The 288,358-nt window shown below is 39.7% G+C and overlaps 4 protein-coding genes across 16 annotated transcripts; 2 read left to right on the forward strand and 2 right to left on the reverse strand.

Moving 5' to 3' along the window:
- Positions 1 to 29,660: 29,660 nt before the first annotated feature.
- ect2 (epithelial cell transforming 2) lies at positions 29,661 to 75,303 on the reverse strand. Of its 5 annotated transcripts, none has more exons than XM_051947581.1 (25): positions 74,882 to 75,290; positions 73,976 to 74,142; positions 71,722 to 71,801; positions 70,048 to 70,140; positions 68,111 to 68,293; positions 67,298 to 67,387; positions 66,830 to 66,937; positions 64,701 to 64,774; positions 62,357 to 62,487; positions 59,889 to 60,004; positions 59,149 to 59,211; positions 57,709 to 57,934; positions 55,944 to 56,068; positions 53,091 to 53,210; positions 52,947 to 53,015; positions 51,223 to 51,333; positions 49,817 to 49,913; positions 49,514 to 49,595; positions 49,160 to 49,238; positions 47,971 to 48,090; positions 46,015 to 46,153; positions 42,951 to 43,105; positions 40,643 to 40,750; positions 38,246 to 38,380; positions 29,661 to 31,027 (listed from the first exon to the last, which is right to left on the reverse strand). In XM_051947581.1, the coding sequence occupies exons 2-25, from the start codon at positions 74,106 to 74,108 to the stop codon at positions 30,938 to 30,940; spliced, it is 2,727 nt and encodes a 908-aa protein (XP_051803541.1). In that variant the 5' UTR covers positions 74,109 to 74,142; positions 74,882 to 75,290; the 3' UTR covers positions 29,661 to 30,937. The 5 variants fall into 5 exon arrangements, with proteins under 5 accessions (XP_051803541.1, XP_051803542.1, XP_051803539.1 ...); XM_051947579.1 differs by lacking the exon at positions 29,661 to 31,027 and adding an exon at positions 31,034 to 35,023 and having other exon boundaries at positions 73,976 to 74,117; positions 74,882 to 75,303; XM_051947578.1 differs by lacking the exon at positions 29,661 to 31,027 and adding an exon at positions 31,034 to 35,023 and having other exon boundaries at positions 74,882 to 75,303.
- A 9,770-nt stretch (positions 75,304 to 85,073) lies between these two features.
- mcf2l2 (MCF.2 cell line derived transforming sequence-like 2) lies at positions 85,074 to 223,039 on the reverse strand. 8 transcript variants are annotated; one of them, XM_051947570.1, is made up of 35 exons: positions 222,044 to 223,038; positions 191,918 to 192,001; positions 184,103 to 184,217; positions 179,277 to 179,367; positions 179,028 to 179,141; positions 177,705 to 177,821; positions 177,421 to 177,570; positions 175,541 to 175,665; positions 175,305 to 175,419; positions 173,502 to 173,621; positions 172,728 to 172,919; positions 172,247 to 172,438; positions 171,970 to 172,156; positions 171,614 to 171,717; positions 170,293 to 170,381; positions 144,731 to 144,797; positions 143,924 to 144,039; positions 140,723 to 140,792; positions 139,658 to 139,750; positions 136,917 to 137,009; positions 132,796 to 132,918; positions 125,537 to 125,617; positions 124,507 to 124,647; positions 123,140 to 123,232; positions 121,315 to 121,393; positions 112,387 to 112,423; positions 112,051 to 112,148; positions 107,235 to 107,330; positions 105,426 to 105,527; positions 103,025 to 103,096; positions 102,531 to 102,644; positions 100,742 to 100,851; positions 99,178 to 99,293; positions 91,788 to 91,861; positions 85,074 to 89,373 (listed from the first exon to the last, which is right to left on the reverse strand). In XM_051947570.1, the coding sequence occupies exons 1-35, from the start codon at positions 222,120 to 222,122 to the stop codon at positions 89,285 to 89,287; spliced, it is 3,738 nt and encodes a 1,245-aa protein (XP_051803530.1). In that variant the 5' UTR covers positions 222,123 to 223,038; the 3' UTR covers positions 85,074 to 89,284. The 8 variants fall into 8 exon arrangements, with proteins under 8 accessions (XP_051803530.1, XP_051803529.1, XP_051803532.1 ...); XM_051947569.1 differs by having other exon boundaries at positions 179,022 to 179,141; XM_051947572.1 differs by having other exon boundaries at positions 91,775 to 91,861; positions 179,022 to 179,141.
- Positions 164,200 to 167,428, forward strand: b3gnt5a (UDP-GlcNAc:betaGal beta-1,3-N-acetylglucosaminyltransferase 5a). The gene has a single exon (XM_022210552.2). It carries the CDS (start codon positions 164,758 to 164,760, stop codon positions 165,949 to 165,951), a length of 1,194 nt encoding a protein of 397 aa, XP_022066244.2. The 5' UTR covers positions 164,200 to 164,757; the 3' UTR covers positions 165,952 to 167,428.
- Positions 223,040 to 223,935: 896 nt separating the features above from the next.
- rfc4 (replication factor C (activator 1) 4) lies at positions 223,936 to 231,353 on the forward strand. Of its 2 annotated transcripts, none has more exons than XM_051947625.1 (11): positions 223,936 to 224,097; positions 225,054 to 225,177; positions 225,565 to 225,643; positions 226,156 to 226,235; positions 226,353 to 226,472; positions 227,105 to 227,248; positions 227,334 to 227,454; positions 229,378 to 229,503; positions 229,647 to 229,727; positions 230,004 to 230,117; positions 230,989 to 231,353. In XM_051947625.1, the coding sequence occupies exons 2-11, from the start codon at positions 225,062 to 225,064 to the stop codon at positions 231,079 to 231,081; spliced, it is 1,074 nt and encodes a 357-aa protein (XP_051803585.1). In that variant the 5' UTR covers positions 223,936 to 224,097; positions 225,054 to 225,061; the 3' UTR covers positions 231,082 to 231,353. The 2 variants fall into 2 exon arrangements, with proteins under 2 accessions (XP_051803585.1, XP_022066245.1); XM_022210553.2 differs by having other exon boundaries at positions 223,936 to 224,072; positions 225,052 to 225,177.
- The last annotated feature ends 57,005 nt before the right edge of the window (positions 231,354 to 288,358 follow it).

Below are 288,358 nucleotides of genomic sequence, written 5' to 3' on the forward strand. Positions count from 1 at the left end.
TTTTACTCCTGTGGGATAGCAATGATACACAACAAGGCAATCAGCAATATGGGCATGCATTCATTTCACAGCTGAATAAATTAGTGGCATTTTATTGAGTGGCGAGATACGGTGAGGAGACTGTGTTGGCATTGTTACTGTATTGGCATCTTAAAAAGATTAATTGTGCCCAAGGTGGTTTCCAATTGGTAAACAATTATTATAATTCTGCAAGCTTCATGTATAATTAATGAGCGGATTAAATGGCTGATGCAAGGCCTCCGTTTCCTTCACTTGGTGAAACAATACAACAGCCCGGTGCAGGTTACAGTAGGTAAAAAACCACTTCACATTTCATTTCACTGCATTTCAAGAGCACTTTAAATGTCAAGTGCCACAAGACATAGCTTATGCATGCTGTACACAGTGAGAGCAATATAACCAATGCAGAGTACACAAATGTATACAAAGACAGCACTAGACAGGACTGCCCTTTAGCAATAAATAGGATTATACAGTGTGATTTATACCATCGGGATTTTGTGTAGCTGTGTAAGTTTTCATGTTCTTTCAAGTGAGAGAGTTCACATTTTAAGTTCAATTAAGTGACCGATTTATCCCAATAACATTAATTTTTAACTCTGCTCCATCATTTTGGCTTCTAACTCTGGATTTGTGTTTCCTTTTTGTGTGTTTTCATCTGGTACATAAATGGAGGCCTTTAAAGACCTGGATAAACATTTAAGTTTACGTACGCCAGTGCAGAAAATGAGCAGAGGCCTGTACTACGAGGCAGCACTTTGGATCAGAGAGGTAACTTCAAGTTTAAGATAAGTTAAAGTGGCTTTTCTATAAAGTGCAAAGACGATCTCGTATTTAAGTACACATTCACCCGTTATGACCTAAGCTGACTAACCCCGAAAGTCTCCTCGCTCTGAAAAAAGCTGACAGTGACAGGAAAATTTGCCTTGAATCAGCGCTGTCCAAAATTAAAACAGTGGCTTTGTAGGAGATATGAATGGATGACGTTTTGAGAGGAAGAGAGAACAATTCAGCCTCACAATAACAGTCACGCAGAGAAAGAGGGACTGTTTGACTTTTTCAAAAACAGTATCATCCTGCGCTATAAGCAGAAATCTGTTCTGCTGAGACAGATGAGGGTTGGAGATACAAGAGATGATGAGTGTTATAAAATGATTTAAACATACGGCATTTAGGACCCATGTAGAAATCTGCACTTTATACGCAATTGTCTCCATCAGGTAAAACATTATGACTACCTGTCTAATATTGTGTTGGTCTCCTTTATGCTGCTACAACTCCTCTGACCCAGTGGGGCATGGACACAGGACCTCTGAGGATGGTGGTACTGGGACGGTGGCAGTGAATTCTGTGGGTTGCAAGGTGGGACCTACAGATGCTCAATAAGATTTGGATCTGGGGAGTGTGGAGCCCAGGTGGACACCTTAGCTCTGCCATGTGTCACTCCTGAGAGTTTTTGAGGTGAGTCAGGGTGCATTGTCCTGCTGGGGGTAGCAACTGTTGCCACAGGGGTGTGGGTTGCTAGACCTGCAATGTGGTACATGTCAAACAACCACATGAATGTCAGGACTCAATGTTTTCCAGCAGAGCATTGCATTATAACAGTGTTTCTCAAAGTGTGAAGTGCAGAGGCATGACAGGGAGGAAAAGGTCGCAGAACTAATTAGCTGAACAACAGTCTTAATGTCGGCCTGTTTTTTGTGGTGCACAATACTCAAACTACGTTGGATGCTTCTCAATACCAAGTACGCAAGTCCGTACTTGCATCTGTACTTGCTTACTTGGAAGTACGGACTTCCGAGAACGCATTAATATGCAATTGGAACACCAGCGTACTTCATGGCAACAACTACTTGGCTTATCTACTCCAATTATTTTTACCAGGGGTGCCGCTCATATGGCCCACGGGATGACTTTAAAAAGCGTAAAAATTACAGTGAAGACATTAACTGTTAATTGTAAATTTGTAAAACTGTAAATTTTAAATAATTTCTAGACCTTGTGTTGGACTTGTTGGTTGGTTGTCTTCTTCTGACATTATATAAAGAAGTAGTCTACACTTGTAACTATTTTGTCGAGTTTATTGCTCTCATTCATCGCAGCAACTGGAACATCATTTCATCAGCAGCCATGGTAGAAAAAGTACATCTCCCGCTCACGGAACCTCTTCACGTAAAGCAATACATTACCGTAAAGTAAGGTCGTAAAAAACAAAACTTCCCCTCACAGGTAATTTCATCAGATAATACGGATCCAAATCAGCACCAGAATGCATGGGAAAACAAACAAGATGAGGACATCAAACTCAACACCTTGACATGTTGTTTTGATCATAAAGTAAAATACCAAATTGTTCAGTTCCAGATAGCTGTGACTAGATGTTTTGTGCCTTTCGAGATAAACTGTGATTTGTCAGTTGCAATGCACTTGTGTAAATAAACAACTGAGGCATAATATTGTTGAAATTGAACTTATTTTGCTTAAAAAATTTCAGGATGATCATAGTGTTTTTTTTTAGAATATAGCTCATTAAATGTGATCATTTTCAGAATGTACTTTTTTCAACTAAAACAAAGGGGAAAAGTTGGACTTGTGGTTATTTGCAGGTCATTATGCTCTGATTTTACTGGTGCAGCCTACTGGAGATCAAATCAAGCTGTATGTGGTGCCTGAACTAAAGTGAATTTGACATCCTGATCTTTCCAGAAAAAATTGAGAACTACTACATTATAACAAGATGACTGATCTTATTCACTTCACCTGTCAGTGGTCATAATGTTGTGGCTGATCGGTATATATGTATTTTTCTTTTCCCATTATATCTGTGTAGAGTTTTTTTTCATACATAGAACAGGAAAAGACATGAGATACCGAACATGTATCAAAGATCAACATGTGACTGGAGTCCATTCCAGCTGTTTTTAGGGAAAAGGCGGGGTTCTCTATCACAGGGCCACACAGAGAAAGACAACCAAGCACACACACATTCACACCTATGGACAAGTTAGTATCACCAACCAGCCTAAGCATGTCTCTGGACTGCGAGAAGAAGCCGGAGCACCCGGTGAGAACAGAGAACAAAGAAAGATTCCAGGCCAGGAAGCAAACCAGGGATTTTCTAGCCGACAGCACTAAGCACCTAGCAGCCTTAACTTCAGCTTTTTTTACAGTTAATGATACCATCTATTTTGTGTGTACAAACTAATCCAACATTTTGATTATTTGAGTGCGCTCCCTTCATAATAATCTGTAAGAGGAGATGTTGCATGCAGTGTATTTACAGGGAAAAGTTCACTCATAATTAGGACATTCACAATTACTTTTCAACACTCAGAATTCTGCCCATGTGTGAAGATAATTCAACAAACTACAGCAACTAATGTTAAGAAAAAATGTGTTTTAACAGCTTGGCCCTGACCGATCATTGTCCTGGTGTTAGAGATAATTTTTAATTCTAAATAATCTGTAAGGGTACTACTGTTCTTCACTGTACTACTACTGTAGATGCACACTCCTGTCTCCCTTTGGATTCTGCTGCCTTCTGACACTGCAGGTCACTAATAAAATCAGTTGGAAATAGCTGGAAACAACAAACAAACCACTGGTTTCTTTTAACATTCTCAGGTCTTTTTGTCTTGTCGACCAGGACATCAAGGTTGCGTTTACTGAAACTTGGATATTGAAGCTGTGAACTTGACCTAACAGATCTGGGGTGGCCAATGAGATTTCAGGGACGGACATGTTTCCCCAAGTTTTCGTTTACATCAGTGTCTGCTTAGATGTGACCTTTGTGCCCAGGCGTTCAAAAGTAATCACATCAGATTTCAGCTATCTGATTGGGTAAAATTCCTAAAAATGGGTTGTTGAAGAGATAAAACGGGATTCTGAAAGCAGATTAGACCCAGTTTTGATTCTGATCTGGATCCAGCCAGATCAGAACTTAAACATCTCCCCATCAATACAAATTAGCTCCTTAAGTGAGTATTTAAGAAAAGAAGAGACCAGTGGAAATAAAGTGAGATGAAAAGTTCTAAACAGTAAAAACACTGCAATCAATAAAAGATAAATGGTAGCATTTTTCTAATAGCAGTAACAAGGAAGTTGGTCGACAGATGCCAGGCAGACATTTGGTGGATGCCTGTCAGAGTGGGGTTAATGGGGTGAGGTGATGAAGAGATGGGTTGGTGGATTCTGGGAATTCTGGTGTGGTAATGAAGTTAAGAAGACAGCCTTCTGTCCCCGTTGGTTTTCTCTGTAATAACTCATTTTTAATGTGTATTCATCACACAGCTGTTGTCATTAATCTGCACTTATGTTGATTTTCTCTGATGATGTCGTGATTATAAAATAATGATTTGATTACCACTGCTGCGCCGCTACTTGGATGACATTTGAGCAGCAATTTAATGACTGGACTGTTTCTTTGTAGTTACTTTGTCAAACAACAAAAAATTCAAAAGAAAAATATGGAAATCAGAGCATCAACATTTTGGCTGCATTAAAACACAGTCTAAGTGATCACAGAGAGCAGGAGAACAGAACTGGGGGTTTAACAGGCTGCTGCTCATTAGAATACTTGCCTTTTTTTTTCTTCTTTTAATTCAGAGGAGAGCCTTTTAATTCATTTTCATCCCGAGTGTCTGTTTAACTTCACTTCTCCCTGGTGAGATTTAGTGTGATTTAAAAAAATAAATAAATAAATAAACTTTTCCCTAAAAAGTTGCTTTCGTGTGCAGCACGACTCGAAGATGCGTCAGAGTTGAGACAACTTAACAGTCACATTAAGTTAGCCTCTGTTTTAGTTGAAGATCAGCAGAAGATGTTGCCAGTTTTTATTCAGCCTATGTGTGAATTTGAAATCAAAATGTGCTGACTGTGGCTGTTTATAGTTCGGAATATTAAATCGATTGGTTTAATAATGCAGCATGCCAGTTCACAAGTCAGCCGAGCTCCCACACTTCGTCTGGTCTTCCACAGTTATTCAGAGCATCGGCAAGACATCTGCAGCTACTTTTGCAGACAAACCATGTACACAGAACCAAAATGACAGCTGCAGCATCAAGAACTAACCATCAATCATCTCTGATCCGGTGCCCAACTCTGCTCCAAGTTCATGCCCTCATTCTTATACTGATTATTTGGAATCTGGAGAAGAACAACAAACAGTATCAGGTTTCACGATGCAAAATGAAGCCTGTTCTCTGAGCCACAAACTAAGCTGCCACTCAGAGCCAGGACTGCAGCGATGCACCAAGAAATGAAGCAGCACAGCTTTAGCTGTCAGAATCCATTTTCAGACATGGAATACATGAAATTGCTGGTTTTGTCAAGCTGTTTAAATGACAGCCTTGTGTTACTCAGATGTGGGTGACTGAAGAAAGGGGGGGAGGGAAGCCTTATGTAAAAATGTCAGAATCTTGAGAGGGCCCATTTGTCAGTGTGCATTCATTCAGACTTGCGCCGTGCTGACAGTGATACAGAAATGTTAATACTGGCACCATTGCCAATATTATACATGTTAAACACATTATAATTTTATGAGGCTTTGAATTGCTTCTTTCATCTCTTTTTATTGAGCCTGTCATCGTATTCATCTCGTATTTTGGCAATTCCTCTTCCTTGTCTTTATTCTGCTGCTTTTTTCTTTCTTATGATAATCCTTTTTCTTTTCCTCTCTTCTTTTAAATACATTTGTACTTTAACTCTATTATCATTATTTCCAGTAAGTTTAATCACCATACATTTGCTTTTTTATCCCAACCATGCACAGAAAACTGCACTGAATGAACTAAGCAGAACAGTATTAATACATTAAAAGGAGTAAAAGCACGAAAGCAGAGTCATTGTTGTGAATAATCAAAGCTATTTCAGTTTTCACCACACAATTTACAAACATACAGTATGTTCATAATTCAGGCATGCATGTGCATGCGTTTGCCCAATACACATTCATGCAAAGGCAACGTTAATAAAAGATCAAAGGACTGCAGTTAATTTCTATTCAGATAACAAGGTTCTTGAGGGGTTTTTTAAACTGCACCAAAGTATGTGTGAGCACAATCGTGTGTGTGTGTGTGTGTGCACCTGTCAAATGACAGGCAGTATAAAAGAGAAGTAAAATTGTACTTTATAATCATTTCCAAGCACAAAAGAGAGGACAAAGTCAGCTTTTTGCACATTCCTGTTTCACGGAGCCTGAAGCTTTGAAAGGTTGTCTGACTGGCTACATCTGAGCAGACACCGTGAGAGGAGAAACATCCAACTAAACATCCCACCTTTGTCTTTTCAGCTGTGGAACATGAAAGCTTCAGACTGAGAAAGTGATTTGCGCATTGTTTGTCACTGCTTAACTGCCTTGCAATGGAGTTACAAAACAATGAAAGTGTAAATCAAATGCAAAAAGACAACCCTGGGAAGAGATTCTGTTTGGAGTCTGCTCTGGTGTCTAACTACATTGTTGCACTATACCTGACTTTACCATCACTTAAATAAAGAGTAATGCATCTGCAAAAATACGCCAACATGGCAGTGGTAGCTTTTTCATATAAGCATTCTGAATGTGTTGTAAAATCTAATCCTAGGTTTCATCTTGCTGAGCTTCGTCACAGCTTCAGTTGAAGATGAGTCATATCTAAAAATATAGAACACTTTGACAGGTGTGAAAATGTACCTATGACTACCATGTTTCAAACTGCCATATCATTTAGTTCAGAACACGTTGTCACAGTGAAAAGTTGCATCAGCATCAGAAGTTTTGGCAGAAATCATATTTATTCAGGAGCTTCTCAGAGGGAGGTGCCTATTCAAGAATTGCAAGAAACGTGTTAAAATTAATCATGTCTCATTAGTAAGATAAATGTAACTGTAATAATAGAAAGACAATTTCTGTGAGGCAGAGTTAGTACACTGTTTCTGTTTTACATCAGATTACACGACCATCCAACCATTATGCAAAACTCGCTGCACAGCCAAAGCCCCGACAAACAGAACTGACGTGAGGCAAGTATTGCTGAATAACAGTGAGGCCACATTCACATTAATTTAATTCTAAAATGCATAACTTCTGCCACATTTAGTGCCCACGCTGCTCACTTCAGAGGCCTTCCTGACCTTGTCTGTTTATCTTAACAGCTGTTTTGCAGTTACGACAATTTTTAGTCCTAGTTTTTGCCATTGTTGTTCTTCCTCTGTAGTATTTTTTTTCCACTAAGCAACCACATGCTGTGATGGATTTTTTTTCTTTTGTCAGTGTGTTAGTCATGCACAGGTTTATTTCTAAAATGGTGCCGAAGCTATCAGCTGGACTAAACTCTTTCTCCTTTCACATCCCTAATTCTAGATTTACTAGTGTGGATGTGACTTCCACTTGCCCTGAAATTCCTTTCTTGCCTTTATAACTGTTTCAAAAGAGATTGTTTGAAACACTGTTGTGACATTTTCAAATAAAGCTGAAAAGGCTAAGAGCTGCATCAGTTAAGTCTTTCATGCCATTCCTGCGTGTTGAGTCAGAGAAAGACAGGAGCTCAAAAGACAGCCAACACTGCAGAAGTCCATGGAAGATAGGAAAGCATTTTTTTTTTAAATCTTTGAGACGTAAGAGAAACAATGTATGTTCCCGTCATCAGAACAATTTTGTTACAGTTGGTATCAACCATAAAAGCCTCAAATGCCACTAGTGTGGTTACTAGTCTCACTTGAACCCAATAATTCTTATTTTTTCTTGAATCTAACTTCATAGAACTAGTGACCTTCATCAGTAAAGGTGTCTTCTGTTCATAATGTGAAATGCAGCAGCTCACTTTTTTATTCTAAAACCTTTAGCCTCCTCCTGATGTTTTTTTTTCAGACAAAGCAAATAAAGAGCACAGTAATATTAATTTACTCTAGGTCAAGGGCCACAGCTTTCATAAAGTTGGTGTGGCAATGAACAGATTTGATAGCGGAGGCAATAAAAGCCTGAATACTGGTGGTGACAGCAGGTCCATAGGGCAGTTAATTTACCACGTGAGCCACTCCTGGATCTTGAAATGTGTGGGTGAACGTAGAAAAGGAAATTATATTTCCCAAGGTGAAGCCAGAGACCGAAGGGAGCAAGACTTTTGTATGCCTAAAGAAGTGTAAAGATGCTTTGAAAAGCCTAAGAGAAATTTTAAGTCTGTCTAGTTGGTCTGCTGTATTCAGAAATTTTAGACATGAAAGAATCTGTAATAAATAAAGTTCAATGTCCCTTAAACAGTTACTGTGATGAGATAATTCTTCAAAAAATATGAATTATAAGGCTGGCTTCATCTGTCTCTGAAGTAATGGCATGGCCCGTGATGTAAATAGTCCAAAAAAAAGACTTATTTTAAGCATGTCAGGAATATAGAGAAAGTCTCTCTGGCTGCATCATGGATGGAAACACAGTTTGCTGTTGAAGTCTTAAAATCCTACATTTTTACTAATTTTATCATTTACTACAAAAAGGATTCTGCTGTTTACTATATAATGCCCAAAAAGTTGTGTAGATGTAAAAGTTAGATGTGAATGTGGTTCTTAAAGCCACATCTGGAGAAGCCAGAAGGTTTCTCCATTTTCAGCTCAGTTTTTTTTTTTTTAACAAACAAAGGGCCTTCAGCTTCACTCTGCAATTTTGGGCTGTGGAAGGACATTCACAGGGTGTAGGAGATGACCAAACTTAACACACACAGAGTTCCAGTGAATGTTCCTAAAAGGCTGGTTGTGACTTCTGTTTATCATGAAGTGGACTATGAATACCAAATGGGACAAAAATTCAACCAAACATTGTCAAGATTAACCAAAAATGTAAATGTGAAGGTCAACAGGATTCATCCTGATGGAAATATGAATATTTGTGCCAAATTTCAGCGAAATCAAGGAATCAGTTTTTTAGACATGAGAAAACTAAGTTTAATATCTCTGAGAAACAAATGTCAGCCTCATGGTGGGAAAGCTTGAAGGTCAAAGTGAGGAGGCATCTCCTCTGGGAATTTGAATATTTTCATATATTGTTTTGAGATATTTCAGGCTGGGCCAAAGTTTTGAACAGATTGGCCAAATTACAGACATCTTCCATTTTATGTTAATTTTTCAAACAAAATTGCACCATATTACAAATTCAGTCCAGCAATCTGGATGGGTAATATTTTCATCAGAGTGAAAATGACTGAAGGTCAGTAAGTTCAAATAAGGAATATGTTTTGTAAGCTTGCTATTTTTCCAGGGTTCCATGCACAGTATTAAACAGTGCTGAATTTGATTTCAGTCATTTGGAACAAAGAAAATTATTTTAAGAAAGGATTTGCCCTGTTCTGTTTATTAAAATGTGAAACTGAAATTCTCAAAAATGAACTGATTATACAAGCAGAGTACTTTTAGGGTGATGGAGCAGGCAGCCGGCAAATCCAAAATGTTGACTACTGATTGACAGAGCGCAGGCCAGATTGAGCTTGATGTCGATTAACGCAAGGCAAAAAGTATGATGTTGATTGCCACCAAGCAAAAAGTATGACGTTTCAAGCTGCCTCTACACCTGTACATCACAGTCTGCAAAACAGCTCCGCCACCAGTACCTGCACCAAATCCAGACCGTCACATTAGCTTGAAAGAAAATCCAGAGATAACTTAGGGTTGCATAGTTTCCACATCATCACAAATAACCAAAGATGTATCTTGTATGGACATGTGAAACCAGTGATAGTTGTGAGGGGAAAAAAATCAGTACAGATAGATAGATGTCCTACTTGGGCACATACACTGTTGCTCTTCCTTATTTCTCACTGATAAACTGCTTGAATGGGCATTAGACGTTTGTGGATTTGGTGTTAAGTGGTAAGCACAAACTAAAATCTTGTGGTAACTACGTTGCAATATAATATCTTGTTTTGCACATATTTTTGTTGCTGTCTGTCTTATACCACGTTTTTTCTTTTTTATTTATATTGTATATACAGTGTGGATGCCTCACCTCTTTCTAATTGTGTTTTCTTGCTTTCCTCACAGTCACTTTGCTGCTGTGACTTTGCAAATTTCCCCTTGTGGGACTAATAAAGGGTATTCTATTATATTTTCAGAATTTTGGTCAATTCAGGTTGTTTTGCTTTATAAATTAACTTGTTTTAGGCATTTCATAAATGAACTACTATTACACTATAGAATGATAAACAGAACTATTTGTACCCAGATGTCAAATATGATCTGAAACACACACTAAAAAGGCTGGAAAAGTATGTATTTTCAAAATACCAAATGGCAAAATCGTGTTTAATTCAGCTTTCTGAGTGACGTCTCCTATTGTTTTTGAAACGGCAAAAAAAAGGCACGAAACTTTTGAAGTGTGGGATCATGTGTTCGTTATTTGAGACAGATAAACTGCTTCTCTCAAATTAGGCTGTTTATTTTCTAATATCAGTGTCTCAAAAAATCTTGTACAAGGACCTCTTCTGTTTTGAACAGCCTCCCAGAAAAGGATGAAGTTTGATATGAAATATGAACACAACATTTTGTTCTACATTGTGCAATGTGATTGACTGTAGGACACACACATATAATTCAAATGATGAAATGTGAATGGCTAGGAGGTGGGGATGGACCATGGTTTAGACTCAGTTCCCCCATGATTGCTGCACAGATACGTCCATGTCTCTTGGCACATGATTCATCCAATCTGCAGCCGCTGCACAGTGTGAAAAAAACCCTCCTTTCTAACACTTCTGGCGCTCCACTTGTCATTTCTTCTCCTTTATTAGCTGTGATGTGATGCAGCCACTGGTGATAACCCATAGGAAGGATTGTTATGGTTTCCCACCATAAATAAACAGTTTCAGTTTAACTTGCTGTTAACTTATAAGGGAATAGGAATATACTGGGAGGCATAGCAAGACCTCTGTGCGTCTTTGGAATGTGTATGTGTAGGACCACTCCATGTTGTGGAGTGTGTGTATGAGTGTGTGTAAACAGCTGGGGTTATTGCCTGAATCCATATCTCTTCCTTGAAAGATCAAGCACAACCTATGCATTAACTGCACAATAACTGGTTATTAATATCGAGATTGTAATACCCATATGTGAAATCAATTTCAGTGTTAGGCTAGCGGCGCCTTTAAAAAAAAAAAATCCTAACAGAAATGGCATCAGATCCTTCGCTCAGATAAAGAGATTTCTATACGTTACAACTCAGCATCGCAAACATGGTTTTCAGCGCATTTAAAAAAGAGTCTTTGGAAGAAAAAACAGCTTCTGCGGGATCAAGTCGGATCTCCAGTCATCTGCTGCTCTTAAATTAACAGATCAGTCCAACGGCATCAAACAAAAGTTTTGGACTGAGAACACTCACTGACGTGCAGACATTTCCCTGACTAAGATGGTTGCTTTGCAGGCATTTAATTGGTGCTGCTGAGAGAATCTGCCTTGATTATTTCACGTCGCTGTGAAAGTAAGCAAGTCTTTTGCTTAGACTGTACCACGCCCGCATTGCCTCTCTCACTTTTCTGATTCGCTGCATCTCGCCTCCTCTGTTTTCTCTATCTGCACTGTACTTCCCTCTCTCCTTCTCCCTTCCTCCTATCTGACTACCACCGCCACCACCACCTCCCTGTCCTCTGGCCTCTGGCAGCACCTCCTTATCGCCTCCTGCCGAATGAATGTGCCGCCAGCTCATTTGCGAACAATCAGTGTCGTCAGAGCACAAAGGGAGCGCACAAAGCTCCTCCACTCCTCTCCAGAAAGTTTTTGGATGAGGCAATTACTGGAGAGGAGATTGGAACCGGGCCAAGATGTAAAGCAACAGCAAGGGAGAACAGAGAAGGAAGGAGGGGTGAGGGTTGGAGTCAGGGTGCAGGGAGGTGTTGGGTGGATGGAGCGAGGAAAAGTGAGAGGAGGGGGTCATAGAAGCTAAGGGAAAAAAGAGGAGGGTGAGAGTAGAGTATCGGAGGAGGAGAAGGGAGCGGTTTAAGTGAAGCTCTCCTGATTTCATGAATATTTTTTCCTGAACAATAGAGGGAATCAAATATTCATGGCCCGGGTAGAGGCCTGGTGCTCGCACTCCCTGCTCTCTCTCTGTAATCAGCTTCCTGAGAGTTTTTATTTACACAAACATACTGCTACAGTTATTATGGCTGCTTCACGCTAGTATGAAAATAACATCCTCATCCAGTCATGGCCGTTGACAACATCAGCATCCCATCAGCACGTTTAAACACTCACAGTAACTTTTTGTCTGAAGAACTGCAGAGTCTGCTGTGATCAAATATAAATACAAAGCGACGGTAACAGTTTGGTTCATTTTCTTCAAAATATATCAGTACAGTGGCAAGAGAAAGATCTTCCGAACTGCTTTGAATTAAGAGATCAGTAAAAGGGAACTCAAGATGAACACAATGTGCTTCAGCTAATAATGCACAAACAATTCTATTATCTTCCTGTTCGTTGTTGTTGAACACATAATCTGCTGAACCTCAAGCAGTTTGTTGGTGTCTTTGTTAATCCTGTCACATTTTTACTGACTGTGGGCTCATTTTTCATGGCAGTATAAAGTCCTGCACCTCTGTGGAAACAGTGCAATCATGGCTAGAAGTAGAGACAACTCAGAAATGTCGTTTATGCATGATGATACAGCTTTAATAATATAAATCCAAAACAAAAATTGAATTTCTTGAAATATGACTAACAACTTTCCAAGTGCCTATTAGCGTTATCAACCCTAAAAGAAAGAAGGTTCCACATACTATAAGTATTTGCCTTGCATCATTTTTAATTTGTTCCACTTTAGTCTCCATATTGCTCGGTGTAAGCATAACCAGCACTGGGCTGCAGTCAGCACTACCGTTTAAGAACACCGTAGCCACGGCAAAGTTCGACTCGGTTTAGCGTTTAAGTTTCCGAAGTCGAAAGGCTTCGACAGTATTCATATTATCAAAAGACAAAAAGATTGCAAAGTTTTGATGTTATATCACACCACCTGAACCAAATGCTCTGAAAGATGCACTGTCAGAAAAGACAAAGCTGATTTGTTCATTCACACTTTTGAATGAAGCTGTTAAATACTTATAAAGCTGAAAATGTAAACTAATTTAAATGAAATGGACAATTCAAATTTATGGATAAAAATAAAAAGTTAAAATAATCAACTTATCAATAAAACAGTCAGTGGATTAATCAATAGAAAAACAGTCTGCAGTGACAGTCCTGTTACATTCTTGACAGCACAAACAAAAACCATGGATTTTGTCAGGGTACAAACACATACGGTGTCAGGGCCAGTTACCATGACAACATCATCTTTCAAACTTTCACAAAATTATTCTGACAATGTTATTTCCAAGTTATAAAAAATTCCAATCCCTCTCACTTTTTGTACTCTGTATATTTCATTTGAATAGCGCACTTTTTTTCATCATCCTACCCTCAATAACCCAGAATAACAAAGTGAAATCACATTTTTATGGAAACCTGTGCAAATTTATGAAAAAGAAAAATCAAAACCTGAGACTGAGACACTTCTTGTGCGGTTGACTTCTCACAAGAACATTTCATTGCTAAACAAAGGGTTCTGTGCTTCATTTTGTCTTTGAGGGAAATATGAGGTTGAGATCTTTCCACAGAGGCATTATCGAGTTCAAACTCAGATGACTGTTTGAAAACTATCACAAAATGCGGCAAGAACACAAGAAATCTTTTCAACAAGACTAGCAGTCCTCGACCAAACCGTGCACAACAGCTGCAGATCAATGTACAAAAACCTACATGCACAGAGGGTAAGGATAGTTGTGCCTGCTGAACTTGATTGCTGGTGTGGACCTTCTTATAGTACAAATTGCTCAGCAAAAAGTGGCAATACAAGAAAATCACAGGAAGGCAATGATTCCCAAAGATTCTGCATAGGCCATACTTATAACTCAAAAACGTCAAGTGGTCACTTAGCAGAGAGAGGGGAGGAGAATATGCTCTAGTATGTACATACTGTTGCAGAAAAAACACTTCAGTGACATTCAAGATTATACAAATAGAGAAGAACATTTTATTGTCACACCATCGCAGCAGCAAAATGTAGAAACAGACGTCACAGTGCTGAGTGTGTGTTTGCACATGTGTATGGAGGAAGAGGGAGACAGCAGAGCAAGGAAAACAAGAACAGCGCAGCAGCAAGTGTGACAAACATGTCGGAATGCAAAACACACCTCATCCAAGGCACTGAGCATCCTATCAACTGGAGGAAGCTGCAGAGCGCACGCAGCAAGCTTGTTAACAGGCAGCGATATTACCCAGGAACACAGCCCAAAAACAAATGTGCAAAATCATTTAAATTAAACACCTTTACCTTTCAAGAGTTACAGTATGTATTTGGTATTTTCTGCAGCAAAGTCAGTCACATTGAAGGAGTCCACTTTGCACAGAGGTCTTTTGCTGGAGTGGAAGCCACTAGAGGACCATGGAGAAGTTTACAGTTTTCATCTTCCTTACTACGTTATTTTTTTGTTGATGAGCTGTTTTTTGTTTTTTTTTAAAAAAGCAAGCGTGTATGTGAAGACACAAAGTTATTAACCCCAAAGCAAAACACCTGGCAATTCTTCAGATGATTCTCATGGGTATTGTAGTCTTATGGTATGTATGGGCTACGAAACTGGAGGATAAGGAATAGAGTGGTGCTATTTGAAAAAGGGTTTGGAGCACAGAATTCTGGGCACTAAACATAAGCAGTGTCTGTTGGTTTATTTCACAAGTATTTGAGCCAATTAACCAGGACATGATGCTAACATGTGGAGCTTTGCTGTCGATAGATAATGCTACAAGATGCAAAATTGCTGCTTCTGATTTGTGGGTCTGGGGTTTTGCCATGTGGCCTAATGGACAAGTAATTGGACTTCGAATGAGAAGACTGAGGGTTCAAGTCTCTTTGTGATCCAATATGATGTCAAGTTTTATCAACCGGGTAGCTGAGGAAATTTATGTTTATTTTTTCATACAACGCATATTCTCCAAACCCTACTGGCTGACTGCCATCAATCTAAGCAACATGCTGAAAGATAACAAAGTTGATCCTTCAGAAAGGGAATCCTCAAACTAATGGGTAATGCTACATATAATTTTGATAAGTGAAATCAAAATTGAGGCTTTAGACGGGCCTCTTCAGAGTCCTGAGTTTTTGTTTTTTTTTAGATCAAGAGCCTGTGGAGAAGAAGCAAGTCTGTGTCACAAAGCCAACAAATTCAGTTGAACTACACTAACTCTGTCAAGCTGATCGGTCAAAGATACAACCAGAAGCTTGGAGATGGCTACCAAAAGTGACCAATGAAGGAAAAAAAAATCTTATAGAAACTCTATGAAAGAGCATAAAAGGATTGACTGCTTTTTCAATGTGATTAAATTCATTATGGAAAATTTGGAGTAATGACAGTCATTGGAAACTCAAAATATAAATGTTTTTTGTAAGTATCCATTCCTGGCTGTTGTGGTGCTTAATACCATTTGTGGAACTCAGCATGCTCCTTCAGTTACCCATGACAGCAAATTAACCACATGGGGACTCAAACCCTCAATGTTCTGATCCGAAGTCAGACGCCTTATCCATTAGGCCACACGGCCTCATGCAGCAAGTAACCACTGTGATGGCTCATCTCTCTGATATGACAGCTTCCACAGACAATGAATGAACAAAATAAATAAAACATAAATCCACCAGAACAAACCTTTTTGTTACTTTTGTAAAAACATAAGAGGGGCCTCGGAGAGCATCCACTAACAAATATGAACTTTTCATTTCAGGCTTTTCGAGGGCTTTCCATTATTGAAGCCTTTTGTAATTGGTCTCACATTTCCCCTACAGCAACATTTTTGACCTGTTGTGATAATTGTAGGGTAATAGCGAATATTACAACATTAGCAAAACACTTTTTGATGTTGCCTAGATAAAACAGTTAAATTAAAACATAATCAGCAGATTAATCAGTAATGACAGCATTTGTAGATGCAACTGCCATCAGAAGAACACATAATATGAAGTTTGAAATATTCACTAAGTCATTTACAATTGATGCAAAGATCCTTCCACAATATCAACAGAACAAGTTGCAGTTAAAACGGGCTCTGGGGAATGAGTTCGCTTCCTTGCAGCCAGAGTTAGTCTATTTTAGGTCATATATGAACTGTGGAACCACCTTCAGGCTCATCGTCTTCCGAGGAACTTATTTGCATGAGCAAATGTTGTGTGTGAGAGAGACCAGCGAATCATCCCACAGATCCTGCTTGAGAAAACAAACACATTCTCTCCAGTTTGAAAAATAAATGATGCCATGTGTCTGGTGGCAGCAAAAAAAAAAAAAAAAAAGGCATCTCGCCGACTACCATCCATCCACCAGAGAGTCTCTGAAAAACGCGTAGGAAGAGTATTAGGAAGGTCATATGATGTCAGCAGAAGTGCTCCCAGCTTGTCTGTCCTTTTGTCCAGACTCATTACCACATCAAGGTTGAACTCTGCGTCTTTCACTCTGTGTCTTTCTTTGTTCGTCCCCCTGTGGTGCGGCGTAAAATCTTCAATAGGCCCCTCCAGGATTACATCATCAATAAGCCATTAGCATCCTTATGTTTCATCTCTTTGTCTCTCTCTGACACTCACACTCACACACGCACGCAAGCATTTTGATGACGGGTGCTCCGATGGCTTTTGATAGAGACGCGATTATTAAATGAGTGGAGACCATTAGTGATAATACTTTACCTATTCCGTGGGGAAAGAAGAAGAGGAAAGCCAAGATGGTGCATTAATGAAGGACACATAGAAACATGGGTATATAACGCAATATCATCAGAATCATGAGTATAAAGTGAGATGAAACGGTGATACCTGCAGGAAAAATTCTGTTATACAGTGATACTTGACCAAGGTGAAATGGAAACAACATAATTCCATAAATGGAAGTGAAATGCTCTTGAAACACTAGAAATGTCAAAAACCGGAGAAGCCAACGTTGTCAAATGAGAAATCTTTTGTCCCATGCTGCCCAGCTGAATCACCTGTCAAACCTAACTGACACCCATAGAGGTGTGGCATTTTCACATCGTGCTCCTTGATAAAAGATTTCGGTGCTGGTGGTTACCCCTGTGCTTCTTCACATTTAGCTTCTCCCTATGCTTCCTTTCTTCTTATCTCCTTGAGGTGCATTTAAGTAACCGGAAGATCCTCCATAGTGGCAGAAGGAAAAGGATTTCTGGTTCATGTGGGGAGAGAAGACCAAAGAAGCATAAGTTAGCATAATAAAAAGCTCTCCCAGTCTTCTGTCTGGAACTCACACCTCGGCTGCTTCGAATTCTCCCAGTCATCTCTCCTTTTCCCTCTTCCCTCATTATCCCTGCAGTATTTATATTCCCAGTTCACCCTACCTCACTTGCCAGATTGTCATTTCAAACTTGGTTTTCATGTCATTGCTTTCTAGCCAAAACCTCATGTTTTTTGTATCAAGCCTATTTTTGACTGCCTGTTCTTAGACTCCTTCTTCCCATGTTTGTCTCCCTGTCTGGTTACACAAAGTTATGAGGAAACTTTCGCAGCATCAAGTAAACCTCTTTGCAACTTCTACTTTCTGTTTCCTGCTGAGGTCTTGGTTCCACAAATGTGACAATTTCTACAGTTTCATCAAGTTGATGAAAACGCTCTGAGAAAGATGAATGTGTTTCAGTCGTAGAAAACCCAGAATTATCAGCAACTCGAGATTGTCATGATGTAAATAGTCTTTACAACCTTCATTTCCTGGCAGAACTCAAAGCAATTCAACAATTCCGTGTCTTCAACAATTCCCTGTTCCCCATAGCAACCATAAAGGGACTTGAACCCTCAATCTTCTGCGCCAAAGTCAGACGCCTAATCCATTAGGCCACATGGTCATACATATGAGATACCTTAAGTCTGCATCTGGTCAGTATAAAGTTGACACTTTGTCTAGAATGTGTCATCTTGTCTGTCAAAATGCAACACAGTGCGACCAGAAAACATTTCATAGCTGCTTACATAGGCAATAAATGGGAAGCTGAAAGCTCCAAACAACTAAACGCACCTGAAACTATTCCATTAATCTTCCCAACCTCATGAATATTCTGCTTTTTAACCGAACAACTTCTGCTCATGTCTCATTTTTACCCACTGCTGGCTTATTCTTCACTGCAATGCAAAGTCCTAGACCTCTTTGGAAACAGCACAGCAATGGCTTGGAGAGACAGCTCAAAGTGTCTTCTGTGCATTTTAATACAATATCATAAAAAATAAAAGCTAAGATGAATTTCTTTGAATGCAATGAATCAGTCATTTTACAAAAAATTAAATAAGCAGGTATGTGTAACATTTTTCCAAGTCTTTACAGGTGTTGCCAACACTGGGAAAAAAAAGTAGCTCTACATAATAAAGATGTTTTACTACTACGACCTCTACAAATCAGACATTTTTCACGCTACTGTGCACATCAACTCTAAAAAATGTATCTTCCAACAGCTTCCTCCTCTGTATATCACTTTTGAGGCATGCGAGTGCCTTTCATTGTCCTCTAAGTCTCTCTTCACTGTTTTGGATAAACACAGCCTGCAGTTCAGCCGAAAGTCCCTGAATTTTGTCATCTGATTTTTGGTGCCAGTTGGGTAAGTTGTGAGTTTTCAGTTGAGTAGGTGAGTGCAGAATTCTTGTTTTCTGTTCTTTTGTTATGCACAAAACTTATTTTGGCCTAATTTTTAGATGAGAACATGCACGATGTTGTTATTTCAATGAAGTGCGGTTTATAAGCTTTTTATTTCCCCCTGAGGCACCTGCACATCACGTGTAATGTCTCCAAGGACTATCAGGAAGTCAAACATTCAAGCATTTTTTTCTGTTTTCCTGTTTGAGTGTAAATATAAATAAGCCTTAGCACATAAATAGGTTTATGAGATAGCATGCAAATTCTTAAAGCAATTTCTTTTTTAGAACTAATAAAAAATAGAAGTAAATACTCTCAGTCCCTCCATGGCATTGTAGTCTGATGGCTAAATAGCCTCAGATCCTTGGTTACGATTTTGAGACCTCGACTTTAGAACAAAATCAAATGCATATTCATGTTTCCCTTTGTGAACCCTTTCTAAAGTGACACAAAACAAGAGCTTTCACATTATACCATCCTTTGATGAACCCATGTCATTGCCTGGAGCCCCACTATGAGGACTAATTTTGCATGAAGTGCATCGATTAGGCTGTATAAATGGTAAAAGGTGTTTCTTACAGCTGCTATCTCAGTGTAAAACCTGCACTTGATAAAAGTCAAGTGAAATCCTGTCACAATGTGGAAAAGAACACAATCTGAAGAAAGCAATGCAAGGAGACCATGAACAACGTGAACAACTGTGTGCGGTGTGCTTTACGGCAAAGAGCAAAATTAGAAACAGACACCCCATCAGTTAGAGCTCATCTGGAACTGAAGCACTGAGTCAATGACAGGTCAATTCATCTGCTGCCTCTCGTCTTTCATCAGCGGCAGCAGCGCTACCTGGGAGCGCTGACCTTTTCACACCTCAGAAAAAAAAAAAATGCATAGTGTGTGTGTGTGAACGTGTGTGGATAAAGGATTGTTTGTGTGTGTTGAGGGAAAAATGTGAAGAAAATTTGATTTTTTGGTGTGTTTGTTTGTGGATTCAGACAGAATGGTAAAAAAATAAATAAAAAGTGTGCATGTAGAAGTAGAAAATGGAGATGAGTTATGTATGTGTACGTGTGTGTCAGCCTCACACTGAATGCTAATGAATGACTCATAAAAGCAAACACTCTCTGAAGCCAGAGATTGCACCATGATAGCACAAAGCGCCTCACATGTACATGCGCACACACGCACACGCACACACACTCTGTTTCACTCCAGTCTTCCTTCACTCCTGTCTCGAGTCCTGGTGCACCTGTTCAGGTTGACGGTCCTGTTTTCAGATGCTGCAGTTTGTCTTTTGCGTCAGCTCGTTGCTTCTAACAAGAAAAGGGTTGCAGGTTGTGAAGTGCATTCTGGGAGGGATGTCAAGGGTGTAACCTTGAGTGTTTGGAAAAGGAAAAGATGCATTTGATCGCTCACATAACTGTTTTGCACAAACACAAAGCATGGCAAGTCGAATTTATAATGCGGAACTTTCGCACACAAATAAGTGCCGGTTCTACGACTGACTGACAGAACAGTGAACCAAGAAAAATCCTCAAGATGTCAGTCCTCATCACTTTAGCAACATCTGTAGTTACAATAGCAACAAACAATGCAGTTTAATATGACAGTAAACACTCTTTGGGATGCTATTTGGTCAGAAATGCAATGAAATAACAACGGGTGCATGTCTACAGTGGAAACAATATGAATTAGGAAGTAAGTCAACAATAAATGCAAATGCAATCAGATTTCATGCTGCACAAGGTGGAAATAGTTTTCCACACATCAGCAGGACACAGTAAATTTATTTACCTCGCTGAAGAATTGGTGATGCACAACCCATTTTACTGTCCTGCTCCTTCTTCCTCCAATTCTCTCTACAATATTTCAAACCTGTATACAAAAAACAGCTGCAACTGAAGAGAGCACTGATACAAATATGATGATATAATTTCTGTCCATTATGACTGGAAAGCAATTTTCAATCTGTTCTGCTAATTTTAAGTTTTCCAAAAGCTCTCAGAGACTTCCACTTGTCACCCCGAATGACATCATTCCTGCTGGAGTCCATGTTTCTTGTATTTCTACACAAATCCCAGCAAGGCTGAAGATTTCTAAGGGAGCAGTGCATAAGACTCTGCAAAACTTTGGAAACTGGATTAGTTGTCTCCGAAGTGGGCTCAGGCAGACCAGAAAGTGCCCAGGACCATCAGAAAATCAATACCTCAAGCTTTGTTCACTGAGAAATAGAAACGCAGAGCAGCCTCACCGCAGATGCTGAATTCGATGAATAAAGAACACAAGACTCAAACCAGCAAAAGTCCTGTCGAAAACCACACGTCTGGGTTTTTTTTGGACACCTGCAGCAAATCGACTCCACTGCGACCAAGGAGAAGTAGCGCTACATTTTCAGAGACATGCTCCACTCTCTGGGTGTATCTTTAAGGGGAAGGATATATACTCCAACACGGTACTGAGCCCAAACACATCCCAAAGCTTTCATTTGAAGACCAAGAAGTGGTGACTGTCATGTACTTTCTTATCAAAGAACTGGACATTGATGAGACACTTGAAGACAGAGGAAGCCAAACAGCCAAACTGGTGGAGTCTGTGCAACTTACTATCATTTAAGTTATAGAAGGCAAAACAATACAAAGAATTTTTGACATTTCATCATTGTGGGGTTGGGAGAATTTAACATAGGGATACAACTTTAGTCCCGGCATTCAGGGTGATGTTATACCCATGGCAATGGTAACCCCCGACAGAAACAGCCTCATCCAGCAGGGCAAAGCATCATGCCCGCTCTCACCCCAACTGGTAGATGCAGATGGCCGCCTTCTCTAAGCCTGGTTCTGCTTGAGGTTCTTAATTCCTTCCCATTTTTTTTTTTTGTTCGTTCCCACTGTTAGAGACTGCTTGTGCACTGGAAACCAAATTGTTAGGTTCTCTGTTAAAAAAAAGGGGGGGGAGGTCTTCACCTTGCTATGTTAAGTGCCATGAGATGATATATGTGGTGAATTGGTGCTATATGAATATAATTAAGATGAAAACGTATTGCATCCCGCCAGACTGCAAAAACTGCTCAGGAACAGCTCAAGAAACATGTCAAGGAGCCCAAGGTGTTGAGCTGGCTTCCAAATTTTTCTGATTCAAATCTGATCGGGTATCGATCGGATTGATCGAGCCGGATGTGCCGGAACTGGCCCGGTCTATGGAAGCTCAACCCCACAACCTATGGATCTAGTGTCAGTGTACTAGTGCCAGACATCATGTTCCACTAGTTCAGAGCTTTAGATAGATAGAAAGATAGACTTGGTGACAGGACATTTGCATTAAACACATCCCTGCTAAGCTATTGTTCGCCTTTGTTCAAACAGAGATTGTCATTTGAGGATTGTAAGTCATTTTTTGAAGGACGCTTATTGAAATCACACAGTTAGCGGCTAAACATCCTACAACCTACAGTAAACACCCAGCAAGCATCTAAGCTTGCGTGTTGTATTCACTCAGCATGGGCAGCTTATGTAAATAGACATCTGGTTAGCCCTGCATTCACAGTGTTACCTCAAGGGGAAAGCATCCCTTTCTGCATCCTTCATCCCCTTCTTCCAATTTATTGCTCTAAACAAATATCTGTGTGCAAAAAATTGTCACATACATGAAGCCAACTCCCCAGAAACACTAACTCGCTCAGCATCCCTTCAAACAGAGCTATAGGCATCTTGCAGAATGGGGGGGAAAATGCACAGAATCTCAGCTTTGTTGGTAATTAATTTTGGCCTGTTTGCAGCAAAGTTGAAAGAGGGATGTGCTGATGAATGGAAGGGATGTGCTGTGCTTTGCAATTCCCTTTGAGCAACAAGCTTATCATGAAGAACATGCCAAAACAACAAAGTTTATATATGCATACACGCACAGTCACAGTTCTTGCCTATCATTACTATGGTAAAACATGTAAATAACATTAGCTGCTCTCAGCCTTTGATGTCCGCTGTAGTGGGTAAACAGTCAGCTTAGCGAGATGTCGATAGTGTTTCTCACCTGTTAAAAGTCTCATAAGTAGCTGGAGGGCACCACTGCCATACAGTCACTTTTCTTCATTTGAGACATTGATCGGCAGTCATTTGTCAACATCTCTCTCCTCTCCATCTCTGTCTCTTGCTTCTCATAGGGTTCTGTGCCATGTTTGTCAGCTCGTCTCTTCAGCAAGAGGGTTCCTTCGAAGCCGAAACGAAAGAACAGAAATCCCTACATCGGAAATGAAACTAAATGAAGTGCCCTGAATGACAGAGGCAAAGAAAAGTATGAGTGCTCATCCATGCTCATTCATCTGGGCTTTACTGGAGGGACCAGGAGAGACAATACCCTCTGCAGTCTTCGGAAGTATCTACCACAAGAAATCTATTAATTGATTTGTGAGCTTTCCTCTGGCAGTTCTTCACCATTAGAGAAGAATTTTCAGTGAAGTGGCCACCCAACCCAACTGATGTGTGTTGGAATTATCAATGGCGATATGCATGTTTGTCTGACAGAACAAGTGAAAAGAAAAAAGTCACAGAGGCTATAAATTTTCACTTGGATTAATGTAAATTAACATTTATTTCAACATAGTTTTGCATTGGAGCTTGTTATTCTAAATTTCAGATTTTAATTTATAGTACAAATGCATATCAGTTTCAAATAATGGTTACTGATCTCTGTGATTACTAATAATCAGCCTCGATAGCAACTCCTGAAATAAATATAAGTCAAATTGTATTGTAAACATATTAATTTCTGTTATGAATTTGGCTGTTTTACCATTGCAGATTTTGGCACTTTGGTGTTGGCTTCATTTCTTGGCTTCAGAGGTTGCTGCTTGGTATCCGAGTGACTGGCAGGGGGTCATTTGGAGCTTAATTTAAGTCATCTAGTCTTAGTCAAGGTTTCTGGTGAGCCTCCAGGCTAAATGGTATTAGTCAAAAAGATTCAAAGTAAACAGGGAAGTCAATTTTGGCAAAATTATTGTGAAAAGCATTCACAGTGTCAGCAACCATCCTTAAAAGTGAACTGTTGGCCCAAAATCTGCAACAATGGACCACTTGCTTGAAAAATTTGCATGCCTGTATGTGCTTCCCAAAACCAGTAAAGAGACTTTGGTTATGTCTCACAAAATAAAATAATAAATATTTTTAATAATCCACAAAACCCAGCTACCAAAACACTAAGAAGCAAAAAATTCAACAAACATGATGCCAGAAAGCCTACGTTATGTTGGTATTTTGAAGATTCAGCAACCCAATAGGAAGCGTTTTAATGTGGTAATAAGGTGGCAGTTAGTGTGAGGCGGCATGAAACCTCAGGGATTAACCAGAAGTTACCTCACTAACCCAAAGCCATGCTTCATATTACCGGCCTCAGGTTCTAAATCAACAAGGTACTGTGGCAAGTGAGTCAAATCATCAGGCTACTCACTAAAAGCAACATGGTGATGAGCATCCACGAGCAGAAATCCTCAAAAACACCTGGCAGTCATCACAAACTGAGACAGTAGAAAGACAATGACAATGTTCATGTTATACTATTGAATCTGCTCAAAACTGATTTAATTATTTTTGCCTCCAGGAGTGTCAGGTTCAACAATTTCATGGAAGCTCGAACAAACCAAATCCACACACACACACACACACACACACACACACACACACACACACACACACACACACACACATATATATATGGGTTCTTTTTTTGTATCAGATTTGGGCCACTGCATAGGTTACAGCTGATTCATTTCTGATCTCTTGCTATGCAACCGCTGTCAGAACAGATCAGAATTCTTAGAGTTTTTGTAACGTCTCACTTCTCTGTGCATACTGCCTGTCATCATCATTCAGTGTTGGCACCTCAGAGCCCAGTAAAAATAAACACAGAGGAGAGCAGTGACAGGGGTCAGTGGAGAGAGAAAAGAAGTCTGAATTAAGCATTAGGACCCGTTATGTGAGCAAATTCAACTGGCTTTTCCTTTGTAAATTTAATAAGTCATCTGGAAAAGTGGAAAAATCTCTTGTAGCACACAAATTTAATGTGTTCTACAGTTCAGTTCTACAGAGCCTGAAAAAATCTCAGTGTATTTTTCTTGACTGATTTTGATGCTACAACACAATACATTCACAATTACCCATAGAGATATTTACTGTAAGATGTAATGAAATAATTTTTAAAAATCATTACCAGCTAAAATATTCAAGTCAATAACAGATACATGAAAAACTGTACTCAAGTACTTTGTAAATGAATTTACACTAAAAGTTATTATATTTAGCCCTTCTCCTCATTAAACCATGACTTTATTTGTGTAATATTTTTATCTTCAAAAATTACAATAAAGTTGGTTATCAAAAACAACTTTGGTTTATTGAAAAAAATAACTTTATTGTTCACAATTGCAGGTTTTTTTTTTTAACCTGGAATTACACCTTTATTCTCATAACATCAAGACATTTTTCTAAAAATCTCAGATTATTTCTTAACAATGACACTCAAAACAGTTGTCCTGTATTCACTCTGCACCTAATTAGCATCTTTACGCAATGAAAAACAGCACAGTAATAAAGTATTTGTAAATTGTAACTTTCTACCACTGGGTAGTTATATAAAATATACAAGACTATACTACAACAGACTTAAAAATTAAAATAGCTTGAAAAATATGAAGTCGCCGATGAGTGTTTCATATTCCAAAAACTAAACAAACTCCTGTCTGTTTGCAGAACTCGGAGTCATGGTGAAATAAGTAAAACTTTCACTGAAAACAAGAACTTCTCTCACAGTGTAGCGCTCCTTTATATAAGACATGTCCAATCTCCACACCTTCACTTTCCACTGAGGGATTTCAATGTCAGACTGCTCTCTCTTTCTAGTCGTGTCTCCTCTGTGTAATCTGTTTGAGGAGGGAAATGTATTTCCTCTCATATCCATGCATAGCACAGAATATTTGCATGAAGACATCTTTCTCAATTACACCACTTAGTTAGACTGAGCTGTACAGTAGTTGTCTTTACCTGGGTTGAATGCGTTTTTCATAGCTTGAAGTCAGCGGACACCTACAGCTCCAGCTTCAGCCCCCCCTGCTTCCTTCTTCTAGCCCATCTCCCCCTTTTTTGTTTCACCCCTAAACAGGCAGTCAGAAGCACTTTGAAGTGAAGGCAAAGGCAAATATAAAAAGAGCGAGTGTCCTCCGTGAAGAGGTGCCTTTTGGTCGTGGCTATTCCCCAGTCTCGCCTTGCCTCGGGCCTGCATGGTACTCCAGCCTGGCACGTCCCACATATATCCAGGAGACACAGATTATCTCCTAATGCTTTGAAGAGGTTGCATGTGAAGAGGACAAAACAGGAGCACCTCTCTTCTCAACTGCTGCCATGACACGAAATACTAATGTGGTTAAAATTAAAGGCTCGCCATTCAAAACACACCTTGACTCAGCGTGAGGAAGCCGGCCGACTCTGGAGTAATGAATGTGATTATAGTTAAGCTAAGGGCAAGAGGACGTGCGGCGAAGGTCTGGCTGCGCACAAAGGTGTGTGAAGGCGCTGAGGAGAAGTTTAGCGTCTTTTTAATTACAACTTATAATGTCAAAGTTCAGAAAGCTGCTCTGCTAATTCACTGTTTTTTATTAACAGTTAGACCTATTGCACTGATACTACAATCTATTTAACATAAATAATCAGACACACGTGCACTTAGAAAAACCTTTGGTGGTTGACTTACTGTATATTGCTACGCAGCCTCAGGAAATATGATCCCACACTGACATCTCCTTTACTCATTTCTGTTGAATTTTTCTCTTAGGTTTTAATGATCTTGTCTATAAAGGTGTCTGCTTGTGGATTATAGAGTTAAAGCAACAATGAGAGAATTAAAGTCATGATCATGAAGTTTAAAAACACAACACAACAGACAGTGTGTATATTCACTGCATGTATTATGACATTTAAACACTGTTTAAAATATTTACTGTTTTGCAGCAGCCAAACAACCTCACACAATGTGGATTAAGCCCATCAGTGTCAGGGATATTTCACCACAGTTGCATGGAACTTTAACACGTCAACTGTGTTTTTTGTGTAGAGCTGAAGAGTGAAGCAACCATAGACAGATGGAGAATAGTTGCTGTGCCTTGAAAATATGAAAGATAAAAAAGGAAACTCAGCATTTTGAGGAAGGATTAGTCTGAAAAAGAAAGCAATGTACAGCATGTCATAAGCACGCGTCTTCAGTGCTTTCTGTAAGCTCTCTCACTGCCAGATGGCGGAGACAAAAGCTCCATACTGCAAGTTATAGAAAATATAAAACATTCTAAAGTGTTCTGACATGATGCATTTATGCTGTCAGTTTGTATTAACAAGACCACGAATGCAACTGGAGTTAAGGTCACATAGTGTTGTATGATACAAATGTTCTGCCATAGTATTTTAGAGATGTCTGAAATGGTCTCAAATTCAACAGTGTTCACACATTTTGAGCTGCAGCAAGATGGAAAGACTTGAAGACTACTACACACGAACCTTCATTATAACAATCCATCAATAACATTATTACTAACATCAACTTAGTGTACAACTACACTAAGTTTGAGATTGCTCATCATGTTATCTATTCATTTACTTTTGCTTATCCAGAGTCAGGTTGCTGACCTTCCCAGATATCCCCCTCAAGAGCAATGTTTTCCTAGCCTAGCCATGCTAGATCCCATGTTTCTGACGGCACAAGGGTCTCGGGAAGCTCGACAGGGAGGGAGGCGGGCTAAAAGGTTGTCTATCAAATCCCTCTGCAGCAATTGGGTAGGTATACAACCAATCAACGCAACGAATAGGCTGACGGAGTTCCGAGAGCACCGGCGGATTGTGGCTAAGTCCCATTAGCTTCCCAACCAGCGGAGCCGCGGAGCCAACTGGTATATTAAGGATTTGCCATATCCCGTCGGCATAAGTCCAAATACGTCTTTCTTCTCAATGAAACACTTAAGTGCCGTCCTTTGTTTATCTTTCAAGTTGAATTTTAGCTTCAAATCTTTAAGGGCTGTGGCCAAAGCCGAGTCGAAAGATAACTGTTTATTGTGCGCCGGTTGTTTCTGTCAGAATCGTCACGCCTCTGTGGTCACTTCGTTACGCCCGCCTTCTGACTCTACACTTCATGGTGATTGGTCCAGCCAGTTTTAGGAGAATCCAGCCTCGAGCCTTATGGAGGGTAACTCGACCCTCCCTGGCAGAGAATTAAATTCGTTGCCGTGGGTTGTCTAGCGCGGCATTGTCAAGGCTAATGTTTTCCAGTTTCTCCAGGGGAATCCCGAAGTGTCCTCAGGCCAGATGAGAGATTAAGCTGGCTCCTTCATACACGAAGGAACAGTGACTCAAGAGTTCCAACTGGATGTCCGAGCTCCTCAGTCCAGCTCAAAGGCGAAACCCAGACAGCCCACAGAGGAACTTCATTTTTGCCACTTGTATCTTATCCTTTTGAATCCGACCCAGTGCTCAGGAGCTTAGGTGATGGCCAGAATGTAGATCAACAGGTAAATCGAACTTCACCCTCCGGCTCAGCTGCTTCCTCGCCAGAACCGTCTGATACATCAGCTGTATTACTGCACCAATCTGTCTGTCCATCTCACATTTCATTTTCCCTTAACTCGTGAACAAAATCTTGAGATACTCCTTTGCCTGAGGCAACAACTCACTCCCAACCAACTGGGAGAAATCCATCACTTTCTGGCAGAGAACCATGGCCTCAGATTTGGAAGTGCTGACTCTTATCTCGGCCGCTTCACAGTCTTGTGCAAACTACAAAACTAAACACTGGGGCCCTGGATGGTAACTCATCAAGTTACCTCCATTGTAGAAATTTTTGACATTGCAGACCTTCATGTGATTAAAGTTGTTGAATCCCTTGGATCAGTTTTTGTTCCATTCATTATTTGTGAGGTTGGCAGATTGACACAATAGACATCATTGGATCTGCTCTAAGCGGGTAAGTGTGTTGTGGACTTCCTGCAAGGCCATGACATACAATACGCAACAGTTTTCCCTCTTGAACATAACCAGATCCACCCTTTGATGCATCGAAGTGGTTGCTAACGTGAATAGATACTGATATTAACAAGTACACTTACTTCTGGTAAAAGCAAGGGAAGGTTTTATTCTGAGAAACTGCTCTGGTGTGTAAAGTATTCTGAAGTGGCAGAGCTACAGATTTTCCTCTGCAGTGATCAATAAGGGATCACAGTATTGAAACTCTGCTATCTTTGTGCAGCTCCCTCATTGTTGCAGCATTATACTGGCACTTAAAAACTTTTTCACATTGCAGTCAAAAGCTCACCTTAAGATACCTGGTGGTTCCTGATTGTTGTCCATTTTATCAGTATTTCTGGACTGGATTTACTTTCTTCAAAGACGCAACTGATTCTGTTGGTTTAAAAGTGAATTCAAAACAGCAGCTCTGATTTATGAAGGGAATGGAAACAGGGGAAACGTACTTTTTTGTCTATGGGGAACCAGAAACTTCTTAACCAACTCCTACATCAAATGAGTAAGAAGTACAGACGAGTACTGAGGAACATTCATGAGCTCCCTTCAAAGTGGTATGCAAATCACAAACGGGCCTTCGAACTCAAGTGGAAGCTCCAACAATATTTGCAAAATCTAGCATTTCGAGCCCCACTAAAGTAGCTTAAATTTATCATTATTGATTATTTCAAAGACTGTACATGAGGGCTGTTGTGGCTTTATTAAGATCAGTTTCTTGAAGATAAGAATGAACTTTTTCTGTACTTCTATTTAAATTCTGCAGAAATACACAAAAAAGTGTCTGTACCTTAATTGAGGAGGTAGAGAAAGAATAATTTTCACACAAATGCTTCACCACATTTAGCCAGCACATCCTATAAATGAATGAAATTAATATATTCTGGTGTTTAAAAGCACATATCTGAGTTATAAAAAAAAAGAACACAACTTAAATATTCAGGTACATGTTTAAGTGCATTTAATATACATTCAAGAACTACAGACAAATGAAGCTCAGTGAAAAGAACAATAAAGAAGTGACACGCAAAAGCAGAACACACTTAAATATCAAAAGAGAAAAAAAATAAAACAGGTATTAATGTATTTATCAAGAATAAATATGTACAGTGATGCAGCATCCCTTCTTAAGCAAACAGATGCAAAGTAAAAACAATTTCAAACATGGATGGGCAGACAGGGAAGAGGAGCAGAAATGCTTTTAATCTTGACAGCGGAATCTCTTTAACGTTAAAATTAAGCTTTATAAAAGCTGGAAACTATCATAGGTTTACATTAAAAGAGTTGGTTAATTACAAGAAGCCATGTAAATATATCAGGTAAAATTAAGTCTTTAATCGACCTCGCTACAATAAAACAACATCAAATGTCAGTTAATATAAAGGATTCTCACCAAGTAGGTTAATTAAAAAAAGCCATAAGGCCAAGAGAGGTCAACCTCGTAGCTTTAACTAGTACATAAAACACACAATAAGCTTAACAAGGTTCATTAGTTAAATAGAAAAACCTCAGCCTCAAAATAAAATGTTAATTTACTTTACCAAAGCAGAGGGAACTAGAATGAGCATCCAGGCACGTGTGCGAACAAGATTACATTTAAATGGAATGGATGAACACAAAATGTGACTGGTAACGAACAAAACATTAAAAATCAGCTGTCAAGATAATTTAGGACCAACTTCGTACAAAAGCAGAGCATCCTTCATTTTTTAAAGGTAAGGCAAACCTCACTAGAATCAGTGGTAATCGCACACCTGTAGCCCAATGCATGGTATAGTACCGTTCCAGTTTGCCCCTAGTGACAGTCTTAATTCGAGCATTGTGCATCTTTGGAAAGATACACTAAACTATCTGTAAGTTTAAGAATGGTATGTCTTTCTGAACACATCACAATATATTTCAGGACGATCAGCAGGTGGTCCACTGTTTTAATCCGACTTCGCCAAGACGGGAGCATTTTAACAGGAGCTGGACGAGTCCGATACTGCCACATGTCAGCATGTCCCCAACCTTCAGTGCATCCTTCCAAATGCAGCTAGATGCCATTTCATTTGGAAAGTCAGTGCAGAGCTCCAGTATGAACAGATACAAGTCAGAGGTACTGCACAGGCAGCTTTAACTTCATAAACAAACATCGGTCAGGTCAAGTCTTACTGTTGGTGGCAGTCGAGGCAAAGGAGACCAACCGAGTGACCCCTACTGGAGCTCACAAGCGACGGCATTTCAGATGAGGTGGCTGCTCGAATGACTGAATGTGTGGTACCTCCTCTCAAACATAGAAGGTAGATTGACCATGGAGGGCGAATGGCGTGCCTGGAAACAGAAAAGAGAGGAGCGAATCTGACAAATCTGTGTGGAGGAGAGTTGGAAAAGACAGTGAAAAGGATAACACCCAATTGTGCTTTCAAAGGATGACAATGGAAAGTTGAGATTAATATACCAAAGCGGTAAGAAACACGAGTTGTTTATTGTGACTACGGATACTTTGTTTGGTCAGCGTGCCTTTGCCGAGAAAGAGGCGAGTTTTAATGCCAAAGGCTGTTTTCTGTTTGAAGCCCCTGCTCTTTCCATTTGAATCTCACACCCAGCACATAGCATTTTGAGTTTTTACTATGGATTTCATTTTTGCTAGTATTATTTCATTGAGACTTACTTGCATGCTCTGCTACATTTGCTTTTAATTATCTCACTGGAGAAGAGCAGAGTTGTTGAATAAAATTAAATACCACTGGATTCCAAAAGGCTGCAAAAGGCCTTTAAGTGTATTTTACATTTACGGCACTGAATCCAAAGTGCTTCCACGCATTACTTGTAAAATTGAATTTTTTTTTGCCTTGGCTATTAATTCTTTCACTTTTAACAGCAAAAATCTGTCAGTTCTGAATTTTCTGTGATAGCAACTGAAAATGCATCGATCAGACATTGCCTTGGCCTTTTGTGCTCATATATGGCAAATTGAATGAAGATCATTACCAATGGGACATTTAATTTTCTCCCGCGTTTGGATGGGAATTTTCATTTTTTGAACTAAAAGAGATGGTGGTTCTTCTCTTTTTACCTCCCAATAAAATGGTTTAGGTGATCTGGCTAAATCCTTCAGTCTGGATTGCCTGATGGTTCGAGTTTGTACTCAACAAGAGACCTTTTCTGGAAAATAAGGACATCTTCAAGTGCCATAAAGAGAAGTCCAATTCCTTTCTACTGAAGCCCTTAGAATACTTAAACTGTAAAGTCTACAAGAGACCTGACAAACAAAATCAGAATAGGGGACTACAGAAACCTGGTTTCATCGTGTAGTGTACAAAATCTGGAAACTGAGAAAGTGAAGAGCAGTGGAGATACTGTGCTTCTTGTAATTAAAATATTCAAAATAACCCTCTGTCAGATTAAACCAGAAACAAACACAAAGCAGACTGTTAAAGTCTGAAAATGACAGTTTCCACTGTAAGCATTAGTTAAAAATCAGACACATTCACACTGAGAGGGAAAGCTTTGTCTGCCTGTTCTGCTCATAAACACACACACACAAGCTGCAAACTTAAGTGGGTAGAAAAAGGCAACAGCTGAATCATATTGATAAGGCAAGATAGGAGTAAAGTGGACTTTTCCGAAACTGTCGTGTTTGCTAGCAGGTTAGCAGTCAAAGGCACTTCCTGATTAGATAAGGAGGAATTTGTGTCCTGTTGCCCCTCCTTCCAACTCTGCCGCTGGTTGACAGACTTTCACATCACATTCATGTTCAAAGCAGAACAAATTGATGCAGCTGACTTCACACGCGACATGCCTGCTTTTACTGGTGAACAGACAAGAAGACTGTGGCCTGTCTTCAAATCTCACCTGCTATGCCACGAAACAGATGTGTGTTGAGATTTGATGAGACAGGTTGCTTCTCTTAGTTTTACATTTTAAACAAGAAATGCACTCAGAGCGCAGCACTCCGCCAAGGCTGCTCACTCGTACAATGTCCAACTGATAAGTCCTGATAAGTCTGCAGCGATGGACTTGTAGTAGGATCGCAATCATGTGATTGTTAGCAGGCAGCTGACGAAACATTCACTTCTTGTCACAGATACAGTGACGCCATGCCACTATCTGGCAATAATACAGAAGTCTTTAAAAAAAAAAATCAGAAGATCCAGACTATAAGCCACATCGCTGTCAAAATCTAATCAGGTGGTCCATGTGTCATTTCTGACCTTCCCTAGAAATTGAATCCAAACTCGTTAGAGCGTTTTTCAATAACATTGCGCACAGATAAACGTACACAGATCATCACATAATTCAGCTGTATTCCTTAGTAGAGTAAAAATGACAGTAGAATAACTGATGCTCTGTCTTCAACAATGGTACACTTCCTAATTTTGGTACCGCACCTGAGTATGCCTGATCTTACTCTGATTCACTGGATGTAGCCTTCAGGTATAGTCCTGCCACTGCCCTGCCAGCTTATTTCAGGCAACTTTCTTCTCTACTTCCACTGTCTTGGCGTAATCGTTTTTGAAATCCATTTTACTATGAATACAACAGCAACAGTGAATTTTTCAGATTAGGTACAAACAATTCCACTATTTTCTAAGAACTCCGAAGTTGCATGCATCGCTTCTTCCCAAAACAAATGTGACTGGTTGAAACAAATACGAAGGAGTCAGAGCGTTTTTTTTCCCCCTCCTGATAATTTGGTGCAGTCAAACTATTGCGCACTACAGAATGGACCAGCTAAGTGAGACTAGCCTGATCTGGAGCAGTGGTGATTATCAAATGTACTGGATTTAAATGTACGTACAATAAGGACTACCAAGTGTGAAATGACTCTTAAATTGCTTGAGTGCCTATATGGTTCACTGTGAGTAAATAAAGCTGTCAGTCTGTTCTGTCAAACCTCATGCGTGCGTACCTTTCACACAGGCAGTGCAGTATTCATACAGCTGGGAACTGGTTAAATGGCTGAGGTGAATATGGGACATGATGTGCCCAGTGGCTTAAACATCACAGGTGGTTAAAATGTAGGACAGATAACAGGTGACCTGCCATCGCACATTAAAGCTCTGTTGAGAAGTCAGCCTGGCTTTCATGAATGCATTGACATTTTAATTTTAGTGAGCTGCTTTTGTGTGGACTAGCTAAAACACACAAAGACCACTGCATCCAAAATTAAAGGCATGCCTTGACATTTGGATTTTATTTTTGATATTTTCTCCAACTGGCACTTACATTAGTCATTCAAGTTCTTTCAAAAGGATACTGCGGAGAACAGAGCAAAGATCTATAACAGCCAATTTCATTAACTTAACTGTTAATATGAATGGCTAATGATCAAAGGCTTTCTAATACGTATAATGCTCATGGATTTGCCTATGCTCAACAGTAACGTAGCAAACAACTGACAGGAAAAGAAAATAACCTATTCTGATGTCATGTCTTTAAATAGACTGTCTTCCAGGCTTCTGAGTGGAAACACAAAACTCTAGTCTAAATTCAGCTCTGTTACACACTTTTTTTTTTATATAGTTCACTATTAATATGAGGCACCTAGTGAACATTCCCAGCCACCACCGCTACCACCAGTTAGTAACCCAAGTAACATTTGGGAAGAATTATTCCAAATCAACCCTTAAAATCTCTGCCCATCTCCAGAAGGAAGAACCATTACAACCACACTACTTGAATAGATCCACTCCCTTCTTACCCACTACAGATCAGACTTAAGTTTGATTCTTATTTTGATCCATCATTGCTGCAGGGTCTGAGCTTCTAAGGAGTTGATTTGGGACTAGAAATGCACCAGTGGTTAAACAAGCAAATGCAAATCACACAGCAGGTGGTAAAGATTAATTTGGAATCAAATATTGTATTGGTGCACCCTTAGTTCAGACTAGACAACAGTTTTGACTGCTCACATCAGACTCCAGGATTGAGCTCAGCCATGGTTTAGAGTAGAGTCTCTCTGCGAGGACTGGTCAGGACAGACTTGCGAGAGTCCGAGGGAACGCGGGGATCCCTGCAAGATTTTGGCTGGGAATTCTTAGAGTTGATCTGAGTGGAGCTTCGCACAGCTGGAATGGATGTGGATGTGGGATGGGTCAAAGAGGTGGACTGTTGGGAATTGAGGAGGCTTGACTGAGGTTGTGGTGATTGGGTCAAAGATGGATTGTACTCAGGGGCAGAGTTTAAAACTGGGCTGTAGGGGGGACGCATACTGACAGGAACCCTGGCTCTAACAGGAGGGTGGTCCAGAGAGTTAGAGCGCTGCACCACGGCACTGCCCTTGGCAGAATCACTCAAACTGAATGTAGAGGCAGAGCGAGGCATCTAGAGTACATAACAGAAGGGAGACACACAGGAATATACATATCATGAAGAAAAACAAGGGAAGCTAGGACAAAATACCAATGCTAATATACAGTACAAAGAGGTGGGACATTATCAGCAGGTAGAATAGATCAATACGTTTAAATACATTGTATAAATAGTAGCCTGAATTGTTAATTGTTTGTACCTGTTTGCTTGATAATTTTCTTGTGTCAATCAGCAAGTGACTGTAAAATATGCCCCCAAGCAGTCACTGTCTGGACATAGCTGACTACAATACATACTACAATGTATTTGTAGGGTTACAGGAAAATCTCTGAAGTTGGCTTCATTATACAAAGTTTATATACCTCTTTTTCCTTCTATTCTGGCTGTACAAGATGAAAGAACTGAGTAAGGTGGTCAAAACTTTTTGTATGACTGTTTTTTGTTCATGTTTCAGCTCATCTTTAGAAGCTGCTCTACACAACTGAATATAGGTGTGCACATTTCATCACTCACAACTCCACAAATTTATTATCCTGGACATCAATCATTAGCCGATAATTCATGAGGATGCTGATCTTTGTCTTTTAGCATGATATAATATTTCTGACCATCAAGAGCCTACTGAAGTCCCTTTTGTAATTGTTGGATCCTTGTTCTAAAACCAGTAAGCTAGAGACAGTATTTTCAACAAACTTTAGCTTAAGTAGCTTTCTATCTACAGCTGACAAACTCTGCTTGTAACAGTTGTCATTTCAGGCAGGAAAAGCAATTGTTTTCAGTTTGAAATAAGAAGCCTGCTTGCGTCTCTACCTGCGCCTGAAATCAAGTGGCCATTGTTTAGCAAATTAAGCACAAGGGACAGAAAATAAAAGGAGACAGAAACAGAACAGTGGATTTGTCAATCTAAAGTTCTTTATCTTGGGATGCTCAATTTATCTTGAAGTTAGTGACAAAAAAGGATCTTCTAAAACAACCCAAAACATTTAACATACGCATTCATGAGCATTTTATAAATTATGAATTGATTTAATTGAATATGCGGCTATTTTTCACATACAGACAAGTGTTTGTTATTGCTGAAACTGCTAACCAATTTCAAATATTGCTGTAGAATTGTTTTCTATACAACACTGCTGTATACAATATGTGCTAATCAATGATGTGCCTCTTCAAATCAAATACCTTTGGCTCCTTTATTCTTTTTTTTTTATCTAAACAAAAAAGTGCAATAATATTTCTTTGTGTTCATTTTTGGTCACTTCATCACGAGGCACTTTGTTCACAATAAACACGTGAACAAAACCAATGACTTACTTCTGACAAGTGATAATGATATACACAAAATCAATGGCAATTTCAGTTTAGAGGCGCATTTGATGAATCGATAAATTATGAGCATGGCCACAGACATGTGCCATGGTTGTGCTTGAATAAATTATCTGTATGTAAACAGGTGATGGAGTGGTTGGCTACACTCCAAAATGGATGTTTGCTCCCTCTTTTGTCTGTGTATGGTCAGCCCCATGAATAGGCTGTATATATAAACATACAAAAACTGATTATATTGACTTGCTCACCATGTAAGAAACCAGAGTTTTTGGGGTTATATGGTATGCATCTTAACCACTAGTTCTACCAGAAATTCCCTGGCTCTATGCATATTAGTACAACAAAAAACCTCTCCAAAATAATCTTCTTTAAACAGCTTTTAATGATTATCTCTTAATTACTTTTGCAATACACCTGCCAAAAACACTGCATCCTTGTGTCAATGGAAAGAATATAATAAGTTAGTTGAGTGATTCATCAAAGTGTGTGAATAATTTGAGAATTAGTTTTGTCTTCACCTCCCAACATTTTCCCCATCTTCTAATTCACACCCACTTGTTTACTGAAAATATATTACGCCATTAACCAGTCACACACTGAAGGAAAATGAAGGAAAATAAGTAAGGAAATTGCTGAAATTAGAGCACAACAAAAGAGCACCTTTTCCCCACACATATAACAGCAGAGGCCCTTTTCCTGCTTTTTCATTAAGTTAGATGAAAACAACTGACATGGACTGAAAGCTGTTCCATCATGGATTGATGGAGAAAGATCAATTGTCTTGTTCTCAGCAAAAGGCGGAAGAGATGGAGAGAATAGAAAGGCAAAAAGGGAACAGATAAATGGTCAGAAAGACAGACAAGAGACAAGCTCTTAGTGCCAATTCGTAGTTTCTGCATCCATGTGCGCTGACTGTAGCAGACTTTAAAAGCGGACACTCATGCAATTCTATTAATGCTACAGTAGCTATATGTTGGACCTCTACGCAGATGGTTGCATCGTCGTTCATATTAAAAATGAAAATGAGCACCTGTGAATGTGTACAATTTCACAGGATATAGCAGGTCGTTCTAGATTGCGCTGTAGCACTGTGTTAATGTAATTATTCCTCAAGTGTGCCGAGCACAGTGGAAGGACATAGCACAGGATTGCTGGAGAACTAAGAACTTTTAACTGGGTGTGGGAACCACTAAAAATGGAAAATATGTACAAATCAAAGCACCTCCAAAGTCCTGCAGAGATTGTTTCAATTACAACTCTTTAAAATAGTAATTATAGAGGTATGGTTACTGGAGAATCACCTCACAATCTTTCTTCAAAACAAGCATTTGTTTTGTTTTTAGAACAATGTTGTCCTTGCACATGTGTAGTCGGCTCCTTGTAGTGCATAAAACCTGCCTGGTCACAAATTTTTAACATCCACAGAGGTCCATGGAAATGGGCAGATGACACACTTGATGTCATGTGGACCCTTGTCGACATGGGGAAAGTATGAATTGGCCTTTGCAATACTCTCACTCACTGTAGACAGAAACCCAGAAAATCTATTAATTGTGTTATGTTGTCAATATAAAACAAACAGAGCAGACAAATAAAAAGGTAAATAATTTAGAAAATTCAGGAAACCCATCTTGATCATTGAGGTAGATTTTATGCCGTAAACAAAACAAAAGATAGAGTGGTGGGTTAGTCGCAAGAAACATGGATATGAGAGTGTATCATGTCTTTTGAATGACTTTTGAGCATGTAAATATACATTTATGGACTATTTGGGTGTTAATACTTAAATTAAAGATGTAATACCTACTTCAACCAATCTGACCATTTCATTAGCACAGCTCGTGTTATCATCCCAGTAAAAGACGAACAATTTCTTCAGACAGACAAATAAAGAAAAAGACTTACAGCTAGTGTAGAGCTGCTGCCGACACGGTTTTCAATACTCAGCCTCTGGCTTTTCTCATCTGGAGTAGTGTTGGCCAGGAATGCTCTCTGGATCACACGCTTTGGTGTCTTCGTGAAAGAAAACACCCTTGTCACCTGGCACAAACACACACATAGAAAACGTTTGTGATAATATTTTTTTCGCTGTGTAGGTGGGTCTTGTCACAGGTGCCACATGGTATTTTTGGACTGGTTTTTTGAGCCACTTCATTTAGAGTATGTGTACTTGGCATTCATTTTGTGTGTTTGCACTGCTGTGGCCACCTATACGACCTGTTGTTTGTTTAATTCTTCCAAACACACAGTAATATAACACATCAGTTGCACTTCTTTCGGCAGAGAACCATCTGTGCCAGGCCTTACATGGTAAGAAAAACAAATGTAAAAGCCTCCATTAACAAAGTGCAGTCTGTTCCCTGTTCCTGATATTTGATGTCTAAAGGGTAATGTGGACATCTTAAAGGGGAACTTCGGGTTTTTTTTCAACCTGGGGTCTGTTTTCATGTCATTTCATACATATGAGTGATGGAGATTTCACTTCTCGCTAGCTGAGCTGCCTGCCTGGCTAAATACTGGAGCTATGTCGAAAATTCATTTCTACATCACTCACATGTATGAAATGACAGAGGAAAACAGACCCCAGGTTGAAAAAAACCGAAGTTCCCCTTTAACAATATTTTCAAAAACAGGTGTGATAAGAAACCACTAATGTCAGAAGAAATTATGGTTTAAATATACTATTACAGGGAAGCTTGCAATTAACAACTTGGCAACACAATGACATTGTCTTCAGCTTGTTAAATCATTTTCTTTCATTACATGATATTGTATTAACCTATATTACCAAAGGTTGACTACAATATGCATATTAAAATGCGTCTTCTTTAAACTAAATAATGGAAATCGCGTTTCTAAATGTCACATTTCTGTATTTTCTATGCTGACATTTCTTTCTACTCGACGTCCAACATCAACACGTCAGTACTCAAACATGTACAATAAGGCTGATTCATCTGTAAGGCATTATGAATAGTTAACATGGTTCAGTTGTTGATCCAATTACTTGACAGTTCTTGTTGGAACCTCTTTTAGCTCAATGAAATCATTTTAGTTAGATTGCTCTGTGTTAATTCTGTGGGCTGAATTGATTATTGTTCCTTGAGTGAAATGAGTATTAAAAACTGAAGATTTACTTCCTCATAGTATTAAGGAGTGCATGATTGTAACACCACTACCTAAAACTATGCACTGCATCGCTACAGCAATGCTGGGGTAATTTACTGTACATCTAACCATGCTATCTTAGTTTTTACAAAGTTACTAGTCTTTGTGACAGCTGCTGAATAATAATTAACATCTGGCAAAGGTCTATATATCAGACCAAGCACTTTGTTAGCAATAGTGCTATTATAAGCTATAATGATGTGCTTTTAGCTGTTAAACAGTACTCATTAGCCATTGACCTCTGCATATGTGGCTGCTTCAGTCACTATATTCTAAATCATGAACAGCAGATAACCTTCTAGCAGAGCAACAGACACATTAGTGGAATGACTAGCAAGAAAGTTGATCCTTTTCTTCCATTTTTTTTTTCACCTTCACTGCTCTCACTGGGAAATGTTTTCATAAGCAGTTCTAAAGTCAGAGATATTTTTCGCACACACGTCACATATCTTATCTGCTGGTTCAAAAGATTTCCAGCCCACTGTTTTCTGACTGCACAGCTACTTCGTAGGCAACAGTCTGCTCTGGATGTCTGAGTGTAATTTCATTTATGTCTCATATGTACATTAAATGATTTGTGCATTTGGAAACATCATCACCTGCACTACAAGTTAAGTCAATAAAATGACATTTATTCATGAAGTTCTAGTTTTTCTAAACTTTGTATGTGGTTGCTTTTCCGTTCTTTTTTTTTTTTTAAATCAAGACCATTTTTTTGGGCTTATAAACACTATTAGATTTCGGAGGCATCTCTGTTGCGTGGCTGCAGACAGCCGCAACATGCTGGACGCCTGTGGAGGAGGTTATAGGAAAATCTGGTTTAAAAGTAGATTTGACAACAGAGAAGGAAACAAATCCCACTGTTCTGCATCACTCTGCTCTCACTTTCCATCAGCCCTCTCTATTTCGGTCACAGTTAGTTTTGTGTTCTGGTTGTTTTGAGACAAGCCTGGGTTTTGTATGCGGTTATAGCAGTGATTTGACTGACAAAATCTGAGTCACCTTAGGGACTTTAAAATTTAAGGGGAAGCTTTATTTTAAACACTGCCTGGATGGTAAATGTACACATATATGCTATAATGACCCATGCAACTGGGAAGATTAATCCTGAGAAAGCAATTCTTCTGTGTTTACCTTTTTAGATGTCTTTTTGATTGCCCTGGAGGCTTTACTCAGGGTGCTGTCCATATCCTTAGTGCTGACCTGCAGGGAGTCTGGGTCTGTACATTGAATCAGGTCCTCCTGATTAAAAGACAAAAAAAAAAAAAAAAAAACCCACAGCTTCAAACTCAGTTTAATAGGTCATGACATGAAGAATGCATTTCATGTTAAAAGCACAGAAAGATACATTAGTCTATGTTGTGAAAATAGTGGCAAGATGTGATGTGATGCAGGAGTCACACACAGTCTTTATTTCTCTCTTCCCCCTCACCCTGCAGTGGGCTTTTTAACAAGCAGGGCTCTGTCTCGTTGGTATTCACATTGCAGCGCTGACCCAGTGAAAAAGCATTAGGAATGCAGCTGTGAGGAGGCAGGCAAACCAGAGGCCAACATCGCCCCCTGCTGTTTGCATTGACAAATACAGTGGCCTCATCTCAAAGTCTTGCAGTAAGTTGAAGTGAGTTTTCGATAATTTCGTCAAACATTCAATGACAGCGGTGTTAATATTCTATGCTATTTCGCCTCAAAAAAGTAAGAGTGACAGCAATGAATAATTAGTACAAGTACTGCTTGTGTAGCCTATGTAGAAAAATTCTGAAAACACCTAGTCAGACATGTTGTGAGATGTGTTTTTATTACAATGAACAGACTCCAATCCTTCTGCCTTTTTAAAATTGCAAATCAATTTTGAGTTAATAAATTTATAGCGTTACTTTATGAAGATTTTATTGTGTTTATTTAAACAGGATTTTTCTCACAATTTGTCCATTGCCAGACAAATAATTTCATTACATGCAGATTTTACCCCACCTTCTGACATATTAATACAGAAAAACACACATTTGTAATGCTATTTGAAAGAACAAAGAGTGAGAGTGTGCTTCAGATTAATATTCATATGTTAGCAGATTATTATGTCCAAAATCGTTAGCATGTTTGCAAATTTACACCCACACTACCTCTGATTCACAGCCCATTTTTTCTCTCTCCATTGATGAACCAAGCTCATGTAGCAGTGTAAGCTAGAATATATTAATGCACGATTGTATGCTAAGGCCAACCCAGAAGTTGCTTTTATAGTTACACATTTTTTTTGTTTTTATGGCTTCATGCACAAGCAGATTAAATACAAAATAAAATATTGCAAGTGTCACAACAGTGTCAAATATAATTTCATGGGGTTTACATAAATATAAAAGCAACTGTGTGGGACATTCAGACCTATTGACAAAGGTTCCTACTATAAATAAGTTAGACAATGTTCGTATCATTACGCACAAAGTCAAGCAAAATCATTATTTTGCGGAGCATTGTTTGCAATCAATGGCTGCAAGAAGCATTTCCGACAATGACACGCTGCAGGGCCTTCACTGTGACCACCTTTCTCTAGTTTGCTCGGTCTTTTGCCTTTAGTGTGGTCGTAAAGCAAATGCTTGGTTGCTGATTTTTTTTTGCTTTTTTTGGAACCATGTTTGCGCCTGCTGAATGATGACTTACTGTACAGAGGAGTCTAGGTGAGAATTTCACTGCTGATGGAAGCAGCGTGAATGTTTCAATCAGCAGGTAAAATCATTATCAAATGCCAGTCTGGCAGTTCATGTGGCAGCAATATATGTGACAGACAAGGTTGCATGCTTTTGCTCATGAGGTGCTCCTTTTTTAAATTCCCACTTTCCTGGTTATAGCCAGTTTGTTTGTCGTTTCTTTTTTTAAATTCCAGAGCTCCGAGTTCCTTTTCATATGTTTTTTTTTGCAAACTCCAACCTGACCTTGTTTTGAGACATTCTCCAAGTGATTTTCTGGACATCCTTAGTAGTCCTTAGTTAGTCTAGGGTCCAATTCGCAGCTTGTTTTGTTAGAAATGTAGCCTGTTTAGGCAAACCAACTCCCTTTCAAATTGTTGAGTTCTTTTCTCTTTTTTTTAAAGCCTCATTGGTACTGTCTTTGTTTGCTTGGTCACCTCTTCACTCCTCATGACGACAGACAACACCTCAATTAAATGTCAACTCTATATCAGTTCTGATGAATGAGAACTTCTGTCTGGGCCCTTTTGGCTTCTTGTTGTATTCCCTGTTTTACTACCAGTGGTATTGTGCGTTTTTCTTGTTCTCTGCCTGTATGTTCTCTGCCCAATTTGTTTTTGCAGAGAAAAAAAAAGTTTGACCTTGCTGTGAAAAAGTTGTTGAGGATGACAGAGCTATCACAGCTTCCTCCCCTGCCAGCCAATGTGTCAAACTAGCCATTATCTTTTCTTTGTGTGTGTGAGTGTGTGGCTTCTCACCGCGTCAGCTCTGCAGATGGTGTTGGCGACATGGCGGCAAAGTGTTCGCAGCCAGGCGCTTTTAACTGTTTCCTCTCCAGTCAGCTGGAAGCTGAACAACAAGTTCTCCTGTTCAGTCGGAGGGTGAACCACCAAGGCGAAGGCATTCACACACTCTAAAGGAAGGAATCCAAAAAGAGTGAGAAAAGGGCAGACAGTGATTAGAGAGCGAGAGTGAAGATAATTAAGAGTGGCAAACATAAGGGAGGGAAATCAGCCAGTGAAGAGATTGAGGAGAAGAGAATGAGACAGAAAAAGATGATCAAGGGAGGATCTTGAAAGGGAGAAAAAAAATCAGTTGGAAAAAGAAAAGCACAAAAAAGTGATGGCAACAATGCATGCTTTGGGATTGTAAAGGTACATGTGTTTGGCAATGCACGGTTCAGGAAGAGGCTTCCTTGTTTGAGGCATACTGTGATCCAAACAATTACCATCAGAAAAATCTGCATATGTTTAAATGCTTGCCTGGTGGAAAGAACATTGTAGAGCAGCACTTCCATACAGACTGTTTTGGTAATGCACCAGTTGTTGTCTATAAGCTATAGCATGCTACAGGGCAGCTACACTGCACGGGTCAATCAAGCCACACATTCAAGATGGAGTCGGCACTAAATGTAAGCACTTTTCTCAGATTAGATAGCTGTGACCTCAGTATAGAGCTCCGGACGTCACGTGACTCCGTTTGTTTACGCCGCCATGTTGGCAGGAAACTCCGCTTCAAAATGAATGGCGCTGGTAGAAACTTTACACCGTCTGAGTTTACTTTTCATTTTAAATCAGACGATATTATAAAATATACAAACAAACTGGACAAACTAAACATATCCGACCCATATCATGCCCCCGGTATCTTATTTAAGAATCTTGAGGCGGTCGGAGCGGACCTTTTACCGGACCTGCGGTACCCTGACATCTACAATTACCTGATAAATTTTCCTTCATCCTACTCCGGTGAATCTCTTAAAGCATATAAAAGCCTTGAGGGGTATAAATGGACACAGGCTAACTTTGTCAGCAGGATTCAGATCTGGAGTCTTCCTGCGAAGGATATCGCTGTTGTCACTGGGAGGGTAAGTGTAGCTTTGTCCTATTAAATTCGCATGAGCAGTGAGCAGTGTAGTGTAAGCAATCACTGTCTGTCACCGCGATCAGATATAAAGCTTAGGAAACGGATTCTGTACATGATACAAAGTGGTCGCTACATAAGCGGAATCGGTTGCCTGCAGGTTCCCACCGCTCCGTTTTCTTCTGCTCGCTTCTTGCGCGTTTTATGGCAGTGATCCACCTCTGTCGTCTTTCAGGATCTTTGGGAATCCGATAAAATGCTCTCCTCTTTGCTCGTCCTCGGCTGTTCTGGCATTCTGGGGCTCAACAACTGTCCACCATATCTCTGATGTCAACGCTGAAGAACATTTAGGAGTTAGCTGGCAGTAGTTTAAACAGTGCGCCTTCCTGCCAATATGGCGGTGTTTTGATTTCGACTGTTGCATGCCGGGATTGTGTGACGTCATCTCCCGGAGCTCTATTGACAAAAAGACCGCACTGAATTGCTTTGCAGAACTCTAAAGATGAGATTTTACTTGCTTGCAATAATAGTTGATTTAGGTTGATTACGTTTGTCTTTTGTATCAGACTGAAAAGGTCAGTCTTTTCTTATTGACACTATGCAAGCATTTCAGTGCCTTAACTGTTGTTAATCCTTATAATAATTATGGAAGCGTGAAGACACTTAAAAATGGTTTAATCTTTTAAATATAAATAACAAATATCGCATTATGCATTTATTATGTTTTGTTTGCTGCACTGAAAATACATCAAATCCTGAACTAAGGTAAGTACCTAACTTTGAATTTTGTCAGCTATCACTTTACAACTACTGATAGGAAAAGTCAGAGAGAGCTATGTAACCATGCGTACGGTGAAGACATTTTCAAAACATCATCTGTGCCTCACGTTTGTCAGCCACATATTTTTGCACTTAATCCTCTCAGGGTTTAATGAAAGTTCTGCCGCTTTCTCAACGTTGCTTTGCTTCATCAATATTTTTGTCTTTTGTAGGTAAATCCATCACCTTCCTTTTGTTTGCGCTTCTCATTGAATATGTATGTCAGTGTATTCTGATAACATCACTAGTTTTCATCTAAGAACAAGAATACACATAAGACATAGTGCGTTTCTAATCAATACATTAAAAGCAAGACTAAAGCTGCTAAAAGGAGGAAACAGATTGTCAGTAAGCCCTTTAAGTACAGTGCTATTGTTATAGGCTTCAGGTAAAAATGTCAGATGTCAAGATATCATCATTACGTGTTTGTTTATATTATAATATATATATATATATATATAATTCTTTGTGCGCTTATGGAAAACAGTTGTGTTTACTATTTTGCGGACTCTATTTACTGCCCTTATTTTAAAGCCTGAAGTCCAAGCTCTATGTAGTATCCTCAAAATTATCAAATCGAGAAAAACAGTGTTAATAGTATGCTAACAGCTTGTCACTGCAATGTGTCATGTTCCTCTAATGAGGCTTCAACTGTCTGAGCTGTAAATAACATCAAGCAATGTTTGCTGCATTGGTCACATGGACAAAAAAAATTGCCGTGTTATAATTCAGTTGGAAGTTGGTAAAGAAACCATTTAGCAAACTGCAAACAACAGTTTTGATTTAAGAAATAACTAAAGGGACATTGCACCTGCAATGACTTCCATGTTTGTGGAAGGAATTCTTGAAAAAACACAATTTGGGAGTGAGGTTATTTTTCAGTGCTCCATGCTCAGAGCTAGAACCGTCCTTGAATGAACACACTGGGAACTTGCTTCAGTTACTAGCTGTGGTTGTTTGGTTAGTTGCTCATAATTTCTAACATTTTGCTGTATTGCAGGAATACAAGGGTGTTTAATCACTTTTTGGCCTCTTAGAATGGAGTGCAGAGTGAGAGAAGAGAATAAAACATCCCTTCCAAGTCTGGCAGATGAAGTGGTAAGCTGTAACTTTTCACTGTGTGCATGTTGTCACCGTTACCCTCAGTGTCCTGCAGGTCCAGCACTCTTCGAATCTGCGACAGTGGCATCAGTGCTATGTGCTTCAGCGGGGGTGGTGGTCTTGTTTGTCCCAGCGGGCTTTTAAATGTATTGATCACCTTGTGTCTCTTCCTTGCGATCTGTAGAGATGCACAAAATGAGACAGCAACTTCGGAGGTAAGTGTGAACAAAGTCAACTTCCAAGTAACATCCTGCGAGTGTGGGCGCATTTTGCAGTGTGTGGGTGAAACTGCTATCGGTTACTTGGCAATAAATCAATGATGCCTTCATAGAGGTAAACGATGCAACTCATTAATGTCACATTAATTAGGAGCTGAAGAGGGGAAGATAGAAGAGGGTGTGAGGAAGGGAGGTAGATGGGAGAAAGGATAAAATACAACACTACATTATACCGTAGGTCATTATTATTTTTCCAGTGTGAGTGAAGAGGGTAATTGTGGTTATATTAATGCAAGAGTTAATCAATGGTTGATGATGACAGAAGAGAGCAGCGAGGCCACCCACTCTAACAGTCATTCTATATACATAAATACATACAGAACAAACCGTCAGAAATCAATGTGTGCAGCTGTTCAACACGCACGGGTTCATTAGGAGGTGTGGCCGACACTTCTGAATCAGCACAGTCACTCACCTTGCCCCTTTTCATGATTGCCTGCCATGTTCCTATGCTGACCCTTTGCTAATTAACACATTTTCTGTGTCATCACTGATAGAGTGAATCACACATGAATTGGTGTGAGACTTGCACAGCAGGCTCTAGAGACATGCTCAAAAATATCCAAACTTATATCACACCAACAATGGACATTTCATTAACACAATATGAAATGTGTGGTAAAATTTTAGGTGGTTTCACCAACTGTGTGCCGTAATAAATAGGCTAAAGTGGTTTCATTTGTGATGAAACTTCATTTTAAAAAAAATTGTTGATAACAGCAATTGGAAAAAAGAATTGAAAAAAGTGATAGACTACTCAGCGACATTACTCAGACCTAAGTTAAACTGTACAACGTTGGGCTTTATGGATTAGAGACACTTGGGAAAATCTTAAAAATACCCAAAGTCTTTCTGTCGAAAAAAGCTGAAAAGTTCCAGCTCAATGTCTGATTCTTATTTCCGCCTCAACATAAATCTACTTTGGGTATTGATGGATTATTGGCCTGGCTAATTATTGAATCCAAAATTTTTCTGATTAATGCTACAAAACTTGCTACTTGAACTCTCTCCATCTACCATCACCACTCTGTGGGCTGAAGCAATGTCTCTCCAGCAGTACCAAATTAGACTCAAGACATGAGTATCAGCCTATCAATACTGACAGATACATTTTGAAAAGCTCTCTTGCAATGAAACATGTACAATAAACAAAGGCAATTTGATTTGGTGTTGGACTGTGTGTTATTCTAAATTTTGACCCCTTTTTTTTTTTTTACACTGCAAATGTATATCAGTAAATCACCAAATATCAGTAATCATTCTCCTTGATTACTAATAATTGGAACTGAAGAAACCATGTCAATTGATACTTAAATTCTGCATTATGGAGTAAATCACAGCATTATAACAATGAGTGAGTACACTTTGATGCCAAGGTCCTTCTACTGGCTATTTAGGTTTAATGCTTTTGAAAACTGTAGCTCTCCATTTCCTTAATGGTTCATGTCATCAAGACCGCTCTCTATTAGTATTTGTAGGTCAACGACACTGAAATTTAAAGCAGATTCACTTTATTTCTGTGAGCAAATATTATCATTTTTGATTTCCTACTGCTACAAAATCAAACATGTAGTGAAACAAATTTGATTTTTCAGTTATGTCTAAAAGTAGGTGCAGATTCAAACAAGAGATGAAAATAGTTTCAGGTCAGGCCAGTAGGTAAACTTTCAGATTAGATTACTGTAAAAGAAGTTTATTAATGTTTGTGCATTTTCACCTCAAGGCAGTCATTGAAGAGGAATAGGGTCACATGTTCTCCTCGGTCACACGGCTGGTCTCCTAGAGCGATTGTTTCTACTCGGTAAACAAGGCTGCGATGAGAGGACAGCAAGTTGGCCTGCAAAGACAGAAAGCATAGCGTGTAAGACGGGAGTGAAGGGGTGAATGATGACTGAGCAATCCTTTATCTCTGTATCCTTTAGATGGCCCACCAGTCAATCACAGGGCTGACGCATGAAGACGGACAACCTTTCACACTCACACCTACAGGCAATTTAGAGTCACCACTTAACCAAGGTCTTTCTCTGTGTTTATTGTTGATTCTTTGTAAATCCTAAATTATTTCGGCATATAATTTGCTTTACAGTCTTATCATATTTCAGTTTTTAAATAATGAACACAAGACAATCAAAAACAGACACATGTATTTATATTGAAAATACATTCTACTTTGCTGACAGGCCACACATGTATGAATCTGTACTTCATCTTGACCTATATTTTCAAATAGGATGTATAGTTTATGAGAATTTACATATTCTTAGTCTTTTACAAAAAAAACTAAGGTTGGAAACATTTTTTATATACGTCACAACTAAACAACCAACCAGGTATATAATCTTGAAAAGGCAGGCTAATTTGTCTGTGCTACATTCCTCAATAGGTATTGTGCTGGATTGCCAACTGATATAATTTTGCTTTCAGATATATCGATGTACGCAGGTGCTCTGAGTCGATAATCATTATTTCTGCATAAAATAACCAAAGAAAAACTATTTGATATGTTCAAAACAACAGCTTTATATATGTATTTGGATTTAATTTAAGCTAATAAGGCTAGCAGGAAGAGAGAATAGATTTTTATTTTACTTGGGGAAAAAAAAATTGAGTGGCTACAGGCCTATAAGAAATAAACAATAATGCAATTTATACTTCCTCCCACTGTCCAGGCTGCTGGACAGTTTACTGTCTGATATCTGGAGGAAAATATAATAATGCTCTGTCACATAAGTAAAATACATGTATAACTACTGATCTGTATGGCATCTACAACAGGTATTTTTAGGAGACAATATTTTGAGTCTCAAAATGTTGCCAATTGCTTTGTCCTGTAAGACAATGTGAATAAAAAGGTAATGGCACATAGTGTACACAGAAAAGCAAGCATCAGCAATCCATAAACTTACAGGACAGCCATCGACTTCATAGACAACATCAAAGATTTGCTTCTGGCCTTCAGTCTTTCTCTTGTCCTCATTGATATGACTAGGAAAATAGAGAATGCAAGGAAATAATATCAGTAATGATAAAAGCAAAGCAGATACATCAATCAGTTGTCCAATAGAAATTGAAATAAGCTGGAATATTGTTGGTAAATCACCTCCGCCTTTAATCAAGATGTACTTCTATTTCTTGTTTCTAACACGGATTCTTACTAACCACTGTTAAAACAAATGACTGAGCATTTTATTGCTCGAATAATTTATTCACAAAAGCTGTGGGATGATCTGAAAAGAAAGGCTAAGGTCACACCAACTCACGTCATGACTTCTTTCAGAGACTCAATTGCTTTCTCCAGTGTTATCTTGTCTGGGTTATCATCTGATGTATGTTTCTTTATGTCTGCAACAGGGGAGGAAAAGAAAAGTTTTATGAGAAATAGACAAGAAGAGATGAAAATCATGCAGAGAAAGGCAAGTCTGAAAGAACATACAGGAAGAGAAATTGCAGACAGGCATCAGCAGGAAATAATAGACGAAGGTGGCAGGTAAGAAAGGAGAGAGATAAAGACAAAAAGACAAAGAGGGATGTCAAAGGGATGTGTACGTGAGTGTGTGTGTTACCATTAAGAAGTAGAGCCACACTTGGCAGCCTCTGCACTGGTCTGATGAGCAGCTCAGCCAGTGTCTGCCTTCCGCACTCTGGCTTGGCCTGGTTGATCTGTGGAACCAAAGTGTTAGTGAGACATCTGTGCCTGTGGAAACCTATGCAACACACCGAAACTGCACACAAAAAGATGAAGATGAAGTGTATATGTGCCAGAAGTAATTTTTTTTTCCAAAGATCATAAAATTATAACACATAAGGTATCTATTTGAAACAATCTGACACGTCCTCTGGACAGTACAGACTGAAACATGTTACATACGACAGAAAAATACAATTTAGTACAAAATTCTATATCTCTTCAAATATAGCAGTTTTTCTACAGTTTATTATATACGTATGGCATAAACAAAGTTACCTTGGCTACACAGTTACGCTGAGAAGGCAATTACATTCACCAGATTGGCAAATCTGACTTTCGCCTATCCCAGCGTTATTTTGAAATGATTAAAAAAATATATGTAAATGTAGCTGTTCTAATTTTATTTTGGTTTGTGCCACAGCAGACCGTCAGAACAGTGGGTGGATAGTTTGAGTGGTGGGGGCGTGAAAGGTGTGAAATTCTTCTCATAAATAAGACCTTAAAAGAAGCTGCATGCAGACTTTGAATTGAGCCCTGAACCCTCTGAACAAGTAGTTTCTGGGCATTCGTTGCTCCTCTTAGCCTTTTATTAATTTTGCTCATTTTTCACTGCAAAATTAAACTTTGCACCTCCACAAATTTCTTTCTTTGTCCGATAGAAAACTGAAAAAAATCTGAAGTCAACCTGTAAATCCATGTGCCCACAGGTGTTGCAAAAACTGAAAAAATGTGCCTCTACATGCTATTTTACAATGTAATTTTTAAAAATTTATTTCCATATTTTTTTCTTATCTGCTCATAGCTTGTAGCATAATTCAGTCAAAAAGTCCCAGAGTTTTTGTTACATCAAAGAGTGCAGAGTTGTTTGTGTTTTAGGGGATCTACTAGGGTAAATCGGTGTTTTTAAGTGAACTGTAAAATGGAACACAGAAAGTAGTGCCTGTCCCTTCCATCCTATTCCTCAGTTGTCACACAATTACTTTGCCTGTCTGCATGCATACTTGTAAAAGGCCAATAAATAACCTCGGCCCTAAAATCAACATTTTCAGGAAAAATTCAACAGAGTCAGTTTCTGTGCTCAGATTATAGAAACCAGTTTTGGTATTTACATGACATTTAAGAAATTAACTTCCTCGAGCAGACAGACTGCAACCATCTACTTGTAAAAGACACTGACAGATAAACTTCCCAACAGAAGCGGACCAACAGTTTTAAGGTCAAGAGGTCATGAAATCCATCAGTCAGGTAAACAAACATATAGCTTAAATGCGAAAGTCATACCTTCAGGAATGCATGGAAGCGTGGCTTTTGTTTCTCACACCGAACAATGGTGTCCTTGCTCATTTCAAAAAAGTTGACAAAAGGAGGATAGGCCTTCACCAGCTCTTTGGACTGGAAAGAAAGAAGATTAAGATAAATCAGAAGCATCAAGAAGGAAGATCCACAAATACACGACCAAATTTTCATTCAGTGGTTTTTATTTAATTATTTTCTACATTGTAGAATAATACTGAGGACACCAAAACTACAAGAAAAGAATACATATGGAATTATGTTGTAAACAGAAAAACGTTAATCTTTAGTATTAATGTGCAATGTAGAAAATAATACAAATAAACAAAAAAGCCTTGTGTGTCCAAACTTTTGACTGGTAGTGTATACAAGAATGGGATTTCACAAAGGAGAAAAATACTTCCACTGTTTTCTTTCAGTTTCTTTTCAAACTACCGGTACTCATGACATAATCTGAAAGGTAGTGTCTACAGATACGGACCTGTACCCGTAGCCTGTGGCCTACGGATACGGCACTTTCACTGCCATAAATATTAATGAGCCGTACATAAATATTAATGAGCCGGCTGATGAACGCGCTTCGTGATTGGCTGGTAATCCGACGGACATAAATATTAATGAGCCGGCTACGCTGATGAAGGCGCTTCCTGATTCGAGGTGAATCTGCGTGCGGAGCCTGTCATGTCAGTCTTTCTCACGGACATTTGGGGGTTGAAATCAGCACTACTATTAAAAATAGCAAAACTTTTTATTCACGTGACCCTGTTCTAATAAAGCACAAACAGCAAACAAAACAAATGGCGGAACTAACAGCCAGCAAACTACAAGTATTTTTTTACCTTCAAAAGTAGCGACAGACTATTACATATTAACAACCTAAACAAAACCCTGACGTATTTTCTGCGTCTGTCAACACAGACCCTTTCACAGTCACTTTAATGTTAGCGGACTCTGTTGAATGGCTAATTTACATCACCACAAACAAATCTCACAATATCACAGTAAATCGAGTTTGTGGTTTTTTTAAAATTCATGTCGAATTAAAGAGCTGCTCCTCACCATTCACGAGTGTTTGCTTCATATTCGACATCCTTAATTTTATCTTGTAAATTAGCGTCCGAATTTAAATGGGAACATTTGCAATGGAGTTCGTCAGCCGCTTCCACCACTGAACGCGGTAAACTAATTAATAGGAACTGGACTTCAAACAATTTAGACACGGCGTCTAAAAGCGTAAAAACTACATTGTCTAAAGTGTGAGAGGAGACGGTGTATTTTTGGTTAAATTATACAATGTTCGCCGTCAAAGTCATTCATATAAACTGCCTGTAATGTGCAGCAAATAGTAGTTAACCATCGCCAGCTCTTCAGTGACCTTAACGGTCCGTACCTCTAGTACAGATGCTACGGGTACGGGTCGTACCATCAACCAATCTGAAATGCCACCATATTTATATCCATTCTTCGAACAGTGCCTGATTAGTGACCTTCTCCAGCAGCCTTAAGCGACTATCAAAACTAACTGCAGGCACTAGTTCACATTTTATTGTTCTCTCAGTAATTGGTCTCCACTTTTTCACACTAATTTCAAGTGAGGCAGCACAACAACTTCTGAACTACACACTGTGCAACTGCGTTAAAGTGTCAGATTAAAGTGTAATGGCAACATCAGAAGTAACCACATTTATTTCATGAATGAACACTGAACTTACATATTTGAGGATGATGTTTCCAACACTTCTGCTTTCTGACCAGTCTGACAGCAGTTCCTCAAGGTCACTCTGATGAACAAACCAAAAGGTCAAAAATGTCATTTTTTTCCAAACTCTGTTATGACACAAATAAAGACATACTACCTTTATTCTGGTGTGGACCTCGTAGATGTCTGGAATGCTGCCAAATATCGTCTTAATTTCCTCTTGGGCCAAGATGGGTCCTCCGACCTGCCCCTCCTTCTCCAAAGGAAGCTTGAAAAGCTTAAAATGAAAAAAATACATAAATATGAGCAAAATGCACAAATATACACACCATCACACAAAAAACGAATTGTTAAAAGGGCAGTGCAGAACTTTTGCTTTCAGCTTCCAGCAGACAGATCAAGAACACAAACACTGTTGACATATGCTTATGACATAATGCGCTGCAAGTTGTTTTTTTCTGCAGACTGTAAAACTTCTTCTGAATGTTGCCTTTTTTTCTTATTCAAAACATCACAAACTTTTCTTGGACACTTTGTATGTTTTTCCTCCAAAAGCTCCACCATACGTCTCGTCGATGTGACCTACCCCATTGCTACCGTTGCTATAATCTTGAGCCCTGGAAAACCAATTATTGCTGGTTGACATGAAAAGCACTGCTATCCCTCAGTGTTGCCAGGTCTGCTTATTATAACCGACTTCGGGCTTGTTTTTCTGTAAAGTCACTTGTAAATCTCATCAGTCGCGGGATGCAGGTTTTTGGGCTTGTTTTCTAAAATGTAGTTAGTTATGTACTGTTGCTTATGCATAATGCATATGTATTTTATTATAATCCAAGCCTAAAAATTTAAGTTACTCAAAGTTTTTTTGTTGTTGACTGCATTTACTGTCAATTTACTGCAAACAAAAATGAATGTATATGTTTGTACTATTATCAAGAGGCCTCTCATTTACACAATTTGGCAGTTCAGTTGTTGGGCTTTGTTTGGGCTTGTTTTCACAGAGCTAGTTGTTTGTTTCTATCCCGAGATCTGGCAACACTGCTATCACTGTGCAACTGTGAGAATGTCACCATACGTACCAGATTTAAAAATCGAGTATATTGTAATATACAGAAAGATTTTCTTGGTGCCGACAGGCTCAAAATCAGCATTGTGTAAACTTGCTTGGTAGTGGCATGAATGTACAAATACCACACTTCAGCTTTAACTAAGAATATTCCACAAAAATACAGACACAAATCAGAAAAGCAATGAGAAACCCTTGGAAGCTTTCACAGCATTGGCATCAGTAATAAAATTAGTCCTATTAAGAGAGTGGATATATGCATCAAACATGTCTCCACACTGTATATTTATATGCATGTCTTCACAATATGTAGCTTAATGTATTGATTCCTTCTGCTTGCCTCATAGGCTCCGTTTCGTTCGTAAACACAGCCCCGAGGCATGCTCATGACAAATTTTACCTAAGGTCAAGAGATTTTTAAAAAATGTAAAACATTCAGGGATTTCAGGGAAGAAAATGTAAATGATACAAATGCAAAGAACAAAAAAAAAAAATCACAAATGTGGAAATGGTGGTCTAAGATGCATAAAAAGACATGAGTAGGTAGTAGGATTGTCTAGGCTGAAATAAAGACAAGAAAGGGAAGAACTGACCTGAACAGAATCCAATGCTCTCAGTGGTAGAGAACGCAAACTTTTCAACAACTAACTTTAAGCACACAACTGCAGCAAGCAGAACAAGCTATGGGACTCTTGACCTGCAGCAAAACTCCTCTTCCCACAAACTTTCGTGGTCAAGAGAGCACTATCATAGCAAGCGAGGAAGCAGAGATGTGTGCCAAATTCAACATGGCAAATCATATCGCAAAAGGAGGAGAGAACTTTTGCAGAATGTGAATCAGAAATTCCTCTCCTGAAGAAAAATGAGCAACTGATAAAGCTTCAAAGTTTTCCCAAGAGTTTCTTGCCTGATGCTGATCTATGATTTTTGCACTAAGTCTATTTTAAACTAAAGCTGCACCTTATCTAATATAAAGTCACTGTAGAAAGCATTCTCTGGAGTTTAAGTCTTGACTTTGGCGAGGCCACTCAAGGACAGAGACTTGTTCTGGAGTCATTTCAGTATTATCTTGGATGTATGCTTTCGGTCATTGTCATGCTGAAAAGTACACCTTCACAAGCGTGCCGTTCTAGAGATGCTCTGAGGCCATCATCAAGCCACAACAGTTTAGTCTCATCAAAGGCGTTGAGGTTCTTACGCTCCCTGTTTTTTCTGCTTCCAACAGATCACATATAAAGAAGCAACTCTTCATCTATTGTCTCATAGATTCCACCTTTGGCATGTGCCACTGTGATGAGATAATTTTATTCACTTTACTCATCAGTGGCTCAACGGCATACATGGATTACGGGGGGACATTTTTAGCTCCTTTGATAAAGGCCATGGTAACAAGGTTACAGAAGATTTACTAAAGTGATTTTTGCAAGCTGCAGCGAGTTGGTTGTTAGATTTAAGGGAAAGACGTCCACAACACCAAGGGGCTGACTTTTAAATTTAGCCAGATGTTATGTGATGACAAAAGAAAAAAAACAGATGAATATAACAAGATGATAGGTTTAAGAAAACAAGATGTCAAAATCGAGCAAAAATGTTGGTAGCAGAGAAAGAGGAAATATAAAAAGAAGAAACACCAAAATGGAAGCAATTCAAGAATGATAAAGAAAAGAAGTGAAAAGAGTAAAATATGTTGAATGGGAGACAGAAAGAGAAATGGCCAGGCAGGTCATTTTCTCCCTCGCTGGTCAGCTGTCTGACTCTCTGCTGGGACGAACTGATAAGACAGGCCAAGTTAGAGCATGCAAATACACACATACAGGCACATGCTCACACACCTTTAATGATTATAGCTTAGCCTAAAACAGTTGTCAGGGGCGACCGACCAGCCAAACTGTGAGGAAGCATTAGAACTGTGCACACTGTGTGAACAGAGACACACACACCTACCTGTAGGATGGTGCTTAAAATGTCTACATAGTTGCTTTCAGTCTGGTAGAGCTCCTTGGAGACCTGCCACCTGGCTGACTGCTTGGAAAGAACTGGAGTCGAACTCTTGGATGGCTTTGAACTCTCTGGAGGAACAAGACAGGCAGGAAAGTAGATAGAAAGTTCTTAATAGTACACAGGCAGACACTGCCAGGTGTCCATCTACCACATTTTTAGCAATTTTAATGAATTAGGGCTGAAAGAAAATAGCAAATTGTACAATTTTTTTCTAAATGTCTGCATTGTACTATAAGTGATACTGACACTATGAGTACGATTCACGTATTGGAATTTTATGTGCATGTGAATTGACACACCCTATATTTGATTTACCCAGAAGATGGAAACATATTTTCTCACTTTTGTTCTTTGTTTTTGCTTAAGAGGAAACATTTAGGAAAACATTATCTTTGCAGCCCACATCTTTAGTGGCCCACTGTATACACAATCATCTTTCCTTGAAAAGTGACCAACACTTGTATGCGTCAGACTTTTTTTTTTTCTGGCTGGCATTTCCACATGTACTCACCATATTCAGTTTCACATTTAGTTGTTAAATTCAAATTCTTTTGAAACACTTGTGAAGTCAATGGTTAACTTTGACCATCTGAAAGCTATTACAGTTGTATATAACTATTATTTTGATACATTTGAAAGATTAATATGACATGCTCTCATTTTTTACTACAAATATGTTAAACTTGTAATAGTCAGTCAGATCATGGGTCATTCCTAACAATAAATCTTCAGCTGAAGAGAGCAGACCCAAGAAAAAAAAATAGCTCTGCCTCTTACGACGTTTCAGCACCTAATCCAAATTAATGGAAGAAACCTATACTGAGAGTTTTCTACTGCTGTGTGGAGAAACCATACTGTGTATTTGCCTATAAACGAGTGCTGATTTATATTTTGTGACTTGACAATTGCACAATATTTTTTTTTAAATTTTTGAATAGAGTGACTGCAAGTGTAATTACAGTTGTCTGAATCAGGACGCTGTCTGCGGTCTTTCTGTTGCTGGATGACTGAGTGCTGAGGTGAAGTGAATCTTTGAGAGGATAAGGTGGAGTGTTTGATTATGGAGAAAGATGACTGATATGTAGCTAGTGAGCAAATTGCGATTGATTCAGAAAGAGAAATGAGAGTTAGAGAAGAACTGACAAGCTACAGTAAACATCATAGCACCTTCGAGAAACACAAGACAAACTCTGACTCGTGTAAGACCAGCAGATACTGTGGCTTACACTCATCCTTGTTCATGTTCATATTCCATTACACCCATTTGGCCTGGGTGTGATCCAGATTTCCTGTTACAATGGCCAATATGGTTGTTCAGAAAATTCAGCACAGTTCTACTCTTTAAGCAAAACCTAACCTGCAGAAGTTCCTTGCTGCTGCTGCTGCAGCTGCTGCTCTTTCCCTGGTTGTTGGTAGGTCTTGAGGTGGGACCTTCTCCTCCTTTCTTCCCTGTCTGTCCTACTTCTCCTTTCCCTTGTTTTCTTTCGTCTCATTCTATTTCTGGTCACAGTACTGTCTCCTATCCTGTCCTCTGCAATAAAGAGGTTGTTCTCTCATGAAGAAGAAAAAATATTGACCATAAAACAATACAGAAAATCTAAGGCAAGGCATTTTCTCCTGAATATGTACCAGAGGTGGTATAATGCATCAGGCTTGGACGGTTGGATGAAAGCAGGAGATTCCCAGTCCCCCATCGATATCCTCTTACCTGCCAAAGCCTTGCATGTCTCAGGGGTGTTAGAGATGTCAAGCAGAGAACCAATGGACATGGAGTGCTCAGCTGATGGTCTTTTGCGTGGTGGAGGGAAAGGCGATATCTCTGTCTCCTTGGTGAGCTGAGCCAGCGTGTCCCTCAGACGGCGACGCTTACGATTACTGTTGGGGGTGGTGAGGGACAGGAGGGACACTGCTTTCTTCATGGCTGGGCTGTCATTCTGAAGTGCAAAGGGACAAAACAGATAATTATGTAACGGCAAGATAAATATCAAAATAAGAAACCAACAAGGGAAGCTGCTTTTCTTTGCAAATTATGACAGGGGAAAAAGCTGAAGGAAACGCCAGCAAGCACAAGCCTTTTACAATTAGTATTTTTTAACAGGAAAAGTATCAGTTAGAAATATCATCCTGTCATCTATTTCTTATGAAGCCATGTTGATTCTGGGCCATGTTCAGATTTCACAGTATTTTTGCCTGATAAATTGGGCACTGTGTCAAGTTAGGCCATTATAGAGTCAATTAGAGTAAAAAAATGGCTATAAATAAATAGAGCAAATTGTTGCTATGACTTCTCAGGATATATGTTAGTCCTGACCAATCATAGGCTGTCACAACCTGCGTGAGGTCATCACAAGGAATGGGACAAAGCCTGAAAACAAAAATAAGCCTCAAAAAAAGCAAAGAAAACTGTGGGTCTGTGGATCCATCTGTGGGTTGCACCAAGGGGACCAAGTATGGATTGTCTGCCCTGCTCTTATTGGTTATCTAGGAGATTTTGTGGTCATAACATCACACAAGACTAGAAAATTATTTTTCACCAAGCGGTTCTGTGGCACGTCAAGGGGCATGCAGCGTTGAATGTCATCTATTATGTTACACTGCATTGGATGGAAAAAAAAAAAAAAGAAAAAAAAAAGAGAGAAAATCGCCATGCCAAACACCCATTTTCAGTCTCTTCACTCTCCACATTTGGGGTAGACTGTTTTTGTAATGATGATTTGCAGGATAGTGTATGCTTTCACTTGTGCTGTGTAACCTATAATGCCATTTTTTTTGCTTTAAGAGTGTGGTAACTTGATAAAGGTGCCTACTGAAACGCTCCCTGTGGTGGTTAGATGGGAAAGGCCTGAAAGATTCAGCATATGGCCAGATGGCCAAGTTGAACCTCTGGCTTAAAATTAATAAGATTAAAAAACTGAACAGGGACAAAAATAAAGTATTGAAGCAGTTAAACATGAATAGGAACACTTTAAATGGAAGTACTCAGTACCTAAAACTAATGTGAGGTACAATTTAAAAACATGATTGATCCATTTACACTATTAGCTAAAAAACATTACACAAAGATAAAAAAAAAACCCTCAATATTCTTGCAAAAATTCAATTAGGTTTGAAATTATACATAAATTGAGATTACCAATAACGGACTCACCTTCTCATAGAGGTACATGGACTCTCCAGCTCGAGCGTCCATCTGAATGCTTCCCCAAAACCACTGCCACATAAGAGAGACAACTGTTTGTACTAAGCATAACTTAAAGGAAAGTACAAAAAGATTACTTAACAATACAAATTTTTCTATGATAACCAATAAACCTGGAAGCATAAAGAAAAGGCCCAATTGACTGCAGGGTTATAAGTAAAGATAAACCACCATACTACTTTGGTTCAACATTCATCCACTGGAAGGGGAAATCTATTATTGATCTGTCTTTCTGACAGCACAGTCCTACAGAGGGCAAGCAGAGACAGCATCGATCGGGGTTCAACCTAAACAGAATCCTGATCAGATGATTACTTGGTTTCAGAAGATTCATTATTTTTTGTCTACTGATATCCTCCTGAAGCAAATCTCAGAGTATGCTGATTACTTTGCCATTTTAAGACAGTACTCGACCAACTTCACAAAGGCAATAAAGTTGTCTTTAGAAGCTGCACTAAAATGAACTCCACCCTTTCTGCATTGTACATACATCACTCTGTAGTTCTGTTGAGCTTACCAAAAACTTTCAGGGCTCAGAGACCAAATATAAAATCATTTATTGCCTTTTCCCCCCTATCGTCTAAAATTTTTAATCTAAATTTATAATGTCATTCCATAAAAATTTCCTGTAACACTGAAAATTTTAACCAAAAGACATCATCACAATGCCCAAAACAGGACAGGCCTACCTCCTGTTTGACCACAAAGACTTTTTGAGAGGGAGTAAATGGCAGCTCCTTCACGGAGTTTTCCTCCACCACCATGTGTGTACACCTTTCATCTCCAACCTCAAGGTAACCTCCACCTTTCAACCAGAGAAACAAGGAGACAATTTAAATTCTCTCTGTATATACACACGTGGACAAAATTGTTGGTACCCCTCAGTTAAAGAAGGAAAAACCCACAATTCTCACTGAAATCACTTGAAACTCACAAAAGTAACAATAAATAAAAATGTATTGAAAATTAAATAATCAAAATCAGCCATCACTTTTGAATTGTTGATTAACATAATTATTTAAAAAAACAAACTAATGAAACAGGCCTGGACAAAAATGATGGTACCTCTATAAAAGATTGAAAACTATTTGACCAGAGTGACATGATTAACTCAGGTGTGTCATTTAATTGACATCACAGGTGTTTCCAAACTCATAATCAGTCAGTCTGCCTATTTAAAGGGAGACAAGTAGTCACCCTGCTGTTTGGTGAAAAGGTGTGTACCACACTGAACATGGACAACAGAAAGCGAAGGAGAGAATTGTCCCAGGACATCCGAAAAAAAATTATAGACAAACATCTTAAAGGTAAAGGCTATAAGACCATCTCTAAACAGCTTGAAGTTCCTGTGACAACAGTGGCTCATATTATTCAGAAGTTCAAGACCCACGGGACAGTAGCCAACCTCCCTGGACGTGGCCGCAAGAGGAAAATTGATGACAAATTGAAGAGACGGATCGTTGGAATTGTATCCAAAGAGCCCAGAGCAACCTCCAAAGAAATTAAAGGTGAACTCCAAGGCCAAGGTACATCAGTGTCAGATCGCACCATTCGTCGTTGTTTGAGCCAAAGTGGACTTCATGGGAGACGACCAAGGAGGACACCACTGCTGAAAAAAACTCATAAAAAAGCCAGACTGGAATTTGCAAAAATGCATGTTGACAAGCCACAAAGCTTCTGGGAGAATGTCCTTTGGACAGATGAGACCAAACTGGAGCTTTTTGGTAAGGCACATCAACTCTATGTTCATAGACTCAAAAACCAAGCATACGAAGAAAAGAACACTGTCCCTACGGTGAAACATGGAGGAGGCTCAGTAATGTTTTGGGGCTGCTTTGCTGCATCTGGCACAGGGTGTCTTGAAAGTGTGCAAGGTACGATGAAATCTGAAGACTATCAAGGCATTCTGGAGAGAAATGTGCTGCCTAGTGTCAGAAAGCTTGGTCTCAGTCGCAGGTCATGGGTCTTCCAACAGGACAACCATCCAAAACACACAGCCAAAAACACCCAAGAATGGCTGAGAGAAAAGCATTGGACTATTCTAAAGTGGCCTTCTATGAGCCCAGATCTGAATCCCATTGAACATATGTGGAAGGAGCTGAAACATGCCATTTGGAGAAGACACCCATCAAACCTGAGACAACTGGAGCTGTTTGCTCATGAGGAGTGGGCCAAAATACCTGTTGACAGCTGCAGAACGCTCATTGACAAATACAGAAATCGTTTAATTGCAGTGATTGCCTCAAAAGGTTGTGCAACAAAATATTAAGTTATGGGTACCATCATTTTTGTCCAGCCCTATTTCATTAGTTTGTTTTTTTAAATAATTATGTTAATCAACAATTCAAAAGTGATGGCTGATTTTGATTATTTAATTTTCAATAAATTTGTATTTATTGTTACTTTTGTGAGTTTCAAGTGATTTCAATGAGAATTGTGGGTTTTTCCTTCTTTAACTGAGGGGTACCAACAATTTTGTCCACGTGTGTATGTATATCCACATGCATACAATAGTGCACAAGAGTTTGGGGTGCATTTACATTCTAATCAATCACAGACAATAATCCAGACAAATAGTCATCAAAGTCAGTACAAAGAGGCAGAAGTCACCAAGTCTAAATTCAAGAACTTTAAAAATTTTTCCAAGATGCTTGAAAAAGTGTATGTGCCATGTGTGTTTCAGGGTGCTCGCACCAAATCCCGACTTACATTTTTTTCTCTGCACTCTGAGTAAAGTTTGCATAACAATGAAGAGATTGTTTTCTAGTTATCATCACTGTACTTTTACTTTTTAAAGATGTGTCTATAAAACACACTAATGTTGATTTAAATGCAGATGTCAGAATTGATCCTTCTCTAAACTTCTTTCCCAAACATCAGGTGCACAATCTTAGCTAGTAAAAGTACCGCAGGTTTGTCTCTTTAGATTTCCCAACACAATCCATCCAGCATGATGCTCTTGAAAAACAAAGTGTAAATGAAAAAACATTCAGAAGATGTTCTTTTGTCACCTTTCCAAAATAAATGTACAAGAGCACAAGTGCAAGCAGGAGTGTATCTGATTGTTGTAAGCCGATGACGTTAGTATTACAAGCTGACAACATAACAGTGAATTAAACCACAATCATAAAAACAACTGCTTTGTGGTGGCACCAACCATGTTTAAGAGTCCTCTCCTCCATGTTGGTTTTCTCTTCTTCTGAGAAACCTAAAAAACTGAGGATGCAGTCCTGGAACGGAGGCACTTTGAACTCTGTTCGAAACTCTTCTTCGCCTGCATGGAAATGCCTGAAGAAATCAAAGTGGGAGAAACAAGGTGACAGTTAAACAGTTTACATAGACAGAATCTGTCGGTGAATGTGCTGCAGCTCTTTGAAAAGAGTCCATTCTGTAAGTGGTACACTTAAAGAAAATCTCTTACAATTGTAGAGGCAGGACACATTTTTATTTATTGCTATTTCTAAAATCAATATTAGAGTGTGGTTCAATCTAAAATTTATTTCCAGCATGTCTTATAGGCACAATGATAAAATTATCTAATGGCAGCATAACTAACCGATAGTGATATAAAAACTATATGAATGATATGAGGCATTTTTATACACACCTGTAAGTTAATGTAAACCTTTATTTTCTTATGAGCACATAAAATATGTATAAGTAGGACTCCTTATATTCACTTACATAGTTTTAACAATCAGTCAGTTTTAGCTGATGTTAGTGTTGGCATATATATGTTAATAAGGGACAAGACATTGCTTTATGAAAAATATAGCACATGAATGAAATGATTAGATTCTGATGTTTCCACTATATTTCACAGACTAAATTGCTTTAAAATAGTGGGAAACAACATCACTTACTCAGCATGAAACTTGACTGAGGTGCTGAAGCTATAAATTATGAAAATAGATGAAAAAAGTATCTGCATATATTTTAACGTGAAGATGCCATTTATATTCAGATACACACCTTTAAAAAGACAAACTGAAATGTCTATATCACTTATTATGTGCTGTTTTTAAAGCAGGAGAAGCACACAGCTTTAGATTAGACAGCACTGGAAGAACTATATCATTTGCTATTATGTTTAATTTGAGTGAGTACAAGATAAACATTCGGCCCACAATAATCCAGAATACAAAGCACTGCTGGTGCTCTAAAACGAGGACCAACCACTTCGAAGATTTCTTAGCTCTGTATTTATCTATTATTTATATTCAGAATTGGTACCCATTGAACAACTTAGATTGAAAAGTCCCTGAATGCAACCATTTATCACAGGTGTTGTTTACATTGTCACTGTTTTCTGGATAGTTTATGGACAACTTCCTGAAAGAAACATTCAGTGCTGCTTCAGAGGTGATACTTAATATTGATGAGGTTAGCGGAAAGCGCTGAACAAGAGCGGTAACCACCATTTCACAAATACTGAGGCCCAACAAAGAAAACTAACAGAATGAAAGAGGAAAATGGACAACACTTGTTTTCCTCTTGTATTCAGTGGAAACATCTTTTCACTGACCAGACACCAGCTTGCAGAGAGCAAACAAAACAGATAATGGACAAGTTTCACTTTGACTAGCCCTTATTGGCTGAAATAACCTGCCAGGCGCATGCCATTTAAACAAGTGAATCAATAGTCAGGAAGAGCAGCTATGCACCACTGGCAGATTGAGAAGAATAAAACACAGCAGAGCACAGTAAAGAAAGCTTCAGGTATTCCATCAGTTTTAGTTTAGCTGGAAATCTGTGCATTAAAATAGGCTTAGATTAGCACCAACTTTGAGAGTCAACACCTCTCTGCACATTTGTAGTTCCTGGACACTAAGGGGTACCAAAACTGTGAGACCTTAAGGAACTAGTTAAGTTCCTGCAGTAGCCAAATGGTTCTATGTTTTATATGTACCACATTATGACAAACACAAGGATTTTTTTTTTAAGTTTTTTACTCTTTAAGATCAGTATTGATGTCATCCATTTGTAACTTTACAGAAGAGAAAAACCTTACATATTGCCCAATAGACTTGTATGCAAAGTGCACCAAGAAGGACCAGAAAGCTTTGTAGAGGGTTAAAACATCACTGGGACACAGATGCTGGCAGCTGATGTTATCTACCAGGCCTGAAGTCAAAGCAGGGTTTCCATCATCTGTAACCCAACCCACATTATCCCCTACCTCATAAAAACTACTCCTCTCTGGTAGATGATTCAGGACAAGGCATGTACACACCACAGAACTGGAAAAGCAGTGTTTACCCTAAAGCTGTAAAAATGTCAATTCAAGTATAATATATTCACTTTTAATTGTTTTTAGGGGCCTAATAATTTATTTTTTATTTGAACTGATGTCTTAACATGAGTGTAATCATAAACCTGTCTTGTTCAGTGGAACAACGACAAAAAAGGGGTATTATGTCTTACAAGTACGTTTTAAAAGACAAAATACAGGATTTAACATTACAGTGAAAATAGGTGTCCTTCAATGAGTATCAACTTACACATCATCTCTTCTCTCCCAGGCCTTATGAATCCATGACGGAGTAAGGATGGGAGTCCCCATGCACACCGCCAACTGAGTGATGAGGAAAACACATAGTAGAAAGGATGAACACAGAACACAAATGAGTTCAAGTGGAACCAAGAGATGAGGTGAAGATAAAACAGTCATAACAAAAACACAGGCACGGAATTTACTCGGACACCCTGAGGACTTGAAATGGTTCCACTCACACTACAGCTATTTCCTCAATCTGTTTTCATTACTTTTGATCATCCTGTCACTCTGATTCATAATACAAAATATGACAGGTCAAAACATTTTCTACTTCACGTACAGGGAAAAAGAGTGCTTTTTTCCTTTTCTAAAATTATACAAAAGCTGCAATTACAAAGTCAACAACAAGTTCTTGCTGCACTTCGTCTTGTTTTGCTGGAACGTAATTCACCCTGCACCAGGCTGTAAGGAGGAATAGGGCGAACTGATGAGGTGAAGAAGTGTGAAGAAAAAAAGGAAATTCTAGAGATGTGACAGTAAAGAAATCAAATAGAAGATAATTGCCAGAGAGGATTTATAAAAGAAAGAATCTGTTCATTTGTGCAGAGAGAAGAATGCTGAATGCCAGTCTTCATACACCCATCCATCTATCTTTATTCCTGCGAAGGAGGGCAGAACAAAACAGTGAAAGCTGTTGGAATAAACCTCTTTAACCAAGTTTAAAAAGGATCCTACTGGGAATTAAATTACCACTTTCTGACAGATTAAAAAGCTCATATTGAAGTTAGCTGGGAAGAGAATTCATATTCGGTTTATTCAAGCAAAGGAACGAGAAAAATGCTACACTCACAAAAGGAATAGTGATGTAAAATAAAACCCCAGATAAATAAATCAATCACAGTTTGTTGTTCCAACTTTTAGAACATGATAAAGTGCTGCTTCCCATTCCTCTGTTGTATGTTGGAATGTTTTAGGTTTATTTCTTTTGTTGGCTCCTTTTCCTATGGTTCAACATCAATCTTTGTCTTCAGTTCTAGCACACATTTCTGTGCCAGCTCTGTTCTCATACTGATGGATTGTGGAGATTCTGGGCAGTGCTACCATTATCCTTTATTCACCAGCCCAGCACCAATGAGTAAATACAGTCGAAATACTACACAAGTACAAGCAACATTTATATTGCCATTTTCAGTTCCCTCTACAAATGTTCTCAATAAAAGCTATCAAATGTACTGAAGTAAAATGACAGATATGGTATCATGCACATACACGCACATATGAAAAATGAATGATTGTGACCTTAAAGAACAACCTGGAAATTACTACGATCATCAAATATATGAATTAAGTGTTGTTGTCCGTATTTCTTAAACCATCTTCCTATAACTCACTGGATAAATGTCACATATTTATTCACCATTCACAAGAAGTAGAAACTATAAAACCAGAAAGAGTCAGACTTTCTGTCCTTCAACTAATCATGTGGTACCACCTGTTTTGTTGGGAAAATTTACCAAATCTTTGCATATATTTAATCAAAACCTCTTTGTTTGACAAGTCACATTTTAAAAATTGTTAAAAATATATACTGTGTCCTCTAACTAGATTATGTAAAAAAGTAAATATTCTATGCTCTTCATCACAACTGAGCATCCATCAGTGATTCAGCTGTGACCAACAGTCAAATTGAAGGGGTTTTCAGCTGAACTGGGCTGAGCTCTATGTCATGCTCACACAAAGCAGACAAGAGAATGGTGAAAAGTCATGAATTTTGTAAAATATCTATTGTAGCTCCTATTTTTTTTTAGTATTCGTAACACTAAGAGTACTTAGAAGAATGTTGCATGCATTGATTCCAGATTTTTTTTTTATTTTAAAATAAATGATCAAAGAAATTGAACTTTTCTTTGTCTCTTCTTTTTTCCATTTATAGCATTATCTACTACACAGAGGACATTATTAAGTTCTGCATTCTATTTCTAGTAATGATTGTGCGGTTTCAGTAGAGTCGCAGGACTTTATATTGAAGTGGAAAATGAGCTCAAGACAAGGAAGTATGTAACAGGAGCACAGCACAGCAGTAATAATGTTTGGTATGAACAGTATGAAAACACAAACAAAGCGTGTACAAACCCTGTATTTTTCTCCATGAGTGGAGTATGCGATGAGATGAGTAACCTTGGTGCTGAAGTCTTTCCGAATGGTCCCACCCATGTGATGAACCAGATTCACCAAGTTTTTCTACAAGGAGAGCAAATAGCAAGCTCGACACAAATATCAAGGTGGAACATGCCAGACATGTATTAATCTGATTTCCACATATTTAGTTGCTATGTATATGGGAGACTATTATAGTCCCTGATTAGGTCACGTCAGCAAATGTGACATGATTCCCATATACCAAGTATTCCATTAATACTGAATATATCCAATAGTGCCTCATAATGCCATCTAGTAATTAGTTCTTACATAAACGCATAACTTCCCATGTGTCTATTAACGTTTTTATTTTTTTAATGACAAATATACATTGTGAGTGAGACAAAAGTGAGCAAATACAGTTGCATCACGGTAAGGTGATTTTTACGTTGATGAGCTCACCATTTCCTCTTTGTTCCTGAAGCCAGTGAAACACAGCGATACGTTGAGCATGGTGGTGGAGTAGAGAGGACGACAAGAAAAGTGTAGAGGCTGTGGAAAAAGTCAAGAACAAGAATCATGAAGTGAAAAATCACTGATTATTTTTAACAATACACGTGCATTATATTATTTATAGCATGCAAAAAGGACATGCTACCATTAATAGTGGCTCCAGCAACCGGTAGTTTTTAGGTCACATAAACACCTGACATGTTTAAAACTGCAAAGTGACCTAACACTATTCCTTGTCATGATGTACGTCTTCATGGTGCTCTGTACTGCAGTGTGAATCTGCATGCATGTGTACGCTGTCTTCAGCTGACAAATGTGCAGAGTGCTCTGTCATGTTGATAGCAGCCACAGTCAGAGCGTATTGTTCGACAATGGCATCTTATGTGAAGTTTGTCAGACAGACAGCACAGCAGGAAGAAGCAGCTCCTGTTCATCATCCTGAGCCACAATGCAATCTTTGCGTCCCCCCCCCCCCCCCCCCCACACACACACACACACGCACGCACACACACATAACAAACACAGTATATTTCCCTGAGCGAGAGTTTCACAGTGAACTTGTGACTATCTGTTAAATTCGAGGCTGAAAAGGTTTCAGAAGCCAAGCTTTAGATGGAGGTGGGACAATGCTGTATTGGAGATGGAGAAAAACTAAATTGAAATATTTCTTGATTGCATAATGCTGTCTGGGAGTCCAGATTGTGACACAGTTCATGTCTCACATCCTTTGCGTAAAATCAATGTTGGGAATCAAAGACTCACTTCTTCCTTCGCAGCACAGTGCAGCACCACAGGAGGCCCAACGATGCGGTTATCACGTTTGTAGAGGTAGCTGTAGTCAGGAGAATCAAAGTCTTTGAGGACAAATACTGTCTCAAAATCAGTGTTCTCTCCATCTGCAAACTCCTGGATGTTGTCTGTCATTATGAATGGAGTATTGATGTCCTGAATCAGGAGAAGAAGAATTTGGGATGCTAGATTAGTGCATGGCACACTGGTGAAGCAAATGTAACATTTAGAGTCCCTCAGTCAGCAAATGAAGGCTTGCTGACCCGGTTAGTGAGGCTGTTGGAGTTTGGTACTTTATTAGTTATTTGCATTCTTAGCAGATTTTCTCTGCGATAAACAAAAACGGGGGAAAAAAGGAGCAAAGAAAACAGAAAGGTTAATGCTGGCACTATTTTCTATTTACTGTCAAAAAAATCCCACAAAAAGTTCAAAACCAACCACAATTGTCCATCTCAGTATTTCCCAGAAGATAACCGGATTCGGGATTCAGATGACATCACTTCATTGTTGTTGATGTTTGCAAAAGATTTGTTGACAGTCAGAAAATTATGGACTTGACAAGATTTTTTTTTTGGCCATCAAAACCATTTCAAGATCAAATATTTGTATCATTCTGATACTGAAGAAGTAAATTCACAAGAGAGGCCCTGGAAGCCAAATGACAAACTGCAACACACTCCGTTCTGTTCCAGCCAAAGACTTGCGTTACATGTCATATCACTCTCACCCAATATTCCTTATCTGCCTCTTCACTATTAATTGTCTTTTAAAGGCAAAATATGTCCACAGAATAACTTAAGATTTTCAGTATGTTCCCATCATCAGAAGTGACAGAATTTGTTGCTTTGAATCACAGTAAAGGAGCTGACATCAATGGCTTCTATACCAGAGAGCAAAAATTAAACCACAAACGAACTGTTGGGCTGCCGCTGTAAAGAAGTGGCAGGACAGAATGGAAAAAGTGAATCAGGTCACCATTACATCACCCCATTTAACAAACCACCTCAGAAAAAAAAATGTTCCAGCAGAAGGTGACAAAGGCAGAAGAAGCAGAAAGCATCAGAAGATTAACAGACACATAGTTATTATATTGTTACAATCCACATATTTGACACCTGTGTGTTAAAGCAATAGCTGAACAATTGTGAAAATACGCTTATTTGCTTTCTCTCTTCAGAAGAAATGAGTAGATACTGTCTGAAAAACAGGAAAGGTTTAAATTGGAATAAATTGTTGTTTATCAGTAGCTAGTCCACACACAAAATTCCAAATGACAAAAAAATAAGCAAATTATGATGTGTAACTTAGTCATCTTTGAAGGATTTGGTACTGAAAGTGTTTTTTTTTTAGCTCTGAACAAAACCCAACTTGCCGTTTTCCTTTGCTTCCAGATTTCAAATATGTAAACACATATAACTGTTAATCTTCTCATTTTCTTGCTGAAACAGAAAGCAAAATAATATATTTCCAAAATTCTGAAATTATTATTTAGACAAGAGATGGCAGTCAAAAATCAAAGCTTCTCAGGTACATTGCCACTTATCATACTACATGTGGTGTGTAGTCAAATGTTTGTGTGGAAAAACCATTCTAATGGTTGTACTAACAGCTGGAAACTGTCAATTTTCAAATGCCATAAAGCCTTTGAAATGACATTTAATAAAGCCCCTCAGCCTTGAACTTGTATCGACGTTTGAGTGCCAATCTCTGCTCCAGTTCCTAAATTTAGACATCAACTATGACGTTACATATCTTTATAAGTTCACTGAAAAATCAATTCAATATCAGTGAGTTAGTCGTGCACAATGATTAAATGAGTGCCCAGTGTGGATTAAGACTCATGCAGCACTTCCCAAAGTTCCCATCAAAGTGTCAGACAGTCACACACAGAGGCAGACACTGTACTGTACCATATTGACTATAGATTTTATCATCATTTTCTCCTCGGTACCCGCCTCGCCTTCTTTTATCTTTACCACAGGTACCTCCATTACTTTGATGGCCTGTAAAAACCAACCAGCAGGAAGTGGATGTCAAACACTGGCATTTGAAAGAGGAACAGAACAAGAAAATATGACTGGGAGGACAGAAGGTTAAGAGAGAATGAGAAACAAAGAAAGGCAGAGACAAATGCACACACATTAACCCCACATGACAAAAAAGAGAAGATGGCTGGGTTCAGGGAAGCAGCAAGGAGCGAGTGAGGAGGAAACGCTGGGGCGGGGTCTGTGTCCTTGCAAAGTCTAAAGACAGAGCCTTCAAACAAATATCATGCTCCGGAGGGGGTTGGCTAGGGAGGAGAAGAATTTTCTGTTCAAAATTAATATAAAGTTCAAAGCCCGCGGGAAGGAGGAGGAGAGGAGAAAAAGAAGGACAGAATTGGAAGGGAACATAAAGAAACTGTGCTGGTGGGGGCCTCTTTTCCTGTGGGTTGACTGAGCGACGGCGGCGGGCGGTCAGGCAGGCAATCGGGAGTGCTCTGATGGAGCTGTCGGCAGATGTCTTTGGATGTGGCTGCGCTACAGGAGTGGCAGGGAGAAATAGATGATTTAAGCAAGAAGCCTTCAGAAGTGACAGGGCTCAGGAGAACAGGGAAGGAAGTCATTCTACCAGCACTTAGTCTGCTGCCACGCCTCCAAATCACCTTCATACGGGGCTACTCAAAGACAACGCTACTTCAACGATGCTTCTTACTGGAGCAGACAAACATGCACTCGAGTAGAGCCCGGCCAATACGCCTGCTCTGTCTGTCTTCAAAGCAATAATTAAATCCAGTACAGGCAGTTCTTACAAAGCTGTGTGAGACATTTATTGTTTCAAATTCAGATCTTGTCCGAGTAAATGTTGTATGCAAATTTGGTCTGTACTTGACACAATTAAGAATAAAAAAAAATCCATTGCGGATTTTGTGAATCAAACTCAAGTAGGCAGATCAGTGCCAATATCCAGGAATGTTCATGTCATTATCCGTTAATCTGCAAAAGATTTTCTTGATTAACGGATTGGCAGTAATATCTTAAAAACATGACTTTCTATCTGTCTGCTTATCAGCATCAAATTAAAAAAATGCATCGCACCTGCCACACTCATTCCAGCCACATCCTTGTCCACCAAGTCCGTGAACGGAATTGTTTTTGCTGCCCAGCTCAAATTTTTGCTGAAGTTAAAAAATTTAAATGACATTTTAATGTATTTCCATATGGACTTCTACACACACGAACAAAAGCACTTTTTTTCTGTAATTTACTGAATTTAACATAGAGATCCACTGAACATAGGCTTGTACTGAATATACCGTATAAACTTCCCTGCTTTCTGCCATCACATATACTGTGGTTTTAATGTGTGTAATTTCTCATCTGAGACAGTACCGGAGGAAAAAAGGAAACTTTGGAAAATACGACAAACACCGAATACTGACAAAAACCAAGAAGAACCAAGATTGTCTTTGAAAAGGACTTCTGAGTCCTACTTATGAAAGACAGAACAGTGATGTTGGCCAGCTCAGTTTGTGGAGGTCAGACACCTCAATACATGTCAGAGGATTAGAGTGAAACTTCAGGGTTAACAGAGAAACGATTTACCTGCAGTGCTTTGACCAGCGCTCCGTTTCTACCTGCTTCTCCCACCAGAACAACTCGTGTCTCCACTTTTGGCAGCATATCTGAGAGAGATGAACACGAATAGAGCCAGTTTGAACAACAGGGACATGGAAAGAAGATTGACACACACTCAAACACAGAAGAAATGACAGAGACCGATCGAGGCACCTAGTTGTCTCAGGGAGGGAATTTTTGTTCTCATTTTGACTGACAGCCGGGTAATAACCTCTACAATAAGGATACTGATTTACAAAACACATTTAGGCTTGTTATTTAATCAAGTATCAACTCAAATTGGCTAAAAGATGCAAGAAACTAGACTTCACTAAAGCTAAAATTAAAGAGGAGATAAAATAAAAAGTGAACTAAGTTGTCCAATTATTCTCAAGTTTTTATCCAAAGACCCTGACCTTCTGCACCCAATTCCTACCCATAAAATCAAGAGAAAAATCAAATGTGTTTTCAGGCTTTTACATTGACAGCTCTATTCAATTAACTTTCAAAACAACTCCAGCATTTAAAAAAAAAAAAAAAAAAAAAAGCTAATTTTACAGAAAAGCCTATTAATATTTTCATTTTTACTTTGAGTTTGAGTTTAAAAAGTTCACACAAATTTTGTTTGTTTGTTCAACAACATTTGGAGCATCTAGAGGTGTATTTTAGCAGTTTATCATTCATGGCAAACAAAAATTTATATGATCCCAGAACCCCACTACCATGTCCTCAGAAGCTGGGGCTTGAACTGCACCTGTGGTATAGTCTGAACTTAATCACTGTACAAGTCACTGAATGTACTTCAGATGTCAATGTTTCGAAAGGTTAAAATAAACCTGCTGCAGAAATGCCTCGAATGAGATTTGAGTTTAACACATTTAGTTCAAGGACAAATTTATACACCTAAGACCATGTCATTAATTCATTTTTTACTTTATTTTTTAATTCCGGCAAGAGTTGCAGACTATCTGACAAATACATCAGCTATTAATAATTGAACAGTCATAAATCCAGTGCCTGCAAAAAGATCATGTCATAGTGAGAGGTGATCATTCATGCAGTGTAAAGGCAGACAATCACAGTGTTACTCTTAGCTGATGCTGTACATTTGACACATTAATACTCTGTTAAGTACATCCTGCAATACTACCCAGTTTCTTGACTATCACAAGTCAAAATAAGATGTACTGATAGACAAAAAGTATAGAAGGAGATGGTTAAAAAGATAATGTGACTCATTGCAGGGACTAAGTTTACCATCAATGTTGCAAGATGACTCTCACATTCTCTGGCAAACTTGTTGGCCAGTTTGGACAACCAGTGCAACTACAGTTCAGCTGTGATTGAGCTAAACCTGTGTTCATTTTGATGGAGTAATTTGGTCTAGTTTAGCCTACAGCTGCATTTTAGCTCAAAAACTAGTGACTGTCATGCTTCTTTCAAACATATTTCGCTGGTTCCTCTCTCCACATATCTGTTGCTTCATAAGTATGGGGACCTCAGATGCAAAAACAAGACATAAAAGACTTAAAAATAAGAAACACCCTTCATATACATAAAAAAAAAAACACACACAGACAATACTGAAGCCATAAAACAGCAATCCTGCAATCAATCCTTTGAATCAATACTTATTGATTCAATATTATCATCCAGTGGCTGGCGTCTGTGTTTAATTGCAATATACTGAGGGGTATTTCTTACATTTTGTCCATGCATTCTCCATCAATTATGGTAGACTATATCACTTTGTTTTTTAAAGCTTTTGGCTTACATGTCAAAAGCATATCAAAGGAAAGCGCAGTCAAACTGTAGTCAACAAGATTTCTTTTATAAAAACTACATGTAATCTTTGTGAAGGTAGAATTTCTTGCAGTATCAGTTTTAACTTAGCATATCTAATACACTGGCAAGTGACTGTAGGAGTAAGAGGGAATGTATAGAATAAGTAAAAGATCAAACTGCAGTATTAATAACTTTCAAACTTCTGTGCCTGCAAAATGTCATCAGTTTGGAAACTAACGGTGCTTTGTTTGTCTTTCTGTTAAAGTAAAAGCTTTTCAGCTTGCAAACATGCAGGAAACCCCTGATTTTTGAACAACGATGGGTATTTTCTACACTGAAACTGAAAGCTGCAGCTTTGGTTTTTAGACAGCAACACCTTGTTTTAGGTATTTAGGTAAAAGATGAGAAAGGAATAAAGAGAAAAGAGAAGTAAAGAGCGTGACTCTTGTAGACTGACCTTCCCCATCTTCACATGTCATGCCCAGAAATACATGGTCCTTGGTGGTTTCAGCAATCCTCGAGTCATAGACCGAAGAATCCACCAACAGACTCCGAGCTGTCCCCAAAGTCACTATGCTGCTGTCAGCCATGGCAGGAACCTAAGGAGGCACCAAACTGTCCAAACTATCAAAAGTTACAGGGAATGAACAGAGAGAGACACAGAGGGAGAACACAGCAAGGCAGAAAAGAGAGGAGTATAGCAACAAGAAAAACAAGGAGAAGAATTCAACTGTCAAACTAAAGGCAGAGACACAACTTGGAATGACTTCAAACACTGGTACTGCCAAAGTCTTGTTAGGGTTCAGCTGGAGATAAAAAATAAATAAATAAATAAAAAAATGTTTGTGAAATGTGCCAACTTCGGAAAACCTGGGCGAGGTGGGCGAAAAGTTACAACTCAAACTTTCAAATCTGCATGGTTGTTTACACAAACAGCAGTCATCCGTCTGTGTCAAGTGGATTTAATGAAATGTATCAGTCAATGGAAATCCTTTGTTCCGGAAAGCTTACTGCTGACAAAACACACGCAGTAATATTTGTGCGTAAAGCTAAAAACAACGGACAAAAAGTGTCGTGGTGAAACTGTCAAGCAAACAATGAATGAACACACACCCTTTGGGTTACACTTGGGTTATATTTGAATATGTCAAAGAGCAGTATTGTTTTCTGTCCCCTGTGTTTCTAAACATACGGTTCACAGTAAATAGCATAACGTACCTTAAAGTACTGGAAAATTAACGTTAATGATATATCCAACAGAACGCTAGCATAGTTAACGTTAGCTTCTCTCTCCACTGAACCAGTCATTGGTAGCTAACGTAAATGTTTAATATGTATCTCCATAATAACAACTCACACTTACCAGTAGCTATGAATCCTTGTAACTTTGATAAAATATTCAGAAAAAATAGAGCTAGTGAAGCTCAACTGACCGCTGGACCAGTGAAATTCAATAAGCTCTGTAGCTAACTTAGCTAGCTACCGAGCTAGTAAGTCAACTAAGTCAATTAAAAGTTCCCGAGATGTCCGTTTCGATCCAAAACACTCTTCATAAAGGCGGTAACATCTTTCGGTTAAAGCTCACGTCTAGTATCAGTGCATGTTGCTCTTTATGCGTGAAAATATTCCAAAGTAATTACTTTAGTTTGTTGACAGCTAACAACTTCTCAGTTGTTACCCAGAGAGGGTGTCAGTCTGCTGTTGGAGCTCAATTCAAAAAGAAAGGCAAACAACGGAGGCGTGCGCTGATTGGCTAAGAGTGACTGAGAGCCAGCGGCTTCCGTCCAGCGAGGCTGTTGATTGGTCCGTTCATTCAAATCACGATGCTGCAAAGTCCAGTTGCATTCATGTACAATCGGAAACACAAATAACATTCTGAAACAAAGGTAAATAATTAACTACACAGTTTAAGAGAATGACTCCGATGAAAACATACACCATAACAATGAACATTAACGGGATTTTCGATTTCAGTTTTCCATGGATAGCAAAATTTAAATATTTATTTTAAATTAAATTTTACATATACAGTATATGTGGGCTCTCAGACCCATCAAACCTAATAAAGTCTCTATTCTGCTGCTGGTGCATGAAAACTCTGCAATATATTCACTACAAAAAGCTAAAACTACCTAAATATTTGTGTTTCTGAGTTCTGATTTCTTTAACAAAAGATACTGATATGAAAAAGCTTGCCAAGCAGCATTTTTGCATAGTTAGAAAGACTAAGGATAAATGTAGTTCAGGAACACTGTATTCACAAAGATTCACTGACTGCAAATGTTATATTTGAGGTAAAACGGTATTAGACAGATCATTGTGTTTGTGATAAATAAAAGTCTTGAATCTTGAATCTTGTTGTTTTGCATTCGCAAGGGAAGTAGATTAGAATCACTGCTTTCCAAAAAAAGAAAAAAAAAAGGATTTCCTCTGCAGACACAGATAATTTCTTCCCGTATCTGTTAATAGCCTGTTCCACAGCAGAACAAGCCTTGTGTGATGTTGTTGACCCTAAAAAAATCAATAAAATATTTAAAATTATTCCAGTAATGTGTTCCTTGGCTACTACACTGAAATGCTGCCTCTGCATTGATTTCATATTTTTATGCTGTCGGCATCAACAATATAATGTTCCCAGAGGGATGTCTCATGTGCATCATAATGCCTGTGCAGTAGTTTATATGCTTTTCTCCTCTTACTGTTTTGAAAAAAACAGTAAGTTATACACACATTTATATTATAAATATTACTCTTGAAATTCAAGCTACAGAAAATCTGCCTCCACTACAAGAATTCTTGCTTTTCCCTGAAACAACACACTGTGTTGCATTCATGCTGCTGACTGTGACCCTTCTCAGATGTGAGTGATTGACATAAACATCCCAAAGCCCTATCGGGAATAAAATATGCGTTAGATACTTGGTTTTCACCTCTCAGAGTTTTGTTTCCTGTTCAGTTTGAAAAAGTGTGTCAAACTGTCAACATGGGCACTGAACTCATCTTGGGCAGACAGCAAGACCTCTGCTTTAGGTTGGGCACACAAGACATTGGAACATTTGAAACTGAGTCAGTAGCCCATAGTGAATGAATAAATATAGATTTTAGACAGGGGAAAGAGCTTACTTTGTGCATCTGTCATATACTGGCTGATAGCACTACTTACAGTTTTTCACAGTCGCTTTGGTTCATTTCTCGAATCATTCTCGACATTTGCAAAACAGTAAGTGCATTTCTCAAAACAATTCATACAAATAGCAAAACACCATGGATTACCTGCAAAAGCCAGTCTCTTGCTCAAAATCTTTAGTTCATCTCTCAAAAGCAAATATCTGTGTCAATGAACACGTCAGTGGTATCAGAATGACAAGTACTTGTGTCATTGTGTGTGGATAAGACCGTCAAATTGCTTAGTCGTGTTCTCATTATAACATTATACTCTGGAGGGATGTTCTGATGTAAACTATGGCTATTGCAAATTGTAAGTCACACCTTAGTGTATGTGAGAGACTGATTGCAATAGAATGGACAAGATTCACATTTATACTTTTACTGTTTGTATTGTACTTTATTGACAGACCATGCCGTTGTGATACAGAAAGGAAAACAGCGCTGCATAGCACCACGAAAAAACAAAAAGACACAAAAACAGAAGTAGAAATGTGAACATAGGACAGTCTCCTTTGGGAAAACTGTACATGCAGTGCTGTAGGAATTACAATGCAGTCTTCCTACACCTCCTGACATTCCTGTCTGTTGGGCCACAAATCCTCATCCACATCACAAATATTTTCTCTTGTGTCTTTGAGCGATTTCAGAAAACTCTAATGCTTCACACATTTCCCTTCATTAGAGAAAGTCAAGATTCACCTGGGAGCAATTTACCAATTCAGGACAGATTTTTTTGAAAAAGTTTAGTGGAAATGTACAAAAATATGCTTGACATATTATGACAACTTGTCATAATGTGTCAAGGATATTGTGGTGGGTGAGACTATTCAACAGAGACCCATTATAATACATTTTGATAAACGTGACAAAAGCAATTGAAACTATAGGAAACAGAAGAGAATTGTACATAATCATTTGCATGGATGTACCAAAGCGTTTGCAACTTGTTCAAATGAGAAACTGCTTTTTGATGTACACAAGTGACACAATGATGTGAAGTTTGAACAAGCAGTTTTGAGAATTTCAATTCTGATCTGAGAAATGCACCAAAGTGACTGAGAAAAACTGTAATATGATTACACATCCAGCCCTTTGGATCAGTGCGCCACTATACTGAGTTTGAGGGGAAGTTTAATTCACCAGATTTATTTATTTTCAGCCTTATATATAAATTCTATGTAGATTTACAACTTGTTCTGACTTAAACTCTCAAGCTTCTTCAAAATGCCCCATTTATGCCATTACACCATGGGAAATAAATCTTGATGTAGATGTTAATGCATGCAGAATGCATTGCAATGCGAATTAAACTGATGAGACCACATCTGAAGGTGACCTTTTTTGGGTGGTCATTGGATTGCAGCCAAATATGTATACAATCTGCACAGTGTGACCACATTCCAAGATCATGACAAACAAAAACACACATCATGTTGGAGGATATTCTTACTCCACCTCTCACTTCTATTACAAAGACACAAATTAGTTTACTACTTACTTTGTCTGATGTCTTTAAAATGAACTAAAACTCCATTAAAGTACATTTTGCATATTAAACATTCTGTCCCTTGTCTATAATCTGAAACAAAATCATGTTTTGAGCATAAATCTGCTCATTGAGTAAACAAGGTCTGACCAAGATACTGTGTCCAACCCCTTTAATCGTTATACCAACTCCATAACTAGCATGATGATGCAACAAGCAGCTAAAGTGGCCCTAGTTTAGAGAATGTGCCTTATCTTTCGGTCCCTTTGTCGAATTTGGTTTCAACAATAGAAAAAGAGTGATCTGTCACATTGCACTCTCAAACTCAGACCAACAGACACACACACACACACATGAGAAGCAGCATGTGGTCTGGAGGACAGTGAACGAACTCCGTTACAGCAATCCCTTTCTTTTTCTTCCTCTACTTTGACTTGTGAGATCCTTAGTATGCTTTTCGCATTCCTGAGCTGTCGGACCACTCCTCCAGTCGTCTTACTGAAACACACCCACACACACGCACACACATACAATCTCTATCTTTCTGTATACAGCCCTCAGGAGGTTTACACTGCGGAACAAAGCTTTGTCAGGACCTTAGCTTCTTCTATCCAGCTTTGTCTTCTTCAAACCTCAATACATTATAGCCTAAACTCACTCCTCTTGAATGCTCAGTCACCAAACTCCAACTACATTCTAACCAAGCTTTCTTTTTTTTTAGAAACACCTGCATACCTACAAATTCAAAGCCAGATAGGCAGGTGTGAGTATTTCTGAAATGTTGATCCACTGAGAGTCTCTAAACTTTCTCAGAATGGTGTGGAAAAACAAAAAACACCCAGTGGCATTTCTGTGGATGCCTTGTTGATTAGAAAGGTGGCAAGACTGGTTGTGGCTGACAGAGAGGCTACGGCAACTTAGATAACCACTCTTTGAGCAACTGTGCTGAGCTGAAAAGAACCTTAGGATGCTCGACACGTCCAGCCTTGAGGCTACAGCCACAGAAGACCATGTCGAGTTCCACTCCTGACAGCTAAGAACAGATATCTGAGGCTGCAGTTGGCATCAGTTAACCAAAACTGCACAGTTGAAGATGGAAAAACTTAACCTGCTCTGATGAATCTTGATTTGTGCCAAGGTTTTCTGCAGATGATGGTTTCAGAATTTGAGGCTGAAAGTGAATCAACAATCCACAGTTGCCTAAACCTTCTTCACAAACAAGACATTGAGTTCAATAGATTTCAGTGGCCTTCACAGCCAGCAGATCTGAATTCAGAGAAACAACTTGAGAATGTCTCAGACGAAAACACTTGCAACATGAATTTGCAGCTCAAAAAATCTTCTGAAATGACGTCATCCAATCGCATCGGCACCATTATGTAATACTACGAGGACAAACTTACAGAGATAATCTGTAATTGCTTTACCTCTATAGGGATGTTACCATTTGAATATTTTTCCCGTTTTTTTTCAAAAATTCAGTCAGAAATCCAATGTTTTTGACAAAGAAGCAAAAGAAAATGTATCTATGAGCTGCCAAAAATTAACGATAATTGGAAATGGTATTTGTTGATGAAAAGATTAGAAAATGTCTTGTTTTTTGGGGGTTTTTTTTGCACCTTTTAGTAGGTTGCATGTGTAAAAGAGACCAGAGTTCAATACTAATTGGATATTAAATTGGTTGCTTCACCTAGCTGATCTCTCGGTCATAGCAACATGTCAGATAATACAAAAAAATACTTGCAGTCCAACAATCAGAAGGACAGATAGGTTTGGTTTAAGTGACTTTCATTGCAAAACTGACCACAAAGTCCAAAATCAAGACAATACGGCGAATAGAACAATCTCATAAATGGGAAAGCTGGAGAGAGGTGGTTGAACTGACGACATGCAGAGGCGGTAACTGAGGACACCTCGAGGTCAGGTGAATATACAGTAATGAAGGGGGAGAGGACGTGAAAAGGTGGCTGCTGAAGGAGACACAGCATACATAATATACATGCACAAGGTAGTTTTTGTGCTGACCAAGGTGAGCACAATCTCCTCTCCACTTGTGATATATGTGCACCAAAAACACATTTTAAGGAGGTTTCTCATTCACATGAGGCTGATCCATCCATCCATCCGATCCTCTATACACCGCTTTATCCTCACTAGGGTCGCGGGGGGGTGCTGGAGCCTGTCCCAGCTGACTCGGGCAAAGGCAGGGGACACCCTGGACAGGTCGCCAGTCTGTCACAGGGCTACATATACAGACGAACAATCACACTCGCATTCACACCTACAGGCAATTTAGAGTACTCAAATAACCTCAGCATATTTTTGGACTGTGGGAGGAAGCCGGAGTGCCCAGAGAAAACCCACGCATGCACAGGGAGAACATGCAAACTCCATGCAGAAAGATCCCAGGCCCACCCCGGGATTCAAACCAAGGATCTTCTTGCTGCAAGGCGAAAGTGCGAACCACTACTCCACTGAGCAGCCCTGAGGCTGATCCAGCGACCCAAAATTCTGAGAAAACAGTTACTACTTGTCTGTTTGATTACATCCATCCATCCATCCTCTATACACCGCTTTATCCTCATTAGGGTCGCGGGGGGTGCTGGAGCCTATCCCAGCTGACTCGGGCGAAGGCAGGGGACACCCAGGACAGGTCGCCAGTCTGTCACAGGGCTACATACACAGACAAACAATCACACTCGCATTCACACCTACAGACAATTTAGAGTACTCAATTAACCTCAGCATGTTTTTGGACTGTGGGAGGAAGCCGGAGTGCCCGGAGAAAACCCACGCATGCTCAGGGAGAACATGCAAACTCCATGCAGAAAGATCCCAGGCCCACCCCGGGATTCAAACCAAGGATCTTCTTGCTGCAAGGCGAAAGTGCGAACCACTACTCCACTGAGCAGCCCTGAGGCTGATCCAGCGACCCAAAATTCTGAGAAAACAGTTACTACTTGTCTGTTTGATTACAGTTTCCAATAATTACAATGCTGGACCTTTTCCATGTTGATGAAACATCGCATGGCATAGTAACACAAATGGTGCTTCATCCACAGTTTCTGAATACAGAAAGGGGCTATGCATAAGTTTACACAGGTATAGCACAGCGAAGTTCATTAAGTAACAGGTTTATTTTTTATCCTCAATGGTTTGTTTTCTGTATATCAAACTGGAAAACTCTTACTCAAAAATTAGTATCACTGCTGATCCCAGAAAGGTCTTGGGTGCCAGTAAATCAACCAAAGAAATTATATTTTTTGGTCTTTATTATGTAGGACAACAGAAAGAGACACAGGAAACGTGGGTAGAAGACTGGGAGAATAACATGCAGTAAATGGTCATAGGCAAGACTCAAACCCCTGACTGCCGCGTCAGGAACTGTAGTCCTTGTTTACGGGTTGCCTCCTCAGCCAGCTGAACTATCTGGGAACCCAACCAAAACAATTTAAAATGTTCAAAATTAATTTTTGTACCTCTCATTCCCAGGATGGAAGAGTCCGGAGAGATTGCTGGAAATCCTCCACAGCCTACATAAATGGGAGATTCGATGCCCACCATCCACTCTGTTGATATTTGAGGATTGTTGGCACTTCCCAAGCTTTTGCTCATGGGCCTACTCCATCCTTTCCACCCACAAACACTCAGCTCAAGGAGCACCACTTGTTTTGTTGTTACAGACCACAGAACTATTTCTGGCATAAGCACTGAGCATTCTCCTCTGAGAATTTTTGTTGTTTCTTGAGGTCCATGCTCATCTCTCACTCAGTGAGTGTTGCCAGGACAGAGCTTTCTTCTGGTCTGACAATATTTGGTGTTATTTGGTGGCTTTGCACTACAGGAACTCGAAGCACATGTGGGGTGGCATCACTGTTTACAGGAGCAGCCCTTTCAGCTTTTCTGTTTTCATAGCAGCATTGGGACTGGCAGTTTTGAAACTAACATTGACTCCAGAGTGCACCCAAACAATGCTAAATTGTAGTTGCTTGACTTAAACCTTGTTAAATGAGCATTCAGGAAATAGGCAATAAAAGGCTGAAGATTTGATGTCTGTCTGGTGGGGGGATGCTGATGTTAGAGGACAGTGCTGCTACTCAACAGGTACATCAAACTAGCAAAGACTGTTGCTTGCTGTCTCTTAACCAATCTGCGTTTGTCATCTCCAAGTGTTACCAACGGGGGAAGACTGCATAAACAGAATTTTGACTTGACTCTCCTCTGTTTTCCACACCTGCCAAATGATCTTCCTTGAACCCCATGGCAGCATATCCAGTTTCCTTGATGTTTCATAGACACTACTCAGATGCACTGACTGTCCAACATAAAACTTCAAAAAATGTTACTGGGCTGGTATTATATTTCTTATAAAATCTAACACACCTTCATCCTAATTTTTTATACATGAAAACCAGGTATTTACAGTATTTTAGGGTAACGGTGTGAAAAGTAAGCAACTTTAAGCATCCTGTCAGAAATGGTAACCTGAACTTTCGTCCATGTCAGTGTCTGAGGCTGGTTGGACAAGCAGAAGCATTTAAATCTATATTACACTCATTGTTTCTCCTTAAACTATAGTTTCATAGGGGGCAGTAGAAAGCAGTCAAAAAAAGTTAGTACCAGTTACAGACAGAGAGAATACATTATCTTTTAAGTCTAACATTAATACGTTGTGCTCTTCCTTTTGAAGGGAGATCAGACGCCCGGCAGGAGTAGCAACGATGCACAGGCACTGCTCCACCATACCTGAGGAGCAATTGATTGCTGACAAAAGAACAGAAATACACTAGGGCTTTCCATATGACGCCTGTATTTCATCACATACTTCGATGTATGGAAGTCATTGATGTGATGTTTTACTGCTTCCCCTCCTTTTGCTTTTTTTTCTCTTCAAACCCAACTTACTATAATTACATTTCATTTTAATGCAGTCTTGAATCATTTTAATACGGTCTTAAATCAAAATAAAACAAGCTGTGTCGACGCGCAGAGGATCCTTAGACAGCGCATGAATTCACCGCCTGCTGGCACAGACTTTAATAATAACATCTTATTTGAACACCCATCTTGTCTTGTCTTGGAGATCACGGTGCTTTTTCTCTCTCTCAGTCTCAAGGCTTACAGTTGCTGAGTTAGCAGTCTGCATGGTTCAGTCTCCGTTTCAGTGGCCAGCAAAAAGACTGTTTTCCCACTGTCTCAAAGGCACAGAAAATTCACCATGATAGAAGTGAAACGCTTGTGTTTTCGCCTTGTTCATGAGTCTCCAATGACAACGACCACAAAGGAAAAGTCAAGAGAGATGTAAAAATATTGTGTGATTGCACCCTTCATGAATGGAAACGATGTCCTTTTGAACTTGATTTCCTCAGCAGTCACGTTCATGGTGTCGATATTAGCAGCGTTTTTGTTGACAAGCAGCGATTAGTAGCATTTGAGTCTGTACGAAACTTAAAGTTTGACCACAAATATTACTTTTCAAGCTGGAGTAAATGATCAATAGGTTGGGTGACAGTCTCCAACCTTCAGTTTGAGAAATCATGGTATATCACATCGCTGCTAAACCTGAGTTTTTAAATGGTGCTACCTTACCATTTAGAGGTTAGGGTGTGTCTAATAAAGTAAACCAAAAGTGTATTACATCCAGTTCCTTTTTGTCATTCTGCCCATAGTGCCTGTTGGTATAACATTGTATTAAATTAGCTGCTCAGATGTTGGTATGAGATAACATCAGAAATTTGTCAAATGAGATTAGAAACATGAGTCAGTTTTGCCAGATTTTCTACCAATTCATTGAAAGGAAAATCTGAAATTAAACACTGTACAGTGCTGACAATGACAAATGATCAGAAAATTCAGTGACAGCATTTAAAAAAAATTCACAAACCTACCAGATTTAAATGTATCTGCTGTCTCCAATCAAATCCTTAACTTGTACAGCAATGCAATGTTCCCAGTGCTCCTGCCACGTTTGTAGCGCTCCCTGGAAGTCCCATCTAGTCCGGATGTCAACCATCATCAGGGAAGCATGCTGTGTCTCCTTGGTTTCGTTTGTCAAAATAGCAACTCTTCAACTTCATTTTAGAGAAGAGGAAGAAGTTGAGGGGAGCCAAATCTGGCAAGTAAGTTCACATGTACAATGACAGTTATGTTGGTGCAGCCAAAGAACGATACCACAGAAGACAGTTTGGGCCATTTGTGCTGAATGTTCTGCCTCAAATACCTCACAAAGTTATAGTAGAACATAGCACTGACAGTCAACCATGAGAGATAAACCCCATTCATTGTTGAAGAAAACAACAAGCATGCTATGGCGCACACCTGACCAGTTCCATGGGGAAAACTGACAGTTGATCTTTGGTTTGTACATTTAGACCCACCTCTTGACACCAGTGTTGATCCTTAACATAAAGCTTAGGCCATTTTGAAACAGAATTTGACATATACCGTCTGTGCAGGTTTGACAATGGTCAAAACAAACTTGCAAATGAGGATTTGGCATGAGGCACTGCACAGGGAGACAACCTTTCATTGGTGAGAGACCAAATTTGATCAGGCACAGATTTTTTTTATTGATTTTTTTTTGGCTTTTCAGCGGTGCAGATATAGAATGTCTAGATTGTACTTTTTAATCCTTAATGTCTGACTATGTGTTGTGTCCACAAACTGCAGAGAATATTCACTGATAGTTTTAATAACATTTCATCATTCACCATGGTTTAGCTTCCAAATACTTTTAGTTATCCTGATAATTTTAGAGCATCCCTAAACATCTGATTGCCCCCTTTGAGGAGTTAGGTAGCGGATTGAAACATTCCTAGCCCATAAGAAAACAAAGGCATCACTGAGGACTTTGGCAGCTTCTCTTAGTGTTCTCACTAAATTCACAACACCAGGTCAAATCTGGCAGGGAAGTTGTTGTATTACTTTAATTAACTGGCACAAAACCATTCCTCCAGTGCAAACAGAGCAAATAGTTCAAAGATACTGAAAAGGAGAATGATCACACAGCCACCAAACATTTTCTTGTCCGTTCTTTTGCTTTTATATACAATAACTGCACCTTTAAATCTGGTTAGCACATGTCCTGTATGCATAGTGGCTGATTTCAAAGAATTCTGTTGATTACTTGTTTTCTTTTCGCACTGGTAGAAACTTTCCATTTTCAGTAGGAAGTAATACATGGTGAGCTTGGAATAGTGGAATAAGTTAAAAATACAAAAAAAGTGACAAAATTCATATTGTAAATGCATATTATCACAATAAAGCAATATTTACATTACAATGACAGATACAATATACATACTTGATACATTCTATTATAGGGTTAATATGGCAATTAAATTGCAGCATGATGCAGCATAACAGAAATATTTTCATTACAAAGATACAGCATTTTTCATCTAACAAAGGACAAACCAAATATACAGCATGTTCAAGAGGAGTGTATTTCTTTACAATCAGAATTTCAATGCATATGACCTTTTATTCAGCTTTGCACTATCTTACAAATGGCAATTCATTTAAATATCTATCTGTCCATTCACTTGCCTAACCAGCCGTCTTCACCCATCTATCCATCGCCCAACAGTCATTCATCAATCAACCCACTCATCAACTTATCCATCCGCCAACTATTCTTTGTTGCTCATCAGAGTTAGGGTTCTTAAAGACTGACCCCAGGTAATTGCAGCTTTCTTATAGAGCAACTACATGAAATATTGCATTCTGACATGTATTCAGTCAGTAGGTGAACGTTCAGCTTTCTGGTTTCTTTTGTTCCATTTACCATATGTCATAAAATAAATGTAAACCAAATGAGCTACTATCCTTCCCATGATGCAACATGCCATACAGTGCTGCTGTCTCAGTGACTCGTCTATAGAATTGAGTCAGTCAGTAGAAATGCAATACAGTGCTGGAAAGCTTGTGACGGGGAATGATGTACAGCAATACAGCAGTCACACAGAGAATGGATCCGCCAGAAGTTGCAACATTAAAGTAACACTGATGTTTATTTACATTTACCAGAATGCCTTCCTGGCACTCACCAGGTTCCATGTTCAGTGTACAGAACTGTTTTCCTCATAGAAAAAAAACTAACTATACACCAACAGCTGATGTTAGGAAACAGGTGCGCCTTACTAAAAAAATATTTCCCTGAAAAAACAGTTCCCTGACTTTTCCCACAAAATACTGTAGTTCACTTGAGAAAAAAAAAAGGATGCAAGTGTAGTCTGTCAAAGAAATGCCTTTCAGTCTACCTGACTTAAAGTGTCAATGCTCGCAAATTGCAAACAAATGCTAATTCCTCAGTAACAAAAACACTGGCGTAAGCTCTTTCTGCAAGGACTTCAAAAGACTCATGAATCCGATAACATATAGCAAAACTGAACTATTGCTTAGATTCAGCAGAATAAACAGACGCTCATATCCTTCAATGAAATTCAAGGTTGAAATACAATCAATGTGGCTACTGATCGAGTACACTGCCAGCAATTAGCTGGTGCTGTATGGATTTGAAGATAAATCAACAAGACACGAAGCGATGTGCGAGCATGAATTAATACAATATTCTGAATATTATCCATTCGATATGAGCTTTTGTATATGAGCAATTGTATAAAGTCACCCTCCCTGCAGAAACTGTGGGATGTGACTGCTTGGATAGCATCTTTTGTAGTTATTGTGCAGAGCATATGCACGAAATCAGAAACACAATGTTTGAACATTTCCTGTCTATTGATAGTGAGTTGGCATACAGAGAATTAAAGTGTGAAATGTTCTCAACAAGCTCGGTAGTGAAAATCCTATTATGCTGAAATGAGTCTTTCTGAATTTATCAGTTACTTGCAGCCGAACACGTCACTGAGATAAATCTGGTTCCTAAAAACAGGTTTCTGTCGGCACCATATTTATCTGACGAAGAGATGTTCTGCAGTAATGCTTAATTTCCATCAAAACACATTTAGCATTGTTCGGCGTGCTGTTCACAAAGAGTAAAATAGAAAACACATTGTAATTGATTTATTTCTCTCATCTTTTCTGTCGGAGAGTAATTTAGCTATCATTAGCTGATGAAGGAAATTCTGTAAGAATTAGATTTTCTCAAATGTTGCGGCGCTGATATTGAAAACTTAATGTTGAACCAATCAACACATTTTATATGTACAAATAGTCAGATATGACACCCAACTCTGCAGTTCTAGTCAATTCCAAGGATCTTTTAGCTCATTGTTTTTGTACTACAGCCTTCCTTTCCTCTTGGGTCTCACCACTCTCATCAGCCTTATTTCTGGATGGAGCAGAAAGCTGCTTTAGGCAAAGAAACAACTATACACATGCAGCACAGAATAGAAACACTGCTAGAAGAGCCAGCATTTTACTTACATTTGTCAGGTTAGCATACACACGACTCCAAAATAATTCTCATGTAACTTTATGTTTGCTGAATGTCTAAAAGGGCAAATATTTGCTAAAATGTTAGTAATTTTTGACTTTATAAGGCATTTTCTGCCCCAGGAGACATAAAAATTTAAAATATCACTAATATATTTGTTGTTATACATTTTTAAAATGTTCATATGTAAATGCATGTAACAAATACAGTACATAATCAGATTCAGCTATCTGGCCCTTCCACAAGCTTTCATTAGATCACTAAAGTTCAGACATTTAGCAGTTTATACAGATAACTTATGAGGTGTCTTAACAGGAAAGTGGAGGAAAATAGAGTCACTTCAGAAAGTATTCAGACCTCTTCACTTTCTACACACTTTGTGTTGTATAATTTATTCTAAATGGGTAAAAAAATGCACTAGTAAAAAGTATTCAGACCATTTGCCATAGTTATACAGTGGTCTCAATACTAAGAAATGGATGAAGGCCATAACCACCAGGACACAGAGTGTAGACTGAGTAACAAAGCAAGAAGGTCCTTGATCTGGGAGGTGACGAGAGACCCAACAGTCAATCTTCAAGAGGTCCTCCCCAGAGATAAGAGAACCCGCTGGAAGGACAACTGACTCAGCAGCACTTCATCAATCCGGCCTTTATTATGACAACCTGTTTGGAGTTTGTTAAATGCAGCAGAGAGGAAAAAGGATTCCCTGATGAGACGTAAGCTAAACTCTCTGGGCAGAACTCCAAACACTGTATCTGGTGAACACCAGGCACTTATGTGGCTAACACCATCCCGAGAGTAAAACATGGTAGTGGCAGCATCATACTACAGGGACAGAGGGAATCCTCAGAACTGAATTGAGAAAGAATGCAGCAAACACAGAGAAATCCTTAAATAAATCTTGCTCCAGAGTACAGCTACCTGAGGCTGAGGTGATGGTTCATCTATCAGTATGACAGTGTGCAAAAACTGAAGAAGTCTGAAAGCTTTCTGAAGTGACTATGTGATGAAATGTGACATTATGTGGGTGTTTTACCCGGACAACGAAAAACAAACATGATAACCTCTACCTTCTCGTGGAGACAGCAGCTACTGTGAGTTGTCTATTGTTTAAACCTGAAAAGCTGAAGCAGCTAAAAAGGGGCAATAGAGGATCAGAATCTGAACTTAAAAAATTCTGCTTCAGTGCAGGGTAGCAGCAAAACATGGCACACTGCCAAAGGCCTGTTTGCAACCAGCACATGGAATTTATCACCCATCATTCCCAAGGGTTATCCAGATCAGAACAGGGATTTGAATTTTTATGCATCCAGTATTTTCTACAGCATGTAAGCTCAGTTCTGGATGTAAAGTTCAGTATCCACATCCATGCAGTCGTCAGTTCCTGACAGACAACAGCTGGTACTTCCTTGAATTAAAAATCTGATATGGCTTTCCCACGATGGCGTTCAGGCATTGTAAGGTTCCAGCTTTTTCCAGAGGCTTCACTGAGAAACTTCAGTGAGTCATACGTGAAAAACTGCAATTGATAAAACAAACGCAGGCCATATTTGCAGCCCATCCAGAAGAACTACAAGTAGAAAACTTGCGGTAGTCCAGCTTAGGAAATTACAGTTGAAAAACTACAGCTATAACTAACAGCCATGTTTGAGATAAAACAAAAAAAAGGTTTGCAGTCTGATGTAAAGAACTCTAATAGTCAGCCGTGTTCATTAGCTGTCCTGAGACACATCTCCCCATGTACTGGCTTCATTTTCATCAGAGTCGGAGAGTGCTGCTGTACACAGATCACTGAAGATGTCTGGGAAAACAAGAAAACAGATTCAAGTCAGTTTGGGTGTGATCACAAAACAGGCATGGAGGAATATGGAAAGAGAGTGGTATTCAAACACAGGCTTTAAGAATGAGGATGCACAGCCCGGACTGCAGCGCTAATTAGAAAAATAAATCAAACATGGAAGCTTTAAGAAGAGTTTCAAACAAGGAAGCATAATAGTGAGCATGTCCAATATCTGCAAAAAATATCAGCCAGTACAATGCATACAGAATTATAGGGGAGGCAGATGGGGGCAATCAACACAGACAGGTGAAGGAGGCTTTTTGTAAATGGGTTCCACTTAACCAAAATACTGAAGGTCAACTCCTCGAGCATGGAGGTCTGTGTACCTCAAGTGTGGGGGGAAAAAATGCAAATCAGAAACAAAAGAGGAATGGAATGTGATGAAAGGAAAAGGAAAGGAGGAGATGTGAGGAAAAGAAAGTGGTAGTTTTTTTTTTTTTTGAAGAGGTAGAGCACCATAACAAAGCAGGCAAGGTCATAGCAAACACTTAAAGGATTGGCCTTCAAGTTGGCATGAAGATGAGGAGGAGGCGGAGAGATGGATCAAGGACAGATGGATACACCAAAGTGAGACAAAACAGAAGGAGAGGAAGAAAGAATAAAAAACCCAGGAGTGATTAATGTAGGAAAAGTGTATTTTGTGGCACAAATATTGATCTCAACAACACAGAACTGCCGGGATTCTGTGCTCATGTTTCATTGAACTTAAGCTTGATATTAAAGATGTGTTTATATGAAGCTGTCAGTCACTGAAATGGTTGAAATGATCGAAAGCATTCTCTGCGCTTTAATTTCCTATTTTCAAATTACTTTTACTCATAATAGAAACACGCAAGTCTCCTGGATAATACAAATAGCAACTGAGCTATTTGTGATTTTTTTATGCACCACTTTGTGCTTTTTCTGCATCAGTTTATGGCAGAAATGTCTTTATGTGGGTACAGGAATGTACAAGATTCAAAACACGGAAAAATATATGGAGGTAATTATGTTTCCCACAATACATTCAATGGTTGTTTGAGCTCATTACTCATACTCATGAAAAAGAGAAAAAAGTTCATCAAGCTTAGCTGAAACTATGCGCAACATGAAACTTTTTTTTCAAAATAAAAGTCTTTTGCCTCTGACAGGACAAAAGCACATTCTAAATATCGAGTATCCTCTGCATCCTCCCATCAAAATCCATGCCTATGGTTGTACCCCATGCGCAAAGCAAGATGATGTTTAAACTACCAGCCTACCGTTACTTGTGCTAGTAGCTGCAGGAATCTTTACACTGGTGTAGTTGTTCATGAGTTTGTGTGAACACCAGGTATGATTTCATTATCTAACAACCCTCTGCAGATGTGAGCAGAGCAAAAATTTGTGGCCGTCCAGAATGTACGCACAGCAAGTATGCTGATCACGCATGTGCCAGAAAAACAAATGGTGCCTAAAACAAATGCTTGTTTGGAGGAGAGGCTGTGCAAGGAGATTCTTCATCATAAACGCCTTTAGAATTCAGCATTGAAAAGTTGTAACTGAAGTCGTCGCTGATGGACTTAGATTTGTACATGCTTTCCGTCGACGGTGCCCAAATTCCAGAAATCCTTATGCTATATTCACCACTGTGCTCGGCACACCTCTGGAATAATGGCTGATAGTTGTTATATTCTGCAAAAAAAAAAAAAAGCAAGGTCACAGCCTTTCAGAAACATCCATGACAATGTGACTGTGTGTATAGCATACTGACGCTTAGCTAGTGCAGTATGAATAGCTGTGTGCACTTCCACTCTCAAAGTCTGCATTGGTCAGTGCATGGGAAGGTGGAAATCCTAAAATGGCCTCAAGCCACCTTTACAATGGCGAAGAAGCCAGCGACAGCTTTGCATCTGAGAACAAAACACCATGTCATAAGTGTGCCAGGGAATCATTCACTTCATGTTATGCAAGTTTTTAATCCAAGTACTACTAACTAAAAATCAACTACTCCAATTTAGATAATCCATGACGTGTCTTCTGTAGACCCTGATATGGCTAAATGAGATACATACTGGTCTTTAATCATATGCCACTGATAATAGCATTCTTAGTCCCTCTTATGCATCTATGATAAAGAGAGAGAGAGTGAAGGAGAGAGATGGACATGCTGCAGTAAGGGATGTCAACATTCAACTTAAAAAGCCAAAGCTCTTCCATCCTGTCCCTCCCTCTCCCACAGCTGTGGCCCGTCCACCCAATCCCTCAGCTCCTGGTGCAACCACCCCTGGGGAGTGAGGGAGTAAGTGATGAAGTTGGACCGAAGGAAGGGAGGGAGGAAGATGTGAGTGAGTGTGTTAGAGCAAGGCTGCCAATGGTTAGTCGGAAGTAGCAGTGTTGTTACTTAATCGAGTGACCTCCTTCAGACGCTGTTTGCAGTATACTGGAAGGAACCAGCCCTGTCTCCTCTGTTATAAGGTTCTTGACTAGCCTAGAACATGAAAGACAATAAAGAGGAGTGTCTTCATTGAAACACACGAGTAAATTAAACGAACAATGTATTTTGTAGGTCCCATAGGTTTTTTATTTCCTAGAAGAAAACTGGAAAGGAAGAAAAGAAAAAAAATAACACAAATTAATCCCTTACAAGTAAAGAAAAGTTCTGGATCAAATGTTCAAACAAAGCATGTGAATTAATAAACTGAACCAAACATAATTCAAGAAACAAAACAACCAATAATGGTGGCTTCTGTAAAGTCCCTGTTATCTATTGTATCCTTGGAGATTCATATGAGCTATAGAAAATTTTCAATACCTCAAGTATGAAAGCACATCAAAACAGAATGTAGAAATAATCATTTTAGAATCAGGAATGTGGATGTGAGATGAAGCTGACATTTCAAAATGGCACCACATGGTCATCATACTGGAGGTCAGCTGCACATAAAAACTGAAAACTTGTCCCTTTGTGTACTTGTAAATCAGAGGTAAAGCCTCTGAACGGTCATAGGACTTTTCTGTGTTACCTCACAATAAGATTTTCATCCCTAATGATGCATAAAACCAGTTGGGATGTTGGTCCAGTCTCGTTATAACACACTGAGGAGCAGATGTCACAAAAATAATTGATGATTTTACAATACAGTGCTCTTTATTGAAAAGATGTGGCTTGATATAGTCATTGTAAACTTGTTGTTGCTATTTAAGCCTACAGTGCCACTAAGATCGATGCGTTTCCAACACACCACAGGAGCAGAGGAATACAGCAGTTTCAGTACAACACAACTCCTCAGCTCCACTGCATGTAGTTAATGTTACGCTAGTAAAACTGAATGTGTCTCTGTGATAATCGCAACAATCAAATCACGTCCTACATTCACAGCGGCGGCTCTGTCATCCCAAGCTGGCAGTCATAATCACAGCTACAGTCTGTCCTGGCAGCAGTCGGTCCATTCAGAGAGCTGCTGAAGCTGCTCTTCTTACCTTCCTTAAATGCTTGGCTTCAGATCTGTGCCTGAAAACCACAGCTGAGGGTGTGCTGCCTCTTGGTCGAGACACAAACTGAAAAGTGACTGCGAGGTAATTTAACAAAAGAAAGAAATTCTGCTGTGACCTCTCAGGGCTCTGTAGAGTTGTAATAATACGGAGAGTAATGTTTCAAGCAAAGAAACTTAACTATTGTCAGGTTTTCTAGTCCTTTAGGTGTCTTAGGAAGTCTGGTTCCAGGTCAATTCCCACATCACAAATTTGTTCAAAAATTGTAGTTTTGATGTGTTGTGCAAAGACTGACACCAGTTTTAGCTGGTTGGAAAATTTGCCAAATGAAAGCCTCGAAGGCGTTCAAGAATCCCAATGTCAGCTTTCAAAACACACTTTTTTATTACTAGTCACCTTTTGTTCTGATGAGTCCCCCTTTTCCAGTAAGCTTACTCACTTAATATTCCTTCAATTACTGCCTCTAGCAACTGAAAACGAACAGGCCCGTTCTACGATCACTGTCACAGCAACCATTGAAATCTCAAATGTTCGAGACCTTGATAACTTTTTGATAAGCTACTCTTTGCAATAATCATTTTCAATGTCTGTGCAAATTTTGGGATCACTCTACAATGTGAAATATGTCTCGACCTCCGCAGCAAAGATGTGGATAGTGTGGGTGCACAGGAATATTGCGAGAGTAATGTCATAATGAAGTAAATGCCATGTGCATGAATATGAAAGATAATAGTATCTTCCCCAGACATGAATTCTTCTTGCATTAATTGAGCAATCATTGCTTTCCAACAACAATGAACAGAGTATTAGGATGTATTAGGAGTATTAGGATGTTATGTTACGATTTATAGTTGAAAGTAGCAAAAAAAATTTTTTTTTTACTATGACTGAAGTTTGATGGAGCTCATTACTCATCCAGAGGACAGTCAACAGTTTTACTCTTTTAATATGACGTTTAGGAAAACAAGCTGACCATACAGCTTTCTATCGCTACTGTGCAATATAACTAAATGTAAATTGTGCCTAAAAAAAACCTTAACACAAAAGAAAAAAAAAAACAGAAGACATAGTTTCCTGTTAAAGACAGAGATTTCGACTGAAGTTGCTACTGCTCTGTCGTTGAAAACAACAAGCAAACCGTCTCTCAAATCAGAGACTGTAGCTTAAAAGCATGATTCCTGTTGCTATGTGATGACTACTGGTGTTTAATCTGCAATGAAAACATCATTCTGTAAATGATTTCAGGCTGCTCAGTCATCATGGACATCAGCACTGTCATTCAGGTCACACTCAGGTGGGTATGGGTAAAAAGATTCCCCAATCACATAAATCATGTGGGTTTTTTTTATGCACATGTTGACCTGCAGTGGACAAACCGATGTGTAGAAAACAGAAAAAGACACTTATCAAATGAAATAGGTTTTGTGATTCTGGAGAGGTCCCTGTGCCTGCCTCTCTGTCATCTAAAGCCACACAAATTCCTATTTGTTTGCAGTGGTCTTAACAGATTTTAACGCAACAACACACATTTCACACCAAATTGATAATCCAAACTGCACTTTGCCATCTAATCTGCATAAACACAGCTTGAGATGTGTCGCTCCTCTTGCAAAAATGTTCATTTGGTGCCATTAAATGACCAAACAGGAGCAGAAGCAAATAAAAAACCCAAAAAACAAGTAAGTGTTCTGATTGAGAAAACCTGCACGATTGTAGCTGTTGTAGTGCTGGATTTGCACAAGGAGGAAAATAGAACCACTGATGTTCCCGTGAAGTTTAAATCAATTCTAAATAGACATAACAGGTAGACAACTTCCAAACTGGAAATATTGAGAGGAAGAAACACTGATGTGAATTAGACCCATGTGACTCACACATTTCTGAAGAAACTCTGATGTACTGCAAATTTTGTCTTCTTATAAGTCTCATGTTTTAGATCACAAGATATCAGCCCAAAACAAGAATAATGTGGTTGTGACACTGAGAATTCTAGGGGAGATATTTCCTCGAGAAGAAAGACCTGGACGCATGAAGATGACAGAGATATATGGTGCCTGTATTCAGTCCAGATTCAAATGTAAATGTATAATAGTGATGTTGAAACCACAGCACCACAGAAAAAAATTGTTTACTGGTTGAGCAAATTATTTTTAACCCAAGTCATGATATTTTCTTAAAATATCATGAAGCAAAAAGTCACTGAAGATGCAACAAAGTGTAAAAAATAATATTTAAAATAAAGAAAGAGTGCTCAAGAGCCTGCAATTTCCCAAACTGGATGAGGCATTTCAGGTCAGGAGCTTTTTTTTTTTACATTCACGTGGTTTTGAACCAGGAATTAATCCAGAATTAGACAGTAAAAGCATAGTTCAACTTCTTCTTGTACTTGTTCCTCTTCTCCAAACCACACAGTTTGTAGGTTTCAGTGCACATCAAAAATGACACTTGAAACTATTAAATAATAGCCTCGCCGCGCAAGACCCATGCTCTGAAGACGCAAGGGTCTAGGCACGCTCGACAGGGAGGGAGGCGGGCTAAAAGTTTGTCTATCAAATCACTCTGCAGCAATTGGGTAGGTATACAACCAATCAGCGCAACGAATAGGCTCCTAGAGCGCTGGAAATCAGAGGATGCGGTAGTTCGGTGAAGCCTTATTTATACAGTCAAGCTCAAGTATATTACAGACATGTTAACAGAAAGATTATTCAGAGTCGGTGCTAATGGAGCTCAACGACTGTTGTTTTTGTTGTCGACCCTGGCAGAGAATTAAATTCGTTGCCGTGGGTTGTCTAGCGCGGCTAGGCTAGTTGTTTCCGGTTGTTTCTGTCAGAATCGTCGTGCCTCTGTCGTCACTTAGTTACGCCCACCTTCTGACTCTACACTTCATGGTGATTCATCCGGCCAGTTTTAGGAGAATCCAGCCTCGAGCCTTATGGAGGGTAACTAGACCCACCCTGGCAGAGAATTAAATTTGTTGCCGTGGGTTGTCTAGCGCGGCTAGGCTAGCCCTGCAATAGACTGGTGACATGTCCAGGGTGTCACCTACATCAGCTGGGATAGGCTCCATCCCCACCACAACCCTAATCAGGATTAAGCGGTCTATAGATAATGGTTTGGATAATATTGTAGGTCTTGACTCTACAATGTGAGGTGCCCTGAGATGATTTATGTTGTGATTTAGTCCTAAATAAATACAACTGAACTGAACGTGTGTTTATGTGACCCACACTGCAGTCAAAAGTTCAGTCACAATTTTGCTCAGCATGGTTACACATTAAAATAGATCCCAAATAAAAGCTGAAGTAAAGGGAAGACTTGTGAATTCTTCATTATTTTCAAGTGTGGAGGAGAGGCAAGTATGAGTGAGTGAGACCTTTTAGCGGCAAAAAGCCATAGATGAAGACAACAGGAGATGGTGTAAAGCGGTGAAATATGCATGAGCTGATGAAAAATGAGCACGTTTAAAGCAAGTTGAGATTTTATCTAACAGAGTATTAGTCAGTTCCAAACGCAGGGAGCTTGTATGAGCCCCAAAACATTCTTTCAGCTAGAGACCAGAGGCCGGTTCTCCACAAAGGCAATGAGCTGCTGTTTTCCTCTCATGCTGAAAGCGTAGATGGTGGTGGTTTGGTGAATGAAGCTGAGATTTAACATTCATCTGAAGCTATTGTGTTTTCAACTGCCTCCCTTGATATAGCAATAGGCCATTAGTCACACGTTTTGTTGTCTCCCGCTGCTTCATCAGAGTAACGTTACAGTCAATGAAATTTTAATTCCTTACGAGTCACACTGAGCCTTTAATCCTTGCAGAGCGAGAACGGGGCACCAGAGGAGCAGCTGTTGTACTAGTCTCATTTTCGTTCTTGGGCCTAGTTGATTAACGAGGACCAATTATAAGACTTTTAACCGGGGAAGCTGTGGCAGTTAATGATTACAGTGAGCAGTGGAAGTGGAAAAGGCTCATGCAAAGCTGCATAATATCTTCAACACTGATAGAGTCCAATACAACCCAACAGCTTTGCAACAAATATTACCTCTCTCTCAAAGCTTAATGTTGTTTTTTTCCTTGATAAGTTGTCAGAGAGGATAGATTGTGCAGAATATCTGAGACTCTAATTTATAGTGTTGGTGCATTGCATAGCATTATATTGTAAAATCCTTCCATCTATTTTCGATATCTGTTTACATGCTTCAAGGTCATGGAGCCGGAGCCTGGCATGCATTATGCTGGAAGAAGGGTATACAGTGTTCAGACTGTTGCAGATATGAAAGCATACAGTATACAGCAGTTAGGTATGACACATAATTACATTCTTATCATGTTTATACTCTTTTCAATACCTAACCATGAGATTGATATGCTTTCTTCATTTTTTGGCAAAACATACACTTTCAATCGAAAGCTTAATGTAATTTATAATGCATAATCATTCAGATTGCTACCAAGTACAGTCATCCATAGCATTATATTGTGAACTAATTTGTCTCTCTGACTGTCTGTTTATAACCAAGATTATGTAAAAACTACTAAGCAGAATTTCATGAGTGTGAGAGGTGTGCACAGGAAGCACCTTTTTTTAAAGTGGCGTGATTCCAGTTCACATTTGCTGAAACCTCAAGATAGACCACTGAAATTTGCAGACTATGAACTTTCAAGGTGAACTTCTAGTTGTAGTTCAGTCCAGAAATCTTGAAAAGTCCATGTAAATTTGTTTTGTGGTGTGCATTTTCTATAGGATTATGTTTTTATGTGCTCTAGGCTGCCAAGTTAAAACTGTAGTTAGAAACAAATGAACTGGTTGGACGCAAAAGAAAACAACAACCAAAGAACAAACCTTCACCTCTCGTGAACAAGAAGTAACAGAAACGTTGTTTTTAATAATGCAACACTGTGAAATATTGTTGGTTTCGATCACTTTTAAAGTAGGGCATCAGGGATACACAACAATGTTTGTGCATGTGTGCCAAAGAGAGCAAAAGAGAGAATCAAAGGGAGGATTTGTAATATAGCAATGAAATCTCAGTTTTCTGGTATATAACTGTGGTTAGTTAAATGTATAAAAATAAGGGGGTGGAACACAATACCCAGAGTGATGTGAGGAACATGGAGATGGTTTGGGGATGTTTTGATTGCACCATTCACTTTAGAATAATGTAAACAGGATTCAGTATGTGCCTGGAGGAGTTCAGCTGAGTATAAGAGACAAGCATCTTCCTCTGCTGTAAAGAAAAAAATAGAGCCAGGCAGCTCAACTTGTTTTTGTTCCGTAAAGATTAATTCTGTACAACAGTGCTTTGTCTGAAAGATCAGAATGAGTGCAGCTGCTTCTCAAAGGAGGCCGCTGTGTAATTCTTATTCTTGTCAAACATTAGGGAGACCTTCATTGATCACCTCCACATTATAAAGTCTGCAAATGAGTTTGCACATCTCGCGGTTCACAAATTAATCTAACTAAGTTCATATAATCTGTTGTCTGTTTTCTGCCAAAAGTGCTCTGACATTTAGTGCTATCTTACAGCTCTGACTGGCCTTGGCGCAGACAGTTTCTGCAGACATCAGACCGACAGCAGGTATTATGATAACATATTGCTCGGGGTGACACAAAGCCTCAGTGTCAGAATTTATGAAGGTATTGCGAGCTTTGGTAATTTTCAGTTAAAACCCAGCTCCAGCTTTGTGTTGGCACAAAGTCTGTCTCAACCCACTGCATCATTTTAGTCTCAAATATGTATAAAGAAAAGGACACAATGATACAATTTCTCAGTGAGCTGATAACAGCATGATTAGCACACTCTAAATAGCACACCGGCAGGCAGTATCCGGTGCCATTAGGGTAATTTGAGCAGGTTTCTGGTGAAATATTGACACCAGTATGGCCCATTGAGTTATTCCACAGAAGAAAATAACCATAACACAGCTGGAGGTGGTTGATAAGGCTGTTGATGAATGTCACTGAGGCGATGATCAGTTCACCAGGTGCTGACTTTGAAAATTTGTGGCCTTTACTTTCTTTGGAAATGACAGTTCACCTCTGCTGGTTGGAAATGGAAAAGTCTCTGTAAATTTGGTTGAGTAATGAAGACAAAATCAGGCTGAAGAATGTCAGCTTCCTCAGAAAGCGTGCTTTGTCAGTGAAGAGGAAACTTCTGCAATGCCTGACAAAGAATGTTTGCTGTATTTGTACTGGGAACAAAGTGGTGCCTTTGCATTCCCTCAGTTGTAAGAGGGAAGTAATAGAAAGTAATAGAAAAGCTAAATATGGGGAGCTGGAACCAAACCAAGAAAACAAACCAAGTGGCTTCCAAACTTACCAGTTTCCATTCTCTGCTTCCTCCAGAAACTGGACCATGTCACCCGTCTCCAGAGAGAGATCCTTCGCTTCACGGGACTCATAGGTCAGCTGCACCCGGAATCGGCTGTTGTCCCCCTGTAGAAAGAAATTATTTTCAAACTCTGTATTTAAACCCAAAGGAACACCTTTGCACAGGGATTTCAGGTGTGTAGGAGAGGGAAGAGTGTATCCAACAGGTTCAAACAGACTCCTGCACAAAGTCTAACATGCAAACATACATTTATTAGTGCAACATTTTAGAACTAGACCTCCATCAGGCAAATAGTTGGGTATAAAGCTAGAAGCCATTTTTAATAGGGAGTGGCCCTGACTCCACCACCAATGAACAAACTTCACACAACCTTGACAGGTATGAAACACCAAAATGAAAAGAAAGAAGATTATTTACATACTATAGAGAACATGACAGCTAACAGTAGAGAAACACTGATATTGCCAAAAAATATTTGCATAGTGTGGGTAAATTAGGAAAGAAATACTTAAAGACTTCTAAATTCCCACTATGAGCCCAGATGTACAAACATTCAGTGAATCAACCAACAAATTGAAGAAATACCCTAAAAACTAAAGACACTACAACTGGATAACATAATTTGCAGTCAGAGAAGACTCTGCATTTCACCTGTTTCTATACTTTGATAAGATACTGCTTCCTCTAATGCCAAATATTACAGGAGAACATTGAGGGAGACATGCTCTAGCTTGAGAATCTGACAGTTGCTGATCTAACAACAAACCCAACTGCAATAATGAGGTGAAGCAGGCAACACAAGAAAGCAACTCCTGCACCATGAGAAATCAGAAAGAAAATGCCCTGCACACACAGGTCTTATTAGCAGCAAATAAAGTCATTTAAAAGCTCATTTAAAATTACCAGTGACAAGATTTGTAGTATTTCAAATGTCTCATCTGCAGGTGGGATTCACATTTTCTTACCTGCTGATAAACTGAAAATGCCATTTTCTTGAAACAGTGTGTTCTAGCAGCCACACTGTATGTGTGTGTTGCTGATGCATCCATGTGGCTTTCTGCTGTACATCACACTGACTACAATGACTCTAGAAAAGCTGCCATATCCAGCAGACATGTGCAGCTAAAATCCTCTCCTTCTTTCATGTCTCCGTCATTTTTAAGTCAAGTGGTCAGTGTCTGCTGCTAACTGGACACCAGTCCACGGGAAATAATTAAGCAGCAGAGGGATCCTCCTTCTGGGGAACAGAAAGGGGATTTAGCAGAAAAGAGGGAGGCAGTAAGGGATGAGCAGAGAGGAAAGGAGAGATGAGTGTCGGCGGACAGTTCGTGAGCATAAAATGTGATGATTTATGTGAAAGCTGACATGAGTTGACTGGGCCTGGATGGGTTGGGTTGAGCTACGTGTGTTTTCCACATGGGCTGAGGGATAGTGTTGAATGATGTTCAACTCATAAATCTGAATAAAATTATGTACAACTCTTGTTCTGTTTCAAACAAAGTCATATCTCGGGTTGCGCATCATGCGCGCTGCAAACTTGAGCTCTACTTACATTTTTGTTGTTGCCTTCATCCTCTGAAGAGTTGGAGGATTCTTCTGCACTGGAGGGAATCGTCTCAAAGTCCTCCGTGTCCATGGAGAGGAGCCGCCGCTGGGTCCAGCCTGAGGGGCAGCAACACACGCTATAAACCACTACAATTTGCTCATAAACAAGGCAGATATCATGACTTGGCAGGCAACGGTGCTCCAGGAAAGCAGTGTTGCAGTGCAGTCAAGTAATTTGTCTTACATCATCATGCCAGCTTGACGAGTTTGCAAGAATTAAATCTCGAGTTAAGTTTCTCACAGTAGAATGACTTCGAAAGCATGTAGAATGATTCCCATCCTCTTACGCAGGAGTCTGTCCTTCTTGTATTCCCTCATGCTATGAATAAGTGTAGCTTATAATTAGAGATGTAGAGACTTTTATCCATTTGATTCAACTTTAAAGTGGTAAATTAGGTCTAATATTAATGCTATAAGTATGATGGGGACATATTGTCATGGTTAGCGCTTGTTATTTAGCTTCATTCTGTTCACATTTAGCCACAGGATACATCTAGTCTTACACAAAAGGAACAATAAAACAGGAATGGATCTGCTGTTGAATTACTGCTAGTCTTCTAACAGTTGCAGTCAAAGCATCGAGCACCAACCTAGATCACAGTGTCTCATGCTTCTTACCAACAATCAACTAGTTCTAAGTTGCTCAATACTTTACCATAGCTTAAAAGTAAGTTTTTTCAGTATTTATGCTTTTCTCACCAATGCAGCGAGAAATTACTTGAGAGAACCTATGGACCAGACGTGTACTTTGACATCTGAACTGTAGTGTGTAAGCTTTATGTAGCCAATTGATGGAATATGGCTTCAAAAAAACATGATAGGAAAAACTGATTGCATTCCAGTTGCATTTTTGTAGAACAATTTCTTTAAGATCAAGCTGAGCATAGAAATGAGTGTGCTGCAGGAAGCAGATGAAGCTGCACACCAGAAAAATAAAAAAGTAATGAATAGCCCAGACTCACTAGACAAATCACATCAGGCCTACCGGTTGATGTTTTAACCCCCTGAACTCCAAGTAGTTTCCACTCCTGTCACATTTTTTGTTTTCCGTGAGCTCAGCTTTCCTGACAGAACCACGTGCCACACATGAGTAGTTCAAGGAGCAGTAAAATGTTGAAGTTACAACAATTCTTTCTGTTTATACAGTTTCTGGTAGATAAATAGTGACATTTGGTGATTGTTTTAAATGATAACATGTCTTTCAAACATAAAGGTGCAGAGGGTTAAAACATATGCTGTCCAAGTAGGCTAACTCTTCTGGTCATATGAGTAAAAGCATGTCAAATCTCAGAACTTTTCATGAAGGCACCCTTGTTGTCATCTGCCTTTTTGAGAAAATGGAGAAGAGTGATGAAGATGTGCAAAAGGTCTGTTTGAACCCAAACCATGATTTTTTTCCAAACCCCAACCAAGTAGTGTTGCTGCCAGTGACTGAAACTGAAAATAATCATTTTTTAAAGGCTGAATTAAAGTATTTCTCCCACACAGGACACAAACCTCAAATTTCTTGAGGAAAGTCCAGTGAGAAATGCACCATGTCTGTCCTTCAAACATAGACTTTGTTGCTCTTTATACTTTATATATGTTGTTGGGAGTCCATCGACCGATTCTGTTTGTGAGGACAAGTCTCCCATATACCAACAATAACCAAACCAAGTAAATTCAAAAACTGGAAAAATAAGTTCCAACCCAAAGAGGACCTCGGACATGACTGGAGGGTTCTCCTCTGCAATTACCTGGCTGGGAGGTGGATCTAGGAACAGCTGTGGTGACACCACCAGCAGTAGTAGTAGTGCTGCTAGTCATACTCTGACGTTTCCCCGCTGTAGCCATAGCACCACGCAAAGTATCTGGAGGGAAGCCAAATTCTTTATACCAATCTTTAGATGACATTTATTACACAGCAATCGCAAGCCACAACCAAAAATTCCAAAAAAAAAAGTGTGGGTCGTGATGGTTAAACGATCAAATGTAGTGAATCTACTCATGCAGATATCAACAGGCCAACAAGGCAAAAAAAAATTCTCATTGCACCAAACTACACATACAACAAACATCTTTTTTCTGATTCTCATGCAGTGTGAAACAGCACATCACAAGCCACAATACAAGTCGACAAGGCAGAGAAGAAATGCAAAAAGTGATGCACATCATCCAGAAATGATAAAAACTAAGTCACAAAAGTATTTTGTGGTCACAAAATTAAACAATTAGATGGTTGTCCATGTACCTTCATAACCAAATGGAGTAGGATCACTCTTAATCTCATGTCTTTTGCTCTTTATGCTAGCAGAGAGGGGACCTGGGCAGGGAAATAACAAGCAACCAGACTGAATTAGAAACCAACATGTTAATAAGAAGGGCAGCACACAACATCAATACCTCAAAACCTCCTTAAGACTAAATTTAAACCCTTATTCAGATATTCTCAGTCTGTAACTGTCTATTTAGTCATGTAGACAATTATGTTTAAGTAAGTTTGATGATCGTATTGAAACTGTGTGTACGCACACATTTGGAAAATTCAACAGATCAAGGTTGAACCAGGGAGTCAGACTACAAAATATGACATTTTTGGATACAAGGTGATAATTTCAACTTCCTCATAGCAATGACCCTTTTCACCCAGATGTCAAAAATTTCTCTTTTTCAAAGCAGACGTTTAAGTTCAAGTGGCACTTATTTTACTATTTACACCTGTGTTTTTCACGTGTGGCATGTGAAAATGTCTCCAAGGAAAGTGGCTATTTACTTAGGGAAAATAATGTTTTTTGCTCCACAAAGCTAAGAGCTGTTTTACAAAAAAATATCCTTTAATTAATTACGATTTAAATAGCTCAAACTGTGAATGTGATTTAAGAGATCTGAGACAAAGTAGCACCACACCTATAATAAGGCCATACTGATAAAGGAAACAGCAATATCCTTATCAGTTGTAGGTTATCAAAACATCCTCAGCTGTATAAAGAGGGAAAAAAAGAAACACAACAAAAGAAGAAAACAGAGAGAAACTGCCCGAAAGTAGTTAAAAGTTTCATTCTTGATTCTTTCCCTGCCTCTGCCTGGATGATAATCAACTTCTCATCTGTATTCCCCGGCTAAACTGCACTTCTACTGCCACTTTTAATGTCACCCTGCGTTCCAAATGTCAGCTTATCAAAATTCTTATTTCCTTACCGTGCCTTAAACAAAAAAAAGAATATGTACATCTGCTCATTTGCAACTTTTTTCCCTCCGTCGTTTTCATTCTCAGCGAAAACTTTCTCAGCTTTCTCCATGCGGTACATACATCAGTCTCAAGCAAGGACTATACCGCAACGGTAATAGGAAAATGGAAATTTTCGTCCCCACTCTCTATGTCTGCGTATGTATGTGGTTTATGTATAAACTCGCAATTTGTCACGAAAAGTTCAATTTGACCGTGTATTTCATATGTATGAAATAGCAAAGCAATTTGTTGGAAAGCAACAGCCTGTTGGCGTTGACGCATTTTTCTAACTCAAAATTAACCTTTAATATAATCAGATTTCGATGCACAGGTTTGATTGGCAGCTGAGCCAGCATGTGCACCAAAACACAACGTAAATTAACTAGATTTCAGCTCAGAAGCCACATACAAACAGCATTTTACCAGCAGGGGTATTGATGAAAAACAACCACATTATACAGCACCTAAACTAAAAGATGACCAGTTAATTTGCTTTTTAGCCTGCAAATTGATATTACAAATGCACTCATCTCCGAGTGGACGATTTTTTGGAAGCTAATCCAGCAAGTAAAGGTGCAAAATGTGTCTGCACTTCACTAATGTGAATTAACGGCTGCAGCTTTTATTGCATCAGCGTCACTGTAAGGCAATAGAGGTGACAATAAGAGAGACATAAAGGCTTGATGTTTTCTCCTGTTTTACTTGAAATTATTTCTTTAGCGGAATATAAAAAAGGTTTTAATGTTGACATTAACTTGCCAGACGAATAATAATCGTTGTACTTGCATGACAATTTAGTCTTGTGATTGAAGTGCAATGAACAATTTTAAAATAACCCACATTATACTGTCATGATCATCATCATGCTGCTTTTATTACTACTATTATTTATTGTCTGTTATTGGAAAATGCACCTTGGCTCATTTCTCTGCTGAGATTTGTGAAATTTTTCAATGTATGTCCAAAAAATGCCGCCCTGTTGTCGAGTTCTGAGTTTGACATATATGTTGAAACCTCACAGGTGCACCACAGTATGACTATGGATGGATGTATCATTTAAACACACACACACATATCTAGTAAGACTACTTTACATCGACAGAGAACAGCAACAGAGGAAGTTGCAATGATATGAAAAAAGGAAAAATGTCCAGTTATCAATTTTGGATACAGATTTGTTCCTGAAAAAGCTCCAAGAACATACATTTTGCTGTAATTTTATCATGTACATAATGTTACATGCAGTTTTTCCTTTTCATTTTACACTGTAATTAGGCTTCTACCTGTTGAATTTCACAGTGTGTACATCCATTAGTGTGCTGTTACGAAGTACCAAATGTGAGCAGAATTTAAAAAAAGCCCATAAAGAGCGCAGCATGAAAGCAGGAAGAGCAAAACATGGAGGCTCGGACTAATTAGGTACCTTTTGTGCGTCGTGTGGCGAAGGAGGAGGAGGAGGTAGAGGAGGCGAGAGAGGAGGTGAGAGAAAAGCGGCGGGGAACCTCAGCCTCCTTAACAGTAGCATCTACAGTCAGACAAGGGTTTGGGAAGCAGGAATAGGCATGGAGAGAGAGAAGGAAAGGACAGGGGAAAGAGCAAAATTGAGTACATGGAGGGAAAAGGAGAAGAAATGAGGAAGCAGCGGAGGATGAGCAGAGAAATGGGGGGGGGGGGGGGTTATGTAGAAGGTAAATGAAAGAAAAAGCATGGCAACTGGTCAACAGCGAATAAAAGAAGGGAATAAATTTTTGGTTTATTTTCTAAAAACAATATTTAGTCAATACAAGACGTTCATCTCTAATATGAGGAATTATTAATTTGTCATCAATAACAACAGTGATAATGATGGCAAAAATAAAATAGAAACACAAACTTTGACCAAAAAAATAATAATTCAGTGTCCACACAGCTTTCCACCTCAGTTCAGAATTTGCTTGGGTTATGTGATAAAAACTCCATACCAACCATCTCCATGACAACTAAATATGGAGCTCATGGCCATGTGATAACTGGTGGATGTATGAGTGAAAGAGCATAAACCCAAAGCAAACTCTGCAACAAAGGACCTGTTCAGAGTCATTTTTCATTATTTACTTTCTACCTACAGTCCAGTAATGTTAAAGAGGTACCATTGCCACTGAGTAAGTCAGGATCAAGTACAGGGCTTCACACATATAGCTGTCAGCCATGACTAATTGAATAAATGTGACTTTTCAACAGCGATTTCTCATCACCTGAAGCAACGCCACAGCAACACATTGGTAGCTTTTACTCAGTTTAAAGGACGGCTTATGTCAGTTGACTCGCCTGAGACCCGTCATCTTGATTGTAAGTGACAGATTAAGGTTTAACTATCCATCAAACCTGTAGGTAGAACTGCTAAATTAGTTGCCGAGTGGTTAGCAGATATACTGCACAGGAACATAAGCTCTTAGCGGCCGATATCTAGTTTGAATCCTGGATTTCCCCCTTTTCACCACTGTAGCTTTCACAATAAATGCCAGAAAATAAAAGCAGCCACCTTCACTCACCCACTCATCAATCTCATTAAGACTGGACCATAGTGGACATAGTGAGCAGAACCTAGAGTCAAGCTATATTCCTCTCCAAAAATGTTAATATGCTGCAAAATGTCAGGAGGACTTGGATACTAGAGGGTGACATTTAGTGCAATGCTGCACCAGACTTAAGCCAAGCCACAGTGTCAGAAATCTCTCTCTTCATCTGCCCGTCACCTGCAGTCTGTCGGTCTTCAAATCCTGCCTTTTGAGCCATTCTTTCCAAAAATCACAGTTTACTTGTCGCAGTGCAGGCAGGAGCAAAAGATACTGACACGAACAGATAAAAGCAGAGAAAGGGGAGTGGATGGAGATGTGCCCTTTGTTATGTTGACACGCTGCGAACACTGAAATGCACAGAGAGATCTACCCGACCACTACCAGATACACACTGACTGAAATGCATTCAACAAATGAGGAAGAAAAAGAAGAGCACAGCAGCAGCTGACCTGGCCAGAGAAGAACGATTTAGCTAGAAAGGAAAGACACAAGGTAGATGCTGCTGCTGCTCAGGACGATGATGATTATCATTATGATCAAGATTAGGATGAAAGATTAGAGAACATAAAGCTGATGATGAGGGCAATAGTGTTGACAAAGAAGTCAGTGCTGGTGGTGATGATGGTGATGATGACAAAGGCGGCATTAGGGATCATTTGATACATAGCTGTTACCTGCTGGAAGGGACCTCCTTTTGGAAAGTCCTTGCAAGGTGAAATGCTTCCTAGCATTAACAGCTGAGCGGCCTGATTGGTTGGCTGAAGCATCGACTGAGTAGCAAAGCAACAGGAAGCAGAAGTTAGTACAGCAGGGAAAAGAAAGGAAGGAGAGACCTTAGGTGTTGCTTAAAAATATTAAATAAGACATGAGTTTCAGTACAAATGTCACAGTTTTAAACCATAGGTTAGAGTGTTTGGCATATTTTTCCATATGACAAAGAGTGAAAACAATTAACTCTCCATTGCATCTGTGAAAAGTAAATACATTCTATGGAAATTGTTAGCTGATACATTTAGACAAGCACACATGCCATCCTCTGTAACACAACACAAGGAACATATCAATAGATGTAATATTCTCTGGAAACAGTAGATAAAACCTTGGTCCCAAAAGTTAGCATAGCTATTTTTTAACAGAAATAACTTTGTAATCTGCATCATTGTTCATCATTTGCCGACACTGGCTGACTGAAAATTTTGACCACTTTCTTGGCAAAATTCCTTCAATCGCAAGACATTCGAGGTTTTTCTTGTAAATACTGGCCTTACAACATTTCAGTGGGATTTAAAGCTAATGTTTTGTTGTTAGTGCATGTAAATCCCTAATCTTGAAACTGTTGGCCTATTCTGGGTGTATAAACAGATAGAATCATTTTCCACATTGCATTGCACAAGCAATGCATTGTGGTGCAATGGCGGTGCAGATGACAGCGCTCTTGAGAGTCTTCCGCCTTAACTTTTATTAAGTGAGCAAATCAAGTTATTGTTCTAATTAATGTGCATTTTGGCTCATTGTTGCAGTCTGTACTGCTGTGCTGGGGCAGTCTACAAGGACTATACTGCACATTTATGCAACACCTAAACAGACTCTCAAAGACTACAAAAGTAGTATAATAGCTGCATCTGTTGGTGTCTGCTGAGTGAATGGTGCTCAAAAACACTTTGTGGAAACTTAATCAGTTGTATCAAAAGCAGGAACGTGGAGACCAAAAATGATCACACCATTAGAATATCAATAGATTGATTTGTGCTCACTGAGAAATAGAAAGCAACTAAATACTAAACAAAAAGCACACAATTCCAGTCAGCAAAAGTCAGAAGAAGGCTGTCTAGTGGGGTCTCAAAGGATGAAAAAGGTCAATAAAGCACTCCTCACGAGAGTAAACAAGTGAACCCAGCGGGTGGGCTACAAACATACCAGCATTTCACAGTGGATGATTAGTCAAGAGGTGTTTTGCCTAGTCTGGAGCACACCTGCACAAATCGACTCTACGTTATCTGAGGAGAAGTAGCATTCCTCAGAGACATGCTCCACCCTCTGGTGTGCATCTTTGTGGAAAAGGAGGATAATGAGCCCAAACACACTTCAAAGCTTTGCCTTCAAGACCAAAGAAAACCAAAGACTGTCATGAATGCTTCTCCACAGTCATTTGACCTAAACGCCACTGAACATTTATGGACTACATGAAAACTGAGAAAGCAAAGTTCTTCGGAATATTGTCATATCTCATTGGGGTATCACGGTTTATCAAGTTTGAACAAACTGGTGAATAGCAGCAAAAGAAGGACATTTATTAGAGTTTCAACTTTTCTCTCAAATTGTTGTGCAGACCTTAAGCTGTAATGATATATTTCTGAAACAAATGCATCTATATGGGATCCCTCTGTCCATTTATGAGTCAATCTGTCTGGTTTTAGGTCACAGTGACCTCGCTGTGGGAGGTCTGAGTCTGTCAGCTGGTTAACTGTTTTGGCAAGTTTGCACGAGTTTACAGTTTTATCAGGCACATCATGAAGGCACATCTGAGTATGTGTGTGTGAGCTAATCATTAGTGGAAAGCAGCTGATTAGCGCTGAGGTGTAAGTGAAAGTGTTTCTGTCTCAACAGTGTCTGTGTGAAGGAGCGAGGAACGTCACACCACAATTTTGAACTCAAACAACCCTATAACTTTGGAAAGATGAAGCCTCTTTATTGTGCAGAGAGAGAAGTCAGGAGGCAGAAGAGATTGAGAGGAAAGAGTGTCATAAGAAAAAGGTTATATAAAAAAAGGAGAGTGTAGCAGAAAGCAAACAAGTGGCTGGAAGACTAATAGAAAAAGGAATAAACATTATGAGAGAGTGACAATGTATGCAATTAGACAGGTAGGTTAGTTTTATAACAGGAAAAAGTTCCCCATTTGAGTGATGAAACCAAAAGCAAAGGCTCTCAGTCAACTATCCTGAATCTTGCCCTTCCTACTAGCATTTGGGACTGACAAACCACATGAAGAAATCAAAGCTACGCAGCATGAACCAAGATAACTAAAACTCATTCTGAGGAAAATATAAGGGCCCAATGCTAAAGGACAGTATACACCTTTAGCAGTTTTTGAGAGATTATTTTGAACAGTTTAGATATCTGGAACTTTTTTTTTTTTTTTCACGGAGCAGATTCCCAAATGACAAAAGCATCAGTCCACACTGACCCTGAGAGTATGTCCACATTACAACAGCTAAATGAATTCTTTCCTCTCTATTTTAGATCCAGTCCAAAACAAAATGAGTTTTCACGAGCCCACAAGAGGCTGCACAGTGGTTAGCACTTTCGCCTTGCAGCAAGAAGATCCCCAGTTCAAATCCCGGGGTGGGCCTGGGATCTTTCTGCATGGAGTTTGCATGTTCTCCCTATGCATGTGCCGGGTACTCCAGCTTCCTCCCACAGTCCAAAAATATGCTGAGGTTAATTGACCATTCTAAATTGCCCGTAGGTGTGAATGTGAGTGTGATTGTTTGTCTGTACTGTATATGTAGCCCTGCGACAGACTGGCGACCTGTCCAGGGCGTCCCCTGCCTTCGCCCAAGTCAGCTGGGACAGGCTCCGGCACCCTCCGCGACCCTACTGAGGATAAAACGGTGTATAGAGAATGGATGGATGGATAGCCCACAAGAAGAGATTTCCCACAACAGTCCATGAACTGCACAAATGTTAAAATGCTGGCAACAAACTGTAGCTGTGTCACTTAACATTTAATGACTTTAGATGCAGCTTAGAACATGCTTTAAGAAAAGGCTGTGCTGTTTAGACCTAATCACTGCACCAGAACAGCTAAGCATGAAGAAGTACCACTGGAATAATGAACATTTAGTTTTTTAAACTCTCATTGTCATCCCAGCTCTGTCTAGTGAAGGCTTGGATACAGAGTAGATGAGTTTCACTTCGGTGTTCGGGGAAGTGACCACAAGACTCTGTAAATCGTTTTCAACAAGTCAGAGGTGATTTGGCCCCTTAGGTCAGAGACAAGGTGTTTGGGACCGCCATGAAGTTGAAAAATAAAGTATAACATCAACGGTGGACAATTTGAAATAAACAGACATGAAAGAACACGGCAATGGTTTTACCATCAGGGGAATCTAGTGAGATGTGGGACCCTGCTGATGGGAAAAGGCTGGAGGAGGCCCGCAGGACTCTGATGAGGAGATCTTGTGGGAACAGAGAGTTCTGGTAGCAAGGAGGCCCCTTGCTACCTGCAAGGAAAAGAGGTTCTCAGGGTAGGCTGTGTCCTACTGGGAAGGATGCAAAATATGTGAGCTGGTTGTTAAATGCATTGATTCATGCGACGCCGACTCTCCTCTGTGGTAAGTTTGATCCTATGTGAGCTTGGAGAGTCTACTGGCACGATTGCGCTAAAGGCTACAGGCTGCTTGGGAAACTCTGAGGAAGACAGAAAAGGTGCATTGGAAATTGTGGACTGAAATATCAGTCAGTTATCATTGCAAAACAACTAAATCCATCTGAGAGTCTAGCTTGTCAGGGGGTACAGAAGCTGTAAGTTCATCTTTGATACAGACAGCTAAGGCGAGTTTTACTCACTTAAGGCAAATATGGTGCAAAACTAAAATACTGGAATAGTCTGCCTCTTGCCATTCTTCCCTCTTCAGATCTAGAAGACTCTTTGCTGCTCCTTTAGTCAGTGCTGTACAGCTGAAAACCTTCCTCAGCTTCTCAGAAATACTTCTAAAGATGAGAAGATGGGATACTGCTTCTCCAACTCAGCTGTTCCCCAGAGATTATATGCACCCTTTTGTCACTCTTGGGAGGAAGATGGATGGCTGGAGGTCAAATGCCGGAAAGCACAGAATCTAGAACAGCCAGTATCCTCCACACTGACCAGTAAATGTACACGATTTTTGTTCCATAGCTAAAAGTATGATTTTATGTTTCGGTATGTTGGAAGGAACTTTGAGGGGTCATATAATGAAAGAAGGGAGGTGGGCAGAAGAGCTGTCGACAAGAAAGTGAAATATTCATAGACAGACAGGGAAGAAAGGCAGAAGAAATGATGAAAGAAAGAAAACATGTAAGGGAAGAAAGCAAGTAGTTCCCTAGAGATAAACACAGAAGATCCCCCTATCACTTTGAGTGGCGGTTAGATTCACTATACACACACAAACGATTTGAAACCATATCTTTTACCTCATCCCCAGCTGCGGCTTTCAACTCTGTATGTATTTGTGCATGCACCTTTGTGTGAAGAGGTTGTCAAGCATCTTCTTTTCCCGTGTGCATGTGTGTGAACATGTAGTGTCTCGCCTGCGATTCCATTTCATAGTATGTTGCCACAGTAATGACTGCAATCTGCAGTCTCAAAGGTTCACACCTCATTTCCTGTCTACAGTGTACTTCCATTATCCCAGATAGTAAAGAGAGATGGTAGCGTTTGCAGAACCGAAAAAAAGGCAGTTCATTTTTTGTTCGAGTCAAAGATTAGGTTGAGTTCCAGTGACCTCTCACCTCTCTTCTGCCTCATGTTGGGGCTGGGATTGGACCTCCTGAAGCCTGACTCTGGACTCGATGAATCTGACTGTTTCAGAGCCATCTTCCGAACATTCCTATCGGTGTCAAGGAACAGGGAAAATCGATGTAAGCAACTGAAACAGCTGCAGCTGACCGTCAGCAATAGAATTTAAACTATGCTTATCCTTACTATTTTCTGTTCTAGCAACAAACAAAATGTTTCAAATCATATGCAACATTGTAAGGCAGGTGTTTCATTCTTGTCTCTGTTTTTTTTTTTTAAAAGATTTATCCCATCACTTTGCAATTTGTGTGATTTTTCTTGTTGCTCACCTCATGGGGGCCCCGTAGATGTTGAGCTGGCTGGCTTCTGTGAACCCAAGAGAGACATCACATTTTATCAAATGACTGCATTGTGTTTTCCTCAGCATCTTTGACAGTAACTCATATGACTGTGATAGAAATGTTTTTATTTGAGCATTTTCTGATCTGCTGCCTGAGTCATTAAGGTCTGATGAAGCAGAAACAACCAAAAATACTCTGTAAAAGTAAAAGAATCAACACTGAGATGACTTGGAAAGTGCTCTCCGGTGTTTTGTTAGTCATCTTGAAAGCGGAGATGTGCTAGAAGGCTAAAGCTTTACAGGAGTTCTGCTTTTGATTTTTTTCTCTTTTTTACCTGATATTTCTGACAGACACACTTGTAAATGAGCAAAACAATGCCAAGCTGTTCATAGTCAGTGCTAATTTCGAGTCCTGAACCTGAACAATTATGAGCCAATTTTTTTAGTTTTGAGATCAGAATTACATAATTATGAGAAAGTAAGTGATAATTATGAGAATTGATACTTTGTGTCGCATATGAAATTAGGCTACAGTTATCCATGTTTTGTAGTTATGCCGCATACACAAGTTGAATGCTACAGTGTGTTATCGTGCAGATACATGCAGATTGTTGAACAAAAATGCCATTCAAATTCATCTATATGTTCATTTTCCCATAGGTTTGTCTTCTTCATTATCATTTAGGCTATTTGCTGACGGGACACCAAGGAGCGCTGGACAACAACATGGTGGTGAGACTGCATCATTCACATGACCAGACCTTGTTTTGAAACACCAAGCAGCAAGGAGATAAGAAACTCCTTATCACCAACACACTGACTTGTAAAATGTAAAATTGTAACCACCTATGCAACTAATCTTCGGGAGGATATCAGCCAGAAAACATCGGGCACCAACTTTCAACATGTTTTTGGGCACCAAAGTGCAAATAACAACTACGACAAGTGACAAAGGAGCTTAAGTGGGTTACCATACACATAAAAAACTATGTTTGCTGTTGCCTCAATTAAACTCTCCAGATTGCCAAAAAGTACAAAAATAACTATACCATAAGTTCATTTAATTGTCTATGAAACTGTAGGAACAATTGAAGGTAATATACCCAAAAAGTGACATAACATTTACATGTGGTAGTAATTTACATAGTCATAGTAAATAAAAACATATCAGTTACATTCACAACTTCAAATCCATCAAATCAGAATCAGAGCTCCAAGTGAGACGTCACTGATTAGAACCGACTAAGAGAGTGACAGGTGAGATCTGTTTCATTTAAACGTTTGACATCGGGGCTCTGTTGTTCTCTTCGTTATTGAGGCATGTGGTGTCAATCATGCTAAGTTCTAAGGAGCTCTCCGAGGGCTTCAGAAAAAAGGTTGTACATGTGTATGAATCTGAAAAGGGATTCTGAAAGATCCCCAAATTATTAGAAAGAAACCGTGTCACTGTGAGGGAAATCACCTACAAGTGGTGCAGGTTTCAAATTGCTGCCAACGTGTCCAGGACTGGTGGTCTGGTGCTTCGTCAGAAGAACCTCAGACTAGTTGTGAAGTATAGTTGTCTCAATGCTTTGGTATGGAGTTGCTTCTCTGCCTCAGGAACTGGGCAGCTTCCATTCACTGATTCAACGACTGCATCATATCAGAGGGTGCTTGAAGATAATGTGAGGCCATCTGTTCGAAAAGTGAAGTGGAACTTCAACATGAAAATGATCCTAAGCACATCAACAAATCTACTGAGGAGTGACTCAGAAGAAGAAGCAATTAAGGGTTATGGAATGGCCTTGCCATAGAACAGATTTGAATCCCATTGAAATGTTGTAGAGGGATTTTAAATGGAAAGGAAACCCTCAAACATCTTGCAACAGAAGGGATTTTTACAGGAAAAGTGAATAAAATATCCACCAAGTGTCAGAGACTGATTTTGGGAATTATGGAAAACACTGAAAAGAAGTTACTTTTGCTAAAGGATGCAATACTACATACACATCAGAATATTACATCTATTGATATTACCGCTGAATTAATAACTGAAAAAAATGTAGTTTTTCTTACATTTGTGTTTACACATCTTTGTCTATAGCTACTGTTTCAATGAGATCAAAAGTTTTTGTTTCAAATATGTGAAGAAAAAAAGCCCCAAATTTCCAATATATTCCATTTATTTTTTCACATTAATGGCTGTGTGCTTACTATAGTTACATTTTTATTCCTGCGTTTGTCAGGAAGTGAACAGTAACACAAGGTTATCATTTCTGATACTGCAAACTGTACTGTGTTCTTGGTTTTTAAGAGAGCTCTTGAATTTTTGCAATTTATTCAAATTCTGTAAACTGAAGTCTTTTTGCTTTTTCTCTGAGGAAATTCTGAGTTGAGGCACTGCAGGCCTTGAGGTGGCCACCCTGTCCTGTTAGTAATCCAAATAATACAGGGCAGGATACGAAAAAAAAAAAAAGCCTCTGTTGTTCTGATGTGTCTTAAAAATGAAGATTATGGGTTTCAGGCTGTACTTTTCAGTGTGTGACCTCCAGAGTAGTGTTGATGACACCTTTTACAACAGGAAGACTCTGACTCTTTCCTGCCTTTCTGTTCTATAATTTCTGAGTTATTTCCACGCTTAAATTCTCCCAAACTGCTGTGTCAACTCTGTTAGCTGTTTTTATTGTCCTGATAGAAATCCTGCTGTGGCTCTATAAAGAAAGAGACATCAGAACAGTGAATTCACTGGGGATGCAGCTTCAGATATCAACACCTATCCGCACAAGAGGCTTCATAAATGCAGCGTTAACAATTCAGGCCTGCCACAGCTCGGTGACAAGAACTCTCCAGAGAAGAATCGAGTAAAATAACTGCAGACAGAGGTGCAGCCTTGGCCAAATGCACGGCTCACATAAGTGAAATACCAAGCTCTGTGAATGATCTGGCTTGTTACCTCCTATTTCAAGCACCCAATGAGCCTGTCGCATAAATGCACACTCAGCATGGACCCTTTCCACATGCTCCAAATATTGTACTCAGCAAACAGGATGTATTTTTCATCATGGATGAAGCAATGTTTTATTCATAGAGGCTGGTCATATTGAAGTGTGTGCAGACTGTGTGAGTGGAGAACCTTAGCAGGGATCAGCAGTGAGGATTTTAAATGAGGATAAGTGTAAGTTTGTAGTGTGGTGCACGCTCTACACTTTGCCTTTGTTTACCGGTTGGCTTAATAAATTCTGGATTATGTTGGCTGCATTTCCATAGAATTAACTCTGGTAGCGCAAAAACATTGTCATGCCACATTCACCACTCTGCTGTTCTCCTTTCTAACATAAATACTGAGCACTCAGGCTGCCATTTCTCAGTTTTCTCATACCTCTATTAAATTCTGCTGATTGTAACTATTAAATATCAATCAGAAAGTACTCCATTTCTAAAACAAAACAGTATACCTGTTATGCCTAAAACCCATCTGTGGCATGTTATCTAAAAAAAAGATACCACAATCACATGATTTATCAGAGTTGTAGAAATAAATAAATCCATGTTTATTTTCTTTTAATGATTTTTGGCATTATAACTATGTTCTCTTGCATGGAAGACATATTTAAATTTTCTCTCCTTCTAGCCATAGTTGAGCTGTTTCTATAGAAGTGCAGGACTTCATTTTGCAGGAAAAATGACCCCACAGAGAGCAAAAATACTCTGACGGTCCTTGTTCTTCATAAGTGTTAAAAAGAAAACTGAGATCAGTCAGTCATGAGCATGACATAACTTTTTTCTCCTTTTTTTGCTCTAAATGTAAACCGCTTTGAAATTACAACACATTTAAGCTTGATTTACTCCTGCATTGAATCTACACAGACACTTGAAACTATCACGACTGAAAAGGAGCAGATCATGTTGGAGCCGGAGCTAAGAAAGGTTGAGCAACTGTCACTTTCACTGCAATTACAGCAACACAGAAAGTTAAAACTTTTCATGCCAATTCGACCAATGAAAATGAGAAAACGGCCTATGGCTACATTGACCATCCATGTAGGTGCTGCCTTTGCTATTATGTATTTTCTATTTTGTTTCACAGAAGTATTATCTTTGTGCAAGTTTGTGCCAACTACTCCTCAGATAGTATTAGAGAATTTACAGTAAATTCATAAATGTACATTATCACTATATTCTCCAATTAAAGCCTAGCACAATGAATAAGTACTACCTCATTTAAGTTATTTGTTTGCATTGTATCTGCATTACTCATGTTTATACCACATTTTCTTTTTCAGTTTGCTTGCTGTGCCATTTCAGTAATTCTCCTGCAATTACCTCCTTTTCTCTAATGGTCCAACCAATAAACTAGTAAGACCTCAACTTGGTTCATGTTTTTTTATACATCTTCCCAGATGATTCACAAAGTCATGAACTACCTATTATTTTTGCATACAGTCTAAAGATCTCAGAACAAAAAACGTGTTTTGCTCTGGGAGATGTAGCCTGTTCAGTTCAAAAGTAGCTGCAGAAATTTTTCGTGTCTCTACCTTCATTTTGCTGTTTACTCAGTGAAATTCTCCAGTTCAGCCAGACTGAGATCAGGTAACTGACCGGTCAGTTGATTGTATTTCAAGACTTCACCCTGAAAAGTTAATTGGCTTCTTTGTTGTCTGTTTAGAATCATTGTTGTGATGAAAAATATAAAGTTGTCCAGTGACTTCTGATGCATTTGGCTGAATGTAAGCACACATAATGCTGCTGTCCTCTGCATTCATCCTGTATCTGCTTTTAGTGGTGAAATGATCAATAAACGTCAGTGTGCCAGTTACAGTCAGCCACAAATATTCAATCAATAAGAGAGTCATCAACATGTTAGACGGTGAAGTGGTCCTTTGGGCCTTGACTTACTTGACTTTCTCTTCTCCACCATTTCTTATTTCCATCTTTTTAAACAGAGGTTTATGTTTGTTTACTCACTCCATAGCACATCTTTTTTTTCTTCTTGTAGTTCTAGTTATGACATCTTATCGTCAATGACAAGGGAAGACGTTCACCTACATCTTGCAGAGCATCTTGACCAATTGTGAAGTCATAGAAGTTTTTCTTTTCCAAGCAAATGACTTTCCTTCAAGACTTGTCATTTATAGGACTTATATTATTAGCTTGCATGGTCACCTCTTTACTCCTATTGACGGACAGAATTTAAAAGGCTAAATATGGTTAAATTTCACACTCAGTTGGCCAAGAATGTAGTAGGAACCAAATGTCCAATTACTTGTGAACCCTTTCAGTATTTGTTCAAAGTGCTATATTTCTAAAACAGCTTTTTCTATGCTGATGTAAAAATACCCAAATTTAAACTGAGACTTGGCAGTTTAATTTTGTATTCATGATTATATTTTGAACTGAATGGAAATGTCCAAATATATATGATCTGTGCTGGAGGAAAATAAATCTATATGAGACAGGCTTTAACAAATCAGTCTGTCTGCACATATGCCTTGAAGTTTTATACACTTCACTGATAAAGCATTAAACCACTGAGATTTTTTTTGTATTTCAAGTTGAGTTTCAGTTGCAGTCGTTTCCAAAATCAGATATTTCTGGCCTAAAATCATCCATTTACCTGGTTGAGTAAGTGAGTATAATATTAAAATTATTAAGAGGCTGAACTATGAAAATAAAAGTTGACTCTGCTTGAAAGTTCCTACTTGACCTTGGAAATAAATCAAGGATAGATTTTTACTGACAAGCTTTTTCAATAGCATCTCATCCTGTTTGTTAGTGTTGTCATGGAGACGAGTGTGAATATCCATGTAAAATAATGAAAGTAAGAAAGACAGGTGAGATCGATCTGGTAGAAAGAGTGAAGATAAAGCCAGATCTCAAGTTGTAACACTTTTGTCGAAAAATGAAACTTGCACATTAAAATCCATCCCTTCCTCTTTTCTCGTCACACACGCTGCCTCTCCTCCCCTCTCGAGCACGCTGAGCTGAAATGACTGCCATCCCTCTTCACCCCCCTTTCTTCTCAGTCGCCCCTCCTTCCTTTCATGTTCATCCCTTCAAGCCTCCCTTCATTCCCACTGTGCTGCCTCTCAGCCTCCTTCTCCACCCTGAATAATCTCTCTGCACTCTCTCGCTCTGTCTCTTTGTCTCTCTTTTCACATCACTTTCAATCTCCTCTCTCTCTCTTTTTTTTTTTTTTTTTTACCCTGGACCAATGTCATTCCCTCTCTCTCCCTGTCTTTCCTCCAGCGTCCTCACATGGAGTCAGAGGTGTAAATCACAAACACACACACTCGTAACTTCGCTGCACTGGACCGTCAGAGCCTCCTGCAGCCTCGGCTCTCCAAGTCCTCATGACAGGGCTGGCATGCTATTAGTCAGTCTGCTCACACATACACACAGGTAGACACACACACACTTCCCCACACATGCACAGGCGAGTTGTCAGTCGGACAGAGTGTGCGGCGCACAGAGTGTGTCTATCCTGTCAGTCAGGACCACAGAGTAGAACTGTGGACGACTGATGCTGACTATCACAGGGAGGACTGAGAGAGGTGTGTGTTGCTGTGTAAATGTGAGGGTATATAGGTTTAAAATTTTTGCGTGGTTGCATGTTTATTCATCATCTTTATGCAGAGGCTATATGTAAAAGATGGATGTTGCCTCCAGGTTTGAAAAGTGAAGTTTATGTGGGGGCGGCATGGCTCAGTGGGTAGAGTGGCCGTCTTGTAACTGGAAGGTTGCTGGTTCGATCCTTGGCCCGTTGAGCTCATGTTGAGATGTCCCTGAGCAAGACACCGAGCCCCTAATTGCTCCTGGTGGGTTGTGGTTAGCGCCTTGCATGGCAGCTTCCGCCATGTGTGTGTGAATGGGTGAATGTGATGTATCATGTAAAGTGCTTTGGATAAAAGCGCTATATAAATACTACCATTTATGTGCATGTGTCTTCAACCTGCATTCTTTATAACAGCCAGCAGGAGGAGACTTCTCTGGTTGCAAAAATAAGTGAATGTATGGATGTCTATGAGAAAATGACGCTAATTCTTACTTGACTTGTTACCTCATTAAAAATTTATCTCATGACTTAATGGTCTTAATTTGTGGTTTCAATTGTTAGCATTATGTTCATTCAGTAAATTATCACTCTGCTTCGCATAGCATCTTTGCATTCTCTGACTCACCTCTTCATGTTTAACTCCAAAAGAGCAAAACAGTGACGGTCAACTTCTAATTTCAAAACAGGAGTGATGATAGTGATGTTGTGGTGGCTACATCCACCATTTATTTAGAGTATAACTATGTATTGTTTATGTTTCTACAGGGCTGTCTTAACTTTTAACAGCAATTCTTTTCATGACTGACAACTGTGTTGGTTGTTCTTCTCATTCACCAATTCATTGTGTAGTCTTTCAGATGTCTGAAAACGGTGAAAAATGTCTGATTTAATTTCTAGTGATTGCTTTGTTAGACCAAGAGCAGAAACCACAAAGATATATTTAAAGTAATTCAGATGATCACATTTGAGAATCTAGATTGACAGAATGTCTGATATATAGTTTTGCAAGAGAAATAATTCATTTGGAATTATCAGTTATGAAAATGTTAGAAATTAAAGCAAAACTTTGTTGAATAACACTGGTTAATTCATATAATTATCATTCACTTAATACATGAAAGATAAAATGATTCTAACATTTTGTGTTGTTCCTGAGATGGTTTATGAATTTTGGGGGAAAAAGAGTAGGTGATATCATAGTGAGGTCAGCAAGGTTATACCTACTGGGGACTAATGCTGCATTCAATGTACTTCAGAAGTGGGACATCAGACCTTGAATCAATGAAATTTTCAACATCACTGGATTAAAACTGCAGAGTTGAATAAAAAAAAAATCTGACTACCTCAAGGTTTTTGTTGTTTTTTTTCCTCCACACAACTGCAACAGACATGCAATTTATAATAACTGGACAAAAAGAAGAGCAAAGAAGGCACAAAAGTTATAATGTCTAATGTTTTTGACATGAAACTTATTAAAAGTAGACAAGTGGTCAAGATTACTGCAGAGGCTGATATTTCTGGGCAATGATTTTTAGGAAATCTGATTTCTCTTGGCATTTACTTTGACTTTTCCTCTTCAGATATTGAAAATTCACAGTTGCCAAAGAATGCATCAAGAAAGGCAGGGCATCTTGCAACTTCAATTTTCTCATGTGTGCCCCCCCCACCTTTACAGAGATGCAGAACTAAATTATTTCAGTGCAAGTTTGTAAGAGCACAATACACTTATACCGCATGCAAAATGCCACAAAATAGAACTGAAGTGTACAAATATAACTGCTCATGTAGACAAAACTTAACACATGATGTTGGAAACTATGTGCTGCACTTACGCACCATGCGTCAGCAGTAATGACGAAAACTGCTCTGTTTTGCTGTAAATATCCTAAATATTGTTGTGCGTTTGTGTCTTGTTGACAACTAAAATGCTAAATAGCCTGTGGTTATAATTGTGTGCTGCAATTATAGTTTGACAGCCCAACGTCCAGATTGCAGCGAAGGATGTGTTGATGCGTTGACAGATACTGGTGCTGACAAGAAAAGTTCACAACAACAGAGAGATAGTGTTGTTGCTACAGGAAACACTGATGGAGACAGCATAGAAACAACAATATCTAACAGTATATGCATCTGCACACAACTAACACATTACTTTATGACTCCAGTGCATTTAACAGACCGTATGCATAAAATGTCCAGACTTAAGAAAGTATGAGAAAGTATGACTTTATATAAGGTATATACTGATCAAATAGAGGCTAGCAGATGAATATATGCATGCAGACAAAAGTTCTTCTGCGTGTAGGGACTGAAGTAAGTTTGTGTGAAAGAGGCAAGATACCAAAGAACAGCGATGTTCTCAGGTGTAAAGGTACGTGTGCATACCTCTGCATGCTTCTAGCTGGCCTGTAAGGACTTTACGTATCTCTGACACCCACATATTCTTCACATCCATGGAGGGAGCCTGGGGAAGGAAATGCGCACACACACATATACCAACATAAATCAAATACATATACACATATGCAGCGGAAGCCTCTTAACACTAATGCTGTGGATGAGTGGGAAACTGATGGGTTAGCTGTGTGGTACAACACTGCCCCCAAGAGCAGGGCTGTGGAATAGTGGATGTTTCCCAAGAAGAATATGACAAAATTTAAAAAAAAAAAAAAAAAAAAAAAAAAAAATATATATATATATATATATATATATATATAAGAGGATAAATTTGACATCAGGGGTCAAATAACCTCTTTCTTCTTAGTTGTGTTTGCATATGTACATGTATTCTTCTTGATGAGTACCAATTTTTGAACTTCTTCATATGGATAATGATACAGCCATATTCATAATATCTTCATTTCTTGTGTACCATGTACTCCATATCAAGTTTTGCATTCAAAGTTTGACTTATTATCAGCAAAACATATATATGTTGTTAAATTATAGTTATTCCATATCAACCCTCTGAACCTTAAAGCCGACTAGCAGGTTTGAAAAGTAGGTTATCTTTTTCTTTTAAAAATCACCCAAACTGAAAAACTGTCAGAGTAACAACCTGTAAAAACAAAAGGAATCATCTTCTGTTTGCTCATCCATGGCGTACTGTCCCATCAGAAAACTTGACCAAATCTAACCTCATAAATATGCTATTTCGTTAAAATAACTCTGTTCAACATGTCTTTTTTAATCATTTGCTGAAAATAAAACTCAAACCAGATCCTCAGAAAAAACAGAAATAAAAATTCACACTAAGGTGCAACTGTGAAGCTATTCGTGATTCAGCTGCATGTCATGTGACACGCAACTGATACAGAGACCTTTGAACAGAACTGGGCTGATAATAAACACTAGGAAAAAGTTTGAAAATAAATTAAAAATGTAAACAAAATATCTATATGTACTGCCACCATTTTGGAGAAGTACTGGTAACACCTGAGAGCACCAAGGTAATCCATGTTGATTAAAATTTTCCCCAGTTTTAGTCCAATAAATAATTTTAAAAACTTGTTTTGTTTATTTTTTAATTAATGATTTTCAACTGTGTCACAATGCACAGAAGACATTTTTGAGGTCTGTCTCCTTCGAGCCATGGCTGTGCATTTTTAACGGGGCGCATGACTTTATAATGCAGTGAAAAGTAGTAAAAATGGCAAATAAAAAAGCCTATGCAGTGCTTGGGGTTCAGAGGATTAATTAACAATTTGGCTATCATAATGCACAAATTTGCAAGCAGTTATTGCTGCAGCTGGTTGGGCAGGTTCATATGGTTTAAGCACAAGTAGGTAGTTTTATCCAGCGGTTTTCAACTTCAGGATCGGGTCACTGAAAAACTCATGTGGGTTCTGAGATGATTACTGAATCAGGGGAGTAGAAAAAAATAAAATCTTCTGCAGAAATTCAATTACTTTTCCTGTGTTCCTGAAAAATGGATTTCATCTAAACAAATTTATTTATTTATTTATTTTAAAAGTCTAATGTAAAAGGTTCCTTTGGTGGAGTTCCTAACAACAAATAAACATCTGAAATGTGAAAAAAACCCCAACCCAGTTAGATTTTGATTTTTAATGTTAGGTGGTTTGGAACCAGTGGTTTAGTTTTTATGTTCTGATGTGGAACAATAAGTCCTCCTTTGAAATGCAATGTAGTGAAAGAATTATATGAATACACAAAGAAAAAGATTTTTCTCATTCTGGCTATGTCAGCGTACCTGAATGATGTAAACTTCCTCTCTGCCGTTGTACCACACCTCAAACTTTTTGCTGTCACCTTTGACGTTCTCTGTGATCCCCACAGCGCTCATCTGGACAGAAACAGGACAGAAACACTGTGAGGTGCAACTGAAGCTGCATTTGAACATCAGCAGTGAAACACTTCAAACTCTGCGCATCAGGGATAATAAAGTACAGTGCACATAAAAGTACATGTAAATGTAAGGCTGGCATTATCCTATATGTTCCCTACTGTCAGAAATTACCATGAAAAGACCATTAATTAATTGAGCCCACAAACAGGCATCCCTGCTTGTTTCCTGATGTATTGCTTGCTGACGTATTACTGGCCAATAAGAAAGAACATGAAGTTACAACACATTGCACCTCTCTCTTCTCTGCTCTCCTAGCGTTCTTGTTTAAAGGCAGTGCAGAGATCCTCGCACACTCACAGAACAGAAAGCAGAACAAAAGCTACAACTGGCAGAATAACAAACTTTGGGTTTCATTTGACTCAAGTGGACCACGACATTGCCGGTGCACATCATCCAACACCTGCAGAAATTGGATGTCTGTCACTGCTTTTTCAGTGGTCAGTTGACTGTGCTCTCCACATTCAAAAAAATATATTTTTAAGTATTTGAAAGTCTTGTGAACTGTGGCTGACGCCTGCCCTCTACCAGTCCAACAAAGACATTCTTCAAATCAATTGGATTAATTGGAAAATTGAAGAATAATCCCACAAGGTTGTAAAACAGAGTGTCACAAACAACACAGGGCTGTTAAACAAGTAATACGTGAAGAAGTAGCACATTGTTTATAGTAAAATTATATTTCTAGAACACAGGAAGGAATCTGCAGGCTCTTTGGTGTCTTCCTTAAGTAGTTCCTCATTTATTTTTGCAGTGTGGTGGGGCGTTTTGCCTTTATAGGGGAGACCATTTGAGAGTGTTGCTGTCATGAGGTGGTGTATTTGGTCTGGAACTCAAGGTTTCCCAGAAGAGCATTGCATTGTAACAAGATGCCAAATGTTACACCCTTCTGTGGTTTTAACTTTGTGGCCGATCTTGATATATCCACCTTTCCTTTATGGCAGTCTTCTTCCTTGTTCTGGTTGAGCACTGTCTCATATTCTGACCTATTTCTACCATAAATCAGGGTGAAACTGCATTGTGCCACGGCTGGTGTGATAACCAGTCCTGTCCTGAAACCCCAAAGGCAACCATTAATTAAAAGATAAATTCATTTTAGAACATCTTGGACAGCAGACAACCTTAAAATTAGTAGACAGGAGTTGAGCATTTAGCCGTAAGACAGAAACCAAGCAACACTGAACTCACACACACACACATCATCTGTGTCTGACCTTGAGTGAGTGTTTGAAGCTGTAGGACGGAGTCTTCTCATGTCCATCTGAGGTCTCCTCTCGTTTCTTACAAAACAGCAGCATCTTGTCATAGAGAAAGAGATGCCTCTGCATGGGCTTAAACCTGGCCAGGTCCTTCACCTGCAATCAGGTAACCCATCATTCAGTTTGTCAGTTGATTTCATTCTTCATAATCAGAGTAACACTGACAAATTAACTTGGTATTATAACTGTAAAAACTGAGGTCAGGACATGTGATCTGCTACACGATTCTGACATTGTTAGAAACTGCATTTTCCCAAATTAAATGTTTCACTTCACACTTCTGGTGCTATTTCAAACGTGCAAGTGCAACAACAAGCACAGAACCCACCTACTACTGTGGTAAACACGTGTGAAAGGTTTGCTGAAGTGGAATATGAATTAGAAAGTCACTGAGCTATTTCACTTTTAAATCATTATCTCAAGATGTGACAACACTATTTACAGAGCAATGCATTTCCTGTTCTGTTCCTGCTACAAATCTCTAACTGGGATTCACCAGCCGATAGGACCTGTGAACTAGACTGTGAAATGCTGTAAAGTCTTGGTCCATCCCATGAGTTTGGTCCTGTGTCGGCTCCTTAGAGATGCTATTCATCCACTAGAGACCATGACCAGACAGTGGCTACATTTGCAGTATGTATCTGTATTCAAAGCATAACTGCACTCAATCTAAAAAAAGAGACATGTGGATATGCTTTGCTGCTTTGATTTTTGCTAGATAAACAACAGTGCATTTCCTTAACATTAAAATTCCACCAATAAAATATTGCATGATTTTATTTCTTCCACTTTGCAAATGGATAATCCGACTAATCTGCTCGGCCTCATCGAAAAAATGGCTGCCTAGTTGGTGAGTAAGTTTACAAATGTGCAACAAAAATGCAAGTTTTGCATAATTTGTTCTGTTGTTAATGCCTAAAGACACTTAAATTTAAAAAAAGCTCTGATAAAGGAGTGATGGTAGAGTTGGAATGTGGGGTTGTACCTTGCTGTGGCCTTTCTTGTGATCAGTCCACACATTAAAGGATCCTTGCATGAGTAGCTTCCCCAGTTCACTCAGGTTTCCCTGCAAGACATGAATACACAGAGTTGTAGCGCACCACTTAGAGTCACAGCAATCAGCACTAGTAGCTATTTCATGTCTACTGTTACGAGTTCAAGAAGGAATCCATTAAAAAGAAGAAAAAGTAACATTTTGGAGCTCATTTTGCAAGAGCAGTACATTTTTTTTAGTAAACAGTTATGGTTATTTTGTGTGATTTGGATCAACTTTCATATATTCATAAAACATGATGTGGAATCTTAAAATGGTATGACAGATGCTGGATTTTTCTCAAACCCCACCTTCCAGCAGGCCACAGCCAGTACCCTTGCTGAAATGTGTATTACCCCATCTTTACAAAGTAAATTCTCCCTTTGGCTGAAACAGTGTAACATCACCCTAAAACAATCAGTTAAATCAGCTATTAAGTCAAGCTAATGATGGTGACAGACAAATTTCACTAATTAACCCTTACTTTTTGCATGTTAAACTTTGACAATAACATGACAACATATCCATCCATCAATCCATTTTCTTACACTTATCCGGGGCCGGGTCGCGAAGGCAGCAGGCGAAGCAGGTTGTTCCAGACATCCCTCCCCCCAGCAACGCTTTCCAGCTCTTCCGGGGGGATCCCGAGGCGTTCCCAGGCCAGACGAGATATATAATCCCTCCAGCGAGTTCTGGGTCTACCCCGGGGTCTCCTCCCAGACGGACGTGCTCGGAAAACCTCCAAAGGAAGTCTCCCTGGAGGCATCCGAATCAGATGGCCAAACCACCTCAACTGGCTCCTTTCAATGCGAAGGAGCAGTGGCTCTACTCTGAGCTCCCTCCGGATGTCTGAGCTCCTCACCCTATCTCTAAGGCTGAGTCCAGCCACCCTATGGAGGAAGCTCATTTCTGCCACTTGTATCCGCGATCTTGTTCTTTCGATCACTACCCAAAGCTCATGATTATCGCTTTACGGCTCAGCTCCCTCTTCACCACGACGGTTCGGTACAACACTCGCATTACTGCTGACGCCACACCAATCCGCCTGTCCATCTCTCGCGCCATTTTCCCATCACTCGTGAACAAGATCCCGAGATACTTGAACTCCTTCGCTTGGGGAAGAAACTCCCCCCCCCAACCCAGAGGGAGCAATACACCGGTTTCCGGCAGAGAACCTTGGAGATGCTGATCTGCATCCCTGCCGCTTCACACTCGGCTGCAAACCGCTCCAGTGTATGCTGGAGGTCACGGTCTGAGGCCGCCAACAAAACCACATCATCCGTAAAAAGCAGAGATGCGATCCTGAGGCCCCCAAACCAAAAACCCTCCCCACTACGACCGCGCCTTGAAATCCTGTCCATGAAAACCACAAACAGGATTGGAGACAAGGGGCAGCCCTGGCGGAGTCCAACACCCACGGGAAACGTGTCTGACTTAGTGCAGAGTACGCGGACACAGCTCTCCCTTTGGTCGTAGAGGGACCGAACGGCTCGTAGCAATGAGCCCGGGACCCCATACTCCCGCAGTGCCCCCCACAAAGCCCCTCAGGGGACACGGTCATAGGCCTTCTCCAGATCCACAAAACACATGTAGACTGGCAGGTCATACTCCCATGACCCCCTCAGCAGCTCCGCAAGGGTAAAGAGCTGGTCCACTCTTCCATGACCGGGACGGAATCCGCATTGTTCCTTCTGAATCCGAGGTTCGACTATCGGTTGGATCCTCCCTTCCAGCACCCTAGAATAAACTTTCCCGGGGAGGCTGAGAAGTGTGATACCGCAGTAGTTGGCACACACTCAGATCGGGCAGGTCGTTCCTCCCAATCACCCCGCCTTGAGGTTTCTCCATCGTTGCCCACGTGAGCGTTGAAGTCTCCCAGGAGAACTATGGAATCCCCAGGCGGTACCCCTTCCAGGACACCACCCAGAGACTCCAAGAAGACCGAATACTCTGAACTGCTGTTCGGTGCATAAGCACAGACAACAGTCAAGAAATTTCCCGTTCCGCAACAAGAAGTTGCAGAGAGGCGACCCTCTCATTCTCCGGGGAGGACTCCAACAAAGCAGCACTCAGTCAGTGGCTTGCGAGTATCCCCACACCTGCCCAGCACCTATCACTTTGGGCAACTCCAGAGTAGGAGAGAGTCCAATCCCTCTCCAGAATTCTGGCTCCAGAACCCTTGCTGTGCGTGGAGGTGAGCCCAACTATGCCGGTATCGCTCCACCTCCCGCACCAGCTCAGGTTCCTTCCCCACCAGTGAGGTGACGTTCCACGTCCCCAGAGCTAGTCTACGCCACCAGGGGGCGGCACGCCCAGGCGCTCACTCCTGCCTACTGCCCGGTGGACATAGCACCCGACCCCGACTTCCTGCCCTGGGCGGATGACAACATATCAACTTACGTATTGCATATGTATAACCACAGAAAAGGTGACAGCAGGGTGATCCTTACATAGAAATGTTTTTGCAGAGATACTTGACATGTTCAGTATTAATGCATTTGTGACTTGCGTGATCTACAAATTCATATTTTCTAAGAACATTGATAGAAAATGTGATCGGTTCAAAATGATTTGCACTTCAAAAGCTTGCAGTTTTATATTTTTGCTTAGAAATGCATTGCCTAAGACAAAGAGTTGCAGTGTTTCATTGCACTTGCACTAAACTTAAGTTTTAACCAGATTATTCCACCTAACAAAACACAGGTAGAAATGTAAAAGTAATGTTCGGAGACTGTCCTGCAAAGAAAACACAAACAAAAAAAACACAGAATCTGGTGTTTCAGCAAAGGCCCTGACATGAACTCTGTTCAGTGACAAAATCGTCTAGTAGCTGCAACATTTAGAGGCGTCTATGAGGAAATCAGGAGGTAACATATTAAAGTGTCAAAGTCTAGAGCACGACATCGAGGCGGATCGATGAGTCGACAAATAATGGAGTACCAACAGTCAGCAGGTTTTGCTATTCAAGCATGACCCCAGCCTCTCTCTCTAACCAAAAAAATATTTGCTTTATTATATAATTTAGCATTCATTTGAACATTCATCACAGAACGTAGCCAGTAATTTGGACAGGTAGAAGGCATAGATGAATTCTACCGTCCTGTCAATGGACCTAAATGCAAAGCTTTAAATCAAAGCCAGATCAAGAGTACAATACCGATTTTGGTCCATACAGAACCACACTATGACACAGTATCATCATTTTCTTGGTGGTGCTGAAGTCTATGAAACAGTGTTTGAGACCAAAAACACAGGCTGGAAACAGCTGAAATCACAGAGATGCCTTTTGTCGACAAACACACTAAATCACTGGCGCTCAGTGTTCAGTGATGTATTAACCAAGTCTGGTTTCAGCTCTTTGACCTTCTAATAAGTAGCAGTTTCACCTCCAAGAGAGGCTGGTTAATAAGTGATGTACTTCTGAATTTAAGCTGTGTGGACAGACTCTGTATTTTTCAGAGCTGCCAGGAAGAGCAAGGTACTGCTTCTCGAAATTGTTTAGCTGCATTGTTTGGAACAAAAAATAAAAATGCATGTTTGAGAAAATTTGACTTAGGATTTGCAACTGCACTTTCTGAGACACTATAGTATCAAAAGGTGCATTGTTGTCCTAAATCAGGTTGAACAGTAAACTAATTGTCACACCAGGAGAGAGAGAGCTTGCTCTGATAATGACCAAACATTACCTTTCTGAATCATCTCGGCAGAAACGAGGAAAGCATACTTTACCTTGCAAGGCCATTGTAAACTGTTTATTCATCTGTAGAATGGATTGTTAACATAACTATCCCTGCCACTAATGTGTAAACTATCTCTTTCCAAACACACACACACACGCACGCACTAATGTTGCACTATACACCATCATGTTGTTACTGTTCCAGTATCACTAATAAACGACCACATCTGTCACCATGATGTCATACTAGTTTTGCTGTCCTGAGTATGAAGTTTGTTTGTTTTTTTTTCCCCCCTCGCAGACGTAACAAAATATTACTTAGAACTTAAATTTTGCACTTGAGGCTTGTCTTTTCTTTGGACAGATTCAGTCTAACTCCCTTCCAGGATCTGTGTATAATGGCTTGTGAACTTTATCAGAGATGGAAGGGCATGACTAGGGCTGGGCGATATGACGATAGATATCGTCTGGACCATAGAAAATGTCTATTGTTTCATGTGAAGATCCTATCGTTTATATCGCAAAACATGCTTTACGGCAGTATTTTACGTCACCCACGTGCCTTACGGCAAGCCCTGGCACATGGCTAAAACACAGTGTTGCCAATCTAGTGACTTTCTCACTAAATCTAGCGACTTTCCAAAGCGTCCTAGCGACTTTTTTTGTCAAAAGCGACTAGCGACAAATCTAGCGACTTTTCTGCCGTTCTGGAGACTCTGACAGGAAAACTCAGATCATTCTGCAGTTACTGTTCTCAACGAGCAGCGGGTGCTGCTGCGAGCTTCTCCCCCTTCCAAAGCACAGGCTGTCAGTCCAGTAACCCCGCAGCAGTCCCAGTGTCTGATTAGAGGACACATCACTCCGCGGCCAGACGGCAGGTGAATCGCGCATGCGCAAAGTCACTACAGATCCCATCCAGACTTACAGAGCGGGATATAGATGAAAATGTTTCTTCACTGTCATACTAAAATCAACCACAGCATTTAGCCTCTAGTACAAAAACATATTTTGGGTGTTTTATACTCACTTTTTGGTCTTTTCCACAACGTTATTCCTCTCTCCTACAACTTTGATTATAATTACATGCAAACTGGGAAATATGCAAATTAGGCGATGGCATCATTTAGCGACTTCTAGCGACTTTTAGGACAGCCAACAGCTACTTTCCTTACTGAGGAGTTGGCAACACTGCTAAAAAGTAACCAGCTATGGAGGAAGACGGTGGACTAGACTCAGAAGAACAATCTAAACAACAAGATGACGAACAACCAGCTCAAACCGACAAGCTTGTACCTAAAAGAGGGGGAACTTCTGTCATATGGCGGTGGTTTGGATTTAAAAAGACCGACAAGGATCAGACTACCGTACTTTGTAAGGTATGCCGCTGCTCGGTCCCAACAACAGACTCGAACATGATGTTTTTAAAAAATGACAGATGTTAATGTGACCAACAAATATTTTGCATAATACATGCTTGGAAAAAAAAGTTCTAAATTAAAAATTACACATATATAAACAAATACCTACTCCATTTATTTGTTGAATATATGATTTCAAACTGCTTGTTCACATGGCAATTTTATATAAACTGTTCATTCATTGAATTTACCAAAAATATGCTATATCGTGATGTATATCGTATCGGGATATAAAATAAGCTATATCGGGATATAAAATTTTGGTCATATCGCCCAGCCCTAGGCATGACGCCAACTGGGGAGAGACAGCATGTTCTGTGTGGGTGTTAGTGTTCCCTTTGATGCACAACAGGTCATACTGTAGAGCTACTGCAGAATTTATCAGTGCAGATTCCTCAGATACAAAAAATTTCAACCTTTTTTTAAGAAGAAAGAATATTGATATTACTAGGAAGGCAGCCACTCATTACTATTCTGATGTGTCTTGTGACTTTGAGTTGACTACAGTGTCCAAAGGTTTTGTACAGTCGCTTCTTCCCCAAATCAAGCCATTGATGATCTCCACACTGCTGTTAATCAGCTTCAGGCCTCACTGTCTGATCTAAAACTGGTCCATAATTCTAACTAAAGTAAATATCTTATTTTCTCCAAATCTTATTTGAACTTACAAAAATAACACCAGTGTTTGTACTTTAGGTGGTGATCCCATAGAAAGGATTTCCTGTTACTAATACCTGGGTATGTGGTAGGATGAAAAATTGTCTTTTAAACAACACATTGAGAACTTAGTAAAGAAGTTGAGGATCATGCTGGGTTTCTTTTATCATAATAAGGCCTGCTTAAATCTAACAGTCAGAAAAACAATAGTCCAGTCAATGTTTTTAGAGTACTTTAGATTATGGGGATATTATTTACATGCATGCTGCCTCTACCTTGTTGCGGCGGCTGGACTCTGTATATCGCAGTTCCTTACGCTTAATCATGAACTCTCCATTCCATACCCATCACTATGTTCTGTAAGATCTGATTTTCTAGCCTTCATTAAGCATAAGGAGACATCAGCACTGGTATATCTTTATTTATTTAATTTCATTTATTTATTTTGAACTTGTAATTTAATAAGATTCAATAAATGATTCACAAAAACAACTAAAACAGTCCATCATGCTTCTCATACAAGGAGAGGAAAACAAAACCGCAACATGTTCAAAAGGGAGTGGGAAGAAGATGAAACTTATGTAATCCCACCCCTAAATTCATTCACCCATTACAATCAGTTCCATGAAAAATATTCAATGAAAAACAATTTTACCACCAATAATTTCGCTGAGGCAAAAAGACAAATAACTTCAACACTATCCATCAATTCAATCAGTTGCAAATCAATACTACTGTGCCCCCTAGTGGTCACCATGTTCATCCTCACTATACCTTCCAAAAAGATTTTGTTTGTATTTTTATTTAAACTGGTTGATGTTCGAACATTGTTTCAGTTCTATCTCAAGTTTGGAGGTTGAAGTAACTGAGTTTCCTGATCGTAAAAAGCACATCATTCCTGCTCTTTGCCTGAAGGTTCACTGATAAACTGTAGTTTGGAACTCGTGTTCATTTTGGATGACGAAGGCTTTTTCCTGGCTCGCCTCCCATGCAGGTCGAATTAGGGCAATCTCTGTCTGATTGTAGACACATGGACTTTAACACCAACAGCTGCAGGACTACCTGAGGATCCTGTGACAAAATTTTTGCCGTCTTGGAATGATTCACTTTGAACAATTTGAATACTTCTTAAAACTCCTTGCTAGACTCATCGACATCCACAACTATTTTTCTCATGGCTTCAGAAACCTCTTTAGATCTTAGCATGAAGAAACTACACAAAGTGAACAGCAGAGCCTTGTATTTGATTTTTCCCTATGACATTTTTGAAATTAATTTAAAGTACAAACTGACACAGGTCAGTTGTACATGTCAGCAGTTTGAGTATATCAATCATATCCTGATGATGTCCACAGGATTTGATGGGAAGTACCAGACAACATGTTTTTCTCAAACTGTCTCTTCTTCATTTTTACAATGTACATAATGGTAATGATAAGTTAATTCTGCAGACTCACCTCAAAGCCAGTGATGGCGATCTGGTGCATGGAGTCGTTGACGGACTTGATGATGTCCAGCATGGTGGCTAAAGCCTCTTCCAGCTCTGCCATCCCCTGACCCTTACTGCATTTTAACATCTCCTGGGAGAAAGAGGAGAATGTGGATTGATTGTATTCGTTAGAAAATCGTGATAACATAAAGGACAAGAATAAACACAGAAATACCAAAGAAATCAAATAAGGACAGAGAGCGAGACTTCTGTAGACGCTAAGGCTAGCCTGTTGCATTTGAAACATTGAAGTCATATTCTTCGTTTTTCTCCTTGGCATGTTTTAGAAATCGGCTTTTTAAGTATTTAAGTGCTTGCAGACTAATGATGCCTTTAACACCCAGAAACACACTATCCAATTATAAAGTTACTGTGGGTGGCATAGCTTTGGTCTCCAGCATGACAATAACTAACTCTGGAGTTACTTTTGACCAAAGCATGTCCTTTAACTCACACATAAAACAAGTCTCAAAGACGGCTGTCTTTCACCTGCACAATATTGTAAAAATTCTGAACATTTTGTGTCAGAGTGATGCTGAAAAATTCGTCCATGTATTTGCTGCTTCTTTCCTGAATTGTTGTAACTTATTATCTGGATCCCCAAATAACTCTCTGAAAAACCTGCAGCTGATCCAAAATGCTGCAGCCAGAGGTCTCACAGGAACAACTAAGAGGATTTTTCTTCAGTGAGTCTCTGTAAAATTCAGAATAGAGTCTAAAATCCTTCTCATCACAAACAAAACCCTTATTGAGGAAACTCCACCCTGTCTTAAACTCATAGTAATTAATCAGCCAAGCAGAACACATTCTTTTCTCAGAGTACAGGCTTACTTGTGGTTCCTAAATAGCCTAGCTAGACAACCCACGGCAACGAATTTAATTCTCTGCCAGGGTGGGTCTAGTTACCCTCCATAAGGCTCGAGGCTGGATTCTCCTAAAACTGGCCGGACAAATCACCATGAAGTGTAGAGTCAGAAGGCGGGCGTAACTAAGTGACGACAGAGGCGCGACGATTCTGACAGAAACAACCGGCGCAAAATAAACAGTTATCTTTCGACTCGGCTTTGGCCACAGCCCTTAAAGATTTGAAGCTAAAATTCAACTTGAAAGATAAACAAAGGACGGCACTGAAGTGTTTCATTGAGAAGAAAGACGTATTTGGACTTATGCTGATGGGATATGGCAAATCCTTAATATACCAGTTGGCTCCGCTGGTTGGGAAGCTAATGGGACTTAGCCACAATCCGCCACACAAAACAGTCTGGCTGCAGAACTCCGTCAGCCTATTCGTTGCTGATTGGTTGTATACCAACCCAATTGCTGCAGAATGATTTGATAGACAACCTTTTAGCCCGCCTCCCTCCCTGTCGAGCGGCCCTAGACCCTTGTGCCTTCAGAATTCAGAACATGGGTCTAGTGCGGCTAGGCTAGTTCCTAAATGTTCTGAGAGTAGAATATGAGCCATTTCTGTTAAGGAATTAGCTCCCAGTTTGGTTCCAAGATGCCAATGCCCTCTCTACTTTTTACATTAAGCTTTCCTTGTTGACAAAGTTTATAGTTACGACTGACTCAGGTGACGCTAAACCATCCAATAGCAATGTTGCTTTAATCCAAGGCTGCTTTGAGATTTCCCATGATGATGACTGAGAAGATCTTCTCTTTTCTCTTTTGTACCACTCTTTTGCATGTCATTAACATTGTGTTCTCTCGCTTCCTATACCTTTCTGCAGGTGTCTCTGGCTATGCATGTTTTCAATCAACCTACTCAATGTTTACTGTCTCCCAAACACTCAGTCTGGTTTTGTCTGAGTTTTTCTTCCCTGTTTTTCCTCCCCACTGTTGCCAAGGACTGCTCAGGGTGAACTGTTGGGTTTCTCTTTTTAATATTGTGAGATCTTGACCTATGTCAGTATTTCACAAATCCTACGAAGAGAAGAGAAGAGAAGAGAAGAGAAGAGAAGAGAAGAGAAGAGAAGAGAAGAGAAGAGAAGAGAAGAGAAGAGAAGAGAAGAGAAGAGAAGAGAAGAGAAGAGAAGAGAAACTGGCTGAGTGGATAAACCCTGAATGATGGCAGGGAGGTTTTTAGGGTTAAAGCTGAAAATGCAAAACATTTCCTTTTTGAAAAGACTTTGAATTTGTGGTGTCATTGATATGTCCAGTCAGCAGCTATTCTACACCCCACAGGGTGCTGAGTGTAAAAGCACTGCAAGACGTTCCAACATGTCCCACATCACACCAAAAAGAAATTTGTCTTCACATGTAAGCAGCTCATTCTTGATAGTTTTCTAAATTATTTTTATCTTTAATGAAAAAATAAAAGTAGTAGGCTGTGACTGGCTAAGCTGAGCATAAAAGTAAGTTTCAAAGCAACAAAGAGAAGACATCCAGCAGAACCTCAGCTCGCTGACAAAGAAGGAGCTCTGATGAAATGTCTGGCCTTCACCTGCAGTTCAGCTTTGTTGTTTTAAAAATTCTTTTCAAGGTTTAAAACTTTTTTATGGGAACTTGAGACTGTATATCTATAAAAACACAGAATGTGCTTTTACACGGAGCCCATTCTGCATTAAACAAATCATATTCAATCAAGTTGAGCACAAAAGAGAAACCGAGTGTGGACCTCATGAAACCTCAGTCAGACTTGATTTTAATATGCAAATTGTTGGCAGTTTTTACATAATTGGAAAAACAGACATCTGACCCTCAAGGTTCAGCGGCCCGCAGGCGGGCCGTTTTGATATCTGCATAAGCATTTTTCGAAATAGAACCACACTGCCAACTCGATGACAGAAACATTATACACCGATGGAAAGCTTAGATTCTCATGAATCCGCCGGTATAAACCACTTTCAGATGTGATTACCACAGCGGATAATATAAACACATTTGTCCGACAAAAAAACAAATATCCATCCATCCGTTCTCTATACACGGCTTTAATGCACACAGCGCGACTCACATTTGCGGGTTCATTATTACACACAGATGAAAATATTCCACAAAAAACGGCCATAATCCAACCTTGGACATCCAGACGAAACAAGCCAGTAACATATTTTGTCCAAAACATGTCTTGAAGTCGGTATAGAATCCACGAATCGGTCGTTTTCGAGGAAATGCACCTCGCGATGCGCGCCCAATATTCCCTGTATTTCTCGTCATATTTTTATTTACAAATGAAATATTAGCATTATTTTTTGTACTGAAAATGGCCGGAATTGACTGTACCTTATAGGGCTACACAATACCTATTAGTAAGGGTGAAAACTGACATAAAAATGGATTTTGCAATGATTTTCAGAATTAAATAAATAAAATTGATCATAAAGAAGAATTAGCTGGTTATGCACACTTACTTTTATCACAAAAATTGCCATATTTATTGATGTCTTTGTTGAATAGATTATGTAAAAAGCATACCAATTTTATCTGTAGTCACAATTGCAAAGAGCTTCAGTCTGTGTGTTATGTCAATCTATGATGCCACATGATCAAGAAAAATCACTTCCACTATTGGTCTACAAAGTACCGTGACATCAAGGTTAAATCATTTTCTAATTATGCAACACTACATACAGCATTAATGTCCTCTGTGCTCTGTGTTCAATGTACCTGTGGTATATTTTCAACAACTATATTACACAAAGCAAAACACATCCTCTAATCTAGCTGGTATAGATATGCTGTCAGATTGTACAAAATCTACTAATTTGAAAATACAAATAGTAATAGAGTTGTAGGAGTTGCACATTTTTAGTGTTTCATGAAGTCATAATGAAGTGTTGAAGTGTGCAGATTGGCTGCTGATTGGATTCTTAACCTCTATCAATTTAACTCTCACACCCACTGTGAAAAACGATAACTGTGGCCCTAGGCTCAAAAAGAGCTTTTAGGTACTTCCCTGGAGGGACATAAGCTTGATCTTAATATACTCACAGATTAGTCCAAAAAATTTAGATTAATTTTTAATAAGGTCTTGTCGCCAAGTCAAACAAGCTACAAAGCAAGCAAACACACCTTGTTCAGCATTCAGTGTGATTCAGCTGACAGGATTTTAAAGTACAGCATGTTTGTGTGCGCTGGCGTGTTCACCTTTAGCATGAGCTGGTATTTGGTGATCCTCTGGACAGGCTTCAGCAGATAGGCATCCAGGGATAGTTTGTGGTCCAGTTTCTTCTGGCATTCCTGTTGTCACAAACAGCAAGGTGTCTCAATTAGGAAAAAAAACAGACAAATTTAACTTGTTAGTTTGAACCTGTTAAAGCTGCTACGTTAGGTTAAAGGCATAGTGCGAATTACGGGGGGTGGTTTGACCCCCCAATTACAACTTCGACTCCCCTAAAAGGGGTACAAATAAGAGATTGGGGGGGGGGGGGGGGGTGTTGAAACATTTATCTGTCTTTTTAGTGTCAAAAATATTACAGTGTATTGTATTTTCCATGTTCATGCCAGGAAGAGGCTTGTGCTAAAACACACACACCCAGACAGACACCCCTAGAGTGGACTACACCATTTTCACTGTCACTCGTTAGTTCCCGGCTGCCTGGCTGAAATCCAAGTAGCCGCGCGTGCGCAAAAAAAAAAAAAAAAAAGAGCTAGATGGAGAAAAAGTTGGCTTTGCGCTGTTTCGGGACATCAACGACTTGGGGAGCACTGTGATGTAAGTTATCTAGCTAGTTTATTTTTATTTAGTATCCCACTTTCGGAGTTACGAATTATATTTGGATTCATATTGTGTCCGGTGTCTCAGACGAATGTTATCATGTATCTATGTGTAAATGTCAATATGTTAATGCTAGCTTAAACTGGTGTGAATGTTACGTTAGCTTACACCGGTGCTCATGAGCAGTTAGAAAATGGGGGGCTGACGTTCATACAATAATGAAGACCAGTCCTCACTACTTTTAGCTTTTAGCTCCAGTTCTCTCTCAATGACTGACAGGCCTGTCAGCCTGTATGTCACCTTTATGAATATAGGAAAACACAGAACTGATAGACAACATGTAATCCAATGTCAGTCTGTTACAAAATTATATTATTTAATTTTAATAGTCTTCTGAGTGGTGATCTATTTACGCTTTTGCCTTGATATTAGCTTTCATAATAGGCACTCCATGACAGTAGATTTCAGGCAGGACTATAATCTGGCTGATTAGTTGAACTGTTAAAATCAACGTACTAAAAGCTGATTAACTGATTGCCTGTGATAGTTGTATTAGTCCAAATTTATGACTACTTCATTGAACTCAAATTAGATTTCATTTACAGAGCCAACATGGTCAAGAGGAAAGGAGAAGATATCAGGCACTATTTTGGTGCCAAAAAAAGAGTAAGTTGAAAATTAGGACATAGTTAAGAAAATGCAGCCTGTATTTCCAGTGGTTATTATAGAGGCTATAAATATAGAGCATTATAGCATGGTGAATTTTACATGCATGTGCTGTTGTATTAAGAAGGCAGAGGGAGCTATTGTGAGCAAGAAAGGAGGAGAGGACAGTGAGCAGGCAGAGGAGGAGGAGGAGGAGGACAGTACACAATGCAGACATTTTTTTGAAACAAGTAAGATTTCTGTAAATATTTAAAATGACCTGTTAAAATTTAATGATTTTGTTTTCTTGTATATATGTTTATTTTATGTCTTTTCTCAATATTAAACAACAACAATTCTAAAGATTGTTAAACCTTGGACCTTCATGACGCTGTAAGAATTGTGCAAGACTTCTGTTACCTTAAGTAGGCGCCTGCGCTGTACTGGGTTCCCTTTTCACCCTGGCCTCTAAAAAATGTTGACCCCCCCAATTGTCATTGTATAATTCGCACTCTGGTTAAAGGGCTCTTTTTTCTATTTCTTTACTGTAGTATGTGAACACGTGTTTGTTTTGGGGTTTTTTTTGTCCATGTAAAGCTTCAGTAAACTTACGAAGCTCACTGATCATGTTGAATGCAGTTATTCTCTCCATACCTGCCTGAAATGCCTCATATGAAGTCCAGTCTGTTCTTCTGCTAGTTATCTACGTCGCCAAGTGACACATTTTCAAAATGTCTGCCTAGCAGCTAGTTCAGAATCAGAATCACTTTTATTTGCCAAGTATGTGAGCACATACAAGGAATTTGACTCCGGTATTTTACAGTACCCTCTTGTAAAAGACAGATAGAAAATTAAATAATAAACAAATTATCTAACAACAAATGTAAAAATACGTAACAAGAAAAATTAATAAAATGTTCATGATTCAGACTGTGACTGGTTTCGAATGTTCATCAGAGCAACAGCCTGTGGAAAGAAACTGTTCATGTGTCGTGTCATGTGTTCGGCTGAATAATCAACTTCCTTGCAGTCCACCATTTTTTCCTCACTACAGTTTCTTTTGGTTGGGCAACATCTCTATCTGACCACTCAGAGCAGGCTGAACTTAAAGGGAGTTGGGCTTTAAAGAGTCAGGAGCTGAAACAGAATGTTTTAGAGAGAGGATGAGAACAGGCACTGTAGGTACGCATAGTCTGAGAAGAATAACGTTTTTGTTTAGTTTTTTAAACTAACATATGTAAACATATTCTAGTAGACAAAAAAATGAACTTATGAATGTGTAAATGTGTGTAACAAAGGCTCTTTAAGACACAAAATGGGATAACAACAGATATGGACTGTAACTGCTTTGTGGCTGAACTTCTTCAGGACTTCTTTCCCAACCACTTGTTAAGAAGAAAATATTAACTTACTAAACCTTCAGAAGCACAGATCGAATTGAATGTTATGTAATAGTTGCCTGCTATATGGAATCTGGATTCAATAAAGTTGGATGCAGCTAAAAGTTGTGTGTTGTGTGTGTTACCTGAAAGAAGAGGCTGTCTCCACACTGTCTCCAGAGGACTTCAGAGCGAGGTTTATTTTGACAGTACTTCTCATATACCTGAAGTTCTTCTTTCTGACAACATAAAAACATGTCCAAGTTAAGGTCCTATAATCATTTCAGCTTTTGCTCAAACATTGAGTTTATCAACGCAACATTTTATTGGCTGATTGACTTAATCTGCTCATTCTGTTCCACTGATTTGAAAGAAACATGACCATGCAAAAAATATTACAATAACGTATGAAAACCCGGTTTCTTTTTGAATACATTTTCATGGTGTTCATCTGCTTTAATTTTGTTTATTCAGCCTCTGATCCAAAACAGGACCCAATGGAAATCCCATTTGAATCTGGTTTTAACCTGACAGTTTTTGTTTTATTTTTGTTCAGTTGGGGAAAAAAAAAAGATAACAGTGCATTGCATTTAACCAGTGAACACCAAAACCGGTTTGAAAAGCATGTTTTCTTTAAAAAAACAATTGCCAAAATGGCACAATTTATCTGAGCCAGAAACTGAAAGGTAGAAAGAATGACCTCATTTTTCATTTTTGCAAATGTCTATCTCATGTGTGGGTTCAGCAGGGGGAAAAAAAATCTAAGTTGATTTTCATCAAAACAACTTTATTCTAAATGTCCCATTTTAAAATACACCTTTAAGTAAAAAAAACAACAAAAAAAACAGAATAATTCAGATTCACTCAAAAAACATGACTGATCTATCTGCAGCCAGCAAACATTTGACACAAATGGGAAAAGGGTCTGAACTGGGCTGAACAAGGACAGCACCAAATGAAGAATGTCAGAAGACATATTCAAATCCTCTAGTTCAGAAAAATAAATAATATCAGACTATGAATGTTTTCCTGGTGTGACTGCACTTCAGGTTAAACATTGTATTATGATCAATTATTCATCAGAGGAAAGAATATGGCATTCTAAACTGTAGTCATCTAAAAGCGGAACAAGAGATGCAAAATATGAGCAATTATGCTCTGTGTAGAAAATGTATTTCTTTACTTTGAAGCATTGTTTCTTAAGGACTTACTCTTTTCAGAAAACAGGTTCCCACCAGCTCTGGTTTCTCTGCACAGTTCTCCAACTCCATCAGAAATGTCCTGCAGATAATTTATGAACAAGTATGGAAGACAAAACACATCAGACACTTTAATAGTTCTCTGATGAGTTGTTGACCAAATTTAAAAAAAAAAAAAAAAAAATCGAACACATGATCCAACAATTTCAGTATTCTGTTTCTGTAGTTATTCTGTCTTTAAAATCTTGGCAAGTATTGGCTGGGATGTGGAGACCACAAAACATTAAGAGAAATCCTTTGGCATGGTGGATCTAAGAAATAGCTGCTGATTGCACCATGGAGTGTTGGATGCACAATTTTCAGAGTTTGACCCCTGCCAGTGTCTAAAAGTTTGGATAGGCTGATCTAAAATGCTTCAGTTTTGCTGCCACTGAACATGAGCACAATGTAAAGTTGCATAAAATCATTTTCCTATGTTATTTTCCACAGTGGCTCCTATTTCTAGACAGTTAAAATGTACTTAAACTGCTGAGTGATCACAAGGACCCCTGATGCACAAGGCTTCTACCACTGCTTCACTGAAAGAAGACATTTAGATTTTTGTAGTCATATAGGATACGAATACAAACAGCCACTGCATTTAACTGTGGAGGACATTAGTAAAGTTCAGTTAAAGGTTTTCATCCAGCAGCAGCATCTGAGGGTTTGGAAACATTATTGCGAAAAAGCCTCAGGAGCTGCTGTTTAACTGCAACTGAATTTGTGTAGTTAGCTGGCACTTAGCTAAAGAGGAGTGGTTTCATCCCTCAGTTCAAATGTTGTCCCCAACAGCAGATCACATATCGGTTTATCAGTTTAATCACCGCGTTATAAAAGTACATGGGGCGGCATGGCTCAGTGGGTAGAGTGGCCGTCTTGTAACTAGAAGGTTGCCGGTTCGATCCTCGGCCCGTCGTGCTCATGTCGAGGTATCCCTGAGCAAAACACCTAGCCCCTAATTGCTCCTGATGGGTCGTGGTTAGCGCCTTGCATGACAGCTCCCGCCATCAGTGTGTGTGAATGGGTAAATGTGACATATCATGTAAAGCACTTTGGATAAAAGCGCTATATAAATACTACCATTTTAAGTGTAGCGGTACTACGTTATGATTTATTGCTCTCGTTATTAATAATTGGGGCACCACCCTAGATCTCTAGGGAAAAAATTAATATTAATAAAAAAATTAATATTCATAAAAATTTTGATCAATCTCATATCAAAAAGTCTTGAATCCTCGGTTAAATTGACCACATTCTACACAAAGAAACAAGACTGTAATTTGGTCTAAAATGAGGTATTTATTAACTATTCTATGAAAATAATGACAAGTGAACTATATACAATGTAGATATGGTGTGTGTGTGTGTGCGTGCAGGACTACATGTGTGTGTGTGCGTGCATGTGTGGAATGTGGGAGTGTGTGTGTGGTGTGTGCATGTGTGAGAGATGTGGAAGTAGGTGTGAGAGAGAGAAGGAAATATGGTGAGGATTAGCCAGAGCTAACCTGACGAGGTAATCGGTAATTTGGATTAAGAATTCTAATGATTTGTAAAAGAATAAATTGATTAAATGAATTAATTGACCAAGCGGTTAGTACATCACCCATAGAATGGAATCAGAGCAAACTCAGCTGGAGTTATTGAAGTGAACTGTCATGGGGCTGGGACTTGCGGGGCCTTCAGATTATGCACATGGTCTTGACTGGCAAGTTCGGAGCGGTGCGTCGTCGTTATGGCCGCCTGGATGTCCTGCCGCGGATTGATCGGTTCTATGCAAAGACCTGATCCAGCAGGCCTCCGGAGTTCTCAGCTGAGTGTTGCTTGGCATAAAAATGATGGTTCTCAGGCTTTAGCCAAGAAAAACGGGTGTTGATGAAAAACGGTCAAAATTAAGAAAAATAAATGCTGGTTCTGAATCGGTTCTTCAGATTAAAACGAATAACGAGCAAAATGTCTCCTTAAGTTACAAAAACATTAAAAGATAAATAGTTAACAACTTAGATGGTGAGGGAATTTTAAAGATAGGAAAAACGCGCTTTAGATAGAGAAAAATGAGAGAGACTTTGGTGGGCCTCTCAGGGCCAGATGAGGAAGAGAGGGTAAGGTACGTAAGAGGCAAGAGAGAAGAGTCGGTAAGCTAGCAAGAGCGAAGGTGGAGGCTGCTTAGGCTTATATCAGGCCAAAGGGACCATGGGAGGACCCCAAGGCGGAGGGAAGCTTCGGCGTGAATCTCTGGGTGGTAACATGACCCCTTCCTTTGTCTCAAAGAGGAGAGATGGAAAACTACTCCAGAGGGAATTAAAACATTGGGATATTAAACGATTAAAACGCGATCTGTCTATCTCTCCACCATATTTCAGTTGTGTGAAAGAGACAGTCATGTTCCTAAATGTGTAGATTATTACATATGTTCATATTATGTGAATCATTTCATTCATAACTATATGTTTATGACATTAAAAATATGTATCACAGTGAAAATATAACAACAAGTCAGAGATTTGGTAACAGGTAAATACAATGGTCATCATTCAACCTAAATAGAGAGGAAATTCAGAAGTTAATACTGGAATTCATTCCAAATCCATAGTATCCTGGGGAAGAAATGATTAAACATCACAAATTAATATCTAGACTTCTATAACAGATATAACTGTCAAATTCGGATATGATGTACAACATAATCTCACTATAACTTTGGTAATCAGGAAAGAACAAAATAAATCTCAGAAATATGAACTTTGAAGTAATTAGTTTCTTCAGTTAAAGAGTGTGTCTCTCTCTGTTCCAGCCTCCTGCCATAAAGTTTTACGACTTGTTATCTGATCTGTGGAATGCAGAGACGTCTCCGGCTGAGGGTCTCCTGAAGCTGAAAAGGGATTTTAGCATGAAAGTTCATTAAACAAACATCCATAGCATATAATTGAAAGTCATTGTCTTTTAAAAAGAAGAAGTTATTCCAGGGGTTTAAATGTTCACAGGAGCTCCATCCTTCTGTGAATGAAAACCTACAGAAATACAAATGTCTCAATCCTCCTATAGAGATGGGTGTTGGTCAGTGCTGGAGAGAGGGAGAGCTTATCTGAGTTTTGATCAGCTCAGGAATTCCAGGGCCTTTGCACTCTTGCTACATAAGTATATAACTGGGCAATGTCCAAGATAAATTCCAGTTACCTGTTGTGAAATTCATAAATCTCTGGCAGGTTGCCAAACAGCACGTCCCTTTTGTTCTCCAGCGATGGTGGGATGAGGTGGCTGAGCTCTGCGTTATTCATCTCAGCAAAATAACCCTGCAGACATGTGGCAATGATGAAGAAAAACAAAAGCAGAATTTACCAGAAATTTGCCAAGATAGCAAAATATCACAGTTAATCATTTTAACCAGAAAACTACAAGTAAAACTGAGATTTTTTAAAAAAATCTCCATTTCACTGTCGTCTCTAACTCAGTCCAGTCCCAGTCTGTGGCCAATGGGAATGAATTATAGGCCAAAGAGAAAACAAATGACACTTTGTTGATACGTACTTTATCACTGTACAAATATATTTTGACATCAACTTCACCCCAATTTACATGTAGGGCATATTCAACATTAATGCGACTGATAAACCCTTGAGCTTCATTTTTACTGCTAGATTAGAATCAGACAAAAGAGATATTACAGTGAGGCAGTCGGACAGACTCAGCAGTTTAGACAGATTATCTCTGAATGTTGGTCTAACCAAAAATGAGCAGCTACAAAATGACGCTAATATTTCTTTCCCAAAGGTTCTTGTCACTGTTTTTGCTCAGAACAACAAACTGAACATCAATCAAGTGGTATTTGCTTGAAATGATCCCTTAATGTGTTAAAATAAAAGGTCATGCTAAGCATTCAAAACAAGCCCATTGCCAAGCAGAAAGAAATTCAAGGGCTGTGGCTATTTTGCATATAAGTAAGACAACACTTCACAAAACAGAGAGGCACAGGACATACTGTACCTCCATGATGCTTTGCAGTTCCTCCACATAGAGCCTCTCCGTTTCAATTAGCTCAGTCATGATGTGTCTGCAGAGACAAAAAAAAAATCATAATGAGACCCCTGACCATAATTTACCCCATCTTAAAAAACTAATTAGATGAAAAGGAACTCGTGCATCCATCAAGTGCAGCTGTGATGGGGATGATGGAGTCCTGCCACAACCCAACAATTAACCAAAACATGTTCTGTACAAATGCCCTACAACTCACATTGTGGTTTGCAAATACAATAGACTCATTAACAATCCAGTTTGTTTTGCAAATGTGAAATGTGCCTATTAAACAAACTCATATTTCTATTAGGCCGTGCTTCCAAAACAAATACAGCATGTCTTACAAATGAAAATAAAATATGTAAAAATCTTGCGATGATTGACACAATCTGACTGACTGAGGCAAGGATTTTTTCACAAATGGCCTGAGCAACTTTTAAAAAAGTGTCCCAATTTTTCAGTTTTTCTCCTCACCATGAATCAAACGTCAAAGAATGATTCCATATGGTTTCCATTTTGAGTTGACAGTGTGAACTTCAAACATCAAACACTCAATTGGTGTGAGGATGGAAGGATCCAGTGTTAATTCCGAATCCAATGCTTTTATACATTTGGCCTATTTTGTTACAACAGCATGATTTGAACACAATTCATTATGACCTGAGCATAAAGATAAGGGATGAGTTACTACAAACATAATGAATTGTGCACTCAACCCTTGCACCCAGAAAGGACACATTAAATAAAACTGAAAGAGAAATTAAACATCTATCTCAGCATACTTTACTTTGCCAACTCCGACTTGACTGAGTGGATCTTAAGGATACAAAGAAGCAGAGCTTGTGGAACCAACTTTGCAAAATGTGAGCCCAGTATCTTTGCACTTCAATTATTATCTGAAATCAACCAAATGCTCAGCATTTTACAGTTTCGTCTAAAGGCAGTATTACAACTAGGCAAACTCAGGTGACTACCTGCAGACTGGTTTGGTTCCATTTGCATTTTTACCAACAACAAAAACAACAACTGTGGATTTGATTTATTCCATAATGCAAAACAACAGCTTTTTTGACTAGACCAAACTTCTGCCTCCTCCCTGTCCATGTCTTACAATCCCTACATCTCCAATTGAAGACAAACTTTCTGTTAAACATTTAGGCTGAGCCAACGCTGATATAAAGAGCAGCTCCAGAGAGACAGAGGACACTGTGTCAGGGATACAATATATCAGTGGTCCATAGTTAATTGGTCAGTAAATAAGAAAATGTAATTACTGCTCCAGGTCCAGTAATAACGTTTCAGTTGATAATTATGCACAGCATGCTGTAGATGAGAGACGCCAAAATTACAATCCAGTTCTGGGTGATTTTTGCTACTCCCTCCTCCTGTCTGGTCACTGTTTGCATAAGGTGGGCCTGAACTCATCACACACATGCAATAAAACCTCAGAGCAACAGTGGAAGATCTCACTGTAGATTACTGCAACAGCACTTGCTGTTCATATGTGAAAATAGATCTGGCAGCAAGGCAAACTGTATAGTTCAGCAAATACCTGCTGAACAAACACAAAATAACTGGTTTGAAAAATCTTTCACATGTCACAGTTCCATCTTCATGCTCAACTAGTATGTATTCCAACCATGCCAATAGCAAGCTATCACAAACCAGTCGGCAACCTCCTAGGCTGTGAAATGAAGTAATGTGGAAAAACTGCAGTTCCACAAATGGCCGCTTGATGCCGACTCCAAGAGTTAGTCAATCTACATAGATCCCCATGCTAAAAAGCCCAACGTTTAAGCAGAAATTAAACATGTTTACAGCCTTGTTAAAAAAATAAATAAAAATTGGGTCTCGATAGCTAATTTTCACATTCATGACAATAGTATTATTTAAGGTTTAAAGTTATGTATAATCACAGGTGTAGCTGCTTTGAGTAACAAGTGGGTGCTGTCAAAGGGCTGTCCATGGCACTGAGACATTTGCATAGCTCACCTTAGTTCCTCTCACGCACCACCTCTTTGTTTATTTTTAGATTTGCTTTGAGTTAGGGAGAGTCAGGCCCTTCCAAGATGGAGATGGCTGGAGCCTCTATACTCTGCTTCAAAACTAATAAAACAAAACTCTTATCAGGAAGTCTATGTTTTTGAGGGTTTGTAAATTTTTCTTTACAGTCTGTGCTGTAAATAAGCTAAAAAGAATGCAAATTATACATAACAGATAATGACAAATCTGAAAATGAGACCCCAACCTTTTAATCAGTTGCCCAAAATCCTGAAACCACTGACTCACTACTGACCTCAGGCTTTCACAGAGAAACCAGTCAGCATCTCCTCCTTGAGGAGTTATTGTATCCATAGCAACTCCAATCAACAGACAACTATTGCTTTTTGGCATCACACCAGTGCATCTCTGTATTTTTAACTGTTTCCACAGGGAGTTGATGGGAGTTCCCTCTCAAAGTGACGCTATTATATAATCTTGCAGATTCAATCACTACGTTCATTCTTGAGTTTGTAAACAGCAGTCAAGCTCAGCAATTTCCGTCGTTTTTGAGCCTGCATCCTCTAAAGATGATTATTAGATATGCCTGGCAATCAAAAATTTTAACAATAAATAAGAACCAAGCAGAAATATCAAAGCACTAACGCTCTTTTTCATGTGGATGCTTCCTGCTTTCACACATTCAAACATGATATGAAAGACAAGTTTGTCAAACACTTTCATGAGCAACGCAAACTTTCAACCAGTCTCTCGTCACTGGTACAGATCTACGCTGCAGCTGCACAGACTTCAGCAGGATCCAGACTGTAACTGAAGCACTTCCCCCTAACCTTGTTTTAACGAAGAATGTGCAGGGACACAATGAGCCAGTCTTGTGTGCTCATTAGCTGCATGTGTGTGACCACTAGCTGAGAAAACACAAACAGCATATGTGCTCACTCTCATTTGCACAATTTTACACATGACTTTTCCTTCTCTCCACATACATAATTAGGTTTATTGCGCATGATGAGTGTATCAGCTCTGTGAGGACATGCGTTAGTCATTTGAGAGAGGGCATCCTAGAAATAGTTGATTTATTATTTTTAGGTTTTACGTATTCGGCCAAGAACATTTGGAAAAATGCCTACAGATAAAGGTGGTACACTTGAATAACACCACAAGGATAATTAGATTTTCTATAATGTATTGAACAAACGTTTTAAATGGTAAAATATTTCTTTATGGAAAAAGTAAGTGTACTGTATGTTTGTGGCCATCATTGCAAGTGAACATGAAAACCATCACTACAAGTGGAACAGCGGATGAATATCACACACGGAATTCAAATATAAAACAGTCCACAGGGAAGTACAGAGAGATTTACCTGGAACTGATAGGCTGACTTCTTTGGTCAGAGTCGAAATGTAATGCATGTTCATCTGTATAAAAAGATCCCGTACTTTAGCTTAAAAAAAAAAAAAAAAAAAAAAAAGAGTGCAGTAATACTAGAGAGAGGAAAAAAATCATTGAGAAAGGAAATTTATATATTAGCATTGAGTTCACAAAAAAAAAAAAAGGTAAAACAACCATGCTATAAAAAAAATTGAAATTCACAAAATTTTCCCATCCTAATTTCACATAAGATCATGTGGGTTTGTTGCTTTTAAATATTTAATAGGGGACATTTCCATGTGTAAAATAAAAATGACTGAAGTGAAGACTTCGGTAATTCTTCAAGATATCTCTCATTTAACAAAAAATTAATTAATTAAAGAAACAATACTTCTATTACAAAATGGGGGGGGGCAATTAAAAAAAATTGTTTATTATTTTTATTATATTTTTTTACGGTGTAGTAACCGTAATAACTGATAAATATTGTTTAGTTTGTATGTTTTGGTATTCCAATGATCTTGTAAATCTATATTTGGTAGTTAAGTAGTGTGCTCCTGGCTTTAAAAGCCTGAACTACCAGGTTTTCTATATGGAAAAGCAGATTTTCAAAAAAAAAAAAAAAACTGTCTTTGTGCATGTCATTCAACATTTCCTGTAGAGTGGTTCCTCCCACTTTACAACTCAGTCCCACCCACCCCATTCGCAAAGTGTCTCTCTCTCTCACACTGGGACCTTCAGGGCAGTCACAGCAGGCAAATGAAACTGTGCCCAGCTCAGTGATTCAAGTGGACTACTACATCTGAATGGAGAAGAAGGAAGAAAATCTGATGAAACAGTAGGAAGCAGAGATAGTGAAAGAAAAGCAGAAGCAGCTGAAAAGAATTAGTCTGAAAAAGTGTCAATTTTAGAACAGTAGTGATCTGAGCACAGCAGATAGGGTTTTCTCTGTACTTGAACTCATGTGTGGTTTGGACTCAACGCAGCCCGGTAAGTCAAGACCACAGTGTGTATGTGTGTGTTTGCGTCTTGAGGTATTACAGACGTTTAGGGGAACACCAAATGGAGTCTATAGTACCTCCAGGGATAAAGGTGTCAGCTTGCAGTAGCAGACTGACACAGTTAAAGAGGCAGATGGGGGAAAGAGGCAGAATGTGCCAAGAGGCAGGTAAATACTCCCAGAACTCTGAGCACTTTTTCTCCAGGTCTCCGCTGAATTGTCGCCAAGCTAGATCCAGACTTTACAGCAGAACTGAATTAGCCTTAGACTGAACAAGGGTAGCTCAGGGGGTGGTTCAAGCAGAATTTAAACCTTAAAACCCTGGCGCTGTGTTCACTTTTGTCTCCTTTTTGTAGTGTTTTATTTTGTTGAATATCATAAATTTAGTATATATTTCATTCTACTAACTTCACCTTGAGAAACACCGATCAAGTGTACTTTTTTTATACTTTTTAAAATTTTTATTCATTTACATATACAAACAGAACATGAGATCATCATGGGTGTCACAATTACATCAAAGATTCTTTTACACATACATCACAATATAATGTCACATCATTCAAGGTGCATACACAATCCATCTTTCCCAGCGTTTGATACCTTTCTCCAGTTCGAGTCTCAAAACAAAAGTAAGTCTCTCCATGCAATAAATTTCTTTAATGATCCCATGGTCCAATGTTGGAGGGTCCGACTGCAACCATTTCCGGGTTATAGCTTTCCTACTACTTGCCAAAAGTATTTTCAATAAATATTTGTCCCTATGTAGAACTGTATCTAGTATTTTACCCAGATATAAAGTAACAAAAGAGTAATCTAAATCCACCCCTTTTATTTTATTTATCTCAGCTGCCACCTCCCTCCAGTATGGTTGGGCTTTCGGGCAGGCCCAAAACACATGAAAGTGATTAGCCATAGAGTTACCACATTGCCTCCAACAAACACCTCGGCTCTGTACGCCTGTTTGCCGGGCTGTTATTTTAGGAGTCATAAAAAATCTCACTACATTCTTCCAGCCGAACTCTCTCAGCAATCTTGAGTTTGCAGTGGTCGCTTGTGTTTCGCATATTTCCATCCAAGTCTCTTCTGATATTTGTGTTTCTGACTCTCTCCCCCATTTTCGTTTAATGTATGTCATAGAATGATTTTTAGAAGCTTGTATACTTCCGTATATCCTTGAGACCAACTTTTTGTTGTCTTCTTTTTGATACACATCATGAAATATGGAAATCAGATTATATTCCCCCTCCTCTTTGGTCTGTAGTTTTTTATAATAGTCTCTGACTTGCAGGTATCTATAGAAGTCCTGTTTTTCCAATCCATATTTGTCTGAAATTGACTCATAACTCTGAAATTTGTTGTTTGAGGTGAGGGAACAAAATGATGTGATGCCTCTCTTAACCCACTGTTTAAAGCCCCTGTCTAATCTAGCAGGTTCAAATTCTGGATCATATGCTACTCAATTCAAGACCCCAACCTGCTTCTCTATTTGTAACTTCCTCAAGACCTTAAACCAAAGCTTGAGGGTGAACAAAGTCCACTTATTTAAGCTGTTATGTTTTTCAGCTTGGCATTTATTTCCTATTATAGATTGTATTGGAATTTTTAGCTATGAGATTTCTAAAAATTTCCATTTAGATCCATAATTTGGAGCGCACCAGTATATTATAGGTTTCAATTGTGCAGCATAATAGTAATCCTGTAAGCATGGTAAGGCTCTTCCTCCCTTCTCTTTTTTCAAATGTAATATCTTAAATTGAACCCTAGGTTTTCTATTGTTCCAAATGAACCTTGAGATCCAGGTGTTCCACTCATCAAATTGTTTTTGAGGTACCTCCAAAGGGAGAGACTGAAAGAGATAAAGAAGCCATGGCAACACATTCATTTTAATTATTTCTATTCTATTGCTCATATCTAGTGGGAGGAGAGTCCATCTAGAAATGTCAGATTTGATATCTTTATTGGTGGGGCCATAGTTGCTTTCAAAAAGTTTTGACATGTTCTTAGTTAGGTTTATTCCTAAGTATTTTATTTTGGGCGAATCCCATTTGAAATCATATTTCCTTTTTGTTTCTGGGGGGAGGGGGGGGGGGGGTTGAGTCAGGCCTTGTAATAAAAAGCAGGACGTCATCTGCAAACATGTAAGTCTTATGTTCCTCTCCTCTGATCGTAATCCCTTTTATCTCAGAGTCCTCTCTAATTGCTTGGGCCAGGGGTTCAATAAAAAACGTAAATAAAGTCGGGCTAAGGGGACAGCCCTGGCGAGTCCCTTTTTCCAAATAGATGGTTTGCGACAAGTGTCCATTAACCTTAATCTTGGCTGTTGGAGATGAGTATAATGCTCTAATACATTTAATAAAATCATCTTTGAAGCCAAATCTTGTAAGTACCTTGTACAGATATTCCCAACCCACTGAGTCAAAAGCCTTTTCGGCATCCAGACTAACCAGCATTGCACTGATGTTTTCTGATGTAATATGACTCATCACTTGTAGCGTTCTCCTTAAATTATCCTGTGTCCGTCTATTTAGTACAAATCCTGTTTGGTCTAAATCTATCAGCTCCGGGACAACAGATTCCAATCTCTTAGATAGGATTGAAGCAAATTTATCATCTATATTCAAAACTGAAATTGGTCTGTATGAGCTGCATTCCTTTTAATCTTTACCTTCTTTTGGAATGATAGAGATCACCACTTCCTTCCATGATTGGGGGGCTTCCCCTGTTCTCAATGTATGGTTAAAACAATTAAGCAGCACAGGTATTATTTGGAGTTTAAATGTTTTATACCATTCAGACGGGTATCCATCTGATCCCGGAGCCTTATTAGTTTTCAATCTTGAAATAGGTTTATTCAATTCTTCTGCTGTTATCTCCGCCATAATTTCTTTATTCTGTTGTTCTCATATCGATGGTAGGTCTAGTGAACTTAAAAAGTCTCTATTATTGTAATATCTGCCATGTCCGGTTGTGTATATAGGTCTTTATAATATAGTTCAAAAGCCCATTGAATATCCTCTGGGACACTACAAACCTTTTGAGTCTTGGGATTCCTAATCTTAGAAATTGTATTCTTTCCCCTTTGCTTTTGTATCCTCCAAGAAAGGAGTTTCATTGCTCTAGAACCTGTCTCATAATACCTTTGTTTAGTAAATTTAAGTTGTTTTTCAATTTCCTCATCATATATACCATTTATTTCTTGTTTAATTTTATTTATTCTAGTTAATATCTGAGGATCCTTTTGTTCAATATGTCTAATTTCTAATGACTTCATTTCCTCTTGTAGTTCAACAAGTCTTCTGTTTTTCCTTTTTCTGAAAAGCTGTGAGGGCGATAATTTTACCTCGAATGACTGCCTTTGCAGCGTCCCATAATGTGTTTGGGGACACCTCTCCATTATCATTATTTTTTAGATATGTTTCAAATTCCTGCTGAATCTGGCTCTGCACTGTTTTGTCATTTAAAATGCTTGTGTTAAGTCTCCAAAGTGTGTTTTTCCATTGATTACTTAGGTGCAGGTTGAGATATGCCCCTGAATGATCAGATACGTCCCTTATTCCTATTTTACAATCCCTGACTCTGTGCCAATCTGATTTATACATATATTCCAAGGTCCATGTCCGTGACCGGCGGGCCGAGTTCTGATGTTATCAGCTTCGTTACAAACTCTGGTAGATTGGACCCCTCTGATCCCTCCGGCACTCCATATATGCGGAGATTATTCCGGCGTGAGCGCGCTTCTAGCTCGGTTAGCCTAGCCTGCAGAGCCTCTTGGTTCTCTAGCGCCTGGGTGAGCGCTTCCGTCGCAGCCGTGTCCCACTCTTCAATGTCGCCTATGCGCTGTTCTGCCTCCGCCACTCTTGCTATGGTAGCCTGTAGCTCACCTGTGGCTTCCTGGAGTTTCCGGTTGATTTCACCTCTAAACTCGTTCAACTCTTTCTTCATGTCGTTGCGGAAGGTAAGTCGGAATTCACTCATTTCACTTTTAAGGTCTGACCTGAGCGCACGGATCTCGTTGTAGATAGCCTGCAAAGCCGGGCTAGCTACTTCCCCGCCATTGCTCTCGTAGCTTTCCTCCTCGCCGTGTGTCTCTTCGACTATCTCTCCCTTATGACCTAAAGCTTGTTTACATTTAGACTTTTTTGTTTGTCCCCTTCCATGTTAAATTTCAGTACAGTTTTTTTTAACTTAATGTTCTTCAACAGGAGAAAATATCAAACCGGTTGGGAGCAGGATTTTTAGGCTGCCATTCGCTTCAGCGTCACCGGAAGTCCCTCCAAGTGTACTTTTTTAATCATAATCCCCATATATTATCTGTAAAAATGTCATTCACTTTCATGTCGTACTCATAATTTATGTTAAAAGTCACTTTAATCCGCACATTTCTAATTGGAATAGTTTTGGAAAGTCATAAAAGACAAGATTATTAAGACAAATCAGGAATTATGTTTTGAAAATTCCATTTGTATGATTCTTGATCAAAGTCTTCGAGCAATCAAACAATTATACAACAAGCACAGCACAACAGAGATAACATCAGCAGCATTTTAATTTCTCCCAACTTATGCCTATTTACCTTTTTCTAAAAATCCCTAAATTTATGAATTCTAGACAGGAGAAGATGAGCACAATTTCACTGTATTGGTATTCCAAATGCACTTGGTGTTTTTTGCGCGTTGTCGAAGATGTGCTGCCACCCGCAAAACTCTCTACACGCTCGATTACACTAAAAGCTCGCAATGTACAGCACAAACCCTCACTTTGTTGAGCTGGAACTACTGTCTGACCTCTTCTTTTTAACCTTCTTCACCATGGCTGTTGATACTGGGGCTTTTGGGAATTCTTTTGTCCTCTTGATATGAGATATGTAAGCTTTACCTAGTTCTTCTCTAAAGACAAGCCATCTTGTTGTCAGTCTGAGTTTGTTCCAATTTGTGCTCACCCAAATGACAAAGGTGTTGTAGGCTGACACACCCAGCACGCTGTAAAAGATTACAAGAAGCAAAGCTCTCCTCTGGCAGCTGTAGAAGGTCAGCAGCACGTCTAAATTGTCTAACCCTCCTTTTGGAGCATTGTATTGTACAGTGATGTCTGGGTTTGCGGTCTTCTTTGTCACCGATCCAGCCATCCCCGTGGCTTTTTCACAGCACGAAGTGGCGGAGGAAGGTCGGGCCTGTTCCTTCCAAACGTTCCACTAATGAGAGGGTTGAAAAGCTCTTATCCCAGCATGTGTGATGGGAAAATGTTATCACAAGTCCAGTGCTTCGGCACAGACATTCCATGGTTTTCTGTCCAAGTAGCATCACAAACAACGGAAATCTGTCTTTCATATCCAGCTGGTTTGGAAAGGCGTGTCAAATTCTACAATCAGCTGTTACACTGGTCGACCACAAGTGGAAGCTGAACCATCCACTTGTGTCTCATTGCCAGCTTTGTCATGGAGCAGTTGTTTTCTTATGATCAAACCTGATTGCTCTAGAAAGACACTGTTGCATGAAAATTAGATCTCCCAGTCTCAAAAGCCAACAGATTCACAGGTAATTCCCCTCTCCATCTGTAACACAAATGCATACCTTAAACTTAGGACATGAGCTTACTTTTTCCATGTGACTGATTTGCTATTTAATTTGTTAAAATTATGAAAATGACTCCAAAATGCAAATTTTAGATGCTGGAGGAGATCACGTGCCTTGTTTCAAAGGGGAGCTCGTTCAAATAAAAAAAGTCTTTTTTTATATGACTGTAAATATGAATAAGTCCAAAATCTATCCAATGCATTTCAAATTTCTAAATCATCTTCATTAACAGAGCTATTTGTGACAGAAATATGGTTCCTGCAGTTTTTGTAAATGTATTTCTCAGACTAGAAATAGGAATTATAAGAAACTAGAGTCTTCAGAGCCAACAGACGGTATGATTGCGCTGAATATACATGTGACTACAGGGTAGATAACAGAAATATTCTGCATTCCGGTCATAGTTCATCCCAATCACCAATACCACTCAGTGGTATTGGTGATTGTTCATCAGACCAGGTTCGTGTTCAGGGACAGCAACAAAAGGACGCTCTGCGTATACTGAGCACCTGGCGCCGGTTGATTTCACCTCTAAACTCGTTCAACTCTTTCTTCATGTCGTTGCGGAAGGTAAGTCGGAATTCATATAGAGAGAGAGAGCAGCAGTTCAGCGGAAGTGGGTGTTGCAAATTTTATTACATAATTGGACATTGTTTGTTCATCATATTTAAAAAAAAACGCACATGCAGCCACAGTTATTTCCATGACAATACATGGTTCATGGTAGTAACATGCTACCAGTCTTGTGATCCTTCAAGGAGCCAAATAGTTGTAAAAATATTAACCATCTGAACAAGAGATGAAAAGGTCTGACGGGAAAAAATAGAGTAAAATAAGAGATGACTAAATCTGAGCCGACGAACAATATTTAATGACAAAAGGCTTAACAAATAGTTTTTGGGCAGTATAGTGCATTCCTTACATCATACATGTGTGATCTGGCCATCTAGTCCTTTGCTTTGTTTGCTCTTGTACACACTAAATACAAGCAAATCTATATTTTGGAGAAATTGATAGAAATAAATTCAACATATTAGCGTTTAACTGTATTGATTGCAGGTTCAAACTACAATTCAAACTTAAGTTTGTATCTGTAAATCTGCAGATCCCCTTTTTTCTGTGTGACTAACAATAAGTCTATGTTATTTAACTTCAAAATGAATAGACTACTACCAGTCAAAAGTTTGGACACGCCTCCTCATTCAGTGTTTTTTATTTAATTATTTTATACATTGTAGATTAATACTGAAGACACCAAAACTACAAAAGAATACATATGGCATTAGGTGTAAACAGAAAAGTGTTACTCTTCAGTATTAATGTACAATGTAGAAAATAGTACAAATAACGCACTGAATGAGAAGGTGTGGTCAAACTTTTGACTGGTAGCATTTGTTAGGCTAGATGGTGGATAAGTACTGCGCCATTAGAAAGAATTTTGTGGTCCAACGGTGTTCAGAAGCCACTGACATAGTGACTTATTAATACGTTACACCGATAACCTGCTCTGTCTGCTCCAAACGACAGAGGAAAGACTACCGCGCTTCCACATTTGCTTAAATTCAAAACTGCTCATTTACTTTGGCATCTGTGCTTGTCAACAAAGTCAAAACACATCCTTCAGACTTTTTCCACAGCACTCTTGGTTTGTCAAGTGAGTACAAGCACAGGTGTAACATTAAGATAACATGCAATTTGTCAGTTCCAAGTATTGCTACTGGATCGCTGTCATGGCTTACTGGTACACTTAAACTGCAGCTGTTGCCGAGTAAATTTACGCTGTTGTTTAGAGACTGCAGTTCCTGTATTTGCAGTAATGTGAACTCATCTGCATCGTCTGCTGTGGAAAGAATTTACGTTGTTGCAGGAAAATACTGGTTGCTTGTGGACATTATACCTCTGATTTATTCAAGTAGAAAAATAACACATTTGAATGTATCCAAATCACACCACTGCATTGAGCTAGCAGTAGTGCTGGCATGTTTAAGGGTATTTCCTACAGTATATACAGGAAGTGGAACTCAATTTGAGAAATATTTTGGAATATTGAGTGTTGAGAACCTGTCAGGCCAATGGGTAGAAGTAGAATATTATGTTTGGTTTTTTTAACCAATTAGCCAAAATTTAATACATAATGCTGACAAATGTGATTTGACTTTAGTCAGCAGCATCAATGACCAAATGAACACTAATTATTTAACCAATGCATGTTTTTTTCTTTTATTCAATTATTTTCACTTCTATTCATTATAACAAATGTTCGTGTGTCACTCCAAAACTGTTGCTTCAGTCCTTTTGGCTTCAGTCATTAGTAGTCAGTGCTGTATGTTCAGACAAATGGAGGTGAAACAAGTCTAAGTTTTGTGCAAAAGTTTGCAAAGACCTAAGACTTTGAAAGAACTACAGCATGTCACATTGTCACAGAACAACGAGGTGGTTTGTACACTTCACTGTACAGAGTTCCGATGACATACCACAGCAGCCCAGCAGGCGTTATTTGACCTGAAGGCACTTTATAGCACTTTGCTTCTCTCCTGCTCTCTGTGCTCACATACACTATTTTAAAACAGCAAAATTCCAGCAAACTGGTAAACGAGCACAAACAGGCACCAAGTCATGTTCTCGGACATTGAATGAATGTTGCAAACCCTGTAGCTCCCAGCTGATGTGTTTAGCATTCCTCAGCTGGAGATCAAAATGTACGAGATGCAGCGAGTATGTAGGTCAACATTTTTGAAGTCGAGTGCTTCACATCCCAAGCTCAAAGTTACTGAAACAAATGTAAACAATTGACAAGGGCGGCAACGAGAAACATCTCATATTTGCAGCATCATCAGAACTTAATTGGATACATCAACAGAACAGAGGTGCATAAGCAGTCGATTAAAGAGGTTGCCACACATTCTTTAACGTCAGTTGAGGTAAAAAAAAAAAAAAAAAGAAAGAAAAGAAAGTCAGTCTACCAATTTGAAATTCCAATTGTCTTACAACTAAGCATTACCATTACAATAGGTGATTTATCTACTTTGGCGATATACAATCTATGCCAGTAACTGACACGCCAACAAAGAAATATACCATTTTGCAGTTGAAAATACAGCGAGATCCAAAGATAATCATCTGTCCTGACTTTGTCTATGGTGGTGATCACATCCGTAGAAGAACAATACACCAAGCTTTGTTTACTAAGAAATAGAAAAGCAATATCATCACAGATACAGAATTTATTAAACAAGATTCCAATCAGCAAAAATGCTTGACAAGGCACATCTTTAAAGACTTCTCAGGAGGGAAAACATACAGCCAAACATAAAAAAGGAGCATTTGACTGTGGATAATGGAAAGAAGTGAAGTTACTCCAAACACTGAAGGTCTTTTTTTTTTTAGTTTATAGTTCCAATATTTGGATGTGAGTCTTTAAAAAGGGGATCTAAGGACATCTGAGAAGTGTGTTTAGACCAAGAATGTGGTCCAACACTTAATGTCACACTTGTGAAAAAGCGTTGTGTAACAGTGCATCTATGGTAAACTAGAAAAGCACTCAGAGAGTGCAGACCTCCGCCAAGGATAGAGAGGAAAACAGGAAACCCATGCAGTAAAGGAGCATGAGCTGGAATCGAACCTGCATCTCTGACAGTTCTGTTTACGAATCACCTTCTTAACCAGTTGAGCTATCTGGACACCTTGCTCTAATTTGTTGGACGACATACTAACCTATGATGTTTTTGTCATATTTTGGACCACATACTAAAACATACTAAAAAATTCAAAGTGATCCAGAATCCTTGTCTGGAAAATCCAGACTGACTTTATTTATGTATTAATATCAATACAAATAAAGGCAGTCTGGCATTGCGATGATACGAGACGATTTCAAAAAGGAGGGGCTAACGAATGCAGCTTGAACGAGAAAGAACCAATCGGCGTAACACGGATGTGACGCACAAACAAATCGACCTTGTAGTCCATGTAGTCCAAACAACAATGGCATGCAGCCGAGAAAGCGTCGCGGTGAATGACTACTGCCGTTTTTGTCACAAAAATCTGCGAATACATGGGGTACTCTCAAGTACAACACTTATTTTTGAAAAGGCTACGCAACAAAAGACTCCTTCCGAACGATTAGCGGTGTTAGGAATAACTTTAAATCGGTGCCAAACCAATTCGGTGCGTATGTGTAAAAGTTGCTTAAATTTACTCACGTTTGGAACGGGATTTTCCTCGGTACAAACAATGGCAGGAAGCCGAAAGTAACGAGCGATCCACTGCCTCCTCATCGTCGGAAACGTCAAGTGAAAAGAGGCAACGACTAACGCCATCCAAAACGCCAAGAGACCACAAAAGATTCGCTTTGGCCCCCCTTCTCCTCCTCTGGCATCATCTTTATGAGTGATCCAGGCGCTGAAGATGACGCAGCATCAACTCCCGCCTCCCGTGCCATGATTGGTCGTACCAAACTGGACCGGGAGGGAAACGCGATTCAATTCGCACAATGCCAAACTGACTCTCCTGTATCTCCAAACATGGAGATACGAGATTACATGGAGATTCAATTTGGATTTTCCAAGCTACCAGAATCCAGGATCCTTTCCGGATTGCCACCAAAATTAAATCAGCTCTTCCTCTTACCATAGTCTATATCCCCTCAAAATTTCATGTGAATCTGCCCAGACATTTTTGAGTTATCTTGCTAACAGATAGACAGACAGACACACAAACACCGGGTGTCACATAACCTCCTTGGTGGAGGTAATAATTCCACTTGTTGTAATTTGGTTTTCATTTATTGTTGTTTGCTCAATAGCATCCTCTCTGGAGCTATAGTGTGAAACTGGCATCAGTGCCACACCTTCATTTCCTGAGAGGCGTGCAGGAGGTAGGTTGTGCAGCACAGCACAGGCTCATAAATGATTGTTTTCTTGATGTCCTTTTGTTTCTTTTATAAGTATATGTACACGATGATCTACTTGGATGTTCATTGGAGTGTGCTGACATATATTTAATGTTTTTATTTGCTTAAATACATATTTAGGGAGTCAGACACTGTGTGAGCTAGCCATCTTGCGAGCATTAGCCGAATGAACGTGCCGCTCCCTTTTCAGTGTGCTGTGCACTGGCCAGATGTTTTCTGATATTTACCAGGTACATACCCTGTTTTATTGCCTTGTTGTAATATTGTACAGTTGTGGAAAATTGACCGTCGGTCCTTGAGAAGCGTGCACGAGTGTGCTGTACACGACACGGCCGAGTCCGTTGACCAGATGTTTCCTTATATTTATCAGTTACCAGAATAAATGGCACAAAGAAGTCATCTCAGCCTTCCGACTTCTTTAAACAAAAATGACACAACACAGATTCAAGGGGGGTTTTGAACCAGCCATTGACAGTGTGCATGGTTACAGCTACAGCACAACTTGTTTACAGAGACAGTTTTCTACAATCTTTACGGATCTATATACAGCGTAAAAGAGGAACTCTGACCCTTGTGGTCAAAACATGACTTGAGTAAGCTGCAAGTGTTTATACTCCACCTACATCATCAAGTAAGTGGAAACAGAAAAGGCCTCACTGTGGGGTAAAGGGGGTCCTTTCAAAAATAAGAGTACATTTGAAAGCTCTTTTGACTTAAAACTAAGCAAAAAAAAAGAAAAAAAAAGAACATGCTGCACTATTTCAGATAGTAGATTACTACTTGGAAGAGGCGTGCACACACATGCAGGAGAACTTGTCATGGTATGTTTTGTCACGAGACCACTAGGTGTTCAAGCTCAGCCACGTCAGAGTTGTGTAGTTGGCTGACCCCAGTGTTCAGTCACCATATGCTGCAGTGGAAATGTGTGTTCAGCTTGTTGTGTGGCAGCATTGCACAGACGTCAGCAGCTTCTCTGCTCGGGGGCTCTGTTGGGCTAAAGCCCTGCTATTATAGTTCTTTGTGCTGGGTCAGCACATAAATTCACAATGGAGTTCATAGGGTTAAAGGCAGCGTGGTGGGTGTTTTGGGGTGCTTACTGTATACATGAGTCACATCGCAGGAAGTCTCTGAAACACATTATGCTACAACTTCGTTTGCTGTTTGATAGTTATTTTCCATGATTAATCTACAGGATAAGTCTGGTGGAACAAAAAATTCTCAGATTAAGGGGTTTTATGGAGGATTTTTAAAGCTTTATTTGCAAGATAGCGTTTGTTAACATGCAGGCTCCATGTGGGCTCAACAAAATTGGTGAAGAACTGGAGAGGCGCTAAAAAGGAAGAAAGCAAGGCAATGTTAGCTGTATGGAAGTATTTCAGCCACAGAAAGGATGATATTGGCCAAAAACAGGTTTGACTCAACTATTTTGGATGCCTTTGCCAGTGTTACACTACATAAGAAACCTCCCCCCCAACAAAACAAAAAAAAAAACTGTCCATTTTTTCGAGAATGATTTGTTCAGACTGTAATATATAAATATACATGGAAGAAAAACTAAATATCACAATGTCAGGTTGCAGCAAGCATATTCACAAAAAGACATCTGTTATGGTCAACTCATGGATTAATTCGCTGATAATTTAGAGACAAAATTATGTTATAATGTTTTAAGTTATGTAAATATGTTTAAGAATGACATTTAAGAAATGATCCTAGGGCCTTGCAGTTATGTGGTACACATCTTAGCCACATTTCATCAAGGTGCACACAGAACTGACAGCAGGAAAACTAGCATTAAACTACAGTATATCTCCATAAAGCTGTAAACACTGCTTGTAAAGGATGACCTGTTTTAATTTGTTGACCCGATTTCACTGAACTAGACTTGAAGTCAGGGGCTTGACCCTGTCCTGCACTGTCCAGTGTGCATTGCTGCATTTTAACTAACAATGGCAGGAAGGCAGGTTACATATGAGACTCCAAGATCTCGGAGGAAATGAGCAGTGTGGGAGTGACATGTCAGCCACCACTGCCACATGTTCACAGCGTTTGCCTCAGCCAAGAGAGCAAACAGGATGCTCTGTCCTTTCTCTTTATAAGCAGCCGCATGCAGGTGATAAAGCAATTTGCTGTTTTCAGCACTATTAGCAACAAAAGAATCATCTGTACTTCACCATAATTTGAACCATTAACATTGAAGTTTATGGTTATGTATTGGTAGTTAATTTATATTTGTTGAAGCCACTGATGTGAAGAACCCAGTCTGCATTTTACTGACCTGTGTCACTGGAGACATCCTTCTATTTCTGACTGTACTGCCAGTAAGGACGACAGAAAACTGTCACTGCAATAGCAAATTCCAGAAATTTTAGTGAGACAAAGACAAAGGGAAGTTTGTCTCTGAGCGAGTGTGTCTCAGCTACTATAAGCAGACTGAATCATTTCTGGTGGTGCAGTGTTAACAGTTTACTCATGCCTCCCTTGCTCTGATTGTTCCACTTCCCAGGAAAGTGTCACCACATGAGTTACTGTCATCTGTGCAAAGAGCCAACAACATAATGTAAATATGCATCTACACATGCATTGTTAGGAGACATATTTTGACCACAATACAAGCAGAGAAAATGAACTGCAATCTCCCAATAAATCAAGGAATCTTTGTGTTTGTATGCTTGTCCTGGTTAAGTTGGCCAAGTATGTATTCTTCGCATCTCGACAACCACTCATCTGATCCACTTACATATGTGCAGCAGTATTGCTGAGGACCTGAGGAAGTGCAGAGTTGAATCTGAAGTTTGGATGAGTGGTTCAAGAGAAACCTAAGAAGGTAAACATTAAGGCAGCCGGTGACTCTAGCAGGTCTGGGTCATCTCAGTGGTCTCAATTCTTATGACAACAGTCCATTTGAAAAGATGGCTGAGCCTGCTCAAAGCATTCCACAAAGGATTTCCACACAAATTTCAGTTACAAAAAAAGTCTTGCAAACCATGTTTTAGACAAAGAGCCAACATTGTGGTGCTCTGTAAACAAATTAAATGAATCGGTGTTCTTTTTAACTTGAGGTCCAGTATTTTTGTCAAGTCATCTGACAAAGATAATGGGGGAAGTTGGACTCCTTTTTTCCTAATCTTTGATTTCTTTTGTGAAATATTGGAACATTGGAGCATTGATTGATAAGAAACTATGTGAGAAATTTAGAGGGAAATAAGATGCTCTTTGTAGTGCTGTTAACAGCTCAAAGGCAACTGAAATGTCCCGTTTTTGGAAAGAGGTCACAAAGATTGGAAACCACTGGTTAAATATTTAAGTCTGTGCTATGTGTTCAGCTCTTGTTCTATGATCCATTGTGTCAAATCTTTATCTTAAAAGTAACTAAAGCTGTCAGACAAGTGGAGTAGAAAAATACAGCACTTCACATCGAGATGTGGTGGACTGGAATTATAAAGTTTCCTGACAGCTTCTCAGCATAATGTTTAGTACAACACGGTTTAGTTTGCACAAATTGCCTCCCATCAGGCTGCATGGCTTAGGTGAGTGTCTAAAGCTGCTTTTTGCGCATCGGACTGTTTTTTTGTTTGTTTTTCCAATGCCCCTGTATGAACGGACTGATCCAGCAAACTGGTTTTAAACAAGTGGTGCTGCGTGGATTATTTTTTCTAGCGTATGAGAGCCGCAGAGTACCTGGTGTGTGCATTTATTTTCCTTCGGATTAACTAAAGGCTGTCCAGGATGTGTGACAGGAGAAGAGGATGAAGCCACCCATATTCACCTGTTCAGCCTCACAAAACATTTCCAACATGAAACTATATTGTCCAAGTAATTTTTAATTGGTAGACATAGCTGAATATTTACATATGAATTGTGCCTCTGTTTGGATTTAAATTGGACGTAAAATGATAAAATTAGCAAAGTGGTATACTGGACATGACGAAAATGATCAGAGGGCTTTCTTTTGTTATCAAGCTGAAATACACAGCAAAAAGTCCTGTTTAACAAAAAATAATCTTATTTTTTCTGGCACCCTAGTGAAATCCTGTTATGTTTATAAACTGTACAACACTGTGAAAATGACTATGTAAACACTATTTACAGTTTACATTCAATATGTAAATTAATACTTTTTTATTTGATTTTATGAGATACATACAGCAACATAAGATAAAAGGTGTGACATTAAAGAACCAATAGGGACATCCAACACTGCAGCAAACATTAACACAATACAACCCACATATACTAACACAAAACATATCGGGATTAGATATGTGTCAGCAGCTGTGCAACTACAAAATGTATTTACAATGTGGTATAACTCAACAAGGAGGTTGTTTCCAGGATAAATTCTAAGAAGCTCTTTGTGCAACATTTGTTTTTGTCTGAATTTAATCATTGAACTGAATCATCAACAACTAGAATGAATCAAATCCATTGATTCTGAACTTTGTAAAACAAAATGTCATTGAATCTGAAAATGGTGCCAAAGCCCTAAATGGACAAAAAGGTCCTGGTAACACAGGGCACACTCATTTGCAGTTTTGTGTTATTGAATTTCATGAATAACTTTGTCATAACTTATAATAACGTAAGGATGATGCTCACTTAAATATGTAACTCAAGCATGCAACGTCTTACCCTCATCTTGGTCCTAATCGTTTCTCACATTTTTTCTAGCTGGTTTGTGGCCTGATGATATTCAGACATCACAGTGACCAGAGGGGAGGCAGATAAAGAAGTAGAGGAGAAGCTTGAAGCAAACCAGGAGTGAAGGAAGGAGCAGCATGTTGACTTTCTGAAGGTAAAGGAGCGACACCAAGCTTCACCCAGAACTGGTTATAGTGTGATCACTATGAGGAAGCAGAAATTGCTTCACACAGTGGAGGGAGATCAGTAACGGAGCACCAAGGCTGGTGAAGAACCTGACAAAAGCCTACTGGACTTAACGACATCAAAAGGATAAGCCAATACGAAAGAAAGAAGAGATAGAGTGGATAACAAGGCAAAGATGACAAGGAAGATGAATAGGTATGGAAATAAAGGGAAATGTTGAGGGTGAAAAGTGAAGTTTTGGAGTGAAAGGAGGAGATTAAACACAACACTGTACTATCATACTTCGAGGAGATCAGTAGTCGCGATGTTCATGAACTTCCGTCGCATCCGCAAGTGCCAGTGTGTGCAGCTGCTGACCACAGGCCTGGTTCTGTGTGTGATGATGGTCTGCTGGGACGAGGTGGACCATCACATTGTCAGGCATGTGAGATCCTACATGTACCGATATCTGATCAACAACTATGACTTTGTCAACTCTTCTCTCGTTATCAACCCCAGCCATGGTCACAATAAGGATGGTTCTGATAGTGTGGATGGTGGCTTTGTGAATTATCCCTACCTCATCAACCACCCAGGGAAATGTGGAGGAAGAGATGGGAAAAACTGGGATGACGTCCTGCTGCTTCTGTTTGTGAAATCATCCCCAGAGAACTTTGAGCGGCGGCAGGCCATCAGGGACACATGGGGGAACGAGAGCTTTGTATCGTCAGAACTTGGGGTGAGTGTGAGGTTGGTGTTCGCCATTGGCATCCATGCAGATGCTGAGCAGAGATCCAGGGTGCAGAAGGCATTGTTGCAGGAAAACCAAGTCTACAGAGATCTGATCCAGCAGAACTTTGTGGACACGTTTCACAACTTGACCAACAAACTGATCCTGCAGTTCCACTGGAAGCATGCATACTGTCCTCAGGCTCATTTCCTCATGTCTGCGGATGACGACATGTTCGTCCATATGCCGAACTTGGTGAAGTACTTGCAGCATCTCCTGAGCAGCGAAACAGGGGCTAAAGACCTGTGGGTGGGGCATGTGTACAGGGGAGCCCCTCCAAATCGTTGCAAACACAGCAAATACCATGTTCCCTATGATCTGTACCCCTGGACTTCCTACCCAGACTACACCGCTGGGGCAGGGTACGTGGTTTCAGGGGATGTAGCCGCTAAAATTTACCGGGCAACTCAGTTGCTCAACTCCTCCATATACATTGATGATGTCTTCATGGGAATCTGTGCCAAGGCCATGGGGGTCTCACCCCAGGAGCATGCATACTTTTCAGGCGGGGCCAAGACTCAATACCATCCCTGCATCTACAATCACATGATCACATCGCACGGTCATGCCACAGATGTGCGATCACTATGGCAGGCAGTAACAGACTCTGCATCATACAGAAATTCCAGGGGATTTATGGGTAATCTGTATTGCAAGGCAGTGAGAGTGATGCTGCTGTGTATACCGTATTTCCAGAACACATACTCCTGCATTGCTGCTTTTACGTAAATGGTCTTAAGGGAGACAGATGTTGAATACCTCATGCCACTGGTCTGCCATTTTTCTCTCTCATACCATTTCACGTTCAAACAGGTCAAACCTGTTCTGTTAAGCAAACAAATGCACTTCGGTCATTGTCAGGTTCTGTTTACTTAAGTACTTGTGTCTGTGTGCAAACATGCACAAAACTACACTCCTTTATTCACTTGCCAGCTTCTGATTGCTTTTCTGAAGAGGTGCAGCTTAGCCTGGAAAGTCCAAAATGACTTCTAAACTGGAAGTTATTATGGTTTGCCTGAGTGACAGAATTAAGTTCATGCTCTGAACACATTAATTTGTGGTTTTAAAAAAAAAAAAAAAAAAAAAAAGTGTGATTGCTAGTGTTTGAGGCTAATGGCAAAACCAAATCGTCTCTATCAAACCTTCATGACCGGCTTTACCAACTACAAAGGCCAGCGATGCACTTGAATTTTTTGGCTTGATAATGCAGCCATCATGTGAGAAGCTAGTCTGAGCAGCTTTATTGGTTTTTCAAATGCTTGCATCATAACTTTAAAGCACAAATTATGCAGAGTGTAGAAGCAATGTGGCCATAAATCATACATGTTAGGAATAGACAAAAAAAAAGCCTGAAATGTTCTGTACCATTTACTTGCGTTTGTTTTTTTGTAACTTATTGAATTTCCCTCCCATGAGGGTAACTAAGTGCATCACACATTTCCTGCTGGACCAACTAGCCAGCTGGAGGAAGGCTACATCTGCCAGAATGAGCTAAATGATGCCAGATGATTACATTTCCTTTTACAAAGCGCAGACAAAACAGAAGACAAATGTTTGAGACAGTCAGGATTGCACTGTGATTATGAGCTATTGTGTATCTTTTTATTTTCACTGTAAGAGAGCTCGGGACTCATCTAAATTTTAAGGTTCCTTCCTGCTCCGTTTGTCTTCTGTACCACATTACTCCCCCTTCTTTTCCTGCCAGTCTCTTCCTTCTTCACCACTGTGGCTCTGCTGCATTCTGGTAAATTGTGTTTGATAAAAATGCTAAGACATGCTGAATCATCATGACCTTTGAAGGAACTTTTTTACTGCTGGAAAGCGTTCACCATTAAACAAGTGATGTTATGGTAGTTGTCGATTCTGTCATTTCTGTTGGTTTGAGCAACAAAATCTATATAGCTTTATATATGTAAACATCAATATATTTACCCTGACAAAATCAAAATGTGGCTAGTTGATAGTTAAATTTGTATTACATGGAGATAAATTAGAGATCACAACAGAATAGAACAGGAAAAAACTAGTCGGATGCTGTATTGACAAAAGATTGGGAATTGAATGGGCTTAAGATAAAAATTTGAATCCCTTTGACTAAATGATTGTTACAAATAAAATACATTTAAAATCAGACTAACCAAACAGTATTAGTGGCTTATTTAATTCACTGACTGTCGGTGTGACATTAAGTGAGGCTGTCTGAACGGTTTATATATTGTCTAAGTGTCTCCCATTCTGGCTGTGTCAGGGGGATTTCCATCGTATTGTGTGTCATTGTAATTTGTGTATTTAAAAACTGCCAAGAGACAGCAAAGATGTAATGCACTAGCAGCAAGCAAAATACTTACATGAATCTTCTGATTTAAATGCTAACTTAAGCTCGTTTTCAGTGATGACAAAAAACTGCAGCAGATGCATTGACCAGTGAAGAAACTTTGTGAAACAAACATGAATGTAATCCCATCATGTTTTGAATCAGGTTTGACTCATGCTCTTGTATGTAAATCATGTCATTCTGCTTTCCTTTGCTGCAGTGACTTAATGTCACCCAACTGCAGACTGAGTACCATCACTTGTTTATGTCAGCTGCAGGTTATAATGCACTATTTTCTTAAACTTGACTTGTTTCAAGTCTTTCCGCTTCTCCCAAAAGCAGTAATTTAGATTTTACACCTACTTTTATCAGACAAAAACCCTTTGAACCTCAAAACTCATTAGCAGGTTTAAAATGCATAAATTCATCAAAATTACACTGAGCCAGATGCTGGATTTCTAGCTTCCCAGTGGACTATAAACATATTATGTGTGATCTATTGTTCCATCAAGAATAATGAGCCAATCTAAGCCTGACATCTTGCACATTATTGAAATCATTGCATTCTACTGCAGACCAGAACAAAACATTGTGCACTCTTCAGGGCAACTGAGAAGCAAAAATTCAGTCATGCTCAACAGTCACAAGATAAAAATACAAAGACTTTCTAGCTGAGCCACAGTTTACACAGAGCAGAGAGGCGACAGCAACAGAGACGGCACAGTTCAGAAAGAGTAGACAGAGGAGCAGGTTTGCAGCAAGTTACTGGAGGACAACATTATATTCAGCATCATAGAATATCTTGGTAGAGTTGATGTGAAGAGTAGACTGACAAAAAAAGCAAACAGTTTAATATCTGTAGCATGTAAAGCCAATGTTTTTTTTCCAGTACCAGTAACACATGTAGGCACTTGAAAAATGTTGCACATACTGATTTCAGGCTTTTTCCAGCTTTTGTTAATTTATTTATTTAAGACATCTGTGAGTTGTCCCTGCTTCTAGCCAAGGTTGTGCTGTTTCACAGGATTTCATATTGCAGTGAAAAATGAATTCATGGTGAGTTAATATGTGACAGGAGCAAATAAAGAGCACATAAACTGTTCAGGGGTTATAAAACAGGGTCACAGTATGCGAGTGCATTTTCACTTAATCTTTCACCTACTACTGCATATTTTGCTCCCCTATCCAGGAATGTATTAAGAAACATATTGTATGAAACCAAACACACAGCTTGTGCTATTTTTCTTTCATACACAGAAGCTCTGTGTGAGGAGAAAATGAGTTTGTTAAGTGCCTATAAACAATCAGAAGTTCAAAGTAAATAACACCCTGAAGAATGTTCTTGTTCAGAAGGATATCATGCCACACTAACCATCCCTCGGCAGAATCATCTTATGACTATATATAAATGCAGGTTTTATTTTGAAAAAAATACCACTGTCAGTATTGTTCTATTATAATCTACTTATTTTAGTATTCAGGGTGTGATAGGCACTCTCACACGTTTGATTGCACTCTTTTAATGACACATTTTCTACACTAATGTATTTTTCTATTACACAAAACTCTGCCTGCATTAGCACAGCATTTAAGCACACTTGAAACCGTGACATTATCAAAATGCATAACTGTAGCAAAGTATGATGGATTCTTCTGATCTCAAATATCACACAGCTACATTTGTTTCCATACCATTACTAATAGCTGTTTCCAATTTTAAACTAAAACAAGTAACCCAAAGATGAGGTTTCTTCACAATCTGGCAGACACAATTGAACACAAACACGACATTATCTTCCTCCAGGTTATTTCTTTTCACTCTTTCACTCCTGCAGTCTCTCTGGTCTTCAAGTCAGTTGCATAAGACCCAACAACGTCACAGTCATTCATTTGTTTAGGCTGTGTGCGCTGTACATTCTGACTCTCCTGTCATTCCAGACCTCCCACTCCCACCTGCTTGGCTTTCCAGCCTGTAATGTTGCCCGACCTTCCCCGCCTCTTTGCTCACCTACATCCACAGTTATTGTCCTTTCTGAAATATTTTTAACAGACCGATATTTTATGTTCTTTGAACCAGTGTCCACAGATAACGGCAACATACTTGAACAACCACACAAGGAAAATTTGCCTTGTCAATCATTTATTCAAGAAAAACATCAATAGATGTAATATTCTTCTGTAGAAAGCAGTAAGTACCTCCTCCGCCTCAGAAGCTTGTGTTGCCCCCTTTAGCAGAAATCACTTTTTGTATGCATTTTGCATGAATATCGGATACTGACCTGCTGAAATGTTTGACAATCCACAAGCGATACAAATATGGAGCCTAATTTTTATGCATTCTGTGCCGACGGGAAATCTCAGTTAACACATGTATGTTTAATTTTTTTCAAGACAGATGAAGTATGTACTATAGGAATGTGCTACAAAAACAATGATTTTCTTGAATATCTACATTCCAACCAAGCCACACATCACCTTTAGCACCTGGATGATTACTACTACACCAGCTATGTCTGCAATTCGCTTTGCACATACAGTTTGTTTAGGAGCTACAAATCACACTAACTTCAAACTGCCCAGAAATCTCTTCCATGTGAATCATACAATACGAGTTGTGTTCTTGGTTTGTGGAATTTTGCATGGCGGCGCAATATGACCTCACACAAGAAACAACATACTTGTGTTGTCAGTATGTTACAGTGACGCAAAGAAAGTTTTCTATTTCAGTAAACCACAGCTGTACATTCTGTTCTTACCTGCGCCTGTTGGACAGACTCTCCTCAGTCTCATTTGTCACAACAACATGTGTGGAGCCTCCTTGGCTTTCCTCATGCATCACCTCAATCTGTGACACAGACACACACACACAGACAGACACACACACACACACACACACACACAGACACACACAGACACACACACAGTGTAAGGCCTTTATATATTATACAGATACCACTTCATCATCTGTATGTCTTTTTTTCAAGCTGTATCCCAAATAGAGGGTCACATTTAGGCCACTTCTGTGAACTTGTAAAGTCAGAAAATATACTAGCTGGTGGTAAATATTTAACTGGAGCCACAGTAAAACCACAAGGAAATGCAAATTGCAAGTGGTCCGTTGTTTCTGCTATCAGCACATGGAAAGTTTAATGTCCAGCATATGCTGATCTGGTGATTTACTGGACTTTATAATACAATAGATAAGAGCAGATAATGAGGATAGATTTATACTAAACATTGTTTGCAAGTTGTATGAACTGACCACAACACTTGTGGTCATTTAACTCTGTTTAGTGTTGATCCAGGTAGACTGGTATATTGTCACTCACAAAGACTCACATGCCTTAAAGTATGAATGGTCGTGAAGCTGTCTGAGGATCTCAAGACTGCATTATAAGTAACGGATAAGATACAATTCCATTAATTGGAAAAATTTAACCTCTCATTATGAAAATGCATTAAGCATGGGATTTAAGGGGAATGTTTGTTGTAGAATATCATAAAATACTCAGTGGTTCTATCTTTAAATGTAGTCACAGTGGATGGAAATGGAAAAGCATCTAACAAGGAAGTAACAGTTTGTTTTAGAGAAAACTCCTCTTGATTATTGGATCTTATTCTAAAAATATATATAGCATTGCCATATCAACTCTGAAGGAAATTGATGCCAGCCATAATGTTATTAAGTCATTGTGTAATTTAATTGCAATTTATGTCAAGAATCACTCCTTTGTTCACTGATGCACTTCCCCCTATTAAAGAGATGCATAATAGTTAACTCAATGGTGAGCAAAGAGCTGCAAAATGTGGTGCTTTGTATTTTGGTATTTTTAGCAAGCAGCAATGTAGATGCCATGGACAGTGTTTTTTTTTTTCTTTCAATTGCATTCTTTTGTGTGTTAACTATATAGTGGACACATTTTCACACTCAGAATTTGGAAATATAAAATCGTGCAAAAAAAAGATAAACAATTGTGGGATGATAGTCTGTTCCGGGCAACTGCTCTGTCTTATTTTGAAATCAACAGGACTAAACAAGGGGCTTCAATGTTGCAATGAGATTTCAGAAGATGCTACCTTGATGCCTCCCTTGGTTTTGCGTATGTTCTTCTTCTTGTTGAGATCGACTTCAGCCGGCTGCTTGCCGCTGTTTGAGTTATCAGAGGCTCTGCGTGCAAGAGCTGAAATAAAGTAACAGGACACAGAATGGGAAAGTTTAATAACTCTTTTCTTTACATTTTGTCTTTTTAAATGTGGATGCAGAAGCATCCTCCATGTTGTTAAGTTTATAAAAGTATGTACAGTTTTGTGCAAGCTTACACCTCATGGTGTCAAACATGACAGAAGCAGTCAGAGTTTAAATGTTTAACCTGTTACATTCAGTTCATTATCTTCTGCATATTTTCATTTTGTTAGAAAAGCTCCTAACTCACGCTGCTGGCTTCCTGTAGTTCTGGGTGTGTTTTTCAGTGAGGGCCGTTTAGGGGAGGACTCCGGCCGAGGGGCAACAGGCTGGATGGGTCTCGTCTGTTTAGCTGACAGTCTCTTCAGACTAACATGCCGCTTCTCAAACATCTCCTGGACATCCTCCAGTCGCTTTAGGGCCTTCAGCACACTGCCCTGTAGGTATGAAGCTCATATTCAACAGCTGTCCTCATCTTTTTTTTGCAACAGAACATCCAGTCATGCTGTAAACTAATGCTATTGTACCTTGATCTCCTCTGACAGGACGACCTCATACTGATTGTGGAGGTTCCTCAGTTCAGTCAGTTGGTTCTTTTCTGCTGAATCCAGGAAGTTTTCAATGTCTGTCAGAGCTGATTCTGCCCCTTCCTGTGACTGACATTTATCCACAGCCTGGGACGCCAGCAGGTAGATGCCAGACTCACACCACTGGTTAACCTGCACACGCAAGAAATTCAAGCAGGTTAACACGGGTCAAGGGTTCAGTGAATCAATAGTGAGTCAGTGAGTCAATATTTCTGGTGTTGTTCCTCAGTGTAACTGCACACTCTGTATATGTCGCCAGTTTTACTTACTGTACTTTACTTGCTTTGCTTTTTAAAGATTTCCTTGGCAACAACTCATTCCAAACTGATCACAAGTCAAACATCGGACTGTTTGGACTAAACACAATGACAGTGAAGGCAAGTGCAGAGCATCTAACCTGTGTTTCTTCTTTTTTCCTCACCTTATCAATGCCCATATGTATCTGCAACGATTTGGTCAACACATCTGTCTTTTTCTTTGACTCATTGCTGAAGTCGTCACAGACCCTCCGGAGCTCCACACATTTGGGTCGAATGGAGTCCACAGCGTAGTGGTTGCTCTGGATCAGCTGATCACCATGCAGAGCGTGGAGCTGGGCCTTTTCTACCGTGGGCTGGAGGAAAAACAATTCACAATACATTATGGTATTTTAAGTTATGCATACAAACTATTCAGGGTGTATGCAGTCATATGCATTGAAACTTTTCTGACATTTACAACAAAATGTAGGCAACTCTTTCAGTACTAAGTTTAGTTTTAATGGACTGTTGCTGAGACATTATTAGACTAAATGTAATGTTTTAATCAAGTTTAACTGAAGTCTCTCGTGATTAAAAGTTCACTGAGTTGCAAAGGGACACTTGGTGTTGCAGTCAGGGGAAACACTATTCAAAAACAACAAGCTGAAAAAGGACAAATAAGGAGCAGTGATTTGCAATAAAGGCATTGATTGTTTGGTTGGAATGAAAAATGCTGCTGTTTTCAACATAATGGAATGAATTAAATAAATTATGCATTTAAAGTACCACTTTTAGTCACCTTTTGCGACCACTACTGTACTGTGACATTGCCAGTGATTGAGAAATATTGCACAAAAGTTCAGTAATAAGAAGTTGGTTGTGTTTGGAGCAATCACTTTGTCTGCACATGGCATAGCCTGAAGCAATATTTAGTGTATGTGTTTGTGTTGACTGACCTGAGCCTTCTCCTCCAGTGTTTTCAGCTCCTTAAGCAGGTGTTCAACTCTGGCCACACAGTCCCCGATATCTGACAGGCTGGTTAGAGATTCCATCAAACTGTCAAGAGACACTTTAACCTAAGAAAAAAACAAGAAGAGAGGACAGAGACAAAGAAAAGACATGTGACTGTTCTTGTGATGCACACAAAGCCCATGGTCACACATGTAGAGTTATTGGGTTTGAGTTTTGTGTAAAGTTTTTTTCTAATGTGAGAATAATTATAACCTGAATAATTCACAGGGGTGAATTAATAACTCTGTCGTAAATATGCATCAGGATTCTGTTTTTATTGCTTGTCAGCAGGAGGCAGTGTGGTGCCTTAACTCTGCCATGGGCCATGACTACGTGTATCATTCTTTCTTTTGCTTATATAGGTTTGTACAGAGTTAAAATATACAGAATTTGCATAAATCAGCTTATCTGGGGTAAACAGTTCACACGTGCTTTGATGCAAACTAAATATTCATTAATGGCTTATAAGCTTCAGATGGCAGCAATAAAACTTCTGTTTACATATTAGCAACTACCTCCTCGACATTCATTTATTTATTTATTTGTGTTGTGTTACTGGTCCTTGTATGACATTCCAGTTTGAATGCATATTCTACAATTCTACAATTTCATTTAGCAAACGCTTTTGTCCAAAGCGACGTACAACATAACCAAGAATTCAGACATAAGGAAAAACCTGTAGTAAGTGCAAAAAGTGCAAAAAGGGCAAAAAGTGCGATTGGTCAAAGGTGTTGCCATCAAGTTGCAGAAGAATTGCCAAGCCCCCCCCACACCTTTTTTTTTTTTTTTTTTTTTTTTAAACTTTGTCAGCGCTAAATAAGTGCTGGGTTTTGGACCACGTGACTTATTCTACCCCTAAGGTGGAGTCAGATTAGGTGTCTAGGTGTTGTCTGAACAATTGAGTCTTCAACTGTCTTTTAAAAGTAGAAAGGGACTCAGCAGAACGCACAGAGTTTGGTAGTTTGTTCCACCATTTGGGAACAACTGAGGAGAAGAGTCTGGCTAGAGATATATAGTGCGCCTCGGACACAAAAACAGTTCAGACTTTCAGTTTCAAAAAAATCTGCTTACTTACCACTGAGTTTAATGTGATAGCATGCTTTGATTGTGTAAAATTGAATGGCACTTTGCCCAATTGACGATGAACTTTTCATTACATTCTACAGAGAATATTGTTAAGTGTGAATCTGAGAGGAGGAAAGGGTGTTTTGGTTTTAGTCAATACATTGTGCTGAGCAAAGCTGCAATGAACAGAAGTTCACTGCTGCCTGTGTTATTCTTCCTCCTGTTTGCACAGGAATTATCTGTTCCTGTTAAATATTGTCTTTTCCTCCTGTGTACCTAGAACACATTCATATTTCTTTTCCAAGTCCATCCAGGCTTCACTTCACAAAAGTCAAAAAAATGTCACCATTGATTATTTCAAATTTGCTGCTTTCCTGTCATTTTAGTTTTGCTATGATTTATTTCCATAATTATCAAAGTTATGAAACAAGAAATTTCTATTCTCATCAAATTAAATGATCCCAAGATAATTTCATGCTGCCATACAACCTGTGACAGAACTTTCCACTGGACAACTTCCAGACTGACTCAGCTGGTCAGTGCTTTGTTCGACATGTTTTTCAGACTATAATTTTACAGCCGAGTTCTTCTGAAGCGGAATGAAAAGGAGACACAGGAAAGATTCAAAGGTTACAGGCCAGAGGCGGCCAGGCAGACATAGACTGACAGATCTGCAGATATACCTCTCTGAAGTCCTGTTCAAAGTGGCGGAGCTGCAGGCACTGTTCCAGTTTCAGATGGTGTTTACACCAGAACTGTTCAAAGGCGTTCTCTGTCTCATCCAGCTGGGCGAGGAGCCTGAAAGACATGACAGGAGCTTCATTACATTCATATTGACAGTTATGACAGGACTGTTTATAGTACAGGCTCATGTACAGTATATTAAATAATAAATAAGACAAGGTCTGAAATGTGTCACCTTTCAACTGTGGTTTGGTTCTCCATCTCGTCTGGGTTCAGTTCATGATTCTCTGATTTGGCTGCCTGCTCCTTAATGCAGCCGAACAAGGTGGTGCCCTGCCTCAAAGCCAGCTTCAGTTCATCCTGGTTTAGAGACAGAAAAGCATTAAAAACATCAATACCATCTGTAATCAATCAGTCGGTCAACCTTATTTGTGGGGCATGTGGTTGTGCAGCAGTGAGATACATACATTTAACACATAAATAGAATCGTAAAAAACATAAATACACAGTAAAATACTCAGTCAAAAACTGAAAACATTCTACAAAGAACTAACTTTTCCTCATGGAGGAAGGAGACCGCAAAGGGAATAAAGGCGTGTGTGAATGCATCGTTGTTGGCATGTGATAGTCAGAAAATAGCAGACCAGAGTGTGCATGCGAGTATAAGGTCAGATTTCCAGCTATTATTGGAATATGCAAACTGTTGTCTGGTATGTTATCTGGACAATTATATATAACCTTTGCATTTACAGATTAGGTGAAAATTAGTTGGCAGTAAAGTGAAGTAATGCAGGATACTTTCAAGAGGATGTGTGAACAGAGGATAAGAAGGTAACTATCTGAAAGTCCAGTAGAAATACCACCAGTGTCAGTCACCTGATCCTCCCCAGTCCTGTTGGGGTTGAACATGTTTGATATTTGCGAATGAAAGGCTCGTCTGTCACTTTTGTTTGTTGTTTCAGCAAAAAGGAAAATATGAAACAGATTTTATGTCTCACTCCTGGTGCTATAGGCCTGCTCACATCAGTGATGATAACAGTGAAATTTCAGGCTGTAGGGAACCTATTTCAGTGCAGTTGCTGTGACCTGTAGATGCACTCATGGAGTTTTGATAATATTTGCACTGTGCTTTCGAGCAATACTTAACTCTGACTGCTCCTCTGATCTAAAGCAAAGAGGCTTGAGGACATCAAAGCTGTCTGCACCCTACTCTGTCAAATGGCAGGCAATGTTATAGGATGTTTACATAGCCACTGTCAACTAGCCTAGCCGCTAGACAACCCACGGCAACGAATTTAATTCTCTGCCAGGGTGGGTCTAGTTACCCTCCATAAGGCTCGAGGCTGGATTCTCCTAAAACTGGCCGGACCAATCACCATGAAGTGTAGAGTCAGAAGGCGGGCGTAACTAAGTGACGACAGAGGCGCGACACTTCTGACAGAAACAACCGGCGCACAATAAACAGTTATCTTTCCACTCGGCTTTGGCCACAGCCCTTAAAGATTTGAAGCTAAAATTCAACTTGAAAGATAAACAAAGGACGGCACTGAAGTGTTTCATTGAGAAGAAAGACGTATTTGGACTTATGCCGACGGGATATGGCAAATCCTTAATATACCAGTTGGCTCTGCTGGTTGGGAAGCTAATAGGACTTAGCCACAATCCGCCGGCGGAACTCCGTCAGCCTATTTGTTGCGCTGATTGGTTGTATACCTACCCAATTACTGCAGAGTGATTTGATAGACAACCTTTTAGCCCGCCTCCCTCCCTGTCGAGCAGCCCTAGACCCTTGTGCCTTCAGAATTCAGAACATGGGTCTCGCGCGGCTAAGCTAACTGTCAACAGTAGTCAATGCAAAACCCCCAAGTGGTCTCAAGATCAAAATGCTTCTGCTATCACAAATTTTCAAATGAATTTCACTGTGCCATTTTTGATGTGACTGTCAATCTCTTTATTGGACCTTTTACCACGAAACTTGCCATGTCTAGTTTGAAACCCACGTACTTGTACACGTTTATGAATCAGCTGAAGTTTTATCAAGTATCAGTCTCTTTAACCCCAATATTTGTGAAAATCTTTCCTGTTGTACATGTGCTACTGTATTAAATGCATCACCTTGAGGTTATTGTGTTTGTCGGTGTGCGCGGTGAGAAGGTCTTTGGTGCACTGGACATCATTGGGTAGCTCCGTCTCTGCCAGGTCTGTCCCAAACTTCTGTAACATCTGGGCTGTGGTTTTCACTGTCATAGCGAAGTTTTCTATAGCCTGGGGAAAAGGATCCAAGCATCACTCAGCAGTCTTTTTGACCACATAACTGATATGAAGTCCAATCTGTAGTTCATTCAATCAGTAGTCTTGAGGTAAAGACACACTGTATTTGGTGCTTCATGTTTACTCACAGTTCGGTGGTGTATCCACTGACTGTGACAGTACTCCAGGCTTCCTCCTAGCTCCCGGGTCAGTTGACCTTTATCCACATAGCCATGTAGGTCCGACAGAGAGTTCAGCATCACAATCTGCAAACACAGTGCATCACTGTAACTGCTTGTGACGACATTATCACCAGTCTTTATAAACATCTTATTGGCATTTCACTGATTTTGCACTCCAGGTTTAGTTTAATTGATATTTACAATTAAAGACACTCTCTAAAAACATTTGTATAGCTTCATTGGAAGAAATGTATGAGGACAAACTTTGATGGGGTTAGCTAAGCTTGGATAACAGTTATCAACAACAGAAAGTCTGAGAGACACACCTTGAGTTTGGAATATGTGAATTAAACCAGTAAGGTCTAATATTGTTTCATGCTGTTATTATATTGCTGCATTGTTGGAAGCAGCAACTTACTGAAGCCAATACAATATAAAGTGTTCTACAGTTGTGACAGAAAATGTGATAGCTTTTGGTATTCACATTGTTTCCTGGTAACTTGATGAGGAACATGAATGCATGCAAGGAAAACCCTAACAGGATGGTCTAACATCCTGCGCCTAAAGGAATTTTGCATGGAAGAAGAATTTTCCTTGTGGTTGTGTTCAACTTGAGGCTTGACTTAAGACTGTTCATGTTCACAAAGCATCTCACGGGCAAGCAACATGTGCACATAACGTGTAAGGAGTCAGGGCACATCAGGTCAGCAGCACAGATGCTTGTTGTTGTCTTCAACGTTCATGTGGTTGAGCACCAAGACAAAATCCCCTGGAGTCAGATGAACAGGACGGAGTTCAGCAGTAAGGTCTTTGAGGAAGAACACTTGGTGCAAACACAGTGCAGTGACTCTATACAGGACTGTGTCTCCCTGTGACTGTCTCTTCTGCAAGTCGCAGGGTCACCATTTTAATAAAGATAAAGACATTCAGCTCATCGCAGATGGTGCTTGACATGTTTACACAACAGCACTTACAGGGAGCATTGGAAGCATTGCAGAATTGCCAAGAGTGGTGTATCACTCCACTAGGAAACTATCTAAACATAAACGGCATCCTAACCCTAACCCATCTTGTAACTTTGTGATATGACCTTTGTCTGTTGGCTCTGTATTAAAGAGGGTCAGATGTTTGCTTATCTAAACATGTAAAAAAAAAAAAAAAAAAAAAAGAGCAACTGCATTTTGCCTGCCTGGTTTCTGTTAGATTTTTGGGTCTTTCATTCTGAGCCATGGCATAGCTTGACTCAGAATGCCATGGCTCAGAATGAAAGACCAGCATGCTTACCGGTACCTTCATTTTAAAGTCATCCTTGTGCAGCTTGATTCCGAGGTCTGCTATAGCTCTCTGGAAGAATCTGGATGGTCTCAGCACCAAAACCAGCTGAAGGTTTCCTGGAAACGCACCCTGGATAAAAACATAGAAACTGGTCTTTTTCTGGGTCAGCCATCAAACTCAAGCAAATTAGTGGCATTGGCCATGTTGACATCCATGAATGTATTTATACAATGCTTTGAACACAATAGATCTTATAGAACTTACAGCGATCCTGGATAAAGAGGCCTTTACTGAGCTCCATTTGTCCTTCCGCCGGTCGATGATGATAACGAAGCCGATACTGGCAGCATCCAGGCTGGAGACAGGAGGTTTAGGAGACATGTAAGAGGAATATTGCTTTGTGGATAAGTGCATGTCGAAGCAGTCATAATCAAATTCCCAAAGACTGATGGTTTAATGTGTCTGAGCATACACAGCTCAGCTGAGGAGCAAAAGCATCTTGCATATTTTTATGACTAGACAAGTTGGTTCACCAACTTGGTGCAGTAAGATGCTGCAGATGTTTTATCAGTCTGTGGTAGCAAGTGTCCTGTTTTATGCTGCAGTCTGCTGGGGAGGCAGCATAAAACAGAAGGATGCAAGGCGTCTGAACAAACTGATTAAAAAAGCTGGCTCTGTGGTTGGAATCGGATTGAAGACATTGGAGGATGAGGTGGAGAGACGGGCACTGAGCAAGATGGAGGACATTCTGACAAACATGGATCATCCACTTCACATCTGCCTCAATGAACAACGAAACATCAGTGGACGGCTCCTATCCCTGCGCTGCAAGACCGAAAGATTTAGGAAATCTTTCTTGCCATCAGCAGTCAGGCTATTCAATTCAAAATTAAACGGACAAGAACCCTGACAACTGAATTTCCCTTTGGGGATGAATAAAGTGATTCTGATTCTGACAGGGGTCTCTGTGTGCTCAACTCAGAGCTGGAGTGCTGCCTCTGCAGATTGAGGTAGGTCGTTACAAAGGGATGCCCGAGGATAAAAGACTATGTATTGTGTGTGATATGTCTTTGGTTGAAGATGAATTTCATTTAATGTTTTATTGTCCTTTGTATATGAATTTGAGAACTGTTTTGTTTGCAAAAATCCAGAATGCTAATCCTGATCTGTTTTGGATGTCCGAGGGAGAAATGCTAAAATGGTTATTTGAAAACGAAATAGTTTCCATTGCTAGCTATATAGAGAAGGCATGGACTTTGAGAGTGAAAACTATGTATACAATCTGATGTTTATAGTGATTAATTTAACTGTATGCCATCTTCTCTGTTTGATGACTAGTGTCATATAAGCCCATATGGGCTGGGCACTTATATGGGTGCATGACACTTAAATAAAATATATTCATTCATTCATTCATTCACTACCAGTACCTTGCAATAGTAACTCTGTTAGTCTGACTAACATTCAGTGCAATATCACTGATACATGCAAAAATGCTATTTTTAAAACCAGTACTTACGCATATTTTGGTTTATCTCTATGTATATACACACGTGGACAAAATTGTTGGTACCCCTCAGTTAAAGAAGGAAAAACCCACAATTCTCACTGAAATCACTTGAAACTCACAAAAGTAACAATAAATAAAAAATTATTGAAAATTAAATAATCAAAAACAGCCATCACTTTTGAATTGTTGATTAACATAATTATTTAAAAAAACAAACTAATGAAACAGGCCTGGACAAAAATGATGGTACCTCTATAAAAGATTGAAAACTATTTGACCAGAGTGACATGATTAACTCAGGTGTGTCATTTAATTGACATCACAGGTGTTTCCAAACTCATAATCAGTCAGTCTGCCTATTTAAAGGGAGACAAGTAGTCACCCTGCTGTTTGGTGAAAAGGTGTGTACCACACTGAACATGGACAACAGAAAGCGAAGGAGAGAATTGTCCCAGGACATCCGAAAAAAAATTATAGACAAACATCTTAAAGGTAAAGGCTATAAGACCATCTCTAAACAGCTTGAAGTTCCTGTGACAACAGTGGCTCATATTATTGAGAAGTTCAAGACCCACGGGACAGTAGCCAACCTCCCTGGACGTGGCCGCAAGAGGAAAATTGATGACAAATTGAAGAGACGGATCGTTGGAATTGTATCCAAAGAGCCCAGAGCAACCTCCAAAGAAATTAAAGGTAAACTCCAAGGCCAAGGTACATCAGTGTCAGATCGCACCATTCGTGGTTGTTTGAGCCAAAGTGGACTTCATGGGAGACGACCAAGGAGGACACCACTGCTGAAAAAAACTCATAAAAAAGCCAGACTGGAATTTGCAAAAATGCATGTTGACAAGCCACAAAGCTTCTGGGAGAATGTCCTTTGGACAGATGAGACCAAACTGGAGCTTTTTGGTAAGGCACATCAACTCTATGTTCATAGACTCAAAAACCAAACATACGAAGAAAAGAACACTGTCCCTACGGTGAAACATGGAGGAGGCTCAGTAATGTTTTGGGGCTGCTTTGCTGTATCTGGCACAGGGTGTCTTGAAAGTGTGCAAGGTACGATGAAATCTGAAGACTATCAAGGCATTCTGGAGAGAAATGTGCTGCCTAGTGTCAGAAAGCTTGGTCTCAGTCGCAGGTCATGGGTCTTCCAACAGGACAACGATCCAAAACACACAGCCAAAAACACCCAAGAATGGCTGAGAGAAAAGCGTTGGACTATTCTAAAGTGGCCTTCTATGAGCCCAGATCTGAATCCCATTGAACATATGTGGAAGGAGCTGAAACATGCCATTTGGAGAAGACACCCATCAAACCTGAGACAACTGGAGCTGTTTGCTCATGAGGAGTGGGCCAAAATACCTGTTGACAGCTGCAGAACGCTCATTGACAAATACAGAAATCGTTTAATTGCAGTGATTGCCTCAAAAGGTTGTGCAACAAAATATTAAGTTATGGGTACCATCATTTTTGTCCAGCCCTATTTCATTAGTTTGTTTTTTTAAATAATTATGTTAATCAACAATTCAAAAGTGATGGCTGATTTTGATTATTTAATTTTCAATAAATTTTTATTTATTGTTACTTTTGTGAGTTTCAAGTGATTTCAGTGAGAATTGTGGGTTTTTCCTTCTTTAACTGAGGGGTACCAACAATTTTGTCCACGTGTGTATGTCATTCCTTAGATGTCTGCACTATCTTTGCTGCTGGAAATTTCCCCACTGGGTGATTAATAAAGGCCTATGTGATCTGATATGATCTGCTCTTATGGCATGGTCTGTTCACAAAGATGTGGCCTCATTTGTCAGAGGGGTGGAGTCTGTTGTTGTCAGGAAATACCCTCATCCTCAACAAGAAGGGATCAGTGATTGAAGGGCAAGAAAGAAAGAGTTATCTGCTATGCCTTATGGATGAGGCCTGTTTCGGTCATCGCACAATTTGGGGCTTGTTTTTTGTCATTGGGGTTGGAACGCACTACTCAGCATCCGGTATCTAAATGGATGGAGATGAGATGAAACATTCACAAGTAGCTTGGTAGGAAAATGTTCCAAGTAATCTACAAAACCAATGCTCTACAAAATCCAATGTTTCCATAAATACATTGAGGATAGAGGTGAATGTATTGGATTTATAACCTTTGAGAAAATTACAGGTATGCCCCACCTGCAAACTGCTTGCATTTCATCAGAAAAGAATTAGAGATGGATCTTCAGACTACACATAGTGTTGCATTTTGTGCAATGTGTGGGCAGTGTCACCCTTGTAACACACACCGATGTAGCAGAAACACAATAAGCGATGTTATAGCTAGCTCTGACTCCACCAGTTACAATATTAAATGATTCCTACAGTCTTACAATATATTTCCAAGATAAGTATTTTTACAGCTGATGTGTTTTACTGAAAATGTTTCAACTTTTTGTTTTTCATTACTCCGCCATGGAATGCGGCGGAGTTATGTGACAGTCGGTGTCTGTCTGTCCGTCAGCCACATTACTCAAAAACGGACAAGCAGATTTGGATGAAATTTTCAGGGAAATGACACAAGGCCCAAGTGATTAGATTTTGGCAGCAATGTGGCTTATATCCATGGATTTGTTAAAGATTTCTGTAGGGCTGGACCCGAATATTCGTTTGCCACGGCAGTGTCCGGATATTAATTTTGGTATCCGAATATTTGCTCCCCCGGTCGGACGTTACCGGGCGGAATGAATATTCGGCGTTACCGTCTTCCCTCCGCCTTTGGCCCACATCGGCTCATCCCGTCGTGGGATCACATATACTTATACACATATGTCTGAATATTCGGATATTCGTCTTTAATAGGGCCCGAATATCCGGAGACCTGAAACCACTATTCGGGCCAGCCCTAGATAATAGAACAGTGTCACTGTAACTATGACTACCAGTGTCATCAGTCTGTCAGTCAGTCATCAGCCATGAGTCATTACTGTCAGAGATTATTTAATAAAATCAGCAGACACACAGGCAGAGACTTTCACGTTTCCTCTCAGAACCATCAATCTTGAGGAGAAGATCATAAACCCCTCATTTCCAGACTGTTTTTGGGGTCAGATACGGTGTCAAAACACATTCACAAAGTGAGTCGTGCTGATACTGAGCTGCTGTCATTCCAGACTTAAGTTTAAAGCCTAATTCTAATAATCTCAAACTACGTTACCTGCTGACAATCGCATGATTGCAATCCTACTGCAAATAAACTGTGGCTCATGACTTTTTTGAAGATTTCATTTGTCAGAAATCATATGACTGAGCAGCCATGGCAGAGTACTACACTCTGAGTGCTTTTGTTTTGAAAATGTAGTATTGCTGCTGGTTAGCAGGGAAAATCTCAAGAGAAGTCACTGTCAGATCATAGACCTTTAAAGTGCACTAACCTATTGCCACAAATGAACCCCTGAACACTATCATTTTAAAAAACAACAAAACTAACTGTGAAACAGAAAACTTGCTGCAGGTGTGAAAAAATATATTTGCAACTGAGCCACAAATTGACATCCTTCTGCAAAGACTAATGCTTTTCTGTTCATTTGTCTGTGTGTGTGTGTATACGTACCTGGGGATGCTGGTCAGGTAAGTAACTACATTGAGGAAATCTTCCTCTGGCACTTCACTGAAGCCTGAGTACTCTGGGAAGGTGATGATGGGGGCGCCATCTTTCCCTCGCCCTCCTGCAGTAAAGAAACACCACGTGCAGCATTTACTGTATGTTTGAACTTTACCTATACTGCAAGACATTTGTACATGAAATAGATAAAAGCCTTTGCTTTTACTTGGTGGACTGAGGTGTCAATCAAATGGCTCTGGGCGTAGCTTTCTGTCCAGGGTGGATGGTCGTACCTGATCACACGATTCCTGCCCTTATTTATTTATTTATTTATTCTTCTTTATATTCCCACATTTATTTATTTATTTATATTTTAATGTGGCACTCCTGTGACTCCATATTCCAGCTCCTAAAGGAAGTGAAATGATACGGTTTGTATTTCATGCTTGATGATGCTTACGGTAATTTTATTATTCACCTTCTCTCATTACTTGTCTTTATTGTCAGGCCAGCTATAGGGAAGCCCAACTATTAATCTCTTTGAAATCAACATTTAAATGCAAAAAGATTAAATCATTTCATGTGCATCAATTAAATAACTTAGTCATGTAAATAATAAGATAGGAATATTTGTGCTTCAGTCATAAATTTTCCCATTTGACATTATCCACAAAAACTCACTAGATGGCGGCCTTGAGCCAAAAATGCTGAACACATCTCAGCTCAATGACATCATGTGGAGTGAAAGCTAAGGGGGACTGTACCTTTAAAAGCTTCCAACACATGTAAAGTGAAGAAAACTCAAAATCGAACCCTTCTTATTGTGTTGACACAGACACTCATGGCATTTTTTTTCCTTCTCACCAATCATCATTAAGCCACTCCATCACTCAATTAAGTTGTGGAAAATGCAACATCCGTACATGATATGATGAGGAAGTAGTCTAAAGCCTGAGTCATATGGTCTCACATGCAGCCTGTCATAATGTGGCGAGAAATGCTTGGTATTGTTAGTTAAGGCAGGTAAGGGTTACATTGACCTAGTCAGTCCCGGAAACATATTTTCAGAGTTTCACAGGCTCTATGACAGGGCCATTGTTTGGCCAATCAGAAGAAGGGGTAGGTTTTTATTTTTGAGACAGGGGACAGCATCTGTCACCAATGATACAATTGTCTGTCATTTTACTTTTGCAATACATGTGCTGGAGTACAGAGCCCAACTTAAGTATTTAGTTTATTGTATGTTCATATATCAATTGATGAAATGCAATCAATTCAGTTACATTTTTTAAAAATTATTTTGTTTTCTATATCTCTATGCATGTTTTTTTAAATCAAAATTCATATTTTTGGTTCTAAATTTCTTTCTGTAAAGTCAATCACTTCTGTGTTTTGAACAATTTATTACTTCCAGAAGTGACTGACTGGCGAACAACTTTGATTTTTTAAAAATTTCTTTTCTTTTGCCAGTCAATCACAGAAAGTGATTGAAAGACAAACTACAGTGCCACCACTGTGGTGTTGACATTAAAAATATTTGAAAAAAATTAAAGGGTGAAGTTGGACAATGCCAACGTCAGTGTGCTCATTGCATCAGCAACCTTAGGGCTTGATAGCTGGACATTTGTGGTCAGCTGGTGGCCACTACTGATTCTGACTCTGTTGTCTCTTTGCTGGGGCAAATTTCCATTGGAACTGAAATGGTTAGGTGGGCGTCTCTGGTGTACATTGTTGAACTTGCCCCTGTGATTCTGCTGTGGTGTGAACCATTGCTGGTTGTCCTTTTTTATTTGGCCTTTGCAGTGACAGAAGTTGTCACTGTGCTGTCTCTGTGCAAAGCCTGCACAAGAAGTGTTTCTGTCAAAGGTTGCATCTAACGGCCTGCGATGATAATCAGCTTGGTACGCTGGTCTGTTGTACCAAGTGGGCCTTGGACTGGTGAACCTTTGGTAGCTGGGATACCTCTGCCAAGTCCATGCACCGAAGAAATTGTCGTCTTGCGTAGGACCCTGGTTTCTTTGATGACCAATGTTCCATTGCCTGCGTGCAACTTGATTACTAATGCTGCGGCTGGTGTGGGGTTGTTGTCTTGCAATGCTCACCCCAGTGTCTCCTTGAGGCCCACATCCTTGCACAGCAGCAGGAGGGCGCTGCCCACCGCCTCTTTGAAAGAATGCTGTCCTTTGAAACTGGGCGCGCTGTTCATGTCTGCGATTTGCCTTCATATCAGAGGAATTTCTGTTGGGTGCCAAGTCAGAGTTTCCACGATGGCTGAGATGTGACAGTTGGTCAGCCATTCTTATTTTAAACGGAACGGTGCGGTTCTGTTTTTTACTTTCAGTTGAACCATTGTCTTTTATTGGCTTGGCCTCTTTTTCTTCATTTGTCATTTCAACGGTCTCCGGAGGTGCAGCTTGTTCTCCGGAGGTGCAGCTACCTGGGTTGCTGCTCTGAGTTGTTCCAATAGTAGATTTTGCCTTGGAAACATTGTCTTCCTCATCCGGTGAGTCTGATTTTTCGGAGGCTGGCAAGCAGTTCATATCTGCGATATTTACGCAGTGCCTGCAAAATGCATGGAGGCAATGGCTCTTCTCTTGGTTCCTCTCATGTCTGGGTCTCCAGAGGTGCAGCTACCTGGGTTGCTGCTCTGAGTTGTTCCAATGGTAGGGTTCTTCTTGGAAACATTGTCTTCCTTGTCCAGTGAGCCTGTGATTTTTCAGTGGCTGGCAAGCAGTTCATATCTGCGATGTTTACGCAGTGCCCACAAATCCATGGATGCAATAGCTCTCCTGTGTGACCCATGTGCCGTAGGTTTAACACCTTCATCATCAATCACTGACTCTGACATTCTGCCATCATTCTGATATCATCGCTTTCATCATTGTGATTTCATGGGATTGGATGACATCATTATGTCACTGCAGCTTTCAGCCATGTCACCATGGCAACAGATCCGGGACATTCTACTGATACAGTGTTTTATATTACTACTACTACTGCCGCAGCCACCCTTAATTACATAATTGCAAATAGGCAACCATACAATAACAGACAACAACCTGTATTACAGAAATAAATATAGCAACTCAGTGTTTGGTATGTACGAATATATATCAGTGGTTCTGCCTCAGAGACCAACATCTGTCATCCATTCTAAAAGTTACGATAGCTTATCACTTCAAAAAATATATAGTCCAGTGTATGTATTTAAGCAGCAAGCCAACACTGAGGTATCATATTTAGGTCTGTAAAATGGGCTGCATTGTGAGTTTGATTGACTGCAAAGTACATTTGTGATTTTGAGAGTTTTGGTTGCAGCTGATTGTAAGTCAGAAGGCTAGGCTGTGTGAGACATGTCAATTACTTGATGAAAGATGTCTTAATTAGACCATTTCTTGATTGTCCCACACAAACATTATGTTTTCAGGCCTGTAAAACAGGTTATATGTGACCTGTAGAAATATGCTTAGGATACAGAGTACATCAAAATGCAATCTTCACATTCCAGCACAAGGTCAGCCTCACTACTGCACACTAAGAGTGGACTGTTTCAAAAACCTTGCTCAAGGGCCCAGCAAAGGGAGTCTGAGGGTGCTGATGCTTGAACTTGTGATCTGTGGCCTAAAACCTTAATAGCTGAGGTGGTAGTTATCTAAATATGACCAAAAGCAAAACTAAAGATTTCTTATTTAGTCTTTATATGAGGACATATTCGTAAATACCAAACACTGAGTTGCTATATTTATTTCTGTAATACAGATTGTTGTCTGTTGTTATATGGTTGCCTATTTGCAATTATGTAATTAGGGGTGGCTGTGGCATTAGTAACAATTGTGCTATTCTTTACTGTCATAGGATTACTAAACGGAAATGTTTATAGTTAATTTTGCCTTTCAATGTGATTCAGCTCCTTATAAATGTCTAAAACTAATCAATCATTTGACAATGCGTCTAGCGGTGTAATGTAAAAGATTCCAAACAAAATCGAGGTGAATGAAAGTCAATATTGGACTGAACATTGAACAGGAGGTCTAGAAACATAACTCTGTGTCTGTTGTACATATAAAATAGAATTTATCTACCAAGTAAGAGTGTACTACTTATTAAAATATCAACTTTCTGAGATGAGTAAGGACATGACAATATATGTTTCCAGCTCTTGACATTGTCTCCAAGTGACCAAACAAAACTTAATGCTGTTCTCTATGGACTCAACACAGGATAACAGCAGATTTGTGCAGACACTCTTTAGCCCTTTGACTATTTTCAAAAAAGATGCTGATTGTGTTCAGATTGTGTTTGGTGAATGTGCTTTGTCACTGGTTTGTCACATTCGCCATGGCATTGACCAGCCTGAAGAAATTCCCTTCACCAAGCAAAGAATGGTTCCAGTTCAAGGGACAGAGTTATATTTAAAGAAAAAAAAAAATCAAACCAGATGATCATACCAGACCAACCCACATCCTACCGGGAAGGCACATACACTCACAATAGACCACATGGTGAAGCGCATAAACCAGGCTTGTGTTAAACCTATGTAATTGTGGAGGTAAGTAATGCTGAGAGAGAGGAACTTTTGGAAAGAATTATTTTGGCTGTTGTGAGAGGACTGAGAGAAGGAATGAGAGGCATCCCTGAAGAACCACACAGGCTGTGCTGTGTCACCACTAACAGCACATCTGGAAAGTGTGAGCCCAGCGTGAATGCTGGGGTGGCACAAGCAATGTTCCTGTCTAAACTAAATTTAAAAAAAAATAAATAAAAAAATGTGTCTTTCCACCAGCTGTACTCCAGTAAATAACTGGACCGGCCTTCGTAATATCTAGAGAACCTATGATATGTAGGTGTCTGTTATTGCCCTTGGTGGTGGCCACACGGTGTCAGTATAGAGACTTGCACATCGGGGAGTTTAGAGTTATAATGTATATGTCTTGCGGATGCTTTACTTGATTATTACATAGTTATCTGAAAGCTTAGTTTGCCATAAGAACTTGGAAAACAGATCTTCCGTTAACTGTGTTTATGCAAAGTTTGACCTAGCTTAGCATAAAGACTGGAAACAAGAAGATGCCTGGTTCTATCCAAAGTATGCTTCTACCAGCATCTGTTAGGATCACTGGCATTTGTTAAACCCTGTGTCAATTAAATACATCTGCCACAACATTAAATCCACTGGCACAATATTGCTATTAAGGCATGAAGTCCATGAAACCTCTCATGGCTTCCTGTGGCATTAGGCACCAAGCGGTAGCAGCAGATTTTTAAAGTCCTGGATATTACAAGACTGCACCTGCATGGATCTGATTTGATTTTCTAGCACAACTGAAAGATGCTTGGTCAGATTAAGACCTGAGGGGATTTAGAAGCCATGTCAACATCTTGAACTCTTTGAAATATTACTCAAACTATTCCTGAACAATGTTTGCAGAGTGGCAGGGAGGCCACTGTCATCCAGAAATACTGCTGCCATAAAGTGCTGCAAGTGGTGTCCAGCAATGTTTTGGAAACACATGAATTCAGGACCCAAGGGTTTTCCAGCAGAACATTTCTCAGAACTTCACACCGTCTTCTTCTACATCCTGCTGCCATCTCTGCCTCAGTCAGGTGAGACACATGCGTCCGGCCTGTCATACGATGTCAAAGAAAACGTGATTCATCAGGCCGGTGCACTGTGCATCCTGACATCTTTCTATCATTGCAGCATTGAGGTTTTTAGCAGTCTGTGCTACAGTATCTCTTCTGTGGGATGGAACCGCATGGGCAAGCCTTCATCACTGAGCCTTGTCCAGACTACTTTTGCTAGGTACTAACCACTGCATTCCAGGAACACCTGACAAGACCTGCCATTTTATAGCTGCTTTGAACAAATCATCTAGCCATCACAGTTTGGTCCCTTTCAAAATTGCTCAGATCCTCAAGCTGCCCATTTTCTTGCTATCAACACATCGATTTTCAAGAACTGACTATTCATTTCTTGCCATTTTTGGAGGGGAATTTTGTACCAGGCTATTCAATGGTTCAGACCAGTAACTAGTAGCCAAGCAACACAATGACAGATAACTCTTTTACTATCAAGTTGTCATTGTTGGCACATTATTCCTGTCTTCTCGTCCTTTATCTTCTCAGCAACAACATGCGCAAAGCATATTTTAATTAAATGATTGGATCTAACGTAATCAAAATATGCATATCGCTGCCCTTTTTTGACATGTCAACCAAGAAATATTACTTTGAGTTTTTTTATTGAGTATTATTTGGCTACCTGAAATGGAAAATGTTCAAATAAATCATAAGAAACAAAGCAAAGACAGAGGAATATGCAACTGCTTTTCTCATGCTTCCCTCCTTGCAGACAACGAGATAACACTTTCCAGAACTAGTCTATCCATTCAGCCAGGTGCCCTGCTGCGTGTTTGCAAGCAACAAAGAATGTTTTCAGAGATGTGGCTGTGTTCTCCTAAAATTAAGTCCACTATAACAAAATTGTGTGCTTTCGATAAGAACAAATAGAACTGCTTTGTATATTTCTGCATCTTTTTCCTTATCAAATACTTTAGAGATACATCCTTATAACTGCTGTATTTGCTTTGTTTTTATTATTAAAAATCTGTTCTCTACTGACTTATTTTGACTGATTTTCAGTTCTGTTGTCATTTCCTACGCTTCTTCCACCACTTCTGTCTTGTTTGCAGCCACTCCTGCCTCATCCGTCACCGTAATCAGCTCAGCTCAGTTCCCTGGATCCCTCTCTGTCCTGTTCCCTTCACCATTTCCCTCTGCTCTGGTCAGTTCAGGTTCCAGCTCAAGTCTTAGCCACAGGTTCCCAGCTACCTGCCCAAGCCTTGACTTCATTTTTCCTCTTGCCAGCCCAGCTGCTCTCCAGTTTTATTTCTCCAGTCCAGCTTATTCTCTCATCCCCCTTGCCTGTCTTTAAATACACTGCCTGTTTACCACTCCCTCTACTTTGTGCCTCTGAGTCAACACTAGGGTTCACTTGCCTGTGTAGCAATTCACTGCTTCATTAGTGCTTAGCTGGCAGTATCCTTTGTCTGGGTTGAATACAGGTTGTCCTTGCAGGCTGCAACAATATTCAGCATTAAGGTAGAGCAGCCTGAGAGGCAAAACTGAGGACAAAAACATTTAGGCATTCACTGTGCCTCATTATCCTCACTGATTTGAACACAGATATAATTCAAGAGGGTTCAAATGCCTGTCTGAACATTTTAATTAACTGTGATCCTCTGGACTGAAATGTGAAATCACCCTAAAAGTATTAAATGCACACAGACAGAAACCTCTGTGCTCACGAATCTCCCGTGAACCACTACGTTTTGTGGAATTAAATGTTCAAATATCACTCCTTCAGACTTCCTTTTCTGTCCTACTCCAACTGAACACATAACCACTCACAGCTGAAGGGTTCTCTGTGTTTTTCTCATTTTCTTGTGATTCCCCGCGTGAAAAATAAAAAGTCATAAGAGAACTGAGCAGCTGCATTACACAAAGTCCTTTTTTCTTCCATGTCTTGTGTTACTTGTGATGCAACTCAAGAAAAAACACACCACCAGGTCAGAAACTGTTCAAATGTACTTCTGTATTAGAAGCGGTAAAAGTGAAACTTGCAGGTCCAGCATAAACAAAAAAGAGGAAGTGACAGCAGAAGTGGAACTGTAAGGTAAGATGGTCTTGGGAGGATAGGTGCACCAGTTTTCACTTGTGAAACTTTTGTGACAGAAGTTTCACAAGTGATGTTGTCTGGACATCCATACATGGAGTCACAACCTCCAGGTGTGGACAGAAGAACAGCGGAGTCTCATTTCTTACCTGAAAGCAAGGCAAACTGGCGATGAAGCTGCTCTATGATGTCTACGGCCAGCAGGGGCCTGATCTCCTGCTGCATGATCTCATCTGTAAGAAGAAGCACACTGATCAGATACACAGATATAAAATAAAACAGCCACACATCTACAGTTATCCTCCACCTGCTCAACAATCTAATTTGATGAGAGATATTGACACATCAAACACACACCATACAGCCGGAAAAAAAGTGAATGTTGCCTGGTTGGCGAGTAAACATCAAATTAAACAACAAAAGTAAAATCATGAGATTAACTATTAAAGCAAACAGTAGCCAGTGGAAGAAAAAAAAAAACCCTGCTGTACAGATGGCAAGAAAATTCATTGCTACTGTTGATGATTCACAACTAGAAAACAGCTGTTTCATGCAGTGTTCCCAACACAGCAACACAAAAGTACTGAACAGATTGAACATATAAAATACGGAGCTATTTTTAAAGTTTACAGAATGAGCTGGCGCTCCCTCTTGTCCTGAGACTCCTCAACACCCTGCAGGCAAACTGTTTTCCACGGTCAGTACAGCCTCCCTCTCACTAAGCCTGTACCACGTCTCCTCCTCAGTGGGGTTTCTGCGACCTGAGCCTGAACTGGTTAAGGATTTTGCAGTGGCCTCTCGCAGTTTGTCGCCAGCACCCACTGGCATAGGTATTTCAATGACAGGGAGTAAACCCCGATGCATAGGTGGGGCCCGACAGACCGGACTACTGGCAGTTCTCTCCAAATCTAGTGCACCCAAACCGTCACTCTGATCCTCAGACTGCAAAGAGCCCTTGTTATTTTTTTTCCCTCTGGCCTTTAAAATCCTATGGTGATGTGGAATGAAAGTAGGCACAGACCAGAGATTGTGTGGGAGTGACTAGCCGAACCACGCATACAGGCAGCAGTGGACTAACAGCTGCTGAAGTGTGCGGCCCCATACTGCTCACCCCTGATGGGGATAGAGATGCTTCGCCAACAGACCAACAACCAAAACATTCCTTTCTTGTCATTAAAGAGAACACAAGATAAAGAATATTGACATACATAGAGTTTTTGGCACATCTCCAAACATGTTTTAGCTAGTGCGAAAGGAGAATCACCAGCATCAAGTGAAAAAGCACCATCATTTAACTGATGATTTAATTAGTTAGAAATACCAGGAAATGCACTGATTTCTGTCAACTTTGGTAACATGGTCTTGTTGCCTGTATTGTACGCAAACTAATCATGTTTGCTGCTGTGCACAGTCACCTCCCAAATGTCTACCCTGAGCCAGGAAAAACCCTGCTTCACAGTGATTCATGGAATGTTTTCAATCTTCTGGACTTGGCTCTGATATCTGATGGGCCCCACCATCAGCTATCTGAACTATAGAACTACTGCCACCAACACTGCTACACTCTGTTAAACCTGGCTTCATTGAGAAGAAGCGAAGGGCTTGGCATTATTGTAAACACATACCAGTTGTAGCACAACCCAGAATCTCCCACTGCCATTATAGGATCCTGATGACACGCTGCATTTCCCTGACGTAGTGGTAGTTTGTTCCCTAATCAGCATCAATACAACAACCAAGGATGAGATCAAGGAGACCTTCAACAAAATACTGCACTTCATTCTCCTGGAAATCTCACCAGTTGACAAGATAATCTTTATGTGAAACTTCAGTGTTGCCTTTCCTCTATTCAGTACACCAACTGTTACAAACTGCATCGTCTACATAAGAGCAAACACTAAACCACCTGGTAGCACGGCCTCTCAATAAAACTCACACTTGAATTATATCATCACACCAACGACATGATCAGTTATTCCAGTTCAAACAGCTCCCCAACCTCTGCATTACCAACTCTGAATTCAGACCCAGAGTCGTCATCATTGGTCCAGTTCCAGGGCTCTTAATCATTGTCCATTTCTCAGATTAGTCATTGATTCAAATAGATCTGGTGTTTCACACATTGATCGCTGTTTATCTACATAGCTGAGGTCAAAGGTCAAAAGTCTGTAGGTCTGAACAAAAGGGAATAAGCATCTGCCTGCATTTATGTCAGAAAAACAAATAAAATGAAGAAAAGCATGGCTGATGTAAGTTGACAGCGTACGTTTCCTGTAATCTATTTTAACCTTCAAGATGAATTTTCACACTTGTGCTTAGAATCTTTCAGTAGATCATTCCGTGCAAGGGCCTAAAAGAGTTTCACATAAAACATATGAGCTCAAGGTCTACTTTTTACCTTTTTTCCAGGAAAAGAAATCTAAACCTTTTTTTGTCTTCTACTGCATTTTTTTAAAAATTTCATTTTTTAATTTCAAAGTGCAACAAAGAGAAGTAAAGCCAGAGACCTCTGGAGTGTGGGAGCATAAGGAGAAAGGAAGAAGTTAGGGTGAGGAGAGTGGAGCTGAGGGAGGGAAGCGAAAAGGGTGAAACAGCAAAGAGGGGAGCTCAGAGGAACAGAGAGGAGCTTTAGTGCTTTCAGGAGTACTGCTGTGGAACTCCATATCCTGGTCTGGAGATGGGTCTCCCCGTTGGTGACTGAGAATTGATGTTGAACTTATCACATGCAGTCTGTTCTGAAACTGTCCATTTCTGACTGAAGATAAAATATGATATAAGAAACTAGATTAAAGCGTTCTCAGACAAGGCTTCGAGCCTATGTGTGTGTGTGTGTTCATCCATTAGACTCCAACCTGCTCTGGTTTCATGATTATTATAGTTGCCTTGTATGCTCCAGCTCTAGGCGCAGCATACAGTGAACAAAACTTTCTCTGTCATTGAGAATAAAGACTTGCATTTACACTGACTGCACTTTATTAGTCTGAAACATGCTTGGGTAGGTTGTGTGCTGGTGGGGGTGGGGAGAGACACAAGGAGGAGAGGAGCTGATAATGGCCTTTAATGGAGGCACTATCAATGTACCTCTGTTCTAAGTATCTGAGTCTGCTGACATACCAAAGGGTATTCAAAATACAGCTCCGATTACACACGGGTCCATTCAGAAACGTCTGGTAAAGTTTTGCTGATTGATTTACTGACGATCACTTACACTCCAGTGCCTGCTCCACCCAAAAATTATTTAATATTTACCAAACTCAACCACACAGTAAATCATAGGCAGAGCTAAGAATCTGCAGACTCAAAAATCAAAGGGTCTAGTTTATTGTATGTTACATAACATGATGTGAAACTTAAGACAGAAAGCTCACACTTCACTTCGGAAGGTGCCATTTGGCTGAAAAGTAACTTCACTCCAGGTTCACCTACTGGCTTTTTCCTTAGCTTTTATCTGCTGCAGATGTAATTCATATAAAAGCTTCAAAAAGAGCTTCTATGTCTACTTTCATTTTGCCAAAGAAACTGAAATGCTTTAGTCTTATGTGAACAAAAACAATGAGATAAATCAAACCTATTGGACATTTCACATGGCAACAAGTGACTCATGGCAGTTTCATATTGTATTTGCGTATTTTAAAAAAAATAATATTGTTGTAATTACAAATCGTCTTCATATTCATTCTGGGTTTAATTGTGGCTACCGGACCACTGATGTGTGAGTGTGTGTATGGACAGGTAAATCAGAAACACATTGGGAAGCACTCTGGAACCACTTAACTGGAAAAAAACAACCACAAAAAGCACTATACTGACATTTTACCTCAAATATTCATGGAATACATAGCACATGTTCAGCTAAAACAAATGCACAAGGCAATAACGTATTGTAATGATACTTAAATATTCAAATATTAATTCATGACATTCATTTAACTTTGTGCCTACTAACGTTTTAACTGTCCAAATAAAATCTATGTAACCATACAGACCACCTATAAAGCCCAGAAAGGTGATAATTCTTGTCTTGCACACACAAGTTATCTTGTGAACTGTTCTGGAAAAACCGCTATGACTCTTATGACCTTAAATAATAAACCATGTGACAGGCATTTGGTATGATAAAGTGCAGCAATGAGAAAGGCAGAAGGGAAGTGCAACTGAAAGCTTATTAGTGTGACAGTAAACGAAACAAACAAATAAAGCTTGAGGCCTCAAATGACCCAAATTGTGCAACGAGCACATGATGTTACTGAAAGCCGTGATCATCTTTAACCTGAAAATACAGAAGTACTTTGTTTTCCCTCACAATGTGTAAACATAAAGGTAACTCATTTTGATTGACAATCCATAAGTTTACAAGTGAATGTGCACGTTTTCACAGCACAGAGGTTGCTATCTTGTGTGCACAAGATAAAAATATTACTTTTTAAGAGTAGAAGCGATACATACACCTGGTACTGTTCTTGATAAAGATAAGCAGTGGAAATTCAAATACAAAAATCTGAAAAGGTACTCTCCTGTGCAAGGAGCAAGGCTTGTGATAATCACTCCTTAAACATGATAGTAATAGTAACTGGTAAAGGGAAAAGAATGACCTTGCAAAATGCCTGAAGACTGATTTACAATTTATCTAACATGCTGAAAGCCTTTGCAGAGTTTACATTCACCGCATTGGAATTCATGCTTCTCTGGCAAAAAGCAGTTTTTGCTCACAAAATAAATAAAGGAACCACACTGATTATTGGATCCTTCTACCACTATAAGGGATAGTTTCTGTCGATTCCATCTAAATGCTAATGTGTCTCGATTTGAGTTATCTATTAGAAGCATCATGGGTGGCAAATTGTGGTTGTACACCTTGAAAGTGCATTGTTTGTTCATACTAAAATAATGTATTTAGCATTCATTTACTGCCAAGAACAAAGACCAAAATTCCAAGACTATTCATGACTGCTCCAACAATAAAACCAAGACAAGATGCTAACTAGTGGTGAACTGTAAACGCAAGCTGTAAATATAGAACTGAGACAAGTTTCAAGGATGAGATAAGGGAGCTGGAGGATCGAGGAAATGTCGTCCAGGAACATATAGAACAGCGGCGTTATGCAACCAGAGCCGGGCGCTTCAGCAGGGAGGATGTCTGTGTTGTTGGAACATCAAAGTGGAAAGGAGTGGTGCAGACAGATGTGATGCATGACCACTCCAAAGTTCAACAGAAACATGCTTTTTTTAGAAAACTGATGGAGCGCCTAGCAGACAGAGGCTGAGTGGAGGAAGCATTCATATAAGCAGATGCTTGGTTGCGTGACATACACAATAAACTCACTCATGGCACCGGCACAATTCTTGATTCGGGAGATTAAATTTAGACACTAACAATGTGGAAGTAACGTGTTCTACAATTAGCTGCAGACTGGTTCACTGTTATTTATTACTTTTTTGGGCAGCTACTCCTGTTTAGTCTAACCACAACGAGGGAAGCTGGAAACCCTGAAGGGGTTCGTAAATGGCTGGGACATTCTTCAGTTTCAGTTTCTGGAATTGCCAGCGTATACGCAAGGAGCAGAGTATTCATAGGCATTACATTCATTTTGGCTCAACCTGGAAAGCTCAGTTTACTTCTAGTGCCAACATTTAGTGCCAATGCAGGGAAGAGAATCTCTGTTGTGAAGCTGCATTAGCTTTCTGTTCAATAAAACTGCCACATGCTCAGCCCAGAAAAGGGACATGATGCCACAGTTCTGAGGTGGGTTTGATACATACATGTTGAATAGAAGACCATAAACTGGAAACAAGGCTGCAGATGGGAGCTTGGAGGCATAATTAGTGTTTCTGTTGGCCGATTGTGCACATTAACTCGGCCAAAGACTGACAACACTCAGTACTGAACTGCAAGTCGGACAGAAACAGCTGGAGGCGTTACCAAAACAGTAAAGGCATGTTTGAATCTGTGAGGAAAGGCAAGACCCTCAGAAACATAATGAATAACTTCCTCTTCCCTCCACTCCTTAAAAATAGCAGATTTACCAAGAGGTCACTGTAACAAAACAGTGGTACAGTCACTGTGTATCTGAATATAGACATGATGCAGATACAGGTCTCGGAATGACCGACAGGTGGCCAGCAGTTTTCCACAATGCTGTGGAAATTAGCAAGCTATCCTGCTCCACCCACATCCACACACACACTGCTACTGCATGGATGCACCTTCGTTGTCACCTTCACCCATCTGCTCTAAAAGGGATTAAACAGCATGCAGCCAAACTGTCACTGCTGCTGTGGACAAATACGACAACGCAATGGCAAGACATCATTGCAGTTTTGTCTTCTCTATTCAACATTTTATCTAGATAAGGACAATAGTTCATTTCTAACTTTTAAGTAACATTATACAGTATAATATTAACCTCAAAAATGTAATTATTTTGTATTCTTTCTACTGCAATTGGCACCATGCCTGGATGGTACACACTAATTCAGCTTCCTCCTGACTCTGATCTAATAGAAGTTAAAAGGTTCTAAAAATGGTGCCATAAAACCACAGAGAGACTCATGATTGATCAGCTGTCCGCACACAAGTCCCCATTTGTGTTGCCTGTGCAATCAATAACTGTAACTTAATGTTTAGTAGAGCAAATTCCTCTAATGTTCCCGAAACAAGGAATCGGTGCACCTCGATAGCCAAATAAAGTATTTGCCAAAAAACTGCAATTCTTGCCTGCAACCTGTGTTGCATGCCAAACCATATTGTTTTTCCAAGTCAGATGTGTTCTTTTTGCATTCAAGATGACTTGTCCTAGATTCTGGCCATCTCTGTTTATTAGTTCGAGGGGTAATCATCAGTTAATCATTTGAGTACTGCCCAAGGGTTTTTGGCTCTTTAGATTCTCATCCATGATCCCGAATTCACTCTGCAGAAGGACATTGAGCCACAAACACACAACCAGACACATACAGAACAATCTGTAGCCATAAGGACAGCAACAAGTAGTGCAACAGATGGCCTGACCCTCAAAGAACCTGATCTGATCATCATAGAGACAGTCTGAGATTACATGAAAAAACATAAGCAAATGAAGACACAAGAACTGCAACAAATTCTCAAATATGCTTTGAACAATTTACATTCCAAGTACTGTGGAGAATTGGAGCTGTTTCAAAGTCACAAGGTTGTTTTGTGGTCTTTCTTTACTTTATGTTCTCATATTGTGATGTTGTGCCTCCTTGTATGTGTTTGAAGCTTGCCACAGTAAGTGAGTGTGTCTGTAGTGTTTCTCAGAAAAGACAAGGAGCTCTTGTTCTTTCTGTAATGTTGCTCCATTCTCTTTGATGTTTTCTTTTGGGACTCTTATGTTTCTGTGTTTACAAGCGCCGCAAAGCATTGGAATGAGCTCAAAGTTTGTCTCTGTCAGTGTTCCATGGCTCCTCAAATCTGTGCAAATTCCTCAAGCATTAGCATACATTGCTCACACCGAACCTATCATTTGCAGTAACACTGTGTTTTCTGGAATGCTAGTCTGTCCTTCTTAAGTTTTGCACTGGATATTAGAGGATACAATGCATTACATTTAATGTAAAGTGCAGCTAAACTTTTGACAGGTCTTGCAGTGTGTCAACATTACCTATAACGTGTTTGGCCCTCTTCATCTTAACACCTTCCTGGCTCGATCACACAAACAGGAATAAATGTAAATCCACTCAGAAAAAGCAGCAATCCCATTAAATGATGTACTCTCATAGTATCCAGAACGAGTGAGGACAGCATCCAGTTTCAGAAGCCTGGTCTGTCTGCAGCAGCTGCTTCTCCACCACCATCATCAGCTCAGGCTTTCCAGACGAACAAATCTCAATCTCTCTACCTTTTCTCGCATTTCACAGACAAGCACACTCTCACAGCCGGAGCAGACAGCCGGAACTGTTTGTGTAGTTGTTACATGCGCCTGTGGTCAGTTTTTCCAGCTCCAGCTGTAGTAAAACAGCACTGCTCTGAGCAGCAAGCAGCCTATCAGGAGTCAGAGAAGGAGGACAGGGCGGGAGTGTGTGTCAAAAAGAATGAGGCAGAAGGAGAAGGAAGGGCAGAGAGGAGATGAGCTGCAGTGTGTGCGATTGTGTTTTCATGGATGTGTGGTCCTGTGTGTTACATTTTTGCAGACTGGATGTTGGCACAGTATCTGTTAGCCGTTGTTTGTGTACGTCTGGAATATTTTTATGAGTTATTGTGGATGTCCAAATGTGAAGAACATGTGGAAGTAAACATCAAAGAAATGTGTCTGCTCGAATTCCTTGAAGAGTAACTGAAGACTAAATGCAGTTCTTGGAGTATTTAAGCTGCCGCTTAACTTCACAGTGCAGTTTTCCACCAAGATATCTGACCTTGCAGTTTCCACTTGTAGTGACTCAACTATTATTCAGCTTGTTATGGTCGTGTTCAGGCGCTCACTGCTTTTGTTGCTTCACCCAAACTACAGACGGGAGTCAACCCAAGCATCTGGTATGTAGCAGCATACTAGTAAGCAGTATAACCAACTGAAAATCTTGAGTTGAGAAAACTTTAGATAGTAGCTTATGCATTTGTAATCATGCACAGTCACACTGTCACTGGCTGGTTTAAAACTGCTCGACTCTGCGTTGTGTAATTTTTTTATATCAAGAAGTCAGAAGACAGACATCTTTTTTGTGCCATTTATTCTGATAAATGTGAGAAAACTTCTGGTCAGCGGGCTCAGGTGTCTTGTGCACAGCACACTAAAAAGGGAGAGGCACGTTCATTAGGCTAAGGTTCGCTAGGTAGTGTCTCAAACTCCCTAATTAGATTTTTAAACAAATAAAACCATTCGATATGTCAACACACTCCAATCAACATCTGATTAGATCATAGTGTACATATACTCGTGAAATAAACAAAAGTATGCCACCAACGTCAGTTGCACAGTACAGCCCTAGAGAGGGCGCTATTGAGCCAATAAATAAAAACCAAATTACAGCAAGCGGAATCATTGACCACATATACACTGTTACACATTCACCAAGCTAACAAGAACTAGATTTTAGGATTGAATCTTAAGTTTGACAGTTAAGATTCAAAAATCAGGATAGCTCTCCGATCCAACTTCTTAGTCCGAGTTTACTAATGGAAGCAAAGTAAATTCAAAAAGCTTTCCAAGCAGTTACTTTATTTATTTTTTAAGTTTTTCCAACTTTTTTTTTTTTTAACAGTGTAGTGCAAAATTATTTTTAAAAATCTTCATCAACTTGTCCAGTTGGTGTTTTTAGAGGCTACAATGAGGCCAAAAAAAAAGTGGTCAACTCCATGGCTGAGTACTTCCACCTTGAAAGGGCAGTGTACCAGTGATGGTCTCAAAAATACAGATTCAGGCATTTAGGGTTTCATATGTAACAAACCCAAGAACCAATCTCGTCAGCTTGCAGGGTAGAGAGTTGTGTATTTTTGCTTTCCTTCAGTATCTGCTTCCAGTTAAACCTGTCGGGCTGAATTACACCAATATTAATATTGCTATTTTGTAGCATAGGGCATTTTTAAAGTGTTTTAGGAGAGTGATTGGTGGGCTGGTGTGCTCGAGCTGCAGCGAGCAGGGAAAGAGAGCTTCATATATCAGCACATTCTGGAGAAGCTGGAGAGTTACATCTGGAATGATTTTCAAGGAAAAAAACTTCAAAACATTTCCTTTAATTTTGACACAGTTTATGGGTTAAATCATCCAGTGAAGAGGGCCTTTAAATGAGTCTATTGCAACTATTAATCAGTTAATCTATTATTTGCTTCCTCAAATTATCTAAAGGACCGGACTGAAATTAGTTTTACAGTTGTGTTATTGTCAACAAATCCCATGAAAAATTAAAGCATAGATTGTGTGCTCGTCTGTCTCTCATTACTTCTTGACTTCCCTGCCCTGTTTGCAACAGTAATCCCCCTCAGTTCCTGAATACTGAATTAGATTTTAATAAAAGCTTCAGTAATCTTTGCCCACTGGACACTGTATTTTTTAGCAAACATGACAGTGTATGTGGGCCAGAGTCAAACTGTGTGGGTGTTCATACTGAGGGAACGCCAAGTGCAGCAGTCATGTGTTTTAATAGTTTGTGGAAAATAATGAAGCTCTATTACACAGAGGAATATTATACTATTATAAGGCTTTTTGATTCTTACATGGGATTTACTGAAAAGTCAATATATTCCATGCACTAAGTAAAACATCTAAATAAGCAGAGTAAGTATGCTGTTAATGAATGAGTAAAAAGTAAGCAGCTTTCTTGTTATGATGCATAATTAACGGTAAATTAGACTTTTTTTCCCTTTATGTTCAGTTATTTTAAAATGCCCATTCACATGTGAATAAATGATCAGCTTATGAAGTCATTTACATATGAAAGACCAGTTCACAGCTACAGAAATATGTGTAAACACAAAGATTTTCTGGATATGAACAGAAAGCATGGAAGCACATGGATTGTAGATACTGACCCACACATACTGCTGAAACAGAAAATCGCACATGCACACATAAACAGACACACGTGTGGACCCACTCATATTGTTCTCAACACAATGCCCGTCGAGCTGTCGCATATGTTTTAAGAACAATTTCCTACAAGAGCATAAACACTCCAGTATTCTCAGGCGCATAAAGTGTGTGTGTTCATTATTCTTTCATTCGAATATTCTCAAAAACAAGAGCAAAGGAAGTGACAAATCAGATTATTTCATTGAACACACACATCCTCGAATGCCACATGAAACTATGTGGTTTCTCTAAAAATGTTTTCATGTGTTGTTCATTTGTTTTGCAAAATATGGGAACCTTATTTCTATCTGGTTTACCGCACACTCACTTTTCTTTTACTCGCCAAGGAAGTCAAGTGAACTTATTTTTATCACAAGCACGTTCAGTAATAAGCTTCAACCAAAGTGCTGTACGACTAAAACAGCACTGAAAAACAATAAAATTAATATAGAAAACAGCAGTCAAAACCAAATATCAAAACCCGGTCTGGTTTAAAAGCTAAGGAATGAAAACTGGTTCTTAATCAGATTTTAGAAAGGTAAAGTGTTGGCCAGCCTCCTTATGTGCATCAACCTGGACAACCAGCAGACTGGTTGGCAGATCTTTTCATGTGTGTTTCAAGCTAAAATCAGTGATTTAGGGAGGCACAAATCCATTTAAACCCTTCAAAACAGACAAAGGAAACTTAAAATCATTTCTAAATGTAACAAATAATCAATGCAGAGAAGCCAACATTGGCAAAACGTGGTCTCACTTGTGTTTTGCACCAGCTACAAGCAACAAACCAGAAACTGGCTGACACTGGAGAATGAAAGTTGGAATCTCAGTGGATGGCTGGATGCACAAAATAAGCAAGAAGATACATGTTGTGGTGAGCTGATGACCATTATTCTTATTGATTATACTTTCTAAGTCTTTCTAAGTCCTTCGAGTTTCTTGCACAAGTATACGATTGCATCATTCACGCATTTCAGTCCAACAGAATGCTGACATCTAAAACTGACAAGATAAAAAGTACAATACCAAAAGAGAAATGCTGGCATATTGAAGCCACGGTGACAGAAGTCCTGTTGCATATTTAAAAATTCAATGTAATACTGAATAATAAAATTAACCAAAAATTCACAAAAATTCTTTCATCTGCATTTGATGCCGGTCTCATACGTCTACATAAAAACAGATACATCAGTCTTGCTGTCTAGACAGGCCACAGTTCTTTTAAAAACTTCAAATCGCTTTTTTCCTGAATTAATGGAATCCTCCATCAGTTACTCTCTCACACACACACACATATATACACACCCTCACACCTATGGCCAATTTAGCATCACCAATTACCATTAGCATGGGAGGACGCCGAAGCACACAATAAAAACTCTTGCATGCACAGGTTGAACACACAAAGTCCACAGAGAAAGGCCTTCTAGCTGTGAAGGGACTGTGCTAATCATTCAACCCCTCTGTTGCATTTCTTTTTCTGAATTAAACTAAAAAAAAAAATTTTGTCTAAGCTCTTTTAACATTAAATCTTTCTCAGTAAGAGAGTTTTAACACAAAGATAATATATTCTGCAAGAAAAAATAGAAAAATCTGTGCAATTGTGAATTCATGAGCAACAGTCAGAGGATAGCAGAATGTTCAGATGAACTGTAAGCTATATTCAAGAATGGAGAACAAAAAGAAGTAGTGTATCCATAGTACGTAAAGCCACCATTTATTCCAGTATTGGCAAAACATGTGAGCATGTTATACTACAAATTTGACATTTCTGACTTCTCTCTACTTCTAGTCAATGTGTTAAAGGTGCAGCACAACATTTTACAGCAAAAAAAGTGAGCTCAGTGACTAAAAATGTGCCAGGAGCAAAGAAAAAAACATCTAGAAACCGCTGGAGGTTCCAAGGTTAAATCCAAATCCACTGTGTGTGAGCCTCTGTATAAATGTTCTGCCTTGCTCTTGGTGGGTATACTTTCCTAGACTCTCTCTCTCTGTATATAGTTTAACAGGCATGCCAACAGAAACCTCCTGAACACAACATCTTCTGTTTGTGTTTAACAATAGGAGACAGTAGATAATCTATGCTGACTGGTGACAGCTGTTTCTGCTGACTGACTCACATGTTCAGAAATGTTATAGCCCAAAGAAGGAAAAAAGTGCAGTAAATGCTTGACCTACTTAACATAAAAACCATAAACCTCAGCGTCTTCTTTTGATCGAGTTAGACTGTAAGCGCCTATAGAAATTCCCTCTCTCTCTCCTGCTGAGATACTTTGTCTTTGTCTTGTGCACTGACTGAGGTTAAAGGCTCATATTTCTCCATTTTTTTCATTCATGTAAATCACTTATGGGTCTGGGGACTTCTAAATGAGAAGAAAACACATTTTTTGCACCGTTAAAAACAACTTAAAATAAAAGTAACAATTATTTTTTATGTCCCTTTGTTGTCATAAATATGCCAGTATCTCAAATGTGGGTTGATTTTAATGAGGAAAGTGCTCAAAACAGATGGTTTTCACAAAAATACACATATTGTGCAGAGATTGAGTTATTTTTGGTTGGTTGTTCTTCAAGGTCTCGGAAACAAGAAGGGGGGGTTTCCTAGTGGTTCTCAGGAAGAAGGCGTCAGTGCAAGAAAACAATCAGAGGATGTCTAATGACAGGATTCGTTGATAACAGGGCTCTTTCTCATTCTCACACACAGTATTACAATGAATATTATTATCACCTCGTGAAATATACGCTACTGACAAACAGGGACAGATCCGATGATTTCTTCACACTGAACACAAGGGTTGACTCATGACAGAAACAAATGGGTGTCTTTTCTGTGCGCACATATGTGTACGTGTGCTCATGTGTGTTGTCAATCAGGTTTGGTCTTGATCTCAGTGGCGACAGGGATAAATCAAGGGATTCTGAGTTTCTTGTCCTAGTCGACAGACTAATGTGATGAAAATACAGAAACCAAAAAACATCTCTTTGCCTTGAGTAAGTCATGGAGCTTAACAGCCGACCGACAACCTTGACACTGCAGTAAAAACAGGCTGCTGGTATCATCATAGCATCACTGTTACCTCAGTGTGAACAAACCAAAGTGCCTCTTGTCAGCCCAAAAACATAATTCAAAGTAAACAAATAATGATTCAGTGCCATTTTCATCAAGAATGTTTTTTTTAAAATGCACTACAGTATATTCAGTACTAGTGATATATAAAATTCGCTGTTTGTTTGATGACATAACTGTCAAGAGGTGCTGAAACCTGGAACTGCAGACTGAATTTGTTTGCCATATGTGAGTCATAAGAAGCAATAGGATCATGACTCAAAAAAAAAAAGTCATCTATTGCATATTACTCAGTCGCTTTTTTTTTACACACAAAAAAATGCATTATTTTTTCATTCCCTGTCGACACTGATTTGTTGCATTGCATTGCATCATTCTGCAGCATCACCTGAGATGCATCACTGTCAAAGTGTCAGCTAAAAATATAACCCCAAATCCCACATTTGGCCACAGATCAGCACAAATCCCATCCTAATAAGAAGGAAACATAGAAGTCTTTATGTCCACTATGATAGTATTTGATTCTAATTTCTATCACGGCTCTATTTTGTTGTTTGGAACTGCCAGAATGTTACCTTCGGTCCTACTGCTTTTCCTAGCCACCATTTCTTTTCAGTCTGCACTGGCAAACTATACATGGAGCAAAGTACCTGTGTTTACGAAAGTATAAACCCAATATTGAATAAAATAGCATGTATAAAATAGCCGTTATTGTTAATTTTCTGCTGTTTTGGATGAATCTTCAGTTACCAACATGGGCCTCCTCCTAAAATTCTTGGGTTGATATATTGTTTCTTGATGTTGCCTCACTCTTTCCAAACTCCTGAACATTACAATGACCTGCAGCTGTTGTCTATTGAAGACCTCAAGGAAAAAGGTTGTTTAAAAAAAAAAAAAAAAAAAAAAAAAATCGCATAACTCTTTGTGGCTTTGAACTCTAATCCATAAGGACCCCACTAACTCAGATAGACAGCCTTTTTTATGCGACTCTTTAAACTATCCAGGAACTAAATAGGTCCAAATGTGAAGTTTTGTTTGTTGCCTGCAGTTGTTTTTAGGATTCTTCTCGCCGAGTTAATTAAACGAACTACATGTGGTTATCACACAGCAGCAGGACTGATATGGAAGTGAGAAAGTTGCGGTACACAGTTAGACAGGGTGTAACTTCATGAATTATTTATAATTCTAAATTATCACTCACACAGACAGAAGAAGCTGCACTTTTTTTTTTTTTTTTTACACTTCAGCTGGTCAGACTCACAATTTACAAGTTCTTTTGAACAATACCACAAGTTTGACACTGCTTTATGCAGGCTAAGTTGAGTTATAGCAGGAATTCTCAAAATCCCATCTGGACCCAACCCTTAGCTCATGTTATGGATACAACACATTATGAAGTGTAAAATTCACTGTTCTGAAATAAATCTTACATTAAACAGTGGCTTGTTAATGATGTTAAATATACAGTATAGCTGCAGATTATTCTCATCAATCTTGTCTCTAGAACCATATGGTTTTAAAGTGGCTTTTTCCTCTATTGTTGACATTGTTGCCGTGGCAGCATTACCTGCTAGAGAATGTTGTGTTGTTGCTGCCAGGTCCACACAAGTATAGACTTGTGAATTTGCTGCCAGTTTCGTAAAATCAGAGACAAAATGTGTCCCATTTTCTCCAATCTAAAATTTCTACATGTACTGGAAGTGTAAAAAAATATTAATAAAAATTCTGAGTCAGAAATAAATATGAACCAAATGTTTAAACTGGATCTAGTTTGAATTCACTGAGCCCAATTACAAGCTATGAGACATTTCTGCTGTAATCAAAAAGTCAGGGGTCACAATAGGGAATTTTCCTGGGAACCTGGGTTCAAATTTTTATGCATGTGCGACCACAAGAACCGCCTCTGCAGAATGCCTCTTTGGGCCATTTTTGGGGCCGAACAAAGTACCTACTGCTGGGTAAGTACTTCTAAGAGGAACTGAATACTCCAAGCTGCTTGATAAAACTAAGAAGAGAAATGCTGATTGGTCAAACTATTGTTTTTTTGCTCTCTTGTTGTCATTCTGTCTAACATTACAATAAGAAGCATTAAAAAAAAATTCATCATAGAGACTAACAAAACAAGCCTCCTATATCCTATTTCCAATGTACACTCAGACTTAAAGCTGCTGGAACTCCTGTCACAATAAAAGGGCTGATTATGGGTCAGTTCCTGTAAACATTCACACTGCTTAAAGCCAGGTTCCTGCAGTGGAAACAGACCTATACAACCTATTACTTCCTCTTTACGAAAACATGTTTAAAATATCTACACTGCCTTTTCCATGAATGTACACTGCTTAAAAGGTATGAGTGAATTCATTATTTAAACTACTTGTTTCTGACCTTTAACCTTAAATGAAAATCAGATGCTGGACTGTGAGTAATTCATGATTTTCAGAGCTTCAGGTTTATAGTTTCAGCACCTAAACGTCCTTCCTTTTCACAACTTGTGTTGGGTTTCACACAAACATGAGCCCTTGACAATAAAATGTGCCACAGACATGCCAAAGAGCACCATGAGATGCAATGTAAAGGGCTGACGTACTTCTTAGTATGAATGATTCGGTCTCCTGACACACCCGCAGGAACTGGTAGTAAGACTCCATCTCAGGAGTGGAGATCCGCACGGTGGAATAGGATTCTCCATATTTACCACAGTTGGGACAGCGAGAAGTGACCGTCTGGTAGTGCATTCTTCTTCTACAGTCAATTTCCAGTCATTACTCCACACAAGATCACCAGGGATGAGTGTGCTCCTGTCTAATGTATCGACCCACCCAGCCTTCACACCGGCTCTGCTGCAGCAAATCCATGTTTCTTCAAACTTTCTGCCGTCAGCTCCTCACTGTCAAACTGTTCATTTGCCACTCAGGAGGACTACTCGAGCTGCTCTTAGGTGTCTTCTAAAGCCAGCAAGGTGCATCTAACCTGTGTGAGAGTGTGCTTCTGCCTCTGTCATAATCTCTGGACTCAAAGTAAAGCCTATTACAGGACATTTGCATATGTTAGCCCATGTGACTCAAACAACTACAACCTGCTGTGAATACTCTACAGGTGGTTTATCCCCATTCTATACACTTTTTTCCAAAAGAAGAAGAAGAAGAAAAAAAAAGGAAAGCGTGGATAAGAAGAAAGTCATTAATGATAGCTCAGTGTCCACATCAAGTTCCAATATACACAATATCAGCACCCTGGAACTAACTCATCTCAAGGAAATGTGACTATTTAATTATTTTCAGTCTCACTTCTGCTTTTCTTGCTGGGACATATGTCAGCTGTGGAAAAGGTCGGCCTGCTGAAGTTAGGTTATTTTTAGTGACTGGATTACAGTAATGCAGTCAATTCTTATACTTACTCAAGCTATTTTAGAGGTCCAGACAGACATCTAGCTAATCACATCCTTGTTAGACACTGACACGGAATCTTATTTCAAAAACTTGATTTGCATTTGTCCATCTTTATGGAAATATCACATTCAAATATAGTGGAAAATGTTAACCTGAAAATAACTGATTAAAAAAACTCAAGCTTGCTAGATAGCACTTGATTTGTGGCAGTTTTATTATCTGAAAGTTTGATTCGGACTACAGCAATTCATTACAATATCAAAAGACCCAGGGGCCCTAATGTCTTTATACAATGTGCCATATGTTTCAAATAACGGTCCAAGATCATAGTGTGAGAAATGTCCATCAGCACTCATTTCAGAGCTCTGATCAAAGATTACAAAAAGACCAGAAAGATACTACATTGGTGTACACTGCCTACTGCATGAAGCCACGAGTGTGGTTTAGACTTTCAAAATTTAGAGCAAAACTAGAACTGAGAAAGAAAACACTGGTCTGTTATTTGCAATAAAAAAAAATAAATAAAAAAAAAGCACTGACTAAGAAAAAGTTGCACGAAAAATCAAAAAATCAAAACTCATTAATCTAACACACTCATTCATTTTTTTGGACCATGCACTAACAAGATTATGATCTGATTTTCATTATTACAAAGGGGTTTGTCAGTGCATTCAATTTCCAGATCATCTGTTTTCTGACTCGCTTTGTGTCGACTTTGGCTTAAAACCTGACATTTGTGCTGCACATTTCACGCAGCTTTCTCCTTCCCTTGTACCATCTACATGTTACAGTTTTCAAAATCCCCTTTGCCACAAGAAACCACCAACACCACCTCTGAGCAGCAACCTACACAGATCTGCTTGGTTTTTCGGTGAATTGTTCATTTTAATAACAGTTCCTTGCATGCAAATGTTCCACTAAAACAATTTCCCTGACTATTTTGCTAGGCTACTACTGCTGAAACCAACACTGAGCACCACCCAAAACAAGTGTGTCTTGATAAAAGAAAGTCAAACACACCTGAGCATTTTTATACCCTGTAGCAGAGTTGCAGTCAGAACATTTTCCAGTGCTGAAACAGCCGCTGTGGAGAATAGTCTGTCTATGCGAGGGTAGATTGTGTGCAAAAATGTCATTCTTCTTGATATGCCTTTAGCTCTAAGCCTCAGGCACAAAAGGACACCCTAAAGAGCCCCTTTCACTTCTCAGCTTATAATAATAATAGACACAAATGATTAGACAACTAGCATCCCACGATACATGCATGGACAGTCAGTGAAACAATGGGAAGATTTTTTTCTTCAAGAGTTGGAAGAGAAACTAGAACTGAACAATTACTAAACTTAAGAAAAGAAATGTGTCTCCAAATAAATATGATGCAGTCCCTACAATACACTATATCAAAGAGCTGTAAAGGCTGCATGTCAAACTTGTGTTGCCTCAAGTGACGTTAATATGTCTAAACCATCACTATGTTGCATCTCTGAAAACAAACATGTGAAACCAGTGAGCACAAGCATCTTTATACAGCCTAAATCAACCAGAAAATAGGACTAAATGATGACAGTTATTGTGAATATTCATACATATAATAAACTAATCTTGCATCTTACACTGTGCTTTGTGCTGGACCGTCTTAGCTTCATCTATATGACCTGCACCTTTAGTTGTTTCTGCTTATTGCTCTGGTGCTTAGGGCTTAATCAGCATAACCAGAGCAGGTGGATTGTTCTCCAGACTGGCCTATTCGAGCTACTATCTGCTCTCCTCATCTATCTGCCCATGGAAGGGCTCCATGATAATTCCTTTCCCTCTTCATCATCCTCTGCCTCACACTGCCCAGAGGTACTCACTAAGCAGATCAACTCGGGGGGAGTCATCTTCCTGATGTAATAATGGCTGCTCTTGGTTTCCTCCCAAGAACAAACTGATACTTGCCCTCCCTCTTTACATTGCTCATACAGTCTCAGAGTGCTGGACTCTGAGTGGAACTCTCTGTGACTGGAGAGGTCATTTCATGGCTCAACATCAGTGGCATCAGTTCTCCTCTCATGAGCTTGCAGCGTATCTGATGACTGGGTGTACACACCGATGGCTTTGATTTAATTCACTTGAGCCAGCTTCTCAGCACCTGCCATAACCTTTGTCAATCCTTGTCACTTTGCCTCTTACAGCAAGAGCTGTAACTCTTTCTACTAAACAGACTTTGTGCAGACAATAAAGCAACATAAATTTAAAAACCTTTCACCCTTGAAAAGCAAAAATAGGCATATTGGAGACATAACAGCTCATTTCTTCGTCATCCACTGGTAAAAAGGACAACAGACCTCCACAATGTCTGACCATCACTGAAACACCAGTTTTTACAGTCAATCAGAAGCACTTGTTTGTTTTTTTAATGCAGTGCCGTATAAATAGCAAATTGTTATGTCAGTATTCAAGGATGACCACTGCAGCTTCTGTTATTGATAGCATGGCTCTTCCTGTAACTCCTAACCGCTGCTGCAGATGTGTTTTGGCTTATAATTAGTAGCCCAATGACGCACTTGTTCCATCTGCAATTCTAATGAAGTCTGTTTTTTTTTTTTTTTTTTTTTACTGGTCCAGGCAGGTACTGACTACATGAAGTTATGCTGCATGTTAGAATTCAGGCCAAAACTGAGGAAGATGTGGTGTTCACTCATCTCTTCATCAACTTATTCATACAGTTAGCATTCATTTGAAATTAACGATACAATAAAATGTAATTTATTGCCTGTGGGGGAATTGGTTTTGGTTTCTAGTGCTGCAAATGTGTAGCCACATCAGTAGAAAATTACAACTCCATATTCCACACACTGTAGATCATAAAAATAATATAAGAGCAAACTTTATCTATGTGGCACTTTTCTCAAAAGTGCTGAACACTTTGCTAAAGCATTTCACATATTTAACTAGAAAAGCACTCAGAGAGTCCAGACCTCCGCCAAGGATGGAGAGGAAAACAGGAAACCCATGCAGTAAAGGATCATAAGTTGGAATTGAACCTACATCTCTGACACAGTTCTGTTTATGAATCACCTTCTTAACCAGTTGAGCTATCTGGACACCTTGCTCCAATTTGTTGGACGACATACTAACCTATGATGTTTTTGTCATATTTTGGACCACATAATAAAACATAGTAAAAAATTCAAAGTGATCCAGGATCCTTTCCGGATTGCCAGCAAAATTAAATCAGCTCTTCCTCTTACCATAGTCTACATCCCCTCAAAATTTCATCTGAATCTGCCCAGGCGTTTTTGAGTTATCTTACGGATGGACGGACGCCGGGTGTCACATAACCTCCTTGGCGGAGGTAATGATCTCTGTTGCTGTAGTTACAGGTAAACTGATGTACATCAGGGCCCATATTTTTAACATAATAGATCTAACCTGTTTGTTTTAAACACTGCATAAAATAAATAACCCTACTCCTTAACCTAACAAGATTTTTTAAAAATAATTTACTTTGCATGGAGTGCTAAGTGTTGTTTTTCATCGGTCTGTTAAGACATTTGGCGCATCTGAAAACAATAGAAACACAAATGACAAAATTGATGCAGATAAAATTCCGGCACAACACTATTCCACATCTACAATATTAAATGCTCAACAAGCGTGTATGCTGTACATTAATGAGAAAAATTTACTCGAGACACAAAAAACACACCTATAGCATCATTTCATTTCCTATCCAGGACCTACAGTTTGTAGTTAGCATTACTGACATTTAAAAGAAGCTCCTATAGGGCCACATTAAAAAAAAAAAAAAAAAAAAAAAAAGCACTTATCCATAACTATTCCGCCTAAAATGGCATGAAAGCACCACACTCCCACAATCAGCTGGTTGGTTGAGAGTCTAATCTCCATCGCTTTCAAGCAAGCAACCTTGTCCCAGGTGTTGACCCTTCATAACAAATCATGTCAGCCACATTCACACACAGCCAATATGTTCATCACTTACACATCACTGATCCCATGTCGCGACTGTTCTTTCTGTCAAACAGCGTCCAGGAGGGGCCGAGGCACACGGCCTAAACCAGCATCCAGTCCAGCGTCCACAGCAGCAGCAGAACCCACAACACACACACATTCACAGGTCCAGTGATACTACAGTCCAGTCCTCAAGGCTGCCTGATTGCCCTCAACACTGCAGAATCAAGCCCTCCTCTTTTGTGTGTCAGAGAGCGAGACAAAGTGAGAGAGGGACAGGGGGAATGTGAATTTGAGCGTTTTCGTCAGAGCCGGGGTCTGAGCCTCTCCTGGCAGCCTTGTGACCGGCTTAGCAGCTGAGTTCTGACCACGGTTTACACAAATATCCTCAACAATACTCTCATAAGGCAGCAGGGACTTCCCTTCCCCACCGCATCCTTCCATGTTTACTCCCAGCTTTCCTCCCCCCCCCCCATCCTTCTTCTTTTATGCCCCCCCGACACACACACCACTCCAAATGATTTATATGGCTTCTCCACCCATTTTTCCCCTCTCTTCTCAGTTTGTGAAGTCACACACTTCACAACAAACAACAGAGCAAAGAAAAAGAAATACAGTAAGTTGAGGTTGACAGTCTTACCTTTTTCTTAAAAGAAAGATGAAGCTTTTACTTTCTTGAACTTCAGAACTTCCAGTAACTTAGTCCAAATACATATAGCTTTGGGAAAATGTATAACATGGTCTATAAATATGGCATGTATACACAGTAAAAAGCTTACCGTAAAATGTACAGTAACTTACTGGCAGCAATTTGGCAAGTAAGTTGCTGTAGAATGTTTTACAGTAAGCTTACTGTACACTTAATCACAGTACCTATGTACCCATTTACAGTAAGATAATTCTGACTATAAATGCTGCTACAGTAAAAATGATCCTACTGTAAATGCAATCACAGTAACAGGGTACTGTATTTTTTTGTCACAGTAAAAATGATCCTACTGTAAATGCAATCGCAGTTAAAATGTAGCTGAAGAGAACAAAACATGAAACACTTACGATCGGGTACATGTGTGACTAAAACGAAGTTGAAACATTCCCAATGTAGAATGTGGCACTTTCAGTACACAACAACTTGTCTACACCGACTATAAAGCAACAGTGACAGTCGTCAGCTGTCAGTAAATGCAGTTCTTTCACCTATTTCTCTACAAAATTCCAATTTACCCTGAACAATAAATTGCAACTTCCAGGCTAGAGGAAGTAAGATATAACTACCTGCTACCTGTGTTTGAATGAACAAATGAACAAAGTATGTAAAACTACAAAAGAAAATGGGGCCTTTGGGTCTGTTAAATCACAGGAATGAATAAAATCAAAAGCAAAGTGGCAGAAGAGAAACTTTTGAAGTAAAGTACAAAATAAAACAGACTGAAATAGCTACTCGCTTCCTAAACGGAAATGCAAAGAGAACATTACCTTTGCCACTCATGTGTCCAGCATGGAGCTTGGAGCTCACAAAGTGGGTGCAGGTGTGCGAAACTAAGCCTGGACTAGTATCTAGGAGGAGCAATAACTCAAAGCTATGAGGCTACAGAACACACAAAATCAACAAGTAACCTCAACCAAGCAGATGCAAGTACAAAGAGGTAACAACTAGCAAGTGATTACAGAAAGGAAAGTGTTTCTCACATTGAATCACATCCTCTCTTGTTGACAGATGAGGTGCACTTTTAAACCAGGTGCAGTGATTGCTGCCACCTAACTGGAGCACTCCTAACAGGAGTCCAATCATTCAAGTCGGTAGGCGGGAGGAAGAACAAGGAATAGAGCACAGGACTGGAGCTCCAGTACAATCAGTCAAAATGACTGGCAGGAAGTGAACAAGAGCAAGCACCAACCCTGGTCAGAAACCCTCAAAGACGGGAGGTTTAAGGTCACCAGTGATTGTAGTAAATATTTTTAAAAATGCTTTATACTTGGTTGAGATGGGAAAGGATATCAGTTAAAGCAAAATGCAACAATGTCCAGTGAAAGAACTCTGCCCTCATTGGCACAACTGCGAGACAATTAGTGTTTTTGTTGTAAACAATTTTTGCCTAAAAGATGAATTCAAAGAAATTAAAACACTTGTTTTTCCTTTTTTGATGATTTGGACATATTGTGACATTTTTGAGTTCCTTCAGTAATGATTTTGTTGTTTCTATAAAGGAGCTGGACTTTATATTGCAGTGAATAAAAAGCCCACAATGAGTAAAAATGTGACACAAGCAATAAATGCCTAGAAATTGCTTGAGGTTTAGAAGGTTAATTAGCCCAAACTAAATGTGTGTACAGTATGATCAGCAGCACCAATAATCCTTTAGCCGAGGCCCCAACAAAGATTAACTGGCGGTTCATTCTACCACTAATAAAATATGTGGGCCAGTGGAGTAAGACTCTCTCTTTATCTCTGTCAGAGCCCTCAGCCTGTCTCCATTGATTTCACCTCTTAAACAGAATGAGAAGAGTGCATGTGATTGGTTGTTATAGTGTGCTGTGTTCACTGTGTTAATCAGTGACCTTTAGCTGTCTTCGAAAGTGTGTTTCTGAAATTCAAAGGCCTGTGGTTCCTGTCTGTGCAAAGTTAGAATGACCATGTTGTCTCTAGCTGTGCAGGTTTGCCAGCTCCCCTGCTGTTCTACTCTGCTTCAGGCCAAATAAGAGGAATCCCCCAACCTCTCCTTCATGAAAAAATATAGTTGTACAGGCATTCTCTGCAGACATCAGGTTTTCCACAGTTCAGCACCAGTTCTGGACAGGATTTTGAGCTTTATGAAAATCATAAATCAAACTAACCACAGGCAGTAAATTTGAAGTGACACCTTAATTATTTGGTCTATTTTTGCCTTGTGGGTTTGCGAAGGTGAAGTATTTCCCTTTAAATAAACCACATTTTCTCTCTTGTTGGGCAAATGAAAGGATTGGTTCACCCAAATACTACTGAAACAGACTTTTCTCAGAAACCTTGAGTGCTAGGCTATTTATCCATCCAGACAGGTACCAACGAATCACTATAACTCTCACTGGTAGCTGAAGGTTGTGAAACATTCATTTCACTCTTGGAACAGATAGTTCGGGCCAGAGGACCAAACAGACTTGTGGGAAACCCACCCAAACAGTAATAGTGTAAATTCTCAGTCCTGCCAAAGCAGACTCCAGTAGGATAATCCCAATACAAATCGCATTCAAACCAAATAAATCTTTGAATGCCGTCACTTACAGAAACATGACCCATCAATCAATGTGTTTTGGCAAAAATGAGGAAAAAATTCTGTCAAAATCACTGTGATTATAACTTCTGATTAAAAGTGACAGTGAGTTCCATTGTTCTATATTTGGCACATTGGCACAGAATCCTGAGACCAGCAACAATACAGTCATCATTAGTTACCTAATATTAAGTCTGTGAAAATGAGGGGACACAATATTCATGTCAGATTCTTGGGTGATAAGTTTCAAATCCACCAGAAAGAGAAACAAGACAATGAAGGGTGGAGACTGATTCCTTGGATCGTTTACATTTTCTTCGATCATTTCAACCTTCAGTTTGTTGTGTACTTCTAGTATAGCATCAAGACAAATCCAACACAAAACATTTTAGATTCTGTATATATGAGTCAGAAATCCAGAGGAGTCAGTAAGGACTGAGCGTCAACAGGAAGAATACTCAACAGACTTGTGCCCAGCTGGTCTGGTTTTGAAAAAAGCCTGTCAACAACTGTCTTGACTGTTAAGAAACTGCGAAGAGGCTTCATGACATCATGGATTACATCCACGCAGGCCTTGGCTAACTCACTGGGAGTGACCTCCTCCTGTTGGAATCAATAAAACGTCACTGAATGGAAACAACAAACCCAGCCAAACATTTAAAGTCACAGGCCTTTCAGGATCCACACCAATAACATGTAAGCACATTAGTGTCATCAGTCAGTGACGTTTCATACACTGCACTTCAGCACTTTGAATAATTGATGACGAGGATGTTCCCAGCAGTCCCTCTGCTAAAAAGAACAGATGTTGTTTTCTGCTCTTGCTTTTGCCTCAGTTATTCCTTTGGAGAATTAAACCAAAATGGGGGAAGGCTACTTGCCAGCAGTGTTTTAGAATGTTGTTGTTGTATTAATTTTAATATAATGATTATCATTATACTGTTTTATTGTATGTATTTCCATTATGATTCAGTTACTGTTGAACTGGTTCCAGACAATCATCATTACTGGCAACCAGTGACAAATCAAAAGTGAAAGCAGTTGGTTTATACAAACTAATCACAGTGCTCTTCACAGAGCCATGACAGCATTTGTTTGCTAAAATGCCTAAAGATAACATATCTTTACTTCAGTAAACCCCTAAAATATTTACCTAATACTTTGAAAGCTGCATTGAAAAGCAAAGGCCTATTGAAGGCATAAATCAAGGAATGGTTTGGATGTTATTTGTTTAACTTTTGTGGTTTGCAAACTGCTAATTTAAATAAATTTGATCATTAGACTTGTCTTTCCTCCTTATTGCATCATTATTCCCTGATTTTGGTAGTATCTTCAAATTCTATGAAAATAAGCTGAATTCATACACTGTGTATTTTAAGTTTGTCAGACAACGCTACAGATATAAAATCAGGGTTTCAGTAGCGCAGAGCAGCAACTTGGAAAAGACCGCTGGTGTATTCTTAGTTGGCTTCATTTTAGTCCACATCCTACTCTCATTGTATTGCATGACAAGAGAAACAGATAAATATGTAAATGAGAACAGCTTTATTAAGAAATCCGCTGTATTAAATGACCGTATGTGAGCCCAGAGAGCAGGAGAGAAGCAAATAGATATAAAGCACCTCCATGCCAAACAGGATGTTAAACATTCACATTCAGGCACCGAGTTCCATAAAACTGGAAGCCAGTGCCTCATTCAGTAAGCCTGTTCTTCAGTCATTCACGTCTCGTCAACAGTAAGTCGATCACCAGCTTACTTGACTTTGGCCCACCCAATCTGCTCAACGGCGCTTCAAAAAAAATGTGCGTGTAGAGAAAATTAGGCCAGACTATGAAATCGGAGTTTTCTGGTGCTGCATTAGATCAATCCTATTGTTCAGCTCTGTTGGTGTGAGCTCAGCTGGCCTCCATCCAGCTGACAGAAATAAAGACAAACACTTTCCAAAGGATATGGTGGCCCTCCCCTCTCCAACCACCACTTCTGTAGGATAGACAGGAAGAGGAAGCAGAGAGAATACAGCTCTGACGTCATGACAACAAAGGCTGGGAGCTGTTGGGGGTGTTGTTAGGCGGGGGTCCCTGAGTAACCAAACACAAATCTTGAGCATGCTGTACATACAGTATGACACCATGTATTAGTAGAGATGTAAAAAGAGATGTCTGCAAAGTAAAATGTCACTGCAGCAGGGTGGATCTGTTTGCTTACTGACAATGACACTGATTATGGGTAATATTGTGGATATTGTGTGGTGAAGGATTTTCAAATTGGCCAATGGTTTTGTTATAAAGGACTAATGGAAAGCAGGCGTGTCTGGCTCTGCGGTCTCCTTTATCCACACTAAAACACTGCTGGTTCTCATTTCTTGAGTTATTCTGTCTGCCTGAAGACAAATTGGACTTTCTTAAGGCTTAAGTGTGTTGCAAACCCAGTCCATGAAGCATCCTCATGAACCTTTGGCTTCAGATAACTATACTACTTATTTTTTGGAGTATTCAAGTCAGTCAGATCCACAGGGGCTGCAGCTTGCAAGAATTTGTTGCTAATGTCTGTGCCTGATACTACGGAGCGCCTTCAAAGGTCCATCAATAGCGGCTCTTCAACTTGATCTTGACATCACACGCATATTTGCAGCAACAGCCTGACGAGATCAAAGCATTCTGAGGGGCTGGGTGAAGCAGTTTCTGTCCACCTACTCCATGACCTCAGGGCATGATTGGAAACACCTGGGCATAACCCGAACAAAAAGCTGATTGGTTTAGACATTTTTATAGAAATTTTCCATTTTATCTTCAATCAGAGAGATTTTGATTGAGTCTGATTTGCACTATGAAGGTTAATTCCGTTGACAGTTAATGGTGACATTTATCAGTCAGCGAGTTAGAATTCATTTATTTCACAGACAGCACAAATTCTTTTAGTCCTACTAAATTATGTACTTATGTATTAACTGTTAGACCGCTGATTAAATGCTCAAATTATGTAGCAACAGAAAAAAACATCTATTAAATTTGATGTAGTGATTCTTAAAATACCATCTGTGTGGATGTTCCAGTCCTTACAAGGTGATTTCTCTCTTATCTCTTTGAATATTTTTTGAATAGTTAGGTCTGACTATTGATTAATACACAACAGCAAACTAAAAAGAGCTCCTTTATGAGCGAATTTATGCAAAATGGTATTTATACCATGAAGACAGATCACCTGTATAGCATTTTACCTGGTTACCCTGACATCATTAAAACGATTGGAGACTGTGCGCAAACTTAATATTTTATCAAACTGAGATCAGCGCTAACAGTTTGCAGGAAGCTGTCTGACTTGGCTGCAGCTGTTTGTCTGCCTCCTGCTGCTGCTGCCACCTGCTCTGGTCTGGTTTCCAGGTGAAGCTCAGTTCATCTTGAAGGGCGTATTCATTTGACAGAGACACATTATCATGATCAGTCTGCACTGAAGTAGCACACACCAAGGAGAGCTGATTAAAAGAGTGGATCAGTTACAGTCAATCATTTGAGCTTTTTGCTTGTCTTGCTCTGTCTGTACCATATCAAAATAAAGGGTCGGCCTGACAAGCAACCTGGGAGTCTTCAAAATGACTGGACAAAGACATTAGAGTGAAGACAGTGAGCTGTCATCACTTTAAAATCAATAAGCAGAGGTAGAATTCTATTATCAAGAGCCTTTGTTGTTTGTTTCATCTATATTCCTAAAGAACACATGTATATGGTCAACTGCAAAGTTATGTAAATGGCCCACATTTAAAGTATGCAGCCATCTGATATAATAATATAACCACTACCCGGAGCTGTGCTTTGGTCCTGGTTCATGCAGGAACAAGTGAGCTCCCTGGTGGTGACTCAACACTGTGTTGTTAGAAAAGTAAAGAATAGAAACATGTAAATAACAAGACAGTACATAAGGTACTGCAGCTATGAAAATCTGCATGATTTCATTAAAATTAAATGCAGGTCCTCGTAAATTACCATTGTTTATTTAGGAGACATATTAGCATGGAGCATTGACTATGTTTCTAAATGACTAAAACATTATCCACGTTTCTGATTATCTACATTGGTTCAGACATTTCCTCAGACAGAAATCTGCAAAACTCAGTTACAAAATATGTCTCTGATTTCCAAAGCAATGCATAGAGGCAGAAGAGAATCATTTGACAATCCTTTCCAAGGGTTTTCCAAAATGATTCATACAACTGTTTGCTGACCTATTGTATTACCTTGATGGTTAAAAATCATTTAAACTGCACCTTTTTCAACTTTATTTCAAATTATAGTCTCCAAACATGCCAAATATGCCCGGCTATATTTTGTGGGAATATGGCAAATACTGGGAAAGACAGAAAACAAGAATCCATTTCTTGGATGTAAACACATCAGTTAATATGACAAATCATGTAGCTTGTAGAATATAGAGTTGTAGTAGCTGATGGCAAATTTGAACTATTGCTAAAGAGCAAAACAAACAAGATTCAAAGGTGTTAAACTGTCACATAGAGAAATAATATGTATGAAATAAAATTCAGTGTCTGTTGTGTGCATTTAAAGAACATTTAAAGCTCTCTTGGTGGCCCTCTGGTGGCTACAGGGGCCCTAAGCAGGCATTTGGTTAATTTATGTGTCTTGATGCAGTGTGTATGCAGTGGCATACTCATTAAGACAGCAATCCTATTGTGAAAAATACTTATTATAACAAAAACTAAAAAAAGGTATAAGGATTTAGATCCTCAACTGTAGCTGTGTGACGTGTGTGTGTCCAATTGTTCAATCTGTCTATACAGTCACATTGTCGGGGTCTCATGTGCCACAATAGGGGTCAAAAAGCAAGTTGCCACTTTGTAAATTATTCAATTTAGGGTGACGACTTAGTTTTAGGTTAAACTTAAGTTTTGTTAAGTTTAGTAAGACCATCAGTAGATTGCAGTTTGTTTTGGTATGTGAGCTCTACATAAATGTGGTTCCCTCATTATACAGTGGATATAATAAGTAAGTACTTGTTAACCCAGAGATAATGAGCATCAAAATATTCAGCTAAAATGACACTTTTACGCCATCATCTATGCTGCAAAGACCGGTACCATACCGGGTGATTTCCAGTAAATGAAATCAGCCTCTGTTTCCATAGTAACGCTCTGCACAGGCTCTCCTCTGCTCCCCGGCACCTCATCCCCTCCCTCCGTCTCACTACTATGCAGTGTAGGCAGTGCAGTGATGGAGGCTAACGTGCAGTAGACTCCAGCGTGGCACAATAACCTACTTCCCAACGAGCCGGGAAACAACCCGGATGCAGAACCAGAGAGGAGGAGGAAAAAAGGATGGGAGGAGGAGAGAGCAAGGAGAAATTAAATGATGGAGGAAAAAAGGATGCAGAAGGGATGGATTGAAAGGATATTATAGTAGATGTAGAGGGTATGGAAAGGGTCATGAGCGAAAGACAAATGACTAGGAAGAGGAGAAATTAAAGGAGACGACATAAAAGCAAACAGATAGAGAAAACGGTGATACATAGATTTACTGATTGTACATCTATTAAACACTGAGCTTCTAAAGGTATATAAAATCATAAATGCCAGCATATAGTTACACTGTAGGTACTGAAAGCCATCATCAAGACATAGGTGCTCTATACAGGATTGTGTAAGCAAATATTCACTCAGATTATCCAGACAGATAATGTATGCTGCCAGACAGAGAATGACTTCACAGACTCAGTTATTGTACCTTTGATTGCGCTGAAAACCACAGAAAACACCACAGATCAAATGCAGCGACTCCTCTGGTGATTACACACTTTCTCTCTGCCCATCCCACCGCATCCCTCTTCACTGAGTGGTCCTGATGAGAGGATGGAAATCCCCTGCCTCCATTTCATCTCATCTGATTTCTATCACATTTTAAACCAGCTCAAGGACTCACAGGTAAAGATACAACCTTGAAGCACATCCCACACCACAACAAGGGGCTTCTCTAAGAAAAGCAGCATCTCTGTGCATTTTCTGTCGACTTATTTTTGAAAACATGAGCTATCTTTGCTCTGAACAAACCATCTGAAGGTGGGAAAAACAGGGGAAGACGTGTGGCGACTTACCGACATGAGTGATGACACACTGCACCCTCTGTAGCAGTTCCTGAACCGACATCTCGTCCTCTCTCAGCCAGCACAGCATCTCAGGGTGTGGGTTGCATCCACTCTCCTCTCTGTGTCGCTCTCTGTCTCACTCTCTCTCTCTCTCTCTCTCGACTGCCACGCCTCCTCTCGTCACCCTTTCCGCCTCTGACAAGCTCTCCTCCGTTTGTTCCCCTAATCTAATTTCCTCCCTGTAGATTTGTTTCTCCGCCTTTCGGTTTGCTGCTTCTTATTGTGGGTCTTTTTTTTTAAATTTATTTAATTCTTCTCACACCTCTCCTCTCCTCTTCTTCATGACAGCTCCTCCAGATCCAGACAGTCTCAAAGCCTTGAGGATGACAATGATGATGCCACTCCCAGCCACTCAGTTAAATGGCATAGTTGGGAATCAGATAATCACCTTGTTCAGGAAGCACAGGTGAATAAAAACATAAAGACAAGGAAACGGCGAATAGTTCAACCAATCAGTCATGGAGTCAGATAAGCAGTCATCCGTTGCTCAGTGAAAACACAGTACTTAATCAGGCAGTCAAAAAGACAATAAACACCACAGCCAGTCACTCAGTCAGAGAACAAAAGAGACAATTTGTTTGCCACCCTGTCAGGAAGCGAACAAGGCAGTGAGTCCCTTTGTAAGTAAATTTGATCAGAGAACAAACAAGTATCTTAATAATTAGCTTAAAAGCCAATTATTCAGCAAAAAACAGTACACAGATGGTTATCCATTCCTCTTCATGAGGCTCCGAGCTTTCCAGTTAAAAACACATTAGTCCTCACAGAAAAAAAAAACATGTTTAAGAGACCAGTAAAAAAGAAAGAAGGTTCACTACAAGGAAGGAGACAGCTGAGTTCTCTCCACTTCTAGGGAAACTCTTCAGGCTTGATGGGGAGGAAAGGACTGCTGCTCCTGCTTTGATGATGCTCTGTTTGCTCTAATAAGGAAGCTGAGTCACTAAGAAAGAAAATGAATCAGAGAGCTGCTATACCTGCCTGCAGGGCGGAGGGAGAGACGCAGCTGAGGGTGGATGGATGGGGTGGGGGTTAATAGGTCCAAGAGAGAAATCCTGGTGCCTGGAGCTCAGCTGTCAACGGACTGGAGCATGTCAAACACACACTATTCCCTGGTTTTATTTTATTTTTTGCTTAAAGCATTTTAAAGTCAGTATTGTTGCTAATCTGTGATTTCACCATCATCTCATGAGAGTTCAAACAAAACAAATCATGAGCCTCCCCCCATCATTCACTGTCTCACTCCCTGGGTTCATTCAAAGTCGCTCTGCTGATCCTGCTCCACATTTTGATGAAAGCAAACAATGCCAGGCAGGAGCATTAGCATCTCTCCGTGGCCATATGCTCTTGGGACTGGGGAGATTGCCGTGGAGAGGACAATTACCCAGATACATCTGCGCTCATCTTCACTCTGACACTCACTTATCTCCTCCCATCCAGGCAATTACAGGCCGGAGACTTTCAAACAACAGTCAGCATCAATAAAAGGCACAGCAGCCACCAGACAAAGCAGAGCATAATCCTCATGCAATGCCTGCTCACTGCATCATATTTATCCATCCACTTAAGCAATATTGTGCTCAAATGTGCAGCATCACTACAGTTTTGCTTTTTGTCAATTCAGATTCATCCTTTACAAATATGCTCCCCTTTTGCAACAGCCAAACAGCTTGAAAACAAAAGTAGCTGCATTAACAAAGCAGAGCATGAAGAGAAAAGGAGATAAAAACAGAGGAGAGACGCGGACAATAAAGGAGAGGAGAGGAGGAAAGGAGACAAGGATGGGAGGAGTCCTGAGTGAGGAAGTGAGGGGCAGACGCGGCATCTGATTGGTAGATATCAGATGTCGTCAGCGGAACTGGTGTTCGCAGCCAGAGCGGGAAAGACGCTGTTGCTGGTGATGCGTTTGTAATACAGAATACAGCTGAAAGTGAGGCAGGAGGTTGTCAGAATTATTTTCACAGGGAGACCGTGGATCTTAATAACACCGACTGTGTGATCTTCAGGTGAGAGTTTATCTCAACACCGGTTCATTGATAAGATAAGCGCGTTGCGTTCATCTGATAAATCAACCGCTAACAGTATGCTAATGCTACTAGCTTATAGTAAACACGCTAGCACTGGATAACTTGACAGACTAATTGTGCTCATGTGTTAGTTATGTGTGATGAACTATCTAACGATTCGTAATGCTACGCCTGAAAAGACTTCATTTTTAAACTCTTCGGTCCTGCTTCGACCACTTACTTTATTCATAATCAGCTTGGTGTTTGGGATTTAGTGTTATCTATTGTATTGTAAGCTTATTGAATGTCACTGCGTTAGCGATGCAGTAATGTAGCATGTCATGCATCTTAGGGGGAAAAATGTGCTGCTGCATGTCCGATCTTCTGATTTCTTTGGCCAGAGGCGAAGTGTTAATAACAGTCAGGTCAGCTAGAAATACAAGCATGAAAACATCCTTTGTTGTATTTCTTAGACAGGAAAGGTTGCAAGGGGGCAATGTGTCTGAGATGGTAAATGCCATTCACACACCAACAGTAGCAGTGCGGATGCTCACCTACCACTGGGTACAATTTGGGGTTCAGTGACTTACCCAAGGACATTTTGGCACATAAAGGAGCCAGGGATCGAAACACCTACCTTACAATTAGTACACTCTACCCCCTAAGTCACAGCCACCAATACAGTGGTCAGAACAAGTGAGCTAAATACTAGCAGTCTACAAGACTTTCACATAAACTGCTGGAGTGCACTTTTGAAAATGTTCCCTGTAAGTGCAATAGATTGTTTCTCCGAATAAACTTAAAATATCTATAATAAATAATAAATAAATAAATAATAGCACTGTATCTTCTGTCCAAGGGAAGCTTTACTCTGCAGCTTTGTCTACAGTATGTCCATTTCAGCATTTGTATGTCCCTTAATACCAATAAGTCTCCTCTGTTTTTACCCAAATCAGGAGGAATCATGCAGGCCTTTTTGAAAGGAGCAACTGTTCAGGCAACCAGACCTCAGAAAGACAAGGCGGCAGCAGGACCCAGCACAGAGAAGAAAGCCAAGGCGATACCTTGGGTGGAAAAATAGTAAGTGTGCACCAAAAAGATGCGTTTTACATCACATCTGTTTGGATAGACTAGTCCACTAGAATCTCACACGCTGGGTACAAACAATTCTCTTAGTATTCTTTTGTACAATGTATTGGTTGCTTTCCTTTTGTCGGCCATACAAATGTCAATGTCTGTATTTAAAATGTATAATTTACTGAAAAAACTTAGCAGCCCTTCCTGGGTTTTGAAGTCTTAATTCTGTGCATTTTAGACCAAAAAAATAAATATTCCCACATCATGTGGCTACTGAATGTACATGGGAATACTGATGTTGAACCGTAGCCTTGCTAGGTAATATCGAGATGCGTTAGTGAGCACCAACATGCTAAATATATTAACCCATTCTGTTTTTTCAACCTCCAGCAGGCCAAAATGTGTCGATGAGGTGGCTTTTCAGGAAGAGGTTGTAGCAGTGCTGAAGAAATCTCTGGAAGGAGCAGATGTAAGTGCCACTGTGTTACGACAGCTCTTACAAGTTGCTTTATATCCCCTCAAATTGTAAATGGACAATTCATTCTGACTTTCTAATAGTTTTTGTGTTGTTTGTACAATTTGTTGACACCCTGATTCCTTGGCCCTTCTCCGTTCCGACAAATCCATCCTCCTGCCTCACTATGCAGTTACACTGTGAAGGGCTCTCATTAATTGGATCTACGTATCAGTAATACGTGGCAAGCTCACTTTTGTAGTGTGGTGCCCAGTTAGCTAATAAAAAAAAGATAGAAGATTTTTCAAAAATATAACCATTTACCTTTACTGTCATATTATCAATAATGAATCAGAAATATTTATTAGATTATTACAAATGTTAAAGGTTAAATAGAACTAAATTGCTTCATCATTTTGAACAGTGTCCTCTTTATTCAGTACTGACTCAACATTTTTAGTAACTTCCAATGTTTGTTTTTTAAATTCGTATCTCCAATTGTCAACAGAGTTTTATTTTACTTGCAGCTTCCAAACTTGCTCTTCTATGGGCCTCCTGGAACAGGAAAGACTTCCACCATCTTAGCTGCTGCCAGAGAACTTTATGGGTAAGTCAGTTTCTGTAAGCTGCCTTTTTGTTTATTTTACTTGGATCAATCCATGATTTGTATAACTGGATTTCCCTCGTGTGTGAATCTCCTTCTCCTCCGTTGTCTCTCGCTCAGTCCAGAGCTGTACAGACAGAGGGTGCTGGAGCTGAACGCCTCAGATGAACGAGGCATCCAGGTCATCAGAGAGAAGGTCAAGAACTTTGCTCAGCTCACTGTAGCTGGGACTCGGACAGAGTGAGTCTGCACTGATTCCATCACATGGATGTGTTTTAAACAGGGTTTAGAAGGGGTAGTTTACCACCCTTTTAGAACAATAGCTGCATCAAAAAGTAAATTATAGTCACTACATTACACTGTTAGAATAGGTTATTTCTGAAGTGTTGGTCTGCACTATTTAAATTTTTACAGATGAGGTTCTTTATAGTTGTGGAAAGGGATTAATGTCATAAATTGTTGTCGTCCTCGAATTGTTGGCCCAGTTGTGACCAGGACTAACGAGATCCTACATGTGAAAGTTTCCCTGAAAACATGCAGTGCCCTGCAGATGTCTTGGGCATTAAAACTTAAATGAAAATCTATCAGAAATAACACCATGCATCACTGGTGTTGAAGAACTTCATACAAGGTTTAGTAAGCAGGAAAATATCTCAGAGCTATTTGTGTGAGCACTCTGCTTTTAAAACAGCACTACCTCCATGTTTTTAAGGCGAATGGCCGACAAGCTGTCCAAGCATGCTGAAAATATTTTAGGATATCTGTTTGTGAACGGTGTTGTGCTGATGCTTTTTTTTAGAAATACCATGACTGTCGGTGAAAGCCAAACAAATTCCAAAACTTCACGTCCGTGCGTTTTGCTGTTCCTCTAGTGGGAAGCTGTGTCCTCCTTTTAAGATCATCATCCTCGATGAAGCAGACTCCATGACGGCACCGGCTCAGGCTGCTCTCAGACGAACCATGGAGAAGGAGTCTCGCACCACCCGCTTCTGTCTCATCTGTAACTATATCAGCAGGTCAGCTGACTGCTCAGAATTATCAACACACACGGTATGTTTGACTGATCCTGACCCTGCTTATTAATGCCTGTGTGTTCTCTAGGATTATTGAGCCTCTGACTTCCAGATGTTCCAAGTTCCGCTTCAAACCTCTAGCCAACCAGATCCAAGAAGAGCGTCTGCTGGAGATCTGCAAAAAGGAGAACCTCAAGTACACTAAAGAGGTAGAAGAGAAAGAATATGCTTGTGTAATGTGGATCTGTCGGATGTTGAAGTTCATTTGGTCCAAAGCAAGAAAAAACGATCAATTCTTGCCTTTTTGTATTGGCCCTTAATCGGCCATTATACTCGCTGCTGAAAAACGCGTACCAGATGAAGCTGTTCAACTGCAGTTCTTTTCTAAAGCAGCACTTAAGAACAAAGGATGAACTTAGAAGAAAATGTGGTCTGCCCTGCACGTCTGAGAGATTCCAAAGATGCTATTAGCTCTGTATAAAGAAACAGACCATTGGTTAATCTATGATGACTTCAAAGAGCGTCTGAAGTTATGGTGCTTTGTGAGACAAGTTTGATCTGAAAGGAGCCTGAGAATTTTAGAGTGTTGGACACATCTGACAAATGAAACCAAAACTGACCCATTTTCCAAGATCAAAACAACTGTAGTCTTCAAATGTGAAAGTATATCTGCAGGTTTGGGTGTTACGTATTGAATAAATGTCATACCTGACATCTATAAAATGTCAAAAACAATGTAAAAATTCATCAATAGACCTCTAGTATCTCATACAAACCCCCTGAACCCCAGGTCATTTTTGAGTGTTTTTTTACTCATGCTACTTTTGTGTAGTATTTTTTTGAAATACCAAAAAAAAAAAAAAAAAATCATATCTTATCTAGGTGATGGGAGTGACTGAAGCATTTTTCACTGTAGTTAATGTTAGTTCAGCTGCTGGAAACACCTGCTCAGATCGAACAATTCACATTTAGTTGCACCAGATCACGGCCTGGAAACACTCAGTATTTACTGAATTTATTGTTTTCAGCAGAAGAGCGTTGCTGATAAGGTAGCCTTTTGTTTTAATTGTATTGGAAATAAAAGTCAATTTTAGTTACTTGTTTTGCATTTGACTAAACTAGGCTGCTGCCAGAAAATAATTTGCAGGAACTTAACTCTGTGTTGTTTATCAACACTCACAGTTTGCAAAAACAGGCAATCGATAACTTTTGTTTCTTCACACCCAGGTGTGCTTGTTTCAGCGAAATTTATTGCAACTCCCATCCATCCATCCATTCTCTATACACCGCTTTATCCTCACTAGGGTCGCGGGGGGTGCTGAAGCCTATCCCAGCTGACTCGGGCGAAGGCAGGGGACACCCTGGACAGGTCACCAGTCTGTCACAGGGCTACACACTCACATTCACATCTACGGAGAATTTAGAGTAATCAATTAACCTCAGCATATTTTTGGATTGTGGGAGGAAGCCAGAGTACCCGGAGAAAACCCACGCATGCACAGGGAGAACATGCAAACTCCATGCAGAAAGATCCCGGGCTCAGGCCAGGACTCAAACCAGGGATCTTCTTGCTGCAAGGTGAAAGTGCTAACCACTACCCCACTGTGCAGCTTTATTGCAACTCCATTTCATTTAAACTCTGAAAAGCGCCACTTGATGGTGCAGTTGGGTATTACACCAGATCAACAACACACTTTTTGACTGTTAAATTAAACATCATTTATCTGCTGGTTTATCAGTTACTAATCGGCTATTATTAACAACAATTAATTCACTAAGAGTTGATCATTACAATCCCTTGTTCACCCCAGATTTTAAAAAGGAAGCCAAGTTATTAAGGATGAAAACTTAAAAGCTTAAGAATTAAAATATTATAAAAAACACTTCATCAACTGTAAAACCTGCTTGATTTAGTAGATTTGATAGTTTTGTTCAGTCAGACAACTTCAGCCACGTCAACACAGGATGCATTTCAGTCATGTTTTTCTACTCTTGGGCACACTGCATGTCTGATGTAAAAGATGCTCTGTAATTTTATTCAGTGTTGCGGTCAGCAGCTGCATAAGATCACTGTACCTGCTTTCTTTGCACCTGGAGTATTGAACATGTGATAACTTTTTTTTTTCCTGTAGAGTATAACAGCATTGGTGCAGGTGTCCGAGGGAGACCTACGGAAAGCAATCACATTTCTCCAGAGCGCTGCACGCCTCAACGTCGACAAGGAAATCACTGACCGCGCTATCGTTGAAATAGCTGGGGTGAGTTCAACTTTTATTGTGACAGAGGAGACTGGAGGAACTGATGATGGCTACTTTATTAACTGCAGTTATAATGCACTGCACACCTGAGACGTTGCCTCATTGTAGTCCACTCATGTTGCTCTGCGTGTGCTCTCTTATAGGTCGTTCCTGTCAAGATGATTGACAACTTGCTGCAGATCTGTTTCAGAGGAACATTTGAGAAACTAGAAGTAGCAGTCAAGGTAGGCCTTCTGATATGACACTGTGTCTACTGTATGTCCTAAATGTGCAGCTCTTTCATTGCAGTAAGGAATTTGTTGCCTGTTCATTTTCTTGGTTGTCGTTTTTAGTGATGTTTTTCAAACTGAAATTTTCAAGCCAAAAATTTTGATCTTTAACAATGAAAAAAAAAAGGAAAAAAATTACAGTTTTGAGGGCTTAATTTTAAGAATTACTAATAGGCGTAATCAGCTTTCCCTCACTCACTGCACATCCATGTCGAATGTCTGTTCTGTCAGGACATCGTGGATGAAGGCTACTCAGCCACACAGATCCTAAGTCAGCTGCATGACTCCATCATAGAGCAGGACCTGAATGACAAGCAGAAGTCAGCCATCACAGAGAAAATGGCAGTAAGTGTTCTCATGCGGAGCTGGTTTATGTTGACATTTTTCTGTCTGACTTTCTGTGTTTTGTTTTTTTTCCCCCCCACAAATCTTAGAATCATGTTTGTGTCTGCAGTTATGACAAACATTGACAAACGATTGCCTGAAGCAGCTATAGCTTGTTTCAATTATCCGCAAAACAAAAGCAACTTAAAAAGATTTCTGCGTTGTAAAATACCTATAAATCAAAATAATGTGTGCTTGTTGTATTGTGGCCCCCGGTGGTCTACACGGCGACATTTATAAAATGTTTGTTTGATGATTTCTGTGTTAACCCTCTAAATTTCAAGCAGCTTCTGGGTGTTCTTTGCTCCTGTCACATCTGTCCCCACTGGAAGCTCATGTTTTATTGAAATATAAAGTTCGACACCTCTATGGAAAGAACGTTTAAAAAAATGAAGTTCCTACAGGTGTCCCCAATATTGTAAAAAATTATGAGTGCATAAAAATTAAATTTTCTATTTAGTAGCATGAAGTTCAGCCAAAAAGTATTTAAACTCTGAGCAGAGAATTTTTGTTTTTTTACAGGATCTTTTTGGTGTAATTTTAAATGAGACGTGTAGATTTTGAGGAAACATGACAGCTTTAATCTTTGAATTTGGATTCTTTTCCTAACATAAGGACACATCACAGATGAGTAGTTTGGAGCCATCAGAAGGTTGAAAATCTGATGATTCTTAATGTACAGTTTCTTTAGACAACATGTCTTTCAAACCTTCCAGAAGGTTTTGAGATTCAGAGGGGTGAATCTGTGTGCTTAAATAAGTGCATGGAGATCTGCTTTTTTTGGCAAAAAAAAAAAATCCCTCAGTCTGTATTTGTTTCCTCTCTGGTTCAGGTTGTGAGTAAGTGCCTGTCAGACGGCGCAGACGAGTACCTGCAGATGTTGAGTCTGTGTTCAGTCATCATGCAGCAGGCCTCTGAGAACTGAAACTCCACAAAGCAACATCTCCTTCATAAAAGATCACTGTCATCTGTTTCCATCAGGACCAGCAGCCTTACAGAGACATGAGCACCTCACTCTGATGTGAGTCGGTTCAGAGTTGTAGTTTAGCATTCCCAGCTGTGGATACTAGATTATGATGTTTACCTTTCACAAATCGCCACAATTCACTTGAGGAGCACTTCAATATATTACTGATCGACATATTGTACACTTTTTGAGTTTTGGAAAGTAATAAATAGTCTTTTTGTATCTTTTCAGTATTTGTTTCCTTGAACTTCATTATTGGGACATCTACAACAAGAGATTAACTTTCGAAATGTGAATCTATCTATCAGTATATAAAATGATGGAAAGAAGAAAATGTGGAGAAAATGTGCAGCTTAAAGCTCAAAGCAAGCAATCGTATGTGTCGAGCAGAATGTTTTTCTGTTGGGGCCTGACCATGTGTGCCTCCTGTCAATGCATCTGGCAAAGTGGAATTTATTGATGATTTCAGTGTCGATAAAAGCAGATTATTCTATCCAGCTCATGATGGCAGACTGCAGAGTTTCACATTATATTGCAGGGACTAAACTTTTTATTTTAATCTTTTTACAGTCATTAAGCAACATCACTGCCCCGACAGTCATAATCAAGCAGCATCGTTTCTTCTTCTTAGCTGTGTGTATCATCTGAGCAGCAGTTATTTGTACTGTTTAGATAATCACAACACATTTCTATAATTAGAAAGCACATCCTCCCTCTCTCTCGAACTAGCCTGCACAAGAGAACATCACAAGAGTCATTTAGCTACTTTTAGTCTCCTCGTCTCCGTCCTACCTCTAGGACAGAGACGCTAATCAATCTTGGTGCTCCATCACAAAGTGCATCTCTGTTCTGAAAAGGCATCTTGAGGATTGAGGAGCTGTGAGCCAGTAAGCACAGATCTATTCTCTATGAAGCTGTCGCACCACCTGTGACACACAATTAGAATATACAAACCGTGACAGGCGTCGACATGTTACTCAGTCACAAAATCTGTGACCCAAAGAAGACAAGTTGAGGAAAAGAAGCAAGGATGTAGAAACTTGGAAATGAGATGAGGGGGACAGTTTTGAGATCAAAGTTCAAACTGACCTCCAGAACAGTCAAAGGAGGTGGGTCAAGTCATTACCAGAAGTAAATGTGTCTTCTAAGTTCACATGGACATGAAAGGAAATTTAATTTAGCTCTGAGGGCACCGTGAGACCTATTTCTCCCCCCACAAAACCAATAACCTGCTTGGTGCTGCTTTGTTCAAATTAACCTCCCACCTGTTTGTTCCTCTCCTCTCACCTGTCTGCTGAGGTTTCTGGGCACCAAAATGCCACACCGAAAGGCCGAGAGAGTTTTAAGGTCAGGAAAATACCAGGCTGTCAGTCACTGCTTGTGCTGGTCATGGCGAGTATGCTGTCAAGAAAAGCAGTCCAAGTCTATCCTTTAAGGACACAGTTTAAATTTATTTCTTACCTTTCCTGTAACAAGTGCGATGAGTCACACTGAACCAGTGAGAACCTCACTTTCAAATGACCTCACTCAACCCAGATATTGCCATCAGTCACTTTCTTATTGTTCCCACATCAGCACAGACAAAATTCCCGCCTCCCACATCATGCTGCATCTGATGTTTAACCTTGAAGTGTGCAAATTCGAGTTAATCACCCGCACCATTATGAAAACAGACTGAACATTATGAGCAATGAGAGGGAGCTTTCCGAAAACACAGTGGCAGGTCATCACTCCTGCACGCTGTTTGCATTATGCGATTTTCATCTTCATGAGCCAGTTTCTAATGTAACCAAAGCCATCTGTAACAGTCAACTGATGCTTCTCATATTTTCATTATGCGCAGTTCCTATCTCAGCCACTAGATGTCACCAGAGTCTTTCAAGTTGAGTTCCGAAGGTTCAAGAGTTGCAACACGTTGGCTTCTTTTGCCACAACGCCTGTGCTTTGACACAGTGGTTAAAAGGAAATTTAGATGAGATGGAGTAGAGCTTTGTCGTGCCTAGTATGTCTGACCTTAGTAAAGAAACTTTAAATGCAGGTTGACTCACAAAGACAGCTGGCCGTCACCTTAATGTTCCACCTTCCTGTTCTTATCCACAGATTTCACTTTTTGTAAAGTTTTGTGTCCACTTGAATGTGACGATATTTCTTCCACCTTTTGTGCTATGTCTTGTTAAAGCAGCACCTACAGGTTCTGCTGGTCAAGGCTCTTCCATTAGAGGCTGTTTAAAAATGTTCAAACCAAGTCTCCATATGAAATAAAAAGTGTGTTTTTGTTCAATTGTGGCATTCCTCTCCACTGACTTTTTACTAATATTAACTAATGAAATAATTAATTTAAATAAATTAAATATTACAAGTAAAAATTACATTGAATATAATTGCACGTGATTGAATTAAATGGTATGGTTCAGGCTGTACAATATAAATAATTATTGAAATGCATGTGGCTAATTTAAAAATTGAAGTTAAGACTCTACAAATTTGGCATAAAAAAAAACTGCAAATACAAAGCTGACCTGTGAGCAAGCATATGGGTGGCAGTAGAGACAAAGACCTCCTCAAGCAGAACCAGGCTCAGGGAGAGCGACCCTCTGCCTCACCTGTTTGGGGTGAGGGTATGTTAGAGAGACAAAAGTAAAGCAGAGAGAAATGAAGGAAGTGAGATGTACGAACACATGTGACCAGGATAGCCAAGGTGTAGTACGATGGATGGATAAGAAGAAATGGTGAAACCCTAATAACAATAAAGTAAAAAGGAAAAGAGCAAATCATGCTACTTATCAAGACAAAACAGCAGAGGAGTGAAAACCAACTAAGAGTGGGCATCATGACTGCAGCTTAGGGAACAACTAAAAGCAAATGGAGGGGAAAAGGCTTTAATTTTTGTTTGAAATAGCCAGTGGTGGGACAGGATTTCATGTGGAACTGGAGACTGTTCCTCTAGGCAGAGAACGGAGCTAACGTATCTGTAATGTGTTGAGGAGCGAAGTCATTAAGTGCTTTAAAAGCAACTAGTAAAATTTTAAACTCATTTCTGTGTTGCACTGATAGCCGATGCAAATGAGCCAGATCCAGGGTGGGCTGCTATCTTTTCCTGGTACCAGTTAAGAGCCTGGAAGCTGCATACTGAAATAACTAGCTGGGTAATGTTGGACTGTAGTCAAGCCATGGACTAACAAATGCCTGCAGTTATTAGATCCTGGTAAGATAAAATCGATTTAAGTTTCTCAGTGGTTCTGAGCTGACAAAAGCTTACAACGCTGCTGGTCTGTATCTTAAAATGGAGAGAAGAGTCCAGGAATGCGTAAATAATTTTGTCGACATCATGCACATTTTCTGACCGAGTGCCAGTTGCATTGGTAATGCTGTTAGCAGAGCTGGGTGGACCAGATATAATTGCCTAAGTTTTGTTTCCAATCAGTTAACGGAAATTTTATGCCATCCAGCGTTTCATGGCGTCCAGGTGTAGTTGGAGGGTTAGAACTGTGTCATCACTGTGTTATATTAGTAACTCAAATTCAGTCAGCAAAAACAATAAATGTAACTTTATGGTTAGTTTCAAAGCACACTGTATCTCAGTGAAATTAATTTGACCACTTACCGCACCAGTCATCCAGAACCACTTATATTGGTGTCATTGTTGACAAGCTGACTTACTTGAGGGTTTGTTGCTGTGGTAATGTTAATTGAAGGCATTTTTATAAGGCCAGCCTTAAATTGTTTTTTCAAGACGACAATGCTATCATAACCAACAGATTAAGCTGTTAATATGAAACACAAGTTGGAACAAGCCTTCCAACAGACTGCAGTCCAACAGACAAACCTGTGTCTATCCAATCAGAGTGAACCAGGTTCTGTTTTCATCAAAGGATAATATATCAGCTCAATGGATCTGAATAATCCTTGTATTCCCTTTACTGTGTGTATGTGTGTGTGTGTATGTGCTTTCCCAGCAGTGTAAGTGCTGGCCTCAGCAGTATGCGACCATAACCGTATGTCATGCAGTGTAATTTGTTCATAAATTTGAAGCCTGCTCTCCAGCCTCTGGCAACTCCAGGCTTATCAGACTCAGTCAGACAGTGTGCACTTTAATAATTTGATTACAACCACAGCAAGGCAATACTGTGATTATTGCAACTCATGTAAACACCTGGTTATCTTACATGCATTAAGGTAGTAATCAGAGTAAGCATAACTGGATTCCCAGGGCTGGGTTACTTATCTTTTTAATTTTTTTTTTCAAATGATTGTTGGCATGTCTGCATCTCTGTCTGTTTGCTCTCAGTTTGGATTCAGAGCACGCACCACAAAAGGTCACAGAGTTAACCACATGCAAAGCAATAAGTTTCAACAGAGAGCAGCAGAGTAGTTGTTGTGACAGGAAGAAAAAATGGTTTTAGACCAACACTAGAAAAGATTTAATGGTTTAACTGGCGCTGGCAGTAGCAATGGTCCTGTAAAGGTGCTTTATGAATTCCTCAGTTTCATGCATTTTCTATGTCTGTATTCTATGTGAGGATTCAATTCATTTTTATTTATAATGCACCAATTCACAGCATAAGTCATCTCAGGGCACTTCACAGAGTAATTCAGCAAGTTCCTTTGAGCAAGTACTTGGCGACAGTCGAAAGAAAAATACTATTAAAAAGAAGAACCTTCAGCAGAACCACATGCAGGGAGGGCGGCCATCTACCTTGACACAAGGCGAACACACGTCCTTACAGATGCGCGCAAGAAAATTGTGCAACTGTAAAACTTGCCAAAAAACTTTTCACCAACAAGTTCTTTAATTTGCCATAACATTCCCAGATTCAGGTTTGCTCAGTTAGCTCTTTCCAGCTGTCCACAATTAGTGTCTTGTTGTGGTTTATACATAATTTTTGGAAGGTAGTTTCACCTGGCTTCCGAAAGTAGATACAAACTGTGGTCGCAGTCGTCATCTTTAGCGGGCCGGTCAGCTAATCAGGTATCTTCAGCACTCAACAAGCGTACCATGAGGGTACTTCAAAAAGTTCTCAGCCTCATCCAGAAACACAGAGCGTAAATATTTTGAAATCATATCTGTACAATGTAAAGCCTTATACCACTGTCCACAAAATCTCAGATGTTTGAGGCTATCAAAGAAAAAAGGAGAGGAAAGCTTTGAGCCAGATTGCTGTGGCTCCAGGACAATGTGTCTGCCCACATATCACAGGAGGCAGAAGCAGCTAAATGTGGCTTTGAACTGTTGCCCCATGAAGCTTACTCACCCACCCTGTACAGTCTGACTTCTGTCTCCCAAAGTGAAATTGTGCTTGTGTGGTCGCCATTTTTAGATGATGAAGTCATGAATGCATGCTTTCATGAAGGGATAGTAAAGCTTGAATATTGATGGACAAATTGTGCTTTGAAGTTAAAGGGGATTTATTGATAAATAAAGCAAGAACAGTCTATTTCCTGTGACATTTTGTTGTTGTTGTTGAGGCTGAGAACTTTTTGGAGAGCTCTTGTACTCATCAGATCCAGAACCATTTCGTGACTGGTCGGGATGCTTCATGCTGCTGATCTGCTTGGTGTAAAGTGGCTTGGTGGCTCCAATTGGATCTTGGCACTGCTGCCTGGATGGATTGCTGAAGAAGTTCCATGTCCTTCTTTTTAGAATTTTACTGTAGAAATCCATTTAGCCTACTATCCTTGACAAGATTAATTTTAGCTACAGTGCCTTCTGAAAGTATTCGGCCCCCTTGAACTTTTCAACCTTTCGCCACATTTCAGGCTTCAAACATAAAGATATAAAATTGTAATTTTTTGTCAAGAATCAACAACAAGTGGGACACAATCGTGAAGTGGAACGAAATTTATTGGATATTTTAAACTTTTTTAACAAATAAAAACCTGAAAAGTGGGGCGTGCAATATTATTCGGCCCCCCTTGCATTAATACTTTGTAGCGCCACCTTTTGCTGCAATTACAGCTGCAAGTCACTTGGGGTAGGTCTCTATCAGTTTTGCACATCGAGAGACTGAAATTCTTGCCCATTCTTCCTTGCAAAACAGCTCGAGCTCAGTGACGTTGGATGGAGAGCGTTTGTGAACAGTCTTCAGCTCTGCCCACAGATTCTCGATTGGATTCAGGTCTGGACTTTGACTTGGCCATTCTAACACCTGGATACGTTTATTTGTGAACCATTCCATTGTAGATTTGGCTTTATGTTTTGGATCATTGTCCTGTTGGAAGATAAATCTCCGTCCCAGTCTCAGGTCTTTTGCAGACTCCAACAGGTTTTCTTCCACAATGGTCCTGTATTTGGCTCCATTCATCTTCCCATCAATTTTAACCATCTTCCCTGTCCCTGCTGAAGAAAAGCAGGCCCAAACCATGAGGCTGCCACCACCGTGTTTGACAGTGGGGATGGTGTGTTCAGGGTGATGAGCTGTGTTGCTTTTACGCCAAACATATGGTTTTGCATTGTGGCCAAAAAGTTCGATTTTGGTTTCATCTGACCAGAGCACCTTCTTCCACATGTTTGGTGTGTCTCCCAGGTGGCTTGTGGCAAACTTCAAACGAGACTTTTTATGGATATCTTTGAGAAATGGCTTTCTTCTTGCCACTCTTCCATAAAGGCCAGAATTGTGCAGTGTACGACTGATTGTTGTCCTATGGACAGACTCTCCCACCTCAGCTGTAGATCTCTGTAGTTCATCCAGAGTGATCATGGGCCTCTTGGCTGCATCTCTGATCAGTCTTCTCCTTGTTCCAGGTGAAAGTTTAGAGGGACGGCCGGGTCTTGGTAGATTTGCAGTGGTCTGATACTCCTTCCATTGCTTGCACAGTGCTCCTTGAGATGTTTAAAGCTTGGGAAATCTTTTTGTATCCAAATTCGGCTTTAAACTTCTCCACAACAGTATCTCGGACCTGCCTGGTGTGTTCCTTGGTCTTCATGATGGTCTCCACACTTTAAACAGAACCCTGAGACTATCACAGAGCAGGTGCATTTATACGGAGACTTGATTACACAGGTGGATTCTATTTTTCATCATCAGTCATTTAGGACAACACTGGATCATTCAGAGATCCTCACTGAACTTCTGGAGTGAGTTTGCTGCACTGAAAGTAAAGGGGCCGAATAATATTGCACACCCCACTTTTCAGGTTTTTATTTTTTAAAAAAGTATAAAATATCCAATAAATTTAATTCCACTTCACAATTGTGTCCCAATTGTTGTTGATTCTTGACAAAAAATTAAAATTTTATATCTTTATGTTTGAAGCCTGAAATGTGGCGAAAGGTTGAAAAGTTCAAGGGGGCCGAATACTTTCGCAAGGCACTGTATGTAGATAAAATAGAGTTTGAGTGCGGCATGACATCCTGCAGTTGGGGTCCGATATAGATGTCAAGTCAAAAACCGGAGTAAGACCGTGCATTCAAGGCCACTTACCCATGGAACAAATAAGCAACAAGGCTCTGCTTCTTCCTTCAGAATTTCAGAATTGTGTTTCTTTGTCTTAGTGCATCTAAGGTCTTTGCTGCATTATTTTGAAATCTCTTGTTTTTATTCCACTTTGATGTGGTTTTGCTTTTGTAGAGCACATTGTGGCTTAATTAAATGACCATTATTTTCCCCGAGGAAATAAAAGCTTAGCCTTGTACAGGCTGTGGTTTCAGTAGTGTCTTGACATCAAGTCTAAAATGTCTGCAACTTGAGAAATTTTCTGTGCCTTTCCCTGAGGAACAAAACACACACGGTGTATGTTCAAAACTGAAGAGTTACAGTTTTAGTTTGTTCTGTTTTATCACTGCCCAGGATACAGATTGTGGAGCTGGTTCATCTTGAATCCTGCATTTCACATCCCTTTATTTCACCTCATATTTTCTGGCTATCTCTTCATTATCAGCTATCCCATAAAGGCAAAGCATACCGCGAAATAATCCTAAAAACATAACTTATATGTTACCACAAATAAAATTAAAACAAACATCTGAAAGCACCACCAGTGGCTTCATTCCTATACTTTCTTCCTGTTTTCTGTTGCAAGTGAATTTTGGCTCATTCGGGAAAAACATACATTACAGATGAGCAAACAAACAGACAGATCTCATTCTGTGATGCCCATATGTTGTAATATATTTCTGCCTTCAGCTTTTGAATAGCAGACATCAGAAAGGTGCTTTTTTTGTTTAAACTGTTGCTGAGTTATTTGTACATGCATTTGACAGTTGAGACGCACTCTTCGAAGTGATTCCTTATGGTGAATCTCCGAGCCAGAGATGTATGCGAAGTGAGAAGCCAAATAAAAAGAATCTAGTGCATGTTTGGTTGTTTGACATCCTGAGTCTTACAGTCTGCCGACATCAAGTCACCTTCCCATTATCACCAGATTACGTAAATCAGTTTGTTTGGCTATTTGTGGCTGTTTTTGTCTGAATTTGCTTCACAGATTCACTCCTGTGCTTCAGTCAGTTTGTTGCTTCCAGCTACTGCCAATCCTAGCAGCCTGTACAGTTTTAGGCTGCAGCTATTCAATATCCACGAAGTGTTATCGCTTCACACAGCAAAACAGTGGACTGAACTGTAGTGTCAAATACGGGAGACAGTCAGCAATGTGTGTCAATTTTCTGTACTAGTTAGCTAATACAGAAACTTCTGCAACTAGCATCAAAAGCATTGTTTGTCGTCCAGACTGGATAGTTAGACTTTGGAGCTGATGTTGCTCCAATCAGGATAGTTTAAACGCTGCAGTGGATACGCTGACTATGGGTTCTAGGTATTCAGCACTTCATTTCCTGCAATCTGGTGAATTGCTGCACCACTTTTTTTTGCATTTTTTTTATGTGTTCTCTCCATGTGTCTGTATTGTTGTGTCTATGGATATTGTCTTGGATTATTTTTTTCTTAAAGTCTTCTATTTCGTTCCTCTTTATTTTGAGGGTTACAAATGGAAGGGGCATATCCCCTGCATTCCTCCCAGAAGCTTTTTCACCAAATAGTTCTTCTAAACTCATTTGGTTCTTCCCTCCTGCAAAGAGGTCTGATAATTTTTGTACCTGTAAAATAAGCTCCTGCATTGTTTCCCTTTCCTTATTTCTGTGGTTGCCATGGTCACACCATGGCTCGTGGCGGCAAGTTGAAAAAGTTGAACCATCATGAAGTACAGCAAGCTGTGTGTTCATGTTCTCTCTTCTTCCCACTGCTGCTGACCTCAGGTCATATCTGCTGCCAAGTTTACTGTCAGTAATCTGACAGACCCAAAAGCAAAACTCAAAGACAGGAAGGTGAAGCAGAAGTCCAAGTTTACTAGTGGTACAGTAAGTTCATACCAGGAGGGCAAACAGAAACCAAACAAATCCAAAGAGTAGCAAGCAGACATCAGAGTCCACAGATGGGCGAGTTGCTGAAAACAGAGATAGAGCAGGCAGGCAGAAACAAGCTATGGTGTGGAAGACAATCTGGAAAAGTTGGAGCTAAATGCTTTGAAAACAGTGGCGATGAGAGTGGACTTCAGCAAAAGTCCTGCGCTTTTGAGCCCAATCACCCTGCCCATGCTGTGGAGTCCTTCCACGTCTGCACACCATTATTGCAAGTGACTTCAAATGGAACATCATGCGTTCACGAAGCATGTATCAGGATCAGCTTATAAACATGTGAGCCCAGCCTGTAAAATGCAAAACTAATTTATTAACAGACTGGTTACGGGATTAGGAACTTGAATTTATGAAGAATAAAGTGAATAGTGCCTTAATTTATGACTCACAGGTGTTGAACGTGTTTGAATAAAATTTCACAGAGACTAACTCTGTTGGTCCACAGGGTGGAAATAAGGAGTTGTGGTCAAATAGTTAAACAATATATGCATCCTATCTCTTCTCCTAAACATTTTTCTTTGGCTTCAAAGGAAAATGTTAAGGAAAGTGATAAAGAAAAAATTGTGAGGACAGAGAAAAAGACAACCATAATGCTAAGAGAATCTTACTGCACTTACAGTATGCTACATTATCATGTATCATGGACAAAAGTTTACATGTACTCGAAGCAAACCATATATATGATAGCAGTTATGGATTTCCAATTACTTCTATAGCGCTGAATTTTCTGTGATGGAATCATTAAAAAACCCATGCGTCTTTGTCACAAAAACAACAAAAAATGCAATTTTTTTTACATCTATACAATCATGCATTTTAGTTCTTTCATAGACTTATTATAAGTATACTGGAACGGTGAAACTATTTTCCTGAGTCAAAAAAATACACACAGCAACTTGAATTACTAGTTTTAGTGATGCAAAAAGTTCTGTTGATCACATTTTCTCAGTGGCATGGCCTCTTTACTTCTAATTAGTGATAATTGACGACAGCTGGTGACTTCTCTACGCAAATTTAAATAAGGCCCATTTGATACACTCATTAGACTCCACCACAAACACTGCAGTTAGAAAGTCTGAGGAGCTCAGCGATGATTTGAAGAAGTAAATCATTGACTTAAACAAGTCAGGAAAATTACTTGGAACCATTTCAAAGCAGCTACAGATCACAAAATCAACTGTATGTAAAGTGCATAGTACAGCTGTGTCACTGCCATGATCAGGAAGAATCTACAAACTATCATCTGCTGCTGAGAGACAACTGGTCAAGATGGTTAGAAGTCAATCAAGAATCACCAAGTATGTGAAAATTGTGTGAAAACCTTTGTCCACAATTGTAGATGTGGGTCTGCAGTGGATGGTGCATCGCTATGAATGTTTGAATGTCGCTACCTCAAAGAATTGTAGGACGGCATTATCTACTTTCCTTTTGTTAAAGATGAGCTGGTGTATCTTATTCTAAAATAGGGGAGACAGGAAGCACCGAAGTACCTTTTCCACAGCATGTAGAGAAATCGACCAGCTTTGGTACTTTAAGGTCATTTCATCTGTGAGAAACCTTCAAAAAAAAAAAAAGACCACAACCTTAGCTTCAGCTTGTCACACACCTTACCTTGCTTTCATTCCTCAGTGCACTTCCCTCATTCACCACCAGAAGCTCAGTGCTGTCTGTAATTGATCGCACTGCGATGTGGAGTGGACCACATCTTCAACAAGCTGCCTTATATTTGAGCGTCTCTATATCCAAATAGTGTTTTTATTGTTGAGATGAAACACAGGATGCCAGTAGGTTTCTATCTAATTAGATTTCATTTTTTTTCCCTTGTGCCCCCTGTGTCAAGAACACTGAATGTAATTAGGAGCCACAAGCTTTCAAGTAGAGGATACGTTTGATCCCATCAGGAACATGACAAATCCACGTCTGAGTGTGGAAAACAAAGGAAGTGCGAGAGAACACACTGCTCTCCGCAGTCTTTATGCATTTTGAAGTAGAAATCTAAATGAGGTCTAGTCATGAGGTTCATGTTTCAGGCTTTGCTCAACAGCATGGACCAAAAGCATCTGAGAAGCAAATTCGTCTTCTAATGGAGTATTTTATTATGTATGAACACTGGCGCTATTGGTCGATGTGGTGTTTGAAGTGTCATTGTTCGCTGAGATTCACAATTCTCTTTTTTTCTCGGGCTTTTAACTTGCGGAATAACTTAACAGAATAGACAAGACCTTGAAATGCCCTACAGCATTCTGTGTCTTCAAACACACTCTGCTTTTTAAGAAAAGTTAAGAGCTGTTTATCATCACCAACTATTTTGTTGCTTCTTTGGGAAGTTGTTGAAGTACAAACCATGCTAGAGTCTGTTTTGTGTTTATGCGTGTGTGTGTGTGTGTGTGTGTGTGTGTGTGTGTGTGTGTGTGTGTGTGTGTGTGTGTGTGTGTGTGTGTGTGTTTATTGTTCAAAGGAAACGGCCAAGGAAATCACATTTTTCCCTATGAACTTTTGGCCTCATGAATCTTTTAAGAGATGTGTCTGGACACTATCCAAGTGTTGAAGGCTACTAGTTAGTTAGCTTTGCAACCATTACAGAAAAAGCCCATTTATGCGTCAGCAGGCACTGATTTAAACATGAAACACAGAAACTTGTTGTACTCAGCCAAGGATGTCTGCCAACATGGTTCATAATAATTGGTAAATAATGTTAATTGAATCATTATTATTTATAATGGTACTATATAATGAGTTTATGATGCGTAATTGATTAATTTTTTTATTTGAAACTGCTTTTTCAAAAATGTTTTAAAACTGCTAATTGAATATTGCTATACACTGAAGATCACCAGCAATAAAACCAACAGCCTAATATTGTGTAGGTTCCCTTACAACCGCTCTGACCCACTGAGGCCTGGAGTCCACTGACCTCTGAAAGAGTCCTGTGTGATCAGGAACCCAGACGTTTTGGCCGGGCTCACACTACAGGAGCTTGTGCCAATTTCCCCCCATTTCTTGTCCCAATGATTGGATGTTTATTTTTTGGTAATGTAAGGGGCTGATATAACCAATCTGAAACTTCCCAAACTGCTCACAGACTCATTGGAGCTGCCTGGATTAATATCAAGAATGTTTCATGTTCACTAGTTAAAGCTGGAATTGTTATGATTATTACATTAGCACCCTTAACAGTGGATGCTGTTGCCAAGCAACGCAAAACATTCAAGCCATTGCGGCGATATTAAAACTTAAAATCTTAACTGGAGTTGTCGCTGAAGAAGACACAAATTGTTTTGACCACATCTCCGCAACCATTCTCTCTCTATCTACTAAAGTTTTATTAGTGTTAGAACAAGTTGTGGCCTGCAGTTTCGATTTCATCTGTTTTCTCATGAGATCACATGAGATGATGCTCTACTCCCTGATTGCTCCCTTTGGTCCAATATTATGACATCCTGCATTCTGTGATGTACCATTATTTTTCAAATCTTGTAGTGAGTGTATATCTGAGAAGAACATCTGATGTTTCCTTCTGTGTGTGATGCAAACTAATTATAAAATATGTTAGAATGTTCAAACTCCTGTACTGTGAGACCAGCATTAGCAGCAGATTGTCTAAGTCCTGGTAGCTGTGAAGTGGAGCCTGTATGGATCAAACTTGTTTTTCCAGCCAAATACGCTTTAGCCGATTCATATCTCGGTAATACGGAGGCAGAGTCAACATCTTGAACTCTTTGTCATGTTCCTCAAACCATTCCTGAACAATGTTTGCAGTGTTTTGCAAAGACTGTTATCCTGCTGAAAGAGGCCACTGCTATCAGGGAGTTGTGCTGTCATGAAGGGCTGGACATGCATCATCCATATAAATGCAAGTTCCAAGGTTTCAGAGAACACTTCTGAGAGCATCACAGTGCTGCTTCTGGCATGCCCTCTTCTCCAAAGTCATCCTGCTGCCTTCTCTTCCTCATGGAACTGATACATACACACACACGGTCCAAAAGAAAACCTGATTCATCAGACCAGGCCACCTTCTTCCATTGCTTCATGGTGCAATTCTGATGAGCAAGTTCCTGTTGGAAGCATTTTATCGGTGGACAGAGTTCAGCATGGACACTAACTGGTCTGTTGTGATGCAGCCTCATACACCTTTAAATCACAGCAGCATTAAGGTCTTCATTTTGTCCAACAGTAACTCTTTTGTCCTTCCTTGGACCTACTACGTAGGAGCGACTAACCACTGCACACCAGGAACACCCTAAAACACAGTGTGGTCCTTGTCAAAGTCACTCAGACTCCTCATATTGCCCATTTTTCCTGCTTTTAACACTTCAACCTTAAAAACTGACTGTTCACTTGCTGTCTAATTTAACCCAAACCTTGACAGGTGTTTTTTAACAAAATAATCAATGTTATTCACCTCCACCTCTGTGATTTTAATGCCATGGCTGATACGTATAAATGGTGAAAGTCTAAGATTACGACTAATTAACAGACATTAATCTCCATACAAGCAGGTTATACAGCTTACAGATATGCAGTCATTATGTTTATGCTTTTCACATATATTCTGCATTGAACAAACTCCTCCAGAGGACTGACTAGGGCCGGAGCTAATTAAGGTAACATAGTAAAACTGGTTCCATTAGATTAAACACACAGCTTGATTAAATTTGATTAAAATCACACACACATCCCTAATGGCCTCTTTTCATTTAGCCCCACTTTTCTTACAGCAATGTGGCTCAGACCTTGACATGTCTTTGACACCCCATTCATCACCTGCGCTATTTTAATTCTTTAATTAGCCCCACACTAAAAATCTGTTGCCTGTTCGTCTCAGCTAACATCTACCTCACTGGAGCGTGTATGTGTGTGCATTTTGTATGTACACATGTGCTCTCTGCCTGTCTCTGAGTACTCAAGCAGTTGCACACATGTACTCAGGCACAGTAAAAGTTGTAGGTCACCTGTATTTTCCAAGCGCTTGCACAATACATTAAAACAATAGAAAAGCACTCAGAGAGTGCAGACCTCCGCCAAGGATAGAGAGGAAAACAGGAAACCCATGCAGTAAAGCAGTGGTTGGCAACTGGCGACCCACGGGCCAAAACTGGCCCGTCAGGAATACTATCTGGCCCGCCAGATGATTTTGAAAATTTGATTTGGCACAGAGCCAAGCCAGTCCGTCACCGCAAAACGAAACTGTCGTGGTCGGCTGCTACCGGGCATTTCCTCATTCGCGCTACTGGTCGGACACGGTTGTAGCCAGATTTCACTGAGCAACAGTGTGTGCAAAACATGTGTGTCTCTCGGGAGTCATTTTTAATACATCTGTGATCAGAATTGAGACGTGTGTCCCAAGCAGCAGCGATCAGCCGTATTGCCCCCCGCAGGTTGGCCCACTGTTTACAAACATTTTGGCCTGAAGCCACATCTACTTGCCGACCCCTGCAGTAAAGGATCATGAGCTGGAATCGACCCTGCATCTCTGACACAGTTCTGTTTACGAATCACCTTCTTAACCAGTTGAGCTATCTAGACACCTTGCTGCAGTTTGTTGGACGACATACTAACCTATGTTGTTTTTGTCCTATTTTAGACCACATACTAAATAAAACATACTAAAAAATTCAAAGTGATCCAGAATCCAGGATCCTTTCCAGATTGCCACCAAAATTAAATCAGGTCTTCCTCTTACCATAGTCTACATCCCCTGAAAATTTCATCTGAATCTGCCCAGGTGTTTTTGAGTTATCTTGCTAACAGACAGACAGACAGAGAGACAGACACACAAACGCCGGGTGTCACATAACCTCCTTGGCGGAGGTAAAAAGGCTTGAGCTGTTGATTTTGTTTACATCCCTGATGCACATGTAAATCAAAAGTTATGTTGCAAATAAGCAGTGATGATCTATGAAAAACAGAAAAACCAAACTTGAAGGATCATTTTATTAAAAGAACGACTGATATGTAATGATAACTTTCAGACCCATAAAGCCTCAGGTTAGATGGCTTTGTTTCAGGATTCAGTGAAAAGATAAAAAACATGAAGCAAAGTGACCCCTCTCCTTTTGTTTGTTTATGATGAATAGTTAAAACATAATTCATTTCCTCTTTTTTTATTACTCAAAAAACACCCCTCTTTTGGTAGCTCTATCTTCTCCCGAGGCTGTTTAATATTCATGTCAAAGTGTTAGCTACTTATCTCGAAGAGGTAATACCTAATATAATTTAAAAGAACAAGCAGACTTTATTGAAAGTCATGCTCCTTCTTCATCATGCTTACTCTTTGTGTCAGCATGCATAATCTCAAAGGAGTAAATGAATGAACTCCCTAAAAATGCTACGCTAAACTATCTCCAGCCTCTTTGACCGAACATAATTAAAATGAAAATATGCTCTAATTCTTTATACTTATTTTGCTTAATCCCTCGTTTAGCACATGAAACTTATTTTACATCAACTGATTGTCCTTTCATAACTAGAGCCCTCATATTTACAACACAACAGGGTTTTACAAGGTTAAGATGGGACTAAATGGGTTGTCAGCTCATATTTTGAAACTTGAGATGAATCTTGATGGAGGAATTTTTCTTTATTTATTTTTTTTATACTTTTTCCATTCAATTTGGTCTGCACAGATGCTCAACTTGTTGTGGCATACTTACATCTCTTTCAATAAAAATGCACAGGAAAAAAAGACAAAAAGCAAAAGAAATAGGGCGCTTCATGATGAGCTAAGGCAGTTTAATGAAAGACGTGTCCTGCACAGTCACTCGACCACAACTGGTAGTTATTTGGTTACTGCGATATTATTTATATGAAAGTTTAACCTCCAAAATTATTTGAATTTCCCCCCAAAAAAATGATATGCTAGACATTCAACATCCAGAATGAGTTGTTAGAACTTCATTGTGCTTAAATACCAAGAGACTACATTGCCAAATACTGTTTTTCATACATTCAATCATTTAAATTTAAGGTACTTTAATATATGTTCTACACAAAATTGTGTTCAAACAGTTAGTGATAGAATTATTGTTAAGATTTTACTTGTGGGATTGAGGGGGTACTGTCATTGCATGCTAGGATTGACAGAGAAAAATTAGAGAAAAAAACATGGAAAAAAAATCTCTTAGTAAAGTGATTAGCCACCAAGATCTGCCAGAACAGCTTCAGTGAGCCTTACCAAGGTATTGATTCTCCAAGTTTCTGAAACTCTGTTTGGAAGTGATACATCATTTTTTCAAAGGATTTGCTTTTATTTGGTGCTTTGATGGTGGTGAAATGTATGGAGCAATAGGAGTGCCAAATCAAAAATATAAATAAATAAATAATTAAATAAATAAATGTGGAAATATAAAGAGAAATAAATAAATAAATAAATGTGGAAATATAAAGAGAAATAAATAAATAAATGTGGAAATATAAAGAGAAATAAATAAATAAATAAATAAATGTGGAAATATAAAGAGAAATAAATAAATAAATAAATAAATAAAAAGGAAAATTTTGTCTTTGCTTTTACCTTTTCTGTTTTTTCCTTTTATTTATTTATTTATTTCTCTTTATATTTCCACATTTATTTATTTAATTATTTATTTCTCTTTATATTTCCACATTTATTTATTTAATTATTTATTTATTTATTTCCCTTTATATTTCCTCAGTCCACCAAGAAAAGGAAAAATGCAAATCAGTTTGCTCTGGGCGGGGATTCTGAACACAGGAGTCCTGCCTGACACCAGCTCCCAGCACGGCTGAAGTGAAGCCATGTCACCGTTGAGCTTCGGCTTATTCTGCCACTGATAAGAAAATAAACATTAATTTACCGAATTAGCAGCGTCCTTTCAGTGTCTGATGGCAGAATCAGCCGAAGTTCCACGGTGACACGGCTTCACTTCAGCCGTGATCGGAGCTGGCGTCAGGAAAGAAGCCTGTGTGCGGGTACGACTGAAAAGGAAGCCCCGCCCAGAGCAAACTGATTTGCATTTTTCCTTTTCTTGGTGGACTGAGGAAATATAAAGGGAAATAAATAATTAAATAAATAAATGTGGAAATATAAAGAGAAATAAATAATTAAATAAATAAATGTGGAAATAAAATGCAAATCAGTTTGCTTTCACTTGGTGGACTGAGCTGTCAATCAAATGGCTCTCGGCGGGGCTTCCTGATCACAGGCAAATGAAGAGTAGACACGACACGCCCCTCTGAGCGGCCTGTGATCAGGAACGACGAGGAAGCCCCGCCTAGAGCCATTTGATTGACAGCTCAGCCCACCAAGTGAAAGCAAACTGATTTGCATTTTATTTCTTGGTGGTTATTTCATAATGCCTGACACCATGAAATAGAAAAATGCAAATCAGTTTGCTCTGGGCGGGGCTTCCTTTTCAGGGTGGGGAGTCGTACCCGCACACAGGCTTCTTTCCTGACGCCAGCTCCGATCACGGCTGAAGTGAAGCCGTGTCACCGTGGAACTTCGGCTGATTCTGCCATCAGACACTGAAAGGACGCTGCTAATTCGGTAAATTAATGTTTATTTTCTTATCAGTGGCAGAATCAGCCGAAGCTCAACGGTGACATGGCTTCACTTCAGCCGTGCTGGGAGCTGGTGTCAGGCAGGACTCCTGTGTTCAGAATCCCCGCCCAGAGCAAACTGATTTGCATTTTTCCTTTTCTTGGTGGACTGAGGAAATATAAAGGGAAATAAATAATTAAATAAATAAATGTGGAAATATAAAGAGAAATAAATAATTAAATAAATAAATGTGGAAATATAAAGAGAAATAAATAAATAAAAGGAAAAAACAGAAAAGGTAAAAGCAAAGACAAAATTTTCCTTTTTATTTATTTATTTATTTATTTCTCTTTATATTTCCACATTTATTTATTTATTTATTTATTTCTCTTTATATTCCACATTTATTTATTTATTTAATTATTTATTTCTCTTTATATTTCCACATTTATTTATTTAATTATTTATTTCTCTTTATATTTCCACATTTATTTATTTATTTATTTATATTTTGATTTGGCACTCCTATTGCTCCATAGAAATGGAGCGTGGTCTCACAAGAAGAATCTCTTAGGTGTTCAATTTGGTTGGCATCTGGTGACTCAGAAAGCCACAGCATATGATTCACATCATTTTTATCAAAAAGGATGAAGTAAAAGAATAGCTTTGAATTGATTTGCAGTGGCCCTTTACTTCCAAGGAGACAAGTGGACAAAAAAAAACATGCATAACAAAACAAGCACAACAGAGTCACTGAATCCCATCAAAGGAGGGTTCAAAGGTTCAGATTTTTCCTTTTATTTTTCACCCATCTCTACGGTAATAACGTAAGGATGTAAAAAAGAATCAGGAATGTGTTTAGGAAAAACCTTGAAAGAACTGCAAGGTGATGGACCAAAATACAGAAAGTTAGTTATTTGGGCTGCAGGACTGAGACAGACAGCAGAGGACAAGACTTTAGCCAGAGAGTTCAAATAACCAGCTGTGCCTTCAGATCAGCCCATTTATCACTCACCAAAGCCAAAACCTTGTTAATTAAAAAAACAGAGTCACAATTAATCATATGAACAAAACATACAAGATATTACATTCAAGATTACAAAAAAGATTACACCACACTGGTACCAACTCCAGTTCTGCACCTGCTCATACAGGCTACCAAAAGCCTTATTACCTTTTGACTTCACCAAAACTGCTCATGGTCAGAAACAAACTTTTCTACTCATCTTTTCTCAACCTAAAAATGTGTTTTATTTACATGATCATTTCAGCCCCTAGCACAGCAGTAGACATGTTAAACCTGACACACAAAGCCAGCCGGCAGCAAAAGAGCAGTCTGTGTTTTACTTCATATAAATCATCTTCTGTATACTGTGGATGAAAAAGGCATCCATAATAAAAGACATCTGGCAATTAAAACTAACGATGAGTAAAATTACCTCATTTCAAGTAGTCCTGCTATGTTATGGGACACATCTTGCCTTTGCAGGATCTGTAATCAATTTACTGGATCATTCTTACTAATGCGGGAGGAGATCAATTAAATACTTAGAAGCAGCTAATGAAAGAGTTTGAGGGAAGCTTTTTTAATGATACTGACTCTGAGTTTTCTCTTAGGCTAAGTAAATCAGGTAAATAAGATTTGTTTTCCTTGAAGGTTGCTTGATGTCTCCTTCAGATATAAAATAAAGCACTCTGTTTATCTTGGCCAACTCCACAGCAGCCAACACAGACTCCAGACAAACTGGCTCTATGTTGTTTTTAAGTAGTGGAGGAAACTTTTTTTTCACTATTATAAGGCACTCATACTGCCATGTTCTGTGACAAACTTACTGACTTGCTCTTTTATTGTGTCCTAACTGAGATAGCATCACAGACTCTTCAGTTCCATTTAAATTATCCACTTTTCAAGATGAAGTAGAGTCATATATTCCTCTGATTGAACGTAGGTGCTGTTATCTGATTTGCCAGACAGATTTATCAGGTTTCTTTAAAGAACTGCACCGGCATTAAGCATTCTTTGCTGTAAAATGTCAGCTTGCAATGCATTATCAAGGGACAGGGGTGGCTTTTAGGACAAAATGTGTTTAGCTTTCAGAATGTATTTTGTGGATACAGTGCAGTGACTGAACTGAGGTTAACTGTGCATTCTCTCCTAATCCTGTTTTTCACTGCTCACTTAAATGCTAGTCAGGGGAAACAAAGGTCACTTAAATCTTCAGCCACATCTTAAGAGACTCAGCAAAAGTTGTCAGAGCGGCTGTGCTGACTCAGCTAAGGGCCAAAGTCATGCCAAACTGTTATCTGAAAGGAGGCATAAAGCAGACTTTCTCACTCTACTCTTAGGCCCTGTGGAAATGTACATGGATATTCTTTCAACGGCAGCTTCTTTTATGTGTTTTGGCCCTTTGCTCATGTAGCAGGATAGTTCTGTTCAGGGCAAGTTATTGTGCTCTCCTGTGCAGTACTGGAGTTGTAAGCCAATCATGGCATGTCTTCCTGCTACATAAGGTGGATAGTGGCCCTCTGTACACTCTTTCTTTCTGAGGACACGCCCCTTCCGGTTGCTTCGCTCTGGTCTGTTGCTGACGTCAAAATCAATTTGCGTGTCATAGTGGCTGGTGTTGTGCAACCACGTTTGGGTCATAGACTGTATATAAAGATGTACACAGCACCTGGATCAAAAAACGAAGCTTACACGGAAGTGTCAAAAACTTGCAATGTCACACCGTCTGCCAGGGGCTGGCTCCAAAACACTCTGGCTCCATAGACAACAATTCTACACGGGAAAACCAAAAATTCGACAGACTACTTTTCTACAGCTCAGGATTTTTTTCGTTAGTTTTTATTTAGATCAACTACTCGTATTGGGAAAGCTTAGAGAAAACTTAGTTTTTCGCTTGTGATGTCAGATTGTGCATCGTTTTCTGCTTTGCTTGCATGAGGTGATTTTGATCAATGGCTGACCCACCTGAAGCTATGCTGGCACTTGCCTTTCGAACAAGATTTTTTACATGTTTACAAAAAAATGTAGAGTTACTCTTCTGCGATACTGAAGGATGAGAATCTATCCACATGCATGTATCTCCCCTTTCTTATCGTACCATCGCTGATCGCCTATCAGAATCTGTAACAGTTTTTCTGTCTTCTCAACAACTGACATGGCTTTTGGGTTAGGGCCACCTGTTAGTTTGAGTCTTGACACTGCTTTGTTTGTATTTTTGCACTTCCATGTGGATGGAGACTGACGAACGCAGGAGGGAAAATGAAACCTTTTTGAAAATTCCAATGTACACTTTGGCTGGGCAGTAAGCATACAGTAACTACACACAGTGTGATGGCATGTGAACAGAACTCTCATCCAACCTCATGCACCCTCTTGTGGTAAAACCTTTCTCTTGCAAAAGTGTATCTGTGAGCAGGAAATTGGAGAGTAATAAATGTTTGTCCATGAATCAATAAGCAATCACATCTCACCCCCACATCTCTGGTCTGAGAGGATAACAAGCAGGGAAGTCATTTAAGTGAGGACACAAAACTGTTAAGCGTTATGAGAGATTAGGGCCAAAGCACACAAAACTATGGAAGGCAGATAGAAGTCAACTTGAAGTTTACTTATAAGAAAGCAGCTTTCAAGGATTTAAAAGAGTTTCAGACAGGCAGTGGTCAAAACACAGGGATGGCTAGACGACTGTGGCAAAAGCACAAAGACAGTCTGGTGAAGAACCAAACTTAATGAGCTCGTACTGAAGGGATCATTAAGTGAGTGGAAATAGGTGAGTTGCAGGGTGAAGAAGATTGGATGGCCCGATGGGAAATAGTGGGAGTGGCTGAGCCCGACATGACAAGAAAGTAAACTGAGAAGGTCCATTTTTCCTGAGACTGGCCTGGTCAGATATTGGAGAGTGCAGAGTTTTGAAAGTCAAAAGTGACCATAATTGACCCACAGTATTTATTTACATTGCGACCTGTCTGTTGCAGCCTGTTTTTTATTGCAGCCTGTACAATCTGTTCTGTGGACCACAGAAAGAATAGCTGCTGTTCCAGCTGCTGCTAATGAGGATTCGAAAAATGAAATGAATTTGGTATTGATCAGCAATCCCATCAACTCCCACATGCTTTATGGTCGCTTGCTGGTTTGGGGCAGTGAAACATTTATACATTGGACCTTTAATAACCAGGATCAGCCATTTGTTGACCAAGAATACAAAATTAAACTATTAAACTGTCAAAAAGAAGATTTTATTCCCGTGTTTCTGCTCACACACACATATAGTTGTGTCTACATCACTCCAGAGGATATCGATTTGAGTCAATATACTGGGGACTTATCTATAACTGTAGCTACTCGCTACCCCAAAGAACATATACTGACTCACATACACACACACACACACACACACACACACAATTTGAAGACTAAAAGACCTAAAAAAAAAAAGACAAAAAGACCTCCTGTGCAATCTTACTCGAGGTCCCTTGAGTTTACAAAAGCAGGATTGGAAGCATTGCTTTTAGCTCCTGTGCTTCCAGTTTGGGTTCAGCAGGCAGACACCTTCTCTACTTTTAGGATTTGACTTAAAACTTTTCTTTTTGATAAAGCTTACAGTTAGGACTGGATCTGGTGACCCTGAACCATCCCTTAAATATGCTGCTACAGGCCTATTGCTGGGGGACTTTCCATGATACACTGAGCACCTCTCCTCTACTCATTTTACTCCCAATGCATTTATATGCCATCATTACATGTCATTAAATGTGTGTCTTCTCGCTTCTGTATTACCTTTCTGGAAGCGAGTCGGAACAGAGGTGGACAGAGTGGAGCCTCGGAACGACGGATACCACGCAGACTTCAATAGTCAGGAGAACTTAAAGTGGTGCTTTCAGGCATGGCCTTTTAAAATGGATTCTTCCATCTCATTAAGGGAAGGGGACATCTGGACTAACCTCCGTTAACGAGGGCTAAAAGTCAGATGTCCCTCCCATAAATACATTTGCAGATCATTTTCTGGTATGTAGAACACTAAAATGTTGTATTTTGGTAAACATGGTTTACCTAGGTGCATTACTGACAGACAGGGGTTCAAAACAATACCAAATATGATCATTTGGATGACAGACATGTTACCAATTATCATACTGATACCAATCAGAAGAAAAGAAATCAGATTGAAAAGTTCATTAGTTCTGTGAAATAAATGTACATTAAGTCTAGAATTGAGGGATGATTGTCTTTGTTGGTTCTGATGTGAGTTCATAGTTACTTTGTCAGTGAGTGGAATGTCTTTTAAGTTGTCATCCAGGTTCCTGAGGCCCCCCCACCCCACCCCCCTCCAATCAATGGCTCAGAATGCTTATTGGCAGCCATTTGGTCCCTTGTAGGCCTGGTAGTGACTGAGGGTTTAAACCAGTCTCTTAGCTAAGACAGGCCCAATATACATCCTGCAGGTCTGTAAAGAGGAGTCCTTTAAAGCTTGATTTCATGCTTGCTTCCTGCTGACTTGTTGCTTTGTGCCCTCGTGCCAGATATGTTCCACATCTGGTGCGGTCAAAGGGGAGCCCGTCTCCAACCTGTGGCTGCAGAGGTTTTAGGACTTCAGAGTTATAGGTGGGGGGGATAAACAAAAGCCTGCTCTGGTTCTGCTTCAATGTTGATAGTGGCTGGTGGATACAGTAGCTAACTGATTGCTTGTGTTTTTCTGATAGATAGAATAAATAGAAAGAAAGTGAATTTACTCCCTTCTCTTTTTTCTAAACTGGAATGACCGAGTCTTGCTGTAACACTGTGTATATTAATTACTAACCTATGAAGAGGGCATAAACACAAGAAGACAGAGCAGATCTAGTGCCAACATCTGGTGATAAAAAATTAAGCCAGTGCAGAAGTGCCAAAAACGGCATTTTCCAGACTACAGCTCCTCTAACAAATTCCCTGCTTAAATATCACAAACTGGGGCAGACATTGTCTGCAGCATTAACACAAAAACTTACCTGTCATCGATTTTTTTTCCTCATCTCAACACTCCAACCCTGCTGCCATAATCCAAAAAAACTAAAGGATACACTTTGGGACCACTTCTGCTTAAGATACTGGAGTGGGCACCACATTCTGTTGTGTGATTGGACACTAATTCAACACATGTTGTGTTGGGTCCTTTATGTGAAATATTTAAAAAATTTTCTACACATTATTCGGATAGTATAATGCCCCGCATGTTGAAATAGTAATAACACAAAATGCATTTCCTCGACACTCTTGTGTCTTAATCAGAGACAGAGTGGGAAAAGACTTGAGGCAAACAAATACATTCACTCTAAACCAGACATACAATTGTCCTTGGGTGGAGAACAGTGACTTCAGATCATGGATTTCATGTGAGGGACACAAGAAAATATGTCTCTTTAAGTTACAGAGATAAACATAGAAAAAAAATATGAGAACAAATATCTGTCAAAGGTGACAAACCAGAAGAAACATGACAAATCAAGCAATTCCTTTATGTCAGAGGGCAAAGGGCTCATGTCAGAGATAAAACAACCCTCTCTTAGAGGAACAAGAATGAAAGTACGAAGGTACAGTTGTAGACCTCCACTACAACAGTTCTGAATGTGTCAAGTGCGATTTCTTTGAAGAAACATGACAAATTCAGTTCTTCATTAATGCTACAAGGCTCCACCGTCTTGAAAGTGTGGATCCAATACGCCCCTCTGCATACAAAAAGTGCATTGTGTAGGGTATTGACACATCCTCTCTATGTGCGCTGCCTCTTTTTCACCCATTTACGCACACAAAAACCATACATGCACACTCACACACACCTACTCTGATGGCAGCAAGCCACCATGCAAGCTGCCGTTCTGACAATCAGGAGCAATTTGGAGATCAGCATGACTTTCTCAAGGACATACCAACACGTGAACAAGAGGAGCCAGGGATTAAACTACCAACCCTGTGATTAGTGAACTCTGTGTAGTAATGGCACATGGGAGTCCATCTTTAGCCGTACTCTGCTGGTGTGTATAAGAGCCAGAGCAGTTCAACAAAAGAGGTGCTGACCTATTCTTAGTGATGTGACGAGCATTATAATTAGTCAACTATGCAATTTTGAGTAAAAATGAGTGATTTAGTAAAGCTGTAATGGCTCAGGTTCTGTCCATCAGTGGATGAAAATAAGATCGGAGGTCAGTCTATCTTTGGAGGTGATGTGATCAGCGGCACAGAGAGCTGCTGTGACACATTCTGAAAACTAAACATTAACGGCAGACAGAGAAGCTAATAGAAATGTGCAGCAGGGACAACTAATAAATCAGTAATCTCTAGGAGACAGGAGATAATTAGTCAGTGCTGGTGATGATGACTGTTGGTGAGAGAAAAGGAGCGGGATGAGAAGGAGGAAATAATTATCTCATTAGTGTATTTCCATTATGCCAGACGCTGACTGCTTCTCCTCCCACCACAATGATTAGGTTTCAGCTCAGCAGGGTATGGAAGGAGGAATATCACCCATATACTTTGTGTCAGCTGTTATCAACCATTACCTCAGCGATGGAATTCAAATGGAGATAACAAATGGGTGAAATCAAAATTATTTTGCTGACATGAAGCTCTTAGGGGTGGCTGTAGCTCAGGAGGTAGAGCAGCTCCTTTGCTAACCAGAGGGCTGGTGGTGGGATTTTTTATGTATATGTATATTATGTGTGTGGCTGGCCTGTCAGCAGTTACTGAATGTAGTGTGTGAGGTGCGACAGGATAATGGATGTGTATGGAGGTTGTTGAACTTCTGACACGCAGATGACCCGATGCTGCTCTGTAATTGGTTGCCTCATCCATCTTACTCTGTTTATCACTTTATGGCCAAGTGGGGCATTTCAGATGTGTCTCACCCTTGCAACACTTTCTAGCTAGTCTTGGGAGATTCAAAGGAGTTCCCAGGCCAGATGAGATATGTAATCCCACCAGCAAAATCGGGGGCTACCCCAGAGTCTCCTCCCAGTTGGACCCGAAAACCTCCAAAGGGAGGCACTCAGGAGACATCCTTGTTGTAATAGTAATACTGCGAGTTCTAATAGTAATTTTTCACTGTGCTAGTATTTTTCCACTGAAACTGCTGTCTGACCTGTGTTTGACAGTCTGAATAGAACTTGACGTTTGACCTATGCTGTCAGTCTGGTGTGAGCCAAAAGATTGCTTTTGGTGATGCAAGTATCAGCCAACCACAGTCCACTGTGGTGAGAGCTCACTGGAGGGGAAGCCTTAGGTTTGGCACCCAAGATAATCCATAGATCTTCATTGCAGCTCAGTGAAGAAACGGCTGAGGCAAGTGAAGCTCACAGGTGGATGGGAAGGTGAGTGGAGGTATGACTAATGGGGGACATGGAAACAAACATGTCACATCAATGCAGTAGAAAAAGGTTTACAGATTTTTGGTAAGACTGTCAAGGATCTGGGCAAAGCACTTAGTCTGTTTTGGGGTCTGACAAACAAGAGCTGTACACTGCGGGTCACAGGCAGGGAATCTACCAGCAAGGTTCCATTTACTTGACTTAATGCAGGGTTAAGTTCTGTATAACATTGTCAGGAACATGTAGGCCTTTAAGTTGGCACAGGTTAAAGAAGAAAACAGTAACAAGAGAATAAATGAAAATACAGGAAAAAACTTGAATCAGTCTGTAGTGAAATGGAGTCGTCAAAGTAGCTTACATTACATCTTATCTTCATAGGCTAGTCTTTAACATTACTGTTTGCAGATACCATTCTGTTAAGTTCATTCGACTGCAACTTGAATGAGAGTAAAGACTTTATGATCGTAAGCATTGCTGCACCACCAGAAAGAAAGAAGGATTCCCTCTATAGGATGGAAATGAGTTGCTGCTACAAGTGAAGGAACTGAAGAAAATCTAGGTATATTTTTTTAGGTGATGGAGTAGGAGATCGACAGATGGACCAATGCAGCATCTGTCATGATGCAGGTGCTGTACCACTATTATGTTTGAAAGGGAGCCGAAAAGGAAGGCCAAGTTTTTGTTTACTAGTCAACATGCAATCTTGTTCTCTCTTATGGGTGTGTCTTCTGAGTAGTACCAAAAGGAAAGTCATTTCTGACACCAGTGTTCTTCACCACGTGTCAGGACAAACAATGACTGAGCATCAGTGGATGTGCAGACTGGAGCTGCCAATGGATCCAGGCCCGCTGTGGGCTTGAGCTAGTGATTTAGTAATCATAAAATATTGCACAATAAATATTGGAATTCTGAGTGAGCAGTGTAGAATACTGTATCTGAAGTGGCAGCTGATTGGCATGCTTGCCGTTGTCGTACTCTCAGGATTTTCAGTTGAAAGGAAGCGTGATAAAGCCTTAGCACACTAGGGGAACCCCAGGATCCGGGTGGAGGAGGAACAGCAGGATATTTGGGGAGGAAGACATCTGAGCAATCCTTGTTTAGTCAGCATCCACCACAACCTGGACTTGATTTAGTAGCAGAAACTGAATGGATGGATTCTGTTTGAAACAAAAGAACACAAAGTGGTGTGTCAGTATTGCTACACAGGTATCATATGTAATCCTCAGTTCTGTTTCTGTTCAGTGGAAATCAGTGAGTCTTATTATCACATTAAATCATTGAGCCAGAGGCCTCTGTGAGTGGTATTAGAAAAGCTGAAACAGTGATGGAGTTTGAATGAAATGTGTGTAGCTGTGCAGCAGTTTCTGTTGTGTGCAGGTGTTTACTATGCAATGAGTCTGTGGAAGTTCCTTCTTTTTCACAAGGGAGGTAAATAAACAGGAAGGCACCCAAGAGCTTAAAGGCACTCTCTTCTTGCCTATATTAATCTCAGTGCAGAGCTCTCCAGGGGCTTTATTACTGCCAGATGAATGGAGATGCACAGAAGAGGCGGAGGAGGAGGAGGATGAGATGCAGCAGATGAGATGATGAGAACACTTCTGTTAGGTGTGCTGGAGGCAAGGTTTAGTTTAAGAGTAGGGCTCAGAGTAGTTAGGTGTAGTTACAGTACAGGTTTCTTTCATAGACCAAATACACTGAATAATAATGTAAACACATCATGCAAATGGTCTTTTCTGACTTAGAGAAATAGTTAAAAATCCAATTTCTATTGTCAGAAAGATGTTAAATTAACCGCGACCCTAGTGAGGATAAAGCGGTGTTTCGAGAATGGATGGATGGATGGATGAATCAAAGGCAAATTATATAGCACAGAGCAGGATATGATAAGAATATATTATGCATTGAATGGATGTTAGTAATATAATTTGTTCTACTGAATAGATGACATTGTAAGAACGGTCAAAAAAACCCAAAACAATATAGCCTTCTGTACACAAGAGAGAAAAGAAGTGAATGCATTACTGTGAGGAATTACAGATAATCAGTCAATCACCGCCAAAAATACTGTGGCTGAACTTGTTTCCTACATTTATATGGTCATATCAGTCTAGCAAATTGCACATTATGGAATAAGATTGCAGACTTTCCAAATTATTAGTAGTTTAATTTTTAAAAATACATGTAAATTTCTGTATTATTTTTTAGAATTTCCTCTAATGTGAAGGATAGAGCAACTGTTTTGGCCTTTTTATTATATATATAGATAGATAGATAGATAGATAGATAGATAGATAGATAGATAGATAGATAGATAGATAGATAGATAGATACCAAATGCATGAGTTGGTGTGAAATTTAGCTCTGACATTAATTTTCGCCACAGGGGTTATTCTACTGACCTTTCCCCTGGTGAGCCTGAAATTTCTATACTGCTGTGAAATAAGCTATTTCTAGGTAGAAATGTCTCTTTATGATTATCTTTAACCTTTAACAATGTGACTGATGAGGTAAACTTGCTGTATGTTCAGTCAGTTTCATTTTGATACAGAATTTTGAAGTTTCATCTTTTAAAAAGTTTGATGAATTTCAGAATATCTTTGTAAGTAATTGTTTGCCTCCTTTTCCTTTCATGACAACAGCAAGGACACCTACCTTTTTCCATCATCCGCTGTGAAATGTCTTAGCCCTCCCCAAGCATCTGCCATTGTTCCCACTCCTGAGAAGTGGCTTAAAGATGCCCCTTGTTCTCTGACACACCACTGGACAGTCTGCTTTTGGCTTACTGGAGTCTTGTGTTCTTTAGGATATTCTGTATCTGTGATCACGTTGATTTTTGATCTATCACTGATGTGCTAGCCTCTTGTCTGTCTGATCCTGCTTTATATACAACAAAGTGTCTTGAGGTTCCATGCACTACCACTTCAGAAACAATCAGTCAAGCCATGATGTGACATTGAGAAAGCCATGTTTTGCTTAAAATAATTTTTCTGACTTCTGACACTTTCACTTTGTCCTGATGCCATGTTTCCTGCGATCACAGTGGTACTTAGTGAGCAATATTGTGCTAGAAAGTTGAGGCAGAACCTCCTAGCACATGAAAAGCATGTTGATTAGTTGACCAAGCCTCTGCTGAGGTGATCAAATCCGCCTCAGTGACATCTGCTTCAGTGGAAGGATACCACTCAAAGAAGTCTAATCTTTGTACGAAGGAGTTAACATGGTCACTCCACTGATATGATGAGTTTGATTTCTGACAGACAAAGAGTAGATTTGGAGCTATTTTCATTTTACTTGTGGATTATTTCTAGTTTTACATGACAAACAAATGCATACTTTTGATTTGCTCTGCACTTTGCTGAGCCATCTGAATGCAGTTTTACAAAGAAATAACTACTGACAAAAAAACTATTTGGTTCAGGAAGTCCTGTTTTAAACAGGACTGATTTCGCATTTTTTATAGTAAGTTTTCACCTGTCTCCATCATCAGGGGACATTTTTATTTGTCCAATACTTTGGTTTATCACCAAATACCTGCAAAGCAAATGATATGCAAATCTGGTTCAATTTCAATGCTAGCTGTCACTATGTTGGCACTGTGAGCATGTAAACTGCCCTGTGAGCTGCAGATAATGGTCAGATCACAAACTGAAATGTTTGTTTTTCCACTTTGTAGGAACCGTGTGAGTAAAATAAGGACTTTGGTTTCCCAAAAATGCTTCTCTCCACACTGCCAGCTGTGGTCTGCTTGTTTTTTGACTTGACTCTGTTATTGTTGCAGTGAAATATAATGAAAGTCTGGTGGAAGAGAGACCTGAATAGACTATACAGAGTAGACTTGTCTTTAGTTTGCAGAGAACATGCTGTGCATGTACGAGTTTGCGCACAGTCTCAGAGTCATTCGTACCTCAGATATTCTGCATCTGTTGTGTTGTTATTGTGCTTGTTTCTCTTCAGTAACAACATTGTCTGCAGGCATTTGGTTTGTGTTCCATGTCTTTCAGATTGAAGGCTTTGTTGAACACAGTGGTGGCACGGAACAAATTATGCAACAAGGAGAACTTTTGGGTTTATCGAATTGGAGGTTCTTCTGTCTGTATGTATTTTCCAATGAATACAAGGAAACTGTGGATGGAGACGGAGGAAGAGTCAAGTCCAGGGTGGTTGTTCATTTTCCTGTCACTTGATGAGCACAAAGATCATGACCCAAACGTCAGCGAGTATCTTGAAATGTAATCCTCTCAAACTGTGTGTGTGTGTGTGAATGTGAGTGTGTTTGTGTGTTTACTAGTGAAAGGCACTGACACTGCCCCACTGTTTCATTATCAGATGAGACAGATCTAAAAGATTGCATATCAGCAGCACTTTTGGCTTCTGATGGGTGCAGGCTGACATGCTGTGTGATCAGACTGGCTGAGTGACACTCACAGATGCTGTAGTGGCCTGCTCTGATGGAGTAAAGAGAATGCTGCTGACAGCACTGGGACTGTCTCAGTGGCTCAACTACATTGTGATGGTCTCTTTAAGAGAAAATTGACTTTCTGACACATACATACTTCTTGGTGCTGCATTGTAACTGTAAGTGGTGCTATGATTAGGCTAACTGAGTTTAGCAGATGGTGCTGGTTTCAGTGTCCCATAATAGTATCACCGGTGCTTCGAGGTCTGTTCCACTATGTTAAGAACAGCACCATGGAGGGGTTTACAATCAGCTTGGAGCCACCTTAGTCAAAATGAATTTTGTAGACCATCCATCTATTCATTTTATTCCCATTATCCGGGGGTTGGTTGCAGTAGAAGCAAACTACGGAAGTCACTCCAGACGTTCCTATCCAAAGCAACTTTAATCAGCTCCTTCTTAGGGATCCCAAGGCACTCTCAGGCCAGGTGAGATGTGTAATCTAAATTCTGGGTTTACCCAAGTTGGATGGCCCCATGAAGCCCCAAGAGGACGGCGCCGAGAGGAATCCTAATCAGTTGCCTGAACCACCTCACCTCACCTTTTGACATAACAGAGCAGTGACTCTGCTTTAATCTCCCTATGGATGTTCATGCTCTTCACCCTCTCTCTAAAGCAGTTTACAGAGGAAACTCATTGTTTCCATCATTTCTTTCTTTCAGTCAACGACCCAAAGCTCAGAGTTATAGGTAAGGGCTGGAATGTAGATTGACGGGTAAATTGAGAGCTTTGCCTTCGGGCTCATCTCACTATGTATGTTATAGTCATTTGTAATCAAGATCTCAAGATGCTGCTTTGCATGGAGCGGTAACTTACCCCCAACTTAGAGGGAACAATCCACTTTTTTATGTCAGAAAACCATGGCATCAGACTGAGGTGCTGACTCTTGTAATGGCCACTTCACACTCAACTGCAATCCACTCTAGTGTGTGCAGAAGGTCACAATCTGATGGAGTCAGGAGAACAACACCATCTGAAAAAAGCAGAAGCGCAACTCTGAGATTCCAAAAGCTGACACCATGCTCAGTTTAATAGTGACTTCTACAAACCAACACAACATGACCTCAGAACCATGATCATTACCACTAAGCATCATTTTCTTATAATTATTATGACTATTCGAACCTGCACAAAGGAAATTATTGACAGCAATGTATTCTTAAAGTCTTGTATAACATGTAACATATGTATTCTTACTAAAAGACAGTTAATAGATTATAGAATTAAATTGTAAAGAAAACCAGGCTGAAAACCTAACTTGAATAAAAGGTTGAGATATTTCAGTCTAGAGCAAAATGTTAAACTGATGTATACACTACAGGCCAAAATTTTGGGAGCAAGATCAAACTAGTTCAAAAAAAGACCATAGTTTCATTGATATACTTTGGAACAAAACAAACATGACTATTATATAAAGAGTCACTCATTCGAATATATTTTACTATAATTATCAGGTATTTGTATCTGTACTCTTGTTTCTTGACTCAGCTGTTTCTTTCTAGTCATTTCGGTGGTAGTTCTATAGAAATTGATGCAGCTGAGATTAATTGGGATTTTTGTTTTTAAACTCCCAAAACCCAAAGAGCTAAAGTGAATAAAGCAAAATTTGCTTTTTACTTTTGCACTGAAGTTGTGACTCTTTCAAATATTTTTGTAACAACCTGCAAAATGCAGACAGTTAAAAGAAATGTGTTTTACAATATGTATGAGTGTAACTGGTGAAAGCTACGTTGTCCATGATTCTTTTCATGTATAATGTTATGTTTACTCAATCAATGTATTTTCAAGGTGTCTGAGTGATATATTGTAAGCCAGTAGGGTTTCCGGTAAAGCTGCACTCTTAGCCTATCAGAACATTTTTTGTTGGCGAGAAGGAAAAACTGGAGTTTGCATGTTCTCCCTGTGCATGCGTGGGTTTCCTCCGGGTACTCCAGCTTCCTCCCACAGTCCAAAAACATGCTGAGGTGAATTGCTACTCTAAATTGCCCGTAGGTGTGAATGTGAGTGTGATTGTTCGTCTGTGTATGTAGTACTGCGACCGACTGGCGACCTGTCCAGGGTGTCCCCTGCCTTCGCCCGAGTCAGCTGGGATAGGCTCCAGCACCCCCCGTGACCCAAATGAGGATTAAGCGGTGTATAGAGAATGGAGAATGGAGTAGGAAAAACAGGAAGAGAAAAAACGGCGTGACATGAGAGCAACATTGGAGAAAGAGGGAGAGAGAACAGCAGATGATGAGCAGGGAAAACTAAGTTTAATGTCCAGTTGATTAAAAGTTGTAGACCTGCATACTTTTGAAGCATTGGCACAACAATTATTTAGCAGATTTCTGTCTTGTGAAACTTGCAGTTTAGCGACTCACTCTACCGAAGTTCAAAGTGAAGTGCAGCCAGGCTAGTCGCGGTTGTTGTTTTGTTAGTAGCTTGAAAAAGTCTAGGCGTGGACTCAGATGTGGACATTTAAGCATGTATTGATATCAGAGAAAATTGGTTATCAACACCAGCCACCACATTGACTGAGGAGGATCGGGAGAGCTGAGGACTTCGCTGGAGGACCGTGCATGCTAATTAGCCTGTTGCTATTGCTGCCATGAGTGGTAACATTGTGAATACACACACACACATACATACACAATTGAACATTGAAAACTGTTAAAACTGTATACACACAAAACTGAACATTGAGCACTGTTAAGACTGTCTGATTGTTGCCCCAATCAGTTAAGCTGCCTTTGTTGAAGGTATAATTCATGTTGTTAAATATTTAATGTGTTATTGTTATGCATGTTATTTGGTTGACCTGTATATTTCATATTACTGGAGTTTAGTAAAATTTTAGACATTTATTATTTGTTTCTGGGAAATACACATGTAACTCATAGATTTTTGAGTTAAGTAGTTCCACAGTGGACGCACTGCGCTATTGTTATTTTTTTTGTAGATTTTGCCCGTTATAATAGCATCTTTTTAAACAAGGGGATTTAGCTAATTCAACATCAACTGCTAAACACTCAGGATCCTGTTCATTAAGGCTAAAATAGTAACCTAGCCTAATAATATACTTTCAGCGCCAGGAAGGGGTTACATTTTCAACTCTAAAACTAAGCCCTTACTTTCTTTAGTTAAGATTTGTTCAGCAATTGCCTGGCAACATCAATTATACCTAAAGATAAATTGAGGACAATGGTGCATATCAATGAAAGCAAGGTCTGATTATGCAGTAAATATGTGCGAAAATCCACAGAATTCATACTGGTTTATCATTTTTACCATATTTAAGAAAGACATCGTGAAATTTGAAGTTGCATCCAAATGTTTGGTCTGCATTGGCCTTGCTTCCAAACTTTTGGTCTGTAGTGTAGGTACTCCTATCCATGTAGACGCTATACTTACAGGAATACAAGTTTATATAAATTATGAAAGTGTAAACTCATAATGTTTGTACTCATGCATTTTTACAGAGCAGTTTGGAGACACTATACAATCACTCAAGAAGCCAAGCTAAAGCACACCTTGTAGACATAAATGAACCTCATGGAAGACAAAAATGCAGATCCAAAATGTCTGGAGTGAGGCAATCACAGCCAGAGGAGAGAGGGAGAAGAGATAGAGGGAGATGACACATAGTTCTCTTGTGTTTGAGCTGCAATGAACAAATAGGCTTACGGAGATCCAGTAGTTTTCTGACAATTTGCGGTTCGTTAACTGTTAGGACAGCATGGGCTATACTATACGTACTAAGCTTAGTGGATTCATCTGGCTTGCTGGAGGGATGGTATTACGAGGCAGAAGGCTTGGCGCATCAAGGAATAATCATCAAACTGAGGGCCAAGGTGAAAAGATGAGCTTAGGGTTTAAAAGCCTCAGCAGGCCGTCTGACGTCTACAGGCAGGTTTTTCCAGAGGAAGGAAACATGATCGGAAGAGGCCCTGCAGCCCGCTAACTTCTTTTAACTCCACAGCCAGACAGGAGCCTTGTGATCTGGGAAAGGAGAGCATGAGATGGATTATAAAGTTTAAGGAGATCAGACAGGGCATGCCCATTTATAAGTTGGTAAGTCATCAAAAGCACCTTAAAGTCTGATCTGACATGAATACGGAGAAATGAAGGGAAGCAAGAAATGGTGTAACTGGTCAGATTTAGTCAAAACTTAAGTGCTGCTTTCTGAACCCTTTGAAGGTGTTTTGTACTAGCACAATGCAAGCCTCAACAGAAGATATTACACTAAGACTTAACATTACAAAGGTGTGAATAGTTTTTGAAAAGAAAAGAGTGAAGTTTTTTCTATGTTCTGCAAGTAAGCAGATGATCTTTTTATTGTGTTGATAAAAAGAGAAGTTAGAAGCAAATCAAATCACCAAAATTCTAGGATGTCAGGCTTTGAGAAATTGCATAGCTGTCAAGTGCTTTGACAGCAGACAACGCACACTTTTAATTAAATACACATTTCTGCTATGAGAGGTAGAAAGCTTCTTGTTTTCATGGATGCTATTTGTGCTCCACAGGCAGACAGGGAACAAACCCTGTGCCATCTACTAATGAGGTTATGCTAATACTAACAGGCTTGCAATCAGTGTCACCGTTTTGGGTTTTTGGGTCTTTCAGTCAGCCAATTCATACACTCTGGTGTTTGCTGCATTCTAAATCACAAAGTTTTTCTTTTTATTTCAAGTATGTACTACAGCTGTCCTCAAAAGTATGTCTTAATGCAGGCAGTAACCATACAGTCGAGACATGCCTCTTCATCATCACATACTGTAGCTCTGTGAACCTTGAACTACTTGGTCTTTTTTGTGATGTCGTGCGACTGCATATATTTCCAATATGTGAACAGTGCATAATTAGAATATTGCAGTCCTAGTTTGTAGTGTCTGTGTATGTAAAACTGCATCAAACTGTAGGTCTAGAAACACTCTTAACAGTGTTGGATGGATTCAAAATAGTTATGAAATCTAAAATAGTGGCACCACTATAAGACAGCAGACTGGCAGAAAACGATTTCTCAAATATGAAATGGGACTCTTGTGTTACACTGAATTCTTTTATTTGTCAATGTCAGTACATGTAGACCCAACAACATGCTTCCAACTGAACCCAGAGCTGCCCATTCTGGACTTGTTGTGTCCAATCTCTACCCGCACTTTTGCGGGACAATCCAAACAGCTCTCAAAGGAGCTCTTCCAGATGAAATCATGGATGAAGTAAAGAATTGTACTGGGCTTTCCATACAGCCTCCTACAGAATAGTCTCAAAGGTTTTTGACATCCCCAAGACTACAGTCCACAGAATAATCTATAAGTCAGTAAGGGGCTAGGTGAGTTCCTAAAAGCTGGTTTCCTAAAAGGAACCCATCTACTGTCCAGACTGTCCAGTCAGCTGAACCAGAACAGATTGAGAATGTTGGTAATGTTAATGCCTGGTTAGCAGCCTATCCAGCAGCAGCTCCAGTAGCTGTAGTAGTAGTAGTAGTTGGTGCCATTGAGAGCTGCCACATATGGATCTAGACTCCTGCAGAGGATGCCATGTTTCAAAAAGAGGCTGATCACATCTATCCAGGTTCAGATCATTTGTGGCCGTCATGGAAAGTTCATAGATGTGTTCGGTGGTTTACTTGGTCTGCCCATGATGCTCATGTGCTTAAAATCAGTTCTTTTTATGTCCAGCAGCTGTACCCAGCAGAAAGCGGATGCATTCTTGCTACTTGTAAAGCAGTTTGTCTTATACGTTGTTTCTACCACTGCAGAGGACTGTGGATCAGAATGTTCAGAACAGCATCCACCTGGCCTGAATACTTCAATAGTCTAGTAGTAGAACATCCAGGTGTTTTTGACATACTGCATTTGACATTTTATGTATTGGAGCATACCAAATCTTTTTCTAGTAGACTATATACTGTGGTAGCATGGATTTTGGAATGTAGCCTTTGTATACATGATCGACTGTCTTGTCATTTGAGGCCAGCCACTCCCAACAGTTCTGTTTTCTCGATTGCTGCATTAGCTGATCATTCCTGCCACTCTGCACACTTGATTCCACTCTTTCTTTCTTTGTGCACTGACTGTTTTTTGGACTTTGCCTCTCGTGAGAGCAATTTGACATTTCCAGGCCTTCCTAGTGTAAGCTTGCTCGAAATGACCTACAACCCCATTAGAGATAATGATATGACAATGGTGTTTTTCTTCACTTGGCTTTAAGTGGGCTCCTTTAAAAGCACTGTGTGATTGTTCTTCTGATGGCGTGTCACCTGCTTCAATCAAGAAGAACAGGTTGTTATAATGGAGAGCAATGATGAACACAAAAATTTGTTATGGTGAAAAGCAACGCTGTTGCTGTGAATGACGCAAGAGTGGGATGCTGGTAGAAGATTGGGTGCGAGTGAATGTATTTATTTTACTATTCAGTGCATTCTCATTAAAGCTGTTTATGTTTAATGTGACAGATGCACATTAGAGCTCCTAAACTGATCATTTAAACATGATACTCAAGAAGTGCATTTAGGTCTGACATGATCCTGTAATGAAACATAAACACAAGACAAGATGCTGAAGACCTCCGCTGTTTGGGAATTCTTCAGTTTAACTGAAGACAAAACGAAGACAAAATTTGTAAATGGACTTTTCTCGCTCAGTGTTTCATGATGGAAATAACCTCAGACAATCTGTTAAGGAGCACATCAGCAAACACAGTCTTCAGTTTGTATTGCACTTCTTTCTAATTAAACATATTTGGGCCATAGTGGCCTTCTCCTTTTAGGCTCCAGCACCCCCTGCGACCCTAGTGAGGATAAAGCGGTGTATAGAGAATGGATGGATGGATGGATGGATGGATGGATGGATGGATGGATGGATGGCCTTCTCTTTTTCTCACAGAGAAAAAATCCTGGAATGTAGGCTGAGAGTATCGGCAGTCAGCAGTCGGGAACCTTGCCTGCTTCACCTTGCCCCTTGGCTTTTGCACTGTTACAGCCACGACTGACACTCATTAGCTGCAAGCTGTCATGAGCTGATGCCTAGTGCCTGATTATTTCCCCAGCAAATACACCAATTTCCTCTCCTATATGCTCTCCCGCATCTGTCTAATTTCCCTGACTCTAACCTGAGTAGGGGAACAGTCTCGATAGCTCAGTAGTCATCCAAGCACTGGACAGAGATAATTCAGCTTCAGGCAGACAAACCATTTCTCTCCCCATCTGTAGGGACCTTCTGTTTCAGGCGCAGGGGTAGCTCTACCATTCTCACACAGACTGTGAAGCCCTCTGTACTTGGCATGTGAAAGATGGAATTTGAATGTGGCAGGCCTGCCCCTGGAGGTCATCAGCACTATTCAAAATGTGTCCATCAGCTCTCTTTACAGTGTAAATGGCAGGTTTTTGAGGAGAGGCACACTCTTCCCTTTTAGTTCTCTGTGGGGATGTGCTGTTTCCTCTAGGAATTGTTCAGTGAAAGAGTGGCCTTTCCCACAGTTAAGGTCTATTTGGCAGCAATTTCATTTTGCCACGTGGGACTTGGTGATCAGCCTGGCAGTAGTTTGCCATTTTATGAAGCATGCTAGCTCCCAGCCCCTCAGTATCTAGGACCCTGAACCTTGGGATTTGTTGGTTGTGCTCTTCCCACCCTTTAAACCCACTGAGGCAGTGGGGTTCAAGTGTTTCTCAATTAAAACTACACAGATTTTGGCTCCAACTGCAGCCAAGAATGTGAGTCATTGATAGGCTTTGTCCATCCACCCCTCTTGTTTGCTAATTGGCTCCAGCGTTCACAAGGTGTGTCTGCAGTTAAATCCAGTATTTGTGCAAGAAATAGGGGCAGAATCAATTGAACTGAACTGCAGCCCACTTGTCGAAGATGAAAATAAAGGAAGAGTGACCACCTCTTTACTCATCAATTTGACAGATTCACTTCAATCCAAATGGCAGCTCGAAATCAACTCTGATACATGCCTGAGCTCTTCTGTGCAAGTGTCCAGTTCCTTTTTTACCCCTAAAAATGTGTCACTATGTGTTAAAATGGGCTACATCACTCACACACTTCTTTCTACAGTGATGTTTCCTGCTCAAATCAAAGCTGAGACTGTACTAATGCATCCATTATTTTCTTTCCAATCTAACAAGCTGAAACACAGTCTGAAGAACCAAAAAAATGTCAAACTGTCCAAATACTTAAAGTCTGGACTGCATTTCAGGGAAATATTTTAGTAATATGTAAACCTAATTGTAGGAAACAGCCTCGTCAAACAAATCTTGTATAAAACAATAAGGCCAATGTTCTGTTAGAGGCAGAGCAGATGGCCACACTGAGCCTGACAGCAGCTGCTACACAGTACAAAAACCACAAACTCTCAAACAATCACCAAGCAACACCTTTAATGCTGGAGTCTCCTTCTTACTTCACCTATGAATATGAAGATGTGCCATTTCCTGCTCTGTGATTTGTCCATAACCATAACAAATGTGCTCATATTGTAATTATTCCAGCTGTCATTTACCTTTATTATACGCTCATGAATGCAAACCCTTTTTCTGGCATTTTACTCACTGGTTTTTGTTTAATTGGCTCTGAGTGCTCCTTAAAGCAGGTGACCTACAGCTGAAACCTGCAACTCAACAGCTCCTGTGTGACACAGATGAAGCACTGAAGCTGCTGCTGCTGTCCTGATAACTCTTGGGATGACTAAATCAGCAACTAAAGTGGGTGTAACAGATGCTGCTGTTACCTGTGGGTTCACTCAGCAAAAACTCAGTGATACACAGATCCAGCACAGCAAAAACTGCTTTTTTTTCCCCCTCAAAGCACACAATAACAAACAAGCAAACATCCTGCACTCCTCACCTTTCCTCCTGCAGCAAAGCAAAAACTGGCACCGTGAACAAAGTTGGACTTAAATGTTTGATTTAAAGGTTACATATATGTAGTAGGGTTGGGCGATAAATGGAATTAATTCGATTAATTCGCCTTTTTAAAACCTGACGATTTGAAAATTTGCCAAATCGTAAAATCAAGGAGAGCTTAAAGATATAACAATACAGATTCTTCTTCTGTCTTTCACAACTTGTGCACTGGCGTTTGCTTCCACCTCTCATCTCCTTCCGCCAAAACACTCATACCGCCGTCATGGCGGACAGAGCAGCAGATGAAGAGTTGGTTGCGAGAAAAGGGCCTCAAGGTTTGCAAAAGTACTGTGAAAACAAAGAGTAGCAGCACAACTAACCTCTTTCAGCACCTCCAGCAGAGGCACCCTACAGAATGGGAAGAGTCCCCGCAGCTACGGGAGTGTGGCATGGCTAACACTAGCCATAGCAAACAGACCGCAAAGAAACAACAAAATATGTAGCATGATGTTTCTTTCATCGATGTTCAGCAATCAAAGCGTGTGCATAGCTTCTTTGTGAAACAGCTCTAGGCAACTTCTGCTCTGGATTTCACATTTAAAGATTGTGTGGAACTTCAATATGTCTGAGAAGAAGAACAGGGAAATTTTCTTTTACTACATATAAACCAAGGGATCAGATAACAGGGAAGATATCTTGTACTCATAAAGGATGTGATGAATCCAAATTGGAAACTGCACATTAAAGCATCTGTAAACAAACACTAGAAAAATATGACACACTGCAGATTAAATCTGAATTATCGGCCTTGAGAACAAAAACAATTTTTCATAGAATCAGAGACTTTTAAATTCACTTATTACAGTCATGTATTCTGGGATCAACAAACAGAAGATGTTTCTGAAGATTACCAGTGACACTGATGAAGAAGGAAGTAAATTTGTCCAAACATGATGCATCCCAAGCATCACATTTAGTGGTTTGCAGCAATGATTTATGAACTAGTGTCATGCAGGATCATGGCAAATCGAGAGAAATACACCAGCAATACATCTGGGTGAAGCAATCATCAGATCTGAGGGGTCGAGATGCAGAATATGGTGGTAAGGTTTGGAGAAAGCGAAGCAAAAGTATGTAGTGATTTGAAAGTGTTCAACATAATCTTTCATTGTATTGTACTGAATGGGAACCCAGTGTAATGCAGCCAGTATTAAAAATATGTTGCTCCTTTCTGTTATGTGGGCTGGAACCCTAGAGAACCCCCAGAGACAAAATTTTCCTGGATCTGACTGGATCCCAAACTCACCACCATCATAACCCATCCTGCACCTCTTGAGTCTTATACAGCCAAGTCCATCAGAATGATTACGACAAAACAAATTACCTTGCTGAACCAAGCCGATGTCTGCAACAGCAACCTGTGAACGTATTTCATATCTCTGGGTTACTGATTGCAACAAAAGATGACAACTCACATGTCTCAGCTGCACCTCTTACACTCAACAAAAATATAAACGCAACACTTTTGTTTTTGCTCCCATTTTTTTATGAGATGAACTCAAAGATCTAAAACTTTTTCCACATACACAATATCACCATTTCTCTCAAATATTATTCACAAATCTGTCTAAATCTGTGATAGTGAGCCCTTCTCCTTTGCTGAGATAATCCATCCCACCTCACAGGTGTGCCATATCAAGATGCTGATTAGACACCATGATTAGTGCACAGGTGTGCCTTAGACTGCCCACATGTTATGCATGTGCACGCCATGTATTTATACCAAATCACATGTAAATTACTCTTATAAAGGTCTGTTGATCAGTTATTCAATTTTGGCAAGCCTTTGTTTTGCTAGTGTTAAAATGACAGTTTCCTCCAGGCTTTTATTTTGAAGGCGTAGTTTTAATGCTACGGGCTCTTATTTTGTAACCATTTCAGCGGCACAGGAAGTGTTTCTCTAAGAAGAGGTTTCTTGACATGACGAAAACGCTGCTGAAAAATTCACATAAAGATGAAAGAAAGCGGTTCCAGCTGTTGCTGTCGAGCAAAGGATGTGTCTAAACTTATAAGCAGCTGGAATGGAGACAAGAAAGGAGGGAAGGACAGAAAGGTGAATTTGTGTTCAAAATAAGGCTTGAACGTGAATAACGGCTTTGTGAGACATCAGTAGCTTACTGTCATTTTGCCCCCTGCTCTCACACACATTTGCCCGCCTTCTTCTTCTTTGGTATTCGTCTCCTTTCTTCTTTTGGAGTTAATGTCGGTTGGCAAACCAGTTCATTTGCGCATTACTATCTACTGCGCTGAAGTGTGGAGCAGAAGTTTGTCAGCATCAAAAAATATTCAATAGCAGTTTAAAAAAAATCGGCAAATTTACTGGTTGCACATGCGCGAGTAGATGAAAAATTTACTCGCACTTGCTCAAATTTTGTTTGCAAAATGTGACCATTTAGTCGCAGTCTGGAGCCCTGAATGTGTATAGATGTTCTGGTGGAGCCATTCACTGACTCCTATCTGACCCACAGCTCAGGGTCCAGATGTGAATTCTCAGGCTAGCAGTTCTGCTCCTCTTTGTGCAAGAGCCATGTTTGGTGTTCTGACCTTTATGGGACGTCTCCACAGGGATGGATAAGTGGGCTCGCACTGCTTCAAAGTATCTGATGCTTGATAGGTATGTAAGTACTGTGCTGCTATGTTATGTCTAGGCGGTGTCTTCCTCAGAAACCATTGCCGTGTACAGGATCGTTTGCACAGCCAGCTGTTGTCTGACATGTACAGAAATTATCCCAGTGGCGCTGAAGATGACGGTCTGAAGAAGCCAACAAAACCCTTTCATCTGCAGGTTCTGAGACCAGACACCCTCCTCATCCCAGGTGCAGCTTGAGATCGTGCCCATGAATATCACAAGATGGGAGATAAGGAGCAACCTTAGTGGACTCCAACACCCATGAGAAAACATGTTTGACTTTGTGCTGAGAATACCAACACAGCTCTCACTTTTGTTGTACAAGCACTAGATGGTTCGCAGTAATGGCCTCAGCCCCCTGCACTCGCACAGTCACTCCCCAGGACTTCCTGCAGGACTTTGCCGTAGGCTTTCTCTAAGTCCACTGTCAATTGAAAAAACGCATATCGGCACATGTGGACTGGATGATCTAACTATCATGATGTATGACGAGTCATGAGTTGGTTTCTGCCATTTCTTTCAAGACAGGAGTGGCAACCATGGTCTACTAGCTCAGTGTCTTTGCTCCATTTGTTTTTGTTTTGTTTTGTCTTTCCTGCTGAGCATTGCTGGTAGCAGGTTAGTCACTTCCTCTCTGATGGTTTCTTTTTGATTTCTTTTCATGTGCAGAACAACCAAAATCAAACGGCAACCCTGAGATTTCTCACCACAATCAATTCTGAGAAAAATACATGCAAGAATACCAGAATTTAGCATAATATGTGTGTCTCTGTTTCAACACTGAAGACTGACTATTAAAGCAAGGACCTCTCAGCACTTATTAACATAACTGCTGCAGCAATAAATGACAGAAGAATGCTGTTTTGAAGCCATTATGATGGTTATGAATTTTCACAGGGCAGCTCATTGACCAACCTGAATATTTAAAATAGCCAGGTATTTGCCCACATACAGGACAGTGTATGAATATATATTTTCCCCCAACATTTGAGAACCAAATTTTACTCCTAAACATCAGAAAAAGAGTAAAAGACACATTTTAGTTGATGGAGGCACACTGACTGCTCTGCAAACTCACAAACCATGTTTTATATTCCATCTGTTTAGTTTTCTCCACACTTTTTAATTCAGTACAGCTAAAAACTGAAATGCAACTTTTAATATGATTGTGACTGTGTTGGTAGCAGGTTAGATTTCTTACAAGTGGTGTCTTTCATGTGTGAATGAGGGCAAATCAGGGTTCGTTAATTTGTGTTAGAAGCATGTAACCAAGAAACTAACACAAAGTCATAATGGCCATCTGACCCACATAAATATGTGATACAAAATCAGATTCAAGCTGTCACACATACTTGAAACTTGTATTTAAATGCTTGGATTGGAATTTTGTCGCTTTGCCTTGACAGCGAATAAATCTTCTGTCATTCACCTGGGATAAATGTCATGATGTCTGCTTAGCTGAGTTAGCTTTAACATGAACAATAATGAGATGCAACAGTGGAAATACAGACAAACGGAATACACAAGCCCTTAAATCTGGAAGGATTATGCTGCCACCATAAAAGCTGGATGTCGCATTGCTTATTGAAGATTTCCAGCATTGCTGTCACTCTATTCTGTTTGTTGTATATCTTTTATATCCTTCAGCTGTTTACTGTGATCCTAAAAGTCATGTATGAATGCTGCATTGTGAACCTCGGTCGCTCTGCCGAAGCCTCAGCAGCTTCTCCTTCGTGGCTCTGGCATCTCAATTAAATCCCAGCTATAATGCAATCAGCCTAGCAGTAATGGGCAATATTGCCTTGCATAACTCACTCATAACTCATTTGCAGAATTAATTGCTGCATTAGACGCTGGGTGTCCCCAGTGGCGAGTGAGCTCCTCCGATAAGAGATTTCATTAAATTCACTTGTTTACAACACGTTCCGTCAGCGGCAGTGCTGTTATTCAGGATGAAGAGAGATGCAGCTTTCCATTGTCACAACACAAGGTTCCAGTGTAGAAGGCAGAGCAATTGAGTTAGGTTCAAGCTGTGATGTCCGGTAGGGGTCGAGGCAAGTACAGAACCAACTGACAAACCCGTTTGAGATCAACATAAACATGCACAAATACTCTTCAGACAGTAAACTAACACTGAATGTTATGGAGCAGCTGAAACTTCGAGGCATGCGTACCTCTTTTACGAACTAGTCACATCACGAGTGTCTCACCTTTGTTTATAAGACTTGCAATATAACTTGAAGGTTTTGAAGCACAGTGAATGACATACAAGCTTGGTGGCATGTGATTCTGGACAGCTTACAGGGAGGCACTTTTTTAAACCTTTAAACAACTCAAATCAAGAAATATTTACATATTACATGGCATTTCCCAGAGTGAATCATGAGGGTACCTCTTAAGATGCATTGAAAACAAAACAAAAAACAGCTAATATCTGTCTGAATTTCAGTGCAAGTATTATATTTTTACTCTCTGTTTTAGGATACATTTATGCTCTAATGAGTTCTGTGACTGCTGAATATTCTGTTTTTCTGTTCTCCTTGCCTCTCTTCCCTCTCTGCTCTGTCTCTGTAGTGGGCGTGTCATTGCCTCAGGCTTGCTGACTCCTCACCTGCTCTCCATTCAGTAATCAACCACTTGTTCCAAATCCACTCGTCATACTCCACCATATAAAAGCACAGGTTCCCTGGTGCTCTTTGTACTGGAGCTTTCTTTCTTTCGAGAAACTCTTTGTGTACTGGTTACAAAAAAATTCAAATGCTGCTTTACAGATGAGTCATTTAAAGTGATTTTTGCATTTTATCAACCCAGGACAGGGTTTGGTGCTTCTTCTCTTGGGGAGAGGAAAATCCAGATGCCCCACACACAAAAAACAAAAAGAAACTATGTAAATAAGCAGAAAGATGGTATTGACTTCAGTGTTTAGTACTTAGTAGATGAGCTGATATCAAGAAAAGCCAAGTTCAAGAAAACAGGAAAAAATGTTTTTATTTGTCTCGACATAAGCTTGGTGTAATTTGTCGAGGTTGAGAGGCCTCCACTGAGCTCCAATAGCTGCTCAGTGATCAGAATTGAGTGGAGTTCTTTTGATGCAGTTATCAAGATTTTGACCCTTACTTCCTGCAGTTTCCAAAGCTGGTCTTGGTGGTTCTTTTGGCTGTGTAGCTCTTAGTGCTTTTGATGGTGACTGGGGCTATGAGCCAATCACTTGGCCAAAATGTGGCCAAATAAACATTTTGGATGTCCATATCTGAAGATGCACACTGGAGGTCTGCCTTTCCATGGCCTCCTCTCCAGATGAAAAACTTGACGCCAATCTAGCAAATGGAGTGGGAAGTTGCTGGGTTTCGCATTTGGCCTGGTTTCCTGCGCTCTGTAGGACATCTGTTGATTATAAATGGACACTTATGCCAGTTTGTCTCGACTAACGAGCTAGAGAACGGGGAGAAAACCGGCTGTTTCTTTTTTCCAAGTCATCATGGCTGGTTGATCCTACACTCTTTATTCATCACTAACAGCCATGCACCAAATGTAAAGACGTTAGCTGTGACGGTAGCGACGTACTGACTGAATGTGCGCAGTGTGACAATAAAAGACTAGGCTATGGCTGATCTCAGATCTTATCAAGAACTCAAACTTTTTATTTTTCTGTTCTTTCTCTCATGTTATTATGAATTCATGCTGCCTTTCCAAATTAACATATTTGTTGTTGTGTTTTTGTCTTTTGACTTCATGTGGTCACACCACTTGTAAAATCTGCTCATGTCATCAACAGTTATTTCATGCCGACCTGTTCTTTGCTGTTTTTAAGTCACACTGGCAGCACGGCTTCGGCAACAGCAGTGTTTGCTCACTCTGTTGCTTTGGTACAGACTCTCAACAGGTATTAGATGAATTATTAGTATCTTTTATTCAAGATGCTCCTAACAACTGAGATTTTCTTCCATTTCAGTTCAAACTGGGCAACTCTCAATTTGTTCTGCAAAATTTATCACATTCAAATTAGCTGCAGCCTTACTTTGCTAACAAAATCAGAAGATGTTAACATGACAAGCTAAGGTGGTGAATATGGTAAAATGATCCTAAAAATAGTAGTCTTTATTTCAGGGTTGAGGCGTGTCAAAAAGAGGTTTGGAAAGTGCTGTAGAAAATGATCAGATTTTAATAATAAGAAGAGAGAGAGAATTTTCACTGAAGCAAATGAAAATTCAGTGGAGGAAATATAGCAGAAGATATATTTTGCTCCCTATTTGGGAGGAAGAAGAGGATGATATGGTTGTATCTTCTTCCTCCGGCTCAGAGTTTAATAGTGGCGTGATCATCATTCCCTGCGCTGCATACTGGCAGGCAGTATTATCCTTTTTCCCAGATGAAAGAGCAGTTGAGTCCAACGGTCAAAATCATGGTGGCCAGTTTAAATATATTAAATATAAGGAATATTCGGCAACCCAGGCTCCAATGCGAATATTTATCCCTGTTCAGCTTGTCCATGGAGACGCTGCATCTGCATAATGTCACCAGGTACAAAGAAATATGCATTGACACCTGTACTCTGTGTCTTGTTTTGGAAATGCAAAGTGCTGCCTGGTGGGAAAGTCTGGGAGATGTTTGAGGATAGACTTCAATTGATCCAGAGCTTCTGTATTCTCACGGTGAACCTTTATGAATCATGGCGAGGGAGGGCCTTTGTGACACCTTATGGTGGATGCTGGAGCAGGGCAGGATGATACAACAGGCTAGCTGCAGCAACCCAAACACTAGATCTTGCTTTGAAACCAGTTCTAGTAGTATCGATTCCAGAAAAACAAATCAATTTAATAATATCCTGTGAGTATTATATCTTTATAGATGAATAGTATTGAATCTAAATTGTGTTCTTTGTAGTACTGCCCACATCTGATGTACTGTCTAGCATCTGCAGTGCATCGTGCTCGGCTGCTGCCCACATCTATTGGTTTTATAGTACATCAGGACTCTCAGTCTAAGTGTAAAAGAGAGGGAGCAGGCTGAGATACAGAACATCTAGCAACAGAGCAGAGGCATTAAACACCAAACAAGTTGACTTATGTATGTTTACTTTAGTGTGATACAAACATTCGCCCACTTGGTGCCACAGATTCTAAAGCTGTGATCTTCCAAAACCTTCCCAGGTACAGAGAACAAATCTTTCTTCTTCTTTCTCTCTGTGAGGATGTAACAATCTAACTCGGCATCTGATGATTCCAGCTCCAAACAGATGACTTATTTATATTATTTATCTCCTGCCTCCTCTAAGGTAATAACTCGACAAGCATGCATAATTCAGGGTAAATCACGACTCAGATTGCTGTCATATGAAAGCAATTTAACGTGTTTAATGTCTCTGCCTCATCACTTTCGTCATCGCTCCCAGAGGACTGTGTCACAGGGAGGAGTGAGATGCTGTAAACATACTACTGGTGCTGTCACTTCTTTTTTTAAAATATAGATGCTGCATCAATTCTGTCATTCCTGGTCAGAATCAATGAGGCTCAGCTGTTCACCCAAATCCAAAAGAATCTCCCTCTCTAACTGTATTAGAAAAAGGCATAATATCCATGTTTAGTGTGTTTCGATGACAGTTCGACTAGTCTCACCCTACTGCCTTATTATGGCTGCACCTCCTGCCGTTAACAGAAGCCCCACAAGGCAGATAGTTGAGCTGTTTCACTTGCAGTAAAAGTGCCTCCTCTGCCTCATGCTGGTCCGTGTGCCATCAGGGAAGAAAAGCGTTCGTTCAGTATTGATACATGTGGCCTAATGTTATTTTGGTTATTGATTATTTATGGACGTGCCACATGTATCATTCAGCACTCTGCTGATGCACAACTGTTGGTAAAAACAAAAAGTGAGAACATCACTTCCCTGTCAGCTTCCCTTTCTACGCTTCAGTAGCATTTGAGAAAGATTTAATTCCTGAAAAAGCACGTAAGCCCTGCATGTATTTTCTGCAGTCCTGCCTTACTGTTGAAAAGACTACAAAGATGTCAAGTTTGTCTCAAGGGTGGTGATCTTAATTAGTCAGGTCATTTGTTAAAGTATGTAATATTGCAAGGTCTTAACCTCAGTATTTTGATACATTTGTATTTGGAATAATACTACAGGGCTTTAAGATCCAATCATGTTAGATAAATGTGTAATGGCAATGTGGTCTTTAAATAGCAATGACTTAATTATTTACTATAGACTTCTCATTTTTCTAAAAGTAATCAATGCATCTGAATCAATACTGAATTACTTTTGAGATTTGAGAAAGGCCATTGCCAGCATTCAAGGGCAACTGCAACATGCTGTTGCTTCGCACAGGCCAAGTACATTACGTTAATATTATTTCCTACCACTGAGTTTATTGTTTGTACCCTGCTGCATGGTTATTTAGCCCCTATGTTGTCTGAGCTATGAGAAAGCTTAAAAGAGAAATAGCCATATGCTGGCTGAATGTTCAGGAGAGCAGATTGCAGTGACTTTATTGTTTGGAGGCCCTAATGTGTTATGATTTTGGTCAGATGCTTTAAGAGCTTCCTCTTACAACAGAGCCCCTTCTACTGAATCTAGCTGTGAAACCATTCACTCGAAATAGTTTTTGATGTGTCTGTGACTGAGATGTTACTTTTTTTTAAAAAGCATTTGGTACATTTTTGCTACCTTTTCCTTCAATGGGGAAAGGGGAAAGGAGATTGTGATGCTCCATTAGTCCAGTTCTGGACAGATGTGTCTACTGAGAGTGTTTGCCAGTGTTCAAATTCCGATTTTCTCTGCCTCCAGGACATACAAAGCAATGTAACAAAGGAAGAATTGAGGTTTTTCCCATTTGCAAGGTTGATTATGTATTCCTTTTGTTGCATGTAATGTGTCTACCTCCAAAGTTAATTTCCAGTGGACTATAAAAGGTGTGTTTGTGTGGTGATAGACTCCATGGCAGCAATAATTGCGGCCGGACTGAGACGAGCTAAAAGAATCCTTTCAATCAGAATCACCCTGTTTCAACTCCCTGAACAAGGATTGTCAGACAATACACAGTGAATAACTAGTGTCCTGAATAAACCCAGAGATGATGTAGGACTTCTGGTGTCACTACAATTCCCATCTGAGATTTCAGAAAAATCTAGTCTGTGATCTGTCAGTTTAGTTCTTATCAGGGTTAAACAATGTCATCAGTTAATTACTACTGAAGGTGTATTTTATAGCTTTGTAAATCATGTCAATCAGTTACTATATTTTGCTCAAAGTAATGGTCTTGAAACATGTTGAACACAATCCTCTGAACCCCAAAACCCTTAAAATATAAAGCCAAAATGACACAGTTCATCAGAACCAGAAACTGAAAACAAACAAACAAAAAAACAATTTGAACAAGGTTGCATTGAAAAAAATCTAATATTTCTGCACTCCTCTGCGCCACTGTGAAACAGTTAGCAACTCCGGTCAGGGGCCAATGAGTCAGCTGCTTGTTGACTGAACTGCAGGCATTATTTCCGCATGGTTGAAAAGACACAAGTATAGAAGCACATTAAGCAGTAAAAAAAAAAATTAAAAAAAAAAAAATATATATATATATATATATATATATATTATGCAAAGTCACCATTTTTAATGATGTGAGGTACTAGGACTTTTTTTCATACTGCACAGAAGACATTTTTGAGTTGTTTCTGTCGAGGTCATGAACAGAGAGACAGTGACAGAGTTCAGACACTCATGTTCAGTAATTCCTTTGTTCCTCCAAATACAGTGGTGGCTGTATCTGTTATTTGAATGCAACCTGCTAGCCATTTTAGGAAGGCTGCTAAACTTGGCACTACCAGTGGACAGGCTGCGCCATACTGCGATCATTAAAATGGATCCAGCATTATTGTCATTAATTTCTGTTGATTCACGTTTGTCAGAGTTGTAGTTGAGAAATTTTGAGAACAAATTCAAAAGTATTTTCTGTCTCTCTGTCCGACAACTGAATTCTTTCAATTTTAATGCACATGCAAATCAGCAAAATTCCAGTTGTGACTCCAGTTTTTTCGATCTCACACTGATCTGGTGATGGAATCAGTGTCTTATTGTATTTTAAAATTGTCCCACGTGTCTCTGATCCATAGAAGTTGTGCATTTGACCTCACAGTTGTGGAGATTTGACTACTTTTATACCCAGAAATACAGATTTGACCTTTTTATAAACCCACTTGCAGTTGATGTAGACAGTACAGCAGAACACTCACAGTTAGAACTGGGAGAACTACAGTGCAATGGTGCACTGAAGGCCAAATCTGACTCTACTGGGGCAGGCAAGTTTGAACCATTTATCCCAACACAGTGCTACAGCTCTGACTTCAGGCTGTGTTGTCCTAAGCATGGACACACTTGTGTGACAAAATGTTCTCTGTGATAAGACCAACATTAATTCTGAAAATTGCTACAGTACAGTAAAAGATATGATCAGTTGCTGAATTTGTGCATGCTGCACCAAAATGGCCTTTCCTTCTGGTACTCTGTGTGCATTGGTACCATTTCGACTGGTTGCGAACATCACAATTTTTCTAACCTGGTGTGTACTGGGGCGTGACTGACGCATACGCAAAATGGACCAAGTGGAGTTATGAACTGGTCTTTTTCTACAGGCATTCCTGCAGTTTATCAAAGTGACAGCCTGGGGATTCCTAAATGGCACAGAACTGATGTCAGAAGATTGTAGCAACAATTGGAGAAGACGTTCTGCAGAAACGTACAGAAAAACCTCTGACTGACTTCCTTTTAATGTACTTCCTGTACATCACCTCTTCTTTTCCTGCTCCATTGGTTTACATTATATTTCTCTCAGCAGACACTTATAGTTTAGGAGAGGACTGCAACAAGTCAAGCACAAGTATAAAAAAATATGTCACTGTGTTGACATTACTGATGCCAGGCGCAATGACCAATGCGTCAAGAGTAATGGCAGCTTTCCATTCAGGGTAAACCTCAAGGATGAAAGTAAGTCGATGTCATGCCTTCTGCAGCAATAAAAACATGGCTGCCTGTTTGTATAAGTAGGGGCTATAAAAAAATCTGGGTTACATCTACATGGAGCCATCAAAATGTTCAGTGTGTAAATGATTTGCACATTAGTTTCAGTAGAGAGCTAGAATAAAGATTCTCTTTTAACTCTGGTGTCAGATTTACCCATTCTGCATGTCATGTTGGAAAAGTTTCATTTTGGGGAGTAGAATGTAATCATAGTTTGGATGGAAGGCACAAATAAAATGAGGAGATGAATAATGTGGTTGCATCATAAGGTCTGTCATTAATAGCTAATGCCACACTAACACACCGTCTTAATACTCACATGTGAAGATGGATTACCAAACCTCTGCAGCATATTGACTAAAAAAAGATGGTCTGCTAGATCAATCTATAGTTGTCATGGTCTGCTGGGAACAGTGGTTGCGCTGAATATCATTTAGCTCTTCATCCGTCCTTCTGTTCTTCAACAAGAAATACACGTGTGATGAGAATTCATGGACAGTAGTAAAACATAATGCTTTGACAGTGGGTAAGTAGAAAGTTTTGCATCTGCACAGCAAAGGAACAGATGCTACATAGTCTTTTATGGTTACAGTACTTTTCTCAAGATGGTGATTTATTTTGCTACATTTAACTTTTGGCAGCAGTTCATAGACACCAGCATTTATAGCCACATACAGATTGTCTCTAAACTGTTTGTCCTGTCCTTATTAATGCTTTGTTTCCTCGGTGTACACGTACAGTATCTCTGAATGTGGCTGTGAATGCTAAGTGTGTGTGGGTGTGTGCACGCGCTCTCCTCTGACAATAGTTTTCCCTGGGATGTAACTAATTAGTAGTGGGTATTGTAATAATGTCAACATCTAAGTGCTTTATTCCATGCATTATAATCAGCTTTATCATCCCAGCCCTATTCCCAATTCAATTTTACTCCTGGCTTCCCCCATCAGCAGCTCAGGGCCCGACACAACGGCAGGATAAACGATTCTGCTTTGTGCGCTGCCACTTCCTCATCAGGCGATAAGATTGCGCTGATTAAAGAGATTACTTCTCCTTGACATGTCAATAAATCTGCTTTATGCTTTGTGTTGAGACTGCAGTGCAGCACAGAGATCCTCTGAGTGATGGTCTTGTGCGGTTGTTGCTGTTTTTTGTTCCCAACTGCAAACTTTATGAGGCAGTGAACTACCACCACACGACTCTTGCTGTCAGGCCCGAGGAGGAGTGCTTACTCAGTCGCTCCTTCTGGTTGCCTCCACCTATACTCTCCTCTCTGTCACAGTCTATCTTTGGCTACAGTAACAACAAGAAAAATAGCTGAGCTCTTCTGTTTGGGTCTCCTTGCAGTCAAAACAACTGTTTCTACTAGTTTTACAAAGCTCCGGGTGAACCTACATATACAGTATAAACTGTAATCGGGGGAACACTGTGGCTATTTTATCATTTTACATGCTTTCACCCCATCACACCTGGACTACTGCAACCTGGATCACTGCCTGAGGTCAACAAATGGCTCAGGCAGGTAAAAAAATAAATAAATAAAAGCTACTCAAGACTTAATCTTGTTTTAGCTGCTTTACATTGGCTCCGAGTATATTTCATGATCAATTTTAGGATGTTACTGATTACTTTTAAAGACTCCTGCCAGTGAAAGTTCTGTTTTATTTGTTTTGTTTGTTTCATTTTATCTCAGTAACATGTCCATATGGTGTTTTATAAAGGCTTCCACATGAGTGAAATAAACCAATGCCATGACTATGCATTCCCACACTGAAACAATCAAACTTCTGGGGGTTTCATATATATTAAATCTAAGGAACTACTTTAAGATCTCCCTTGAAAGCTGATTTAGGGGGTGTAACAGTGCACAAAAATCACAGTTTGATTTGTACCTTGGTTTTGAGGTCACGGTTCGGTACGTTTTCAGTACAGCGGAAACAAGAACCGCATAACATTAAACTGCTACTTTGATTCTTTTTTTATTCTGTGCCACTGCTGTCAAGTAACTCTCAGGAGCCCAAGATGTCCACCCAGTGGTTGTGAAACAGCAGATGCAGTTGTGGACAAATGTAGTTTGTGCTTGTTTATGAAGTTTTTTTTTTCTAGTTACAATTTTCTGGTAGAAATTCAGATGACAGGGAACTTTTTATAATATGGGGTGATTGCTTTCGACATGAGTTTAAAACCTGGGCTGTTGTGGGAATAGGGGACGATGTTCACACAGCTGCTGGTATAAAAACATCCATCCATCCATCCATCCATCCATTATCGACACTGCTAAATCTTCATTAGAGTCACGGGGAGGCTGGAACATATCCCAACTGACTTAGAGTGAAGGCAGGGGACACCCTGGACAGGTTGCCAGTCCATCGCAGTGCTACATATACAGACAAACAATCATATTCGCATTTGGTATAAAAACATATGTTTTCTCATCATTTATCGCTCTAGTTTGAAAATTTTGGGACAAATATGCATAGCATTGCATGCTTAAACAAATATGGCTGAATTACTTCAGTATTACAACTTGCCATTGGGTTTTACAGTGTTTGAGCAGAGTCATGGGTGAGCTGGTGTGCTTGAGCTGTCATCTCTCTCAGCTGTGTCTATGACCTCTTCATATGATCGTGCCGGTGCAAAGCTTTGGTCGTCAGACGAAGATCTTTTGTCTGTTCCAGGGATGTTTGCTGTCCAGGCAGTGAGACTCTGACAGAGGAAATAATGTAGGCTGGTTTAGGTATCTTTTTCCAGTCCCCTTTTAAAAGCATACTAAATTAAAGACGGTTTTCTGATTTTATCTGAGCTTTAATTTTCTTTGGACTGTCTTTTTTCTTTTATAAATATTTTTACCTTTTCCAGCAATATTTTATACAGTCACTTCCATCAATTTGTTAATGAATTTGTTGTTTAGGAATTTTATTGTCTTGTGAAGCACTTTCTAAGATGCTCTGTAGATCAAAATTCTTCTTATTGTTTTTGCCATTCATATTTGTGCTCTTGTATGTAGCATGAAAGTGGCTTCCATAAACGTATTGGTATGACTATAACTGGCAACTTTCCTCTTTCGACAACTCTTTGCCTGGCTTATATTTTCATATTTTTGTACAAAAATGTGGTGTACCCAGTCTAACGACTAATCAAGCTTGAAACAAACCAACACATTTAACAAACTCATGTGAAGCAAAAACAAGGAGAATGACAGAATGATTGAACTGTGTCATGAACACCCATCATACTCATCAAAATTCTAAACTAGAAAAGCACTCGGAGAGCGCATACCTCCGCCATGCCGTTTGTCTGTCTGTCCGTCTGTGTGTGTGTGTGTGTGTGTGTGTGTCTGTTTGTCTGTTTACAGCATAACTCAAAAAGTCATGGACGGATTTTCACCAAATTTTTACAGGATGTCCGGAAGAGCAAGAGTAAGAATCTCTGTCTCAATTGTCCTTCGACCTTCAAAAAATTCCTGGATCCAGATGGTGATTCGGATCACCTCCAAAATCTAATCGATTCTTACTTGTGCTCTTCCGGACATCCTGTAAAAATTTGGTGAAAATCCATCCATGACTTTTTGAGTTATGCTGTTAACAGACAAACAGACACACACACACACACACACACACACACACACACACACACACACACACACACACACACACACACACACACACACACACACACACACACACACACACACACAGACGGACAGACAGACAAACAAACTCCGGTGATTACATAACCTCCTGGTGGAGGTAATGAGAGAGTGGACAATTGCCAGAGTCAGTACGCACTGATGCTGCTGGATTGCTTTTAAAAGTTCTAAACTAGAAAAAAAGAATTTGATGCAATAGAAAAGGAGCAAAATAATGCTGCATCCATTTTGTTCATAGCATACTGGGTATCCTCTGCCTGTCAGAGGCCAATAATGCCCTATACTATACTATGTTTATTTGTTTTCCTTAGTTTATATCTTGGCATGCAATAAGCAAACTCAGAAACATTGCTAAGTGTAAATGGGGAGACAACCTTTTCCTTTCCCCTCCTTTTTGTCTCCACACATTGGCAAATTTTAAGCCAATTTCAGTGTCTCTTTTGATCATCAGACTCCAATACAGTCTAAACACCAAGCAACACTTCAGACCTTAATTACATCTGTTGTCAAGGAAAAGTATTATATGTGGTCCATATGGATCCATCTGGGGTACAAAACACCAACCACTGTCAAACAGTACATAATTAATGCCTTCAACGCTAAGTATAGACAACTGGCTCCTGACCCCCAGCTCTCCAAACAGGACTATAACCCTGTAAAGAATGTTGAAAGCCACATCAATATAAAAAACTTACGGGCTTAGGCTGAAAAGAGTTGGCTTGCTTCATCTGAGGTGGGAGTCACTGGGTGAGGCTGTTAGTAGCCAGAACAGTGTTATTGTGCATGGCTAACAAAAGGGTAAATGAGTGGATGATTCTGTGATGACTGCAAACACAAGGATAAAAAGAATGGCGTGGTGAGCTGGGAAAGAAGCAAGCACAGACGATGTCCAACCTGGTCCCTGCGAGGAGGAGTCAGTGATGGTAGATGTGGACCTAGAGGAGGTGAAGGCACTATGCCATCAGGAATAATGATCCTGAACGTAGGTGGCTCAGGTAAGGATGTTGAAAGTGCAATTGGTTTGAAGTTTGTTGTGGATAGAGTGTTCATAGATGTCAAGCAAAGCTGAGACAGCCTTGCTGTAATGACACTGTGACTGAATGGAATGCTTTTCCTCTGAATGAAAGAAAAGCTGTGATCCAGTATTTTGGATAAGAAGAGCACTGAGACTATGAGGACAGACCATGAACTTGTCATCGAGACCTATTTGGAAATGATTGTGAAGTAAGGGCTTGACAAGGAGAGATGCTTCTGTGCCTTGGGCCACTGTGAAAAATGGACGAGAAAAATCCTGAGATAGTCGATGTTGGAGAGATTTCATCCAGCAGCACTTGATGGTGAATCTGGTATATGAGGGTACTTCAACAAGGTCACCCAAAAGCAAGGGATGCAACTCCTATTTTGGGCATAACTATATACTCTAAAGCCTTGTATCACAGTCCACAGAAACTCAAATGTTTAGAAAGAAAAAATAGGAAAGAAAAGCTTTGAGCTGTTGTGCTTTTGCTCCAGGACAATGAGTCCATCCACACATCGCAGGTGGCACAAGCAGCCAAATGTGGCTTAGAACCATTGCCTCATGAACCTTACTCGCCCAACCTGAACAGTCTGGCTTCTGCTTGAGAGTTGATGAAGTCACCCAGGTTTGTGGAGGAACATCTGGAGGTTCAAGATGTGACCTTTCTCTGCAGATTGCAAAACTCGACCACTGGGGAAAGAACAATTTTTTCAATGTGATGTTTTCAAGTGAACGTTAAAATCAATGTCTCAACTCCATAATAAGCACCTTGTGTGCTCCACTTTGATGTCATCTTGTTGTTCTTTGTTGTGATGAAGACACAGTGGTTCCTGTCTTGTTGTTCAGACTAGAAGTAGCTGACTGGACTGTTCACTGACCATTGTGCCTCCTGATGGATGTGTGTGATTTGCAGGTCGACTGATTGTGTTGAGTCATCTACAGCTAACTTGGACTAAATATATTATGAACATCAAATTTTTCAGTCCACACACATCTACACACACGCACACACACAAGTACATAAGCACAGACAACTCTTTATCTTGCTTTGGAGTGAGATTGATGTACAGGTTGTCTTTGTCCGGCGTGCTGGCACCAGTCACTTTCTGCCTGGCTGACTCTGGAAATGCAGTGTGTGTGTTTAGATTTATTCATCCTTGTAAGGACCTCTCTATCGATTTCCGCTGTTGTTTGAAGGATATTTTGGCCTTTCCTCAACAGAGAGTTTGAGCCTAAGCCTTTTGGATTTAGACTTTTCAGTGATATAATCTGGATTTGATTCAGTGTATTACACTGGATTTTTGAGGACAGCCCCCTGAGACTGAATCCAACTGCATTGTCCTCACAAACATACAACCATATAAATGGTGTGTGTCAAAAAATATAGTCATTACTCAA

This window comes from Acanthochromis polyacanthus, chromosome 4 (assembly GCF_021347895.1).
Source record: "Acanthochromis polyacanthus isolate Apoly-LR-REF ecotype Palm Island chromosome 4, KAUST_Apoly_ChrSc, whole genome shotgun sequence".
Lineage (NCBI taxonomy): Eukaryota > Metazoa > Chordata > Actinopteri > Pomacentridae > Acanthochromis > Acanthochromis polyacanthus.

What these genes read in the sequence shown, in the direction of transcription:
- ect2 (XM_051947579.1), bottom strand. Translation starts at nt 74,108, where the DNA reads ATGGCTGACAGCAGCATAGTGACTTTGGGGACAGCTCGGAGTCTGTTG. An exon ending in TGTGGCTCTACTTCTTAATG is followed by an intron (nt 49,596 to 49,816) that starts GTAACACACACA and finishes CCCCTGTTGCAG; the next exon opens with ACATAAAGAAACATACATCA. An exon ending in TCTCTGAAAGAAGTCATGAC is followed by an intron (nt 49,239 to 49,513) that starts GTGAGTTGGTGT and finishes CTATTTTCCTAG; the next exon opens with TCATATCAATGAGGACAAGA.
- b3gnt5a (XM_022210552.2), top strand. Translation starts at nt 164,758, where the DNA reads ATGTTCATGAACTTCCGTCGCATCCGCAAGTGCCAGTGTGTGCAGCTG.
- mcf2l2 (XM_051947569.1), bottom strand. Translation starts at nt 222,122, where the DNA reads ATGCTGTGCTGGCTGAGAGAGGACGAGATGTCGGTTCAGGAACTGCTA. An exon ending in AACTGCAAAGCATCATGGAG is followed by an intron (nt 144,040 to 144,730) that starts GTACAGTATGTC and finishes ACATGTCTGCAG; the next exon opens with GGTTATTTTGCTGAGATGAA. An exon ending in GAACCTGTTTTCTGAAAAGA is followed by an intron (nt 139,751 to 140,722) that starts GTAAGTCCTTAA and finishes TTATGTTGTCAG; the next exon opens with AAAGAAGAACTTCAGGTATA.
- rfc4 (XM_051947625.1), top strand. Translation starts at nt 225,062, where the DNA reads ATGCAGGCCTTTTTGAAAGGAGCAACTGTTCAGGCAACCAGACCTCAG. An exon ending in ATCTGTAACTATATCAGCAG is followed by an intron (nt 227,249 to 227,333) that starts GTCAGCTGACTG and finishes TGTGTTCTCTAG; the next exon opens with GATTATTGAGCCTCTGACTT. An exon ending in ACCTCAAGTACACTAAAGAG is followed by an intron (nt 227,455 to 229,377) that starts GTAGAAGAGAAA and finishes TTTTTCCTGTAG; the next exon opens with AGTATAACAGCATTGGTGCA.